The sequence below is a fragment of the Castor canadensis genome, unplaced genomic scaffold (genome assembly GCF_047511655.1).
Source record: "Castor canadensis unplaced genomic scaffold, mCasCan1.hap1v2 HAP1_SCAFFOLD_110, whole genome shotgun sequence".
In the NCBI taxonomy this organism is placed as follows: Eukaryota; Metazoa; Chordata; class Mammalia; order Rodentia; family Castoridae; genus Castor; species Castor canadensis.
This window is the reverse complement of record NW_027395340.1, coordinates 1-242,054: the sequence shown is the minus strand read 5'-3', so window position 1 is coordinate 242,054 and position 242,054 is coordinate 1. Positions and strand designations below refer to the sequence as shown.

The window sequence follows — 242,054 nt, the reverse complement described above, 5'->3', positions numbered from 1 at the left end:
TACACTGTCCTACATGCATACACAGTCACACACACACACACCATCATGTACACTGTCACACAACACACAGTGCACACCCACACTCTGCAACAGGCACGTGCAATCACAAATACACTTGCACAGAGCACACACTCACAGGCACACACTTGTCACGGGCAGGCAGGAACTGTGCGCAAACGTGCACACACCGTCACACGCACACACTGTCGTTCACACACTGTCACATGCACACAGCTACAGGCACACACTGTCACCCTGACTGCAGGAGGCGGCTCTTGCAGGACAGAATCCGCCATGGTGCAGACTCTGGGGCTGTGGGCAGCAGGTCCCCTCCCAGGCAGCCCTGGTGGCCTAGGGCAGGGCGGGCCCTGCGGCCATGGCCTCCTCCTCACTTACACAGGCCGGTGGAGGTCAGCCGGCCCAGGCCAGACAGGACCAGGAGGAGGGACAGCATGGTGTGGGCCCCGGTCTTGCCACTGAGACAGCCGTTGGGGTGCAACGGTGAAGGCGGCAGCTGTGGACCAAGCCGCGCGCTTCCCACGCTGTCAGCGTGTTTGCTGCTGAGGTTCCCCGGCAGAGCCAGCATTTCACCTTACATTATTCTAGGACAACGGACGGATTCCCTAAGTGAAGGAAAACAGAAAACAGTGGAAATTCAAACTACTCAATTGCCTATTTTTACCCTATGTACCACCAGTTTTCTCCTTTGACTCAGGTGAAAATGCACACACAAATAAAAATCAATTCTTTAAGAGAAAAGTTTGTTTTTTAGAAAATTAATGTCCAGATAAAAAGCTACATATAAACATGTAAGTGTGTTGATTTATCAAATATCAGAGAAACAAAATTTACAACTATGAAATGGCTAAAACAATTAAAATCTATTTATTCACTCTTGTATATTTTTGTTTCCTAGAAAAACCTTAGACTAATTGAAGAGGGAGACATAAATTTTTTCCCAGTCAACATAAACTTCACACGGGGAAAGTCAATACAATTAAGGTGGAGATAACTATTTCTTTACTTCATGATTTACCTATTTTCAATTTTGCACATTTATTTTGGTGACACAAAAGTGTGTCACCAAAATAAGTAATATAAATTTTAGCATCTTAACAATTTAAGGTCACATTTCAGTGAAATTAAGTACAGTCACATTGTTGTGCAGCCATCACCACCATCCATCTACACAGTTCTTCATTTTGAAAAATTAAAAGCCCATTAACTATAACTCTTTATGTCTGTCCCCAGCATTGTCGAGTCTATTTTCTTTTTATCTGAGTTTGACTACAATGAGTAACTCACATAAGTTGAATCATACAGTATTTATCTTTTTATGACTGGCTTATTTCACTTACCATCATATCCTCGAGTCTCATCTGTGCTGCAGAATATATCAGATTTCCCTTACTTTTTAAGGCTGAATAATATTCCATTATATGTTTTTCTGCATTTTTCTGATCATTCGTCCATCTTTGGGCACTTGAGTTCCTTCCACATTTTAGCTACTGTAAATACTGCTGCTCTTAACTTGGGTATATAAATATTTCTTCAAAACTCTGCTTTCAATTATTTTGACTATTTAACAAGTGATAATAGAAAAAAAGACTGATTAAAAAATGAGTAAAGGATTAGAGTAGGCATTCCTCCAAAGAAGACGTACATATGGCCAAAAAGAACAAGAAAAAGTGCTCACATCACTAATCACTAAGAAAATGCAAACCAAACTACAGAGAGCTAGTGCTTCACATCCAATAAGTGGGTACAGTGCATGCCTTTAATCCCAGTTCTCAGGAGACTGAAGTAGGAGGATCTCAAGTTGAACCTGTCCCAAAATAACAAAAACTACCCACCAATTAAAAAACCCCAGCACATGTCTCCCCAGAGATTATTAGTTGCAAAGAGAAAAATAGTAACTCTATTGTCATGAAACCAAATAAGTTGACCAGGTAATCAATAGTAACTTCACCCACTAACTATTTGAAAAGAAGAAAGAACTCAGAAGGCTGAGGCAGGAAGATTGTGAATTTGAGGCTGAATTGGGCTACATAGCAAGTTCCAGACCAGCTTGGGCTTCATACTGAGACCCTATCTCAAACAAAATCACAAAACAATGATGAAAGAGAAGGAAAAGGAGAGGAAGAAAAAGGAGGTGGATGAAGAGGGAGGGAAAGAAGAAGGAGGATGAAGAACCAGAAAGTACTGTGTTGGCTAGGATGTGCGGGGAAATGGAGCACTGTGTGTGCTGCCGATGGGAATGTAAAATGTTATGACTGCTAAGGAACATAGTATGGTGGTCCCCAAAATCCAAAAGTAGAATTGCCTGACTTCAAATACTTTAAATAGGGAATTCAACTGGGTCTGGGGTATCAAAATATATACGAGATACTATGCCTGTGTCCAAATAGATCAGACGCACGCAGGAAGGCAGCCATGTACAATTTATGTCATATCCAGAAATTATAAATTGATTGGAAGGACAATGTACAAATTTTTGTGGGAATACGTTAAGATAGTTTAGTTTTCTCTACACATATCAACAGTAATTACAGAATGGATGTCACATTTGGGATGTGAGTCATAGCTGGATGAGTAAGTGACTTCCTTTTAATTTAGTCTGTGCTATCAGTGATAAAAATTATACCATTCTAAAGAAGACATTTATATAGTAATATGCTGCTTCATAAAGGCTTGACCTTATAGAGTTCTATTCCCTTCCATTCTATTTTATATATATATAGTATATGCATATTTATATGTTTATATATATATATATATATTTATTTACATATATCCTGGTTAAATTCCTTTTCCCTTCTCTTTGGACCATGTGAAAGCCCTCGAATAGTGACTTCCAGAGGAAGAGACTTGTATGTGGAGAAGTAAATTGCATGTGTGATGTAGGTGGATGTTCCTTAGGTATGTTACAGGCTTACTTTAAACGATTTGACTAAGGCTCCAAAGTAACTGTAATTTAATGTTGGTAGTTTAGCAAATTATGCTGAATAGCTTTAATTGCATGATTAAAGTCATCATACTTAAATCTGGATATCAGCATTTAAGCAATTCTTGAAATGTATGAATGTTTATTAAATATACTAACTAAAAAGCAAAAAAAAAAACCAATAAAATAGACAGGAACAAAGGACCTGTAAGAAATGTCTGCATACTCTACACTACAGAATAGGAAGAAAATTCTAAGTAGTAAGGATATCTAAGATATACTTAGGTTGAAAAACAGTTTAACTGAATAATTTGACATGGAGATTGATGCAGTTCTTAAGATGACTATGCAGCTAGGCTGATGATATGGACACCAATTTTAGAACAAGGAGATTGGAACAGTGAATGGGAGGGAATAAGTACATCTAAAGATATATTAACTCTCAGCTGCTTCAGGTGCTTCCAAAAACAGCAGGTCTAGATAGTCAAAGGGTAGTAGGAAATAGGAATCCAGAACCCCAGAGTTTCAGTTGAAAATGCATATTCATGAACACATAAAAAAGGGATTTGCAGGAAAATGCAAATTAATAAGATTATCCAAAAGAACATGTGGAAAGAAAACAATTTCAAGTGTAATTGTGAGTAATACAGTTGACTTGGTGACTGAGAGGAGAAAGAATACAGAAAGAAAGGAAACTAACAAAGATTAAGATCATTAAGGAATTAAAAGACGGTAATATTTTGGTGATTAAAAATAAAATAGGGACTGGAGATGTGGCTTAGTGGTAGAGCACTTGCCTAACATGTACAGGCCCTCAGTTTTCTCCCCAATACCAAAAGGAAAGAAGAAAGAATAGAATTTCAGAGTGGCGATTGATCAGCAACTTCCTGTCTTCTCAGAGATCAAGTAGAATGAGAATGGAGAAAGTGATTATTGTATTATTTGTAATGAAATAAAGAATATCCGGATCAATTGCACTCTACAAGAAGCAGATGTTAAGGAAGAGTTACAGAGCCAAAGGTTTTTAAGGGACCAACACCTGTAACAGAAAGGAGGAAGCAGGATTGCATAAAGGGAGGCTAGGACCAGAATCAAAACCTTACAGAGATTCTGCCAACCCAGAAGGGCTGCTCCAGAGAAAGTGAGTTTCTAGAGCAAGGACAGGAAAACCCCAATGCTCATGAAAGAGAACTGAACAGTGTAGGCTGGTACCCTGTCTTGCTCAGTAATTAGGTGGATGCCCCCCTCAAAAAGGTCATGTAGTTTGTTCAAAAGCTGAGGCAGCCCCTAAAAGAGCTAAGAATTTAGTGTGGCTGTCATCTTCCACTCATCCACTTGGCAACAATCTATTTCTTGGAGGGAGATCTGGGGAGGGTGCATTTCTCAAAAGACCTTTGCTAGGTTTTTAAAGCCTGTCAGAAGAGTAGATAAAGTAGCCATCATCCAAATAATTAGGAGGAAAAGTGAGGTATACAACATAGATGGAAGAAGTAGCCAATATTTTTAGCAAGACTGATTTAGGAAAGAAGAAACCTTTAGCAAGAGAAAAGATAGAAAAGAATGAAGTATTAGAAAATCAAATACGAAATTATAAAGCAACTTAAGGCAAATGTGAGAGGAGACATTATTAAATTAATAATCTATTGCAGCTTTTAAAAACTAAAGAGGGAAGAAAATATTATGCCAGAAGATTTCATATATAGAAGATGATAAATAGTAGCAGTGCAAATGTTAATAGGTGTTACCTACTGTGAGCTACAGTACAAAGATAGTACCATTTTCCCAATTAAAATGAAAATTGATAGAGACAGGATGACTTTGTTATTTTTTACTTCTATTTTTCTCACTGTGCATACAGAGTCATAACAACAAGCTGCCTGAACAAATATTTAATTACTCAATTAATTAGCCACACAAACTGTGTTATATGCAAGGGGAAAACATAGTTTGAGATGAACAGTGAGAAAGTAGAGTATAAAATACATACTTGTGCCAATTCTCCAACAATGTTTAGTGAGTAGGAAGTGAAAGCATTGCTATGGACACAAGGGACATATAAGTAATTGAGGCAAGGGAGAAAAAGATGCCAATGTAAGGGCAGTTTGGAATTTATAGGAGTAAATGTGCATATTTCTCCCTGGTTCTTCACATGTCCTTGATAGCAAATGCAGAGAAAAATAGAATGTTGCTGAAGCAATGCTATGTGAAGTCAGAGTTATGGATGGTGGAACAGAATGCACCTGGACTTACATGGAGCTTCAGTTTTCTCCAAAATATGCAAATGGCGAAATTAAAAGTTTCTTGTCAAGAAATTATAAGCTATTATTCCACATCATAACTATAATGTCTCATTTAACTTAGAAAGAATCTTAGCTACCACATAGTTGAATCTACTAAGGTAGCTAGTGAAAGAATGTAGGCATCTTTTCTGAAATATAGAGACTGACGTATTCTGAAAAATATCCTAGGGTACAAAGTAAATTAAAATTCTTGATAATACTGTTACAAGTATAATCTCGAATGCATATACCAAAGAAAGTAAAAGAAATACTCAAGAGCAAAAAGTGAAGATGGATATAAACCTAAATTATAAATAAGCATTAAATTTTTAGATGACTTCAGAGACTCTGCCTATTATATTTTCTCATTTGGGTTATTAACATATAATTGGTATATTATATTTGAAAACATTTAAAATCTACAGATCTGTGAGTTTTCACATGTAGAGTCCTGAAACCACAATCAAAATAGTAAGTATATTTATCACCTCCAAAAGTTGTTTTCTCTTTTTTTTGGTGGCAGTAGGGCTTGAACTCAGGGCTTCATACCTGCTAAACAGGTGCTCCTACCACTTGAGCCACACTTCCAGCCCCCAAAGTTGTTTGCTTATGCACTTTTATAATCTATTCCTTGCACAGGGACTGCACCCCAAGGCAACCACTGACTGGTCTGCTTTCTGTGTATATAGATACATTAGAATTGTATGTGAAGTCAATCATACTGAATATATGATTTTTTACTTGGTTTCGTATAATAAAGTATTTTAAGATTCATCCATGTTGTATGTATTAATACTTCCTTCCTGCTTAGGGATAAGTAGTATTCCATTTTATGAATACATCATTTGTTTATCCATTCATGTGTTCATGGCAATTAGCATGTATGTCATTTTTATTATACACATAAAGTTACCATTAATTTTCACATACTATGTTTGTATGGCTAAATGTCATCTCTCTGCTGTAGGGAAAATATTGAAGAGTAGAAAGACTGAGTCAAAAAGTTAGTCACATGTTTTTAATTTATATGAAACTTCCAAATTGCTTTCCATAATGACTATACAGTTTATCTACTTTCCAGCAAATGATTCGCAGTTATTCTAAATACTTGGTATGGTTATTATTTTTTACTGAGGCAAAATGGGTTATAATGATATCTTGTTGTGGTTTAATTTTGCATTTACACAATGGTTAATGATCACTTTTTGGTGATCTATTTAACATCCATATATTTCCTTTAGTAATATCTGTTCAAATTGTTAATCAGTTTACTTGGGTTGTTTGTGTACAAATTTTTGATCTATAAAAAGGTTTTTTTGATAAGTTATTGACTAAATATAGAACTTAATTTTCTTAGTCTGTGGTTTGCCATTATGTTTAACATTGCTTTTTTTAATGCTGCTTAAGCAGAACTTCCATTTTAATAAGCCCAACTTACCAATTTTTCCTTAACACTTTGCATAATCCAAGTTCCCTAAGAGTTTGATGTGTTTCTTCTAGAAGTTTCATAGTATTTGCTCCAACATTTTTAATCTTGATTCACTTTGAGTCAATCTGTGCATATGATGTGAAGTGAGTAAAGAGTTTTTAGTCTGGTCTGTTTATTGCAAATGATTGATATCATGTGTGCTGCTCTACTTCTAGATCAAGAGATCTAGCTTTATACAAATGACACACTATGATGATTACTCTAAATTTATATTGTCTCGAACTTGGATATTTTAGGTTCTGCAATGCTGTTCCTTTTAAAAATCGATGCTTTTATCCCCGATACTTTGACTGTTTTGGTTCTTCCTTATGAGGTTATCTGAACTTAATTAATGTTCCTTGCCACATTGAACTGGCTGGTACCCCAGGACACTGTTAGATACAAATAGCAAGATCAAACATCATTGTCTTTTCCAAATTACAGGGTGAGAGGATGACAGACATTGTTTTCCCTATTGAGCAGAATAGAAGTATGTTTTCTATAGATGTAATTTATCAGATTAAGAACATCCTCCTCTATTCCTAGTGTGTGTATTTTATTCATAAGTGGACATTGACTTTTGTAAAATATTTCCTTTTGTCTCTTGAGCTGATTATATGTACTCTTGTTATGTGTTAAGATGATAAAATATATTGAGGGACTTCTAAAGTGGAGTTCACCTTCTGTTCCCTGGAAGTCATACTTGGTCATGACCTATATTCTTTTTATATATTATATTTGATTTATCAAAATTCAATTATATTTTTGGATTTTATCAGTATTCTGCTAATATTTTTCTGTGTTTATGAAGGATCTGGATATGTACATTGCTGTTCTTTTTGTTTCTTTGCCTGGCTTTCATATCAGGATAATGCTGGTCTTGCTCTATGAATGAAGTGCATCATTCCCCTCAAATACTTCACTGATTTGGTGTAGAATTCACATTATCTCTTCCCCTAGTGTACAGTGGAATTGAACAGTGATGTTATGTGAGCCTTAAAATTCTTGATGTCTTTTTATTTTCCCTATGCAAGTATTTAACAACAAATTAAATGCTTTAATACATATAAGGTCACTAAAATTATGTATTTCTTCTTGAGCAATGCTTGTGTCTTTCAGTAATGTCAATATAATGTAAATTAAAATGTTTATTGCAATAAATTTATTTATAATATTCACTCAGCATCATTTTATTATCCATGGACGTAGTAATGATGGATCCTCTCATTTCCAATACTGATGATTGGTGTCTATATATTTCCATTTATTTATTTCTTTGATTCCTTTTATCAGAGTTTTGATAAAATGTGAATAATCATCTCCTGCTGATCATATACATATTTTGGTTAGATTTAGACATTATTTGGAGGGGTGCTGATATAAATCATAATGTGCTTGTTATTATTGTTTTTAATCTTTAAATTTCTTTTGCTCTTCTAACTTTGGTTTGAATTCTCTCTTCTTTTCATTTTTCTCCTTTTTCCTTTGAGTAGAAACCTAGGTAATTGATTTTCAATTTCTTACATATAATGCTATGACTAATGACATAAACATGTCCTCAAGTGTCAATTCACAAAATTGGTTCACAGTTTAGTTTAATTTCTACCAAAGTTCTTATAGGAATTTTCACAGAACTTTATAACCTGATTATACATTTGTCAGAATTGATCAAGAATTACCAGAATACTATTAAAGGAGAACAAAGTAGGAGGAAATTTCCTGACAAATACCAAGATTTATTATAAATTTCTCATACATAAAAGGCATGATAATAATGCAGATTTAGCAATTCTATATTCTTTTTGTTTTGTTGACTTGTTCTGCTGATGGTTGAGAGTAGGATATCAAAATAGCTAAAGGTATTTGTGGCTTCTCTTATATGACTAACAACAGAAATTTAAAATACAGAAGCAGTAGTTTTAGGACTGAAAGGATTGTTAAATTCACTTGATTTGACTATTATAATCACTATGAAATAATCCTCTTAAAACATAAAATTAAGTGACATAAATCTCTAGCATTCTTTTGACTACTACTAGCATTGTATCATTATATCATTTTTATTTTTTTATATAAATTTTGAGGCCATGTTTTGCTCTTTTAACTATGGATATCTAATTGCTCCAGCACCTTTATTTAAGACCATCATTTACCCATTTGGTTGCTTTAAAAACAAGTTGGACCCATTTGAGTAGCTCTGCTTCTGGATTCTCCATTCTGTTAAATTGTTCTCATATTTACCCAATATCACACAGTCTTGATAACTATAGCTATAGACAAAAACTTACACTATGTAGAATAATTCCTAATTTTTGTCACTGTATAGATTGCTTTAGCTATTTTAGATTCTTTTCATTTATTTGTTGTTTTTTTTTTTTTTGAGATGGGGTAATCCAGGCTGGTCTTGAACTTGCTGTACTCCTGCCTCAGCTTCCCAAGTAACTGGTTTTATAGGCACATCCCACTGTACCCAGCTGAGTCCATTTTTTTCTGGGTTTTAGGGCTTGCTCAAACTAGCACTGAGCCACACCCAGATCCATTCATATATAAATTTTATAAGAAGCTTGCCAAATTCTCCAAGTCCCTTCCTATACTACAGATCACTTTGATAAGAATTGATGTTTACTATATTAGTACTCCAATTCATGAGTACAAGGACATTGTCAATTTATTTGGTCTTTCTTTTTTGAGGGGGCAGCAATGGGGTTTGAACTCAAGGCCTCATGCTTGCTAGGCAGGTGATTTTACCACTTGAGCCACTCTGCCAGCCCTGTTTTGTGATGGGTTTTTTCGAGATATGGCCTTGTGAACTATTTGCCTGGGGCTAGCTTTGAACCATGATTCTCATGATCTTTGCCTCCTGAGTAGCTGGGATTATAAGCATGAGCCACCCGCATCGCATCCGGCAGTACTATGGTATGAACTCAGGGCCTTGTGCTTGCTAAGAAAGTGCTCTACCACTTGATCCACTCCCTTACCCTTTCTTTGCTTTAGTTAATTTTCAGATAGGGTCCCATGTTTTTGTCTGGGCCACCCAGCCTCAGACATTGATACTCCTACTTACACCACCCACATAGCTAGGATGACAAACACAAACACTACAACTGTTTTGTTGATTGAGCTGGGGTCTTGCCAACTTTTTGCCTGACTGACCTCAAACTGTGATCCTTCTGATATTTGCCTCCCCAGTAGCTGGCATTATAGTTGTGAGCCACCACACATGGCCATTTATTTGATCTTCTACTTCTTTGATCACCATGTTGCAATTTCTTACATATGGATTCGGAAGAGTGCATTAATTTATTATAAATTATAAGTAATATTGAGTGTCTCATTTCTATTTTCACACATTTATTACTAGGAAATAGAAATTCAATTGATTTTTGTGTTGATCTTTTGTGCTACAACCTTGATGATTTCACTTACTAGTTCTGAGATTTTGTGAGGAAGAGATATGCTGGAAGGATGACATGAAGAGACACACAAACCCTGTCACCAGCAAAACAACCATAGTAGGTGAAATTTTTTTTAAGTCTGTAAATTATCCTTTGGGCTTTCAGAAAATGGAGAAATCCTGTAATCCTAGCTACTCAGAAGGCAGAGATCAGGAGGATCAGAGTTTGAAGCCAGCCCAGAGCAAAAGTTTGTAAGTTCCTATCTCAAAGAAAACAAATGACTCCAGGAAGCAGTAGGAAATACACTGGAACACATAGTAAAAGGAATGTCTCCCTAAATAGAACTCAAGCCTCAGCATCTAAGAGAAACAATGAACAAAAGGGACTGCATCAAACTAAAGAGCTTTTGCACAGCAAAAGAAACAGTCACCAGACTCAAGAGACAGCCCACAGAATGGAAGAAAATCTTTGCCAGTTACTTATTAAGGGACTAATATCCATAATTTATAGGCAGTGCAAAAAAACTTAACCCCCAAAGAACCAATATACCATTGAAGAAATGGGTGCACAAATTAAAAAGAGAATTCCCAAAGGAAGAGATATAAATGGCCAGTAAATACATGAAAAAGTGTTCAACTTCCCCGGTTATAAAAGAAATGCAAATCAAAACAACACTTAGATTTCATCTCACCCCAGTTAGAATGGCCATAATCAAGGGCAATAACAGCAGAGGAACCCTTATACACTGTTGGTGGGAATGCAAATTAGTACAGCCACTATGGAAAGCATTACAGAGATTCCTCAAAAAGCTTAAAGACAACCCTGTCATATGATCCAGTGATGCCACACCTGAGCATCTACCCAAAGGCACATAAGACAGATACAATAGAGACACCTTTACAATGATGTTCATCACAGCAGTATACCCCATAGCCAAGCTATAGAAACAACCCAGGTGCCCTACAATTGATGAAGGAATAGAGAAAATGTGGTTTATATATATATATATATATATATATATATATATATAATATATATATTATATATATATTATATATATATATATATATATATATATATATATATATATATATATATATATATATATATATATAATGAAGTATTACTCAGCCATATGGAATAATGACATGTGGTTTGGAGGTAAATGGATGCAATTGGAGAACATCATGTTAAGTGAAGTAAGCAGACTCAGAAAGACGAAGTTCACATGTTTTTTCTCATACATGGGAGATAGATCCAAAAGATAAACATACACACAAAAACAAGCATGACCATATATAAACTCAGATGTAGAACATGTTTGTAATAATGGAACTACTCTATGGAACTCAAGGAAAGAGGGAAAAGAAAAGAGAATGACAGAGCATCAGTAATATCATAAAACATAATATGTGAAGATAGAGGATATAAGGATGTGTATTGAAAGCTGTTGAAAATGGGGGGTGGGAGGTAAAAGGGTAAGGAGGAGTAATGGAAGGGGTTGAACAGACCAAAGTAAAGTACACCCACAGTAGGCATACATTGAGAAACTCCTTTGAACATCAACTTAAATATTAATAATGAAAAACAGAACTATAAAATAGGTACAGTGGGGGGGCACTAGTGTAAGGGGGGAGGGTGAATAAAGGAGATTAAGGTGAGGCTATATGGTTGATAGACTTCATATACCTGTATGAAACAGAACTAAGAAACCTCTTGCAATTGCTTTAGGTGGGGCAAGTAGGGGGTTGAGGGGGAGAGACGATGGGGGCAATGTAAATAATGTACAAGATAAGTCTCACCAGAATTGTCACTATGAATCCCCCTATGCATAGCAAATATATCATAATAAAAATTTATTTTGAAAAATGCTGGTGGAGTGAATCAAGCAGTAAGAGTCCTGCCTATCAAGCATTAGGCCCTGAGTTCAAACCCCAGTACTGCCAAAAATAAATAAATAAATAAGAAACTCTAGTTAGTCTCTGCAAGAGTCCGTGCATTTGAGTCATCATCTGTACACTCCCTCAGCTGAGATAGAAACTCTTGTTGTTAATGAGTGGAGTCCCAGCTCCTTTTTTGTGGCCTCAGTTTTTCTCTAAGAGGGATGGGCTCCCAGCATTTCTCTCCTTCCTTCCCCACCAGAGCTTGCTGAAGAACTCTATTCCAGACAAGAGAGACTGAGATCTATAAGGTTGCTTTTTCCATTTAGCCCCAACTCCAAGGAAACAAGCTGTACTCCAAATAGAAAGTGGACTTTAATTTCTCTCCTTCAAATTCATAGACAGAAGCCTTGCCCTGGGAGAGACAAACTGAGAACACCAGACTCTATATACCAGCCAAACAACTACTCCTAAAACAAGGTTTCACTTTGAAAGAAGTGAAAAATGGATCCATCACCCATGTCCCAAGCAATGTGGATATTTTGCACAGGGAGAGAAGCAGGCTAAAAGAATAGAGACCTCTTATTAGCTCTTATGTTTTCTCTTCAACAAAGTTGGAGAACATGAGGGCAGAACAGCTTCTGCTTGGAAGCAGGGGTGGAGGCAGGCAAATAATGTATATACGTGAAAGTAAATGTAAAAACAATGAAATAAAATTTTAAAAAAGAATAGGAACCTCAACAGTGATCATGAACTCAACTAATTTTATTTCTAAAAAAATTAACATGGTAAAATTTAAACCAAAGAATACTAACTGAAAACAATGGAATTTTGATGGTGAGCAATTAAGACTCAATAATTCATGGAGTGACAAGCTAGTAATTTAACAGGAAAACAGATGAAGCACAACAGGGTATTTAGTTTTTTAAAAAGGTTTATTGGAAGGATCCAAGGTGGCAACTAGAGTGCAGAAGCAAACAACATGACCTGCATAAATCAAAAATCTTGCTGAGACACTGGAGCCACACTTGGCAGAAAAAAAGCACCAAGAAGACCCAAAACTTCACACCCTGGACCCCCAGCCCATACAAATCTTCTCCAAGCCATGTTACACTGAGAAAACAGGAGGGCTCCCGTGCCACCAGACACTGGCTCCAAACCTGCTTAGGAGACATTCAGCAGACCAATAGGTGAGTACCAAGCATCATGTGGTATTTCCCCAGCCACCCTTGGAATAAACCAGCATAGCCCCTGGGCAGACTGACCCCTGCCCCCCACACACAAAAAAACTGAATAATAAACAAGGAACTGAAAAGGAACACACAGCAGAGAGGGTGGGTGCTTTAAGCACACCAGAGAAGGGGGGAAGAGCAGGGAGCTGATCTGTGCACAAACATTCAGTAACAAAGACTGTTAAGGCAGAAGGGTTGACAGTGGGTGGGTGATAAGAACTGCCTGAAATACGCCAGGTAGTGGTCCACAAAGCTAATCTCCTGAGCCAGTAAGTAACATCCAAAGTCAAACAATGCTGCAAAATTGTAAAGCAATCAGCAAACCATCATAACACACTGACAGCATGGGGCTGGCTGAAGGATCACTGACCTTCCCCAGAGAAAGGGGGCGAGGCAAAGAAACAAGCCCCCAATAAACCAACACAGTGAAAACCCAACTCCAAAGCAGGATGGCTAGTGGGCCACAGAGCTGATTTCCAGAACCCGAGGACAAGCCACACATTATTGAGGGAGGAGCTGACTAAGCAGCTGCTGCTGAAAGACAGGAAAAAAAAAAAAAACTGGTGAGACTTCCCAATGACCTGGTGAGACCAAGACAGAGCCTCTGCTTATATGCCAACACCAGGACTGGATGCTGAAGGAGTAACACCAGAACTACTAAGACTGAAATTCTGTTGTTCCTGATCCTGGAATTTTTTGTGTGTTTGTTTGTTTGTTTTGTTTCCTGTTTGATTGTTTGTGTGTGTATGTCCATCTCTCCCTGTTGATTTCTTTGGGGTTTTTTTCTTTGTTTTATTTTTTTTTTGTATTTACTAATTAATATTTAATACAAAAACAATGATATTCAAAGCTCAAAACAGCAAGTAGTGACCACAATTCCTTTTGACAGTACTAGGAGACTTGTTCTTTATATATTACTACAAAAATAGAACTTAAATTTTCCAACATGGTTAACCAAATTTCACCCAAGCTAACAGAGATTTACTAGGTTGTCAGACCTCTCCAAATGGTCATGTTTCAGGAGGGCATCACTATTTGAAATTCTATACTCATTCATTTGCTATTTCTTAACAAAAAAAACTTATGAAAAGCATGTAAACTGTACCCATATCTTTTGGACTACAATGGTTAAGTACAAAAAACAATTCATTTAATATCCTATGAATCATTAAAGTTATACATAAAAGCACCTAAAAAATTAAAAAAAAAAAAGATTCACAGTGCACTGCACCTTGGAACACACATGGTTGGAACATAAAAACATTTAAAAGTGAATTCTAAGACCTACCTCTCAAACACATAAAACAAAATGAAGACAACACAACTACTGTTCTCATATAGCTTCTTAAAAATGCAGCAATGGAAGTATATTATTGCATATCAGCATACTTCTTTATCATCAGATTTCCTCAAACCATGCTCGAGTATTTCAAAGGAGCAATCTAGTCCTGCAGTAAAGCATGGCTTCTCTCTCGATAACCTGAACACTGAGAGATGTTACACAACAGAAGTACACAAAACAGGTACATTCAAATTAAACATTTTCTGCATAGTTAAGTCACATCATACACACAAATTTTAACTCACCTTTCATGTTTTTAACCTCAACTTGTTGAATGCTAAAAGCCTCACATTATAATCACATCCCATCCACACCTTTGTTTTGTTCCACAGTGCATTAAATGAAGCAGCACAACAGCAATAACTGTTGTAATTAAAAAGATAATTTGTTTGTTCAAAATCTCAACTACAATAGAGGTCATACCTTCTTGTAACTAACCCTAATCTCTTTTGCTTAAGTAGTGAGAGCTGGAAAAATCTACCTCCATAGGCACCAGAAAGACTGACCAAAGTACTTGTTTAAAAAGAAAAAAATGAACAAACACACGCTAAAAATTAAATGGTTTCCAGATGACAGTGAGTGAAAATGATTCATCTGCCTGGCACAATAAGTTTTTACTCCCTTAACCATTTAAGAGAAATCTGGAATGCTGGGACCAACTATAAATATGGCTCAAGGAGACCTGAGCAAGCAGCTGTATTTCTGAAAAGAACAGTAAGGGCTTCCAAATGCAATCATATAATGCATCAAAAAGCAAAGATCACAGAAGGATTCACAAATCAGTCACATTAAAAAAAAAAAAAAGGATGCAGGATTCTGGATAACCTAATTCTAAACACCCAGCTGTAACTGTGGATTCTTCTGCTTAGCACCAAATGACACTTTCATTAATAAATAGAATTTCTCCTTTAAAATCAAGGTATTTAAAAGCTAAAGCAAAGCAGTAATACCAAGTAAATTCCTTACAATAGCTCTTTTTTTAAAAGTCCCATGGAGTTAAGTAGATCCCCTATTAAATAGGCTACCTATACAGAATAAAGATTTCTATAGTAACATTTATAAGCAGAGATATACTTTGTGGATTATCACTTGTTTAAAAAAAAAAAGACTTTGAAAATCCACATGACATAAGCAGATGTACACATATACTCAAACATTCCTCTATCCCCACCTCTAAGAAATAGCTTTTTTGTTTTGTTTTGTTTTATTATGCTTTGTTAGTTTTACTATTGTGAGTTAGATAATGCTAAATTACACATAGACCAGGGACAGAAATAGCATACATACACTAACCTAAAACCCAACACACCCACAAAACAAAATTAAACCAAGGGAAACAAAACAGATGCCTGAAACCACCAATAGCCTATCAAGAGCATAGCTACACAGTACCAAGTAGAGGGATGGGAAGACTGGAAACCATTCTCCCCACAAAAATAATTTCATACAAGATTCAGAGGGAATAGAAGAAAATGGTTACCCAGTTCCAGACTCTAAGAAAATAAAGATAAACTACACGAAGGAATCCAATGAAGCCCACAAGAACTCCCTGAAGGAACAAATCCTGTAGTAATCACTGAGAATTTCATGGAGATGTTACTAGACATGATCAACCAAAATGTATAAGAGGCACTCAAAAAATTCCAAAACACCAAAAATAAAGAATATGAGAAGGCATAGAAACAAATAAATGAACTCATAGGAGTCCTAAATAAACACCAAACTGAAACAGAGAACACTATAAATAGAGAGATAAGTGAATATAAGATGAAAATTGACAATATTAAAGAGGAAGTGACCTATGATATGGAAAACTTTAGAAAAAAAGAATGGAACAGAAATAGGAAACACAATAGAAGGCCACTCCAAACAGAAGACAGCATCTCTGAACTTCAAGATGAAATGGAAATTAAAGGAAAAACTGAAGAGCTATTGTCAAACAACTCAAGACCTGGAAAGGAATATGCAAGATCTCACCAACTCCATCAAAAGACCAAACCTGAGAATCATAGGCATTGAATAAGGAGAAGAGGTACAAGCAAAAGGAATTCATAATGCAGTCAACAAAATCATAACAGAAAATTTCCCAAATCTAGAGAAAGCTATGCCCATTCAGGTACAGGAAGCCTCCAAGACACCCAACAGACTTGACCAAAAAGAGCTACTCCATGACATATTATTCTTAAAACAACAAGCACAGAGAATAGAGAAAGAATATTGAAGGCTGTAAGAGAAAAAACAAGTAACATACAAAAGCAAACCCATCACAGCAGATTTCTCTTTTACAAAGTTAAAATCACAGCAGATTTCTCAACAGAAAGCTTAAAAGCAAGAGAAGCACGGAGTAAGGTGTTCTGGGCACTGGATAAAAATAACTTCAACTCTTGGATATTCTACTGAGCAAACTACAATTCAAAAGAGATGGAGGTGGAATTCCAAGTTAGTGGCTAGAGGGAGGAAGCAGAAAGCATGCCTCCTATAGTGAAATCTTGGAGAGATGCTGAAGACACACTTGCAGGCAAAACCACCCAGAAGAGGCAAAACTTTAACCCCTCCACACCTCCAGCCAGTACAGAGAATCTCCACTTCACGTTAAACAGAGAAAGCAGGAGAGCCCCTGGGCCGCCAGTTGCCTGTGGCCAGACAGCTTGGGAAGACATGGACAAGGTGAGCTAACTGGTACATGGTACTCCCACAGACAATCCTGGGCCAGAGCATCATAGCCCCCTGTACAGACTGACCTCCACCTGGGGAAAAAAGAGAAACTAAGTAATAAGAAATAAGAACAATAAATACACGTTGCAAAGAGGGTGGGGCACCCTGAGTGCCAAAGAGGGGGGAAGGGAATCCTTCCCAGAACTGTAAGTAAACAGCAGCCCATGGAACCTTCTCCAAAATAGATCATATCCTGGGGCACAAATCAGCCTCAGCAAATATAAGAAAACAAAAATTGTACTGTGCATACTATCTGATCAAAATGCAGTAAAATTAGAACTCAACAACAAAAGTAAAGATAAAAAACATGCAAACAGTTGGAAACTACATAACTCATTACTTAATGAACAATGGATCATCGATGAAATAAAATAAGAAATTAAAAAGCTCCTGGAAGTCAATGAAAATGAAAGCACAACCTACTGGAACCTATGGGACAGAGCAAAGGCAATCCTGAGAGGAAAGTTTATAGCCATGAGTGCATATATTAAAAAGAGTGAAAGATCCCAAATCAATGACCTAATGATACATCTCAAACTCTTAGAAAAACAAGAACAAGCAAATCCCAAAACAAACAGGAGAGAAATAATAAAAATAAAAGCTGAAATAATGAAATAGAAACCAAAAGAACCATACAAAGAACTAATGAAACAAAAACTCAGTTCTTTGAAAAAATAAAAAAGATTGACTCCTGGCAAACCTGACTAAAATGAGGAGAGAAAAAACCAAAATTAGTAGAATCAGGAATGCAAAAGGGGAAATAACAAACACCATGGAAGTCCAGGAAATCATCAGAGACCACTTCAAAAAACTATATTCAAATAAAATTGAAAATCTTAAAGAAATGGACAGATTTCTAGATCATCCAAAACTGAACCAAGAGGAAATTAATCACCTGAATAGATCTATAACACAAAATGATATTGAAGCAGCAATCAAGAGTCTCCTCAAAAAGAAAAGTACAGGACCTGATGGATTCTCTGCTGAATTCTATCAGACCTTTAAAGAACTGATACCAACCCTCCTTAAACTGTTCCATGAAATGGAAAGGAAAGGAAAACTGCCTAACACATTTTATGAAGCCAGTATTACACTTATCCCAAAACCAGGCAAAGACACCTCCAAAGAGGAGAACTATAGGCCAATCTCCTTAATGAACATTGATGCAAAAATCCTCAACAAAATAATGGCAAACCAAATTCAACAACACATCAAAAAGATTATTCACCACAACCAAATAGGCTTCATCCCAGGAATGCAGGGGTGGTTCAACATATGAAAATCAGTAAACATAATAAAGCACATTAACAAATACAAAGACAAAAACCACTTGATCATCTCAATAGATGCAGAAAAAACCTTTAATAAGATCCAACACCATTTCATAATAAAGGTTCTAAGAAAACTAGGAACAGAAGGAAAGTACCTCAACATTATAAAAGCTGTATATGACAAACCTACAGCCAGCATTATACTTAATGGTGAAAAACTGAAACCATTCCCTCTCAAATCAGGAACTAGACAAGGATGCCCACTTTCTCCACTCCTATTCAACATAGTACCGGCATTCCTACCCAGAGCAATTAGGCAAGAAGAAGGAATAAAAAGAATACAAATAGGTAAAGAAACTGTCAAAATACCCCTATTTGCAGATGACATGATCCTATACATTAAAGACCCAAAAAACTCTACTCAGAAGCTTCTAGACAACATCAATAGCTACAGCAAGGTAGGTGCATAGAAAATCAACATAGAAAAATCAATAGGATTTCCATACACTAATAATAAACAAACTCAAAAAGAATGTATGAAAACAATTCCATTTACAATAGCCTCAAAAAAAATCAAATACCTAGGTGTAAACCTAACAAAAGATGTGAAAGACCTCTACAAGGAAAACTATAAACTTCTGAAGAAAGAGACTGAGGAAGACTATAGAAAGTGGAGAGATCTCCCATGCTCATGGATTGGTAGAATCAACATAGTAAAAATGTCGATACTCCCAAAAGTAATCTACATGTTTAATGCAATTCCCATCAAAATCCCAATGACATTCATTAAAGAGATTGAAAAATCTACCACTAAGTTTATATGGAAACACAAGAGGCCACAAATAGCCAAGTCAATACTCAGTCAAAAGAACAATGCAGGAGGTATCACGATACTTGACTTCAAACTATATTGCAAAGCAATAACAATAAAAACAGCATAGTACTGGCACAATAACAGACATGAAGACCAGTGGAACAGAATAGAGGATCCAGATATGAAGCCACACAACTATAAGCAACTTATCTTTGACAAAGGAGCTAAAAATATACGATGGAGAAATAGCAGCCTCTTCAACAAAAACTGTTGGGAAAACTGGTTAGCAGTCTGCAAAAAACTGAAACTAGATCCATGTATATCACCCTATACCGATATTAACTCAAAATGGATCAAGGATCTTAATATCAGACCACAAACTCTAAAGTTGATCCAGGAAAGAGTAGGAAATACTCTGGAGTTAGTAGGGATAGGTAAGACCTTTCTCAACGAAACCCCAGCAGCACAGCAACTAAGAGATAGCACAGATAAATGGGACCTCATAAAACTAAAAAGCTTCTGTTCATCAAAAGAAATGGTCCCTAAACTGAAGAGAACACCCGCAGAGTGGGAGTAAATATTTGCCAGCTACACATCAGACAAAGGACTGAAAACCAGAATATACAGGGAACTCAAAAAACTAAATTCTCCCAAAACTAATGAACCAATAAAGAAATGGGCAAGTGAACTAAACAGAACTTTCTCAAAAGAAGAAATTCAAATGGCCAAAAAAAAACATGAAAAAATGCTCACCATCTCTAGCCATAAAGGAAATCCAAATCAAAACTACACTAAGATTCTCCCTCACCCCTGTTAGAATAGCCATCATTAGCAACACCACTAATAACAGGTGTTCAAGGATATGAGGAAAAAGGAACACTCTTACACTGCTGGTGGGAATGTAAACCAGTGCAACCACTTTGGAAAAAACTTGGAGGCTTCTTAAAAATGTAAACATAGATCTGCCATATGATCCAGCAATACCATTCTTGGGGATATACCCAAAGGAATGGGACACAGGTTACTCCAGAGACACTTGTACACCCATGTTTATTGCAGCTCTATTCACAATAGCCAAGTTGTGGAAACAGACAAGATGCCCCACTACTGATGAATGGATCAAGAAAATGTGGCATCTATACACAATGGAATTTTATGCAGCCATGAAGAAGAACGAAATACTATCATTCGCTGGTAAATGGATGGAATTGGAGAACATCATTCTGATTGAGGTTAGCCTGGCCCAAAAGACCAAAAATCATATGTTCTCCCTCATATGTGGACATTAGATCAAGGGCAAACACAACAAGGGGATTGGACTTTGAGCACATGATAAAAGCGAGAGCACACAAGGGAGGTGTGAGGATAGGTAAGACACCTAAAAAACTAGCTAGCATTTGTTGCCCTTAACGCAGAGAAACTAAAGCAGATACCTTAAAGCAACTGAGGCCAATAGGAAAAGGGGACCAGGAACTAGAGAAAAGGTTAGATCAAAAAGAATTAACCTACAAGGTAACACACACGCACAGGAAATTAATGTGAGTCAACTCCCTGTATAGCTATCCTTATCTCAACTAGCAAAACCCCTTGTTCCTTCCTATTATTGCTTATATCTCTCTTCAACAAAATTAGAGATAAGGGCAAAATAGTTTCTGCAGGGTATCGAGGAGGTGTGTGGGAGAGAGAGGGGGCGGAGAGGATGGTAAGATAGGGGGTGGGGCGGGGGGAGAAATAACCTAAGCATTGTATGCACATATGAATAATAAAATAATTTTAAAAATTTAAGAAATAAAAAAACAAAGTAGATGGAGCAATAAAACCCTTTCATAATAAGCTGAAAGTAAAACAATATATGATCACCAAGCCACCACTACAAAAGATTCTTCATGGAATTCACACAGAAAATGAAAGCAAACAAAACCATGAAAGGACAGGCAATACCAAACCACTGGAGATGAAAAGACAAGGAGTCAGAGTGTAACATTGATTTAGATGCACACAATCAAACTCTTAAACAACAAAAACTAAATGACAGGAATCACCACATATCTATCAATACTAACACTGAATGTTAACAGACTTAGTTCCCCCATCAAAATAGCCCAAACAATGTATGCACATATGAATAAAGGAATAAAAGGTTTATTTAGCTTACAGTTTTGCAGGGTGAAAGTCCAATATTAGCATCTATTCAAACTCCAGGGGTTCCTCATGGCAGATGCATTACTGGTGGTGGAAACACATGCATAAGAGGCCCAATTTGAGACTGGAAAACAGAGAGAATCAGGGCTGGGCTTAACCTTTTTATAACTCACTCTCATAGGTACTAACCAGGATTCTATGAAAACTACATTAATGCATTCTGAGGGTGACCTAACCACATTCCAGCAGGCCATACCTCTTGATGCCCCGGATCTTAGCAGAAAAGAAAGAGAAAATAGTAGAAAAAAGCATATTTAGGCAAATCATGTATCAACAATTCCAAATCTTGGGAGCAAGACACATAGATCAATGAAGCTTGAAGTTTCCCAGAAAGGTTCAAACCAAACAGATCCATAAAACAGCTTGTAGTCAACTTGAAAAAACTAAAAGACTCTTGAAAACAGCAGGAGAAAAGCAACATGTCATATGTAAAGGAAACTCAATGAACCCATCAGCAACATTCTCAAGAGAATTCTGACAAGCTAGAGACACATGGAATGATACATTGAAATTGCTGAAAGGAAAAAAAATTCCTACCAAACAAGAATATCTGACAGAGGGAGGTTCCAAGATGGTGACTAGAGGGAGGAAGCAGATAGCATGAGCTCCATAAAGTAAAAATCTTGCTGAGATTCTGGAGACATACCTGGCAGGAAAAACCATCAAGAAGAGGCAAAAATCCAACACCCCTGAACCCCCAGCCTGCACATTGCTTTCCCACACCACATCATATGGAGAAACAAGGAGGGCTCCTGTGCTGCCAGATGCCAGCTCCTAACCTGCTTGGGAGACACAGACCAACAGGTGAGCAAATAAGCGGCACATGGTACTCCTACAGCCACCCCTGGGATAAACCAGCATAGCCCCATGGACAGACTGACCTTCCTCCTCATGAAAAAAAAAACTGAATAATAAACAAAGAATTGAAAAAGACATGTAGCAAAGAGTGTGGGGCACCTTGAGCTCTGGAGAAGGAGGGACAGTCATCCACATGACCTGTAAATAAACAAGCATGGTGGAGGTGGGTTTGGCAGTGCCCCCCAGTGAGCTGTGGGAGAACTAGGCTTGCAAAAGTAGCTGATGTGCAGGACACTCCGCTGGAGAGTAGAAGAAGGGAAGTTCCCCACACAAATTCTTTTTTTTTTATCTTTTTTTATTTCTTTTTTTTTAATTTTATTATTCATATGTGCATACAAGGCTTGGGTCACTTCTCCCCCCTGCCCCCACCCCCTCCCTTACCACCCGCTCTGCTCCCTCCCTCTTCCCCCCACCCCCTCAATACCCAGCAGAAATTATTTTGTCCTTATTTCTAATTTTGTTGTAGAGAGAGTATAAGCAATAATAGGAAGGAACAAGGGTTTTTGCTGGTTGAGATAAGGATAGCTATACAGGGCATTGACTCACATTGATTTCCTGTGCATGGGTGTTACCTTCTAGGTTAATTCTTTTTGATCTAACCTTTTCTCTAGTTCCTGGTCCCCTTTTCCTATTGGCCTCAGTTGCTTTAAGGTATCTGCTTTAGTTTCTCTGCGTTAAGGGCAACAAATGCTAGCTAGTTTTTTAGGTGTCTTACCTATCCTCACCCCTCCCTTGTGTGCTCTCGCTTTTATCATGTGCTCAAATTCCAATCCCATTGTTGTGTTTGCCCTTGATCTAATGTCCACATATGAGGGAGAACATATGATTTTTGGTCTTTTGGGCCAGGCTAACCTCAATCAGAATGATGTTCTCCAATTCCATCCATTTACCAGTGAATGATAACATTTCGTTCTTCTTCATGGCTGCATAAAATTCCATTGCCCACACAAATTCTAAATAAGCAAGGACTGCAACTGCAGCAGGCTGGTAGGACTACACACTGGAGGAAAGGGGAGGGGCAGGTGCCCGAGAAAACCCTAAATAAACAAAGCCTGCTGGAGTAGGTGGGTATGATGGCTCCCCCCCAGTGAACTGCAATTAATAAAGCCTGCAGCAGCAGCCAGCTGGAGTAGGTGGCAGATTAGCCGCAGCCTGAAACAGAGTAGATATAGGTTCACAAAGCTGTCTCCAGACCCAACCACCTGACGAGACAACCACAGTGCTACTTTTTAAATACCAACACCAGGACTGGATGCTGAAGGAGCAATAGCAGAACTGCTAAGACTGAAACGGCATGGTTTGTGGACCTGAAATTTTTATTCTTTTATAGTTTTATATATCTTTTCTATTTTTTCTCAGATTATTTTTTTTCTTTTTATTATTATAATTTTTTTTATTTTCTCTTTTCTTGTTTGATGAGACATCAGAGCTACTACTCAAACACCAACACCAGGACTGGATACTGAAGGAGTAACACCAGAACTATTAACACTGGAACTTTATTGCATTTGAACCTGGAATTTTTTTCTTTTTTTTTCTTCTTTTTTATCTCTTTTCTCTTTTCTTTTTGTTCTGTCTCTCCAATGCTTGTTCAGTTCACTGTTAATTAGTACACTATCTCTCCATGTTTATTTCTTTGGCTATTTTTTTGTTGGTGGTGGTGGTGGTGTTTTCTTTTCCTTTTTTCTTTTCTTTCTTTGCTCTCTTTCTCCTCTTACCCTTCCATTCTAGATATTATTTTTACAATTACAAGCTAGATAATGCTAAATTACACACAGTACAGGGACAGTAGCAGCACCAAGTGGAATGATGTGAAGACAAAAAAGGATGGAAACCATTTCCCCCCCCCAATAATAAATTAGTACAGGAAACAGAGGGAAATGAAGAAATCAGATACCCAGATCCAGACTCCAAAAAAAATAAATAAAATAAACAAAGCCAAAGAACCCAACAAAGCCCACAAGAACAGTCTGACAGAAGAAATCCTGCAAGTAATCAATGAGAATTTTATAGAAACGATACTGGATATGGTCAACCAAAATGTATAGGAGACCCTCAAGAAATTCAAAGACAACAACAACAAAAAATATGAGAACACACAAAAACAAATAAAAGAACCCATAGAAGCACTGTATAAACACCAAAATAAAATAAAGAACACCATAAATAGAGAGATAAATAAACTCAGGATGAAAATTGACAATATTAAAGAGGAAGTGACTCATAATATGGAAAACCTCAGAAAAAGCAACACAAACAGAAAATGAAACAGAAATGCAAAACAATATGGAAGGCCACTCCAGAAGACTAGAACAAGCACAAGAAAGAACCTCAAAACTTGAATATGAAATGGTAATTAAAGGAAAAACTGAAGAACTACTAGTTAAACAACTCAAGACCTGTGAAAGGAATATGCAAGAATTCAAGAACTCCATCAAAAGACCAAACCTGAGAATCATGGGCATTGAAGAAGGAGAAGAGGTGCAAACAAAAGGAATTCGTAACATTCAACAAAATAATAACAGAAAACTTCCCAAATCTAGAGAAAACTATGCCCATTCGGGTACAGGAAGCCTCCAGGACAACAAACAGACTTGACCAAAATAGAACTAACCCATGACATATTATCATTAAAACAACAAGCACAGAGTAGAGCAAAAGAATACTGAAGGCTGTAAGAGAGAAAAAACAAATAACTTACAAAAGTAAACCATCAAAATCACAGCAGACTTCTCAATGGAAACATTAAAGGCAAAAAGAGCATGTGGTGAGGTCTTCAGGGCACTGAATGAAAATTACTTCAACCCTAGGATACTCTCCCCAGCAAAACTATCACTCAAAATAGATGGAGCAATAAAATTCTTCCATGATAAGCAGAAACTAAAACAATATATGACCACAAAACCACCACTACCCTTCAAGGGATCCTGCATACAGAAAGTGAAAGCCAACATAACCATGAGAGGGCAGGCAGTAGCAAACCACAGGAGAAGATAAGACAAGAAAGTAGAGATTAACATCAATTTAGCTACACATAATCAATTTAACAACTAAGACAACTAAATGACAGGAATCACCACATACCTATCAACTAACCCGCAAAGTTAACGGACTTAATTCCCCCATCAAAAAACACCAACTGGCAAACTGGATTGAGAAGAAAGAACCAACAATTTGTTTCTTACAGGAGACCCATCTCATTGATAGAAATAAGCATAGGCTTAGGGTGAAAGGCTGGAAGAAGATTTACCAAGCCAATGGTCCCAGAAAACAGGCAGGAGTACCAATACTTACCTTGGACAAAGTAGACTTCAAATCTACATTGATCAAACCTAGATAAAGAAAGACATTCCCTACTAATAAAAGGGGAAATACACCAAAAGGAAATAACAATTATCAACCTATATGCACCAAACATCAATGCACCCAATTTCATCAAACCTCCTCTGAAGGACATAAAAACATATATAAACTCCAACACACTGGTATTGGGAGACCTTAGTACCCCCCCATAACTGGTATATAGATCATCCAAACAAAAAATCAATAAAGAAATCCTACAACTAAATCACACCATAGATCAAATGGACCTAGTTGATGTCTACAGAATGTTTCATGCAACAACAGCACAATATACCTTCTTCTCAGCAGCCCATGGAACCTTCTCCAAAATTGATCATATCTTAGGACACAAAGTAAGCCTCAGCAAGTATAAGAAAATAGAAATAATCCCAGGCATTCTATCTGATCACAATGCATTAAAACTAGAACTCAACAACAGAAACAACAGTAGAAAACATGCAAACAATTGGAAGCTGAACAACAAATTGCTCAATGATCAATGGGTCATTGATGAAATAAAAGAGAAAATTAAAAGGTTACTGGAAGTTCATGAAAATGAAAACATGACCTACCAGACCTATGGGACATAGCAAAGGCAGTTCTGAGAGGAAAGATTATAGCCAGGAGTGCATATTTTAAAAGGTCAGAAAGATCTCAAATCAATGACCTAACGCTACATCTCAAACTCCTAGAAAAACAAGAACAAGCAAATCCCAAAACAAATAGAAGGAGAGAAATAATAAAAATAAGAACTGAAATCAATGAAATAGAAATTTAAAAAGCCATAAAAAGAATTAATGAAACAAAAACCTGGTTCTTTGAAAAAATAAACAAGATTGACAGACTCCTGGCAAACTTGACTAAAATGAGGAGAGAAAAAACCCAAACCAGTAAAATCAGGAATGCAAAAGGGGAAATAACAACAAACACCATGGAAATCCAGGAAATCATCAGAGACTACTTTGAGAACCTACGTTCTAATAAATTTGAAAATCTTGAAGAAATGGACAGATTTGTAGATATTTATGACCATCCAAAACTGAACCAATAGGACATTTTCACCTGAATAGATCAACAACACAAAATGAAATTGAAACAGCAATAAAGAGTCTCCCAAAAAAGAAAAGTCCAGGACATGATGGTTTCTCTGCTGAATTCTATCAGACCTTTAAAGAAGAACTAAAACGAACCCTCTTTAAACTGTTCCATGAAATAGAAAGGGAAGGAAAACTGCCTAACTCATTTTATGAAGCCAATATTACACTCATCCCAAAACCAGGCAAAGACACCTCCAAAAAGAAGAACTACAGGCCAATCTCCTTAATGAACATCAATGAGAAAATACTCAATAAAATAATGGCAAACTAAATTCAACATCACATAAAAAGATCTTACACCATGACCAAGTCAGCTTCATCCCAGGAATGCAGGGGTGGTTCAATTTACGCAAATCTACAAATATAATACAGCACATTAATAGAAGCAAAGACAAAAACCACTTGATCACATCAATAGATGCAGAAAAAGTCTTCAACGAGCTCCAATACCACTTCATGATAAAAGCTCTAAGAAAGCTAGGAATAGAAGAAATGTACCTCGATATTATAAAAGCTATTTATGACAAACCTACAGTCTACATTATACTTAATGGTGAAAAACTGAAACCATTCCCTCTAAAATCAAGAATGAGACAAGGATGCCCACTATCCCCACTCCTACTCAACATAATACTGGAATTCCTAGCCAGATCAATTAGGAAAGAAGAAGAAATAAAAGGAACAGAAATAGGTAAAGAAACTGCCAAAATATCCTTATTTGCAGACAACATGATACTATACCTTAAAGACCCAAAAAACTCTTCCCAAAAACTCCTAGACTCCATCAACAACTACAGCAAGGTGGCAGGATACAAAAATGAACTTACAAAAATCATTAGCTTGTCTGTACACTAATAATGAACAAACTGAGAAAGAGTATATGAAAACAATTCCATTTACAATAGCCTCAAAAAAATCAAATACCTTGGAGTAACCTTAACAAAGGATGTGAATGACCTCCACAAGGAAAACTATAAATCCCTGAAGAAAGAGATCAAGGAAGACTAAAGAAGGTGGAGAGATCTCCCATGCTCACAGATTAGAAAAATAAACATAGAAAAAATGGCTATACTACCAAAAGCAATCTACATGTTTAATGCAATTCCCATCAGAATCCCAATGACCTTCATCAAAGAGATCTACCCTAAATTTCATTTGGAAACACAAGAGACCACAAATAGCCAAGGCAATACTCAGCAAAAAGAACAATGCTAGACGTATCACAATACCTGACTTCAAACTATATTGCAAAGCAATAGCAATAAAAACAGCATGGTACTGGCACAAAAACAGAAATGAAGACCAGTGGAACAGAATAGAGGACCCGGATATGAACCCACAAAACTATACCCACTTATTTTTGACAAAAGTGCTAAAAATAAATGATGGAGGAAAGACCACCTCTTCAACAAAAGCTGTTAGGAAAACTGAATAGCAGTCTGTAAAAAACTGAAACTAGATCATGTTTATCACCCTGTATTCGTATTAACTCAAAATGGATCAAAAACCTTAATATCAGACCTCAAACTCTAAAGTTGGCACAGGAAAGAGCAGCAAATACTCCAGAAGTAATAGGTGTAGGCAAGGACTTCATCAATATAGGGCTAGCAGCACAGCAACTAAGAGAAAGGATGGACAAATGGGACTTCATAAAACTAAAAAGCTTCTGCTCAATAAAAAAAATGGTCTCTAAACTGAAGAGACCACCCATAGAGTGGAGAAAATATTTTCCAGCTACACATCAGACAAAGGACTGATACCAGAATGTACAGGGAACTCAAAAAACTAAACTCTCTCAAAATCAATGAACCAATAAAGAAATGGGCAAGTGAACCAAACAGAACTTTCTCAAAAGAAGAAATTCAAAAAGCCAAAAAACACATGAAAAAATGCTCACCATCTCTAGCCATAAAGGAAATCCAAATCAAAACTACACTAAGATTCTACCTCACCCCTGTTAGAATAACCATCATTAAAAACACCACTAATAACAGGTGTTGACAAGGATATGGGGAAAAAGGAACACTCTTACACTGCTGGTGGGAATGTAAACCAGTGCAACCACTTTGGAAAAAACTTGGAGGCTTCTTAAAAATGTAAACATAGATCTGCCATATGATCCAGCAATACCATTTTTGGGGATATACCCAAAGGAATGGGACACAGGTTACTCCAGAGACACTTGTACACCCATGTTTATTGCAGCACTATTCACAATAGTGAGGTTAGCCAGGCTCAGAAGACCAAAAATCGTATGTTCTCCCTCATATGCGGACATTAGATCAAGGGCAAACACAACAAGTGGATTGGACTATGAGCACATGATAAACGCGAGAGCACACAAGGGAGGGGTGAGGATAGGTAAGACACCTAAAAAACTAGCTAGCATTTGTTGCCCTTAATGCAGAGAAACTAAAGCAGATACCTTAAAGCAACTGAGGCCAATAGGAAAAGGGGACCAGGAACTAGAGAAAAGGTTAGATCAAAAAGAATTAACCTAGAAGGTAACACCCACGCACAGGAAATCAATGTGAGTCAATGCCCTGTATAGCTATCCTTATCTCAACCAGCAAAACCCCTTGTTCCTTCCTATTATTACTTATACTCTCTCTACAACAAAATTAGAGATAAGGGCAAAATAGTTTCTGCGGGGTATTGAGGGGGGGAGCGGGAGGGGGTGGAGTGGGTGGTAAGGGAGGGGGTGGGGGCAGGGGGGAGAAATGAACCAAGCCTTGTATGCACATATGAATAATAAAAGAAAAATGAAAAAAAAAAAAAGAATTTTAAATTTATTGTAGGGGCTGGAGCAACTAATTAGTAGCCCTTATTGTTTTTAGGAATAGGCAGAAGGCCTCATCATCCCTCAGGCTTGAGGGGATATTGTTTTGGGTGTGGAAACTGTGAGGGATTTTGAGTTTTATTTGAATAGGGAAGGCCGTCCTGGCTCACCCTACACTCATCTCATCAGTCCACACTGTGGAATCTCTTTGTTCCTGAAGGAGGGGGCAGCAGAGATAGCTGCCTGGGGGGGAGGAGAATTTGAGCTTTTAATTGAGATAGTAAATCCCGTCCCAGCAGGGACACTGGAGTTTCAAGTACCATGAGGAAACAGTGACAGAAGAGGAGGTCTCCCCAAGAGCAGGCCAGAGGCCAGGTAAACTAGCGCTCTAGGGGCTGGCCAGATTTGCCCCAAATGATAACTTTTGTCATTGGACCGGGGACCAGGAGAAAAAGGTAAAACAGAGAAACGGGTTCCACTGTCTAGGAGGAAAATGGCCTTTTGTTCTTCTGCCATTATGGCCCCTCAACATTGATGCCAAGAAGTAGAGTGTGGCCAGGAGGCTTGGACCCATCAATCCATAGGAGGAGGTACCTCGCCTTCCATCTGGTGACAGGGGCACTTAGACCTCCAGTGGTTACCCTTGCAGAGGGCAGGGTCCCAGTTGGGGGTGGGGCTGTCTCCCGGGCTGTCCCCCCTTAAGCATTCTCTACAGAAGTGCCCCTCCTGTCCACCACGGTATCAAGTTCAGGATTCAGGCCCCAGTTGGGTGGGACCCTCTCTGAGAGCAGCAATGAGGCCATGGTGTTTCTTATCTTTTTCTCTCCTGTTAGCAAGGTCCCAGACATACAGACATAGCCATAAATACAGACATGGCTAGCTGTGTTACTTGGTTCAATGACTTTTTCCCTTCAGCCACAGTCTGAGTTTTTTACGAATATCTGGGGCTGACTGTTAGAAATTTATCTTTGAGGAGAACCTCTCTCACCTGTGACTCTGAGTCCACCATGGTATGCTTTCTGATAGTGTCCTTAAGATGCTGTAGAAAGGTAAGAGTATTTTTTCTTTTTTCTTTTTTTTTTAAGTTGTTGCTGTAAAGTAAAGTTGTTATTTTACATTGACATCTGGCACTCTGGAGAGCAAGTCTCTGAACTGTTCTGGGCCTCAGTTTCCTCGCTTGAAGAATGAGGGATCTAGGTTAAGCTACATTTTTCTACTGAGATGGCTGAAGTGACATTAATGCCACTTATCTTCTTTACCATTTTTTATTTTTTTTAGTAATGCTGGGGAATTGAACCCAGGGCTTTGCACATGCTGGGCAGACATTCTCCCATTGAGCTACTTCCTCAGCCCCAAATATTATTATTATTATTTCTTACTTTGGCTGTACTGGGCTTGAACTCAGGACTTTCTGCTTGTAAAGCGGCACTCTACTGCTTGAGTCATATAATCATTTCCAACCTGAGTGGCCTGGGCCAGAACCCACTGCTTTTCTAATGAGATAAGAGTCTGGTATAGTAGAAGCATAATACCCTTTTTCATGTCAGTTGAAAGGTTTGGATCACAGAGATAAAGGCTTGAATGTATTTGTCTGGGCATCAGTACAGCTGTTTAGATGTTTTTAAATTTTCCTTAGATCTGATAACTGGAAGGGGACATACGATTTGCCCTCTTCCTACCATTGCTTGTTGGAGAGGGAAGCACTCATTAAGAGGTTCTGAGTATTGGGGTGGCTTAGAAGGTAGAAATTTGTATAGGGGACCTCAGTTTACTTTTTTACTTTTATAGAAAAGGTCTAATTGGAGTATGGTATTGTAATTTAAGGAACCCTGTGAAGGCCACTTCTCCTGGCCACCCAAGGCATACTGAGGCTGACCTCAGTACAAAGCTTCCAACATCTACCATCCAAAGACTGGAAGATGCAGGTCCCATCTAGAAAGAACAAAACGTTAGGATCCTGTCTTTTAGTTAACAGCAGCCGACCTCTTTGGCTTATTAGGCCAACCTTATTAGGCTACCTTTTTAACAAAGAAATCATTTGTAAAGTTAGAGAAGGGCATGCAGAGGGCATTTCAGGCCAATAACAGTGCCATATGGGACTAGTGTTAATATTTGGAGGGAAGAATTTATCCTGAGGCCAAAGGTATAGAAAATTCTAAATGAGAAATTTAGACAGTAATGTCTATTTAGTTATTTCTGGAACTATAACCTTGAGCTAACAATTGACTTACAAGGGTCTGATGCCCTGAGGTGTGAGGTGGAGCTAGGAGCAGGACTTGTGCAAGGCGCCACTCCCTTCGCACACACCTGGGACAAATGGCCCTGACTGCCTAGGCCTGATCCTGCAGTCTGTCGCCCCTCCCCCCTTCCTGCTAGGGGAAGTGGCGGCGGGCTGCAGCCATCACCACGTGTGGCTGGCAACCCAGGATGTACTGGGTCCTCTCTATGGATTTTCTTAGCTATGGCAGGCGTTTTTGCTGTGTCCAGGAGCTGGCATCCTGTGTACAGTTGCGCCTGTTTGCTTTCCCTCCTCCCTTTGTGGGGACAGAGTTAGAGTGTAAGCGTGGCAGCTGCAGGGTTTTGTAAGCACTTTTGAAAAGCAGCTGACTTAAAGTTACTTTAGACTGAGAGGTCTGGCAAACTAGTTGGAAAAACTTAAGTCATAAGGTACCATGCTACAGGTTTTTCATGGGAGGCAGGGTCCCAGTAAGCCCAAGGAGGGGAAGGCAAACAGAGACAAAGGACATGTGGTGAGACCATGGAGGAGGCAGAAAAGGTGTGCTGACATCTTCGGTGAGGGAGAGGAAGGCAGAGCCTGGAGGCATGACACATGCTTAAGGGATTAGCCATCACCTGTGCCTCCAGGTTGCTCCCATTGATTGGTACTGGCAGGCTTTCAGCAAAAACAAAACCTCCACTCTCTGGTCTGGGGAGCATAAGCTCTCCCAGAGCTGGAACCACCTTGAGGCCAGAATTGGCAAGGAGTGGCTTGATTAACTCCATGATGGGGAAAGTTTTTCAGGAAGATAGGAGGAGATAGGTATGGTAAGCAGTGCAAGAAGTCTGTTTACATGGGGAAGGAGGAGGTTTGGAGAGGAATTGGCTGATTTAGAAATTGGTTTACAGGCTGATAGAATCTGCACAGGGGAACAGAAAGTTCAGAGGGAGGGTTCGAGGTCAGAGAGCTGGATTTAGATGGAGGTATGAAAAGGCTTGGACATAATGGAATCTCTCCCCATTGTCCCGATTGCTCATGGTAGTTATATATCCCATAAAAGGTTGGGATCTAAAGACCCAAAAAGGGGCCAGTGACTTTGGCTGTCTAAAGGATAAGTGGGCCAGATTTGAGTGCAAAAGCAGATCAAATTTTTGGTTTTATATCTGGGGTCAAACCCAAGGTATCTAAATTATTGAGGAGGCATCTCAGTGGGGACCCAGATGGCAGAGAAGATGTAGAGGCACCCATTATGAGGGACCCGGTCCTGGAATGGGAGAGGAGGATACTATGTACTGTGGAGCATCCCCATGCAGCACAAATATCTGAGAAAATGCAAAGCACACGAGAATCAGTCGTCAGTGAGTTCAGGTGGTTTGCAGGCCGCCAATGGGCCGAGGGCTATGGGTCATCTGGGCCCAGGCTTTTTGACGAGGGGTCTCTGAGACCCATGACAAAATGGATCCAAGCCCGACAACTGAGGGAATCCCTCTGCCACTTGAGCCACCCAGAGATAGCCAAACAGGGGGAGTGTTTGAAAACCCTGGAGACACTGAAGGGAGAGACTGCAAAGGGAGCCCAAGAAGGGTATGTGGACTCACCAAAGAATGTCCCGTGTTGGATGCAAGCAGGGTGATCGGGAGGATGAGTCCTGGCCAGTCATGTCCTCAGGGTGGTCGTGAGATGAGTTGGAATGGGGGTTCCACCAAGATTAGTGGGGAGCCCCCATCTGAGTCATGGCACCAAAATGTTGGAAATGTAGGCTCCAAAAATGACCATGTGGAGAGGAGTCATCTGGCCAAGAGATTCTTTATTGCTGGGTGGGAGAGGGAGAGAGCCAAGAGAGAGAGAGAAGCAGGAAGGGCAGGGGCTTAAATACCCCTCAGTGAGACTCGGCATGATCTGATTGGTTAGGATCTTATGGTTCATGCTGATTGGAGGTTGGGGCAGAAGGAGGATTCAAGCTAGACTTGAGGCAGGACTGTGACTCTGGGAAAGGGAAGCTTAAGGGTGCAGTAAGAACTAAAACCTATTGGCGCCATTATTGCCAACACAGCAACCATCCAACTGGCAGAACTTTGAGAATGTTTAGGGGAGCTGGTTCCACTCTTTGGGCTCTTACTCTTAGTGGGGCTTGCACAGTCTGCTTTGCTCTCTGTTTGAGGGACATTAATGAGGTTAATGTCTTTCATTCTTCTTTTCTGGCTTCCAACTCTGCATTGTCTCTGTGTCTACATGCTTTCTTGGCTCTCATCCTTGCTCAGCACATGCTCACACTGGGGCCAACAGTTTGCAGCTGCCCATGTTCCTGATGCTTGCTCCAGATTCCTGCCATCCCTTCTCTGGTGCCCTCCTTCAGGTACCAGCTGAAAAGCTATGTGAAACCCAGGGGAGCTCACCTGTTACTCTGGGCAGCTCTTCTGTGTTTCACTCAGATGGCTGAATTCTATTTCCCTACTTTCCAGCCACTTTCTGGAATCTTTTGACTTACTACTTGGGTCTTTGTCATATACGTATGTTCAGACTGTGCCCACCAGATAGTTTTCTGAATCACTCTTGAGTTTGCAGTCATTTGAAAACTGCTCTACAGCCCTTCAAGTGATCCTTGCTGTGGTGTGCCTTTGCCATTTGGTCAGTATCCTTAGTTTCTTGTGGACTGAGCCACTTCTACATCTTTGCTGACTTCTGATGTTGAGGTCTCTGGGTATCTCACCTGGTGGGTGAGGTTGCCATGCATTGCATAGCAATAGGTTCCAGTGCGGCTCAGCCCAGATCAGTGATCAGTACCTTCCCGTTGCATCTCCTTTCCTGAAAGGCCCTGTTCTGACAAAGTGTGTATACTTGGGAGAGAAAGTTTTCCTTCTCAGAGGGTGGTGGGGGGCTCCATTTGGTGGTTTTTCTGACATTTCCAAGAGAATGGGTAGAAGGATAGGCTGGAATGAACTGATGAAACAGGGACTTTGTGAGTCCCCTCACACCATTCCTACATTTTTGAGACAAGAAAAGTGAGGCTCAGAAAAGGCCTTTCTCAGTGTCAGAGTTGCTGACAGGACTGGAAGTACAGCTCTGGCGCCTGAGCTTTTTTCATGGTGGGAGGGTACCTTGAAGGCGTCATGCAAACTGCCTGTCCTCAGGCTGGGTGACGTGGCAAAATGATTGTCTTTAGACTAGAATCAAGTTGCTAAATAAATTTCTATAAACTCAGATTTTGCCCTTTTCCTGAAGCCCTAATTTTGCTTGAGTTCTGTTTACCTATATCCCTCTTCTCCCACCCTCTCTCTCAACAATGGAGAACATTTGACTAGGCAGTGTAGTTTCCAGAACCTAGTCTTCTCCTTGTCCACTCCCCTTACCCAGGAGGTAGAACTATTATAGTGCCCTAATATTCCCAGGAACATTTTTATCACCTGGTGTACCATGCGCAGCTTGCCAATCTTGACATTTTAGAAGCAAATTAGCTTAAGTAATCTCCTAAAACATCCCTTTCCAAGGGACTTTTTCCCCATAGGAAACAGTATCTGTCATTTCCAAATGTGAGGAACAAAGAAAATAATTCCCCTACTAAGTAATACAAAGGGTTTTTTTCTTAAAGCCTTTGCAGGCCCTCTGTTTAAATAAAGCTCTTTTTTAACATAAAAATTCAATGAATACTCACCAGGATTTCATTGTTGTCAAATATTCAATTTAAATTCTCATCGTTATTTACATTCTCCATCCTAACAGCCATTATTACACAGAGTTTTTTTTTCTGCAGTGAACATTCATCCAACTGGGACTGGTGCTGTTAGGCAGTTCTTTTCTGTAGTATGCTGGGTTCCTAAGCCTGATCTGCGTTGTTCCCTTTGTGCTATCCAGCATCAAGTGGGTGGGTGTTCTCCACACCAGCAGCCGGCTGATTCCACCTCTCAGTGAGTCTGATGGGGATGGATCGATTGAGGGAGCACCAGCTCTGCGGGCTCTGTGCCCTAGGATATAAAGGGTTGCATTTCTCCGGCCATATTCTCAACTGCAGCTTCCCATGGGAGACCCAACTGCACTGCCTGCTCTGTTCTTCACATAGACACTTCTAGCATGCCTACACCTAGGCTAAGGAATGCTGTTTATTTCTTTCCCACAGGCTCTCTGGCATGTGCTGTTTCTGGTTCAGGGGCCAATGACTTTTTCAGAGTTCTCTGTTTGGGCTGCATACATGGAGGCAGGGGCTAATGGAATGATTCTTGTTAACAATTGATGACAGATACATATCTGTGTTTGTAATAACATCTAGCTGCACAAAACATTCTGTCAACATAGCTGGGACAAAGCCTTTCCTTCTGCTGTCCTTCAGCTACACATTCTTTGATCTTGGTTTCAATACTTTTTCTTTTCACTGTTAAAACTGTTTAACATACTTGGTTATAAAATTAAGTTACCTTTGACACTGTCAACTGAAACCAGGGACATTCCACAATTGTACATTCAGGAAATTAAATGGTAAGACTATATAATATTAGGTGAATGGAGCTGGCACTGGAGCATTACCCTGCTGCAGCTGAGGGCATGTATAAAATGCTGGGATCCCTGGATGCCTTGGGAGTTTATGACAGTGTAATATTCTGGGCACAGTCATTGTAAACATCATTCAACAGTACAGGTGGCATCAGTGTTTCCCCATGAGAGCTGGTCATTTTCATTCTTGTGGGTCACTTTAATTCACATTGCTGAATACTGAACTAATTTTAAAGCAGGAGGAACTACTTCATTACAGTGTGTGACAGTAAAAATGCAAAGTCATTTTCTTTAGTATTCTATTGACTTCAAATTTTATATAGTAACTGGGACCACTGACTTTCTTTCCTCTCCACCCCAGTTTCACCTACAAAAGTTGGGTCTGGAGAAAGGAAAGTAGCTTTATAAAAATACAATTTGCTGTCAGAACATGGCCGAAACTCCAGCCTTCTAATTTCTAATCCTTTCTTGTTACTGGACCTTGATGACCCTAATTCGTATGCAGAATTTCAAGTTGCATTCATGATCATTACTGTCAATGATTGATCGCTTTAGATCAGTGAACCAGTGAGACAGACTTCTTCAGTGCTGGCAATGAGATCCAGTGCCTGAAGTTGCTAAGGCAAGCACTCTTATGTGGGGCCATGCACACGCACACCTCCTTTGTTTCCACTATCTGTGGGACATCCACAGATGAGAGCCATCCTAGTGGAAGAGTGTTGTAGACTAAGAATCGCTGGCACAGAGGAGCAAACCAGAAGAGGTGGACCATCCTGGGAGGGAGAAATCAGTGAGCTATATCATCAAGACTAAAAGAGCTGGTGAAGCAAGCACAACTTCCATTTAGAAATGAGGCTCTAGGACTGTGAACAAAGAAGCAGGGTTCTGGGCAGAGCAGTGCTGTGCTGGAATCATGCTGAGGTCCAGGAAAGGAGACTATAACCAGACATTTGAATATCAGTCTAGATAGCTCAGGTACATATGGCATTCTAAGGCAGGAGTATATTCCCATACTTTGGTCACGGTCAACCCAGGCTTGGCTTGGTGTCCTTAGAAACTCAGCAGGACTAAGCAGAAGTAAGCAAACTCAAATCCCACAGGGATTCACTTGTCCACCCACTGTGATGAGGATCCTGGCTGCACACCAACCCCAAGCCTGTTTTTCTGTGGAGAATTCCTTGAATTATAAGGCAAATTTCTGACCAAAGACATGGAGAATGCTAATCTGGAACAAAGAAAATTAAGATGCTAAGGGCAGTCATATTTGGAAAACTGGGTCTTAGATCTTCATGTCCATTTGTGGTCAACCATCTTTCTGGAATAGGGGCTCATGTGTAGTAAGTTGATTTATGTAGTGGGCTAGGTTCAAACTCACCAAGTTTATGTCTTAGCAATATCTGCCTGACATTTATTACCACTCAAACAGACTGGTAGTCATAAATCCAGCTTCATTTTTACAGTTAAGTGACTCCTATCATGAGACAAAGGAACAAAGGGGAATAATCCACAGCTGTGCTATTCATCTTGCATCTTACCAAAGACCAAAAAAAAGTGCAAAATGAAAAGGTCATGCTGTAATAGACTCATATTTATATGCATGTATACTCCATACTATATGAAAACATGCTGCTTTACCTGTGTTAATACATTGAGGAGGCACACAACTTTGCTCTCTGTGCTATTCAGCAAAACCGATCAGAGCTCTCCTAACTAGCCTGAGCAGAGTCCCAGAGACTTGCTATCAGAATGACTGTCCTTCAGTCACATGAGAGTGTGATTCTGGCTCTAATTAAAAGGCCATGGCAGGCAGAGCTGTGGGCAGAGATGCCCGAGGCCTGCGGGGAGGAGCGGGAGCTGGCAGGGATGCCAGTGCCTATGCACTGGGGGGTGGGGATGCAGGCATCACACAGACAAAAGTGCCTTGGGGAATTCACAGTGACAGTGACTAGATCACTTTGGTTTCTGCTGTTCTGGGAAGCTATTCCCTGCAGGAGTTATTCTAGTGGCAACCCTCTCTATGTGACATTGAAAAATTATTAATTAGTTGGATTGTCAAGAAGAGGAAAGAAAAAATACACATAATTTGTTGAATCTTTACAACTCTGTTAGAAGAAACTCAGGCTGAGGGTGTAGTTCAGTGGTAGAGGGCTTGCCTAGTGTGCTCAAAGCCCTGTGTTTTAGTCACAGCCCCCCCCACACAAAAAAATCTCTTCCCCTCAGCCTGTAAGAACATCCATTCTATAAACTGCAATTCCAGCATTTGGGAAGCTGAGGCAGGAAGATTGTGAGTTCAAAGCCAGCCTGGGATACGTGGAGCGACCCTGTCTCAAAAGACCAAAATAAAAAATAAAGTAAAAAGTATATGAGCAGTACTTTAAACACTGAGTAACTGTAGCTATGAAAAATTGTATTACTATCCAAGATCAAAAAGCAAAGTGATGCCAGAATGATATTCTAAATCCAAGCTTTTCTAACTCTGTATTACTTCACTTTTGGTATACCCTTTGTTAGTAGCTTGTATTCAAAAGAGTAATTGCTAAGTTAATATATGCAGGTATGATTAAACATAACACATTCAACCCCTATATTATTTATTATAATTTCAATTTAGCAGAGTTTTCAAAAAAGAGAAATAAGTTTTGGCTTTTTCCCTTCCATGGGTTCTCAATGCTATTCTCAGAAGAACTTCAGATACACAACAAGATAATTTTAAAGAAAACATAAATGCATTCTCTTTAAATTCCAGCAACAAAGTTAGATGACATCAGATATTTCTTAAAAGTAAGAATTGTACTTTTTCTTGTAATTCCTCCACAGAGGAGAGATTCTAAAGTAACTAAGACAAGTGCTACATTGATAAGAACTAAGGCCACATTCACACAGAGAAAGGCTCACCACGGATGGGAGGTTTTTGAATCAGTGAGTGATGGGGAGGGCGGGAGGAAAAAAAAGTAATAAAACAAAAAAACTCTCAAGAAATTAGTTCATTTACATCTCAGTTCATTACACTATCAAAAGAACAAATGACTGAAGCAGGCCCCCAGGGAACAATGACTTCATTACTACAACCCCCATGCAGAGCTCTGAAAGGACACTTGGTCAACTTTCAGGACAATTAAACACTCTACACATGACAGACACAAGAGATGGTGCTTACATAAAGAGGCAAGAGTTGGACTTGTAACTGGCATTCACTTAAGTGGAAAAGAAAGGGATATAATGCAGAGGAAATCTTTAAAAAATGTATCTCATCAAGATAGACAGGATCCAAGATGGCAATTAGAGTGCAGAAGCAGACAGCGTGAGCTCCAGAAATAAAAAATCTTGCTGAGATGCTGGAGCCACACTTAGTGGAAATAAACCACCAAGAAGAATCAAAACTTCAACACCTGGAATGCCCAGCTGTACAAAGCTTCTCTGTGCCATGTTACACTAAGGAAACAGGAGGGCTCCTATGCTGCTAGATGCCTGCTCCAAACCTGCTTCGGAGATGCAGACCAACAGGTGAGCAAATAAGCATCATACAGTATTCCCACAGCCACTCCTGGGATAAACCAGCATAGCCCCATGGACAGACTGACCCCAGCCCCCCAAAAAAAACCCAACTGAATAATAAACAAGTAACTGAAAAGGAACATGCAGCAAAGGGGGTGGTGTGCTGTAAGCACACCAAAGAAGGGGGGAGGAGACCAAGGAGCTGATCTCTGCATGAACAAAGACTGGAAAGGCAGAAGGGCTGGCAGCAGGTGGGTAATAAGCCACTGCTTGAAATAGGGCAGATAGTGGTCCACAAAACTCATCTCCTGAGACAGTGAGAAACATCCAAAGTCAAATGATGTGGCAAAATTGAAAAGCAATAAGCAAACCATCATGACATGCTGACAGCAGGGAGCCAGCTGGCAGATCTCTGACCTAGCCCTGGAAAAGGGGGACAAGGCAAAGAAACAAGCCCCCAACAATCCACAACAGCAAAAACCCAGATCCAAAGCAGGATGGTTGGTGGGCCACACAGCTGATCTCCAGAACCTGAGGACAAGTCAAACCTCATTGAGGGAGGAGCTGACTAAGCAGCTGCCACTGAAAGACAGGAAAAAAAAAACTGGCAAGTCTCCCCAACCACCTGGTGAGACTAAGACAGAGCTTCTGCTTAAATACCAGTACCAGGACTGGATGCTGAAGGAGTAACACCAGAACTATTAAGACTGAAATTCTATTGTTCCTGAGCCTGGAATTTTTTTATGCGTTTGTTTGTTTGTTTTGTTCCCTTTTTGTACACCACCTCTTCCAGTTGATTTCTTTTTTTTTTCTTTCTTTCTTTTGTTAGTTTTACTATTGTGAGTTAGATAATACTAAATTACACACAGACCAGGGACAGAAACAGCATACCTAAAACCCAACACACTCACAAAACAAAATGAAACCAAGGGAAAGAAAGCAGGTACCTGAAACCTCCAGTAGCCTATCAAGAACATAGTTACACAGTACCAAGTAGAGCAATGGGAAGAAGAAAAAGGGATAGAAACCATTCTTTCCCCCCCAAAATAAATTCATACAGAACACAGAGGGAAATGAAGAAAATGGATAACCAGTTCCAGACTCCAACAAAACAGAGATAAACTATGCCAAGGAACCCAACAAAGCCCACAAGAAGACTCTGAAAGAAGAAATCATGCAAGTAATCGCTGAGAATTTTATGGAGATGTTACTAGACATGGTCACCAAAACATAGAAGAGGCACTCAAGAAATTCCAAGACAACAAAAATAAAGAATATGAGAAGACACAAAAATAATTGACCTCACAAGAGCCCTAAATAAATACCAAAGTGAAACAGAGAATACTGTAAATAGAGAAATGAATGAATTAAGGATGAAAATTGCCAATACTAAAGAGGAAGTAACCCATGTTATGGAAAACCTCAGAAAAAAGAATGAAACAGAAATACAAAACACAATGGAAGGCCACTCCAGCAGACTAGAACAAGCAGAAGACAGAATCTCAGAACTTGAAGATGAAATGGAAATTAAAGGAAAAACTGAAGAGCTATTAGTCAAATAATGCAAGAACTGTGAAAGGAATATCCAAGAACTCACTGACTCCATCAAAAGATCAAATTGAGAATCATGGGCATTGAAGAAGGAGAAGAGGTGCAAACAAAAGGGATTTGTAATATATTCCACAAAATAATAACAGAAAATTTCCCAAATTTAGAGAAAACTATGCCCATTCAGGTACAGAAAGCCTCCAGGACACCAAATAGACTTGACCAAAATAGAACTACCCCATGACATATTATCATTAAAACAACAAGCACAATAGAGAAAGAACAATAAAGGCTGTAAGAGAGAAAAAACAAATAACATACAAAGGTAAACCCATCAAGATCACAGCAGATTTCTCAACAAAAACCTTAAAATCAGGAAGGGCATGGAGTGAGGTATTCCATGTACTGAATGCAAATAACTTCAACCCTAGAATACTCTACCCAGCAAAACTATCATTCAAAATGGAGCAATAAAAGTCATCCATGATAAGCAGAAACTAAAACAATATATGACCACCAAGCCACCACTACAAAAGATTCTTCAAAGAATTCTGCACACAGAAAATGAAAGCAAAAAAAAAAAAAAACCATGAAAGGACAGGCAGTACCAAACCACAGGAGAATAAAAGACAAGAAAGTAGAGAGTAACACTGATTCAGTTGCACACAAACCCTTAAACAACAAAAACAACTAAATGACAGGAATCACCACATACCTATCAATGCTAAAACTGAATGTTAACAGATTTAACTCCCCCATCAAAAGACACCATTTGGCAAACTGGATTAAAAAGGAAGATCCAAAATCTGTTGTTTACAGGTGACCCATCTTATTGACAGAAACAAGCACTGGCTGAGGGTGAAAGGCTAGAAGATTTACCAAGCCAATAGCCTCTGAAAACAGGTAGGAGTAGCAATACTTATCTTTGACAAAGTAGACTTCGAACTTACATTGATCAAACAAGATAAAGAAGGACACTCCACACTAATAAAAGGGAAAATACACCAAAAGGAAATAATAATTTCCTATATGCACCCAATGTCAATGCACCCAATTTCACCAAACATACTCTGAAGGACTTAAAAGCACATATAGACTCCAACACAGTGGTAGTGGGAGACTTTAATATACCCCTATCACCAATACATAGGTCATCCAAACAAAAAATCAATAAAGAAATTCTAGAACTAAATCACACCATAGATCAAATGGACCTAGCTGATGTCTACAGAATATTTCATCCAACTTCTGCATAATATATCTTCTTCTCAGCAGCCCATGGAACCTTCTCCAAAATTGATCATATCTCAGGGCATAAAGCAAGACTCAACAAATATAAGAAAATAGAAATAATCCCCTGCATTCTATCTGATCACAATGTATTAAAACTAGAACTCAACAACAAAAACAGCAGTAAAAAACATGCAAACAACTAAACAACACATTGCTCAATGATCAATGGTTCATTGATGAAATAAAAGAGGAAATGAAAAGGTTCCAGGAAGTTAATGAAAATGAAAACACGACCTACTGGAACCTATGGGACACAGTAAAGGCAGTCCTAAAAGTAAAATTTATAGCCATTAGTGCATATATTAAAAGGACAGAAAGATCTCAAATCAATGACCTAATGGTACATCTCAAACTCCTAGAAAAACAAGAACAAGCAAATCCCAAAACAAGCAGAAGGAGAGAAATAATAAAAATAAGGGCCAAAATTAATGAAATATAGACCAACAAACAAACAAACAAACAAACAAACAAAATACAAAGAATCAATGAAACAAAACCTGGTTCTTTGAAAAAAAAATAAGAATGACAGACCCCTGGCAAAACTGACTAAAATGAGGAGAGAAATAACCCAAATCAGTAAAATCAGAAATACAAAAGGGGAGATAGCAACAAACATCATGGAAATCCAGGAAATCATCAGAGACTACATTGAGAACCTATATTCCAATAAATATGAAAATCTTGAAGAAATGGACAAATCTAGACACTTATGACGATCCAAAATTGAACCAAGAGGATATTAATCACCTGTATAGATCTATAACACAAAATGAAATTGAAGCAGCAATAAAGAGTGTCCCAAAAAAGAAAAGTCCAGGACTTGATGGATTCTCTGCTGAATTCTATCAGACCCTTAAAGAAGAACTAATACTAACCCTCTTTAAACTGTTTCATGAAATAGAAAAGGAAGGAATACTGCCTAACTCATTTTATGAAGCCAGTATTACACTCATCCTAAAACCAGACACAGACATCTCCAAAAAGGAGAATTATAGGCCAATCTCCTTAATGAACATCGATGTAAAAATCCTCAATAAAGTAATGGCAAACTGAATCCAACTACACATCAGAAAGAACATTCACCACGACCAAGTCAGCTTCCTCCCCAGGATGCAGGGAAATGCAACATACGCACATCTATAAATGTAACACAACACATTAACAGAAGCAAAGACAAAAACCACTTGATCATCTCAATAGATGCAGAAAAAGCCTTTGACAAGATCCAACACCACTTCATGATAAAAGCTCTAAGAAAGCCAGGAATAGAAGGAAAGTACCTCAACATTGTAAAGGTTATATATATGACAAACCTGTAGCCAACATCATACTTAATGGAGAAAAACTGAAACCATTTCCCCTAAAATCAACTATCCCCACTCCTATTCAACACAGTTCTGGAATTCCTAGCCAGAGCAATTAGTCAATAAGAAGAAATAAAAGGAATACAAAAGGTAAAGAAACTGTGAAAATACCCCTATTTGCAGATGACATGATCCTATACCTTAAAGACCCAAAAAACTCTACCCAAAAACTCCTAGACACCATAAACAGCCACAGCAAGATGGCAGGATACAAAATCAACTTACAAAAATCATTAGCTTTTCTATACACTAATAATGAACAAACTGAGAAAGAATATATGAAAACAATTCCATTTACAATAGCCTCAAAAAAAAATACCCAGGAGTAAACTTAACAAAGAATGTGAATGATGTCTACAAGAACTACAAGCCCCTGAAGAAAGAGATTGAGGAAGACTACAGAAAGTGGAGAGATCTCCCATGCTCATGGACTGGTAGAATCAACATAGTAAAATGTCTATACTCCCAAAAGCAATCTACATGTGTAATGCAATTCCCATCAAACACCAAATGACATTCATCACAGAGATTGAAAAATGTACCCTAAAGTTCATTTGGAAACACAAGAGACTGCAAATAGCCAAGGCAATACTCAGCAAAAATAACAATGCTGGAGGTATCACAATACCCAACTTCAAACTATATTACAAAGTAATAGCAATAAAAACAGCATGGTACTGGCACAAAAACAGACATGAAGACCAGTAGAACAGGATAGAGGACCTGGTAAGAATCTACACAGCTATGACCACCTTATTTTTGACAAAGGCACCAAAAACGTAACATGGAGAAAAGACAGCCTCTTCAATAAAGGTTGCTGGGAAAAGTGGTTATCTGTCTTCAAAAAACTGAAACTAGATCCATGTTTATCACTCTGTACTAGTATCAACTCAAAATGGATCAAGGACTTTAATATCAGACCTGAACCTCTGAAGTTACTACAGGAAGGAGAGGAAACACTCTGGAATTAATAGGTGTAGGCAAAGACTTCCTCAATAGAACCCCAGTAGTCCAGCAACTAAGAAAAAGGATGGACAATGGGACTTCATAAAATTAAAAAGCTTCTGCACAACAACAAAAATGGTCTCTAAACTGAAGAGACCATCCACAGAGTGGGAGAAAATATTTGCCAGCTATACATCAGACAAAGGACTGATAACCAGGAAACTTAAAAAACTAAACTCTCCCAAAATCAATGAACCAATAAAGAAATGGGCAACTGAACTAAACATAACTTTCTCAAAAGAAGAAATTCAAATGCAAAAAAAACACATGAAAAAATGTTCACCATCTCTAGCCATAAAGGAAATGCAAATGAAAACCTTACTAAGATTCCACCTTGCCTGTGGTTATAATAGCCATCATCAAAAACACCACCAACAACAAATGTTGGCAAGGATGTGGGGAAAAAGGAACCCTCATACATTGCTGGTGGGAATGCAAGCTAATGCAACCTCTCTGAAAAAAAATATGGAGGCTTCTTATGGAGGCTTCTTAAAAATCTAAACATAGATCTGCCATATGATCCAGCAATCCCACTCCTTGGGATATACCCAAAGGAATGCAACTCAGGTTACTCCAGAGGCACCTGCACACCCATGTTTATTGCAGCGCTATTCACAATAGCCAAGTTATGGAAACAGCCAAGATGCCCCACTACAGATGAATGGATTAAGAAAATGTGGTATTTATACACAATGGAGTTTTATTCAGCCATGAGGAAGAATGAAATCTTATTATTCTCAAGTAAATGGATGGAAGTGGAGAACATCATTCTGAGCGAGGTTGGCCAGGCTCAGAAGACCAAGAATCTATGTTCTCTCTCACATGACAACTTTAGATCTAGGGCAAACACAGGAATGTTGTTGGATTTGGGTCACATACTAAGCGGAGAGCACATACTGAAGGTATGGGGATATGTAGGAAACCCAAAACATGAAAGTGTTTGATGTCCCCACTGCAGAGAAGCTAATACAGAAACCTTAAAGTGACAGAGGTCAATATGGGAAGGTGATCAGGAACTAGAGAAAAGGTCAGGTAGAGATGAATCAATTTGGGTTGTAACACACTTGTGCATGGAAGCAATGCTGGGAATCTCTTGTATAGCTATCCTTATCTCAACTAGCAAAAATGCTATGTCTTTCTTATTATTGCTTATGTCTTCTCTTCAACAAAATTGGAGAAAAGGACAGGTTCTGCCTGGAAGCGAGGGGGCATGGGGGAAAGAGGTAGGGGGAGGGGTCAGGGGGAGAAATGACCCAAACAATGTATGCACATGTGAATAAATGAATTATACATATATATATGTCATCAAAAGCAGAAACTTCTTGGCTTTTAACCAATGTCTCCAAAACAGCATATATTCTGCATACACTGATTTTATTTTCCTATTACCAGTCACATTCTGAATAGCGGTATGCGCTAGTAAAACAAAAGAATGGTACAGAAAACAGCAAAACAACAAGACACAGTCATCTTCTGAAAATGTGATCCTTAATCAAAAGGAAAGCTTCACAGTGGAGCTAACAAATACTGAGAAGAATTCGTTCGCAAGACTGAGGAAAACTTAAATCACTTCTTGAAGCTCTTGAGCCAAGATGGATGCCTGGAGGACAGGAAGTACCTTTCTCCACAGGTTGTGCAGTCCCTACATTCTGGCAAGCTCAGTTCAGGTTAAGAATTGATGTAGATTGATTTCCTTCCACAGCAATCATCTTTTATTCTATTTTTCTCAAGCTCAGCCAAAACAATAATATTTTTGACAAAATAGGGAAACAGTCCTTGATTATATACAAATCGGATTAATAATTTCCTTGTAACTACTATCAGGGAAGCTAGAAATACTCACCTATCTTTAGCTTCTGGAAGATTTACAGCCACAGTAGTGGAATGGTGGGAGATGGGGTTGACCTAACATGGCAATTCTTTGAACTATCAGCAAAAAAATCATAACCACTAATGTTAACACAGCCTGCTAAACACCCTTTCCAGCACTGAAGACAATTTCAAGAAATATGAAAGCATGCATTGAAAAAATTGATCTCAAAGCAGAAACTGTGGTCACTGGCTTGGCAACCATAGGAAACCTTCTTCCATTGTTCATGACAGGTAGTCTAAAATTCAGACATTCAATTATTCAAAGAGGAACAATCCCAGCAGAAATTTTGTAGGGATTTTCAAACAAAAGTTGTGAAGATTCAATAAGGGTGTCTACTACTTTGTCTACTGTTTTCTTGAAGTAGAAAAGTAAGGTTGACCTATCAAATGTGCTACATTGTGTATTACCTCAACTCTGAAGTTGTGTTGTAAGGAGAAAGCGTGAGGGGAAATAAAATGGCAGAAATGTCCCCAGGAACAAATGGCAACCCTGGGGATGAAAAGGAACAAATGGCAGAAATAACCCTGGGGAGGTAAAGGAATGGGTGGCAGAAGTAACTTTGTTTTAGATAGAGGAGATAGGAAGGCATACTTAAAGTAAACATTTAGGGAAACTGAGAAACCAGCTTAGCACACAGGTGCTGAGGCACAGCAGTTTCTCTTCCTGGACAAGGAAAACAAGATAAAACATTCCTAAGGGCAGACATCTAAAGGGATGAGATATAGATGCCTAAAAGGAGAGTAACACAGCAAACTCTCCCAAGAAAAACAAAGAAAGGAGCCTCACCAGAATAATAAGCATAGTCATACAATGTACAAGACCAGTTTCTAGGACAAGATGGACTAAGGAGATCCTCTTGGAATGTCCAGCCTGATAAGGGTGGGGGGCAGCCAGATGGTTGGGGTCAGCAAGAAGTTAAACAGCTGCAGCTTCAAAAGTAGAGTGGGGAGGGGTGCCTAAAGTCAGCCCCTGTTTAATCTCATGAACTTCAGCCATCCTTTGGCTTAGCTCTTAAAGTCCTACCCATCGGGGTGCTTTGCTGTCCTTTCAATAAACTGTTCCTGCTTTACTCTTAACTCCTGGTCTGTGGCATACATTTGTTTTAACTCTTAACTACTTGCCCAGCATCTTCAATCATCAACTGTGCCAGGACACAAATTCAGGGAACAACAATCCAGTCTGGTTTCATACTTGGGGGCTTGTCCTGGATTTTTCAGTGAAAGGTAAGTTGCCCAGAATCAGGACTCTATCCTCTCAGGCACCTTTTGTTTACAGCCGTCCTGGGGCTTAGACAAAGGTCTCTATTAAATATCAAAAACTGGGCACCTGCCAGCCAGCTACATGTGAATAGCATGAGCTGCAGCTGAAAAAAACGCTGGGTGTGAGGCTTTACTGGACTGTGTCAGCTCACTCCCCCTGGCTATGGCAAGGGAATGTTGGCTTGACTCCACTCTGGTTTCCTGTCAGATCTGGCATACTACAGAGGAGATATGAGAATGGCAGATGGAAAAGGAAAGGTTCTCTTCAAGCAGAAAGGGTACTCTGGGTGGGGTGACTTCCCGGTGGGACCTGAAGACTGAGGGTGCATCTTCTTGGCCTGCCCTGAGGCCCCAAATGTGACTAAGTATTAGAACCCCTCAGGCTATTCTTGAGCCACACAGACAATCAGATATCTGCACTTTTTCCACAGTCCCATGGTCAAAGAGTGGGGGTCACCCCTTGCTTCCAGTGCTCCTGGTACTGCCTCTGGTGGGGTCAACTTGGGAAGCAGTGGTAGATAATAATCATTCATGTGTTTAGCCTGGGAACTCTCTCTCTCTCTCTCTCTACTCCCTCCCTCTAACTCCCTAGCTCTCTCATGTTGTCCCTATAGATCCCTCACTTCTTGATCCTCTGTTTACATGTCATTGCAAAGAGAGGGAGAAAGAAAAAAGGACTTCATAATTGGCAAAAGTTACCAGGTGCTTTTCTTAAATGTAGGGACTATAAGAAGTCCTCCCACAGGATGATGGGGTCTTATCTTGGGCCCCTCCATGTAGCTTGAAAATTAGTAGATTGAACCTATAGAAATGCTTATATTTCCCAGTGACACAAGCCCCCTGAGGAACCTCAAAAACTTCAGTTTCTGGGACATCTAACCCAAGGGGGGATCCCTGCCACCTGGGAGAGACCCCAGTTATTATGCATTTTCAATATTACCTCTTGGAGCATGGGGCTTGTTTATTGATCCTAGCAAGAATTTAAAAACCACCCATTTTCTATAGGTTAAATACCATACTCCAGAAGACAGAAATTTCTCCTTCACTTTTCAGACAGACACTGCTGTTTTAGGACCCTCAGGCACATGAGTAATAAACCCCCCAGGAACAAATTGGAGCAGGGTTTCTCTCCCTTCAAGTTTAAATTCCAGCCTTCTGGTTAGGAGGAAGGAGAAATCCTCAAGGCTTGGTGGAAAATGCAAAAGGACACAGTGACAGAGTGGGCACAGTACACCGCGCTGGGCAGAAGTGCGTTCCCCCTTTAGGCAAACGACATATACTCCAGAGATATAATGCTCCCAAGGAATGCATAGCCTGCACTGTTTACGGGTTTTATCTCAGGTACCAAAGTTTGGCCACCTCTCTACCCCGACAAGCTATGTACTCCCATCCCACAATATCCTGGGACTTATGTTACGTGCGCTCTTCAAGGAGAATTATTCCCCTATTTATGCTAGCCCTCCTGACTATCCTGGGACCACTGTTCAGTAGAATCTTGTTTGAACTAGAGTATCCCAGAATTAGAGAATGGCTCTGTGTACAGGTCATAAAATGAGCAAGTGAAGATTCTGTCAAGGCCACACTGTTAAGGCAGTCTCCAAACCTGACAGGACTGAGCTCATACCGTCCCCTGCCCATGGCCACCTCCTTCTGGGGGAGGATCAGTGTCGTGGGGTGCCTGGGAGTCTAGTCCTCCAGATGACCAATTCCCTTTTCCCTTTCTCCAGATGGGAGGGAGCCCAACAGTCCCAGTTTCTCACGGGATTCCCTTCCCCCCAACTTGCTTATTAAGGCATTGGAAGAATCTTGACTCTGAGAGCCTAAGGAAAAAGATTCTCATTGTCTACTGCATCCAGGCTTGGCCTAAATATCCTTTGGGAGACCAGGAGTGCTAGTCAGAAGGGGGAACATCCCACAACTGACTTATTCTGCAGGAAGAAGGAAAATACCTAAACTTTGTAAAAAATTTATGTACATGCAGTGTCTGAGCTACTTTGAGAAAACTTGAGGAAAAAATGGGAAAGAAGGATATGGCAGTTATAAGGTTAACAAAGATTTTTGAGTCTTGGCATATTATTCCTCCTGTATGTAATTTTTTTTCTTGCTTGTGCTAAAAGTTTTGCTGTTCAAGGTCATTTTAAAGTCTTGTTATCTTACCAGCCTTAGGTGAAATACAACATTCTGTAACATTAGTAAAATATCCATGCAACAAGTTTACCAAAAGCAGAGAATCTTATGGGATGAGAGTGCTCCCCAGCTGCTCTCCAGGAAATGGCCAGGATGACTGATAGACACTGTAACCTCTATTCCTACTGGACATAAGTCACCTACAGAGGCTGGTCCTAGCCAAGGGAGACCAAATAAATAACATTCATTTTGGGCCCTTCCCTTTCTTTCCCTCTCGGGCTCACAGCAGCTGTTTCTTCCTAAGCCATCTTTTATTTAACAGAGAATTTGGATTCTGTAACTTTAAGATGCAAGTTAACCAGGAGACTTAAAAAAAAAAAAAGGATATAGAAGCATATTTAGGAAGAAAGGTTAAAGGAAAGAGAATACTTTAGGATGAGAAAGGATTTTGTAAAAAAAAAAAAAAAAGCGGGGGGGTGTCCACAAGAAAAGATAAGGACAGCCTTCCCCTAAAATGCAGAGTAAGTCATCATGAAAGTACAGAGTAGGCTGTCATAAAAAGATGGAGCTTATAAAAGCTTATGTAAATGATTAGGTTGACTAAAATCTAAGAGTTACATTAAAGGTTTTGTAAGGTCAAAATTTAATGTACTGATGTTAAACTAAAACTTAATCCTCTAAGTTTTAGAGGATTAAGTTTTGTTTTTGAAAAAACAAAAACTTTTTCCAAGATAACTGTCAGGGATTTTTGGTGCTACAGGTTGATCCAAGAATTTACCAAGACAATCAAGTAGGAAAATAAAAGTTTATTTGAACCCAGAGAGGAAATAGGCCACTAAACACAGGGAATGCCACTGACTGATATGTGGGTTAGGACAAATTTACTTATGTAGAGCAAAGTAAAAATAAATCCAAAGTACACCCTCCAGATAGGATTAAAAAACTCAAAAGAGAAGTACTGCTCTGGAGGTCTTGAGACCTCAGATTTTTATTGGAGTCAACAGAGTAGAGGTAGGTAGTTCTAAAAAAACAAAAACAAAAAACCCACTGCACTATGCATCATCAACTCCTTCCACATGTCAGGTGGAGGAAATTCTTGGCCTGGGATGGTCAGGGGGATCCATTGGTTAGGTCAGCAGAACCCTGCTAGATGTCGTGAGCCATCTGTTAATGTCAGCCATCAGGTTTCCTAACTTCACACTTAGTTCTCATGAATATTTACTTGTGTTATCTGCTGATTTCTGTCAGGGTTTTGACTACTGAGATTACTGAGTACTGAGTCGTAACTAAATAAAAGTTTATTTAAGAGTAGGTTTATGTCAAGTCTTCTAGATGACCTCATAATTGTGGTTAAATAACTATTGTCTTACATGATCCTAATGTGGTTAGTACCCTATATGTGTCTCTGACTAGATTATTTGGGATCACTGACACTGCCTTCTAAACTGATGGAAGTCTAAGGTTTTACTCCAAGGGTAACAACAATATATATAACCTCTAGAGAGCTGTGATGCTGTTGCTGGCTCCTGTACATTAAATATATTTATGTTTCCTAAGTATATCAGGTCTTCTAAAGGAGAAAGTTTAGATAAACACTGTACCAAGCTGGTGTCCTTCAAATTAAAACTTAATGCTATCCTTTTGCAGCTTTTTATACATATGTTCCTAACTATAAAAACAACAACAAAAAACCTAATGGTGCTGATATAACACTGTCAATCATAATTATTCTGTAAATAATAAAAATACCTAGATGCTAAATTGTCCATCAGAATTTTTACCATGGCTATTTTAAGTTTTTGTCATTATAGTTCTGATCCTTCTAGAGCATTTACAATTAAGTACATAAAAAATGACTCTAACAAGTTATTCTCTGTCAACCAAGTTAGCTTTTTTAATATTTACTTTTGTTAGATTTTATTTTGTGTTGTAATTATCTAGAAGCCCACTATCTGAGAGTATCTCCTTCTAAGCCTTGAATTTGCTTGAATTTGGCCAAAAGGGTCCAGTTGGCACTGATTCCAACTTGACCTACTTATTGCTTCTCCCTTAATGTGGGACACATTCTCACAAGGAGGGACCAAAATGACCAATGGAAAAAATCTTCAGTGAAGACTGCTTAGAGACAAACAGTTTGGAGAAATGGGGAGAATGCTGTCAAAGTTCAAATGGAGTCACTCATGACAGATCTCTCAAAAAATAATCAAAGCCAAGAGAGTTAAAGAAGTAGTTCTTATGCATGTGTGGCTATCTGGCCTTAAAGCCCATCTAGACAGAAACTCACATTTTTGGCCACTTTACTTTAAAAGAGACAAAGTGATAATTTCTACTGGCTCCAGACATGTCCTATGGTAAAGATGGTGTTTTTTAGTTTTGGACTTAAACAATGGGTTTTTCTTGGACTCATGGACCCCTCATGTAGACTGTCATGAGACAAGCTGGTTGCCTACTGATAATATATTGTTGCCATAGTAATCCTACTCAATATTAAAAAAAACAATCCACAGGTTCAAATGTTTAAAAAATGTGGTATAGCCAACATCTCCTGCTGCACATATATTATCACCTCCAGACAGGTGGACACCCACACTAAGATGATGCTTCATAAGGTTAAATGGTTACAGAGAACAATCAATAAATGCACAAGCTGTTGGGCAAGTATGGGGAAAAATTAAATCCTGGCTACCATCTCCAACCTGGTTCCTCCCTCTACTCAGCCCCCTGGTTGTAATAACGATTGTACTAATGTTGGTTCATGCATTCACAATCTGCTTGTCAAGCTTGTTTCTTCAAGGTTGGAGACAATCAAGCTCCAGATGGTGATGGATGTGGAGCTACACATGCCAAAGGCCCTCTCCTGGTACCATGGACACTTTACAGACCCCCACCATCTAGGAGGAAGCCCTGACTGATGTCCAGGGACCCCCACAACGCCCCCTCTCAGCCTAAAGCAGTCAGACAGAGACAAATTCCCTTTTCCTGACAAAAGTCAGAGCTGCCTCTGGAGAGGTTAAAATGTAAGAGGACAAGTGTGAGGGGAAATAAAATGGCAGAAATGTCCCCAGGAACAAATGGCAACCCTGGGGATGAAAAGGAACAAATGGCAGAAATAACCCTGGGGAGGTAAAGGGATGGGTGGTAGAAGTAACTTTGTTTTAGATAGAGGAGATAGGAAGGCATACTTAAAAGCAAAACATTTAGGAAGACTGAGAAACCAGCTTAGCACACGGGTGCTGAGGCACAGTAGTTTCTCTTCCTGGACAAGGAAAACAAGATAAAACATTCCTAAGGGCAGACATCTATAGGGATGAGATATAGACCCTTAAAGGAGAATTACACAGCAAACTTTCCCAAGAAAAACAAAGAAAGGGGTCTCACCAGAATAATGAGTGTAGTCATACAATGTACACGACTGGTTTCAAGGACAAGATGGACTAAGGAGATCCTCTTGGAATGTCTGGCTTGATAAGGGTGGGGGGCAGCCAGATGGTTGGGGTCAGCAAGGTGTTAAATAGCTGCAGCTTCAAAAGTAGAGTGGGGAGGGGTGCCTAAAGTCAGCCCGTTTAATCTCATGAACTTCAGCCATCCTTTGGCTTAGTTCTTTTACTAAGTCCCACACATTGGGGTGCTTTGCTATCCTTTCAATAAATTGTTCTTGCTTTACTCTTAACTCCTGATCTGTGGTGTAAATTTGCTTTAACTCTTTAACTGCTTGTCTGGTGTCTTCAATCATTGACTGTGCCAGGACACAAACTTGGGGAACAATCCAGTCCGGTATCAGGGTCATCCTTACCCCTCACTGATCCCAGTAGCCATGAGGGAACTTGAGCCTGGACTTGAAACAATCCCACTTGACTAAGAAATCTGGTACATGACAGTAATTGAAGTGTTCTTCAGAAAAATGGCACCTGCTAGCCAGGTGCTGGTGGCTCATGCCTGTCTGTAATCCTAGCTACTCAGGAGACAGAGAATAAGAGGATCATGGTTAGAAGCCAGCCCTGGCAAGTTCATGAGACCCTGTCTTGAAAAAACCCTGCACAAAAAAGGGCTGGTAGAGTGGTCAAGGTGTAGTACCCAAGTTCAAACTGCTGTACTGCAAACAAAAAAAAAAAAAAAGAGGAAAGAAAGAAAAGAAAAAATGCACCTGCTAATGGTACTTGGAGGGGTGATGGAATTAAAATTAGATTTTGTTCCCCTTCATCATTTAATTTGAAGATTATAGAGGTAGTTTTTAAAGGTCAGATTGAATTATTAATTAAGAGATTTGAAATTAGCAAATAAAACCACTACTCATAACAGTGATTAAGGAATAACTAATCAGACAGAGGAAAATGGCAGCAAAGTAGAGCCAACAGTAAAATTATTTTTTAACTAGTTATCATAGAACCTCCAGGTGATGTTACAGAGAAACTAAGACATTAATTTTATTTTTCTTTCTTAAGCTATAACTTTAAACAATACTAAAATCAAAAATAAGTGTTTATCAGATTTCTAGGACACAGTCAAGGCAGAACTTCCGCCTCTCTTGCAGGTACTGAGACACACAGGGACTAGCTGTGACCTCCCTTTATCTTTTATTCCACACATGAGGGAAGTAAGGTAATGCTATCAAGGGTAAAATCTTTGGACCAATCGGTGTTTATATAAATTGCTGACAAGCTCTGGCCTTTTAACTTTTAAAATTACTTAGATGTTCTTTAAAGCCAATGTTTACTGCCCCCTTTGAGAACATAAAGATCTTTTTTTGTTTATAGGTGTTTTTTATTTCCTCAGGTACTATATTTGACAGTCTTGGGTTTGATGCCCTCAGTCTATGTTGGGACTCTCAGATTTCATATCATTTTCATGTAACAAATTTAATTATTTGTTTTTTAAGACAAAGCAATATGCAGACAGCTGATTTCACATATATAACTTCAGCTTGAAAACAAATTAAAGCAGCATTTACATAGATTTCTATATTTAAGCATTTGTTATTTATTAATTGACTAATCCACACGACAAGTCTGTGAGGTAGCTCAGCATGCCTTTAGTATGAACAGATTAGGAAAGAACAAGAAAACAAAACAAAGGGTTCCCACAACAAGCTGTCCATCAGAAGCCTCTTATGCTCACAAATAAGAAACGACCAATTTCTTTGACAAGTTATCAAATGAGCAATGGGATAGTTAGCTTGAATGAAAAGTAGAGAGCAGAGTTACTACCTGGCAATTTAGAAAGGTTATTTTCTTATTGAGATTCTAATATTCTGTGTTCACACTGACCTGTCAGAAATATCTCACTCTAAAGATTAGCTCTGAAAGAAATGTGATCCCTGCCTCCACACACACACACGGGGGCTCAAGTTTTCCTCAGGAGTATCAGTATTTTATATGTAGCTCATATTTTTTTGTCTTTTGTATGGTTGACCTAACAAATTCACTCGATAGAAAGGTGTGAAAAATCTTCCCTGTTATGTTTCTGTGTCATCTCAGAGGCAAGTGAGAAGCAAATTCCGTTGCTTTTTATAGTCCAGCGATAGCAGAGGACTCACTGTGGTCCTGGTATGTAGCAGACTGCTTTACAGCCATGTTTATGTTCAGTGGGCTGTGGAGACTGAATATAAGGGAAGCTCGTTAATTTGGGTTTCACTGCTATGGCAATTGCGGCCACTGGCACAGGTGCTAGCCTGCAGTGTATCCCTGCACTAACCAGAAAAGAACTTTTGGTAAAGCAGATTTGGATTGCATGACCAGGACTACAGGAGAAATTTACCTTTTTAAGAAGATAGGCTGGGACTGGGCCTGTAGCTCAATGTTACAATGCTTGCCTAACTTGTGCAAAGACCTGAGTTCTATCCCCAAGACTGACCAAAAAATAAAAAATAACAATAATGATGGTGACAGACCCTTTCAGCCACCTAACAAGTGTCCTTTTAAGTATAAATATTTTCACTCTAATATAAGGAGTCCATTAGGCTTGTGTGTTGTTAATTCTGAATCATTTTTCCCTTCATTGCAACAGAACTTCAAATGGATAGTACTTACTTCAAATACTCTGGAACATCAAAAGTATTTCAAGTATTGATAATTTGGATAATTTCTTTCTTCCAAATAGATAAGGTTCCCTTATATTCCCTTGAATTGACATTTTACAGAAAATCCTTTCACTTGAGTTCATATTTGCTAGAATCCATGTTCACTGGGCCATAGGACTGGGACACAGCCAGGTCTTCACGGGTCCCTTTCCTCGTCATCAGAATTTATAGGTCATTTGAAAACATTTACCTTACATCCTACTCCCCTTCACTCATATAAACTGAAAAGTGAGATAAGACTTAATTAAATACACACAGCCATACCAAAGCAAACAAAAACAGAATAATGACAAACAGCTAGCTTCCCAAGTAGAATGTTTCTATTTAAGAATTCCCAAAATATAAACAACATTTATGAGTCCTTCCTGCAGAAAGCTGAGTATGCCATCTCCATGGTGCACTGGAATCATAACTTGCCTTATCTGTATGGGCAAAAATAAAGAAACTTGAAAAAAATCAAACAAACTAAACTCTTGGCAGGGTATTCACTTTCACTTGGCAGGCTATCAAGGAGCCATGGTATGTGGCTGAGGAACTCTGAAATAATCTGATTATTATAGCTAGACGCTTATCTATAAAGGGTTTGGCATAGCTTCTTCGTAAAGCAAAAGAAATCTATGTTCCTAGACTTTTCTATATTAGGTTATTAAAAAAATAAAAACACAACACTTCAGGGCAAGTGTTCAGTCACTAAACACAAATAGAAACAAAGATTTTTAACTTGGACAATGCTTATTTTACAGCAGAATTGACAAATAAAGCTTTATTTAACACATTCAAGGGAAACCCTCACTGGAGGTTTGTAGCTCTGTTGTGTGCTTCTTTCCAAAACAACAAAAGAGATTCCTTCCCATCAAACCCTCCTTTGTTCCCACAGGGCGGCACATGGTGGTGTGGCTGCTTCTTGCCCCAGGTGCAGAAACTGGCAGCCCTGGCCCCTCCTGAGTGTGCCCTTCTCAAGGGAATGGTGCCGAATTCCACACATAGGAAAACAGGTACCTTAATAACAACACTGTGCAGTTCTGTGTCATTTCACTTATTGCTCACTGGGTTGTAACCACCTCAGCTCTCTGTGGAAAACAATGGATTTCCAGAAAATCCTGATAGCAGCAGATCAATCTTGATTCCAGCAGTCACAGGTTGTAAAGGGCAGCCCAGCCCAGTTCAGTTTAGTTGGTGCCCTGAGAACATCCAGGTCCCACCTGCAGCCAGCCTGCAAGACACGACTTCAGTCACCGTGTAGAAAATTAAGCCAAAGAAAGAACTTTATGATGGTACTCAGAGATGATCCCCATCAGAGAGTAACAGTTTTCCAGTCCATTGTTCTATACAGGGTGCTCTTTTCAAAGTTACCCATCTCAAATCTTGGCTCAGTGATAGGACTTCAATAAGAAACAGAAGAAAACAGGGGACCTCACTATCCCTAAGGTTACGACTTCTTCAGGATTTATTCAATTCTTTCCAAATTGTCAGTGACCCAAATTCAAGCCCATAATTCAGGCCAACTTCTTAAGACACATCTATTTCCACCTCATTCTGGGATTTTTAATTCTTTTGGATGCCTTTGGGAAAACAGCTTACCAAGGTTAACTGCTGTGAAGACGTTTTTGCCTAAGAGGATCATCATGCAAGCAAACTAATTCTTTCCCTAAGCTATGATGAGGCAGCTTGCGATGAGGACCTGGCTTAACCTTGAGACACTGTCCTTTGAATGATCAGAAGAAAAGGATGAGGATTCTTCCTTTCTATGTCCTCTCCGCTCTTGTGCGCTCCTCATTTAGCTGGCAAGTCTGGCTCTCGTGTTTGAAGGTGAAGGACTGGTATTTGTCCATCATGTATCTTCTGCTAATAGTGATTTGTTCTGGTTCTGTGCGTGTTGCACCAGTCATGTTCAACACGATGACAAAAGAATGTTTATTTCTGGACAGAGGTGACTTACATCGAAATCATCAAAGATTTCATAGAATAGTTAGACTCTGAGAAAATCTAGAATAAACCGGACATTAAAATTTTTCCACTCATTTAAATTTGAATAATATTTCAACTGTTGCTATAGATTACAATTTAGAACATATGCTAAGTATATTATCAGGAAAGAATTTTTAAAAATCCATCCAAATATCATAACTTACCACAAAATTAAAAAAAAACAGAAAAAGAAAGAAATCTCATTCACTTTCCAAAATCAAGATTAGTCACATGCTAATCTATGGATCCTCATAAGAAGTGTTCATTGTTTAAGAAAATATCCTCCTCTGGTGGTTGATAAGCAAGTCTTCACAGCAAAGAAATGCTGGCATCTTCTCTTAACTCTTGATTGATGTTTTCACTACTTATTCTTCAGGCTATAAGACAAAAAAGAAACACAGTCTCACCTTATTTCATAATTACATATACCAACAACTCCCCCATCTTTCTCCTTCCCTCCCCACCCCCACATCATTTCAACCATGGAATTTAAATAAAGCTGCATTTAATGATGTATCTTTTAGTTGCTAAATAACCTTAATCACAAAATGCCATCTCCATGTACATACAAGAGAATTTATACCTCTGCACTGTCAATCCAGATGCGAAGTCCATTTCAAATGCTTTTAAAATAAAAACAATAACTTTGTTTTTACTTATAGCACGCTGCATATACCCATCTTCAAGTTTCAGGTGCAACTACACACAGGACTCTCTTATTGGGAACAAAGAACAACACTGTAGTACTTGTATTTCAAATTAACAAAAGCTTCATTCAGAATTTTCTCTTTTCAGTAAAAGGGAAAAATGTTTCTGACTTTTTCCTCAAAAAGTATTGATCAAATTGATAACTCATTTATAAAGAATTCTTAGTTTTCTTTCCTTATGGCAAGCCTACTTTTTATTAAGAAATTCATGTTTATTTTATGTCATCATTTAATCTCCACAACTACCTTTAATGCATGTGCCATTTCCCCCAATTTTAAGGTGAGAACACTGAGATTCAAGTTAGCTGAGTTAATGTCACACATCATATAACCGTTAAGGGGTGGGACTAAACCCTGAAAAAATGAAAATTCAGAGGTGAGAGAGCTTGCAGAATTTGTGCAGTGGGCTTCTCTTATGTTATCCCTGGGCTCTGGCTGAAGAGAGGCTTAGCTTATTTTAGGGAAGAAGGGTGGCAAAAGTGCTAGAAGTTAGAATCCATTCATAGATTTTCCTGTCCCTTCTCACTAAGACCCAAATGTCTTAATGGCAAGCTGATGAATGAAAATTCAAAAGCTACAAAGGAAAACTATCACTCACTTAGAAGCACACAGCATATGCTGAAACCTCATTTTCCAAGAAGAGTGCTGTCACAGGATATTCTCGGGATCAGAGTAAGAATTTGAATGGTATGGGTAGAATACGAACTAAAAGAAAAACACTACATACATTTTTAAAAAATAGCTTTGAAATTTTGTCTTGGAATGACCCTGGTAACCACAGCCACTTTTAAATAGATTTTATAAAGAGAAAAATCCTGTTTTAAAAATCTCACATTCAGCTTCTGCTACTGTGTGGTCATGATCTAAGGAAATTCTTCAGTCATTGTCATCTTCATAAATTAATGTGACATAAAGGTTGGAAGTTCATACTGAACAAACAAGTATGATTCCATTTCTATAACATGCAAAGGCAAGCATTTTCAAATTAGAATGAGCTTGTAGCACAGCATCCCTGGGTAATTGTAAGGAGACCAAACATATCTACAGCTGAGCAGTCCTCAGTCATGATTATGTCATCAGAGGAAACTAGATGATGGGGGTGGAGGGGTTGGCTTTGTTTTAACTTACTGAAAGTGGTATATTAAGAACTTAATCCTATAATGAGAAAAATATCACTCACTTCCTTTTTATAGTCAGTATAATTATTCAGATCTTTTCTGAACACATAGAAGTAATGGCAAATTAAAATGTCTTTCAATTCCATATAGTTTTACAATTATTCACCTGTTACTGTTATCACTGCTGGAATGCCTCCTTCATATTTTAGTCAGCATCCCATTTGATACAAAAGAATGTGGGAAATTTTACTGCTATTAATAAATACATAGTCAACCAAACAAAGAAGAAAATTCTTTTTCATCTGAGAGATAAACTGCATAATTCATGTATTTTCAGAAATTTCTTTAAATAGAAAATTGAAGAAATGCATAGGGAAGAAGAATCTGTTACATTGTTTCTATTTGTAGGACAATTTTGGTTCTCAGAGTCTTAAATTTGATTCTAGTGGAAGAGACAATTGCAAATGCATCCTGCACATGCCAATCATACAGCTCACCTTATTTCATTCATATATATAACTATAAACACGATGACCACAATGGCCTCCATTTCATATTTGCTATCATTCTAAAAACACTGCAATTAGATATTAACAGAGATTTTTTTCCTTGGGATCTTGGAATGTAACAGAAAAAAAATATATATATATATGAGGGTGGGTACTGCACCTCCCAAAAAGAGAAGTTTCCATGTCTGGGAACTGTGGGGCTACAGCTAACTTCTGTGAACTACAGCCCCTATTGCAGCTCTGGCCATACAGGGGATGTGATGGCCTTTGGGACAAGCCAGATGAAACTCTCACAGGCAGGAACAGGAAGGTACATAGAGCTTCTGCTTGTTCCACTATTCCCCCCTTTGTGGCATTATGATCCAGAAAGATCCAGAGGAGAGGGGATGCTCCAATCTGGGTATTAGACAGAAATTTTAATGTAGATTGATAGGAACCTCTGAAAATAGCCCCAACTTTGCAAATGACCACAAAGGTATGCAATCCTCCTAAGATACTAAAGTGAGAGAGGGACACAGAAAGCATTTGAAGGAGTGTTTAGAAAAAAAATCTAGTGATTTATTTCTCCCACACTAAATTTAAGCTATTCAACAGGCCAGTTAAAAAACAAAACAGAGCATCCATGACCATTATAAAGCCAAGTTTCTGATAGCCAAATTAACAGAGACCCCAAAACCCATCATGGGCCACAGCTTTTATGAATGGATATGGACAGATTTTGTTAGACCAGAAGTCATTTTTCAGGCTTTCTCCAAAACCATGCCCTAGCCTGAAAAGTAAGTGACATCCAAGGACTCAATTTACTAAGAGAGTACAATGATAAACCCAGTTAAATTTGATTTCCAAAACTGAACAGAAATTTAGGGTTTCCCTAGTCTTTTCATTTTTCTTCCTCAGTTCATAACCAAATAATCACAGCTCTGTTGGCCTCCTATTTTACTCCTAAATATGCCATTTCTTCTGTGTCTCTTGACACATGTCCTAGTCCAGACCCTTGACATTGCTTTAGTCTTCTATCTTTTTGAGCAGCTCTGCTACTTCATCACCCTGGTGCTCCAGTGCTTTACTTCCAGAGAAAACAAAAAATGTTTCATGTAAAGGTTGCTGATGACATGATGGCTGCCTTCTTTTCCAGGGCCATCTTTTTGTCAGTGACCCCTTCAGGATTATCCTTAGCTCCATGACTCTGGAGAACTGCAGCCATGTTCTCATGTGTTGCTTCAGTTCGTACAGCTGTTCCTTTTGCCTGCAAACTTGCTCCAGCCCCTTACTTGCTCAACATGTCCCGCTCCTCAGTGGAAGTAATGCTTTTTCCAGATATCCTTTCCTGAATTTACCCATACAACAAAATGTATTTGGAATGTTTTCAGTAGCTGCTTGAAAATGGAAAACCCCAAGAAAATGTCCAAGCTATAAGAGGTGATCGATCAACTCCAGGCTTAAGACAGGGGGTCTGATGTGTTTTGTTTTTAAGGTGGGTGACTGTCCATTTGAGTCAAGGGGGTTGGAGAAGAAAGGGGAGAAATGAGAGAGAATGTGGGAAAGGGAGATAAGACAGCAAGAGAGTGCAGCTAGGGAGATAAGTGTTATACGTTCAAGGTCTCTAAAAGACACTCAAATCTTAAGTATAGTTGCCTAAACCAATAAATGCTTGTAAAGTGTTCATTTTTAGCAGAATCCTGTGTAGTCAGGTTGATACAAGGAATGGGGAAAAGCACTCAAATGTAAAGGGGACAAAGATGCAGAAAGAACACAGATGTTCAGAATTAAAGGTGTATGCAAGGCTTTTGATGGTAACAGGTAGTCCTAGGCCAATTTGAGGTGACCCAAGGTGGGACAGGTTTCAGTTGGTATCTCTGACATCTGCTAAGCACAAGATGAATTCATACAAATTCTTCCTGGGAAAACAAATCCAGTAAATATATAATCCCTGGGCTAAAAAAATAATTTAAGAAAATTCAGGTTAATTCAGAGAAAAGTCAGGTATTATGAACAGAAAATATGAATATTCAAAAGTATATGATATTTAAAATGAATGCGGCTCTGTTACTTCTTAATAACATAGACTAGAAAAATTGGCAAGAATGATTCATAATTAACTTACCAAAACACCTAAGAAAATAAGCCTCCTCTGCTTATGTAGAATTTATATTGTTTACATGCAAATGAGGGCTTATGATGTGCTTCACAATAGTTTATTCCCTTAAGAAGGCAAACATTCTCTTTATAATCTTGTTTACACTATTCATTTTCTTTGCAAAACATTTGTCATAAATTCTCACAATAATGAAATGGCAGAGGCAGAATGTGCCCTGAAAGCCACCTGAGGAGGCCCAACACCATCATTTTACAGGTAAAAAAGCCTGCAAGAGCTTTTAACATCCATACACACCCTCGTGGCCCTGAGTCCTTTGCCCTCGAATCCAGGCTCCCTTTCTGGGATGACTCCATGCCTGCTTCATTGGGTCTCTAGCCAAGCAAGCAAATGCAAATGGAACAAGAAGCCTGCAAAGTACCAGGCTTTGAGGCTTTATCAGGACCCAACAGTCTCTTAGATTGGGGCAAGAGTCCTGTACCCTTTGTCCATCCACCTACAGAGCAGGAATCCTGATTAATTCTTGCTTATTTCTAAGATTCAGCCACCACATCATCTCCTGCCACCTTCCTGACTTCTCTGACCCCGACCCCTTCTTCCTACTTGGGTGTCTGTCCTGAGTGCTTTCCTCTATTGCTTCAGAGACCATGTCTTGTTTCAGTCTTTTGTTTACTGTCTGTGCTCCACCAAAGAAGTCTGGGAACTATATTTCATATTTTCTCTGTTAAAAGACCTAGCACAGAAATGATATGTAACATTTCCTAAATAAACAGAAGGGCAACCAGAAAAGGAAATCAACTGCTATGTTGGGAAGAAGCTTAACTCTCAGATCCTCACATTTCTCATCCTTGTCCTATCTTAGGCAAGTCCATTCCTAGCCTGCATTTTCAGATAAGAAAAACAATTAAGTACCCAGAGCATCCTTATCTCTATTCCTATCCCTTTGACTATTCTTATATATGCAAGGACTTGTGATTAACAGTTACAAAACTTGATTTTAAGCCCACGTCAATTGTTAGGAGTAGATGTTCATGAACCACGTCATTAACTTTGTTTAGCCTTGCTTATCCATCTCTAAAACAAAGACATCAATAATATCTTCCTCATAGGAGTGTCATGAGAATAAAATAAGAAAATGTATTTGAATGTGCTCAAGAACCACTAAAAATGTAGAGATACAGCTAGGCCCGATGGCTCACGCCTGTAATCCTAGCTACTCAGGAGGCAGAGATCAGGAGGATCATGGTTCGAAGGCAGCCCAGGCAAGTAGTTCCCAGACCCTATCTCACCCTGTCTTGAAAAACCCTTCACAAAAATAGGGCTTTGGAGTGGCTCAAGGTGGAGGCCCTGAGTTCAAGCCCCAATACTGCAGAAAAAAAAAATGCAGAGACACTTGTGTCCTCATCCTCACTCTTGGTCACTTGAAAGAAAAATTTCTGATGGAGCTGTACAATGAAGAGTTTGTCTGGTCTTTATTCTAGGGTTTTGGGGTTTTTCTCCCTAACATTTGGAAATTCTTAAATGATAGAGGTATCATTGCTATTCATGGGGTACTCTGATAAGTTAATGCTAACAAAAAGGACATGGTGATCCCTAGATAGTTCTGGGATGAGTCTGGACACGCTGGAAAGATGAACCATGTGATTAGAGCATCGAAGACCATCCGTTAGGGAAAGGGACGGTCTGGAGATTGAGTTCAGTTGCACAGAGAATGATTCAATCAATCATTACTAATTAAGGAAGCCATGGTAAAAACTTTGGACACTAGAGTTCAGTTGAGCTTCCTGGCTAGTGAACACATCAATGTTCTAGAAGGGGAGTATGTACTGATTCCACAAGGACAAGGCACAGAAGCACCATGAATGGGATCCTCCCAGACCTTGTTCTCTAAACTTCCTCTACACTGGTTGTTCTGATTTGTACCCATTATAGTAAAACTGCAATCAAAAGTTTAGCTCTTTCCTGAATTCTGTGAGTCCTTCCAGTGAATTACTGAACTTGAAATAGTAGTGGATGTCCCCAAATTTGTAACTGGTCAGAAACACGTGGGCTGGGAATGCTCAGAGTTTATAGCGAATGTCCAAAGTAAGGGTGGTTTTCTTGAAGACTGTCTTTGTGAAAGCTACACTAACACTGAACAGTGTCAGAACCATGCTGTGTGATTGAAGTAGCAAACCTACCTAATTCTTTCTGTATACATAGCCCACTTCCATGTAGGACAAGCACTGAAAGCACATGGCAGAGGTACTTCAGTAGGTGTCAGAGTAAATTTTACCATCAAATGCCTGGCCTCAAATCCCACTTATGGCAATACAACTTCTGTCTCAGTGTCTTGGTCCATAAGATGAGTACGATATAATAATGTATAAACCTCACAGGGATGCTCTGAAGACTGAGTGAAATACTATGTATCTGTCACATATGGAATATCAAATCAATGTTGTCTCTTATGATCATTATTATCTTTATTGATCTTCTCAGTTTTATGAGCCTCAGTTTTATGCTAAGTCAAATACTGAGCCTTATATAACTGACAGACACAGGGACAGGGTCTTTAATCAGATATGCCTTTTAGAAACCAGTGGCCACTCTGGTTTTATCTTTTCCAGGATAGGTGATAGCTCATGGGAATCAATGGAATGTGGAATTCAATGGTAGGGTGGGAGAGGGTGATGAGTACACAATGTTATCCATGCAAAAATGGCTGTATGTTCTAGATTATTGTGGTACCCAGTAGCCACATGTGCTTATTTAAATACTAAGTAATTTAAACAAAATTTAAAATTAAATTCCTCACTTACACTAGTCACATTTCAAGTGTTAACAGATACATGTGGCTAGTGGTGCCAAATTACATTGAATACATACAGAATATTTCCATCACCACAGAATATCCTTGTGAACAGTGCTGGTCTAGAGTCATCAAAAGTATCCAAAATCCATTATGTTTTAAAATGTAAATCATATTTCCTTCTTTTTTAATTCTATAAGGCATGTAAAATCCATTAATTTTTTCTCTTATGCAGAAAATACAATAAAGAAACAATAGGTGATTTTTGTAGAGAAATGAGCTGCTATTATGTTCACATAGTCTCTTTCTTCCTCTCTTAAGCAATGTAGTGCTGTGAGCCTACGGAGTAAATGAAGATGTCAGAACTCAATATACTATCTTCCTCCCTTTCAACTCACATGCTAACCTCCTGTGCTGCACATCTTTGGACAACCTGGAGCCCAGCAATGCCAGTGGATCCCTGATATGTTCATGTCAGCAATGGTGGCCACGGAAAGCTGTTGCCCAAGGTGGTCCTCAGGTACAGTGGGTTGAAGGTATGAGGCAAAGTAGCAGAAGCCCAGGGCAGAGCCAGTAGATGTGTTTGATTAGAGTGGGTGGGGAGAAAGTGATAAAGACTGAAAAGAAGCACTGGGTGGGGGATATATATATATATATATCTATCAAGAGTGGGGGCAAGTCCTGACTACAGAGGCCAGACTGGGATGGAGAAGAGGTGGAAGAGATGTGGGAGTCTGCACCCACGTGTGGGCCCGAGGGGTCAAGATGAACTTTGCTGAGTTGCTGAGTTGGCCAGCTGGTGATAAAAGTAGTAGTAACAAGATAATACAGTTTTTATAGCACATTATTTGTCAATATTTATCATTAAGACCCCCAAATGCTATATGATACAATTAGTGAACTCAGAAAAAGTATGAAGGGGGAACCTATGGCTGCATTATGAGCATTATTTCTTCTCCGAGAGCCTTAGCCTTCTCATCTACTCAATGAATAAAAGGACTGACACATTTTCTAGGTTCTTTTTACCTCCAACATACTGAAATCCTATGATCTGCCCAAGGACATGACAGCAGAGATAGACTCAAACCTGTCTGTAATTTCATTCTAAGTTCAGCAGTTTTCTGTGAATTCCATCTAAATGATCACAAACTCCAAAATGACAAATCCACAGAGAGAATTCTACACCAACATTCTTTTCTTCCTTTTTTCCTTCTAGCTAAGTTTATGTGCTACCCAGCACTAAACACAAACGTAACCAACCTTCCAGCAGATATTCACGTCCACTACTGAAAAACTGTCGGCACATTTTGCAAAAAGAGCCAAGATATTCTATCTTATAAATGTGCTGATAGGCCAAAGGAGAGTCTAGGGAAACCAGCATGTGATCCTAGAGTGTCTCTTGGAGGCTGTGGTCTGGTGTGACATCCCTTAGAGCATCCAGATGTAGAATACCACAAAACAAAATATAAATTCAGAGGTCAGCAAGGTCTGTAGTATCTGTGGTAGGGCAAACTCAATGATGTGAAAATAACTAAGCAGCATGTAGGAATCGTCTTAATAAGGCTCCACTATGATCTCACATTCCAAAAGACTACATACTGTCAATAGTCCCAGGAGGACATCTATGATCCGGAGGGAGTACACAGCTCTAGAGTGCCACTTGATTCCCTCTAACTCCTGTAACAGATAGCAAATTACTTCAACTTTCTGACCCTCAGTTCCCTAATCTGTAAATTGAGGATAAGACATCTGTATAGGACATTTGTAGGGTATAAATGAGTTAATGAAAGCCCTCTGTAAATGGTAAAATTAGTGATAGGTAAAGCTATCCAGGTAAATCATTAGAATTATATTATTTTATATTATCATTGATTTTATCATTCCTTAAGTACTATTTTATACATTTTAATTAAGATAAGATTGTAGGAACAACACATTAGCCACTAAGACATTATCAATGATTTACTTACTTATAATGAATCTACATCACCATGGACTTCTGGGTATCTAAGCACTCAACTTTAATATACTTGAGCTATGAGAAACAAGATTTTCATCAGGCTGGGATGCTGGAAACTTTGGCAGCATTCAGAAACTGCAAGGGAAAATGAAGCCAATAGTGGAGAGGGAAGGGTAAGAAAGAGTAGGAAGATACCATGGGGGTGGGATTCATATATATGTAGGAGGGTTTTGAGTAAATATATTTTCTACCTCACAACTCTGCCCTGATGAACAACCAACACTGATGAACGTGGTGATCTAGGTGAAGAGATTATCAAGCACAGTGTGGAAGGTGTCATCTGACATTTTCATGCTGTTTATAGTAAGTGACAAGATTGCCATGGTGAAGGCAGAATTTTTTCTTTTATTATTCATATGTGCATACAAGGCTTGGGTCATTTCACCCCCTTGCCCCCACCCCCTCCCTTACCACCCACTCCGCCCCCTCCCTCCCCCTCACCCCCTCAATACCCAGCAGAAACTATTTTGCCCTTATTTCTAATTTTGTTGTAGAGAGAGTATAAGCAATAATAGGAAGGAACAAGGGGTTTTGCTGGTTGAGATAAGGATAGCTATACAGGGCATTGACTCACATTGATTTCCTGTGCGTGGGTGTTACCTTCTAGGTTAATTCTTTTTGATCTAACCTTTTCTCTAGTTCCTGGTCCCCTTTTCCTATTGGCCTCAGTTGCTTTTAAGGTATCTGCTTTAGTTTCTCTGAGTTAAGGGCAACAAATGCTAGCTAATTTTTTAGATGTCTTACCTATCCTATCCTCTTTGTTGTTAGTTGTACAGGGTTTCGAACTTACAAAAGCAGGTACTCTACTGCTTGATCCACAACTCCAGCATATTTTGTTCTGGTTTCTTTTGGAGACAGGGTCTCAGAACTATTTGCCTGGGCTGGCCTCAAACCATAATCCTTCTGATCTCAGCCTCCCAAGTAGCTAGTATTGCAGGTGTGAGTCACTGGTGCCTTGTAAACAAAAAGGAACCATGACTTGATAATTTTAAAGATTCTTAGTCTCTCCACACCTGCACACCCATGTTTATTGCGGCACTATTCACAATAGCCAAGTTATGGAAACAGCCAAGATGCCCCACCACTGATGAATGGATTAAGAAAATGTGGTATCTATACACAATGGAATTTTATGCAGCCATGAAGAAGAACGAAATGTTATCATTCGCTGGTAAATGGATGGAATTGGAGAACATCATTCTGAGTGAGGTTAGCCTGGCCCAAAAGACCAAAAATCGTATGTTCTCCCTCGTATGTGGACATTAGATCAAGGGCAAACACAACAATGGGATTGGACTATGAGCACATGATAAAAGCGAGAGCACACAAGGGAGGGGTCAGGATAGGTAAAACACCTAAAAAATTAGCTAGCATCTGTTGCCCTTAACTCAGAGAAACTAAAGCAGATACCTTAAAAGCAACTGAGGCCAATAGGAAAAGGGGACCAGGAACTAGAGAAAAGGTTAGATCAAAAAGAATTAACCTAGAAGGTAACACCCACGCACAGGAAATCAATGTGAGTCAACTCCCTGTATAACTATCCTTATCTCAACCAGCAAAAACCCTTGTTCCTTCCTATTATTGCTTATACTCTCTCTACAACAAAAGTAGAAATAAGGGAAAAATAGTATCTGCTGGGTATTGAGGGGGTGGGGGGGAGAGGGAGGGGGTGGAGTGGGTGGTAAGGGAGGGGGTGGGGGCAGGGGGGAGAAATGAACCAAGCCTTGTATGCACATATGAATAATAAAAGAAAATAAATAAATAAATAAATAAATGAATGAATAAATAAAATAAATTAGTGAAGCTAAAAAAAAAAAAAAGATTCTTAGCCTCTTCAGATAGTAAAAGATGCTAAGATTAAGAAATGGCTTTTATGCACAGTAAACTTTCTTTCTCCTCAAGTTTACTTTCCAGTTTCAGTTATTTGTAGTCAACCATGGTCTGAAAACACTAACTGGAAAATTTCAGAAATAATTCATAAGTTTTAATTGTGCACCATATTCTGAGAAGCACAATGAGATCTTGTGCTATCCTGGTCCATTCTGTCCAGGAAGAAAATCATCCCTTTATGTAGCATATCCATGCTATATATACCACTCTCACGCTAGTCATTTAGTAACTATCTTGGTTATTAGATCACCTGTCAACAGTACTGTAGTACTCGTATTCAAGCAACCCTTACACAGCCACCTGACACTATACCACAATGCTATGTCACTCATCACGCTTAGTCTCTTTGCACATGCATTATAACATGTCACATCACCACAAGAAGGGTGAGCACAGTATAAAAAAGATATTTTGAGAGAATATAGAATAAGGTATTCTGAGAAAACAAATTTGTATAACTTTTATACATTAGTATATTTTTATAATGGTTCTGTCTTACTATTAGCTGTTTTTATTAGTCTCTTACAGTGCTTACTTTATTTCATTAATTTTCTTTTGCAGTAATGGGACGTTTCAACTCAGAACCTTGTACTTGTTAGGCAGGTGTTCTACTACTTGAGCCACATCCCCAGCCTCCTACCTATAGTCTCCCATGTAGCTGGGATGGCAGGTGGATATACCATGTCTGGTTTATTTGTTGAGGTGCAGCTCTCACTAACTTTTTTTGCCCAAGCTAGCCTTGAACTACAATCTTCCTAATCTCTGCCTCCAGAGTAACTGAGATTACAGGTGTGTGTATCAGCAGACCCAAGCCTCTCTGCCTACTTTATAAATTAAACTTTACCATAGATAACCACGTGTAGGAAAAAACAGAATATATAATGTGTGATACTATCCACAGTTTCAGGCCTCCACTAGGTGTCTTGGAACTGATGACCATGCATCAGAAGGGACAACTGTACTGTCACAAGGGTAAGACTGAATAACCCTTGGTTAAGACTTCAAAAAGATCAAAAGATGAGAGCTGTTCTGTTCCCTAAATGGCCCTGTACAGAGATTAAGGATATGCCTTATAGGCTGTCTCCATGGAATAATGTCTAAGAAACATAAAGACATTGTCTCTCAGCTTTTTCACCAGGACCCAAAGGTACAGGACTTTTCTTGAAGAGATTTGTGCATGTGACATTTTTATAGATTGGTAAACACACAAATAAGATTCATAGAAATCCACAAGTACTTGAGAAATTGACACACAGAAACGCTGCCATTTTCTACTGAAAGAATTAGAGAGAGTATAAAATGAAGAAGCCAGTAGAACCCCAAATACCCACTAGCAGCAAGCAGGGAAGACAAATGACTTGAGTACAAACATACTCTAACATTTGTGAAAAAGGAAGGATAACTCAAGAGACAGTCAAGGACAGGCAGTTTCCAGAATGACTTCAAAAGTTCTTTGCATCCTGTAATCCATGTTGTGGTCTTATCCCCTCCCTGATTTTGGCTGAATCTGATGACTTGTTTTTAACACTTAGAATATTAGCATTATTGCTTCCAATATGAGGGGTTAAAGGACTGTGAGTTCCATGTGGTACATATACCCTTTCATACCCTCTGATTGTCATTTGTAGCTGTACATCATGAGCTTCCCATGAGTGCAAGAGAAGACAATGGCCAGCAGTTCACCAGGAACTCAGACCCCCATTCCAACAACCCACAGGAACCAAATCCTGTCCTCAACCACATGAGTAACATTGGAAACCAATTCATCTCTTCTTGAGCCTTAAGATGACAACAACCTTGGTTGAAGCTTAGGAGAAACTAAAGCCTACAGAATCAGTTAAGCCATACCTGGATTCTTGACTCAGAACTGTGAGATTTAATGTCACTAAGTTTGGGGGTAATTTGTTAAGCAACAGCAGATAACATGTAGTGGTCCAAGTTGAATAATAAACTCATGTGTTGAAGTCCTAACCCCCAATATGCCAGAATGTGATCTTATTTGGAGACAGAATTACTGGAGATATAATCAGTTAAGATGAACTCATACTAGAATAGCTGTGTGTATCAGCAGACCCAACACTCTACACCAGTGTTACTGGTGTCCTTACAAAAAGGAGAAACTTGGACACTGCTGTATGTACACAGGGAGAATGCCATATGAAGACTGGGGTTTTGCTGCCATGAGCCAAGGAACCACCAGAAGCTGGAAAGGAGCCTGGGACAGGTCCTTCCCAGCTCCCTTAGAAAGGCAAGGTCCTGCTGATATCTGAGGATGGTGGCTTTCTAGCCTCTAAACCTTGAGACAATGCATTTCTGTTATTAGTGGTGCATGATGAACCGTTGAGGTATTCCTGAAATAGGAGGCAAAGTATGCTGACAGAGTACTGATTAGATGAGGCAAAGCCAAGGAATGATTTGCCAGGCCCTCCAAGTCCTCTGAGACTGTGGCACCTCCTCAATAAAGGCAGAAAAATAGAAAAAAGAAAAAGAAAAGGCCCACATTTCTGTCCCTCTTCAAATTCTAGTTCTCCAGGCTGTTCCAATCACAGAACAATGTGATGATTCACCCAGCGGGCACCACCTTACACCATGACCTCCTCTACACACCTCACTGATGTAAGGGGGGTAGAGCAGCTGCAGGTAAACAAAGCAAAGCAAAAATCCAAAGCATAGGAAAAGAAAAGCCAATTCAAGTAAAATCCACAAGGATCTCACCACCAGCACAGATTTGTCCCTAGGGAGAAAAAAATGCAAGTGGAGGAAGAAAATTTGACTCCATCTTGTATACTTTGGGTGGCAGCACTGGTTGACCTATTTAAAGAAGCCACAAAGTGAGTCACTTTAATGAGAAAAAAAAATCCTCTTTGAGTGCACCTCTTACATAAATGTGGACTCCATGGAGAAGCACACCAGAGCTCAGCTCTGAATGTGATCGTGTGGGATTCTTGGCAATAAGATCCATCAATTCTCCAACTCTATAAGTATTCACTTTCAGTCAGTAGACAAAAGGAAATTGATTATGGAAAATTCAGAGGTGAAAAACAGACACTCTGATTAAAATTCATGCTGACTGCCCTCATCTGGTGCTGCCAGTCCTGGTGGGGAAGAAAATCCTTTTTTTGTTTACTTTGTTAATACTCAAGAAGAAAGACTGAAGAAATGAATTATTTTCCAGTGGTCCTCAGAGGAAAGCACCGATTCTTGCAACAGCATAATTATCTGCTTCTAGGAGATGACCTTTACTCCCTGACGACTGGGCCAGAAAGGGAAGAGAAAGGGCTCTTCAAACTCTATGTAAGCTGCAAACACCAGAAAGCTGTCTGCTCCTAACCAGTTGCTACAGAAATGTAGGTTACAGGCAGCATATGGAACTGCACTGAAATACAGCTCACACTGTACCTCACATCCTCTGAGAAGACTCACATGCCCCACCACTAGCAGTTAGTAGAGGGTAATGTTTAAAAGCATTTAATATACACACAACAAGCTAACAGGGAAAAATATGGAAATGTAATCATGATAAAGAGTGACATTTCTCAAGGTGCATCATTTGCAATATTTTGATTAACTCCCAATTCTGAATGGCAAAGCAGTTTATGTTAACAAACAGGACTCCAATTAGACATCTGCAAGTACCATCTAAATGGAACCCTTGGCTGGCTCCCGCACATCGCTAATTTTCCCCAGTCTGTGTGTGCAAGATCCAGGGTTGGAAAGGTTTGCATTGATCTTAGGAACCACAGGGGGCCAGCATACAACCCCTACTGCTTTCCGGTCACTGTAGTTTTTTCATTTCTTTGGCTTCTCCCACAAGTCTCTCACAGCCTGACTCCTTGACCTAAAATTTAGTGTAGAAGGTAGCAGATCCTTGCAAGGAAACCTCCTGCTGATCACATGAAAGCATTTAACTGGCTATTTGGACCTCAGGGCCAGGCAGATCTATATTGCCATTCACTCAACATGAAACTTGGGGAGACTGCATAAGCTTTTTCAGCCCCAAACTCTCATCAGTGATTGGCAATGTTATCTGCCCCTTTCACATATTTAGGCACTGTGGTAAAGTGCCAGGACACAGCAGGAAATCATAACAGCAAAAACCCTGTCTTCCAGTTTAGCATGGAGAGACTGGCAATGATTGGAAATAAGTACATTATACGATGTATCTGAAGGTGATAAGGACTGTGAAGAAAAATAAAGCAGGGCAGGGGATATGGAGGATGTAGGAACAGGAAATGCAATTTAAAATATTGTGGTGAGAGAAGGCCTTGAGGGGAGATGGCCACTTGACATGTGGTTGTCAGGAGGAGCACGCAGAAAAATCAGCACTTGCAAAGGCACTGAGGCAAGAGCTTGCTAAAGAGGTCTTCAAGAAGTGGCAAAGAGGTCAGTGTGGCTGGAGATGAAGGAAAGAGGGCAAGAAGCTATGGGGAGTACAGAGATATCTGGAGGAAGGACTGTTTAGGTGTGTGGTGGGCCTTGTCAGCCATGTTAAAAGTTTAGACCTCAATTCTGAAGAAGATGAAAAGCTATTAATTCCTTTAGAACCAAGCAGTGGCCCGATCATTGAGAAACTGGTGAATTAAGAAGAGGAGGAGGAGAAGGAGGAGGAATGGCACAAAGCACACAGTGCATCTCTTTACATAGATAAGGTAACTTACAACATGCTATTTTGAAATCCTCTTGACATTCCCCAGAGAATGATAATCTTTCTTTCTCCCAAGACTGTGTGATTTACACATAAAATTTTGATTGAAAAACTTTATATTGCCTGAATTAATATCAGGAAACCTTACAGAAATGAAGATTACAACCAAAGCCCTTTGCTTTCTGAGAGAATCTGACAATTTCTGTAACTGACTTCTGTATGGCTGGGTCAAGGACATTAGATATGCTTCATCACCCATCATCCGTGCAGAGATAAGGGTGCTCTCGACAGCTGTAGAGTTTACTCCGCATGTTTACAGTGTACAAGAAAGAATTCTCCCAAAAGACATAAAGAAAGTCAAAGACAGGGACTGAAAGGTACCTTGTCTATTTAGTGACAAACCTGTTTTGGAATCTCATGTTTATAGTCATTATATTAAAGTAGGATTGTTTTTCTTACTTCTGGATTCTGCTATGTGGACAAAGGTCCAAAGAGATGCAGAAGTACCAGAGAAGAAAGCTCACTCATTTCCTCCCCATAAGATTTGAGGTTGTTAGTCAATTCTGTTAAAATGACTCCAGAGGAAGACAGACTCACAATTCCCAAGTTTGCATCTCAAGTCTGAGCTGTTTCTTGAGTGTTATGTAAAACTAAAACTAAAATTTATTTCTTCCCAAACCTGTCTCTTCATACGATGCTTACCTTAAGAAATGGCTCCTGTCTAGTATTCAAACCAGAAATCTGGGAATCAAAGTCCTCCCATACCACTGGTGGCCACGTGTCATTTCTGCCCCAAACACCTTTCTGAGCTTCTGAATTTCTACTCTTAATGCTATCATTCAGAACGTATGCTATTCTAACTCCTCTTCCTGTTTCTTACGACATCTTCTAATCAATTCACTCATTGATTTGAAGGGAAACCCCTGATTCAATGTCTTCCCTTAGAACTCTTCAATTTCCCCTCAGTGCACACATTGCTTAGATTTGACTGAGATTTGGTTGGTAAACACCTCTCTGGTATTACTCCTCAATATTCCCCCTTCCTGCTATCTCATTGCCCCAACCAAAATGCACCTTATATTCCAGCCACTGTGAGCTTACAGCTTACCTACAATGCATCAAAGTGGGCTAAGCACAACCTGGAGTGCTGGCTAGCTGAGACTGTGCTGGCCCTGAGATTGTGCCACACAGACCTGCACCTCTGGGGAGCACAGTCGAAGAGTCCCAAATGCTGAGCTCTGACTGCTTCTCTTGGGCTGCTTCCAGACCATGACCAAGTGTGATGGAGATGTTAAGGCAGGCCTTTTCTTGGGAGACAGGAGTTCCTCTGAAGAGACTTTGGCTCCACTGTCCAACGGCCTTGCTTTCTAAGATTATACAGTCTTCTAGGATGGTTCCACTCAACCATCTGACCTCTCTTCTTCATTTAGCATTAGACTTGTGGTCTGAAAGCTCCCCCAGTTTCAATGGATTCTTCTGCATTTTCTTTTGCAGATTATTTCCCCTAATAAAATTATTGCATGTTTAGTCCTCTCCTGGAATCTGCTTCTTGGAGGACCCAGTCACAGACTAACACAATGACCTCATGTAAAAAGCTACAATTTTAATTGATACGTGGCTCCTCTGCAAGGTACCTTACGACCCCAAGGTACAACACATCATATACAACAATAGAATATTAAACCTAACTATGTAATAGTACTGTTGATATAAGAGATGTAAATTTTCACATCTTGACTGGAGCATGCATGAAATGCCATGTTTCCTGCTTATTGCATCTGTTCATATACAGTGATGGTCACTTATGCTGTAATTCTGTATCCGTACTACTAAGCACAGTGGTTGGTCCCCAGAACTGATAATAGTTCATCAGCAACTAGGAGAATATTTAGTACATAGTCAATACTCAATACATATATGTTAGAAGAGTGTATACTGAATGAATGAATGCTTTCTGACTGAATGAATACACAAATGCACAGTGTACACGTTTGAGAGCAGAGATAGAAATCGAAGCTGTATTAGAAACACAGGGAGAAAGAGAAAGTGTTTTCTTTACTTAAAAAGCTAGTAGAAAATCAATAAAATCTAACTGGCAAGGAAGAATTGGAAAAAGATACCAGGCTGGTCTACTGATATTTACATTAAAAGTATAATTATAAATCAAATAATTGCTGTTTTTTAATTTTGTTGTTTGACTTGTAGCAGTTACATGGTTATTAGTTTTTAAGCAGTAGAAAATGCATGGATGTTCAAGAAAGTTGGGGACTTACAGTGAGGAACATACAACTCTACGTCTAATGAGAGATCTGATTCTGCAGAAGTGACTCAAAGAGAACCATTGCACCCACTTTAAATGTCACTATAGTAAATCTATGTTGTCAAGAGCAAGGTACTTTTCACAGAATGAGGTAGACTGATAGCTTACTCTATACTAGTGCTTTATTTAGTAGATTCTACATTTTAAGAAATGTCATTTAAACCATGATATAGCTGCATTTGCAATTTCCCATTTTCAGAAAGAAAAACTATGGTATAATAAAGATTAAAAACTTGAATTCAAAATTCAGTATTTCTCTTTTCTAACTGTGTGACTCTGAACAATGGACATAACTTCCCAGAGCACTAATTTCCTACAGAAGGAGAGCAGTATTAAAACTTCTCATATAGTGTTTGTGAGGAATGAATGAGATCATAAATGTGTATGCCCTAAGAATAGCGTCTAACACACAATTGCTGCTCCATAAACACTGTCTGAATTGGCAGCGAGGGTGCAACGGCATCTAATGCGTTTTAAATGTCTGAGATGAACTGACAACTTGGAATTTCTCCAAAATTAAATCTACTTGGAGAGGTTTCTCATAATAACCCACTTACTATTGTGGAACCCAGTTGCTGTTTTGATAACATTCCCAGCTCCAGTTTTAAGAAAAACTCTTCTTTTGCAGGGTCTAAGAAATTCCCCCAATGTACTTCCTACTCCTTGGTCATCTCAACACAAATCAAGCTGCCGCCACCACTTTTCAGAGATTTTAATGCACCTGGGATGCAGTAAAAATAATACCCATGCAGGTGTAAAGCTGTGGTCTGAATGCTGAACTCCACATCTTTTCCAACATCCAACTATCTAAACCCTCAGGACCTCTCTCCCCTTTCTTACACTAAAACCCGTTTTCTGGAAAGTGTTTAAGGCATTTGCATTGAGACCTTTTGATAAATTTAAATAATATTTACTAAATTCCTACTTGTGCTAGGCATTGTATTAAGTCTTTTCAGAGATATATTTAAAAACAGACAATATTGAAACATGAATAAACATACAAACACTCTTTTGGGAGAACCTGAGCAAGTTGCTGAGTTGGCCCCATGGAAAGAAGATGAATTAACTGTGTCACCCACCAACACAGGCAACCACATGCTCTGCTGATATGCAAGGAAGCCCAGATGACTCCCCCAGACTTTGATTAGAGAGACGTGTACTGGCTTTAAAGACATGTCCTTGAATTCTTTCACACTCTTCCCTTCAAGAGGAAGAGCCTAATCAGCACCCACCCTCCCTTTACTGTGGCAGGACGTCATCTGCTTCTGACCAGTAGAAGAAAATAGAGATTTGGTCACAAGAGGAACTGTTAGCCTCTATGCAACTTCTCCTGGATTGCTCACTCTAGAAGAAACTGGCCACCATCCAAGGAGGAAAGAACCTGTGGAGAGGAATGAAGTCTCCTGATGACAGTCATGTGAATGAGCACTCTTAGATATGAATCCTTCAGGCCCAATCAAGTCTTCATTCACTGCAGTCCTGACATCATTCCTGATTCACAGAAACTGTAAGATAATAAATGTTTGTTTTAAGCTGCTTAATTTTGGAGTAATTCATTACAAAGCATTAGATAAATAATAAACTTCACTTTCTGATATTATAGAGTTTGTTACAAAGAAAAAGGTGGCATATTGTGTTTTAGGGTAGCTTCTGGTTCTTTGTTCTAAGAGCTTTGAGACCTAAAAATGCTAAAAAAATTTCAAAGCCATGGTTGACTGTGAAGGCTACAGATGGCTTTAAGGACCAAAATAATTGTACTGTGCATTCATATGGGATTCCATGACTGACATCATTTTATCCTTGTAGTAATTCCACTGGGGAATTTCTCTCTATTTCATAGATGATACTAAGTGAACTGCTTCAGTTTTCATAGATGGTGAGAAATATGGATGGCATGAGAATTCATGGCCTTTTGAATTTCAGTCTAACATAATTCTCTCTACATGAATCTTTTCCAAGGCCAGAGGCTGTTAACTAAAAGAGGAAAGGAAAGAAACACTAATTATTCATTTTGTGTCAAGAAGTACACTAGGTACTTCACAAACCTTTTAATTTAATCACCATATCCAATGATAGAGCTATCCTGTTAACATCAGTTTTCAGATGAGAACTCTTAAGGGTCAAAGAAAACAGTAAGAGCATTTCCAATGGCTACTTGTGCTACTTAAGGATACCAGCACTATAGATGACACATATATCCAAGTCACTGTGGTTTAATCTCAGTATTCTCTCCCTTTTCAGTTTTTGTAGTTATAACCTGAAGGTAGAATTATCCTTAAGTACTTTTGTCACTTAAAGGCTTTTATGATTGGGTAAAAGGCAAGGATAGAGCAGGTTTCAACTACAACTTCAATCCAAGCACCAACTTCAAGATTACTACCAACTTCTACTTCTATACTTTCATAATGACAAACACATCACTGTTCTTGAAAACAAAAAAATTAACTAAGCAAACCAATCTATGCTGAGAATAAGTCAATGGAAAAAAAAAGGAATTTCTGCCCTCACAGAGCTTATCTGAAAGAGTTAAACAATCATAAACATACTGAAATCAAGCAAAACTTTTGGGGAACTTAATTGTCTCATACCACTTCCTTACTTATTCTGGTTGGGTCATTAAAAGCAGGTACTGATCTTGTTTATCTGTCACCGACTACCTATCAAGTACTTCTTTCTTTTATTGGCATATATTTTATTGTACATTTGGAAAGGGGTCTCTAAGTACTTCTTTTCTTTTAAATTTTTTATTCATTTACTCACATGTGCATACATTCTTTGGGCCATTTCTCCCCCTGCCCCCTCACTTTACCCCTCATCCCCCCTCACTTCCAGGCAGAACCTGTTCTGCCCTTTCCTCCAATTTTGTGGAAGAGAAGACATAAGCAATAATAAGAAAGACATAGCATTTTTGCTAGTTGAGATAAGGATTGCTATACAAGAGATTCCCAGCATTGCTTCCATGCACAAGTGTGTTACAACCCAAATCGATTCATCTCTACCTGATCTTTTTTCTAGTTCCTGATCGCCTTCCCATATTGACCTCAGTCACTTTAAGGTTTCTGTATTAGCTTCTCTGCAGTGGGGACATCAAACACTTTTATATTTTGGGTTTCCTACATATCCCCATACCTCCAGTATGTGCTCTCCACTTAGCATGTGACCCAAATCCAACAACATTGCTGTATTTGCCCTAGATCTAAAGTCCACATACGAGAGAGAACATACGATTCTTGGTCTTCTGAGCCTGGCTAACCTCGCTCAGAATGATGTTCTCCAGTTCCATCCATTTACTTGAGAATAATAAGATTTCATTCTTCCTCATGGCTGAATAAAACTCCATTGTGTATAAATACCACATTTTCTTAATCCATTCATCTGTAGTGGGGTATCTTGGCTGTTTCCATAACTTGGCTATTGTGAATAGTGCTGCAATAAACATGGGTGTGCAGGTGCCTTTGGAGTAACCTGTGTTGCATTCCTTTGGGTTTATCTGGAGGAGTGGGATTGCTGGATCATATGGCAGATCTATGTTTAGATTTTTTAAGGAGCCTCCATATTTTTTTCCAGAGTGGTTGCACTAGATTGCATTCCCACCAGCAGTGTATGAGGTTTCCTTTTTCACCACATCCTTGCCAACATTTGTTGGTGGTGGTGTTTTTGATGATAGCTATTCTAACAGAGGTGAGGGTGGAATCTTAGTGTGGTTTTGATTTGCATTTCCTTTATGGCTAGAGATGGTAAGCATTCTTTCATGTGTTTTTTGGCCATTTGAATTTCTTCCTTTGAAAAAGTTCTGTTTAGTTCAGCTGACAAATCTTTATTGGTTCATTGATTTTGGGAGAATTTAGTTTTTTAAGTTCCCTGTATACTCTGGTTATCAGTCCTTTGTCTGATGTATAGCTGGCAAGTATTTTCTCCCACTCTGTGGATGGTCTCTTCCGTTTAGAGACCATTTCTTTGTTGTGCAGAAGCTTTTTAATTTTATGAAATCCCATTTGTCCATCCTTTTTCTTAGTTGCTGAGCTGCTGGGGTTGTATTGAGGAAGTCCTTGCCTATACCTATTACTTCCAGAGTATTCCCTGCTCTTTCCTGTACTAACTTCAGAGTTTTGGGTCTGATATTAAGGTCCTTGATCCATTTTCAGTTGATACTAGTACAGGGTGATAAACACGGATCTAGTTTCAGTTTTTTGCAGACAGATAACTATTTTCCCCAGCAACATTTGTTGAAGAGGCTGTCTTTTCCCCATTGTATATTTTTGGTGCCTTTATCAAAAATAGGGTGGGCATAGCTGTGTGGATTCGTATCTGGGTCCTCTATTCTGTTCCACTGGTCTTCGTATCTTTTTTTGTGCCAGTACCATGCTGTTTTTATTGCTATTGCTTTGTAATATAATTGAAGTTGGGTATTGTGATACCTCCAACATTGCCCTTTTTGCTGAGTGTTGCCTTGACTATTTGTGGTCTCTTGTGTTTCCAAATGAATTTTAGGGTATATTTTTCAATCTCTGTAATGAATGTCATTGGGATTTTCATGAGAATTGCATTAAACATGTAGATCTAAGTACTTCTTAATCACAATCTCAGATGTTCTCCACAGTCTTCAAGAGTGACAACAACAACAAAAATAGCAGGTAATACCCAATAAGAGCTTTCCTGGGGTAGCACTGTTCTCCAATTTATATTAACAATCTTATGTAATTCTCATCACCAAAGGAGTAGGTACTGATTTCCCTTCATTCTTTATGCATGAAGAAACTGACACTTTCCAATGCTGCACAATAAAGGGAAATAAAGGGAATTGTGGTGACAAGGAATAGTACAATATAAGGAACCTGTATTCTTCATTATAAGCTATGCTACCTCTTCAGTCATCACTCCTTCCTTCTTCACGGATAGGACAGAGCCTACGAAACACATATTCACCCAACCTCCTTCACCTCAGTAGGAAATACACCTTCGATCCCTTTCCTCCTCCTGTCTTAAAGCATGTGCTTGTCCTCCTGCTACCAGGAAGGCTATATCTCATTCTATTCACCCTGTAACATACTATAAGCTGTCTTCTCCCTGAATGCTCCACAAACTGCCTTGGCTAGGTCATAAACAGCCCCCTTACAGACTAGGCAGTGGTATTTGTACTTTAGCTTACCAGATTTCTCTTGTGCTTTTGACACTGTCTCCTTAAAAGTCTGTCCTGTATTCTGAGAAATCAGCCACATGACTCTCCCACCTCTATAAACACTCCTTTTTGATCTCCTTCACCTGACATTTGAAGTTTGCTGTTTTCTACGGAGTCATCCTTTTTTTTGGGGGGGGGTAGCAGTACTGGGGTTTGAATTCAGGGCCTCACACTTGTTAGGCAAGTATGCTACTGCTTGAGCCACTTCACCAGCCCTTAGGAAGTAATCCTTGCTTGCTCTCTTTTCACTCCATATCCTCATGATTCACCAGCATTCATGCTGGTTTTAACTACCACTACATGAGGATTCTCAAATTTATATTTCCCTCTTAATCAATTCCATGCCCCTCTGATGTGAATATATATATATATATACACACACACACACACACATTTTTATTGAAAAATATTTCTTAATGATCTATGGAATTTTCACACTTAACAGCAATAAGATTAAACTCACGACTTTCCTCTTTCAAACTAGGTTTTCCTCCTTTATTCAGGTGATACCATCACCTATACCATTCAGTACTCCTGTCTGAAGTCTGGCATTGTCTCATATGACTTGTGTTCATTTGTTCCTTTCTTCATCTCACAGTGCTGTTAATGTCTTAGATAACTCTTGCCTTCTTACTCCATCCAGTCTTACAACACCCCTTCCTGGTTCATAAGGGAGTCACTTCCTGCCTGTACTGCCTTCATAATTCCCTAATTATCATTTCTGTTTCTTGATTTTACCTTCTTAAAACTAACCTTCAGTATCCTGCACTGAGATGACTTCAATGTGATTCCATCCATGTAGAATAAGAACTTTTCTTTTTTAGATAATATTTAGTACTTCTAACTTCTTGCTAACAGTTTAGGTCTATTTCTTTACTGTCTGCATTCCAGGCTCTTTATTAATAATATTTTAAAGACTTGTAGTTTCCAAAAGGTGTCATTTCTAAGAATATAAACTAGACTTAACTAATGGTTCTGGACCAGCCTCAACTGCTTCAAACAAGGCTTCTCACATACCAGGCTGGCCATCCCTTTCATGTGTTCTCATAGCTCTCTCTGGACATGGCATTTCCCACCTTACATTAGCTTTACCTATCTCTGACTATCTCTAGTACTCGATTGTAGTACATGCCTTCTGTGTGCTGACCACTTCTAAGCCCTGGAGATACAGCAATGAATAAGACTCACAAACCCATGCACCGATGAAACTTTTGTTGTATTTCTAAAAGGAGAGATAGATCAATCAGATAGATAGATAGGTAGATAAATGATACACATAAGAAAGATACAGCATAGGGAGGGGATGTTTAGTATTAGATGGAAATGGAAAGTAGGATGATGTAACAGAATACTGAAGTGATATGTAAGTTGACATGAAGTTATGTTGGTTGACAAGAAGGAACTAGTTATGTGTTGATTGGGTGAAAGGCAAATTCAATTCTACATAACATAGGGAATACCAACTAAGGAAAAAAAACCTGACTGATTGAAAATCAGAAAGAAGATGTACCAGTATGCCTGGAACATAGTGAGTGTTAGGGAAAGGCAAATGTGCCTAGAACCAGTCAGGAAGCTACTGTGAAGAATCGGCAAAGATAGAGCCTGCAATGTTGGGGTGCTGGTCCTGGAAATGGAGAAGCAGGAGCAGATCCCAGATTTGGAGAATTACTCACAGAAGTCATTGGCAGGTAGTTGAAACCCAACAAAGGAACCAAGGTTAACTGCCACATTTTTGCTTTGAGCAACTGGATAAATGGCAGTGTTATTTAGAGAGATGGGGAGAATGAAGGAGCCAGAAGGTCATGGAAGGAAATGGAATATTCTCTTTTTAACCCTGCTAAATTTGAGATGCCTACTATTAAATATCTACATTGAGAGTCTGGACTTCAGGACACAGTTGGAGATATAGATTTGAAATCTCACATAGGTGTGTGCAAAGTGAACACACACACACACACACACACACACACACACACAAAGTTGGATTAGGTATCTTGCAAACAGTGTGTTAATAGAAAAGAATAGACAGATAACCCAGAATGGTTTCTATAGCCCCACTGTGAGCAAACTTTTGCAATAATCTTCCCAGACAGATACTGCAGAGGAGTTACTGAGGCTGGGCAAAACCTCTGTGTCAGTGGTTAGTTAGACCTTTTTGCTTTCTGACATCTGTCCCACACACCAAACTACCCCCTAGCTCATGCCAGTCTCAATGGACACCTTCCTGATGCTGCCCATATCTGTGTCTCCTAATCAGTTTCCAGCTCCACCTGTTCACAGTATGGCAAAGCTATTTTCTTTGGAATGATCTTCCATAATCCTGTCAAACTTTAAATATACATGTTGAAAGTAAAACAGACAATTTCACCAAAGAAAATTGAACATTTTATCATAACTGCTTATCCTGAACAATTTATATAAATAATACCACTTCCATTCATAGACAGTCCATTTTCTATGAAAACTCTGCAGCAATTCCCTATGCCACAGCCACAAGAGGAAGCATCTTTTTAATCATCAATGCTCCTTTTGAGAAAACAGATCATTGTATCTTTCCCTTCAAAGTAATCTCAGCATTCAGATAAAAGCAAGTATTCACCAGTGATGTTTTAATTCCTTAGTATCCTGGGTACAGGTCACTCTAGGTAGATAGATATTAATTATCTATACATGTGATGCTAGACGTTTCCATCAAAGGAATATGGTTCAGTTTAAAGATGAGTTGGTCTTTCATTTATATGTTTTTATATGTGCCTAAAGAAAAAGATTCAGAATGTCACTCATTAATAAAAATAAGTTCACATTCTGAGAAAACTGAAATTATCTTAAATGTTATTTGTTTATTTAGATGGGGGTTCACTGTGTTTATCAAGGCTGGCCCTAATCTCCTTGGCTCAAGTGATCCTCCTACCTCAGTCTTCTGAGTAGCTAGGATAATAGGAACGTGGTACAGTGTCCAGCCCTGTTTATTTTTTTTTAGAAGGGCATATAAATGCAATGTTTTGGCTTCCATTTAGCATTACCTCTTAGTGCCATTGTTATTTAGCACCACTGTTGGTGTACTGTGTGGTTTTGCAGCATACTCTTCTGGCTAGGCGGCATGACCTTTCTTAGAATTTCCTGTCCTGTATATTTCTGATTTTGTCTTTACTCTCAGGTCAGCACTTACAGCTTATGCACGAGCATAAGATTCTTTTGCAGACAACACTGCCCTGAGGTTGAAGGTGTGGAGAACTAAGGTAGAGTTCAGTTCACACTCAGAGATTGCTGCTCATAGGCTCTAGTCTGACCTTGCTCTTACCCCTTTCCACTTTATATTGTCTCTCAATAGCCTGTTCTCTGGACTTGATGCTACAGCATCAGATGCAAAGTCAATAAGCAGCCTTAGAGAGAACTCAAGAAGCTCACATAATTGCTTATGGTCAAATCATAAATCATCCCTGGTACAAATGAGGGAGAGAGAGAGAGAAACAGAGAGAGAGAGAGAGAGAGAGAGAGAGAGAGAGAGAGAGAGAGAGACTTACCTTACCTCCTGGTTTTGCTTCTCAGATTGGACCCAGCAGATACAATGCCCCTGTGCTGCTCTTTCCCTCTGCCCCTTTCTCTGCATTGGAGGAAACATCTACTCCCTAGCCTTTAGTTTTACCTATTAGAGGACTCCAGTGTCTCCATGTTAACTCCTGTTTTGTATCAGCATATCAGGTTTGTTTTCCAATTACTTGTAGGACATACCCACTTGAATAAAGCATTATAACTTCAAAGGCAGAATTTTCATTTATTTATTTTTTCTTTTATTATTCATATGTGCATACAAGGCTTGGGTCATTTCTCCCCCCTGCCCCCACCCCCTCCCTTACCACCCACTTCGCCCCCTCCCTCTCTCCCCACCCCCTCAATACCCTGCAGAAACTATTTTGCCCTTATTTCTAATTTTGTTGTAGAGAGAGTATTAGCAATAACAGGAAGGAACAAGGGTTTTTGCTGGTTGAGATAAGGATAGCTATACAGGGCATTGACTCACATTGATTTCCTGTGTGTGTGTGTTACCTTCTAGGTTAATTCTTTTTGATCTAATCTTTTCTCTAGTTCCTGTTCCCCTTTTCCTATTGGCCTCAGTTGCTTTTAAGGTATCTCAAAGGCAGAATTTTTAAAACCTAACTTACTGTTTAACTTATTAAAGTGTCACACAAGGGAAACACTGGTAAGGAGCTCTCTCTCTCTTCCCTCTCACCCAGTGGTTGTGATCAATGCAGCCTCAAACCATAAGCAAAACCCCTGGAAAATGAACAACCACTTCCTAATAGACAACCCATCTGGAATTTAAAAATCTTTCAACTTGACTCTTTCTGGCATTTATTACTCTGTTCTGCACCCTCTCTCTTCATCTTCCTTAATTTCTGAAATACTAATCCATCCTGTTCTCCTGCTTGTACAAGAGAAATATAAAATACATCATTAGGAGAAAAAGTGCTATTTTCTCTTTCTTTGTCACTGTGTATGTGTGTGGGGGGGCATATGGACAGTTGAACACAAGTGAACATACATATTTTTGCTATTTTTTCTCCACACACTCTCCTTGAATGATCTCATCCATTCCCACATCATGCATCTCAACTTCTGCTAGGATCTTATGACTCCCAAGTCTGTACCGCTGTCTCTCATCTGTTTTCTGAACTCCAAAACCATAAACCTAACAGCCCCCTCTCCACCCAAGACTAATTCATACTTGTTTCCCAGCCTGGGTTAATCACATCCCAGCATCTTTCTCTCATTTTCCACGTCTGTACTAATCTGTCCCTTATCTCAATTCCTTGATTCTTACATAAAAACCACTCTCATATTAGCATTTACATATCCTTTAGCTATTTTATCTGTTAATTTAGTCTCCTCAATTAAACTACAGACTTCTTGAAGGCAGGAATCACACTCTTAGCTGGTTCTACATTCTTACAACAGCTGACATGCAGACACAGATTAAATACATAGACTTGAACTGAATCATTCTCAACTAGTAGGTCTCTAGCAAAAGAGGAACGTGCCAGGAAATCACAACTACATCAGCTGTCTAAGTCCAAAGGTAATAGCAGCAGTTCATCTTCTTGGAGGAGTACTAGTAATAGAAACAATTTTAAAGTAAAAAATATATAAGAAAAAGAAATGCTCTAAATTAGACTTCAGAATTTGAATTAGAGCTGTCTTAGGAATATGATTTCTCATGCATGATTCTACATGACCTGATAGTGTATTTCTTTCCATCTTCCAAGTTTCTTTCTAGTCCAATGCATCTGAGGATAAAGAAGGACATGATTTATGAGACTACATTGGCTCTGTCCTTAAAAGCAGCTGGCCCTTGACTCTAAAAACTAGTCTACAAACTAGGAATAAGAGGAAGGCTGGGAAGAAGCAGAAGGTTGCATACCTGCTGTCTATCTACCTTTCTTGGACTAAAAATTATAATGAAACTACTTATTCCCTGTTTCTACTCCAAAAGAACCAAATGGGTGGGCCATAAGGTCAGTACAACTTCAGTAGTGGAAATTTCTCTATTGTAAACAGAAAGCTAGAGAAGCCTTAGAAAAACTATAACAGTAAAGGAGTCTAGAAATACGTTTGTGTAAAAGAGAATATTTAACCCATTTTGTATTTGTCACTTTTTTCTAAGTCTAGAATAGACTGCTATATCTTTAGGCTTGTCTGGTCCTGAACCCAAACAGGCTATCTCAGTCTCCTCTTTCTAGCTTCTCTAATCTACTCAATGACATCCTTTATATTTCTACTTCAGGCCCCACCCATCTATATTTTTGACAGACAGCATTCTAATATTTCCCATTTACACACTTCACTGTACAATTATCCCTAGGACTTCTATGGGAAAGTAGACAAAAGCACAAAAAAACTTGACTATTACTTAGCAGGTATGCACAAGGAAAAGGGCATCTCTTTGAAAGAAGAAAGCAATTTCCTGAAATTGCATCTTAAGGCAGGCTCATGTTACAACCTGTTACATCCTCTCACGGGAATGGAGAAATTACAATTAGCAGAGAACATTTTTGGATGGTATTCATTGACTTTAGTCACTTAAATTATCTGTTGGCCTCCACCCTAATTAAACAGTTGAGAAAAGAAAGACTATTAATTGTTGAACATCCATTGTGGGCACAGGATGAGATATTTTAATCAAAAGATCCAGGAATAATCCTGCTTTCCTTCTTCAAGGTTAAAAGAAAAACCACTCACAAAAACAGTACAAACTCTACTTTGGAACAATAAAGCAGCTCTTGTTAAGAAAATCTGACGTCCAGTCTTACTCTTTTATCTATACACTATCATTTGCTATCAGTTCCTTAAATGATACCAGAGAAAGTGTTATAAGCATGAAGGAAAAAAGAATAATTAAAGTGATTTTCAACAGAAGTTGGACAGGCAACTGTTTCTAATCATCATTCTTTGATCACAAATGTCATTTATTCTTAATGGAATCCTCATTTCTAGTTTCTTCCCTCAAGAGTGATGAAGCATTCTCTCAGGTGTTGTAAGATTTAAGTCCTCATGGATAAGTAATGAGAGATTTTCAAAAGAAGACTCAGAAAATATAAATTATGTGAAGAAAGTAACTTTCCTTGGATAAGGTCTTTGAAGTTAGAATTTCTATGACTGCCCATGAAACAAAACAGCAGTAGCTAACTTGGTGTCAACATCTTGTACATATCTAACATTCCTTCTCCATCATGAACCTGACTTTACCTTACTTTCTGACTCAGTTTCCAAGCTACTTTGAGCACAGAGAACTCCATCTAGAACCTATACTCCTGGGGATAACATGGTGTTTTGAATACAGTGCAATTCTACTTTGGCACTCTTCCCCAGACTGTCATCTCTGTGAAAAGCCACTAGCACATTCTTTCGCAATTTCAATGGACCCAAGAATTGGGGGATGTCTTTTTGGCATTATAAAGATTAGGCATTTAAATAACTGAATGAACACTTCAAGGACAAGAAATTCAACTTACTGATTTGTCATTTTCTACTAAGTAACTCAGCATATACTGGGTCACTCAGTAAATGTTTGCTAGTCTTTGACCCAATCAATGAATGTGTTCTGGTGTTCATTTGCTATGACATGCAATCTAACTGAAAATCTTCAACTAAATTTGCTATGAAAATATCCTGTTACACATGGTTGACTGATTAGTTATTTGCTTCTGAGTTAGGTTTGAAATCAAAGTTTCTTTTCAATGTGTACATATTATAAAAAACATTGATAAATCTTTTACTTGTGTTGGTATTTTCTTGAAATGCTGGTATAAGAGAGTGTGACCTCCTTCCTATCACCTTACAAGAGGGACAACTGATGGTGCTCATAACATTTCCAGTTGTAGTGACTTTCTCAAATTATATTTTGTTCTGATCTCTCTTATCCATGTGAAGCATATTTTTATTTTCTGAATTCTTACGTGATATGGGATAGCAAAATTATGACATCTGGTTACAAAACTAAGAAATAGAAACTTGTATGACTGCCTTCTAAACTTCCTGGTAGGAAGGCTCTTGAAAAATCTGAATCTCCTCCTACTCAGCTGCCATGAATAGGAATTATACTAACACCCAGCAAGACCCCCTACACAGAGATGTAAAGTGTCCATTCTGATATAGACACTCCAGGACAACTAGATTCTAACTTAGTGATCTATCTGCCCATGGAAATCTGAGCTTTTCAGTAATTTTATCTTATTTAGCACTGGAAAGATGTCAGAAAACTGTGTCTATTATTTGACTTTGCCCATTATCAAAGAAATAAAACCAGGGGCCTGTAACTCATCTATTTAAGGCATTTTAAAGATCTTTTTGTTAGAAGAGAAATAAGAAATAAGTTCAGTGGTGATGGTTTTAGAAATCAAAGAGTAAAGTGCACACGTTATCCGGTTGGGTGTCTTTAGGAGGAAGGGCACTTATATAAGGAAGAGAAAAGGCAGACACATCTCTAGAGAGAACAATAGCCCCAGAGGCTGTGAATAGAACTTTGAACTAATCATGTCCTAGGGCCTGAAATATCACCAACATTTCTGAAAGCTTACTTTATAGGTTTTGATATTTGACTACTCAGCATGAAATGGACTGAGAATTTTCTGTAAGTCTAAAAGCTATAGAAAAAACACACATTTCCTATTTGCTGCTAAGGACTATCGAGGGTGACAGATATGTAAGACTATGATGATGTTTATATGAATTTATACGCTGATCAAGGTGCAGATTGTAATTATACCAGCTTCGCTTAACACAATATGGAATGGACTAGGTGATATTAGTTCAAAGGAAAAAAAATTTTCAAAATGTTCAGCACTAAGCTATAACAAGTAATAGTAGTTAACATTTAAAAGAGATGTCTCCTTCATGCATAGAGATCTTTTTTTTGATAACCCCATTCCAATTTGAGAAAATACAGCATTTGTCAAATGCTACTGCTCAGTTAGGTTTAATCAGTTAATGTTAAGATTAGCCAGAGTCTCGTATGAGCAATACCATCAAAGTCCCAAGTAGAAAGATGATATATTTTTAATTGTAAAAATGTGAAAAAAAGGGCTTCAGAGAATCAGAATGGTAGAGAAACTCCACTTAAAGAGTCCCACAGATAACTGGGAGAATGATTTTAGAAAATTCACTGAGGAACATAGTTCAATAACTTTATTTATTTTCAAGATGTGTAATCCAAGGTCTCTGGAGAATAATGTGCTAATTGCATATGATTGGCAAATGAGACTGATAATCAAAGGGCAGAATTAGGTGGGAAGCCAAAAAAAGGAATCAGGGCACAGAGACTACATTGTGAAAGCATTAAGAAACGTCCTTTCTGATGGTGAAAGATGGAATATTAAAATTGAAACTATTGTAAAAAATAAGCACAAGGCTATAAGAAACTCAGAATGAGAGTATTGCCTCAGATCACTCTCTATGTCCCACTGTATGATTAAGATCAGTTGAGTTTCTACACCATGAGCATGCTGGAACTTGTATCCTTGGGATTGAAAGTAGAGTGAAAAAATATAAGAATGAAAAAAATCCTGGACAACCTCACAGTCTTAGAATAGAAGAAGTGTTGAGGGTTATTTCAACACACACCTACCTGTTCCTCAAGGCTCATTTCCAGTGTAAATTAGTCAACAGAGAACAATACAAAAAAAAAAAAAAAACCTTCATGGAAAGTACTGCTAAAGTAACGATTAGGTATTATTATTGTTGTTGCTTTGGTTCTTGAAACTCAATCTTCACCATAGTGAGTTTTGGTGTCTTAAAATCTGGCGTATTTCATGAAAATGGAAACTGAGTCTGAAGGAGGCATTTAGTTATGTTCAGTCACAGTTAGCAGACAGTCAGTCTCATTCCAAGGCAAATTAGTGCACACACTACACCATGATATTTTCTGAGAATCCCAACCACAATGCAATCACTCCCTCCTCTAAATTACAGCACTGTTGTGACTCTTCTGCTTATCATATATATTAACTTTATTTGGAATTGTTTGACTCCTTGTTGTACCCCTAGATTAGTATCTGTATTACCTTGTTTTACTCCAATACATCCTCAGTGCTCAGCAGATCTTGGTTATAGGACAGAATTGAATGGGGTGAAGTAATCATTCAAATCCCTATCCTGTCCATGCCATGAAAATGCCAGCCCAAATGGACCCATTCAGTCTTCTCCTTCACCCCAAAAAGAGGTGACAGAAACTTGCATTCAGCAACACAATGAAGGGCATGTTTCTATTACCATCTTCCTTCCTTACCCTCTTTCTCCAATGAAATCTGACTACCTAAACTGGTGTGCTTCACTTATTTAATTAAATTCCCTGACACTGGTGTTTCATGATACTTTTAAGAGATTAGATAATTGTTTGCCAAATTCAATATTCTATGAAGTTTTTGTAAAAGTCAATGACAACTCAAGATTGTCTAAAGGGGACATATTCTATATTTTTATTATTATTATTTTAATTGCACAAATTTATGGAGTACAGTGTGGTAATTTGATACATGTATATGGAGTATAATTGTCCAGTCAGGGTAGTTAACATTTCCGTCTTCTTTAATATTTTTTTTAAAATGTTGGTTAATATATAATAATTATACATATTTTGATGAGTATTTAGGGGTTGTGATAATTTACAAAAGATCCAGAATGCATGAAAATCCAGCAGCCTGGCAGTTCAGATGAGGATCCAGGGTCTCCTTAAGAGACTCTCCTTCTTACTTAACCTGTTGGCCTGAGAAACCATGCGTATTAACTCTGTTATTTGTAACATGGAATAAGGTTAAAATGAGCTCCTTTTTCTTCTTTCTCCTTAAACAACCCTCTTCGCCCTAAATCACAACCAACTGAAATCCCCCTTGTTTTGCATTCCAAGGTCAGGTTAAATAAGTCTGCAGGATGCCTTGCTACATCAAGGAACCAGCTGGCCCTAATTGGAGGACCGGTCAGCTTCTGGGCCACCCAGGGATAGAGAAATAAACACTGAAAAGACAAATTTTACAGTCAATCTACTGCTAGCTGAAAAATATTTTAAACTAAAGAAATGAAACCTTCAAGTCATAAAAATAAAGAATGTTGAACTGATAGGGACATTAACCATGTCATATTCCAGCCCCTGTTATTTCAAATGAGGATACTGATGCTCAATGAGGGGACATGCTTTGTTCAAAGACACACAGGGAAAGACCTGTAGCAACATGAAAGAATCTCAGCAAGATTATGTTGACCAAAAGAAGCCACATAGAAAAGAATACATAGCCATATTATTCCATTAAATTTTAAAACAGACAAAAGCTATGATGCTAGAAACTGGAAAATGTTTGGCTAAGGTAAGGATGAGATGTTAGCCAAAAAGGGGTCTTAGAGAACTTTTGGTGGTTATGAAAATGTTCTGTATCTTGAATGGGCAGGAGATTCCATTGTATATAGAAGTAGCTTAAACCTATCACATTGTAAAACTGAAATCTATGCATTTCATTATATTTAAGTTGTATCTCAATAGATTCATTTAAAAGTAACTACATTTTAAAGATTTTCACAAGGTGTGAGAGGCAGGCCTGACACTTGGACTCTGGTAATCTGCCCACCAGGCCAGCCCTGTTTGGCTCTACTACTTTCCTGGTTCTTTTCTTTTTGACACAAATGCAGTTCTCTGAATCAAGTCAGGTAATGGCCTTGTACCCTTGGTAACTGGTACAGGATAACTATATGAAGCAGCATCAAAAGGAACATGAAAGGTATTCAATGGGGTCCATGATTAAACATGAGACATTAAACTATTAGCTCAGAACGACTCTGAAGGCAGCTATGACTCATCCAAATTTCAAGCAAGAAAAATAATGATTACACGTCCCGAAAGAAGGAAGGGGGAGGAAATGACTGAGCTAAAGAATATTAGGTGTCATCGGTAACTCTAGAAGTAATATGAAAAAGTGCAAGTGTTCCACATTTACTTCTTTTCAGATCTGCAGAACGTCTAATCTAGGCATACGCTGTAATTATAATGTGTCCCTTGGTATGGCAAAAGCATGCATGTGAGACACGGGAAAGACAGAGCTGATAAAATTGCCTGTGCACTAGTGCTATATATAGATAGATATGCAGTTCTTTCTGCATCTCTGAAATCCCTTCTTTCTACAGGCTACTGTTGTTTCCATTAGAGAAGTAGTACTCTGTTTTATATGAGGCCATCCTCAAAAGAAGAAGGCTCTTGAGAACAGTGGACTTGCATGTTCTGTGTATTAAAGACAGAGCTGGGTAGAAATCAGTCTTTGATCTACAGGCCCTGCCACAGTCTAACCCTGCTGCTGGAGCGGGCACCTTATTTACACTGCCTCAGCTAGTCCTTGGCTAGAAAGACTACAGCACCCTCCAGAAGCCCATTTTCTGGAGAAGGGCTGGACAAGCAAAGAAGGAACCTTAAGTTCTAGGTTTTATTCTTTATTCTGAGCTTTTCCAAACAGCTCATATTTTAACTCTTTCGGAAAGAAAAGCTGTATTTTCAATACTTTATTAGGCCCTATTCATCTCTGAACTTTACTAATAGTAGATATATTTTTAAATTTTTTTCAGAAAAACTTTTTTCTAAAAAAAAAAAGAATATTTAAGTCACAAGCTCTTAGGTCACTGGAACCCTTGGTTAATGCCAGTGAACTACATGGAATGTTTCAAAAAGAATGCCTATATTGTAAGCCTTTGAAGAGTCCATGTGTGATTTGTTGTTTGTGTATGTCTCTTCAAGGAGAACCACTTCTTAGGCTGTTAACCTAATTTTACTTTTTTATTAAGAATTCTTTATGGTTGGCATATCTTACAAAAATGTTTTAGTTATTATTGTGCACCCTTCATAGAACTCACTGTTGTCCCGAATTCCAAAGTATTTAAACAAAATATATTCCAAGCCTGAAAATAAGCACCCCAGAAATAAATTAACAGGGAAACGAATAACATGAATCTTTTAGCAGGAGAATTCATACCAGTCAGAGAAAACTATAGAAAACACAATGGACATCACCATTTAAGGCTTCTTCTCAAGGGAAGAAGAAGATTTAGAAATTACTACTAATTTTGGTCAGCTCTGACTTATTCTTTTAGACACTTGTGTCTCATTTTCAACCAACTAAAGTATCAAAGTAAGTAATGACAACTTTTATATCCTTTACTTCTAGGTAATATAATGTCCTGAGGCTCGGCATGTTCCCTGAGCTCAAATTTAAGTACATTAAGGGAGAATTGTTCATTAGTCTATGGTATATACTCATGGCTTTTAAATTTCTTTTTAATCATTTGTACTAATTGACAGTCTAGAGCCCCTGGAAGCCCTGAAAAATCTAATGGACAATTGCTTTATATGTCAGCATGAGTATTCTAAACCTTTAATCTCATTAGATAGTTAATATTTTTCTTGTTATTTAACAATGGAGAGAAATTTGACTACCAATATGCTATTGATGACAGTTGCGAAAAAAAGAAAAAGCCTTTGCCTATGTTACTGATACTAGCAAAGAACAGTCTAAAAATACTAGTTTCACCAAGTAATATGATAATAGTAATAATAATGATGGGATCATAACCTGAATTCTGCTCTTGGCTCAGCCAACTAATTATTTTTAGGATCTCAGATAAGTCAGTAGTGATATAATTTCTTTGAGATTCAATTTTCTAACTTATAAAATGGATATGTGAACATCTGGTCAGCTACAGCTCTGCTCACATTTTACATATAATGCTCGTAAAACATTTTAGTTTGTCACTGTACTCCAGACACACAAGTTCCATTCAGCCATCAGTGGTGGCATAGTCACCATTGTGGTCACTGCTAGGACAAAGTGAGTGGAAGGTTACTTGTGACATAAGGCAAGTAAATTCCACATTGTGTTAGTTTCCTAAGACTGCCATTAAAAAGTATCATAAACTGTATGGCTTCAAACAATAAAAACATATTCTCTGATAAAGAGAACACATGCAGACTTCTGAAGGCCAGCTGTGTGAAATCAAGGTGTCAGCAGGCCATGCTTCCTCCAAAGACTCTGGGGTAGAACTCTTCCTGGATGTTTCCAGATCCTGGAAGCTTCTGGTGTCCATGGCTTGTGGAAACAAAGACTCAATATTTGCCTGCTTCTGCATGTGTAAATCTCCCTTTCCTTTCTCTTACAAAGACAGACTTTGGATGTAGTGCCTCTCCCACCCCTCTAATCCAGGATGAGTTCCTCTCTAGAGTTCTGTCATCTGCAAAGACCCTATTCACATTAAAAGTCACATTCTGAGGTTCTAGATAGATATGAATTTGGAGGAGACATTAATCAACTTACTAAACACACCAAGTGCCAGCTTTGACAACATTGTAAGTCTGTCTGGAAAGCTGTTCTGAGAAGAATTCTAAGGCTGAATTTGGGGTCAGTAGAGAGGAGCACCAGGAGCACATGCAAGGGCATGTAGTGTTAGTATACGTTTGTCATCATGTTGTCATCACTCATCATGTATCCAGGAAGGAACCAAGACCTAAGGACTCACTACCAGTGTCCAGGGTTACTGAGTGGCAAAGTTGTATAAGGAATAAAATTTCCTGATTCACAATTCAGTGTATTTACATTACATAACAACCTTTAATCATAGCAATACTTCTTTGTATATTCTTACTAAAAATAGAAATCTAAAATCTGGAAAATTATTGACATTTAAATACTGATGTTCATTGAACTGGCCAGGTAAGGATGGTTCAGTCTATTTGGCCGATTTTCATTTCCAGCTATGTAACTAGAATCAGTTTAGTACTCCAAAACAAAACATGGACATTATTAAACTTAAAGGAAGAATGTTTGAAATATTGGCAAACATTGAAGAGTTAGTATAGCTGATGTAGGTGTTTGATAATATCAAAAATTATACTTCAAGGAAGTGTTGCTATGGACAAGGAAGGATATTCCATACTTATAAGTAGTGATTTTAAAAGGGCCAATTCAGTAAGAATAAATACAAGACCTAAATTTGTAAGTATCTAATAATATGCCTTCAAAAATATAAGACAAAAAAGTGTACAAAATTAAAAGGGTAGATAAGCAAATCCATACTTACAGTTAGAGGTTTTTAACTACCTCTGTTTCTCACAGGCAGAATAAGAACACAATAAACAAGAAAAGACAAATAAGATTTGAACTAGATTAAGAAAGTTGACTTAATTATTACATAGGACAATTTACTCAATTACTACAAATAACACATTCTTTTCAAGTGGATATAAAATATTATCAAAATTAACCATGTGGCTGCTGCACAGAGGAAGTCTTCAAAATTTTACAGTCATTTAGAGTGTATTCTCTGACTGCACTGGAATTCAGATACAAATTAATCACTATATGTGTATGTGTGTATAGGAAAATCCTCAAATATTAGCTTTTAAGTAAAATATTTCTAAATAAGGAGTCACAGTAAAAATTATAAAATATCTAAATGAGTAATAATGAAAATACCAAATGTTAAAACAGCTGGAATACAAAATATAACTTGGGAGATTCAGCAAATGCAGTATTTTGAGGAACATTTAGAGTCGCAAATGCATGTATTAGAAAAAAAGAAATGCTGAAAAATTAATAATCTATGTTTTGATATTAAGAAGTGAAGAGGGAAACTGCAAATTAAACTCAAAGGGAGTAGAAAGAAGGAAATAATTTTTTAAGTGGCAGAAATAACTCTAGACCAAGAAAAAACCCCCAAATTTCATTTTTTAAAAAGACTAATGATTGGTAAACAAAACTAATCTAAAAAGAAAGAGAAATAAACAAGGATAAAAATATTTTACAGACATAAAAAATATATATTACATTTGCAGTACTCGTGAACTGTTTGCCTGGGCTGGCCTTAAACTGTGATCCTCCTGATTTCTACCTCCTGAGTAGCTAGGATTACAGGCATGAGCCACTGGTGCTTGCTACCCAAAGTATAAGTTTACAGAATCAGATGGCTCCACCCATGAATTCTTCTGAAAAGTGAAGCAATAATATTAGCCTAACAAACACACACAGGGATGAACTATAGAGAAAAAACCTTGCAACAGGTTTAGCAACACCAGCATAATTTTGGTACCCAAACTGACAAGGACATTAAAAGAAAGAGAAATTATAAAACAATCTGTCTTATAAACAAAGACACACAGACACACACACACACACACACACACACACACACACAGAGAAATCCTTAACAAACATTAGGAAGCTCATACCAGGAATACATAAAAAGATAATGCATCAAGACAAATGGGTTTTTAACCCAAAATTGGTTTGATATTTGAAAATTACTGAATATAATTCAATACATTGTAAAATAAGATACTGGAGGGAGCTTTTTCTTGCTCCTGTTGTTCTCCTGACCTAACTGGGATTAACTGGGGTGATGGGATATGCAGAAAGGACAAATAATAAACATCCATAAAGTTGGAGCCAGGAGTGCTGGGCGATTGGATGGAGATGCACAACAGCCTCATCCCTTCTTTTCTCTAATAACTCTTCTTTTACTTCTCTTTTCTCTATCTTTTCTTTAACGCCTTACTCCTTTACAATTCTTTAAAACCTTGCTTCTAAAGTCTTCTTTTCTATTTTTTAAAGTCTCTTTCCTTAGACTCACACTGTCCCATGTTTTCTTTAATCTCTTTTAAAGTCTTGGTCCTTAGACTTGCACCGTCCCATGTTCCCTTTAGCTTTTCTAAGCTAAGTTCTTGGTGCAGAAAGCTGCTCTGGTGGAGACACACAACAGCCAGCAACAGTGTCAGCGTCAGCCAATCAAAATCCCCCATCAAAAACCTGGTGTCCTCCTGCAGTGAGTCTTTTATATCCACTGGTAAACAAGGAGGTGGAGCAACAGTTCTCAGGGAGGGGCATGGCATTGTTACAAGAGAAACCTGCCTTCCTGCTTCTCTGAACCGAAACAACTTAGGAAAAGCAGCTGAGCTGCATTCTGCTTTGCTCTCTTCTGAGGCCGGGGCCATGCCAAAGTCAGCCTGCCAATTATTGGGCACAGCTGTGCTTATGTCAAATTCTCAGAGGCTTCTCATAATCCGCTCCCCACAAGAGACCATGTGAGCATGTATTGTAAAAGTATGCGATTACACTCAGCATCTATTCATAATAAGAACATTAGCGAGTTATGAACGAGCTGGGTGCTGGTGGCTCATGCCTATAACCTTAGCTTCTCCAGAGGCAGAGATAGAGAGGATCATGGTTTGAGGCCAGCCTGGACAAAAAGTTCATGAGACTTTTTGAAGTCTGAAGAGAAAGCAGAGAGTAAGTGGGACTGTTATGATTACTGCCTTCACAGTTCCCTCACTTCACTCTTCTGAGAACTTTGATGTTTTTTTAATTAGAAGTGAATAGAGTCTTGTTGATAGGAGAGAAAGCAGCACAGTACGTGTGCCCTTCTGGAGTCACGTGCATGTACTGAATTACTTTAGAGAAGGGGCACCTTCTTTTTCAAAATGCTTCATGAAACTCTCTAGTGGCACTTCTCTGTCCCAAGCCTGCAGTGCAAGTGGTGTGGAGTAAGCAGAGCAGAAGTCAGATCCTGCTGCACCTGCCATTTGCTGGCAGGGTAGTTGGTGTTGGGTAAGTCATATAAACCCTCTAGGCCTTAGTTTCTATTTATTTCAAGGTAGTTATGGGGATTAAATAAAATAATAAGCGTGAAAATACCTAGCATAGATTCCACACATGAAGTTTTATATGTACAGATGGAGAGAGAGATGTCTCTGAGAATCTGGAGACATTGTTTGCATCAGTTATTTACACAGCATATGCTACTTAAAGTCACTCTTGTCTATCTTTCACTATTTATTAAGAGCAATCAATACATGTTCCCAAAAGGTGACAATTTATTGTTGAAAGTATCTGTGAGTCAGTCTACTCATTGCACACATGTTAATTAGAATGTATGTAGTGCCTCCTATACTTTATTATTGGAGAGATGATGAGAACATTATTTGGGGGCAATGTCTAATAGTCAATACAAGTAATCAATACAAGTGCTCTAAGTTATTCCGTAACAATTCAGAAAATATTTTATTGTGTTTTTAAAGAAATATCTTGATAAAAGTCCTCTGGGTTGGCCCAGAGTAAGCAAACCATGGAACTGGCTTTGACTCATAAGACAGCACAATACAGAGAGTCAGATCCTAGTCCCATGTTCAAACTTCCTCACCTGAGCCACATCTTCTGTACCTCATGTCTTCCTAATTTCCTTGTCTGAAATGCTCCTTCTCATACCATTGCCTGGAAGATTATTGCTCATATTTTCAAATAACACATTCATTCTGTCAAAAATGATTATGAAGCTTCTAATCTGTCCCACAAGGTCTGCCAGGCACCAGGGACATAATATTGCATAAAGTCAGACCATGGCCTATTCCTCATGGGCTCTACCGCTGCACCCAGGCCCCACAGCAGCTGGCCTGAGTTGCTCACTCTCTGAGAACACACACTTAGTAAAAGGCCGCACACACAGTATCAGAGAACAATCTGCATGTTTATATGCTGCTACCCAAGCCTGAGAGGGGATCCATAAGATGAATGCTTAGATCTATTTATTTTTTCTTCTCTGAAGCACACCTTAGAGTCTGACAAATGGTGGGCATTCAGTAAACGCTTCCTGGATGAAATTATTCATTTTTCACAAGGCATTAATATGGTCATATTTGTTAAATGATTCTCTTTCTGGATTTCAGAGAAAACAATCACATCCTCAAAATCCCATCCTTTTGTTTGTTCTTATTTTATTAACAGCCCTAGCAGCTGCCTTAAAAAGGGTCATAATGCTGTTAGTGATTTTTAAAGGTATGCATAGTATAAATGTAAGTGAAATGATGCCTTGTCAGCCTGTTGCAGCTTAAAATTATGAGAATCTTTAGGGGGAAATTAGAATGAGCTTCCATTTAACTGTAAATAGCTATGTATATAAATGGCTTAATATACTAGGGGATCTGTTAAGTTTTTACAAATAATCAACAAAATTCACCCAGAAAGTGGTAGAAGATACTTATAGACCTGAGTTCACAACAACAAAGTTTGGCAATTCCTACAAATAGGGATAAAATTGTTTATTTTTAAACAGTATAGGCCTAAAATTTTCCTTCAATTATCTTTGAAAAAAATGAGAAAACCCCCATAATTCCCATTATTTATGCTAAAAGTGTTTCCAAAGAAGTCATTATTCAAGAAGTCTGGGAGGATTCTGTAGGTTTAAGCAGCATAAAATATCAAAGGAATGCAGGTAAAGAGATGTAATTTCCATCTGTTTATTTTGAGAGAAACATGTTAGCCATTAGTCATCTTTCCAAAAAAACAAATCCCAGGAAAGGACTGAAGAGTAAAAACATGGAAGTACCTACTTGGTCTGGTGTTTGGATCCTTTCAGATGGGCGTGATACTGTTCTATGGAGTTTAGGGACACACTGCAGATGGTACATCTGTAATTGCGCCTCAGACCTGTGGAGGATAGAGACTTCGTTAGTGCACCAGTGGCTCATCAGCCACCTGAATGAGTTCTAGAATATCCACAAGTTGAGTGACAGACATCTGAGAGGACTTCTTGTCCACCACATAAGCCACACTTTAAGGTCCTTTCTCTAGAGACCAGCCGGCAGGTCCCCCCCTCATCAGAAGTGGGAGTTAGAATTGTTAGAAGCAACATAGTCCATTTCTGCATGGCTGAAATTATGAGAATATACTTCTTTGTGTTGAAGCAAAATGTTTCTGGACATTTTATAAATCAAACAAAGAAGCACTCTACTTTCCTCTAAGGCACACAAAGTCAGTTGTCATCTCTACAATGAAATTTGAGACACTAAAGAAAAAGTGTCTTAATTCCTTTCTCATCTCCTATCTAATGGCAGAACTGAAGTACAACTTTAGACATCATTAGTTTAGGTTTTTCTTTCAGGACTGTCTTATAAAATATGAATACTTAGGAGAAGAATAATACACGAGTCTGTTTCCCATGACAACTTACTTTTCATCAGAAAGCTTTTAAGAGGTATCTATGTAGTCACCTGTTTATTCATTTAATACATTAATACAGTATCGATTTTGGGCTAAGCACCGAGAATTCCAAGATGAAAATGATTGGCTTTGCCTTCAATGATTTTAGTAAAATCTTCACTACCTTATAATACTGACCCACTCAGAGACAACCTCACAATACTAAGCAGCTTTAACCAAGAAACTTGTTACATGTGCCACAGCTCAGGGACCACAATGGATCACACTTCTTCTGCTAGCGTGTCCCTTCAGAGGAGAGAGGAAGTAAAGCTACTCCTGATCTGAAATGCTGGATTTGTATCCTGGAGCCATCATCCCTGGGAGTGTGATGTTGGGGAAGTCAAGTAACTTCTTCCCAGCCTCAGTTTCCTGTTCACAAGGTGAGGTAAACCCATCCACATCACAATGCTGTTGTAAGAACTAAGTTAATAAGGCACACTAAAATGCTTAGCAAGTGAGACTGACTGTTACTGGTTTTGTCAAAAAATTCTGATTTTACTATTATAAAAGCCAGAATGTTAAGCAGCTATAGCTTTTCTTTCTAATTAAAAAAATTAGAAAGTACTATGCATTAGCATAGTACTTGCTTTTCAAGAGGCAAAGTTATTCTCCATTTTCCTAAAAAGAAAGCACTGTGCTGTGGTTAGAAGAACTTTACAACTTGCTACCTGGGCCACTTGGTGCAACTTATTTGACTTCTGTTTCCTTGTAGTATTAGTGCAGACTAGCGTGGGGGTGTTCACTGAATGAGCTATGTCATGAGTGAGAGAAAAAGTGAGTAATATGTTAGCTACTATTATGATTTAGAAGAGATGTCAAAGTGGGCAGTGGAGGACAAGAATATCCTTGCCTTCTGCACCAAAAACATATTTCGGAAAAAAGACAGCATCTTTTACAAATGCTGCTAGGAAAACTGGATATCCACGTGTAGAAGACTGAAATTAGATCCATTTCTCACACTCAAAATATAAGACCAAATACTCTTGAGACCACTGTAGAAAACATAGGGAAACACTTCAAGACCTAGGCACAGGTAATGAATTCCTGCACAGGTCTCCAATTGCTCAGGAGATAAGAGTAAGAACTGATAAATGGGATTGTATAAAATTAAAAAGCTCCACAGCTAAAGAAAGAATCCATAAGAGTGAAGAGACAGCCTACACAGTCGGAGAAAATCTTTGTCAGATATTCATCTGATAAGGGATTAATATCTAGAATATATAAAGAACAAAAAATTCAGTAACAAAAAGCAAATAATCCAATTAATAAGTGGACAAATTAACTGAATACTTTTTAAAGAAAAAAGTGCAAATGGCCAAAACATACATTAAAAACATTCAAAATCCTCAGCTATTAGAGAAATGCAAATCAAAACTACATCTAGATTCCATGTTACCCTACTCAGATGGCTATCATCAAAAAACAAAACACAAATGCTGGTGAGGATATGGGCAAAAAGAACCCCATACACTGATGGTAGGACTGTAAAGAAGTTCAATCACTATGGAAATCATTATGGAGGTTCCTCAAAAAGTTAAAAATAAGGACTGTGTATAGTGGCTCATGCCTGTAATCCTAGCTTCTCAGGAGGCAGAGATGGGGGGATCATGGTTCTAAACCAGCCAGGGTGAAATGTTAGTGAGGCCCCGTTTCAACCAGGTGGAATACACCTATAATCCCACCTCCATGGGAGGTATAGGTAGGAGGATTGTGGGCCAAGGCTAGGCCAGCTGAGGCAAAAACACAAGACCCTATCTGAAAATAACTAACGCAAAAATGGGATGAGGGTGTGGTTCAAGTGGTAGAGTGTTTGCTTAACAAACACAGGTCCTGAGTTCAAACTCCAGTACCACAACCAAAAAGAAGTTAGAAATAGAACTTCCACGTGGTCCTGCCAGCTCTATCACTTCTGGGCATATACCCAAAAGAATTCAGCTTACTATAGCGATATCTGTTTATTGTATGTTGTAGCACTATTCACAACAGCCAAATTATGGAATCAGCCTTGGTGCCCATCAACAGACGAATAGTTAAAGAAATGTGATATTAAACTCAGTCATTAGAAGAATAAAATTATGTCTTTATGTCTGTCCATTTGGATGAGACTGGAGATAAGTGAAATAAGCCAGTCCCATAAAGGTAAGTATTGTATGTCTTCTCTTATTTGTGGAAGCTAGGGGAAATAAAAGAAAACAAGGGCATGAAAGTAAAAGGAAGACTACTGAGGAGATAGAAGAAGAGAGGAAAAGAGGGTGGCGGGGATGAACATGACCGAAGAACATTACATGCATGTATAGAAACATTACAATGAAACCCCTTTCTTTGCACAATTAATATTCCCTAATAAAAAGGGGAGAAAGTAAAAGGGGAAGAGAAGGGAAAAAAGAATAGTTACCTTCTGATGACATCAAATCCAATGAGCTCTGCTTACTGACACCCTGCACTGAGGTCCTGAGATACTGATAATAAGTGCACCTATATTACCAAAGTGACAGAAGAGAGTGCTAGGGAAGGACATGCAAGGGAAGTGGCCAAGAGCCAGAGTTCCAACTTGTACTGCCCACTCTCCTCCAGTCTACAGAAGAGACTAGAGAAGAGTTAGAGACTCTCTGAAGGGAAAGCCGTATTGTATGGAGAACTCCACCCCTTCTCCTCCATGAGAGCACAGAGCTTCTCCCTCCCTCACACCTAGGGAGAGGGACTTGATGGAATTACCCAGAGGGACTGAGGCACATCTTCTTGCACCTGAGAAGTAATATACTGGACTCTAACACCTGCTGCAAGATCCAAAGGGCTTGTCAACACCTCTCATGACAAGAGGTGGCAGTATAAGGCATGGACTGTGTTCTCGGAGCTTGTCAGAACTATGTTGCATAACAGTTTCCAAAGACTGTGTGTATACCATGCATGAGAAGAGCTGATGTGGTGATGTCTTTAGCTACTAGCCAAGAGAGCTGCCTAAAGTTGGGAGCAAAAATAACCTCTGCAGAAAGAAGGTGGAAGTATTCATTTCATTATCTTGGTGTTTAACGTGGCTCTCGACAACATATTTAGTTCAATATAAAGTAATTGTGAATCCTTGAAAAGCTGGAAGGCAGCCTATGAGAAGTCAAGTCCCTGTATGATCCTTGCCAGCCAGGCAGATTCTGTGCTAGCTTCATGTGGTATTGATCATGTGAGCTTTCATTCCCCCTGCCTTTCTCAGCTTTACCTTGCATCCCTCAGCCCTGAGGAACCAGAGGCAGTCTGCTGAGGAGGACAATCAAAAACTCTAGGCAGATCAAGAAAAACTTACCACATTCTCCTTCCCAGAGCAAGCAGGCAGCAGCCAAGAACTGAGTTGTTTAGAGGGGGATCACTAACTTTTATGGATTTTTTGGATATTTTAATAATATTGCTCTATCCTGGATATATTAAAGAAGGAAATGAAGATTATAAGGACTCTTTGACTACGTGACAGTGAAAATTCATGCCATGCTCTAATTTTATCCAAGGAGTAAGAAAGAGTGAACCCCACAGACAATTTGAGTGGTCAGTAGAGGACAAGAATAGTTATCTTCTGATGACATCACATCCAATGTGCCATGCTCACTGAATGTATAGTATCATCAGACCTGCTCTTAACATCTGTAATGGGAACAAGGATCAGGGCTTCCTGAAGAACACTCTATGGCCCAATGCACATTTCAGAGAAACCTATTTGAAATGTCCTGTGTGAGCTGGCTTGCTCAGTATAAGGATGAACTCATTTTTGTTTTTGTGTCAGTCACACAACTGAGAACTGACTTAAGTAATTATTTCCTTAAGAGTCAGTTTAAAGGTTCTCAGGACGCAGCTTAGTGGTAGAGCACGTGCAAGGTTCTGGGTTCAATCCTTGGCACCACTGCAAAAAAGTCTAATTGTGGAAGAAAAATGAAATGACCAGAGATCTTCTTCCAAAGTTATCTAAGGAAATCAAAACTTCCCAGGCATAGACTGTTAGTTCAGAGATGACACAGACAACTGCTGAGTCTCTGTTCACTTGAGCAATGGCTCCTCAGAGCAAGTGTGCATGCATGCATCCTCCAGTAAGCATGCTCACATGTAGACTCCCAGGGACAACTTGGGTAGATACTGGTTTTGCAAGCCTTGGATGGGGCCTGGAAATGTACAAAACTCCACCCCCACCTAAACTTACACTTTGAAAAGATGTTTCCCATAGACTTAAACTCCTTTGGAAAACTTGATTTTTTTCCACAAAAGGACTGGATCTTAAGAAAAAAAAAAAGCTATTCCATAAAGAACTGTACTTGCATTGCCCTTCCATTTCAAGGTATGTGTGATTCAGAAAGATTATTGTGCTACCCAAACCCAGAGGCTGTAAGTTATCACAACTAGCATGGAAGTTATCTGAATGCTTATCCAGAGCTGATCCATTCTGCTCTTTTATGCATAGAATCAAAATATGAAAACCAGCTTCAGGCATTACTCCTGCCAGAGCTCTCCATCAATCTTGTCATAATAAACGGTAACTACTATTTATATGAGTCCTCTTCAGACTACAGAGTAATCAAAGGTCTTCTCATAACAAATGCAGGTTCAGCTTGGTAATCCACATAAATATTTATGCTCAAAAATGGGCATTTTCAAGAACACCAAGAAATCTAAAAAATATTCTGATCTGTTGCTTTCCATAACAGTTCTCATGTTCTGCAGCCAAACAGAGGCGTGGGCAGGAACTATCTGGCACTTTATTAGGATGCAAACTACAGGGATCATAAACTGGAGAAGCAGTGCATATAAACAAGAACAAAGGCTGAGAAGGGGCGGAGGAAACCTCCCCCACACAAGACCCAGTGTCCTCGGTGGGGACTTAGGGCTTTATTAATACCCAGTTGAAATCCTAATTACTTTGGAATTATATGGCTCCTTTTCCCTTAGGGAACTAGAGAATCTTATTATTAAAACTAAAAATGTTAACTTCCTCATTCAATTCATTTAAAGCACAATATCATATTAAGAATATCCTAAAACCTTTGTAGGCCTGAAGGTCATTTCTACAGGATATATCAATATTGGTTAAAAATATAAACCTTGACTGCAAAGAGCCATCAGACCATCTAGTTGGAAAAAGGAAGTATGCATACAAGTACACCATGCAATATAGACCACAAAAATTTTGAGAGGATGAAGTGAGATATTATGGGAACAAGAGGAGGAGATTGTTTCTAACTCAGAAGATCTGGAAAAGTTTCTTGAAGAGGCATCACTTTTATATTTCTATTTCGTAGCACAGTGTTTATAAAACAGATGGTCTTGGAGAGTTTAGCAGAGTGTGACTACTCAATGTGTCTTTTCAAGCCTAGCAAAGCTAGATGTTCCTCTGGTTTCAATTGCAACCATTCTACATTAGAGAAGCTTCGTTGAGCCTGTATTATAAGTGCCAGGTATTTTGCTAAATACCAAGAATATAGGAGAAAATAAGACAGAGTACATTTTCTAAAGGAACAAGTCAGGGAGAAAGACAAGATACAAGTAAAGAAATAACACAATTAGAAGTTATGAAAGTGTTTCTCAGGAAGTAGAGGATAAGGAGAGAGAAAGTAAATGGGAAAAAGAGTGATTCTGTTTGGTCAACAAAGATCTTTGAAAAATGTAAATAAAGCCAATAGTAATGAGTCTGTGATGTGACAAACTGGATCAAGTTGTTTAGGGAAAGGGAACAGCAAGCATAGATAGACAGAAGTGGAAATGAGCTTGAACAATTCAAGGAATAAAAGTGAGTGAAAGAAAGAAAAATTTAAAAAAAACAATTAAACAAACAAAACAGCCTTGTCAAGCCAGAATTCTATATCAGCAAAAATACCACTCAAAATTGAAGACAAAGAATATTCTCAGTCAACAAACACTAACAGTATAGTATGCCAGCAAATCTGTACCACAGAAATGCTACATAAAGCTCTTCAGGTTGATGGGGGGGAAAAAAGCATTGTATGTAAACTTAGATTTACAGAAAAAAATCGTGAACATTGGAAAAGATTAACATGTGAATATCTAGCTTTTAGAGTTTCTCGTATAAATTACTTGAAGACTCCAAACAACTTAAAACAAAAATTGCACTACTGCATTATGCGTTATGGTGTTTACAACATGTACACATGTGAAATCTATGACAACAAGGCACAGGTGTGAGCTGGAGCACAGCAGTACTACTGGAAGATCATTGTGTTTTATAGCAAATGGTGCAGTGTTGAATCAGAATTGATAATGATAATTTTAGGAAAGAGACAATTCCATGTAATTCCTTAGAGCAACCATTAAGCAAATACCAAGATAAAAGGCATATACAGAGAATAGAATACAGAAGGAGGTAGGAAAGGAGAAATAGAAAACAAATGGAACAAATAGAAAATTAAAAAAATGAAAAGCTAAATTTAATCAGATTAATAGTTATTTTACATATATGGATTAATACTTACTTTACATAATGGATTAAACTCTCAAAATGCTGAAATTGTCAGACTAGATAAAAAGTAAGGCCCCAAAATATGATGATTTCAAAAGATGTACTTTGTGTACTTACAAGTTGAACATAAAGCACAATAAAAGATATATATAAAAGTTAAGAAAATACTTTTAAACAACCCATCAGCAAAGAAATAATCCAAAGGGAAATTAGAAAATATTTTGAACTGAATAAGGAAAATACTATATATGAAATGTTAAGGTTAGAGCAGTTTTTATAGAGAAATTTATGGTTTTACATTAGAAGCAAAGAAAGGCTTCAAATTGATGATTAAAGTTTTAGTATTGTGAAACTAGAATAAGACTAGAAAACTAAACCAAAATCAAATAGGAGGAAGGAAATAATAGGTAGAAATCAATACTGGGAAACAAACTACAGAAAAAATTAAAATTTATTTCTTAGACAATATTAATATAAATATTATCCGTTAGCAAGTGTAGCAAAGGTTTAAAAAACCACAAATAACCACAAGAGTGGATGTCAACACAGATTCTGTAAACATTTTAAAGAATAATGAAAAAATATTATGAACAATTTTATATTCAAATAAATCTCTCAGTGTTTATGGGCAAATATGTCTTTAAACATCCAACTGGCCAGAACTGGCACAGATGGAATAGAAAATCAGGATAGCTATTTATTAACTAAAGTGAATTTGTTGTCAGACTTTTCCATAAAGGAAGATCTAAATCCAGAGGTTAGCCCTGGAGAATTCTATCAAATCTTAAGGGTATACAAAACACTAATTTTATATATGCTTATAGAAAATTGAGGAAGAAAGTATCAATGGATACATAAAGAACATTTGACAAGTTTCAGCATCCATTCATGATCAAACTTCTTAGAAAACTAGAACTGTATTTGATAAAGAACATATTTGGAAATATTTGGAAATCTTACAGCTAATATTATAAAGAGGCTCCAATGATCATGAAAAAAAGGCAAGAATATCTTCCTTCCCTTCTCTTCCCTTCCCTTCCTAGCCAGAGAATGCCATTCTTACCATCTCTATTACACATTGCACTGGAGGTTCTAGTTTATGCAATAAGAAAAGAAAAGGAAACAAAAGACATGCAGATTGGAGATGGAAGTAAATTTATCTTTATTCATAGAAGATATTGTCATTTACACAGAAAGCCCTAAGGATTTCTAAATACTGAGTAACTACTAGAGAAAGTGAATTCAGTAAATCACCACATGGGAGGTCAACAGGAAAAAATCAATTGTATTCTTGAAAGAGCTGCAACCAATTGGAAAATGCAATTTTCTAATACCATTAAAATGGTACCAAGATTATTTAAAAATATTAGGAATAAATTAAACAAAATATATATAATTATGACTGAAAACTACAAACATCTTTGAAAGAAATTAGTAGGAAACTAAATAAGTAAGCCTGCTTTATTCATGAATTTAATTATACCAGTTTTGATTTCAAAAACTACAAAAGAAATCTCAAAAACAAAACTTTAAATTCCTGTACACACATTATGTAGTTCAGTTGATACAGAGAAGTTCTCAGTCAGCCCTACATTATCATTAGTTGTGCACAAACTGTCACATGATCTGCTGAGTATTTCCCTGCTCTTAATTTTGTGAAAATCTGCCTCTCAAATAGCTAATCGTGCCCAAGAACCAAGATAAAGTTATGTTAATTCTCCTAAGCCAAAAGGACACGTAATGTGCTTAATTTAAGTGGTAAGGTGAAAACCTGAGACCTGCTGAAAGGCAGCATGTCTTTAGTAGAAGTTGAGCCATCTTAGGAAAATGAATCAAACATCCACAGTATAATACTGAACATTCATCATGAACAGTCATGGTTTTTCCTCAACTGCAGTCTCCTTGGAACAACCCTCATGGACACAAGTCTAGTAGATACAGATATTTATACTCTATGCATGAATTGTGAAAGAGTCATTATTGGTAAGACTCTCCTATAGATTCATTGTTAATCTGTTAAAACCCCAACAGACTCTGTAAAAACAGACATGTAGTATATGTAGAAATCAAAAGATCTATAATGGCCAAAACAATTTTGAAAATGAAAAAAGTGTTAGACTCATACTTGAGGATTTGAAGGTTTACTGTACAGGGTAATGACTCATAACAGTGCTAAGTCAGCACAGATGGACAGAGTACTTCAGTGGAACAGGATACACTCCAGAATAATACCACACACTAAGGATCAGCAATCATCAACAAAGATGTCAGAGAAACTCAGAGGGGAGAGGAAAGCTGTTTCAACAATAGTTTGTCACCACAACAACTGGATAAATGTATGAAATAACAAAAAATTCCTATCAACCTCTAGCCCCAACACACATTAAAATTAAGGTTGTTTATACATCTAAGTGTAAAGGCTAAAATTATAAAGCTTCTAAGAAAATTTAAAAGAGTATGTTCATAAGTGTGGGATAAGCCTACATTTCCTAGGAAAGAAAATATATTAAACGTAGGAAAGGATAAATTGGATAAATTTATAAAAGATAATTTATAAAGGCTTCTGCTTATAAAAGACACAGTTAAGAAAACATAGAGGTTTATAATCCCAGCTACTCAAGAGAAGGAAGCAGGTGGATCATGAGTTCAAGGCCAGCCTGGGTAAAGTGAGCAAGATCCTGTTCCAAAATCAAAAGGGCTGAGAGACAGTGCAAGAGAGAGAGCACCTCACTTAGCTTGTGCTTAGTTCTAGATTCCATTCCCAGCACCTCAAAAAACAAACAAAAAGAATGAAAACAGAAAGGTAAATTACCACACAAAACATGTATCTAAAATGGATATTGTGTCCAGAAAACAGAATTAACTCCTAAAAATAAATAATTAAAAAAATCCAATTTTAAAGGGAAAAATACTTGATCAGATGTCATAAAGGAAGGTATGAAAATGATCACTAAGCCCATGGAAAAGTGCTCAACAGCATTTGTCACTGGGAAATGCAAATTAAATGAACAATTAAATGCTATCTCACACCCTCCACAAATGCTTACAATGCCAAATGTAAGTAACCATGTGAACAACTGAACTTTCACATATTCTTGGGGAGGCTGAAAAATGTGGCAACTACTTTTGAAAAACCATTTGATAGTTTCTTAAGAAGTTAAACGATACCCAACCTCATAGAAAGTCTATTAGACATTTGTTATAAGGAATAAAATCTTAAGTGTATATATATATATATATATATATATATATATATATATACACTTAATATATGTATTTACATATATATGTAAATACGTGCATACACATATGAAAAAACTTGCACAAGAATGTTTGTAGCAGCCCTATTCACAATTGCAAAATAATCCAAATATCCATCAACACAAATGGAATAACACCCGGAAAAATTTAAAGATGTACTGATCAACGCACCAATTTAAATAATTCTCAAACACATTACATATAGAGCTAGGCACTGGTGGCTCACACCTGTAATTCTAGCTACTTGTGAGGTTGAGATCAAGAAGACTGCACTTTGAGATGAGCCTAGGCAAAAAAGTTCACGAGATCCCATCTCAACCAATAGTTGGGCATGGTGGCATATACCTATCATCTTGGCTACAACAGGAAGCATAAAATAGGGGGATCATTGTTCAGGTTGGCCTGGACATAAAGTGAGACCCTATCTCCAAAATAACCACAACAAAGAGGGCTGGAGGTGAAGCTCAAGAAGTATAGTGGTTGCCTAGCAAATGCCTAGCCCTGGTTCAAACCCTAGCACCACGAAAGGAAAAAACAAAACATATAAAGAAGTCAAGACACACACACAAAAGCAAAACAAATACTGAATGACAGCAAAGCTCTTCTATGACAAGACACTTCAGAACAGTGCTGCCCTTTGGCAATGAGAATTGACAGGAAGCGAGTCAAAAGGAAATTTTTTTTAGTGAAAATGTTCTGTATTCTGACTTAGGCTGATAATTATAAGACATATTCATTTAGCAAAGCTCACTGTATTGTATCCCCTAGATCTGCACATTCCATGTTACTAAAAAAGAACAACATAAAATGGCTTGCAGTTTTACATAGAAACTTTAGCACACCAGAAGCTCTAATTTGTCATTTTTTTCTCATTTATTCCCTAAAAGTTCTATTGTTTTACATTACTAGAATGTAAACTTCACACTGATGCTGATTACCTCGCAACACTCAAAAAGAAATATTTAAATACATTCTGTACTATAATACTAAAGTTGGAACTGTTTTGAAGGATGATTCATAATACTAAAGTAAAAACAACAATGTGTTTGGTTACTGAATTATTTCTTTCTCCTCTGTTTCTTAAACATCTATTAATCAAAGCGTCTTGTATGTGGATTTGTTACCCTGCAGCAGAAAAAATGATAGCTAAATGTTACATTACACACGTCATACATAGCAATGTCTTGTGCCTTATCTTTTTACCCGCTCACTTGTTCTTTACAACATTCTAGAAGGAGACACTATCATTATTCCGATTTAACAGGTGAGGAAGCTGATGAGCAGAAACTTGCTGAAAATGAGAATTAACAGGAAATAGAGTTGGGGTTTGAACCCATGCACTCTGGTTCAGAGGAGTTCAAGTCTATGAAGACTGCCTCCTGTGACAAGGCAACTAGGAATAGAATTACCAAAGTATGAAAAGCTCTTTTGAGATCATCAGTCCAGTATTCTCACAGCCTCCCACTTGCTAAGTGAGATTCAAGACTGATTTGTCAAAACACAAATTCTACATCTTAACTCAGATGAAAGTTACTCAGTAAATCTAGATTGGAACCTAGAAATCCGTATTTTTTTAAAGTTGCAAGTGTTGGGGAAACCATTGGTTTAGCCCCAAATCCCATGGGGCTATATGAATTTGCTATGTCTTTGACAAGCAGAAGTTGATTTTTTAAGATCTGCTTTAATAACCACTGGCAGCATGGAATTCCTTGATTTGAATGCTCTTTCTTAAACACAAGTGAATTCCACCCACTGGCTTGGGTTCTGCTTTGTATAGGTCTCCCAGCACAAGTTTATTTCCATTTTGTCAAGTACATGAAATACCTGAAGAAAGTGACCATGTTTCCTAAGGCTTAGCTTGGCAGACCAGAAGTTCACCTGCACTTGAATAGTTCACGTTCCCTGCACTGTCTCCATCACTATCTTCTTCATAGCATTTCTTGTATGTTGATGACTTTTGAAAACTACACCCCTACTATGCCCTCAGCAATGTAGAGGACAGTCATAGTCCTGTGCCTATCAATACATTTGAAGCTGATACACTAGTCGATACTCACGTTAAATCTGTTTTGTTCAATTCTCCTATGTCTCTTCCACAAAAGTTTCTTCTAAGGCAGGTCTTCATTTCCTCTCCCTTTATACCTGACTACTTGGATGGTACTATTTGTCAATAAATTCTACCTATTCCTTTTGGGCTTGCACATAAAATCTAACTCCTGAGTCCATCATAACTGGGTGGTAGTGGCTGTTTAGGGTGACTTGAAAGAATTATGAGCCTCACCTCAGACCTTAGGGAAGATCTAGTTTCCATCATCTATTACTAAGTCTGCCCACCTAGCTCCGACATAACAACAAAAATTGCAGAAAAATCAAAGCAAGAAATGTATGTCACTAAATCAGAGTTATGAACATGTATGTGGTATTTAAAGCCATAGGGAAGGTAATTCATCTATAGAGATAGTGTAAATAAAAAGAAGAGGGTCAGGAGAGCAAAGGAGCAATTAGTGCTGCTTGGTATCACGTCATTGCTGATCTGTCGCTTCAACTTGATACATAGGACAACAGCCCTATGACATTTTCAACTCCTTCTGAATACTGGATGTCTACCATCAGTGTTGCTGCATCCTGGGCCAGATGTATGTGAAGGAATCTGATGCAGATGGCCACAAACCCTGCAGGTTGCCCGTGTCATGAGGCTAGAGGCACAAAGGCAGACAGTCTCCAGTTTGTCTGTTTGTCTGCAAGTGTTCCACTTTCCCCTCTAGGGTACGGCTTGTCCATTCTTCCTTCCTAACTGCTAGCCAACATGAGATGCAGAACAAACAGCCTTATATACACTGCTTCAGCAGTTCCCATAATTTTCTGACATCTAATGCTTATAATAAATTCCTTATTCTATAGTGAATATGGTATTTACTTGTAGGATCAAACTCTAACTGGAATAGAATTTGGAGTTTTGAGGAAGCTAAGAAAGAAAGATTTCCTAAAAGATTAGAGGGATGTTTTTAAAAATTATATTTAATTCTCAAAACCATCTTATGAGCATTATTAGCTCTCTTTACAGATGAGAAAACCAGGGTTCAAAGACACTAAAATCAGAGCTAGTAAGTGGAAAAAACAGATCTGCAACTACTTACTTCTGCTTTCAAAACTAGTGACCTTAATAAACAGGGCTCTTAAAAGAAAAATAAGAGGGAGGGAAGGGAAATAAAGGAACTTCAAAAAACCAAAAAACTTGTTTTTGAAGCTTGCCACGCTGATACTGCTTAGCAGCTGTGGTGGGTCCTTTCCCAAGAAGTAGTAGGACAACCAAGTCTTTCTTGAAAAGCTAAAGAAAAGGCTTCTTGAAAGTGAAAAGCAGACTGGAAACTGGCAGGGGTGGGGGGTAGGGGTTCTGGAGTCTTTCTGGTGTTCGTGCCAAGATTTTCTAGCTTTTTTGGTTTAGATTTGGTGCCAAACAGCTTGTCAGGAATTGATTGGAGGAAGACATAAAGGTGGTGTCTTCATGCACAGTCCTCTGAGAAGAAAACAGTTCAGCTCTTTCCTTTGTGGCACTTCCTCCTATTGCCATCTTTAGGGTGGCCCCAACAGTTAACCTTTAAGGCTACCCCTCAATGAAACCAGAGTTTTAGGCCCAAACTCCAGGGGTACTACATGTCAGGTCCAGCCACTTGTCCCAACACACAAAATTTTAAACAGACAAGTAACAGTGAAGGGCAGAGAAAGATTTATTATGGGGCTCATGTCCTCCACAGGAATAGGCAAAGTAAGTATATTTCAGGCTATCTTTTGGGTATAAATATGAGGGTATAACTATGAGCTTTAGGTTTAAATAGACAAAGAATTTGGACATGGGTGAAAGGTATGCATAATGATTAAGTAGTCCCAGTACAGGCATGGCCTGGTTGATCATTTTGAGAGGCGTTCTGGAGAAGTTATCATCACTTGAGGTGTGCAGTCTGGTCAGAATAAGCAAGTCATAGTTGTCTGGTGGGTGGTCTGTCCTGAGAAGGGTTTCCCATCCCTCCTTGTAAGCATGTCATTGAACAGTCCTGTACTTGGACTCCAAGGTGACTGCAAAGGGCATGGTTCAACAGCAAAAACATACAAAAATGGAGGGAGAGATGCCAAGCTTTCCTCCTGCCTTCAGTTAAATCATGAGTCCAAGTGAGGAGTCAGTACTTTTCAGCAAAAGCAATTTAGGTTATCTATTATAATTAGGATAACATGAGGATTGAGGATAATATCAGGAATGCTGGCAGATCCAATCTTAGGCTTTCATAGTGGAAATGACTCTTCCCTGTGGGTTTAAGCTAAGAAAACCTCACTAAGACTAGGGTTTGCCACAGCCCAAGTTAAAGAGCCTGTATTCCTCTATTACTCCATACTACAGTCCTTCTGAAGTATAAAATGCTTAAATGCTCAGCCTTCTGATTCAACCACTTCTTGCAGGCATAGTCTGCAGGGTACCAAACAGTCAATAAAAGAACACATTTTCTAAAACAATTCTTTCTCTATTTAAATAGTATATATTCAAAGCTTTGAAAACTGAACCAGGAAGCAAATGGATTTGCATCTTCAAAACTGTTTCCAAACAAACAAAACTTAAAGATAGGGAATAAATTCATTCTCAGTAATTAAAAGACAATTTTAGCCATGTTGGATGCCTGACCCAAGAAAGGGCTGGGAAAATGTAAACCTACTGTGAAAATTAGGAAGAGACAGAATAGTTTACCCTAAATATTTAAAGAGATACTACACTGGAAGAAGGTTTAGATGAATTCCATATGGCAAAAACTGATACTGGAGGAACTGAAGTGTTTCGTCTTTATTTTTGTCATCTGAATTGAATGTTAAAACAAACAGACCTACTCTGAAGCAATCAATTCATTTGAATTGTACTCAAGTGATTTTTAAGCATATATTAAATAATAACAAATATGGAAGATACCTTCTTCTTGGTCTGTATTTTGATGTGCTATAAGTGGAATTCATAGAACATGAATTGTGCTTCTTCCTTTGTGTCTCATGGAAGGGCCACAGATGAAAATACATAGATAACAAGTGATAACATGACAAGGCAGTTTTTATGTACAGTGTTTTAATAAAATATTATTTTCTCTAGGGCAAAAGTTTTGACTACAGAATACTCTATGCCTAAACTGGAGTGTACTCCTAACATAAAAATGTGGATTATCACAAGTTAAACAATGGGTTAAAGTTCAAATTGTTGCTTCTTACTGTTTGGGGTCAGGAGGAAGCAGAGAGGTATACAGGATAGAATGAATAAGAAAAGAGCATGACTCGTCTCTTCTCTTTCTGCTCTATCGTGCGGCTCTTCTAGGCCATCTCTTATCTCTTCCCAAGTGTTGGGGATTCTTGATTCCTGTGCTTTTCCTAAATAAACATTAACAGTAAAGATAGGTCCACAGCTATCAAAGAATTGTTATATTTACCCATTAGCTGCATCATCTGAGGACATGAGTGATTATAAACTCTGCTGTAGTCCTACTGCATCTTCACCAACCTTGGCTTTGCAGCTATACCTACTTCCTGTACAGTTCAAAGGCCCAGAGAAGGAACAGCAGCATGGGGGGTGGGGGTGGAAGTGTGTGTGTGATTCTAGCCCAAGGAGGACTTGAAATGTGAAGATCAAACAAGGCCTAAATGCCAATATCTCCTTTTATTCACTCTGGATGTAATAAGCCAGATTGTACCTGTGCTTTTTGCCTCCTTCCCTGTGTTACTGACGTGCAGGCTGGGCAGTGGCTATGCAGGTAAAATCACTGGTGTCCTTATAAGTCCTTGCTATTCCTTTTTCCCTGCTTGCAGATGTGTCTCTTACAGGCAGGTCTTTATCTAGCTTTCAGCAGCTAGCCCATCAGTTTGTGTTAACTCCTGGATGTATGCTGCTTCCCTGCAGAACTGGCCTTTTAAAAGGGCTATTTAAAAGATAAAACATTTTAAACACCAGAATAAAATTCCTTTAAAGGTAGAATTGTAAGCTTAGCCAGTTGGGTTGGAGAGAGCTTGGTGGAGACAGTGGCTCTCAATTCACCACAGTCATGTCTCCCCCTGGTCTGCTTTCCCTGGACTAATCTGACACTGACACCTGATAGCCCCACTGTTACTATTTTAAGTGACTTTTCTCTGGGGCACTTGACAGGAGACCTCCCAATTTTATATAGTTATTCCATATGACCTTACTTATTTATAGGAATACACCTGATCTCACTTATTTATAATGTAACAGAGAGCAGCAGAATTCACAGATTATATATGAGAGAAACATTGTATAATGTCTAGAAAATAACAATTAATTCCCAAATATGTTAGGGCCTATGAACAACAGAAAGACAAAGAAACCAAAGAATAAAATACCTATTGATAATTTTCAGAGGAAGAACTCCCTATTTTTCCCTTTTTCATGCTATACTTACTTTTTAACTCTTATGTGTTAATCTACAAAATGGAGATACAAATTGTACCTACCCAGAGAGTTCATAGGAGAGTTGAATGAGTTAATATAGGCAAAAATTTAGGAAGAAACAAACAGCTCAACAAATGTAAATGGCAATGGATCATTTTAATCATGATGCTCTTATAATTTGAACAAAATTGAAGACCTACGTCACGAGTGGGCCATTTCATAATAATTTAACATTCTAGAAAGAACACTCATTTTTTAGCATACCCAGGAGTATTCAAATTATTCTGGCAGGCTGCCTTCTCTACAGATGCTATTTATGCACATTTTTTTTGACCGGTCAAATGCTTCCTTATATACTAATCATCCTATATATTTGCTTGGCATGGAGTTGAATGGAAAATTATCCCTATTCTTCATTTAAAAATTTTTCTGAAAACATGGAAGATGTGATATTACATGATCTGCTTCTAAAAAAGTTATTGACACAGTGGATCTCAATATATTTTGCCTGCTTTGTTCTTAAATTGAGTGATTGAAGCTATTGAATAGGTAATTGGCTAAGTTCACAAATTAGATAAAAAGGAAAAAAAGCAGTGTGTACTGAAAGTAGTGTAATCGCATCTTCCTTATTCTTAAGGAATGGTCAGGGATCCATCTGAAGAGCTGCTTTTTCACTGTTGTTCTTCCCTTTCTCAACAGCCCCTGTAAACAATGCTGTTTGTTCTCTCCATCTTTATGAACACTGAGCAGGCAGTGAATGGTACTGGTAAGAGAGTAGCAATTCCTTTTCCACTGTTCAAACTGACGTTCTAATAGCCTTTGATATGCCTGAACAGGAATATATACGTATATACATATGTCTACACATACGTACTTACACATATATATGAGTAATTTGTAACCTCCATATCAATAATCAAAACCCTTTCGTGGTCATGGGCAAGCGTGAAAAGCAGCTCACATGCATATTTCAGCTGAGGTCAGCAAGCAAACTTGCCTCCTGGTTGCAGCCTTTACACCAAGACAAAAACACAGATAGTAGGGGCAGTGTAGTGCAGTACAAGAAATTTCAACTTTGGACGTTTGAATCTCAACTGTGGTATCTGTTCCTAAGGCAACCTGAGGCAAGTCATTTAAAGACTTCTGAATCTAGTGTTTTCTATTGTAGAATAAGAAAAACAGAAAGCACCAGGATGACATGTTTCAGTACTTAGCCAGATATGGGAATGGATGGTTGGGTGGAAGGACCCATTTCTCAGTATTGATCAATTTAGGTGAGAGGGGAGGTGACGTCATAAAAGATAACTACTGCAAATATGGAGAACTGATTTTACATAAGCACAGGGTGGGGCGGGCCAATACGATGTGAGGACTGGCAGGCACCTGGTGCCACAGGCTTTTGATCAGTGCGTGTGCCAGGAAGCCACTGGGCTGAAGTATTAACAAGATCACTGTTACTGCTGTGCTGGGAACTGTCTAAAGGGTGGGAGGACAGGAGCAGGAGCAGGAGCAGGAGGAGGAGCAGACGCAGAAGTAGGGAGATGGAAGGTCAATTGTGATAACTCAGATTGGGAATTATAGTGGCCTAAACTAAGATGATGGACCAAAAGTCCTATCCAAAAAAAGTCATACCAAAAATTAGGTTAGACCATTCCCTTGCCCAATCTAGTAAGAAAGGCAACAGAAATTAACTATGAAATGTCTGTGTCCATAAGCATGCTCCCAGAAGCTCTGTGTGCTGCAGGCCCATCTACAGAGGCTCCAGTTTTAGAGTCATCCTCCAGTCCTTCTATGACCTCACCTTGCTTGAGGGACAGTCTGCTCTGCATCTTCAAAATAAACCCAGAATCAATTCTTACATTTTGTAAACCTTACTTTTATTGTGGTAGAATACAGGACATAAAATTAACCATCTTATCCACTTTTAAGTGTTCAGTTTGGGTATCAAGCTCATTCATGTTGTACAAACATCACCACCACCCAGCCACAGAACATTTTCTGTCTTACAACGAGTCCCCATTTCCACCATCTCCCAGTGCCTGGACATTATCACTACACTTTCCACTTCTATGACCCTGACTACTCTACATCCTTCTATGAGTGGGATTACATAGTAGTGTGTGTGTTTCATTTGGCATTTCATCCTCAACATTCATCTATGTTGTTGCATGTGTCAGAATTGCTTTCCTGGGTGGGGGGAGTACTGGGGTTTGAACTCAGGACCATGTGCTTGCTAGGCAAGTGCTCTACCAATTGTGCATGTCCTCAGTCCTTTTGTTTAACATTTTGTTTTTGAGATAGAGTCTCACTAACTTTGCCAGCTAGGCTGTCCTGGAACTCATGATCTACGTGCCTACACTTCCTTAGTAGCTGGGATTATAGGTATGCACCACCATGCTAGGTTCTCTTCTTTTTATGGGTAAATAATCTTTGTGTGTATATACCACATATTACTTACCCATTCCTCCACTGATGGGTTGTTTCCACCTTTCAGATATTGTGAATAATGGTGTTACAAATATGAATGTACAAATATCTGTTTGTTAAGCTGCTTTCAGTTCTCTGAGGTATATATTCAGAAGTAGAGTTTGTGGATAAAGTATATCCAGAATCTGTTCTTTATATTTCCTGCTATTACTAGAAGTTTCAACCCCCATAATCTCATATTTGAACCTTTACCACTGGCCTGCACCCCAGTCTCCCTGTTTTTGTTTTTGTGCTCTTTTAATAATTCTCAGCACAGCAGTCAGAGTGATCTATTAATATTTCAGCCCAGTAGTTTCCTTTCTAAAAGCCAAAGTCATCAGAGTGGACTTTGAATGCCCATCCTGCCCGGGTGTCCCCTGAAGCTCTGTCTCACCTCCCTCTACACTCCACTCACATGCTCCAGCTGCAGGGCCTTGCACTTGCTGCTCCTCTGTCAGCTCATCTTTCAGATGTGTGTGTGGCTTGCCCTCAGCTCCTCAGTCTTACTTTAAATGCTACAGCAGTCCTCCCCATCACTTAGCTAAGCCACAAACCTCCTCAGCACCGCTCCCTTCTTGAACTTATTTTTCTCTGCAGCACTCAGCAGCATGTAACATTTTACATATTTTACTTTTCAATTTTTTTCTGAAATGATGTATTAAATTCTATAATTCAAAAAGGCAGGCATTTTTGTTTTTTGTTAACTCCAAAGTTATAGCTCCAAGTCCAGAAGAGTGCTTGACACTCAATAAATGTTTGCATGGATGTATGGAAAAACAAATGATATGAACAACCATTAAAAAGTAATTCAGAGGGCTGCAAAGTGGCTTAAGCTGTAAAGCACCTGCATAGGAAGCATGAAGCCCTGAGTTCAAACCCTAGTGCCACCAAAAGAGAAAGAAAAACGAATTCAGATAAGATGAATGCTGAAGAAATGCTTAATTTTTAGAGAAGTAGCTAAATGGATTTCTTTTGTTGATGTTATTACTTGAATGAGAAAATTCGTTGACCTATTTTTTGAATTTCATGTCAAATTAAAACCAAGGTATACCCAAGAAGGAGGTTCCTGGAGTAGCTATAATGCTTCTTTTTCCCTTCCATTCTAATTTGCCTTCTCACAATGAAGTACTTAAAAGGGGTGAAGAGTATGTGCATTTTTAAAACTTCATGAGTCTTATGATATTGGATTATAGTACAGTTTGGAAGAATGAACACATGCAATTCAATTTTTGCTTTCATGCCAGTATGTGAATGACACATTGATTTTGAAGGTGAAAGCAATGCATGGTGGGTACTTTTAAAGGACACAAATGAATTTATGTTAGAATTCCATGTGAACATGTATAGGAAAATAAATACAATATTAGTCCTACAATTCAGTGAGATAAAAATCCCAATAATTAGAAAGCGTTTACTTGATGTCCTAATCTATAGTTTCAAGGTATAATTATCACCAGGTGTTTAGCTTGTTACAGGGTTTTTTCAATCAGCCAACACAAGTGACTGATATTTTGTTAATAGTTGAAATTTGCTGGGGCATTGACCTAAAATAATAAGATAAGTAGACACAGTCAAATCTATCAGAAGTTTTAAATTTGAGATTTTTTGAACTTCTACAATGTCTGACATTGACTTTTATTCTAGAATATTTATAAGTGAAATCTTAAGGTCCTAGAATCTGTCACTGTAATTTTTCTTTTCTTCTCTTTTTCTTTCATTGCACTTTAATTATACAACACTCTGGTCTCCTGTAAGATTTGGTTATAAGACCCTGGAGAATAAGCAATGTCTGATTTGTTTATCTATTTCCAACATAGTGGCCTAACACCTAGTAGGTATTCAAGTTAGATCTATAATTAAGGTTAATTAGAAGGACTATAGTTGTCAAATACACAAAGGTACATATAAATGCACATATACACACAAACACATACCCATGCATGCATGCACACACACATATACACACACCTAGAACAACATGACATATACCTATATATACAGATATACACTGACTTTCGAGAAATTTAAGAAATAAATTTCCTAGGTAAAACTGAAAAACTTCACCAAAGAAGGATTTTCCTAGTATTTAAAGACTCTTTTCCGTAAAAAGAAGAGCTCTACTAAACTTCATTCAAAGTCAAATTAAAACTGTTCAGAAATATCGTATATTTACAGATAATTTTATCTATCAGATTGATAAATGGAAGAACAAAAGCAAGATGCAAGGAGGAAAAGCTAGGATTCTTCGCCTTTGGTAAAATTAGGGAATAGCTCATGTGATAGCATACTCTATTAGGGAAATGTCAGTTCCTTTGAATTGAGTGTGCAAAAGTCTGCCTAATTATGCCGCTTCTTTGCCAGGGTTGTGCCTAGAAGCAGTGAAAGGCTAGGTTGAAAATACCCAGAAGAGGATACTTGAGCATTAGCTACATGAGGAGAAAACGAAAATGGGGTAGGGAGAATCCCACCTTGTCCCTCAGCCCACCACGTCTTCAGTTCCCAACATCAGTCCTTTTTGCCTGAGGTTCCTCACAATGTAGTACCCAAATCATTCTCTTAATTCCTTGTACAAGGATTGTCTCCACTAATCATGCAGAGTGTGGAACTTCCCTTGGTCCTAGTCAAGCTACACTAGTCTAATTTCATTTTTTCTAAGTTTATACCTCCCCATATAAGGTAAAAGCTAACTCAAAGCAATGATAGCATCTTGAGACAATTTCTTTTGCCTCACTTCCATAAACTGGGTACCTTAATCTGAAGTTTCCCCAATATCCATCATCTCTCTTTGGACAAAAGTCAACAGATAAGAAAGGTAAAATTTCCTTTGCATTCATATATGCCATTATTCTGGCTTCCTTTCTGTCCTGAGCCATTCTAATATCTACCTGTAAGTTCTTACCAAAACAAATTGGACCAACTACTGTTTTCACACTACTATAGAAAATGTAGGAAGGATCCTGCCTGGGTGCCAGCCCACACAGTCTTCCTACACCTTCACAGGCAAGTCTAGCTGCCTTAACAACAGGTCTAGCCTTGCCTTTGGCAAGCTCTGGTGGCATGTTGATCTCAGACAGATAGCGGAAAAAGTTCTGAGAGTAAACCCCAGCACTGGGCAGTTAGTAATCCTTGTGAACCTCTGATCTGCAATAGTATCCAGGCTTTTTCTTTGTTTTATTTTATTTTTATTATTCATATGTGCATACAAGGCTTGGGTCATTTCTCCCCCCTGTCCCGACCCCCTCCCTTACCACCCACTCCGCTCCCTCCCTCTCCCTCCCCCTCAATACCCTGCAGAAACTATTTTGCCCTTCTTTCTAATTTTGTTGTAGAGAGAGTATAAGCAATAATAGGAAGGAGCAAGGGTTTTTGCTGGTTGAGATAAGGATAGCTATACAGGGCATTGACTCACATTGATTTCCTGTGCGTGGGTGTTACCTTCTAGGTTAATTCTTTTTGATCTAACCTTTTCTCTAGTTCCTGGTCCCCTTTTCCTATTGGCCTCAGTTGCTTTAAGGTATCTGCTTTAGTTTCTCTGCGTTAAGGGCAACAAATGCTAGCTAGTTTTTTAGGTGTCTTACCTATCCTCACACCTTCCTTGTGTGCTCTCGCTTTTATCATGTGCTCATAGTCCAATCCCCTTGTTGTGTTTGCCCTTGATCTAATGTCCACATATGAGGGAGAACATACGATTTTTGGTCTTTTGGGCCAGGCTAACCTCACTCAGAATGATGTTTTCCAATTCCATCCATTTACCAGCGAATGATAACATTTCGTTCTTCTTCATGGCTGCATAAAATTCCACTGTGTATAGATACCACATTTTCTTAATCCATTCGTCAGTGGTGGGGCATCTTGGCTGTTTCCATAACTTGGCTATTGTGAATAGTGCCGCAATAAACATGGGTGTGCAGGTGCCTGTGGAGTAACCTGCGTCACAGTCTTTTGGGTATATCCCCAAGAGTGGTATTGCTGGATCAAATGGTAGATCAATGTCTAGCTTTTTAAGTAGCCTCCAAATTTTTTTTCCAGTGTGGTTATACTAGTTTACATTCCCACCAACAGTGTAAGAGGGTTCCTTTTTCCCGCATCCCGCCAACACCTGTTGTTGGTGGTGTTGCTTATGATGGCTATTCTAACAGGGGTGAGGTGGAATCTTAGCGTGGTTTTAATTTGCATTTCCTTTATTGCTAGAGATGGTAAGCATTTTTTCATGTGTTTTCTGGCCATTTGAATTTCTTCTTTTGAGAAAGTTCTCTTTAGTACACATGCCCATTTCTTTACTGGTTCATTAGTTTTGGGAGAATTTAGTTTTTTAAGTTCCCTATATATTCTGGTTATCAGTCCTTTGTCTGATGTATAGCTGGCAAATATTTTCTCCCACTCTGTGGGTGTTCTCTTCAGTTTAGAGACCATTTCTTCTGATGAACAGAAGCTTTTTAGCTTTATGAGGTCCCATTTATCTATGCTTTCTCTTAGTTGCTGTGCTGCTGGGGTTTCATTGAGAAAGTTCTTACCTATACCTACTAACTCCAGAGTATTTCCTACTCTTTCCTGTATCAACTTAAGAGTTTGGGGTCTGATATTAAGATCCTTGATCCATTTTGAGTTAATCTTGGTATAGGGTGATAAACATGGATCTAGTTTTAGTTTTTTGCAGACTGCTAACCAGTTTTCCCAGCTATTTCTCCATTTTATATTTTTAGCTCCTTTGTCAAAGACAAGTTGGTTATAGTTGTGTGGCTTCATATCTGGGTCCTCTATTCTGTTCCACTGGTCTTCATGTCTGTTTTTGTGCCAGTACCATGCTGTTTTTATTGCTAGTGCTTTGTAATATAGTTTGAAGTCAGGTATTGTGATACCTCCTGCATTGTTCTTTTGACTGAGTATTGCCTTGGCTATTCGTGGCTTCCTATGTTTCCATATAAATTTCACAGTAGATTTTTCGATCTCTTTAATGAATGTCATGGGAATTTTGATGGGAATTGCATTAAACATGTAGATTACTTTAGGGAGTATCGACATTTTTACTATGTTGATTCTACCAATCCATGAGCATGGGAAATCTCGCCACTTTCTATCGTCTTCCTCAATCTCTTTCTTCAGAAGTGTATAGTTTTCCTTGTAGAGGTCTTTCACATCTTTTGTTAGGTTTACACCTAGGTATTTGATTTTTTTTGAGGCTATTGTAAATGGAATTGTTTTCATGTATTCTTTTTCAGTTTGCTCATTATTACTGTATAGAAATGCTAATGATTTTTCTATGTTGATTTTATATCCTGCTACCTTGCTATAGCTATTGATGATGTCTAGAAGCTTCTGAGTAGAGTTTTTTTGGGTCTTTAAGGTATAGGATCGTCTGCATATAGGGATATTTTGACAGTTTCTTTACCTATTTATATTGCTTTTATTCCTTTTTTTGCCTAATTGCTCTGGCTAGGAATTCCAGAACTATGTTGAATAGGAGTGGAGATAGTGGGCATCCTTGTCTGGTTCCTGATTTTAGAGGGAATGATTTCAATTTTTCTACATTAAGTATAATGATGGCTGTGGTTTGTCATATATAGCTTTTATAATGTTGAGGTACTTTCCTTCTATTCCTAGTTTTCTTAGAGCTTTTATCATGAAATGATGTTGGATCTTATCAAAGGCTTTTTCTGCATCTATTGAGATGATCAAGTGGTTTTTGTCTTTGCTTCTGTTAATGTGGTTTATTATGTTTATTGATTTTCATATGTTGAACCACCCCTGCATCCCTGGGATGAAGCCTACTTGGTCGTGGTGAATAATCTTTTTGATGTGCTGTTGAATTCGGTTTGCCATTATTTTGTTGAGGATTTTTGCGTCAATGTTCATTGAGGAGATTGGCCTATAATTCTCCTTTTTGGAGGTGTCTTTGCCTGGTTTTGGGATAAGTGTAATACTGGCTTCATAAAATGTGTTAGGCAGTTTTCCTTCCCTTTCTATTTCATGGAACAGTTTAAGCAGGGTTGGTATCAGTTCTTCTTTAAAGGTCTGATAGAATGCAGAAGAGAATCCATCAAGTACTGGACTTTTCTTTTTGGGGAGACTCTTGATTGCTGCTTCAATTTCATTTTGTGTTATAGATCTATTCAGGTGATTAATGTCCTCTTGGTTCAGTTTTGGATGATCATATGTATCTAGAAATCTGTTCAATTCTGTAAGATTTTCGAATTTATTTGAATATAGGTTCTCAAAGTAGTCTCTGATGATTTCCTGGACTTTCATGGTGTTTGTTGTTATCTCCCCTTTTGCATTCCTGATTCTACTAATTTGGGTTTTTTCTCTCCTCATTTTAGTCAGGTTTGCCAGGGGTCTATCGATCTTGTTTATTTTTTCAAAGAACCAACTTTTAGTTTCATTAATTCTTTGTATGGTTTTTTTGGTTTCTATTTCATTGATTTCAGCTCTTGTTTTTATTATTTCTCTCCTTTGATTTGTTTTGGGATTTGCTTGTTCTTGTCTTTCTAGGAGTTTGAGATGTATCATTAGGTCATTAATTTGGGATCTTTCAGTCTTTTTTTTTTTTCATTTTTCTTTTATTATTCATATGTGTATACAAGGCTTGGTTCATTTCTCCCCCCTGCCCCCACCTCCTCCCTTACCACCCACTCCGCCCCCTCCCTCTCCCCCCCCAATACCCAGCAGAAACTATTTTGCCCTTATTTCTAATTTTGTTGTAGAGAGAGTATAAGCAATAATAGGAAGGAACAAGGGGTTTTGCTGGTTGAGATAAGGATAGCTATACAGGGCATTGACTCACATTGATTTCCTGTGCGTGGGTGTTACCTTCTAGGTTAATTCTTTTTGATCTAACCTTTTCTCTAGTACCTGTTCCCCTTTTCCTATTGGCCTCAGTTGCTTTAAGGTATCTGCTTTAGTTTCTCTGCGTTAAGGGCAACAAATGCTAGCTAGTTTTTTAGGTGTCTTACCTATCCTCACACCTCCCTTGTGTGCTCATGCTTTTATCTCTGACAAAGTAGACTTCAAACCTACATTGATCAAACGAGATAAAGAAGGACATTCCATACTAATAAAAGGGGAAATAGACCAAAAGGAAATAATAATCATCAATCTGTATGCACCCAATGTCAACGCACCCAGTTTCATCAAACATACCCTGAAAGACCTAAAAGCATATATAAACGCCAACATAGTGGTTGTGGGAGACGTTAACACCCCATTATCATCAATAGATAGGTCATCCAAACAAAAACTCAATAAAGAAATCCAAGATCAAAAATATGCAATAGATCAAATGGACCTAGTAGATGTCTACAGAACATTTCATCCAACCTCTACACAATATACATTCTTCTCAGCAGCCCATGGAACCTTCTCCAAAATAGATCATATCCTAGGGCACAAAGCAAGCCTCAGCAAATATAAGAAAATAGAAATTATACCGTGCATACTATCTGATCACAATGCAGTAAAAGTAGAACTCAACAACAAAAGTAAAGACAAAAAACATGCAAACAGCTGGAAACTAAATAACTCATTGCTTAATGAAGAATAAATCATCGATGAAATAAAAGAGGAAATTAAAAAGTTCCTGGAAGTCAATGAAAATGAAAACACAACCTACCGGAACCTATGGGACACAGCTAAGGCAGTCTTGAGGGGAAAGTTTATAGCCATGAGTGCATATATTAAAAAGATTGAAAGATCCCAAATCAATGACCTACTGATACATCTCAAACTCCTAGAAAAACAAGAACAAGCAAATCCCAACACAAATACAAGGAGAGAAATAATAAAAATAAGAGCTGAAATCAACGAAATAGAAACCAAAAAAACCATACAAAGAATTAATGAAACAAAAAGTTGGTTCTTTGAAAAAATAAACAAGATCGATAGACCCCTGGCAAACCTGACTAAAATGAGGAGAGAAAAAACCCAAATTAGTAGAATCAGGAATGCAAAAGGGGAGATAACAACAAACACCATGAAAGTCCAGGAAATCATCAGAGACTACTTTGAGAACCTATATTCAAATAAATTCGAAAATCTTACAGAATTGGACAGATTTCTAGATACATATGATCATCCAAAACTGAACCAAGAGGACATTAATCACCTGAATAGACCTATAACACAAAATGAAATTGAAGCAGCAATCAAGAGTCTCCCCAAAAAGAAAAGTCCAGGACCTAATGGATTCTCTGCTGAATTCTACCAGAACTTTAAAGAAGAACTGATACCAACCCTCCTTAAACTGTTCCACGAAATAGAAAGGGAAGGAAAACTGCCTAACACATTTTATGAAGCCAGTATTACACTTATCCCAAAACCAGGCAAAGACACCTCCAAAAAGGAGAACTATAGGCCAATCTCCTCAATGAACATTGACGCAAAAATCCTCAACAAAATAATGGCAAACCGAATTCAGCAACACATCAAAAAGATTATTCACCATGACCAAGTAGGCTTCATCCCAGGGATGCAGGGGTGGTTCAACATACGAAAATCAATAAATGTAATAAACCACATTAACAGAAGCAAAGACAAAAACCACTTGATCATCTCAATAGATGCAGAAAAAGCCTTTGATAAGATCCAACATCATTTCATGATAAAAGCTCTAAGAAAACTAGGAATAGAAGGAAAGTTCCTCAACATTATAAAAGCTATATATGACAAACCTACAGCCAGCATTATACTTAACAGAGAAAAACTAAAACCATTCCCTCTAAAATCAGGAACCAGACAAGGATGCCCACTATCTCCACTCCTATTCAACATAGTTCTGGAATTCCTAGCCAGAGCAATTAGGCAAGAAGAAGGAATAAAAGCAATACAAATAGGTAAAGAAACTGTCAAAATATCCCTATTTGCAGACGACATGATCCTATACCTTAAAGACCCAAAAAACACTACTCAGAAGCTTCTAGACATCATCAATAGCTATAGCAAGGTAGCAGGATATAAAATCAACATAGAAAAATCATTAGCATTTCTATACACTAACAATGAGCAAACTGAAAAAGAATGTATGAAAACAATTCCATTTACAATAGCCTCAAAAAAAATCAAATACCTAGGTGTAAACCTAACAAAAGATGTGAAAGACCTCTACAAGGAAAACTATACACTTCTGAAGAAAGAGATTGAGGAAGACGATAGAAAGTGGAGCGATCTCCCATGCTCATGGATTGGTAGAATCAACATAGTAAAAATGTCTATACTCCCAAAAGTAATCTACATGTTTAATGCAATTCCCATCAAAATTCCCATGACATTCATTAAAGAGATCGAAAAATCTACTGTGAAATTTATATGGAAACACAAGAGGCCACGAATAGCCAAGGCAATACTCAGTCAAAAGAACAATGCAGGAGGTATCACAATACCTGACTTCAAACTATATTACAAAGCAATAACAATAAAAACAGCATGGTACTGGCACAAAAACAGACATAAGACCAGTGGAACAGAATAGAGGACCCAGATATGAAGCCACACAACTATAACCAACTTGTCTTTGACAAAGGAGCTAAAAATATATGATGGAGAAATAGCAGCCTCTTCAACAAAAACTGCTGGGAAAACTGGTTAGCAGTCTGCAAAAAACTGAAACTAGATCCATGTATATCACCCTATACCAAGATTAACTCAAAATGGATCAAGGATCTTAATATCAGACCCCAAACTCTTAAGTTGATACAGGAAAGAGTAGGAAATACTCTGGAATTAGTAGGTATAGGTAAGAACTTTCTCAATGAAACCCCAGCAGCACAGCAACTAAGAGAAAGCATAGATAAATGGGACCTCATAAAGCTATAAAGGTTCTGTTCATCAAAAGAAATGGTCTCTAAACTGAAGAGAACACCCACAGAGTGGGAGAAAATATTTGCCAGCTATACATCAGACAAAGGACTGAAAAGCAGAATATATAGGGAACTTAAAAAACTAAATTCTCCCAAAACTAATGAACCAATAAAAAATGGGCAAGTGAACTAAACAGAACTTTCTCAAAAGAAGAAATTCAAATGGCCAGAAAACACATGAAAAAATGCTCACCATCTCTAGCAATAAAGGAAATGCAAATTAAAACCACGCTAAGATTCCACCTCACCCCTGTTAGAATAGCCATCATCAGCAACACCACCAACAACAGGTGTTGGCGAGGATGTGGGGAAAAAGGACCCCTCTTACACTGTTGGTGGGAATGTAGACCAGTACAACCACTCTGGAAAAAAATTTGGAGGCTACTTAAAAAGCTAGACATCAGTCTACCATTTGAGCCAGCAATTCCACTCTTGGGGATATACCCAAAAGACTGTTACTTCAGAGGCACCTGCACACCCATGTTTATTGCGGCACTATTCACAATAGCCAAGTTATGGAAACAGCCAAGATGCCCCACCACTGATGAATGGATTAATAAAATGTGGTATCTATACACAATGGAATTTTATGCAGCCATGAAGAAGAACGAAATGTTATCATTTGCTGGTAAATGGATGGAATTGGAGAACATCATTCTGAGTGAGGTTAGCCTGGCCCAAAAGACCAAAAATCATATGTTCTCCCTCATATGTGGACATTAGATCAAGGGCCAACACAGCAAGGGGATTGGTTTTGAGCACGTGATAAAAGCCAGAGCACACAAGGGATGTGTGAGGATAGGTAAGACACCTAAAAAATAGCTAGCATTTGTTACCCTCAACGCAGAGAAACTAAAGCAGATACCTTAAAAGCAACTGAGGCCAATAGGAAAAGGGGAACAGGTACTAGAGAAAAGGTTAGATCAAAAAGAATTAACCTAGAAGGTAACACCCACGCACAGGAAATCAATGTGAGTTAATGCCCTGTATAGCTATCCTTATCTCAATCAGCAAAAACCCTCGTTCCTTCCTATTATTGCTTATACTCTCTCTACAACAAAATTAGAAATAAGGGCAAAATAGTTTCTGCTGGGTATTGAGGGGGGGGGAGAGGGAGGGGGTGGAGTGGGTGGTAAGGGAGGGGGTGGGGGCAGGGGGGAGAAATGAACCAAGCCTTGTATGCACATATGAATAATAAAAGAAAAAGGAAAAAAAAAAACAAAACAAAACCCACACCAAGGATACTATCAACCATTTTCTGAGAAATGTTTTAGCAGTCTTCCCAGTACTTCTCAAGGTACCTGTGGTAAAGGATCAGCTTTTTTCCCTTTTACTGACTTTTAATTTTCAATATTCTGCAGACCATACTTTTGCAAAAACCAATAAAAATTAAATTAGTAGGCAAATAAATAAAAGCAAAAGCATGTAAAACACCAAGTCCAAAGCTTTATTACCAGACTTAACAGACTTGAAATTACTCTATAAAACTGACAGTAAAATATTTCTAAATGCTTATTCTCAATTTCTAAATATATTTGTCTCTTTGCAGATGAGTGAAAATCAGTTCTCAAGCTAGCATCAGTCTGTGAGTTGACAATATGAGAAGCAATGTTTTAACTAACTGGACTTTCTTCTTGCTTCCAGTTCTCAAAACTATATTCCACCTGTCCACTGGAACATTCCACCCTTCACCTTGGGCTTTGCTGGGATGGACTAGCTGTTTGCTGGACATCATGCTGTATACTTACCTAAGACTAGCTCATCGTGGTCTCCCTTTTAGCAAGAATTTACTTCTAAAGTCCATAGTTGGCTAATATTGGTTAATCTGACCTTTTGATTTTTGAACTTGGCCAAGTCAAGTATGTAAGCATACCTCACTAAGACAAAATAGCAACATGGCATTTTTTTTTCTGTTTTCATCTTTATCTTCTTCTTACTCACCCTTACTTTCTTAATTCCTTGATGGATAACTGATTCAGGATCCTTTGGACTGACACTCCTTAAACTTGTAGCTTCAAAGTTTGTCTTCCTGCAAGTCTTACTTCCTAGCTCACTTCCTGTCAGTCACAACTGAATTCACAGAGTCCCAATTTGGTGAGGACAAAGGTCACAAACCTTTTGCATCAATGGGCACAGATGGATCCAGATCCAGGACTCAACCCCTTTACTCTATCCTTATGTAGTTAACCAGTTCTAAGGTAAGGAAGCATCTCTGATTTTATAGTTATTAGATTTATTAATGTGGTGCAATTCAAACAGATTCCAATTTGTGAATCTGATATAGTTTGTTAAGAATAAAAATAAGTAAAAGTATCTTCCAATAATGCCAATCTTTAAAAACAAAATTATAAGGAATCCACAATGATTTTTGAATGCAGAATTTGGAAAGCTTCCATTTTAAACAATAAATCCAGGAAACTGAGATATTATTCACAAAAGCACACATAAATAAATTTAAAGAATACTGTCAAAAAATTTTTATCTGCACAAAGAACATCTGAGTACACACTTATCCTTGATCTTAGATCAAGCTAGTAAACCTTGACTTAGTTAGACAAAGCAAAAATTAATTATATGAAGGAGATATGCAAGGTTGGCATTTCATCCTATGAGGGGATATCCAAAGATAATCACACAAAAATAGCCTAATCAAGTGGATGATCAACCAAATCATATATGCTTTTTTCATTGTGTCTGTCTAGGAAGCTGGATGGCCAGTTGACAAACTTTAAGGGAAGTGTCATTAGCTTCATTTGGATAAAAGCAGGAACAATTTTATTCATAAATGGCACGAAAATAATTTAATTCTGTCATTTCTGCTTGGGAAAAGTGCCTGGATTCCACACAGTTCTAAGAATTTTATGTTTTTGCATTTGGCATGTTTTTTTCCTTGGGACTGTAAGGAATCAAGAGATAGTGCTACATGCAATTTTGACTCTTTGAGCTTATCTTTGATTCAAATTTGCAGACTCGATGAACAGTAAAAAAGAGGGATAAAAGATGGACAATAGAAAAAGCAAGCAGTGCATGAAACTCAGGGTAGCCATAGTCTAAAATTTCTCCTATTCTTACACTAAAAACCAGAGTCATCCATTAGCATTTTTTGGGTTGCCTTAGCTCATGTTCACAATGCCTACCATCAAGATTTCTCTTCATCATTATATAACAAATATATAATTATCACTTTCAAAAAGACCTGGAGTGGAGTGGCATCTGTGTTTTCTTTGAGTTCTGAGAAGAGAGGTCTGAGCTTAATTGAAAAGTTCCTTTTGCAAATACAAAAGTTGTGGAAATTTTTGCTGCAGAGTCACTTGAAAGTAGTTTTAATGGACCATGTAATAGCTTATTTGACTGTACTCTTTTATTTTAGCATAAGAACATAAATATTCCATTCAAATGTTGAAAATCTATTCAAGGCAAAAATACAGACCCAGCATGCCAGCTACAGCATTATTTAGGTTGTGGTCCATTTAAACTACATAAGTGTGTCATCATTAATTGTGTCTGCCCGGAAATTTTACATATTATCTTCAAGACAGCTCTCATCTCTGAAATGCACATTTCAATTTATTGTCTGGTGCATGTAATCACATTTAAAAGAAAATTATTCTGTCTTACACAGTGTAGGATTTCTTTCCCAAGAAAACATTTGTATCATGTTCTTATTCTAAGCACTAGTAAGGGAGATCAGTAAAGATGCAAAGTAAAAGTTTCGAATGTTCAAATGGTTTCTCAAAGAGAGGTTAAAAATAAAATTTTACTATCATCTATTTTAGTTTTACAGACAAGCAGTTTAAGTGCAGCACTAAACTGGAAGAAGTAGGGTATGGAACTCTATATTCTAGAAAACCGATCTTTCAGCAAGAATTTTTATGAGTAGATCCCCATTGTCACAGCAGAAGGGCAGCAGTAGTCCAGCACAGACAAAGTGCATGGATTTTAGGATCAGACAAACCTGAGCTTCCAATACCAGCATGATAACTTACTGTCATGTGACACTGAAGCCCATTTTCCCTGCTTTGCAAGAACAAAGATAATACTATTTATTTCACAGGGTTATTGTGGAGAAATAAAGGAAGTGGCAGATGTAAAGCACCCAGCACAGTCCATGACACTCTAAATACTCATTGATACTCCCTTTCTCATGATTGAATACATACAAAATGACAGGATTAATGCTCTGGGGCCATATAATGGAACCAAGAGCCAATTAAGTGCCAACACAAATAATGGGCAGGAAATGCAAATGCTGTGTCAATGAAGTTATTAGTAACAACCAGAGAAATGTTCTAATCTATTTATTTGGCAACTCTAAGTTTTTTTATTGCTGTCCTCTTCCAATGTACACCAATATTCAAGTCTCGTAAGCTGCTATTCCTCAGGCTGCTATCTTGCCTTTCTTTTCTCTTGGCTCTTATCACTGGTCTTATGCACTTCTGGACTTGAGCCACAACTTTTGTGTTTATGATCTGAATTCCACACAGTCAGTCCTGGCTTCTTTCTAAACTCCAAACTGACATATCCAATAAGTAACTGACATCCTCACCTGAGTGGCTTCAAACTCAAGCATATCCAAAAGTGTCTTCACCACCTCATCCCACTCAATCCTTCCTATAAACATGTTACTGCTACTCAAATTCTAGTTAATGGTAATTTTACCTAGTTATTTTCTTCACCAGCCAATCTAAATGGGTAAAATAAGCTTTGTCTATTTTCTAAGACACCTATATTCATTCCTCAATTCAAATTTGGGTTTTTATTTCCTCCTACCTTCTTCCCACTCATATTTGCTCCCTGCTTTCTATCTACTTGTGTATCCAAGGCAAATCTTAGCCATCTTTCTGGATTCCTTCACTTGGCCAGTTTTCTGGACTCAATGCCACCACCAGGAGCCAATAAGACACTTGCCCTAAGAGTGCTAAGCCAGGTATGTGTACTGAATTTCTGGTTCCTTCACTTGTTTATGAACTTGAACAAAACACCAGACAGCAGAGTATGGAATCTGGTAACCCAACCAGTCTCCAAAGGGCCTGCATGACCCAACCTGGAAGGATGGGAGTGTTAGCTTCCCATAAGGCCAATTTTGCTCTAATAAGAATCACACATGCAATGTATCTAGATAAGAATTCCCTTTTATCTTCTCTCTTATGGGCTGCTTTAAGGCAAGCTTCCTTAGAACAGTCAGCCAGAAGTATTCCACATACTGTGTGGCAGCTGGGTCACCTTCTATGTCTTTCTGCAACTCATCACAAAACAGCAGCCAGCATGTGTCACTTTTCATTGTTTCACATTTTTCTTCAGTGTAGCCCCCCGCCCCCACCTCTCCTCACTGGTGCTGCCCCGCATTTGCACTTTGCAAACAAAAAATCAGCATTTTTCATCCTTGCCTCAAGTTCTGCTTTCTAGGGAATCCAGGAAGGAGTACACTTCTAAAAAGGAGTGGATACAACTCTAAATAGAAGCCTCTTTACAATAAGTAAGGACCCTTGCCTCATTCTCCTTTTTCTGGTACAAGCACTAAAAGGAAAAAGAAAAATAAATTATTTGTGTTTTAAAAGCTTACTGGAGAAAAGCCACAGTCATCTTATAAACTTTGGTTTTAGATTTTCTAGCGGCCAGAGTGAAAAAGGAAGCATAATAGACTCAAAAGTGAGTAATAATGAGAAGAAATCTTATCAAGGGGAAAAAAAATCAACTTTTACTAGACCTGAGATTTGGGCAGAACTGTTTTATTTTCTGTAGTGCTGGGGATTTGCCTCACACATGCTAGGCAAGAGCTCTATCACTGAGCTATTCTCCTGAGCTATACTCCAGTCCTAGCTTTGGAAATAATTTGTCATGGTAGTCTCTTTCCAAAGGTCTTAAAGTAACGTAAAGAATCACATACTTTACATTATACGTATTTTTTACAAAAAGTTTAAAAAACACACAAAGTGCTCCCCATTTGGCTTCTTCTTATTCTAGAATTTAGGGAAAGGCAGCAAGATGTTAGAGCAGAGACTATAAAACTTTGATGTATACATGCAGTTTCTTAGAAATACACATTCCAGGCCCCCTTTCAGACTCTGCATCAGTCTAGAGTCTGGGCATGTTTATTTTGAACAGGAAGAATCTATTGTACAGTTCAAACAATGTTATCCTGAAAACGGTTATAATTTTAGCAGCAGGTTCTAAAAGAACATTCTAAATGTTACATAAGCAAGCTGAATCATTACACAAATCAACACCATCCTTTGGATTTCAGGACTTATAAAATACATATAAAACTAAAATGAAGTGGAAAATTATGGATCAATTGAATATTCTTTCAGCAAATATCTATGAATACCCTCTATGGTTGCAATGCCCTCACTAAGTAAACAGCAATGTGTGGAATGTGGATATTTAAAACTGAAAGCAGGGTCCTTGCAAGGGAGCTTACAGTATAATTCAGAGGAAAAGCCACACAATAAGATTCTATCACAAAGGGCAAGAGGAGATCCTATCAATTGTGTACACAGATACAAACAGCTTACTAATTATGCACCTGCTGAGGGAGCCCAAGATCAGCCAAATGCTTTGCCTATTCTAAATAAAAGTTTTTTTTCTACACATAGCATTGTTGCAGGCAATTGGTGTGAAATTGGAAAGAAAATAATAAGGCATACAACACAGATCAGACCACTGGAATATTCTCTTAATTCTACCCCACTCTCCACCTTACAGGGGACAACTGAGACTGGCTGGATATCCAGAACTGAACTCACGATAGCTTTCTACATGTTATAGGCACTTGATTTCTGCCATTGGTGGGTATATATTATTAAGCCTAGCAAATATTAGGAACAGCACCATCTTAATATGACTTTTCAGATTCAATATTTAGAGATATTTGAAAATATGAGTCCAATTTAACAAAAGGAAAAATATTCTTTGTCCTGGGATGTGCGGGACAAACTGACAGAGGTGAATGCTCTCATCTATAATGGAGGAATCAACCTCCTATCTTTCCCCAGCCACTAGCATTTATCTTTTATGTCATAAATCTAAGAGACCAAACACTCAACAACAATTCCATCAGAGGGTCTCGTAAAAAAGGCAAGCATAAGTAATACTCCTTGAAAACAAATAAATTTCATAGTGTCTCCTGAAGTTCTAGATGTAAAAAATGGAACAAGGGTTTAAATATCTTTTAAGAGGATACAGTTTGTGTTGACAGAAACTCAAATACCAAGCCACAAATTCATTTTGTCTAATGAAGGTTGGAACTGTGTGGTCACATTTAATTGAGAATATTACACTTTTTTCTGCAGCTACAAAAAAGGAAACAAAATGATGACAGTGTTAGAGGTCAGATAGAAAGAAGAAGCCAGGGTCTGGCTTACACAGCTTCCTGACCCTTATGTTCCCACCTGGTACTGTAATGGTGTCATGGTTCAGGTTTCAACAGAAGTGACTAGTTCAAGAAACTGGATAGGCATGAACAAATAGCTAATAACTGGCTTGTTGTCTAGTAAGTTAATTCGATGCCTAAGGTTAAATCCTACTGGGGACTCTGGGAGTGAGGATAATGTGCATAGTATTATACAGGATCCCAGCAGGGAGGTGGGGGAGAGGGGTCTTAAACCAATTCCAGCAGTCATTGTGCAAGAATGCAGAGGGAAGGGGATAGGGTGATTCATTCTCTGAAGCTTTCCACCCTCCATAAGAACAACAAAAAAGAGCTCTAGTGACCACAGATAGCCCTCAGACAAAGGCTGGTAGTGACCATGTTAAGCCCAGTGGATGTACATTTAAGAGTTGTGGGTGGGAGGCATAGGTGAGGCACCAGTAGGGTCAGCCTCAAATGGGTTTGGCATTGTACATCCTTCAAACTTTGTAGTCTTTTTAGCTCTAGAATGTGCCATAGGGAAAAAAAATTAAAGAAAATGAAAGAGCACAACTTCTTCAGATTTCTTATGCATAGGTTGAGCATACTTGTCACCCTTAACACATATGATGTGCTGATGGTGAAACCTGGACTTGTCTTTAAGGCAAACATTTATGGGGACACTGCTGCATCTATGTAGACAACAAGAAAGGCCTTTGCACTGCATTGCTGGCAAGCAAAGCACCAACAGAAGCTAAGTAGCAGAAGGAAGAGGGAGACCTGAACAGGAACAAGGCCCAGTGTTCCATGAGGAGCTCTTGCCAGTCAATAACTTTATTCTACCCATTCGATTTTTTTTTTAGCATCAAACACCCCTTAACTCAGAAGTGCTGCTGTAGTCTGTACCTGAAATACCACCTCCCCTGAAAACGTCACATGTTACAGTCTTGATCTCCTGCTTGAAACTACTGTTACATGAGGGAGCTTAAAGAGGTGGAACCTACTGGGAGAGCTTTAGGCCATGGGGGTGTGCTCTTAAAAGACACACTGGGGAGAGATCCAGGATGGCAAAAGTAGTGTTACAGAAAGCAGAAAGCCTAATCTCTGTGACTCCAAAACATACCTGAGAAGTTGGAGCCACACCTGAGTAACTCTGACTGCCTCCGGCCAAAATAATAACTGCCATCACACTAGGTGCAGGAAAAATTCAAAGACTGACCCACAAATCAGCCTTTAAATGTACCTAACAGCTGCAACCCACCACACAGCCAGCAAGGCAGGACTGCCAATGCCACCATTGCCGCAGCTGCTGCCATTGGCTCCAAAGCTGCCTACGAGACATTCAACAGAACAAACAGGTGAGCGCCACGCATCACACAGAACTTCCTCAGACACCCCTAGGATAAACCAGCACAGCCCCTGGGCAGACTGATCCCTCTCTCAAAAAAAACTGAATTAACAAACAGCGAACTGTAATCTAGCACAACAGCAGAGGAGGAGGGAACACTGAAAATTCACCAGAGAAAGGGGAAGAGCAAGGAGCTAATTTCAGAGCAAACTATCAGTAAATAAACACTGGAAAGGCAGGAAGGTAGAGAGTGGGTGGGCAATAAGCCACTCCCTGAAGCAGGGCAGGTAGCAGATAACAGAGCTCATTACCTGAGCCAGTGAGCAACACCCAAAGCCAAACTGCCCAACAAAACTGAAAAACAAACAGCCAATGGTTATAACACACAGACAACAGAGGGGGTTGATGGAACACTGAACCTGCCCCAGAGAAAGGGGGCAGGGCAAAGAAATAAACCCCCCAGTGTGGAAATCTCAGTAAACAAGCACAGTGAAAAGCCACCTCCAAAGCAGGGCAACTAGTGGACTACAGAGATGATCTCCTGAACCTGAGGGCACCATTCAAACTTAAACTGCCCACATCACTGGGGGAGAAACAGACCAAACGGCTGCAGCTGAAGGGTAACACAGATATCATCTGAGGAAATAAATAGCTCTAACCGCCCTGCATGACCTGGCAAAGCGACCTCACCTCACAATTTCAATTTAACTGGTAGACAGAAGAACAAAACACTACTCACAAGCCAGTCACCTGGTGACCACCAAGGGGTCATCTATATAACATATAAACTACTGGTAAGGTATTAAACCTGTGAATTAGTTACTACTAAATTACATTGAGACAAGGCACCGAAATAGCACACAAACCTAGTTAAAAACCCAAGACAGTCAATGGAAAGAAAACAGGTGACAAAAACAACCAACTAGCATACCAAGAACATAGTTGCATGGTACCAAGTGGAGTGATGGGAAGAAGAAAAAGGGATGGAAAAACACTCACCCCCCCCAAAAAAAAATTTAATACAGGATTCAGAGGGAAATGAAGAAAATGGATACCCAGTTCCTGACTCCAACAAAAGAAAGATAAGTAACACCAAGAAATCCAGCAATGGCCAGAAAAACAAACTTGAAGAAGAAATCCTGCAAGTAATCACTGAGAAGTTCATGGAGATGATACTAGACATGGTTAACCGAATGTACAAGATGCACTCAAGAAATTTCAAGACACAAAAATAAAGAATACAAGAAGACACAAAAACAAATAAATGAACTCATAGGAGCCTTAAATAAACACCAAAGTGAAACAGAGAACACTATAAATAGATAAATGAATTAAAGATGAAAAAAGAAAATATTAAAGAGGAAATGACCCATAATATGGAAAACCTCAGAGAAAAGAATCAAACAGAAACACAAAACACAGTGGAAGGACACTCCAGCAGACTAAAAGAAGCAGAAGACAGAATCTCAGAACTCAAAGATAAAATAGAAATTAAAGGAAAAACTGAAGAACTGTTAGTCAAACAACTCAAGACCTGCAAAAGGAATATACAAGAACTCACTGACTCCATCAAAAGACCAAACCTGAGAATCATGGGCATTGAAGAAGGAGATGAGGTACAAGCAAAATTTTCCAAATCTAGAGAAAATTATGCCCATTCAGGTACAGGAAGCCTCCAGGACACCAAACAGACTTGACCAAAATAGAACTTCCCCATGACATATTATCATTAAAGCAACAAGCACAGAGAATAGATAAAGAGTATTGAAGGCTATAAGAGAGAAAAAACAATAACATACAATGGTAAACCCATAAAAATCACAGCAGATTTCTGAACAGAAACCTTAAAAGCAAGAAGGACATGGAGTGAGGTATTCCAGGCACTGAATGAAAATAACTTCAACCCTAGGATACTCTACCCAGCAAAACTATCATTCAAGATAGATGGAGCAATAAAAATCTTTCATGATAAGCAGAAACAAAAACAATATATGACCACCAAGCCACCACTACAAATGATTCTCCAAGGAATACTTCATATAGAAAATGAAAGCAAACAAAACCATGAAAGGGCAGGGAGTACCAAATCACAGGAGAAGAAAAGACAAGGAATCAGTAACATTGATTCAGATGCATACAATCAAACCCTTAAACAACAAAAACAGCTAAATGGCAGGTATCACCACATACCAATTAATATTAACATTGAAGGTCAACGGACTCAACTCCCGCATCAAAAGACACCGTTTGGCAAACTGGATTAAAAAGGAAGATCCAACAATCTGCTGTTTACAGGAGACCCCTCTCATTGACATAAACAAGCACTGGCTTAGGGTGAAAGGCTAGAAGAAGATTTACCAAGCCAATAGCTCCTGAAAATAGGCAGGAGTAGCAATACTATCTCAGACAAAGTAGACTTCAAATTTATATTGATCAAGTGAGATAAAGACAGACACTTCATAATAATAAAAGGGGGAATACACCAAAAGGAAATAACAATTATCAACCTATATGCACCCAATGTCAGTGTATCCAGTTTCATCAAACATATTTTAAAAGACTTAAAAGCACATATAGACTTCAATACAGTGGTTGTGGGAGACTTTAATAGCTCCTATCACTAATAGATAGGTCATCCAAACAAAAAATCAATAAAGAAATTCTAGAACTAAGTCATACCATATGTCAAATGGACCTAGCTGATGTCTACAGAATATTTCACCCAACAATTGCACAAATACATTCTTTTCAGCAGTCCGTGGAACTTTCTCCAAAATTCCCAATTCAATTTCTCCAAAATTGATTATATCTTAGGGCAGAAAGCAAGCCTCATCATATATAAGAAAATAGAAATAATCCCATGCATTCATTCTATCTGATCACAATGCATTAAAACTAGAATTCAACAACAAAAAAACAGCAGATAATACACAAACAATTGGAAGCTGAACAACACATTGCTCAATGATCAGTGGGTCATCGATGAAATAAAAGAGGAAATTAAAAGGTTCCTGGAAGTCAATGAAAATGAAAACAAGGCCTACGAGAACCTATGGGACACAGCAAAGGCAGCCCTAATAGGAAAGTTTATAGCCATGAGTGCATATATTAAAAGGACAGCAAGATCTCAAATAAATGACCTAAGGTTACATCTCAAACTTCTAGAAAAACAAGAATAAGCAAAACCCAAAACAAGCAGAAGGAGAGAAATAATAAAAATAAGGGCTGAAATTAATGAAATAGAAGACAAAAAAAAAAAAATACAAAGAATCAACAAAACAAAAAGCTGGTTCTTTAAAAAAATAAAGAATATTGACAGACCCCTGGCAAATCTGACTAAAACAAGGAAGGAAAAAACCCAGATCAGTAAAATCAGAAACAAAAAAGGGGAGAAAACAACAAACACCATGGAAATCCAGGGAATCATCAGAGATGACTTTGAGAACTTACATTCTAATAAATTTGAAAATCTTGGAGAAATGATCAAAATTCTAGATACTTATGATCATCCAAAGCTGAACCAAGTGGGTATTAACCACATAAATATTTCATTTCGAGTTATAGATGTACAGCTAGAAAATGTTTTCTAGCTGTACATCTATAACTCGAAATGAAATTGAAGCAGCAATAAAGAGTCTCCCAAAAAAGAAAAGTCCAGGACCCAATGGATTCACCACTGTATTCTATCAGACCTTTAAAGAAGAACTATTACCAACTCTCCTTAAATTTTTCCACAAAATAGAAAGGGAAGGAATACTGCCTAACTCATTCTTTGAAGCCAGTATTACACTCATCCTAAAACCAGACAAAGGCACCTCCCAAAAGGAGAACTATAGGCCAATCTCCTTAATGAACATAGATGAAAAATTCATCAATAAAATTATTGCAAATCGAATCCAACAACATATCAGAAAGATTATTTACCACAACCAAGTCAGCTTCATCCCAGGAAAGCAGGGGTGGTTCAACATATGCAAATATATAAATGTAATACAGCACATTAATAGAAACAAAGACAAAAACCACTTGATCATCTCAATAGATGCAGAAAAAACCTTTGATAAGATCAACACCACTTCATGATGAAAGCTCTAAGAAAACTAGGAATAGAAGGAATGTACCTCAACATTATAAAAGCTATATATGACAAACCTATAGCCAACATCATACTTAATGGAGAATAACTGAAAACATCTCCCTTAAAATCAGGAACAAGACAAGGGTGCCCACTATCCCTACTCCTATTCAACATAGTTCTGGAATTCCTAGCCAGAGCAATTAGTTAAGAAGAAGAAATAAAAGGAATACAAAAGGTAAAGAAACTGTCAAAATATCCCTATGTGCAGATGACATGATCCTATACCTTAAAGACCCAAAAAACTCTACCCAAAAACTCCTAGACACCATAAACAGCTTCGGCAATGTGGTAGGATACAAAATCAACTTACAAAAATCATTAGCTTTTCTATACACCAACAATGAACAAATTGAAAAAGAATATAGGAAAACAATTCCATTTACAATAGCCTCAAAAAAAATTAAATACCTATGGGTAACCTTAACAAAGGATGTGAATGACATCTACAAGGAGAACTACAAACCTCTGAAGAAAGAGACTGAGGAAGATTACAGAAGGTGAAACGATCTCCCATGCTCATGGATTGGTAGAATCAACATAGTAAAAATGGCTGTACTACCAAAAGCAATCTGTATGTTCAACACAATTCTCATCAAACTCCAAATGACATTCATCACAGAGATTTAAAAATCTACTCTAAAGTTCATTTGGAAACACAAGAGACTGCAAATAGCCAAGGCAATACTCAGCAAAAAAGAACAATGCTGGAGGTATCACAATACCCGACTTCAAACCACATTACAAAGCAACAGCAGTAAAATCAGCATGGTACTGGCACAAAAACAGACATGAAGACCAGTGGAACAGAATAGAGGACCCAGATATGAATCCACACAGCTATGCCCACCTTATCTTTGACAAAGGTGCCAAAAACATATGATGGAAAATAGACAGCCTCATCAACAAATGTTGCTGGGAAAAGTGGTTATCCATCTGCAGAAAACCTAAACTTGATCCATGTCTATCACCTCATACTAGTATCAACTCAGAATGGATCAAGGACCTTAATATCATACCCGAAACTCTGAAGTTAGTAAAGAAAAGAGCAGGGAATACTCTGGAAGCAATAGGTATAGACAAGGACTTCCTCAATAGAACCCAAGCATCCCAGCAACAAAGAAAAAGGATGGATAAATGGGACTACATGAAATTAAAAAGATTCTGCACAAGAAAAGAAATGGTTGCTAAACTGAAGAGACCACCCACAGAATGGGAGAAAATATTTTCTAGCTGTACATCAGACAAAGGATTGATAACCAGAATACACAGGGAGCTCAAGAAGCTAAACTCCCCAAAAATCAATGAACCAATAAAGAAATGGGCAACTGAACTAAACAGAACTTTTTCAAAGGAAGAAATTCAAATGGACAAAAAACCTATGGAAAAATGTTTACCATCTCTGGCCATAAAGGAAATGCAAATCAAAACCACACTAAGATTCCACCTCACCCGTTAGAACAGCTGTCATCAAAAACACCACCACCAACAAATGTTGGCAAGGATGTGGGGAAAAAGGAACCCTCATATACTGCTGGTAGGAATGTAAACTAGTACAACCACTTTGGAAAACAATATGGCGGCTTCTTAAAAAAACTAAACATATGACCCAAGCCTTGTATGCACGTATGAATAATAAAAGAAAAAAAAAAAACTAAACATAGATCTGCCATGTGATCCAGCAATCTCACTCCTAGGGATATACCCAAAGGAATGAGACTTGGCTTATTCCATAGGTACCTGCACACCCATGTTTATTGCAGCACAATTCACAATAGCTAAGTTATGGAAACAGCCAAGATGCCCCACTGCTGACTAATAGATTAAGAAAATGTAGTATTTATACACAATGGAATTTTACTCAGCCATGAGGAAGAATGAAACCTTATCACTCACAAGTAAATGGATGGAATTGGAGAACATCATCTTAAGTGAAGTTAGCCAGGCTCAGAAGGCCAAAAATTGTATGTTCTCCCTCATATGCGGACTTTACACGTAAAACAAATGCAGTCATGTTATTAGACATGGGTCACACACTAAGGGGAGAACACATACAGGAGGAATAGGGAAAGGTAGGAAACCAAAAACTTGAAAGTGTTTGATGTGCCTACTGTAGAGGAGCTAATATAGTAATCTTAAACTGACAGAGGTCACTATTGGAGGGTGACCAGGAAGTAGAGAAGGAAGAGGTCTGGTAGAGATGAACCAATTCGGGTTGTAATACACAAGTGCATAGAAGCAATGCTAGAAATCTCTGTGCACAGCTATCTTTATTTCAAACTAGCAAAAGCACTATGTCTTTCTTATTATTGCTTATGTCTTCTCTTCAACAAAATTGGAGAAGAGGTCAGAACAGGTTCTGCCTGGAAGTGAGGGAGGTTGGGGGAAGAGGGAGGTGGCCAGGGGCAGGGGAGAGAAATGGCCTAAATAATGCATGCACATATGAATAAATGAATACATAAATCCAAAAAAAGGACATATAAGAACTCTGGCTCTTCCTGAATTTTTTACTGGCCATTAATTGAATGGCTTTGTCCTGCCACATGTTCACACACTATAATGTATGCAGGCCCAAAATCAATGGATCCAAGTGACCATGGACTAAAACCTCCAAAATAAACCTTTCCTACTCATAAGTTGATTATATGAAGTATTTTGTTATAGTAATGAAAACACGGACCATGAAGGTAAAGAGGGAGTTTCTACGCTCTGCTGAGTAAAGAAGAGAGATCTGGGAAAAGAGGGAGAAGACATCTGTGTGTACCATGTCTACCACAAATAGCTGAAGTACATGCCTTTTAACTGTGGGTCAAAAATGTATTTTTCACATTTGAAGCACAGCCAATTACCATTGGCCTTCAAGTGGATCACTCAGGAGAATGCATGGTAGAAACATTCATCCCCATGGGGGGCACGGTGGGTCATTTCTGTGATCCCAGCACTTGGGAGTCTGAGGCAAAAAACACAAGCTGGAGACCAGCCTGGGCTACACAGCAAGACTGTCTTAAAAAGTCAAACTAAACAAGCAAGATAAAAACAACAAAAGAAACATTCAGCTCCATAAATAAATGGCCTTTAGCCAAACAAAATCCCAGCATTTGGAGCATTTGTCATGAATATGACTCTAGAGTTTTCTCACTAGTTGTCTAGAGTTTTGGAAGCTAGTGAGATAGGAAAGTGACTTGGCTTATTTAGAATTGCAATAAGCCAAGAATTACTATGGGTCATGAATAGTGATATTTCCAATAGTGATAGTTGCAATAGTTTTACCTCTGTTACTCTAGAAACTAGAGCATCATGACAGAGGCAAAGTATAAAGTGAATAATAAACATCTGGGCATTCGGAGCAATAAGAAAGTCAAATCTGGAGCAGAGGGTGATGTAGAAACATGTCAGGGACTCTCTCCTCCATCATTTCCCAGAGCATGGCAGGATGATACTTCAGGGCACAGGGAAGTCTATTTTGCTCAGAGCTAGAGACATGCTGCCTGATGACTTTCACTGCTATTCTTATGTAAAGAAACATTTCTGGATGTTAGGCACTGTGGTACAGGCCTGTAATCCTAGCACTATAGTGGAAGACTATAATCCTAGCACTTGGGAAACTGAGGCCAGAGGATCATGAGTTTGAGCCCACCTGGGTTCAAGACTAGCTGGATTTTACTACAAGACCTTGTCTAGAAAACAACAAAACAAAAAGGAACATTTTTGTAACTCAGTGTGTTAGTCAGTTTTCTGTCACTACAACAAACTACCTGAGATAATCAACTTAGAAAAACTATAGGTTTATTTTGGCTCATAATTTTGGAGATTCCAGTCCATGATCAGGTGGCCTCATTCTCTGATGTTGTAATGAGGCAGTACATCATGGGCAGGAGCATGTGGCAGAGCAAAACTGCTCACCTGCAGCCACGAAAGAAAAGAGAAAGAGGAAAGGTAAAGGGTCCCAAAATCCCACTCAAAGGCATACCCCCAAAGACTTAAAGACTTTCCAAAAGGCCCCATCTTAAAGCCCCACTATCTCCTGACAGCACTACCCTGATGACAAAGCCTTTAGTATGGCCCTTTGAGGGACACTTAGTATCCAAACTACAACACTCAGGACATTTCCTCTAAGTCATAGTAATAACATTTAATACCAAATCAAGGACTTTGATCAAAGGACAAACAGACCAGTTTCAGATTTTGAGAAGCACTCAATGTTAAATCTGTTGTGAATTGTTAGAACACAAATTTTCCATCAAATATCCTTCACCCCACCTCTTACTTTATAGATTTTAGCTTCTTGGTCTGACCACCTGGTTTCCTAACATTTCAACAACAGTCATCCCAAAACACATGGTCCTGGTAGGTTATAATTCAGAAATTATGTACCTAATACAATCTGTCTATGAATTGGCATGAAAATGCTGAGGAAGGTCTGTTTTTGTTTTAGTGGTATTCTCAGGCAAGCATTTCTGTTGCTTGAACTCCTAGTAAGCCTGCACTGCATAGTTACTTTTTAGCAGAGTAATTGATTACATATCCCCTATTGTGCATCCACCTCCAGTGCATTTCATACCACTTGGAAGTATACTAGTAAAGTCTTGACAAAATTATTTATATTCTAATGTTAGCAATGTTCTTCTGTCCTGAAAAACTGAGACTTGAGGTGTTTTATTAAAGAAATGATATCTACCATTTCTGGTCACTATCCTTGTAGCCTAAAAAGATTGGGTGATGTACTGCAAAGGACTATGTGCTGGGTGGGAGGCTGGGCACTGTTCCTGGAGACTCAGACCTACTGGGCAACCTTGGGAATGTAAAGTGCCAGGCAGAGACTGTGTACATGAGACAGGCAAGCAAACACCATACCACCTGTCTAGGAAAACTCACCATGTGGGGAGATGAGAAAATGTTGAAATACTTAGGTGAGGCCAGAACTTGGTTCACTAAAGGATTGTTACAGGCATACAAGACTGAAGACAGTCTCAAATCAGCACTGAAATGCAGAGGAAAATGACTGGAAGCAGGATATAATTCCACTAGCTGGGCTTCAAAGTGAATCCAAAATTATGAGGTATGAGAAGCTAAGATTCTTCACAGATTCAGAAGTTCACAAGTTGGAGCAGATAATATGGAAAGGTGAAAGCAGAGAAAAGTAGAGATGTGGTACCAAGCAGGGCTGGTAATTTAATGCACCATAGAGTGAAAGGACTAAGCAACAACACTGCTGTGATTTGACAGCACTGACTCACTGGATCCTGCCCTGAGCATATTCAGTACATAGTAAGTAGAAATTGTGAGGCCTTGGAGGCCCCAGTCACTGGGAAATAGAATGGGGAATCAAGGAAATACTGTACTTTCGTCTTTGGGTTTTCCATAATGAATAACTTGAACCAGGTCTCTAAAAGTTACTCAAGGTCTAAGATTTAATTATTCTAATGATTCTTTGACACCATCTAGGAATTTCTCAAGGCAGCTTAAATCATATTTTGAAACAGCTTATTCAAGACTTTCCTTTTTCAGTCATGTTAGAGCTAACAGCAGTTACAGGGTAAGAGAGCTATAAATATTGAATCTGTCACTTGGTTTTAGTAAAAATAGAAATTACTACCATTTACCAGAAGAACAGTTATGATAAATTTAATAGTAATACTTCTAATTGTTTAACAGGCTTAAATTGTACATCAGCAATTAATGAAAACACAACAGAAAAGTCAAGGGTAGTTGTAACTGACAAATAATTTGATTAATTTTTTTCATCAGTCAGTTACTCTGGCTTAGAATTTAAACATATGAAACATAAAAATAGGTGTTCTAGACATTCAGGGTGAAAAATAGTGAAGGACTTAATATGTGTGTGATTCATGATTGAAGGACACTGGGAAGGACCTTTCCTCAAATACTCGTCTTCTCTGAGTAAACTCTTTTCTTCCAAGGCAGAAATTTTATATTTCCAAGAACCCGACATAGGTGATCAGAGTTATAGAGAACAAAGGACACTGGGTCAAGAATCAATTCTGCCTTAAACAGTGCCACAAATTCCTTCTTTTTTCTGGGCTTTGTGCCTCACTTGCTAAAGGAAGATTAAAGACCAGCTTAAATGTTATGATTCTAAGATAATGTGTAGTATCAACACTTCCTCTGACAAACTTCCTTTGTATTTCAGATTCTGTGATAAGGACTGGGACACATCCAAGATCTGAGAGAGAAAAGAACCAACTTCTTACCTCATCAACCAAGAAGCAAAAGAAAGGGCAAGGAGAGGGCCACGATCCCAAAATTCCTTTGAAGGGCATGCCCTCAGTGACCTAAAGACTCTTAATCATTATTACCCTTCAATAATGCTGCCCAGGAGACCATGACTTTAACAGATGGATCTTTGGGGGAGCATTTAACACCCAAACTATGGTAGGAGGCTTCTGTCTAACTGGAGTACTATCAAGAACACTTTTGACCAATGAGTAGTCTGAAGACTGGAAATTGGGCAGCAACAGATGCTCTGAAGACAGAGGAAAGGTCACTTGACATAGCAGATGAAGCCAGCAGAGTTCAGTATGGGCCTCCACGTGTCATGGCAGACACTAGAGCAATGTGACATAGTGAGCAGGCTTAGGAGCTTATTCTAGGCAAATACAAAAATACAGCAAGCATATTTTTTAAATCTGCAAAAACAGACTTATAACATTTCTTTGCAACTTTGGTGGGAGGATTAAAGTGGGAAAATGCATTTGAAAATACTAGCAAATGACTAATCTAACTATGATAAATACATTCATTTTTTGCTAATGTTCAAATTATGCAAAAGAAAAGCCAAGAAGATGAACTTGGCAATTTTACTTCAGGTTGGCCCTGTTCAGCCTTCCTGGAAGAATGGTGATTTGTAACCTGAATGTCCCCAGACCTGCTGTTCCTTGGATGGCTGGGGATTATCAGGGATACAATGGACAGCATATAACATGCCAGTAACAACCACAAAAAAAGAGCTTTGTTGGTTTCTGTAACCTATCACAGATGAGACACAAAGAATCATCCTAAAAACACATTCTGCCAAGTCACATAGGCCCTAAGATGAAATAATGACTGATCTGTCCTCCATTCAAATAACAAAGTCTTCATCTGCCCCAGTTAAGCAACCATAGTAATGAGCTGTCTTATTCTAGTAGGAGACACTTTTCTCTGTTGGTGGTCCTTTGCCTCTTGCTTCCTATAAGTACTTAAAGTTTATTAGAAGTAGAAAAACGGACCAGGAAATCATTGGTTTTATTTGAGAAATGTTAAGGCTGAAATATTTAGTAGACACTAAGTGCAGAGGTAGAAGATTCAGGTGATACATCGGTATAGAATTTAGGGAAGAAGTCTGAGCCGGGTGAATGAACCTGCCAGTAATCAGCCTAAAAACAATGTTTCAAGCCATGGGACTATGGAAGAGCATCAAGGGGGAATCTATAAGTGGAATAGGGCTGATGACTGATGATAAAGTTGTGGGGCACTTCAATATCTAGAATGAAGCGTGGAAAAAGAAGCCTGCCAAAGAGGCTTAAAAGGTGAGGATTAGTGAAGAAGAAAACCAGGTTAAATGTAGAATCTCAGAAACCAGCTGGAAATAAACATGAGTTGTATAAGTTGAGCAAGGTGAAGCTACTTTCTAGAAAGAACATTAGAAGAGATTTTAGACCTCATCTTCAAATAAGGAAATGAAAATATATATATTTATGTTGTTCATCTGTGTCTAGGAGGACCAAGAGTAAATGAGGCTGCTAACTGGTCCTAGACCTGCCCCCATTTTTCTATCCCAACTTATCTCACCTGCCCCACCCTGCCTCATTCCACCTATCACCATGTAATAAACATACAGGATGTCTGGGGTCCTGGCAAAGTTGGTTGTTGAAGCATCTATTTGCAACTTACTTTTATACCAAGCACATTGTTCAGTAGGACAGATCAGATATTTATCTGCTGATGTGAAGTCAGGCCTCTACGATGAAAGGAAAGTGCCAATCTTCAGAGTTAAGAGAGCAAAATGGAAGATTGCAAATGTGAGATGTCCAGTGGATAGGCAACAATTAGGATTCAACTGGGAGATGAAAGAAAGCACAGGGATGATGTGGTGTTGGATGGAGAGAGCTCTCTGCACAGGAAAAGCCACAATTACTGAGCTTGGAATTTGGGCACAAGGAGGATAGAATGAGGAGCTGGGGATTATGTGATGAGCTGAATGTCCTAACAGTAGAACCTGTGATAATCCTACTATAAATTATTTGCTCCTTCTCTATTCCTCCTAAACAATTTTGTGTATAAAATTGTTTCCCAGCTTCTACCTTTGCATCTCTTCCTTCACTATGCTGTGCCTGGTCTACCAGATATTCAACAAATGATTATTGTACCGATCAATATTCAGACAACTAATGGGTCTGGATTTCTGAAATTTGGTTTGTCCTTAAAAATTTGAGATTTGAATTCAGCTTAAGAATATTACTGTGGAATATTCTATTAGAAAGGTTGAGAATTTGAAGGGCATTAAGCACACTTAGGATATATCATTAAATTACATAACAAGAACACTTTAGAACAAGATATGCAGCCTAGTCAGGCATCAGAATCTAATAAGCAAAAGACATGCAATTACACGAATGAGTGTACATGTGTGTGTGTGTTCATATACATACATAGAGAGAATATTCATTGTTTTACTGTCTTCATTGATCAGGAAAACATATAGAATTTCTAAATTAATATTTAATAACATTTATTATGACATAATTCAACTTACTTGAATTATAATATTTTTATAACAACTCATTCTGTGAGAATTAAATACTTTCTAGATGATTTTTCATACTTGAATTATTTCCACTTGCTTACTGAGATTTATGAGAAGTCTTTTTTTCTTATATGGCAATAAGCACTCTCTGTGTTAAACAAACAGAACATTAATAAGGCTTTGTAATTTACATGCCCTATTTCTTATAGAACTCTCTGAGAGTAAGTAGCTAAGTCCATAGAAGTAGTGGCAGGAGCCTGGAGGATCAACTGCTGGAAGGTCTGACTACTGTCTTTAGAGTAGGAGGGGATACCACCTGCTGAGAGAATATGTTGGGTTAGGAAGGACTTCAAACAAGCTTTGAATTGTCTTTCATAGGGAATGGGGAAAATATTATACAGGGATGAACATAGTTAAGAGCTAAAGAAGAATTTTGCTAATTTATCATAGTCCAAAATTTAGGTGATTTTCTGATCATAGGAACAGCCACAAGACCACTGCACTGACTGCATGGCTCCAGGATAGTCTGAGAGGGTATATTCAGGAATGCAAGACACCTATGGTACCAACACAAGAGGTACTGAAAACAGAGGGTCATAATGAGTCAAAGCTAAATAAAACATCAATGAAGACAAAAAAAGGCTAGTAAGACCAAAGGTCATTAATACAGAATAGTATTTAGAAGACTTTCTATGCACTAAGCATTGTAATAAGCAGTTCATATACATTATTTCATTTATGTTTAGGAAGTATATACAATGTTTATGTCTATTCTAGGTTCAGAGAGGTTACATAAATTATCTGTGTTCAAACTGCTGATAAATAAATGGTAAGCATAGGAGGTGTCAGTCCCCTCACCATTGTAATACAAAACCACATGGATGACAATTTTGGATTTATGAAACAATTTTAAGTATAAAAGCTGTGATTTAGGTATACAATTTTGGATAGAAAGGAGAAATTGTTGGGGTGGATGACAAGAAGTTCCAACAGTTGGTAGCTCCATGTTAAAGAACCTCAAAGGAACATAATAACCAAGTTGGAGCAGAGAGGTGAAAATTGTGAAATGGCATAAATGAAGTATCATCTCTCTGGGTACTCTGAAGCTACAGAAAAAGGCCGCAGAAAAAAGGCCAGCATAAATTGGTACTATACAAATTACTTCCACTTACAATCTAAATATGTTGACATATACCATATGACCACATGAGGGAAATAAAGCATGTATTTCTATGCAGGATCATGTATAGATATATTGTAATGTGTACTTTCCTGGTCTTTCATTTCAATCTTAGTCCCCTCTACCTCCCCTCAAAAACTCATTTTCAATTCCTACTCAATAAGCTGTTACTCCACATGCAAAGCTTCCCTATTACCTACACTGACTCCTCCACTTGGAATGTCCAACCCTCAAATGTATTCCAATTCTTTTTTGTTTGGATCCAATTCCAGTTTATACATGAAGTTTTTCTTCCTTCTTCAAATGGAAGAATATGCTACCTGTTACAGAGTCCACAACACCTCACTTGTACTTCAAACACCTATCCTACCTTTCATAGGCATGTCCATGATTAGAAAACAGCATCTCACATTCACTAAGAACATCCTCCCCACCAAAGTAAGAAGTGATGACTTTAAGTAGATTAGTCTCTCTAAATGTCATACATATCTTGTGTGTAATATACTACTATCAGTTCTACTTCACAGATGAGGAAACTGAGTTCAGAGGCTAAATTACTTGCTAAGATTATACAACCAAATAGTGGGGGGCCCAGTATAAGCACTGTGATTCCTACTATTTATCTTATATTCAATAATTGTAGTATATTTATACTACATTTTCAGATTTACATTCTGTCAATCCTGTGTACATTCTAAAGAGTAAGTACAGGTTAAGATCTGAGTCCAATTTTCCTTGAGTGCCCATGACAGTGTTTTGCCCATAGCAGGTTGAGCAAATATACTCAATTAAGGGATTAATTAATCATGATTAAAACATTCAATAAGGGAAAGCTTTGATACTGAACATATAAATACCTGTGGGAAAGGGTAAATTATCAGAAGATAATAAGCAATAAGGAATAATCCGCAGTCATAAAGAGGAAGGAAAACAGGATACAGTTACATGTGTGTCATGTACACACTGAAGAGACCTGAGCCAATTCACGATGACATGGGCTCCCTAACCCCGAGATTGCTAATGCAATGGTGTGTAGATGTATTTGTGTAGTGTTCACAAAGTCAGTTTCTTGTCCTTAAGAGTTCATTTTCTCTTATATGATTTCCTTAATACATTACCAGTACAGAGCTGATAATTCGTATATATCATTTTTTTCTAAAAGAAATGTTAAAACAAGTAGTTTTAGTAGTTTTCATTAGTACTTAGTTTGTGTTAAGTCAAATCCTTTCATTTTTGAGGTAAGAGTTTGTAACCAGGACAGGTGATAGAACTGATAGCCTGATAGCCTGATAGCAAAGGACAGTGATAAAATATATGATTTTAAGTAACATTTTTAAAAAGATGCCTTGTATATATGTGTATGTGCAGACATTTACATGTGTACACATGCAGATTAAAAGCACGCATGGCACATGGTCACTATACTTGGGCCTTTGTACTTTCATCTTAAAACTGTATGCCACAGATATTATAAAACAGTACCAAACAATAGAAATATGATGTGATCCACATGTATAATTTTATATTTCCTAGAATCCACAATAAAAAAGAGGGGCAAAGCAGATGAAATTAATGCTGGAACATATTTTATTTCATCTGATATATCCAAAATATGATCATTCAACATGTAATCAATATAAAATATAAATGATAATGCCCATTATTTTATTCACACTAAATGTTGCAAATTTGATAAATATTTTACACTTGCAGCTCCTCTTTGCTTGGACTAGCCACCACATTCCAAATGCTCAACTGCTGCCTGTGACTAGTGGCTATCACGCTAACTAGTGCCATTAGGGAATGCTAAAATTGGAAATGCTCATAGGAATTTATCTACTTTGATGCCATTATTTTACATATTAGACAGTAAGGCTCAGAAAGGTTGAATAACTTATTTAACTCTTCTCATTTCTAATACAAAATATTTGAAGTTCCATTTTCTGGCTATTCGCTTATTGTTCCATGTTTGAATGACATATGCTAGATATGAGACATAAGATAAAAGGGACAAGATGGAGTAAAACTCAAATCACAGTCTTTTAGAATTTCTGACATAGAAGAAACATTTCCCAAATGAGGAAACTGAGAAGGAGTGGAATTAAATACTGAGAGGTTTCATGCTCTAAACTATAGGATGATAATAAGGGTCTGGTTAGGGAGTGACCCCTTAGAAGGCTCCCAAAGCCAGAACTAAATTTGCATCCTTCCCTTGAGATTCCTCCAACATGGAATACTCAAACTAAAGTGCAATACGAGTCAATTGTCTGGCAGACTTTTTATGTCTGTGAACAAGCATTAAGTTATTCCTTTACCTGGAACTAGATTTCTGCTCAAACCAGTTCTTCCCAATTAAGCAACCATAGGGAATAATTTCTATGATTCTATTCACAGGCTGGTCTAGTGGTTGAACAAATGAGGTTGAGAATTCTTGGGGAAGACTATTGGCCCTGGATGCCTGTAATACAAGCCTTACACAGCTCTTTTTAGATGCAAGAATTTCCTCAGAAATCCAGATCACGCACATAGAACCTTGTCAAGACTGAAAGGTAAGGAAAAGTTTATAAAAAGAAAAACCATCTTAAAATAATTTCATAGAATTTTTGAAAGCCTGCTCATTACCAATCGATAATGTACAAACAGTATTATAATGAAATAAGAAAAAAGAGTATAATACATCAATTACAGTGAGTTAAAATGTGGCTCCCAAAAGATAAGTCCAATCAGAACCTCAGAATGTGGCCTTAGATGTAAATATAGTTTTTGCAGATATGATTAAATAGAGATCTGAAGGTAAGAACATCTTGGATTAGGATGGGTCCTGAATCCAATGATGAATGTCCTTGTAAGAAACAGAAAAGAAGAAAACAGGCAAGGAGACAGAGGCCACATGATAAGGTGTGACTGGAGCTACACAGTTACAAGCCAAAGAACACAGTGGGACACCAGAAGCTGGAAGAAGCAAGGAAGGATTCCTTCCCTAGCACCCAGAGAGGAAGAATGGCTGCCAACACCTTGATTTCCAATGTCTGGCCCTCCAAATGGTAAGAGAATGAATTTCTATTGTTAAGCCACCCAGTTTGTAGTAGCTTGCACGGGGAAACAACTCCAGTTACATACAATAGATACCCTGCCTGTGACAGAGTAGCTTTTGTCAGTTAAACATGCTGTGTAAACACAGAGGATATGATGTAAGGAAAATAAATATTCAAACACTGGGACACTGGGAAGAGTGAGAGGAAGATGGAACCAGGGACCAGAAGTGAGTAAGCAAGGATGACACTTAGGGTAGCCACCCCTTATCAACTCAAGAGTGCAGCAACAACAAAGTAACATGAGGCATCTCATGAGCAAGCTAAAAAGAAGTCACTCACTTCCCTGATAGTATACAGAGATCCAGGCTGGGTGTGGTGGCTCACATCTGTAATCCCAGCTACTCAGGAAGGAGAGACAGGAAGGATCATGCTTTGAAGCCATCCTGAGCAAGAAGTTAGCAAGACTCCATGTTAACAAATAAGTGAGGTATGGTGGTAGTTCCAGCTGTAGGGAGGCTTAGGAAGAAGAACTGCAGTCTCAAGCCAAACTAAGCAAAAGTAAGACCCTATCTAAAATATAAAATAAAGGCAAAAGATCCTGGAGGTGTGGCGCACGTGGTAGAGCACCTTAGGCAAGTGCAATATCTGAGCTCACAGCCTGTACTGCCAAGAGGCGGGGTACAGAGAGAGAGAGAGAGGAACCAGAAGTATTTGAGTCTGACTGGGAGCTTCTCAAAGGGGAGCCTGTGTGAGGGAGGGATGATTCTATAGGATAGCTCACCCAGGCAGGGATAAATGGTTGTCACAGTCTCTCCAGGTGTCTACAACATCTACAGGAGTATAGTCCGTGGAAGTTAGCAGCACCACAAGGTTGTTCGGAAGGCAGCTGGACCGTAAGTTACTCCAACTATCACTGCAAATGCCAGGAAATAGCAACCAAGTGGCTAAGTGACACCACCTCAGAAATCCACACTGATAAAGGTCACTGAGTACAAATTCCTCTCCTTGAGCATGAGGTTACATAAGCCATGACTGTCTATGTACCTGATATTTCCTGAAGAGGTGGTTGGAAGGTAAAGAAATTGATATGCAAAAAGGGCAAAAACCTTATCTTAAAACATACACATCTGTGGGCATGGGCAAAAGCAGAGCTGTGAGCAAGTATCCTATAGATGGAGCATTATTTAAAGAGATTATTTAAATATCAGATATAACTAAACTTTAAATGAAGTTAATTTCCTTTTGACCCACCAGCAGTTAGAGGCTCATGAAAAAGACCCTATAGGTTTAGAAATACAAAGGAGCTTAATTCTTCTATGCATATAAGCACAGTGCAAATGAATGTGTAGCTTTTATTACTCCAGGTTTGCTCTCTTAAAATAGCAAAAGAGAAATATTTTCTATTTGCTCTCACCTCTAAGAAATAATTTTTCACAGCTAAGAAACACTCCTTATAGCACCAATCCTAAACAAAGATTGTTTCTACATCCTTAATTTCACTTAGAAATTTAAAAGTCAGTCCAGGCAATAATGCCATGCACCACACAGCCATTCTGCATGTATAAAGTGCCTCTTAATAGAGGCTCCACAAGTTGTAATTCTCCAAATAAGGAAAAGGGCAGGGAATGTGTTCAATTTGTGGGTAAAGGTTTCCTTTCTTAAGGAATCATTTGGCACGGTGACCTTAAGGCCAATTTCCTTCCTTGACTTCATAATATTTCTGATCACTTCCCTAAAAGCAACTCAATCACCTTACAATTCTCTCATGTGTAAAAGCTTGCAGGGAATGGAGCCATCTTTATGGTTAGAGCAAAGATATGCATGCATGACTTACCTTGCAGACTCAGTAAGTCCATTCACCATGGCCCTCAGCACCTTACACATCCTTTGCAGGATGTTCATTTGTATGTATTTGTACTAGCTTTGTGATGATATTCTATGAGTTTAGTCTTAATCTTTATTCTATCTCCCCATTTGATGGTGGGGATCTTCTCTAAGGAAATTCCCTAGAGCCCATGATTAAACTGCCCAGCTATGAACACAGATAACTAAATTTCAAAACACATGATCAACAACTGATAGTGTTCCCAGGTTTTCTCTCCCAAACCTATATTAAAGCATTTCCATCTGGAATATTCCTGTGTGGCTCACTGAACTAAGGGACCAACAAATAAGAGTTGGATTGGGGAGTGATTTTCAACAATCTTGGTCATTACTTCCACTAAGAACCTGAACACAAGTGGTGAAGATGACTAAGGAAAATTTGGCCACTGCTTCCTTCTAGCTCACCCCCTACCACACTTCCTTTCCCTTAACATCCTCCACTGCTTTCTTAAGAGTACCCTGTATGCTCTGTCACTTCTTTCTTTTTAACAGATATCCTGGTGCCAATGTATGTGCATGCCTACACACAAGCACTTTAGCTCCACACCTAGGCACACTTACATTCCAAGATACTCCATCTTCTGACCTAAGCAACCAACACTCCCATTCCCTCATCATAAGGCAGACTAAATATTTAAAATAATTCCCACTGAGAAAGTTGGTTATGATATTCCAGACAGAGCACTTGACTTAAATTTGGAAGTCCTAGGTTTGAACCCTTGCTCTATCATTTACTGTTTCTGTGGCTTGCAAAAACACTGCATCTTCAATGACTGATCTTTAACTTTGGTGGCAAGGTCATGTAAAGGTTCCAAAGAACTTACCATTGGGAGTGAATGACGAATAGATATGGGCTCTGTGGATGTATTCTGAAAGGCAGTATTTTAAAAGGAAAGCTTTCTAAGTCAGAAAAACTATAATGTAAATTATTCAAAGTTGTAGAGGAGGACATTTTGAATTCTTGAACATTTTGGAGGATCCCATCACCACCTACTGCAAAAAGGATCAGAGGCTCTGGCCTATCTCTAAAGGTCCCAGACATCTGAGTAAGCTGTGTTGTACAGACTGTGAGAAAGTCCAATCACAAAAGTTGAAAGATTTTCCAAAACAACCTGCAATGACTCAATGTGATCCTTGATACTTAGTTACTTTGTAATACGAGGGACACGAGAAAAATTCTTAGTGAAAATTTGAGAGCTTGAGAACACACACACACACACACACACACACACACACACACACACTCTTTGCATGTCTTTTCTTCTTGAGAACCAGGCCTGAGTTCACAGAACTGGCTGCAACTGAAGAACAGACTCCATTAAGCAACAAGGGTTGAGGTATGGTTCGTAAAAGCTTTCAGTTCAGGAAAAAAGAGCATCTCTGACATGAAGCCAAACAGTTGCCTTAAGGCCTGCACATACCCATCATTTTTTAAGCCTGCACTTAATTTATTCTGACAAATGCAAGCAATTTACCTTATAATTTTTTTGTATGTGTGTTCAGAAGTCAGCTTTAAATGCCTTCACATTTCTTCAGCTGCTTCTATTATTATTTCAAGAAAATATATAACAACTTAGAAAAGAAGGATAATTTTCTATACTCACTCAAGCTTCAGAGGCGATAAGGAGGAAAAAACCAACAGGGGGACAATATTGACTGACATGCCTACAGCAGCTCTTATTAAATACTACCGCTTTGAGCACCAATGGAAAGCACCAACAATGGACCAAGCAGGGAAGAGTTTGTGTCTGAGACAACTGAGTAAGTCTAATGGGAATATCAGAGGACTCTTTTATGAGGAATTGGAGAACTAAGATAAGCTTTTTTTGTTGTTGTTGGTACTCAGGACTTCATGCTTCCTGGGCAACATTCTACTGCTTGAGCCATACCTCCAGCCCATTTTGCTTTGGTTATTCTGGAGATAGGGTCTTTCTTTATGCCCCAGCAGGTCTGGACCATTGTTTTCCAATTTATGCATCCTGATAAAATGATAGGCATGCTTAACCACACCCAGCTATTAGTTGAGATAGGGTCTTGTGAAGTTTTGTGAAAGCTGGCCTGGAACCTCCCAATCTCAGTCTCCCAAGTAGATGGGATTAAGGGCATGAGTCACTGGTACCCAGCCCCTCAGTTCAATTTTAATTTCACTAAATCTGTAAGACACAATTGCCAAGTTTTTAAATTAAAACTTTTCATCTTTTTAACAAACACATCTTTTCAAAGGGAGTACCTTTTTCTGACCTGACAGTTTCCTAACCCAGAACCTGGTATTCTTAAAAAGGAATTGCTTCTTTAGCTGAGACTTACATGTGTAATTCTTGAAAAAAAAATCACCTTCAAAAGCTTCCAAGAGGAACAGACCTTGAGTCTTAAATATTTTTAAAAATGAAATAGTTTTAAGAAAACCCTCTGCAATTCCCATGTGAGTATACAGAACACCCCAAATGTCTTCTCTATCATGAAATTACATTTCTCAGCCAAATTGCAAATGTTGGAGAAGGGGTTGGAGGGACTGCTACAATAATATGACTGAAACAAAATAACACCAAATTATTTTCAGATTATTCTCAAAATGGAAGCAATTTTGGAGACAATAAAAGTCAACAGTTATCATGGGAATTGCTGAGCATCAAACCAGAATTAATGATGGTAAGGCAGACTCAGAGGCTGACATTTCCAGTAAATGGATGATTTTCTTCCTCTCTCCCGCCCTCTCTCCTTTCTTTTTTTTTTTTTTTTTTTTGGTCCAGGTTGGCCTTGAACTCTCTATGTAACACAGGCTGGGCCTCAAACTTGTGATCCTTCTGCCTCAATCTCTAGAGGACTGGATTACAGACATGTACCACCATGCTCAGCAAGATAGATGATTTCTAAAGTCAAGTTCCTGAATCAACTAAGGACTGGACAGAGTGACTTAGAGCAAGCAAGGAGGGAACACATAATTCCTTAAGCTTCTGAGCTCACCTCATCTCATCTCCCCCCAAAGCAGAGAGATGAGTGTGATCCAATCAAAGAATCATTAAAACTCAATTTTAGAAATCTAAATCCCTCCAATGTCATGATAAAATAATTAACTCATACTCACTGATCAACTTTTCCCCATCAAAGGGTACAAAGCTACAGTTAGATAGGAGTAATAAGTTCAGCCTGATGTGGTGGTACATGCCTATAATCCTAGCTACTTGGAAAATGGAGGGAGGAGAATCATAGTCTGAGGCTGGTCTGGGCAAAAGCATGAGACCCCAGCTGAAAAACAAAACTAAAGCTAAAAAAAAAAAAAAAGGGAGGTGTGTGACTGGGAACATGTCTCAAGTGGTAAAGCATTGCCTAGTGAGAGGTCCTGAGTTCAAACCCCATACAGCCACAAAAAAGTTCAGGTATGCTATTGCACAGTAAGGTGCCTACGATAACAATCATATATTATATATTTCAAGTAGAAAGGATTTTAATTATTTTCTCCATAAAGAAATAATAAATGTTTGGGGATGTAGATATGCTTAACTTGATTTAAACATCACACAATGTGTACATAAATGAAAACATCATATGGTACCCATTAATATGTGTAATTTTATGTTTTATGTATCAGTTAAAACATATTCAATTTAAATTATAAAAATCAATAAAGTGCTAAAAACAAGAATGCTAATTATGATTAGGTAGGTCATCTGCTGCAATGGACATTAGAGAAGAAAAATCGCCACTGAGGCGATTCAGGCCAGGACGATGACCTGGACAAATGACTGTTTAAGAATGCCTAGTGTTGTGGTTTGGATACGAATTGTCTCCCAAAGTGAAGGTTAGTCCTCAATGCAACAATGTTCAAGGACAGAGCTCTGAGAGGTGACTGGACCCTAAGGGCACTCACTTCATCCATGGATCAATCCTTTCATGAATGCACAGCTAATGGGTTATTAAAAAGCTGCACCTAGCTGAAGGGAGCAGATTACTGAGGGTGTGTCCTTGAAGGGTATGTTTTCTTCCTTCCTCTGGCTCTCTTCCCTGCACCATGAGGTAAGCAGTTTCCTTTTGCCATGATGTTTCTGCCTTGCCACAGCCTAAAAGCAATGGAGTCAGCCAACCATGGAACCATGAGCCAAAATAAATCTTTCCTTCTTTCTTTAAGTTGATTTCTCTTAGGTATTTTGTCACAGTGATGCAAACCTGACTGACAAACTTGGTAAAAGCACTTTTGTGACTTTTGGGTATAAGGATCCTTTCTGAACTTGCCATGATACTGTGTTCCAAGTTCTAAGAAGCCAGTGAATGACTTGGCTTAATTCACTGTTTTTGTTTTGTTCTTTGGTTACAAAGAACAAAAAGTATGGTAGGGCCCTGGAACCAGGAAGACAAGTAATGTAGAGAGACTCTGAGGGAAAAAAAGAACCAAGTCCAAGCATTGCAGTCCTACTTTATACACTTCTCAATGGTGTACCTGTTAGGCTGTACCTGCATGGTGAAGCCGCTGAACAAGCTGCAAAGCTTTGGAGAAAACAGAGTACACTTGAAGAGCTCAGCAGTATCCACTGCTCTATCCACTGTCACACATGAATGAGGTAGTATTTGAGAAAAATGAAAAAGGAAAATGAATAAAATGCACCAAAAATCAAGTGCAACAGGGAAGGCTTTTATGAGTCCAGTTCATTGCATAGCCGTGATCAGTCTCATACATAATTGTTAAGTCATTCTCTCATAATGGAATAATTACTCTTAATCACAGCAACCTTGCTGAATTTTCATAGCATTCTACGCTGGCAGATTGCATGGCATTCTCAGGTCTGTGGCTAGGTGCCTGGCACTCGTGTTTATTAAGCTAAGCAGAGTTTGGAAATAGTAGGGATTTATACCACAGACAGAAGCAGGGAAAACACTGGATGCCTGCTCTTTAGAGGGAAATCCTGCATTTAGCTTTGCTTTTTAAAAATCTTTATTTCTTGGTCATTGCTACTCTGTACATCTTTTGATCTAGTTGTGAAAACTGCCGATATAAAAGTTGTACTCCATAAAAGTGTCCCATGGGATTTTGGGATATGGTTTCTGAGACAGTAGGCCCCAGCCGAGGCTGATGTACCCTGGCAGGCTCTAAGCTTCTAAGCCTCCAAGGGATCCAGCTTGGCAGCTACACTTGAGCTTCAAAATTACTACCATTCTTGGCCATGGGGATTTCCTAACAACTCTCCATAAAGGTGGAACCAAAAGACAAAAATCCCATTTTTTTTTCATCAAGTCAGCCAAGGTAAAGTTGGATTTTTCCCAAATGACTTTTATCCCCCCACAGAAAATAATAGGACAGGAGAGAAAATGAGTGAGAGTCAGCAAGAACACACACCCACACACCCAGATGAAGTTACAGAGAACCTGTATCTGAGTTTCTGCCTCTCTGGTTCTACCCCTCGTAACTTTGAGCATGTTGCAAGCTTAACAAAGTAGTCATTTTGTAAATGACTACTTTACACATACAGTAAAGACCTATATATTCTATTATCCATTATTATACAATAGAGAGACCCAAGAGAGAACACAAAGTGAAAAGATGGTTTTAAAGAAGGAAAAAAATTAAGCAAACACAAATAGCTCCCTTGCTCTGTTTCCCCCTCTTTCTCTTACACCCATCTTAACATTGGTCCTCTTCACAGAGGATGTGGAGGTAGGAGGGTGATTAAACTTCCAAACACATGCATATATTTAGGGACATTTGCAAAGACATGTTTATGAAGTGCTCCAATAGTGACTCCACCTTGATTGCACATCATTACGCTACAAGTTGCCTCTCTTTGGTTCTTATCAAAAATACAGAAAAATCAGTGCTGCTAATGAGTAACTAACAAAAAGAATTATTTTGATATCTAGGTCTGATTGGCCATCTAATTTCCTAGGTGTATTGGAAATTTGATTTGATAGTTCTGAGAAGTTCTTGTGTGTTGGGGGTGCTTTCTGATACTTCAGTAGCAACACACCAAGTAGAATCTCGCAACATGCTTGAGGATCCATAGACTTAAAAACTCAAACTTTTTTATTTTTATTTTATTTAAATAAAATACTGGGGTATTTTTATACCCGAATACTTTATACTCAGTACTTTGAACTCAGGGCCTCACAGATGCTTTCCCACTTGAGGCATGCCCCAAGTCCTTTTTGCTTTGGTTACTTTTGAGATAGGGTCTCACCCTTCTGCCCAGGGCCAGCCTCAGACCCTGATTCTTCTACCTCTACCTTCCACATAGCTGGGATGACAATCTTGTCATCCCAGGGAGATGAAGGTATCCCTAACTTTTTGCCTGGGCTGTCCTCAAACCAAACCACTATCTTCCCCATCTGCCTCTGAGTAGCTGGGATACAGACATGAGCTACCATGCTGAGCCAAACTTTTTAAATACTTAAATAATGACTAATGTTAGCTCAATCACAACGGCAATTACTGTATATATATATACATCAAATATTCCTCACATTTCTAGAGATCTGTGTCAAAGTAATAGCTAAAATTATCTGAGGAAAGAAGTGTAGTAAAGGTTAGTAAGGGACAAAAATAGCATGAAAAATCTTTTAAAGTAAAAGATGGCTGAGGCTTTGATGTTATGATAGAAAAGTATTCAGTCAAAAATGAGGAAAAACTCCTTCCATTTACTTTGGAGTTTCTTTTTCTTTCTTACTGTTGTATATTTATTGAACAAAGGGGTTTCATCATGGCAGTTCTACATTTACATCATGCACTTAGATCAAACTTACCTCCCGTATTACTCTTATCTCCCCGACCTCTTTTTTAAACAAAAATGGCACTGCAGGGGTGTGAACTCAGGGCCTGTACTTGCTAGGGAGGCACTCCTCCAGCCTCCAGTCATTGACAGTTTTTAGAAATTTCATTAGTCCATGTTCACATATGCATATAAAGTACTTAAGTAATAGTCATCCCCCGCCTTCACCCCCCCCCTTTTACACTTCCCTCTCCCACTGTCCCAACCTCAAACAGTCCCCCTTCACTATTCAAGCCACTCGCTTTTCAAGGTCTAGATTCCACATAGGAGAGAGAACGTGCATATTTGTCACTCTTGGTTTGGCCGACTTCATTTTCATGATGATTCTCAGTTCTGTTCATTTTCCTGCAAATAATTTCATTCTTCTTTACAGCTGAATAATACTCCACTGCGTATTTATATATAAAATTTTCCTCATCTACTCATCAGCTTAAGGACACCTAGGTTGATTCCATAATTTGGCTTTGATAAATACTGCTGCTATAAACATGAGTGGGCAGGTATCTGTACTATATGCTGACTTGCATTCCTTCACATACATGCCCAGTAGTGTTGAAGGATGATCATATAGCAGTTCTATTTTGAGTTTTTTGAGGAACCTCCATATTGATTTTCATAGTAGCTGCACTAATTTACATTCCTACACCTCACCAACAATTGCTGTTGTTACATTAATTTCATTGGGCAACTTTTCAAATCTCATTAGAAGAACAGAAATGGTACAAAAGCTTAAACTTTTACATTCTTAATTTCTCAATAACTTGGGCATAAATATATTGTTAAAAAATTTTAATGACTTACTTTTTAAATTTTAAGTCACTTTATTGTGGTATGCCCAACATACAAAAAGCTGTGAAATGTTTAATATATACGACTTGCTAAGATTGGAGAAACGCATACACTCATAGAACTATCACCATAATCTATGCTGTAAACCAATCCATCTACCTTCAAAAGTCTCCCCTGTCCTCTTTAGTGATTAGTATTATTCTGATTGTGATAAGAAGATGTAACACAAAACCTGTGTTCTTAGCAAATGTTTAAGCATACAATGCATTACTACTGACTACAGACACTATGCTCCAGAGTCAATTTCTAGGACTTATTCGTCAAATGATATAAAGCTTCTGTAATTCTTTTTATTAAATTACCTTACAGATTTTGGGATCCTGGACAGCCAAGTTAACATTATAAAAGTAAACTTATTTTTTCCTTTTATGATATAATCTATTTGATTGAAATTTAAACTATTAAAGATATTTTAAGTCTAAAGAAGTCAGGAGGACATTAAGGTTGTAAAATTAAGCAAATAAAAATACAGGAAGTTTAATTAAATTTGAATTCTGTATAAATAAAAATTATTTTTAGTATAAGTATGTCCCAAATATGGCATACTTATTAATTACTCCTGCTAAAATGATAGGGTACAGAGATAACCTATTTATTATGCAAGAATGTTTGGAAGCCATATTGATAAGAGATCTCTAAAATATACAAAGAGCTCAAAAACTCAATAGAGAGAAAGCAAAAACTCCAATTAAAATTGGCAAAGAACCTGAATGGTCAGTTCAAAAATGATAAACATCCGTAATCATTAGGAAAATGCAAATTAAAACTACAATGGGATACAATCTCACATCTGTGAGAATGCGATTTATCCAAATGAATATTGACTAGAATGGAGAGAAAAGAGAACCCTTGTGCATTGTTGGTGGGAATGTAAATTAGTAAAGTCATTATTGAAAACATGTGAAGGTTCTTCAAAAAAATCAAAAATTGTAAGGTGCCGGTGGCTCATGCCTGTAATCCTAGCTACTTAGGAGGCAGAAATCAGGAAGATCACAGTTCAAAGTCAGCCCCAGGCAAACAGCTCATGAGACCTTATCTTGAAAAAAACCCATCACACAAAAGCACTGGTAAAGTGGCTCAAGGTGTATGTCCTGAGTTCAAACCCTAGTACTGCAAAAAAAAACTGAATTACCATATGATCCAACAAACAATCCTACTTCTATGTATTTACCCCAAATATTTATAAAAGAGATGTCTGCACCCCATGTACGCTGTAGCATTATTCCTAACTGGCAAGGTTGGGAAAAGCCCAAATGTTCTCTCAACAGATGAATGGGTTAAAAAAAAAAAGTAGCAAATACATGCAGTGGAATACTACTTGGCCTTGAAAAGAACGAAATTCTGTTACTTGCAACAACATGGATGAAACTGGAGAACATTACACTGAGTGAGATAAGCTGGACACAGATAGATACTTGACTCAATTATTCCACATTGAATTAATAAATAATAACATCACATTGTACCCCCAAATTTACACCTTATAAGGTATCAATTTGCAACAAAAACAAAAATTTTAAAAATAAATAAAACTATCAAGTGGGCTGGAGGTGTAGCTCAAGCAATAGAGTGCCTGCCTAGCAATAGTGAAGCTGTAAGTTCAAACTCCAGTCCCACCAAAAAAAAAAAAAAAAAAAAAAAACTATCAAGAAAAAGATTAATAGATTTATTATATAAAAGTTTAAAATATTTACATTAAAAGCTAATATATACAAGTCAAATGACCACTGTAATAAAAAAGAAAACAAATTAACTAGAAAAAACTAAATATTTAGTCATTATAATGCAAGGGAATATCACAGCATCACAAACATATAGACAACATGGCCTCCTTGGGGACCAGAGGAGCCAAATACTTCAGTGTGCAGTATACCCCTAATCCAGGTCTCTACAGTTTTAGTGACCCATGGTCAATGGAGGCCCAAAACATTTATTTATTTATTTACTTATTTATTGAGCATCCCATTTATCTCCTTCACTAAAGAACAAAAGTGATATTGGCAATTCAGATACTCCAAAGAGATACCGTAAAGTGCTTCTTTTATCTAAAGTGGTGAAAGTTATAAACTCAATTAGGAAGGAAAAGAAATCACATGCTGAGGTTGCTAAGAGCTACAGTACGTAATCTTCTATCAATAAAATTGTGAAGGAAAAGGAAATTTTATGCTGACTTTGCTGTTTTACTTCAAACTATAAAATTACTGCTGCAGGGTACGTCGTTAGGTGATTAGTTAGGATGAATAAAGCATTACATTTGTGTGCATACATATATAGAAACATAGTACATGGACAGAACATAGATAGTTATATCCATGGTCTCAAGCATCCACTGGGGTCCTGAAACACAGAGCCCCTTGGATAAGAGGGGTCTATTGTATTCAGCTGTCCTCATTTCTTCACTTAGCCAAATAGTCATCCCTTTAAGAAAACATACACAGTTAACTTGATTTAGTAACATGGTAAAAGATTTTCTTTCCAAATCTGATACGCAAGAAAACTATCTGCTGGAGGAGGTTATTAATATTCTCTCCATTTCCCTATCCAAGGAAGATCTGAGCTAAAATGAGAGGATTGGAGGGAATGTCTGTAATATGCTATCAGATCTAGAGGAGGAACATTGCTGTGCATATGTTTAGAAAGACGAGATCATTTTCATTCTAAAAGCTCTGGAAACGTCACATAAAACCATTATTTCATGAGAGCAAAATGACTGTCTCATTTTCCCAAGAAATGACATTTTAAAAACACTGAAGTGTTCTGAATAAAAAGGGGCATAAAGAAGCCGTGTCAAATCTATCTACTATTCTTGTGTTAGAATCTTTATCTTCAGTGTGGAAATGTAAAAGTTTTGAATTTTTTGGCAATGCCTTTGAGGTCATGCCCTATTTGAGTGACAAGGTGGAGGTGTAACTTCTAGGCAGCTTTAGAATCCTGTCCATTGCTCCTTGGCTGGTTTCCCAGTCTGCTTCACCAGTACATGCCCAAGCACTCTACCAGTTGTACTCTACCTTCTACTTTCATTTTGGAAATGAAGAACAAAGGAGGCCAAGAAATTACTGCCTTATGAATAGCAGCTGATGGGTTTCATTAACTGTTCACATCTTTCTCTCATGGAGGAAAGGTCTTACAGACTGAAGCCTGCTCTGCCTATAAAAATTAGTACATTTCATGCCTGATGAGCCACATTTTTTTAGAAATATGTCAGTGACTACTATATTCTAAGGCTGGCCTGATGGAGTCACTTATTGATTCACTAAACAGGTACATCCTTAGTACACAGCAAGTTAGCAAGTGTCAAATGATGTGTTCAGTGTTACGAATGCAGTGATGTCACAAATGTAGGAGGCCAATGCAACTACACAGCTCTCAGTACAATGGGAAAAGACATGTGGAAAGGTGACTGTAGACCACTGTAATGAATATTGCAACAGGAAACCACAGCATAAGACTCTGTGGGAGACACAGGAACAGAGCCTAGCTGGAAAGACTTCTGGAGAAAGTTTCCAAGAAAGAAGACACTCATCTAGGGAGAGATCTAAAAATTGAGTAGAATTCTACCCAGTGAAGGGTGTGTATAACAAAGGAGGAATAAAGGTAGTGTTACAGGAATAAAACTATGTAAAGGCTCCTAAGAACTACAATGTTTCAGTGTAAACCAAAGTAAAGAGTTTTTAGAGGTAAAGATGGAGAGGAAAGTAGGAACCAGATTCCAAAAATCTTTCCAACAATATTAAGTTTAAACTTTCTCCTGAAGGCTAGCTTGCACTTATGAAGGTTTTTTAACAAGGGTAATGGCCTAATGAGATTTATATCCTACAAAAATCTCTCCAGTTGCTAAGTGAGAATTAGATTAAAGAGGGAGATCACTTAAGAGGCCCTTATGTATAAAAATGATAAAGGCATGGATTGAATTTGAGAAAAAAAGAAAAAGCCTTGAAGGGGAAGAATTTGACTAGATTAAAAAAAAAAGGGGGGAGAAAATCACTCAAAGTAAGCAAGAAACTAGTGCCCAAATCTTGGTTTCTAAAATCATTCTCCAGGAAGAAAAAGAACTGGGATTCCTTCCAGAAATAGCTGACTCTAGGACTTAAGTTGAAAATTTACAAGGTAAGTCTTAAGTATTATACTGTGCCAGAAAATAAGGATGTGTAAACCAGAAACAAAACCAAAAACCACTTTACATACATGCACACACACACAAAATGGTGGAGGTATATTAAATGGACATAGGAGTCAACTAAAAGAGTTCCTAGTAGCAAAAATTGAATGACATTAGTATAAAATGGAGGCACTGTTTGGAGGGGGGAAACTAGGAGGAGGAGAAAGGCTGGGAGAAGAAAGGATGAAGGAGAGGATAAAGGTGGGGGGTGAATATGATAGAAGTATTTCATAAAATAATAAGACCCATAAAATAGAATAATGAAGACCATTAAAAGGGGGGATGGGAAGTAACAGTAGAGAGAATGAATTTAATTGGGGTATACTGCGTGCATGTGTGAGAACATCATGATGAAAGAATAACTTTATATAGAATGCATAATATATAGAATAATTTATATAAAGTTCCCAGTAGCAAAACTAAAGGGAAATTGAAGCAACAAAATAGAAGGAATAGAATGAGATTATAATCCAAAGTATAAAATAAATATATCTATGAGTGCATACTATTCTAAATAAATGACTGAATAAATAAATGTGAAGAACAGACAAATCTCCCATGCAGAAGAATTACAAATAACTTATATAGATGCTCCACCTTTGAGGAGATGGATGATAACTCCCCACTCCTTAAGTGTGCACAGCACACCAAAACTTCCCTCTAAAGAGTACAGGATGACAAAGATTTATCAAGATGATCATGAGGCAGGCAATCAAGTTTAACATCAATAATGACAGGTCATACTGATAGTATATGCACTTGATATAGTGTGATGAGAATCAGTTTATCTCTGCGGTTTTCCTCTGAAAAACCTATAACCACCATATAATCAATTGGAAAACATCAGACAAATCCCAATTGAGGCAAAAGAAAGAACACTGAGATGAATGAAAAAACAACATATCAAAATGTATGGCATGCAGCAAAAGCAGCACTTAGAAAAAATTTATAGCTATAAACAAAAACATTAAAATACATAGAAGTCTCAAACCAATAACCTAACCTTTCACTTAAGCAACTAGAAAAAGAAGAACAAAACCAATCCCAAGAAAGTAGAAAGAAGGAAATAGTAAACATTAGAATGGAAATAGAGCATAAAAAACAATGAAGAAAATCAAGGAATCCAAAAATTGATTCTTTGAAAATAACAAAATTGATAACCCTTGATTATACTAAAAGAAAGATAACATACAAATGGATAAAATCATGAATAAAAGAGAAGGGTATAGTGATCTTAAAGAAATACAAAGAATTATAGGTAAACACTGTGGAAAGGTACATGCCAACAAATAAGCCAATCCAGTTAAGAACAGATAAAGTCATAGAGAGAAAAATCTACTAAAACTGATTCAAGAAAGAAAAAAATAGAATATGTGTGTAGACTTACAATAAGTAAAGACACTGAATAAGTAATTTTTAAAAAGTTTCAGCAAACGAAATGTCCAAGACCAGATAGTTTCATTGATGAATTTTACTATTCTAAGAATGAATACCAATCTTTCACAAACTCTTCCTAAAAATAAGAGGAGGCACTTCCTAGCTCAGTCTATGACAACAAGTTATTGAACAGTCAAAGATGGTCCCTAGCATGTTGGCCCTGGGTTGTGTCCTTCATAGCTGGTTGAAACCCATTAGGTCAAAGCCTAACACAAATACACTGAAATTTTTATAAATTCAATTGTTTTAATAGGACCCAAGTAACCATATTTTTTCCCAGATGGAACATCTTTTCTTTGAATACCCTGTAGAACTACACCCAGCATTTCTGCTAGCCATAGATAAAAATAAATCCAGTAGCTATGAAAAACCCAAAGTCACTGTTGCCTCACCCAGCTTTCTGACCCAGACTCCCTGCTACAACTGAGTGACACTCAAGCCTTCACTGACCCTCAGGAGAACCCTTGGCCTCCTTCTCTTGAGGGTAGTGGTCTCACATCACAGCTTCTGGATAGTCTCATGCTATGAAGGATCTCCCTCATACACAGCCTACCAGAGTATCACCTAAGCAAAGCTCACAGGTATGACTGACACCAGTGCTTATACCTTTTCTTTAATCAGCTCTAAATTTCTCAAACTCACTATAGACCTGTATACCCTGATACTGAAACAAGACAAAGTCATGACAAGGAAACTATATGCCAAAATCCCTTATAAAAACAGATGTAAAATTACTAGCAAGCCAAATCCAGAAATATAAAAAGGATTATATGCTATTGTTATCGGCCATTGATGTTCTCAGAAGATCTTAATCCATGTGTCCCAAATGGAACACGTGGATGGGGTAAGGTAGGATAGCTTTATTGAGGGAAGGGGAATCACCCACTATGCTGAGTGAGGGAAGGGAAGAAGCAGGGCTGGGGGTATCTTAGTAGGTCATTTTTATACCACCTTGAATTTGGAGGTGGGGAGACATTACATCATCACCTGTCTCCTCCCACCTATGGGCTAGAGGGAAGAGCCCTTGAGCCAACAGGGGGACACTATGACTAACTAGAAATAACAGAAAGAAAGCAAGGTTGGTTCACCATATGAAAATCAATTCATATAATTCACTGTATAAATAACAAAAATCCAATGATTATCTCAATAAATGAAGAAAAGGTATTTGAAAAATCCCCAAACCCTTTCAAGCTAAGAACACCCAATGAACTAAAAATAGAGAGAAATTCCTAGAACTGGTACTGAATATCTATTAAAAACAAACAACAACAACAAAAAAAACCCATAGCTAACATCATACTAATGGTGTACACCTAAGAAATTTCTCCCTAAGGTCAGGAACGAAACAAGTATGTCTACTCGTGCTACTTTGACTGAACATTATTCTGCAGGTTCTGGCTGAGGTCATTAGGAAAGAAAATTAATAAAAAGCATTCATATTGGGAAACTCTCTATTTGCAGATAACATAATATATAGAAAAATTCTAGGAAATACAGTCACATACACACACTTTTTATAGCTAACAAATGTGTTCAGCAAATTTTCAAGATATGATTCATATAAAACCAATTATATGTCTGTACAATTATAATAAATAATTTAAAAGTTAAGAAATTAATTTCATGTGAAATTATATCAAAATATAGTAGGAATAAGTTTAACAAAATAAGCACACTAAAACCTTTAACATACTACTGAAAGAAATTTTTTAAAACTGAAATGAAGAGAAGAGGCAAAATGGCAGAGGAGTAGAAGCTTTCTCCATCAGGCTCTGTGAATTAAAGTTTTATTGGGTCTGGAGACCTAAGGCAGATGAGTGAGTAGCCAATCCCCCCCATGGAGAGCACTGCATTCCTGCATCCTGAGGAGTTATAAACCTACATTCCTGCATCCTGAGAGGGAGGTGTTAATCTGCATTTCTGCACCCTGAAGAGAAGATACAGGGGCTCATAGAGCTGATGAGCAAAATGCTCTCAAGATTGTTCCCCTCCCTCAAAAAGGGACAAACACACCAGTTCACCTAAGAAAGCCCACGAATCCATGGCCAGTGAAAAGAACCCACCCAACCCAGAGTTAAAATGTCCATAAAAGCCCTAGCCTTCACCTGAGCAGCGAGCTACCGGTTTCCGGGCTCTGCTGCACTGCTCTAGCTGTAGCCTTTCTTCTCTCTAATAAATCCTACTTCATATACTGGCTTTGGCTCATCAATCAGCTTCCTTACAAGCCAGTTCTCTGACCTGTAAAGGCAAGGACCGTCAACACTGGCCCACAACACCTCAAACTTGCACATAACTGTCTGGATACCAAAGAAAAACTACATATAGCAGTGACAAAATGAGGAAAAACACACAAGAGTACAGAATATCTGAAAAATACAGTGAATCAAAAAGATGACAGAGTTAATTAAAAAACAGTTTATGGCTATAGCCTCAGCTCCCCTGGAGGGAGGAGAAGCTGAAGCTTCTACCTCAAGCAGGCAGCTGCCACAACAGACTGGCAAATCTAACTGTGGGTCAGTAACTTCATCACCCACAGACCCTTAAGCACAGTGCAGGGATATCACAGGACAGTCATTTCCCCTGTGCAGTAGTACCCATACCTCAGAGAACTGTGGCAAGGTACCATATTTGGAGAGGGCCTCCTGATGGAGTCTGAGGTATGCAGGGGATCTTGAAAACAAGGAGCCATCATTGCTCAGGTATCCTGAGACACCCGGCCACAGAGAGGCTTTGACTTGCAGCAAACTGAGAAGTTAAAGGGGGCTAGGACAGGAAATTGGCAATCCCACTAAACTGCCTATGGAAAGTTTCCAAAACAAAGCACTCAGCCTTTGCTAGCAGAAATCTCAGATACCTGAGTCCCTTGCAGGCAAGCAAGCTTGGACTGAGCAATTCAGGGGATTTGAAAAATCAGAGCCCAGATTGTTCTAGGACTCCTAGCCACAGTGTCCATTTGGGAATCTGCCACTAGAGAAAAATTTACTGAGGGAAATCTGCCAGGAAATCAGCAAAAATGCCCAGAGGTTGGTGGCCCTGCCCAATCCTGTCACAGAAGTTCCACTGAATAATGTCAATTTGAAAAACAAAACTCCCAGCCCCCACTGACTGAGAATTCAAGTTAGAGAAGCTGTCTGCAAACAACAACAAGCAGAGAGCTTTGAAACTGATCAACTCTGGGGATTTAAAATGTTGCAGCTTGGAGAACTCCAGGTCTTGGAACCACAGTGTCTGAGTGCAAGACTGTCACCACAGGCAGACAGAGAAAGAGTGAGGTTTTGACTAAGTCAATCTGAAAAGCAGCAGAAGGACCAGAAGGCCCAGAAGTCCATGGCCCTACCCTTTCAAGCTACCAGCTATCTACTCACAGAACAAGTGACCTTACCTGCTCTCTGCATTTCAATAGGAAGTCTTGCCACTCCTCACCCCCCACTCCCATCTACAGAGGATGTTCTATAAATGGAGGGCAAAATTCTTTAAGAGAAATGGCCTGGAGAGCAGCAACCACACAGTCCCAGCTACTCTCCCCCAGGCCTGTGACACAACCAAAGCTAAAGGTGCAACTCCTCCCTCCTGAAGCTGTCCCTATAAAACCAGGACAAAAAGAACTTGAACAAATGTACTTCTCTCCAACAAGAAATATGAGTTTTTTGTTTATTTGGTTGTTTTGTTGTTGTTGGTTTTATTTGGTAGATCTTTTGTTTGGCTTTGTTTTCCTTTGTTTGTTTCCCTTCATCCAATTTGTTCTCATTTGACTGCTTCCTTTTTCTTTCTTCTTTTATTTGTCTTTTATACTTTTTTCTAACTTGGCTTCTAATTTTTTTTTTTTACCTTTTTTAAATCCCCAAACCGTTCTCTATTTCCCTGTTATAAATATATAGAGCTCTCCATATTATTACCTCCTATACTTACCTCCCCTTCTTTCCACCATTCTATTCCCCTCTCTTCTCATGCCCAACTCCCTTAACACTCAATTTCCCATATAACTTTCAACCAATGTTAAGCTCCCAGAGCATTTCCCTAGAAACCAAAATTTTGCTCCCATACAACCTTACTAGGGACACAGAGAAGGGTTCCAATTATTCCTTACTCATTTAAGTACTTGATTTATTTCTGAATTGTTAACCTCGTTACCGCAGTAAATTCTCCATTCACCCAAGGAGGTAAAAGGAAACACTTAAGATAATGTACACACAGATACAAATATGGTTTATATATATGGAGAGAGAGAGAGAGAACAGGAGGGAAAACATGACTGTATTAGTGGGCCTGCTGGAGGAGACTCTAGGGAAGTGGGAGAGGGAAAGAGAATATTAGAGTGAAAAACATTGAAACACTGCATCTGCGTATGAAGATAATTTAACACAATGCAGTGTAAGCTGTTGAATAATGGGGAACAGGATGGTAGAGAAAGAGGAAGAAGTAGGGGGTTTATCTGATTAAAGCACAACATATAGATGTCTAAAATACCAAGGCAGAACTCCCTCAAACTATCAATACACACACACACAAAAGGACAAGAAGGTAAAACAGATCCTTTCTGGGGGTAGGTATCAGTGGGAGGGGGAGAGGGTGAATATTATGGATGTATTTTGTAATTATGTATGAAAATAGAACAATGAAACCTGTTGAAATTGTTATAAGAAGCTGGGGAGGGAGCATGAGAGAGAATAATAGTGGGGGGTGAATATAATTAAGATATATTATAAGCATAAATTTCACAATGTATCCCCTGGTACAACTATTATATGCTAATAAAAATCTAAGTAAATGAATGTCATCTTGATTTATTGATTGGAAGACTTGATATTGCTAAAGTAGAAATATTCTCCAAATTGCCTTTTTGTTTTGTATTGTTTTTGGAGAAAGTGACATGGCGATGCTAAAATTTACATGGAAATAAAAGAGATCCAGAATTGCCTAAGTGATATTGAAAAGTAGAATGAAGTTAAAAGACTGGCACTTTCTGAACTCAAAACTTACCACAATGCTACAGTAATCAAGACTATGTGGGCTTGGCACGAAGGCAGATAAACAGACCACTGGACTAGAACTGATAGCCTAGAAATAATTCCACACATCCATGGTGAATTGGTTTTCAGCAGGATGCCAAGAAAATTCAGTAAGGAAATAGTCTCCAACAAATGGTAATGGTACAGCGGGACAACTACATGCACAAGATTGAAATTAGGCTCCTTCCTCAAATCATATTCACTTGTTTTTGAATTAGTGAATTCAAAATCAATCAAATGCATCAATATAAGATCTAAAAGTATAAAGCTCCCAGAATAAATTCTGGTACAAATGCTTCCTTAGATGTGACACCAAAAATGCAAAACAACAAAAGAAAAAAAGAAAAAAATAGAACTTAAAATTAAAAATCTTGTATTTCAAAGAACTGAGGTATTAAGAAAGTGAAAAGATAACACACAAAATAGAGAAAACTGCAAATCATGTATCTGATAAGGGTCTAGTATCCAAGTTACATAAAGGCTAACAATATAAAAGACAACCAAATTTAAAACTAGTCAAAAGGATTTGAAGAGGTATTTTCCAAGAAGATATGCAAATGTTGAACAAACACATGAAAAGATATTTAGCGTCATTAGCTATCAGAAAAAAAATCAAGTCAAAACCATAGCATGATACCGCTTAAACCAGAAGAGACTTAAAACCAACTAGAATAGACAGTAAGTGTTGGAGGTGTATGTAAGAAACTGGACACTCATACATTGCTGGGGGAACATAAACTGGTACAACCACTTCTGAACACAGTTCTACAGTCCCTTTACAAGCTGAACACAGAGCTAACATATGACCCAGCGTTCTATTAGTAGGCATAACCCAAGAGAAAAAAATGATGATGGATAGCCACACAAAAATGTTTACACAATGTTCAAAAACGGTATTATTAGTAATAAATTTTGGCAACACCCCAAATGCCCATCAATTAATGAATAAACAAAAATTATATCCATACAATGGAATATTATTTAATAATAAAAATATTCATACCACAATGCCACAATATGTATGGAACTTAAATGTATCACTGCTAAGTAAAAGAGCTGACATAAGGCACACATAGTATAGTTTCATTTATATGAAATGTCCAGAATGAAAACAAATTCTTAGAGAAAGAATGTAGACAAAAAAATTGCAAATCACATATCTAATAAGAGTCTTATGGTTGCCAAGGGCTGTGGTAAGGGAAGAAAGGAAATAACTGCTAATGATATAGAGGATTGGGGTGATAAAACATTCCAAAACTGATGTGTTCATGGTTGCACAACACTGGGCAACCACCGAATTATACACTTTAAAAAGGTGAATTTTATGGTGTGTGAATTTTATCTCAAATTTTAAAAAATTAGCATAAGAATGATTCATAAATTTTAAAGAAATTAAGAAAAAAGAAACATGTCATGTGAATACACATATTTATCATTCCTGGTGATTTTCATTCCTTCTTGAGGTTTTAATTTTCCATCTGGTATTTCTGGATAGCCTGAAGAACTTCCTTTAGCAGTTATTGTAGCACAAATCTGTTGGCTGCAAATTCTTTAGTTTTTCTTCATTTGAAAATATCTTTATTGCATCTTTACTCATGAATATTTTCTCTGGTTAACTTTTTTTTCTTTCAGTACTTTCAAGATTTTCACTCACTTCTGGATTATTTTATCTTAATGAGAAATTGGCTACAATTCATATTGTTGTTGCCCTCTATAAAATGTGTCATCTTTCTCTGGCTGCTTTCAAGATTTGCTGTCTTTGGTCTTCAGTGGTTTGACTATATTGTACATCATGATTCTAGGCATGGTTATTTTTTATACTTATCCTACTTAGTGTTCATAAGCTTCTCAGACATGTAAATTTACTTTTTACATATGATTTAGTAATAAAATCATATTTTTATATTGTCCCATACACTACTATGACTTATTTATTTTCTCTTTTTGAGATAGGATCTTGCTACGTAGTCAAGGCTGGTCTGAAATTCATAGTCCTCCTGCCTCAGCCTATCACGTGCTGAGATATTTTAATTTTTAAACATGTTTTTTCTATATGTTCTTGATATTAGGCAACCTCTATTAATCTAACTTTCAAAATCTACTTCATTTTTATAAATTCTTCTGTTGATTTTTAAAAATTTTTCAATATTTTATTTTTCAGATCTAAAATTTCCATTTGACTTTTTTTTGTTTTACTACTGACTCTGTGTGTGTGTGTGTGTATGTGTGTGTTGCTAGGAATTGAACTCAGGGTCTCATACAAGCTGGGAAGTGTTCTACCACTCAGCAACACCCCTAACTCCTCTGATTAATTTTCTATTTCCTAATTTATGAATGTATTTTCCTTTATATCCTTGAGCATAATTACATAACTACTTTCCTAGATCATCTCAGTATTATTTTCCATTCATTACTTTTCTCTTCAGTATGGATCATATTTTCTTATTTTTTCATATGCATATTAATTTAGAATTACATCTGGACATTATGAATGACACATTGTGTAAACTCTAGATTATGCTATATTCTCCAAGAGTGTTCATTTTTAAAGCAAGCAGTGAATTTATCTGTACTTAAACTCTCAATTCTGTCTCTCCCATGGTATGTGAGTGAGGGCTGGAAGAGGCAGCAGATGACAGTTTTGCACAGAACATTTGGCCTTTGCTGGCCTGTTTGGAGTTGGCCTTGTGAGTGGTTATGTTATTTAGATGTCAGGAAGAATATATACAGAAAATCTGAGACTTCTCCTCTGAATCTTGAATTTATCACCTCTTGAATTTTCCCTTCACTTTTCCACTGCTATGGATACCCCCAGAACTCTCTGCTCTGGCTCTTCCTCTTGGTTTTTTACCTGAGTTTCAGTAAGCCTGCTTATTGCTAATTCAGGTCAACCCTGAGGAAAAAAGCCATAAAAACTGGGGAGCACTCAATATTGTTTTACAAGTGTTTGCATCCTTTATTTCTTCTTTTGATTACTCTACCTGCAAGTAAATGATTTTTGTATTTTATCCAAAGTGTACAGATACTATCAGTCGTAGTAGATAGGAATCATTCTACCATTGGTAGAAATGGATCCCCGTGATTGGGTTGCAACAATAGTGAACTCCATTCACCTGGTGGCCACAGTTGGAGAAAATGAGTAACAATTAGGAACACGTATGATCTTTAATCATGGTGGGTACATGTGTACATGCATCTATGTTATAGAGGCCAATGGCCACTGACCACCATGAAGAACTTTCATATTTAAGGTTTCAAGATAAGAAGCTTGGTGTATGCTTAAAACTGAGGGAGGGTTATGGAACAGAAAAGAGATGAAAACAGTGTGCATTGACCCTTTTGGGATTGAGGGTAAATTTCAGCTATGAGGGGAATAAGTTGGTATCCCTCCAGAGTTCCTTGTGTATTGGTTTGTTTATGACTAAGTTGAGATATAGCTTAACCAAACATAAGCCAAATAATAATAAAAAGCTTTTTGGTGTGATTACATACCTGTCTTGATTCTTTATATTGCCCCTGGACTGTAGAAGTCTGTGAGTGGTCAAAAACAATAGAGAAAGGACAAAAATAAAACTCATTCTTATGGGCCCAAGGTAGGGCCAATTAATTAAAACTAGGTTTGGAAAATCTAAATCTTATTCTGAAAGGACAATTACCTATAACCCAAGTACAGAAACTCACAATAAATTAATGCTCTGTGGCTCAGAATGATCTGTCTGGAAAAGAATACTAGAAGGTGACTTTGGATCAACTATTCCTACACCATAATTTTATATAAAGGAAATTGAGGCCCAGAGAGGTGAAAGGTCTCATCAAGATCTCACAGCTACTTAGTAACAGAGACAGGAGAAAACCTATGGTTTATGACTCTGTGTCCAGTACATGGAACCTTACTGATTCACTAGGACTTTATGAAACCATCCCTCAAGGGTTTATGCTAAGAGACAGATGCCTTTATTTCACATATAACTGCAAAAGAAATCAAGACTCTTATTTACAAAACAGTGATGCTTGATAACTCATTTCAACTCATGTAATAGTTTGCCAGCTGGTATCTGTAAAAAGCTAAGCTACCATTTCACTGGTCAGTTAACTATTTCAGTAAATGTATCATTATTTGTCATAATTTATAAAAATAGAATTAAATTCAAGTCATTGCAAATTTTGTTTCATTCATGTCTAAGAACCCATTTAGAAAATGTAAGCATCATACTCACCTTCCAAATATAAGATCTGTTTTGGTAAATAACATTTCTATTGGCAGCACACCCTAGCCTCCTCATTTCTAGAGAAATATTCAGTTATATTGCTGTGTATTTTTCAGTTAAAGTGGATTTTCCAGGATTTTAGGAGAAACTTTCCTACTTCTTACAATAAAGACACACAAATCATTTGGGGACTTAGAGGCATCCTTTACGTAATGCTAAAATGCTTGCACTGTCTGCTACACTTAGTTTACTGAAGCCAAGGTTCATGCCTGGTTCATTACTGCACCCCTAGCATTGAGCATGATGTCCACAACCTAATACTCACTTAGTAAGTGTTTGTTGAATACCAGTGGACATCATTCTTACATTATAATAAAGCACCTAAGGGATTAAATTTCTCCCTTTTTCTGCCAACTTTTTTGGTCCTGGTCATAAAACCACACATAGGTTCCGGATGGAATTTATGAAGATGCCTGCTGCTTCCTCTCTTACGTCTATCTCAACTATAAAATCACCATTTTATGAGATGACAATTCTAGTAGCAGAAGTATAAAATGATGTACACTTTTGTTGCTCCTTTCTTCTCTATATCTCTATGTCTTAACAAAAACAACACTTGCCAGAGATCTTCAGGTAAAAAGCATTTCACAATATTTAATTTGTCATAGAAACCACACTGTGTGGACTTGTTGAAGAGAAGAGTAATGTCTTCTTTATATACCAGGACAATGTCATCTTTATATTCCAGGGTTTATTGCAGTGTGTAATTATACAGGTAAGTGTTACTTAAATATTAGTCAAAGCAATCAACCATATCAACAGGTATGGTCTACTGTGAGTAAATCTAACATTTTTTTTATACTTTAAGTCTCACTTCACAATCAACATTATAGAATCCCATCTACCAAAGAAAATTAGGTCCATCTGTAGCAGCTACAACAAAAAAGGTACTTAAGATTACTTTTTTTTCATAAAGTTATAATTTTAGAAACAAATAAAATAGTTTCCCCTTTGTTAAAAGATAGATTTCTCCTGATTTTGCATCTTTCCACAAGCATATCTTATTTTGTCAAATGGATGGATGCCACTAGCAGAGCCCATGGATTCTTAAGAGCTAGCATAATGGTCACATCTTCCTAGAGCCTTAGGAAAATACTGTGCTGAGCACCTGCAAAATACTATCCTAGTTCTTGAACTTGGAGTCCTGTAGTCAGCATCAATGGAAAGCCTTTGAGCACTGAGGAAGAAAATAGATTGTGTAGAGTTTCATCTGACATTGTGGCCAAAATTGGCAACTAAAGAACAGTGAAGTGACTTGGGCATGGGTGGATGTGTTTTGTTGTTGCTTTTGCCCTTTTCTTGATAAGCATCTTAACAATAGACAACAGTGGTTCACTATATCAAATTTAAGCTGTTTCCAATGTAGTAGCCACCTCTGAAGTTAGAAATTCAAGTAGGTTTCTAATTCTCTATTTAATGAGTTTACACCCAACATGTACATGGTGGCAGCCATGCAAAAAAAATTATTCTATTTTGAAACCCAAGCTCATCTTTTTTGGAACCTAGTCAGTGATGATAAAGAGTTAACCAAGCTTTTTGAGACAGTGTTCCATTTATTAGCATCATTAATAAAAATAATAGGCAAAAACTTGTCCCCGCTGAAGAAAGAATTGCCCTACAGGATGTAAACAGACTACTGTGGATGTTCATCAAGTAGATTTCTTGTTGGATTTGAGATTGAGCAGAAATCTGTTATTACTCATATTTCTCATTAGATTTATATTTTTCCTATTAGTGTTCCCAAGGCCTTGCCAAGGTGTCTTTGAGAATTCTAATCTCTGGCTCATTTTCATTTAGCTAAGGGGGAGTGCATGCTGAGATGTGCACAGAGCAATATATCTTTCCTCCTCCCCTGCTCCACCTGAGTCCCCTTCAGGCCTTCACCAGGTTTATGCATCAACTTAATCTGAGTTCCTGGCCTTCAGAATCTCCCCACTCTGATCCACTGCATACACTACCACCAGGCAATCGTCTTAAAGCATAGAGAGACAAGTCTTCTCCCTACTCAAAAATGCTGTCGGTGGCTATCAGATAATGTTCAGCTTTGCCTGACATGCAAGGCTATTTATCCTTTGGTTCTAATCTGTCATTCCAGCCTTATCACACCTACACACCCAACTGAGGCTCTCACCTGCCTTGATTTCTAATGATGGTCACATGCTCCCCATCCCTCTATCCCTTTAGTCATGCAGAACTCTTCTCTTAAGCAACCTTGTCATCAACTTCCACATGTCTTGATGGTAACTCCAAGTTGGATGTAAGTTTTTCACTCTGCTCAATTCCAAATCATTGTGGTTAGAAGACATTTTTTTAATATTTTTTTGTTATATTTATTTCATTAAAGTATAATGTTTTCCTCCTTCCCTTTAAATCCTTTTAGATTAGAAGACAGGTCACAGACAATTCAATATTCCCTTATAATTTTAAGCACAGAGCCTTTCATAAAACAAGAACTTAGTAATTTTAATGAATGAATGTATAAATGAATAAAAATGGTCTCTCCTGTATCACACTATTTGCCTACCTCATTCCCACCCCAAGAATATGACAGAAACAGGAGCCATTTAAGCAATTTAATTATCTAACCTAAAATGTGGGCTCTGAAGATCAGAGTGAGTCTACATGCAACAGCTGAGGTGTCAAAACACATTAAAAATAATAATGCAAAAATAACCAGGTGTAATCTAAGCTGAATATTTTCTTCTGGCACCTCTTCCCCTAGCATTCAATTTAGAATTATGTTCTATAATTATCATATCTGTTTAAGGGTCCTATTTTCTGCCGATTCTTAACTAGATAAAATACATATAGCTTTCAGAGATTGAAAATATTGGTATAAGTAAGGAACTAATGCTTTATTGTAATTGATTAAATGTAATAAAAGTACACTTTCATTGACACAGTAATTTTTTGTCAAGAATTTGACACTAGGAAATGTTTAATCATCCATTTGAGAGCCATAATTCTGACTGTGCCATAGGAATTGGGGCTTTCAGCTAGGGAGCAGGAAGAAGACCAATCATGTGGGACTTATATCAAAAATATCAATATATCACTTTAGACACTCTAGATGATACAAAGAAGGGGAAGATATGGACTATGCTCTTAAGAAACTTTAAGGAACCTGCCCAACTGGATTAAATGAAGAAGGACTGATAGGACCAAATGCCCAGCACGGGAATCTAAGCTTTACAGGACTCTGAAAGCACCTCATGATGTGGAAGGTGCAGGTTAAGAGTAAATCATGGGGCTAATAAGGACATGGCTCAGTGGTAGAGTGCATGTGCAAGACCCCTGGTTCTAAAGTAATTTATAGACCAACCTGTTTACCAAGTCCTGCTGGATTTTCATCTGTGTTAGTCAGCTTTCTATGAATGGAATAAGTATCTGAGATAATCAACCTACAAGGAGGAAAGGTTTATTGTGACTCACAGTTTTGGAAGTTTCAGACCATGGGACCAAGTGACCCTACTGTTTAGGGTCAGTGGTGGCACATTATGGTGGGAACATGTGGTAGAGAAAAGCCATTTACCTCATGGCTGGGAAGCAAAAGAAAGAGGAGGAGGGAGAGAACCAAGATCTCTTTTAAGGGTATGTCCCAATGACCTGGAAACTTCCTGCTAGGCTTCACTTCTTAAAAGATCCCACCACCTTGCAATAGTGTCAAGCTCGGGATAAGGCTTCAACACATAGGCTTTGAGGGGGTCATTCCAGATCCAAATTATACCAACATCCAAGCTTTTTCTCATTTTGTTCTTTTTATTGATATCCCCACTGCTACTGCTTCATTTAGTTCCAGTGAGAAATTCTAATTAAACTAAAAGTCTTCCAACTAATCTCCTTGCCCTCCATCTACCTCCCTACCTCAGTCTCCCATTGCTGTCTTATAGACGCTCTTTTCAAAAACAGAAATATCAATATGTGATTTTCATATAAGTATTCAACTCCCACTGTAATTTGAATCCTTCTTTCTCCAGTTTCTTCATTTGTTTGCAAACACAGCTGTAAGTCCAGCCATTACAAGGGCTCCTGATAGGGCTATGCTGTCCCTTGCTCCTATGCCTCTGCATAGTCTCATCCCTTCACTCAGCTGCCTGAAATGAAATGAGTATCTTCAAGCTATCCTTCCAAGCCTGTCTTATACCTTTGAATTTCAAAGCCTAGAAATTCCACTTCTGCATCCCCCCTGCCAACTTCACATATCCATTCCTTAGTAGTCTGGCTCTTATACTCATCTAATCAGATAAGACTTTTTAACCAGTGGCCAGATTCTCCTGTTCTGAAATGAAAACTTGAATGAGATACTGATCAGGGTCATTTTCTCCATGACTATACTGACCCTTTTTACCATCAATTCTGCTCTACAGAAGCTGGCATTATGTTTCTCAACATATTTTCCTCCTCAGCTCAATGACGGTCAGGGAATTCCTATTTTACCCACTTGCTGATGGCCAACACCATAGGAACCCTAAGTCTACTGTTTTCAGGCTCCAATACCAAAGGAATTCCAGGTCTTTTTTTTAGCCCTGCCAACCAGGAACCTCTTGCAAAAAATGTTTGCTACTGTGTAAATCTGCTAATGGCTTGGCAAAGTGGCCTTGAACAAAGGAAGCAGATAAAGGTTGGATTTACAGAATGACAGGAGCCCAACACACTGTTGGACAGAAGACCAGGTGGCTAACAACAGAAATGAACCAATCCCTTAGGTATAGACAATGTGGAACATTAACATTCAAAATGACTTGTAAATACCAATGTACCCTTGGAAGGAAACAAACTTTTTACAATGACCTTAAAATGTGACCTCATCTCTCCTCAACCTCACTTTTTATCCCTTTCATTAACTTTAGGTACTCTGTCTGCCATTAGTCCTCCAACATGCTTAGTTCTTCCTGTGCACAGGCTCCTATAAACTAGCTGTCCCTCTACTTGGAGTAAGCAGGCCCTTCATATCCAGATCCTTTCCTATCCTTCAGGTTGCAGTTCCAAATCTCAGCATTTCTGAAAAGCTGTCACTAACTTTCCTATTTAAAGAAACTTATCTCCCATCTCATTATTCATCCTATCACTCTATGTCTTTCTTAAAACAGGATAAAAATGTTTATATCCTGCCATTTTCTCAAAATAGGAACCCTTTTATTCTGGTCCACTGTAGCATATTTAGCACTTTTGTGCCAGGCACATATAAGTTCAGTAAATATTATGGGATAGATAAGAAAATGAATGAGTGAATGAATGAATAGGTCACATGAAACAAAAAGCAACATATAATAAGCTTCTGTTTCTGAAAACTTGACCCCAAGTCCCTTGATTATAACATCTGCTACTATAAAATCACATGGAGATAAGTAGCTCAAAATCAAGTTGTTGACTCCAATTAACATGATCCTCAAAGTATCAGACTCCCTCAAGCAGACTGAGGTAGCCAGGTACAAAGAGAATATAGAAACCTTCAGATGGGAAATACGCCCTGTCTCTACCAACTCCATCTCTAATATCTATCAGACCATGACCAAGTCTTGAGCAAAGGGATCAGAGAAATTGGGGGTATTTTCTACTTGCTTGGTTCTTCTGAGAATGGACATAATATTTACTGTTAGATTTTAGTTAAAAATAAAAGAAACTCTTGATCCAATGTATTTATTGCATATATTGATGCCACTTGGGTGAAACAACTTTAACTGTAATATCTGCAAGTGTGTAAGAACATAGTATTTGCCACACAGTTCAGCTGCTCACCTGCATTCTGATTGTTTTTAAAGATTCCCACATTCTCTGATACTCTTCTTTTTTCAAAAGGTGGATTTTAGTTACTCACGCTCCACCCCTTGAATATGGCTGGACTTTATGAATCAGTTCCATAAGACGCTCTGGATAGGAAACATAAGATGCTTTGTGTGGGAAACCATCTGCCATAGAATAAGCACATTCAAACCCCAGAAGAGGCTCAAGATGAGAACAGAGGCTTCCAACCTAAAAGAAAGGCATGCCAGTAAGTCTCCTTTTCTTTCTTCATTTACTCAGCATTTAAATTCACATCCACTCTCTCCTTAGTGTATAATTATACAAGTTTTGACAAAGGTATATTCTTGACCACCATGATAAAGGTACAATTTCCATTACCCCCAAACTCACTTTTGCTGCTGCATTGTAGTCATCTCCTTTCCCCATCCCAAAGCCTGGCAACCACTAACCAGTTATCCAGAACAGAAAGAGCCACCTTTACAAATAGATCCTTCAGCCCAATCAAAGCTTATGATGACAGCAGCCCTGACCACATTTCTGCTGCAGTTTTATGAGAAACCTTAAGCCAAAACCACCCAGCCAAGCCACCCCAAATTCTTCCATGGAAACCAGGATAGTAAATGTACATTACATCTGTCTTAAGCCAGTAAGTTTTGAGGTAATGGTTTCTCTGGTTGACCTTGAAAAGTGTTTACGTTTTTACCCAGAATGTCTTCCCTTCATTAGTCTTGCAGCAGGTCCACTGTCCAAGTGCCTGTGCACAAGTAACTTGGTTACTGAAGGCAGAGGAGCATCATGGTATTGATATGACTAAGCTGTCCACCATCTGGGATGTGGGCAAAGGCCAAGCCAAGATCAAGTAGAACAAAATTAAGTGAAACCAACTCACTATCTCACAGCAGAAGTAATTCAAAAAGTAACAATCTCCCCCATGTTCTGCTTATTTTGAAGTAAATATGCTCCTTCTGACCCACATACTATTTTTATTATTTGAAATCCTAGATAAGCTGCATATTTCCCCTTGAAATGAATCCCCATTCCTGCTAATGCAGGCAATAGCTGTATTACAGAGGGAGCTATAAACTCTAGTGGCCTCGCCAGGGGAATGTTTGCTCTTCCACAGAACTTTGCTCACAAACCCAGGCCCCCATGAAGAGTAAAAATGATTTTTGTTATGAATTTCAATATTTACTCTAGTTCTCATGAAGTCCATATGAAAACTCTTTTAATAAAGGTATGTAATGCACTTTGCAAGTAATCCAGTTCTAGAAAGCTGAGTCAACCATGTTCATTCTGTACTTATGTTCCAAGCAAGTTTTAAAAATGTGTTTATATTTGAGTTCCCTCAAACTTGACAAATTCTAAATAAAAGAGTGAATTATTCAGAGTTCTAGTTGCTCAATGATGAGTCACTGTGGACTGATGCACCTGTGATCAGGAGGCATGAGCCTAGTCATAACTCAGAAAATCCTGGGGGACTGGGGTATAACTCAACGATATTTAACATGCTTTCTAGCACTATTCATCATATGATTCACTATTAACTTTACAAATGAGTTCTTTTGCTGTGTCTTCAGATGAGAATTATAACAGAAGACTCATTTCCCCTAAAACAATGGAAACAACTGCATTTTCCATTTTAAAGTTTTTAAAAGAATAAATTGTAAAGATCTATAAAATGAATATTCTATCAGTAACTAGGCATATTTTCATTCTTACACTGCCTCTATTTATTAATAAGAAAGTGCTTTCTCTCTGTGTTTTATGCTGGCAAGATAAAAAAGAAAAAACTCTAAAATACTTTCTGACCATTGAATTTTATAATTCCATGAGTCAATATTTCTCTTTGTTTTCTACATTAGACTACATATTCAGGAAGAGAAGACAGTTTTTTCTTAATGAATTAAAATTTAGAAATAGAGGTAGATATTATTTGTTTTCTGGAACAAATAACACTAAAGGCAAGTCAATTCCAGCTTATTCGTATTAGTAACTGCTGGAATATTGAGAAACACTGGAACATGGCTTCCTCCAATAAAAGAGCCAGAGAAAAACAACGTACAGCTGGCTGCCCAGCCCCAATGACCTTCCCGATAATGTCCAGCACCTTTCCACCACAGGATGCTTAAAAACCTCAGCCTGTAAGAGAGGCGTGCCCGTGTCCCTGTCAGAGTGTCACTCTGATGGCTGAGGGTCCCTCTCAGGTCTCCTCTCCCTAATAAAGACCTGCTGCTTGTAGAGGTCGCAGATTCTTTCTTGGTCTCCCTCTTTCTTGCTTCTTCATTTTCTTTTCAGTAACTGTTTAGGCCAATCTCACTTATAATTCTTTGTTAATATACAAGAATAATTTCCTTTTACAACTTGATCTGACACTTTGGGCAAAAAAGGAGAAGAAATTGAGAATTGGAGTTTCCAGTTTTTTGAAAACCAAAAAACTGCAGAATGTGCAAATTACTTGTATTATTCAATTACATACAAATAGGTAGAAAGTTGGGTGTAAGTATAGGAATCAAGGTCAATGTACAAAAACAAATGACATTTTCTATATATCAGCAACAAATAATAAATACAAAAATTCAAAACAGAGTAAAATTTATAATGAATTAAACAAAATAAAATTCTTGGGGATGAGTTTAACAAATGATGTGTCATGCATACACTGAAACATACAATGTTCCTAATAGTACTTAAAGAATCATAAATACATAGAAACAGCATATCCATGTATTGGAGGACTCATTATTTTGAGGATTTCAAATTCATCCCAAATTGATACATAGCTTGAATTCAACACTATTCAACATTCCTGTTTTCTATGCAGAGACTGACAAACTGACTCTAAAATGTATATAGAAATGCAAAGGATTTAGAACAGCTGAACAATCTTTAGTGAGACAAACACATTTGGAAAACTTGTACTATCTAATTTCAAGATTTCTGTGATACTATAAAAGTAGACCATGAAATCCATGGAATAGAATAAATTGTCCAGAAATAAACTTGTATACAATTAATAGGTTTTTGATAAAAATAATTCAAGGCATTGAAAAATTATTGAATTTTGAATTGAATTATTATTGAATAATTATTGAATTATTGAAAAATAATTCAAGTTTTCTGTAACAACTGTGTAAATATATAAAGACAAAATGAATATCAACCCTCTACCTCACATCATACACAAAATTAATTTGAGAAACATCATAATACTAGGCATAACAGCTAAAATTATGAAAACTGCAGAAGAAAACATTCAAGAGTAGACAAAGATTCTTTTTATATGGGACACAAAAAAGTAATGATTATAAAATAAAGAAGCAAAAATTATAGTTATAATTTCAAGATATCTGCTTACCAAAAGACTTATTTGAGAAAATGAATGTCTCTAATTATGAATATTCTCATATTCACAGTGCATTTATCTGACAAAGAACATGTGTCCATAATACATGAGAAGTTTCTACCTACTATTCATTAATACAAAGACAGTCAATTTAAAAAAATTTAAAAAACAGACAAGCTATTCAGACACACATTTCACAAATGAAGATATAGAAATGACTAGTATATAAAAGTGTTTAACATCTTTAGTCAACAATGAAATGAAATAAAAGTCATAATGAAATATGTTTCTGCACCAACTAAAATGGCTAAAATTGAAAAGATTGCTAAAATCAAATGTTGGTAAGGATACAGAATTCTTTTATGCATATGTTGTTTCTGGGAATGCAAAATTATTCAGGTACTTTGGATCCTGGGAGTTCCTTACATAGTTAAGAATATATATAGCTCAGGAGCCAACAATTCTACTTCTAGATATTTATCAGGAGAAATGAAACATATGCTGACAAAAATGAAAATAAAAGACTTGAACAAAAATGTTCATGGAAGTTGTATTCAAATAGAATCTAAATAATCTAAAAGTCCTCAAGACGAGAATGAATAGGAAAAAATGTTAGATTTCTGCTAGTAGAATGCTACTCAGTAACAATACTTTGCTTTATATATTATACATGGATAAATTTCAAAAACAACATGCTATGTAAATGAAGCCAGAATCATAAAAATGCATTCCTTATAATTCCATTAATGTGAAATTTTAGAATGAAACTAACTGTTGGTTCAAAAAATTGGAGAAATGGTCTTCTGGATCAAAAGATTGGGATTGACTGAGAAAAGCCACATGGAAATTTTCCCATGATAAAAAGTTACATATTTTAATAGGGATGTGAGTTATACTAGTATTTGCATTATCAAAACTCACCAAAGTACAACACTTAATATCTGTGCACTTTTTTATGTGTAAAATATACACCATTTTTTAAAATTAGAAGAAAAGAATCAAATAATTTCTTGTAAAAATTATTCAATCTGGATTCTTTGAGAAATAAAAGTGATTGCTATATTAGGTTGTGGGGAGTGGATTATGAGAAGCCTATGAGAACTTGACATAAGCATAGCTGTGTCAAATAATCTGTAAATTGAGTTGGCAAGGGCCAAGCTGCAGAAGGGAGTGAGCACAGCTATGCCCAATGATCTGCAGGCTGGGATGGGCACAGCCCCCAGCCACAGAAGGGGGCGAGGGCAAAATGCAGCACAGGTGTTTTTCCTAAGAGTTTATGTGCAGAGAGTAGTTGATTGAAGGTTCCTCCTGTTTCCGATAACTATGTCATGTCCCCCAAGAACTGCTGCTGTACTTCCTGGTTTGCCAATGTATATAATAAACTCACTGGAAGTGGTGGAGGCTGTCATGTGTCTCCATCAGAGTGCCCAGCCCACCTGATCCCAACTTTCTGCATGTTTGTTTTCTCTTTTATCCTTTCCTAATCTCTAGTCACTCCCAGTTAGGTTTGTAGGATGAGCTCACATAGGCTGAGAGATTAGGTAAGATTTAAGTGATTTAGGGCCTTCTTTGTTTCTTCGTTCATCGACTGAGCAACTACTATGTGTCCATCATTATTCTAGATGTTTGAACACTCACATCAATAAGAAAAACAGACATATATGCCTGCTTTCAAGTTGCTAGCAATCTATAGGAAGAGTAGAGAGAAAGAAAGGAAATGAGGAAAACAGTAACAAGTAAGAGATGTAGTTTTAAAAATATGAAGCAAACCATGAAAAGGAGAGAGAAAAGCTCTCACCTCCTGTGACTCTGCCATACCATTCTCCATCTGCTTGGTACCATTTTTTTTAAAACATTATGGTTATGCCTGTATTTACTGATTACCATTTTTTGCCCTTATTAATTGGGTGATCATGCTTTAGAATCATTCCAGAAATAAATGTGTACACATGTATATGTCTTGTAATGTGCCAAGTTACTATGGTTGCTTTACTCCTCAAGCATCTACAATATTTAATACTTAAATGTATATTAAGATCACCTGGGTGGGTGAAAAGATTGGATTCATGGACAATGAGTTCAATGCTAATTACATTCCATGTGCTACTGAGTCAAAGTCACATTGAGTTCTCAAGTCAAAGAGCAGCCTTTTTGTCTTCTGTATAAAAGACAAGCTGCTCAAATGTTACAGAATTCAGACACACAAGTCATTAAGATGTGGCTGTACATAAAAGATGCAGTATGGATAATTCAAAGCAGACAAGAAGAATGTGCTCTAGGAATAATTCTTCTTCAGTCATTATATCTGGCACAAAACATAAATAAAGCCCCATTTTTCTCCTCCAGTGCCCTGCCATAAAGGAGTCATGGAGCCAACTTGTCATCTGCCAGTAACAGCAGAATTGCACAGCAGCCTTCAACTATGAAGAGACTCCAGTTTTTTAACAAGACATAGACTGAGAACATAAGAAGCTCCGTAGCAAAATGTAATAGTACCACCAATGAATCATTATCTTCTACAAGGAAATTTTCTGACATACTGAAATATTAAGTCCCATGTTATTTTTCTATAATTAGAAAACATGCACAAAAATTAAACATTTTTAATATTTGCTCCTGTTTTAATCACAAATGTTGAAAAAAAACAGTCTCTAATCAAGTTTAATAGGTACATTCACAGATAACTAGTCTTAAATCTACATGAATAGAGGATTGTTTCATGATACTGTATTTATTAACTGTCCACAGCTCCTTGGACACATACATACATGATCCTGCTCACTTGGAATGCCTCCTCACCAGCTAACACATCACCCACAATTCTAGGTACAAGTCAGGTTCTTTTCATTGGTAAAATCTTTCACAATCAACACAGTCAGAGGCAATCTGTCTCTCCCCTTAGCTCACTCAGCATGATCCTTCATTCCGCTTAGTTAAGGATCATACTAGGTCATTTCCTATATAGTTATCCCTCTTAGAGGTCCATAGCCAGATTAGGGTATGCAGAACCCAGTTTAAATCCAGGTTGCATTCTCAAAATTGATTTGTAAATTTTGCCATTTATACTTTATACTGACTAATTCCCCCATGGCCAGCCCACAAAAGCACATTAAGTAGTCTGAGTGCCAAATCTAAGGTATGGGATCAACAGCACCTTTTGGCAGAATTATTTTTCTGAAAAAATACATTCTAAAATATAGTATTCAGTTCTGTTCTGCTTCTACACAGCCAATATCAAGCTGGTCAGAAATGCACAGGTGTTCAAAATGCTTAAGTGATCACTGAGATGATTTCAGCATCATAATTGGTTGTGACTCCATAAGGCATCACAGGACTGAGTGACTCTACAGTTTCCAAGTCTCTGCTCAGCAGTTTCAGTGATGCCTCACATGAACTTTAAATGATGAATGGATTCCAGCAGTCCAAAAAGATCTGTCAGAAGTGACAGAAGTGACTACATTGTGCCACACAGACATCACTGCTTTGTTTTGGCTGAATTCATGAAGCCACAAAAGTTTAAAATAAGACAACTCTATTAAGCATTTTAGCATATTCTTACTGTTCATCTATAAAAGCACTCAGTAGAGATGGTGTTATGGATAAAGCAGAAGGAAAAGAATCTGGTTCATAGATTGGTGTCTTTGATCTGAAGCACAGCCAATAAAATATGGAAATAAACACTGAACAAAAGAGATGGCAAGGGATTCCAAGATGGCGGCTAGAGGGAGGAAGCAGAAAGCGAGCCTCCTATACTGAAATCTTGGAGAGATGCTGGAGACACACTTTGCAGGCATAATCACTGAGAAGAGGCATAACTTTGACCCCTCCACACCTCCAGCCAGCACAGAGAATCTCCACTTCACGTTAAATGGAGAAACCAGGAGGGCTCCTGGACCGCCAGTCGCCCGCGCCCAGACGGCTTGGGAAGACGCGGACCAGGTGAGCTTCATGGTACTGCAGTACTCCCACAGACAAGCCTGGGCCAGAGCAGCATAGTCCCCTGGACAGACTGACCTCCACCCAGGGAAAAAAGAGAAACTGAGTAATGAGCAATAAGAACAAATAAGACACACGGGAAAGAGGGTGGGGCGCACTGAGCGCCGAAGATTGGGGGAAGGGAATCCTTCCTGGGACTGTAAATAAACAAGCCCGGCGAGCCGGAGAGGCTCTGGAGGAAGCGGGAGCAGGGTGTGCGCCCAGCAACCAGGAGCGGGAGAGCTTGTGAGAGTGGCGGAGGGAGGAAAACTCCACAGGAGAGGAGGGAAGACCCACCTCCCACATGAACTGTAAATAAACACGCAGGCCTGACAACTCAGGTGCAGTGTCACCTTTCCCAGTGCTTGGAAAGGGGAAAGCCTGTAGCAGAGGCTCCCGCACAGGAGAACTCTGAACAAACAAAGCCTGTGGGGCCAGGTGAGTGCTAGGCTCACACCAGAGATCTGCATAACACCGCCAGCAACAGCAGGCTGACAGCAGCAGGCAGGCAAGCCACAGCTGCAGATACCATTCACAGAACTGTCTCCAGACTCTTTTTTTTTCTTTTTCTCCCTGCCTTTGATGAGAGAACAACCGAATTACACCTGCAAGCGGAAAAACTTACTGAAACTGTATTGCATTTGAACTTGGGACATTAGGTGGGTTTTTTTTTTTAATTTTGGTGTGTGTGTGTGTGTGTGTGTGTGTGTGTAGTTTTGTTCTACTTTATGTGTCCCCTTTGATGAGACAACTACAGAACATCTGAGGCACCATCTCCAGGACTGGAGACTGAGACGGACACCCAAATTATTAAGACTGAAACTTCATTGCATTTGAACTTGGAGGGTTTTTGGTTTTTTGGTATTTTTTTAAAATTTTCTATTTTCCATTTTATTTTAATTCATTTTTATATATAGATATTTCTTTCATTTATTTTTTATTTTTATTCTTATCTTTTTTTTTTTAGTTTTGATTTTCAATCCTCTCTCTGTCTCTCTAATGTCTGTTCAGCTTACTGTCAATTACTACACTAACACTCCCTGTTTATACCTTTGATACTTTCTTCTCTGAAACCTTGTTCTACTTTCTTCCTCACGTCTGTGTATTTGTTTTCCCCTTTTCTTGAACTTCTTGCTTTCCATCTCAGCTCACCCTTCCATTCTAAATATTACCATTGTTATTATTACAAGCTAGAAAATACTAAACTGCACACAGTACAGGGACAGTAACAACACCAAAGACAATGATGGGAAGACAGAAAAAACAGGGAAACCAGTTTCCCCACAGCAAAAAATTAGTACAGGAACCAGAGGGGAATGAAGAACACAGAAACTCAGATCCAGACTCCTACAAAATGAAGATAAACTATGCCAAAGGACCCAATGAAGCCCACAAGAATAATTTAAAAGAAGACATACTACAGGGACTCAATGAGAATTTTATAGAGATGATACTGGATAGGGTCAACCAAAATGTACAGGAGATACTCAAGAAATTCCAAGACAACAAAAATAGAGAATTTGAAAAAGCAAAAGAAGAAATAAAGGAAACCATAGAAGCACTGTATAAACACCAAAGTGAAAGAGAGAACATGATGAATAAACAGATAAATGAACTCAGGACAAAAATAGACAACATTAAAGAGGAAACCACCCAAGATATGGAAAACCTCAGAAAAAAGAACGAAATAGAACTGCAAAACACAACAGAAGGGCAATCCAGCAGAATAGAACAAACAGAAGACAGAATCTCACAACTTGAAGATGAAATGGTAATTAAAGGAAAAACCAAAGAACTATTAATTAAACAACTCAAGACCTGTGAAAAGAAAATGCAAGAACTCACTGACTCCATCAAAAGACCAAACTTCAGAATCATGGGCATCGAAGAAGGAGAAGAGGTGTAAGCAAAGGGAATGCATAATCTATTCAACAAAATAATAACAGAAAATTTCCCAAATCTAGAGAAAGATATTCCCATACAAATGCAAGAGGCCTCCAGGACACCAAACAGACCAGATCAAAATAGAACTACCCCATGACATATCATCATTAAAACAACAAGCTCAGAAACTAAGGACAGAATAATGAAGGCTGTAAGAGAGAAAAAACAAGTAATATACAAAGGTAAACCCATCAAAATCACAGCAGACTTCTCAAAAGAAACATTAAAAGCAAGAAGAATGTGGGGTGAGATCTTCCTGGCACTGAATGAAAATAACTTCAACCCCAGAATACTCTACCCAGCAAAACTATCATTCAAAAAGATGGAGCAATAAAAGTCTTCCATGATAAGCAGAAACTAAAACAATATGTGACCACAAAGCCACCACTACAAAAGATTCTTCAAGGGATTCTGCACGCAGAAAGTGAGACCCAACTTAACCATGAAAAGACAGGCAGCACCAAACCACAGGAAAAGAAAAAGCAAACAGTAGAGAGTAACCTGAAGGTAGGTACAAACAATCAAACCTTCAAACAACTAAGACAACTAAACGACAAAAATCACCACATACCTATTTGTACTAATGCTTAATGTTAACAGACTTAATTCACCCATCAAAAGGCACTGCTTGATGAAATGGATTAAAAAGGAAGATCCAACAATTTGTTGCTTACAGGAGAACCATCTCACCGTCAGAAATAAGCATAGGCTAAGGATGAAAGGCTGGAAGAAGATTTACCAAGCCAATAGCCCCCCAAAACAGGCAGAGGTAGCAATACTTATCTCTGACAAAGTAGACTTGAAACCTACATTGATCAAACAAGATAAAGAAGGACATTCCATACTAATAAAAGGGGAATAGACCAAAGGAAATAACAATCATCAACCTGTATGCACCCAGTGTCAACGCTCCCAATTTCATCAAACATACCCTGAAAGACCTAAAAGCATATATAAACGCAAACACAGTGGATGTGGGAGACTTTAACACCCCATTATCATCAATAAATAGGTCATCCAAACAAAAAATCAATAAAGAAATCCAAGATCTAAAATATGCAATAGACCAAATGAACCTAGTTGATGTCTACAGAACATTTCATCCGACCTCTACACAATATACATTCTTCTCAGCAGCCCATGGAACCTTCTCCAAAATAGATCATATCCTAGGGCACAAAGTAAGTCTCAGCAAATATAAGAAAATAGAAATTATACCGTGCATACTATCTGATCACAATGCAGTAAAAGTAGAACTCAACAACAAGAGTAAAGACAAAAAATATGCAAACAGCTGGAAAGTAAATAACTCATTACTTAATGAAGAATGGATCATCGATGAAATACAAGAGGAAATTAAAAAGTTCTTGGAAGTCAATGAAAATGAAAACACAACCAACCGGAACCTATGGGACACAGCTAAGGCAGTCTTGAGAGGAAAGTTTATAGCCATGAGTGCATATATTAAAAAGACTGAAAGATCCCAAATCAATGACCTAATGATACATCTCAAACTCCTAGAAAAACAAGAACAAGCAAATCCCAAAACAAATAGAAGGAGAGAAATAATAAAAATAAGAGCTGAAATCAACGAAATAGAAACCGAAAAAACCATACAAAGAATTAATGAAATAAAAAGTTGGCTCTTTGAAAAAATAAACAAAATCGATAGACCCCTGGCAAACCTGACTAAAATGAGGAGAGAAAAAAACTCAAATTAGTAGAATCAGGAATGCAAAAGGGGAGATAACAACAAACACCATGGAAGTCCAGGAAATCATCAGAGACTACTTTGAGAACCTATATTCAAATAAATTTGAAAATTTTAAAGAAATGGACAGATTTCTAGATATATATCATCATCCAAAACTGAACCAAGAGGAAATTAATCACCTGAATAGACCTATAACACAAAATGAAATTGAAGCAGCAAACAAGAGTCTCCCCAAAAAGAAAAGTCCAGGACCTGATGGACTCTCTGCTGAATTCTATCAGACCTTTAAAGAAGAACTGATACCAACCCTCCTTAAACTGTTCCATGAAATAGAAAGGGAAGGAAAACTACCCAATACATTTTATGAAGCCAGTATTACACTTATCCCAAAACCAGGCAAAGATACCTCCAAAAAGGAGAACTATAGGCCAATCTCCTTAATGAACTTTGATGCAAAAATCCTCAACAAAATAATGGCAAACTGAATTCAGCAACACATCAAAAAGATTATTCACCATGACCAAGTAGGCTTCATCCCAGGGACGCAGGGGTAGTTCAACATATGAAAATCAATAAATATAATAAACCAAATTAACAGAAGCAAAGACAAAAACCACTTGATCATCTCAATAGATGCAGAAAAAGCCTTTGATAAGATCCAACATCATTTCATGATAAAAGCTCTAAGAAAACTAGGAATAGAAGGAAAGTTCCTCAACATTATAAAAGCTATATATGACAAACCTACAGCCAGCATTATACTTAATGGAGAAAAACTGAAACCATTCCCTCTAAAATCAGGAACGAGACAAGGATGCCCACTATCTCCACTCCTATTCAACATAGTACTGGAATTCCTAGCCAGAGCAATTAGGCAAGAAGAAGGAATAAAAGGAATACAAATAGGTAAAGAAACTGTCAAAATATCCCTATTTGCAGACAACATGTCCCTATACCTTAAAGACCCAAAAAACACTACTCAGAAGCTTCTAGACATCATCAATAGCTATAGCAAGGTAGCAGGATATAAAATCAACATAGAAAAATCATTAGCATTTCTATACACTAACAATGAGCAAACTGAAAACGAATGTATGAAAACAATTCCATTTGCAATAGCCTCAAAAAAAATCAAATACCTAGGTATAAACCTAACAAAAGTTGTGAAAGACCTCTACAAGGAAAACTATACACTTCTGAAGAAAGAGATTGAGGAAGACTATAGAAAGTGGAGAGATCTCCCATGCACATGGATTGGTAGAATTAACATAGTAAAAATGTCGATACTCCCCAAAGTAATCTACATGTTTAATGCAATTACCATCAAAATTCCAATGACATTCATTAAAGAGATTGAAAAATCTACTGTTAAATTTATGTGGAAACACAAGAGGCCACGAATAGCCAAGGCAATACTCAGTTTAAAGAACAATGCAGGAGGTATCACAATACCTGACTTCAAACTATATTACAAAGCAATAACAATAAAAGAAGCATGGTACTGGCACAAAATCAGATATGAAGACCAGTGGAACAGAATAGAGGACCCAGATATGAAGCCACACAACTATAACCAACTTGTCTTTGACAAAGGATAACAAAAACTGCTGGGAAAACTGGTTAACAGTCCGCAAAAAACTGAAACTAGATCCATGTATATCACCCTATACCAACATTAACTCAAAATGGATCAAGGATCTTAATATCAGACCACAAACTCTAAAGTTGATACAGGAAAGTGTAGGAAATACTCTGGAGTTAGTAGGTATAGGTAAGAACTTTCTCAACGAAATCCCAGCAGCACAGCAACTAAGAGATAGCATAGATAAATGGGACTTCATAAAACTAAAAAGGTTCTGTTCATCAAAAGAAATGGTCTCTAAACTGAAGAGAACACCCACAGAGTGGGAGAAAATATTTGCCAACTATACATCGAACAAAGGACTGATAACCAGAATATATAGGGAACTTAAAAAACTAAATTCTCCCAAAACTAATGAACCAATAAGGAAATGGGCAAGTGAACTAAACAGAACTTTCTCAAAAGAAGAAATTCAAATGGCCAAAAAACACATGAAAAAATGCTCACCATCTCTAGCAATAAAGGATATGCAAATTAAAACCACGCTAAGATTCCACCTCACCCCTATTAGAATAGCCATCATCAGCAACTCCACCAACAACAGGTGTTGGCGAGGATGCAGGAAAAAGGAACTCTCTTACACTGTTGGTGAGAATGTAAACTAGTACAACCACTCTGGAAAAAAATTTGGAGGCTACTTAAAAAGCTAGACATTGATCTACCATTTGATCCAGCAATTCCACTCTTGGGGATATACCCAAAAGACTGTGACACAGGTTACTCCAGAGGCACCTGCACACCCATGTTTATTGCGGCACTATTCACAATAGCCAAGTTATGGAAACAGCCAAGATGCCCCACCACTGATGAATGGATTAAGAAAATGTGGTATCTATACACAATGGAATTTTATGCAGCCATGAAGAAGAACGAAATGTTATCATTCGCTGGTAAATGGATGGAATTGGAGAACATCATTCTGAGTGAGGTTAGCCTGGCCCAAAAGACCAAAAATCGTATGTTCTCCCTCATATGTGGACATTAGATCAAGGGCAAACACAACAAGGGGATTGGACTTTGAGCACATGATAAAAGCGAGAGCTCACAAGGGAGGTGTGAGGATAGGTAAAGACACCTAAAAAACTAGCTAGCATTTGTTGCCCTTAACGCAGAGAAACTAAAGCAGATACCTTAAAAGCAACTGAGGTCAATAGGAAAAGGGGACCAGGAACTAGAGAAAAGGTGAGATCAAAAAGAATTAACCTAGAAGGTAACACACACGCACAGGAAATTAATGTGAGTCAACTCACTGTATAGCTATCCTTATCTCAACCAGCAAAAACCCTTGTTCCTTCCTATTATTGCTTATACTCTCTCTACAACAAAATTAGAAATAAGGGCAAAATAGTTTCTGCTGGGTATTGAGGGGGTTGGGAGGAGGGGGCGGAGTGGGTGGTAAGGAAGTGGGTGGGGGCAGAGGGGAGAAATGACCCAAGCCTTGTATGCACATATGAATAATAAAAGAAAAAAAAAGGAAAAAAAAAAGAGATGGCAAAAATCAGGCTAACACGAGCAGGCTGCTCATTTTCCTTTCTTTCCATTCCTTTTGGCTAAACCATTTCCTTAGTAATCAAAGCACAATAACTAAGCTATGGAAACAGCCAAGAAGCCCCACTACTGACAAATGGATTAAGAAAATGTGGTATCTATATACTTTGGAATTTTACTCATCCACAAAGAATGAAATGTCATTTGCAGGTAAATGAATAGAACTGGAGCACATCATCTTAAATGAAGTTAGCCAGGTTCAGAAGGCCAAAGGCCTATGAAAACTAAGTCACATAAAGGGAGGTCACATGTAAGAGAGGGAGAGTAAAAGAAGGTGAATATGGATGATGTACTTTCTATACAAGAATGAATATAGAATTTTTAAACCTGTTGAAATCACCATAAGAAGGGAACTAAGGTAGAAGGGAGAAAAATAGAGATGAGCTAATTCAGGATATATATATACACACACATACATATATACATATACATATACAGACATATATGTATATATATGGAAAGTCACAAGGAAACTCCATGTGTAGCTATCTTAAACAAACAAAAAATGGCATTTTTTTAAAACAAAATCAGAGAACAGGAGGGCAGCACAGGTCCTGCCTGGGAGTAGAAGGGGTGAGATGTGGGGAAAGGGTGTAGGAGAGTGAATATGATGCAAATACTGTGTCCTCATGCATGTAATTGGAAAAATCAGACCTGCTGAAACTTCTAGGAATATGGGGTAGGGAGCTAAAGGAGAATGATGGAGGGGGTGAACTCAAGTATAATATATTTGATATATTCTGAGAACTTTTGTAAATGCCACAATGTACTCCCAGCACAATAATAAAAATATTAAAATCCCACTTTGTAAAAACTTAATCCTTTCTCAGAAAATCCAGCTCTCTGGCAACAGTTAGTTTTTCTTACCTCTCAGTTCCCCCATATCCAGGGTAGTCCCAAGTTGTTCGAGCAAAGCAACTCTTGCTGCATTCTTTTTGTGTTTCTTGCCATCATAATGTTGCTGGGCCATCAGAGGATTATTAAACCAGGCTGCGCAGAGTCCACAGTATCTGTCTGAGTCTCTTCTTTGATAGGGAGATGCAACCACAGGAGCAGTGTCTACCCGGGAGGGCTTCAGTGAGCTCAGGGGTGTTGCTGTGAAAGGAAACAAGCAGAGAATCACAGATTATATGAATCCATTTCTGAGCACAATTGCCCTCAGTACCTGAAGAGTGAAGAGTTTCATGTTCATGCTAGAGTTCAAAAATCCAAAAGTTTATAGAAGCAGGAGAATTATTTCTATCAAACTCCATTTTGAATTGGGACACAAATGAATCTCTATAATGTGCTGAGATCAGAGTTTACAAACTTTTTAGAGTTTACATATTTTTACGCCAAAATGTGATAGCTCAAGAGACTATCTCTTAGTGGAAAATTAAGGAGGTAAAAAAAAAAACCCTGAAGATAAAGGAGATCACTCTTTTATCTTCATTCAGTGAAAATGAAGCCAAACTGAAAGCAAACATTGAATAATCATGACTTGAAATGACTTAATGAATGACTAGGACATGTGTGAACCATTTTGGGTGAACCATTTCCTTAGTAATCAAAGCACAATAGCTAAGTTATGGAAATAGCCAAGTCCACTACCAATGAATGTATGAAAATACATACTTGCCATATTTCCATTTAGGAAATAACCAAAACATAAAGGATTTTCCTAACTGATAGAAATAGATCTTTCAGTAACATGTCCATACTAAGGAAATCATACTACTTTTGTCAGTTACTTCTGTTTATTGGAACAGGTTATTTTCAACCTATACCTGCTAAAACTGATGCTGAAAGTACATTTTCCCCCAAAAAAGACCAAAAGAAAAGCATACGGAGCAGATATTGCTTATCTAAACAGAAAAGTCATCTATCACTATTTTGAGATTGCACTCCCATCTATTTAATGTGAAATAAAATGTGAACTTTCAGTTATTTCTAGTCTAGAAAAGAAGAATTTGACTTGAATGAGTTTACTAATGGAAAATAAAATAACTTTTGTATGCATTGCAACATACAAATTGCTTCTACCCTTACAACGACTATGCCTAGATTATTGTCTTATTTCTCACATGATTGACTTCAGTGACTTGCTAATGGTCAGAAAACTAGCTCTAATAAATGCAAGAATCAAAACCACATACTTCATTTCCAGGCCAATGTTAGTTCCAACAGCCCAAGGACTCTTTTGAACTTAATAAGCAAAGAGATTTTCCTCCTAGACCTATCATCTTTGTATTTTATACAGGATTTCATTTAATCTTAGAAAAATATTCTGATCCAAATATACACAATATACACAAGATGCTGCAATTTAGCAGTATCTTCTGTGTACTCCTACTCTCCATGATGGGACATAGAGTTGGCAAAACCTGAAAATTAGGGTCACTGTTCCCAGGAAAAGCAGAGATCTGGAACATCAATGATAAGTTAAGAACCAATTAACTCACTCCCGAAACTTCCAGGTATCTTTTATATGGACTCTTAATTTTTGGATTAAATGACTAACATGAACATACATATTTGCCAAATGATACTGTAATTCAAGCAGTGCCTGTATCATGACAATTTTTCAAGGAATCTTATTCCCTTCTATTCAGAGATTTCATCAGATCAGGAAATCTCAGCAAGCTTCAGTTAAGGCTAATGCTATTATATCTATAGGGACTCAGATAAACAATGTCTATTAAAAGCCCTATTGCTAGGTATGGTCATCTCTAGTTATAGAGAAGTAAAACTCAAATGTGTGCTAAACATTCCAGAAGTCATCTAGTACCATTCTTCTACAACTCAGAAATCCCAGTGAAAGTTACAAATATGCAGTTGACCTGTATGTGAAACAATCTTTATACATTTTTTCTCAAGAAAATTAAGTCTTGCTTCCAAAGTTTCTTGCATCCTTAACAATTTCTGAGGATATATAGCCACCTATTGTTTTTGATGGTAATGGAAAACAGATCATGTTTTTCCAACCTGAATGAAGGTTGACTTTTGAAGCATAATTTATTTTTCTCTAAAATGGACCCTAAAAATCATTTCAGTCATTTTTAGTTGATATTTGATATACCATATCCTTGTATGAATGATGAACAAGAAAGTATTCATTCAAAAGATAATCTTATTTGCATACAGGAAAGTAGTTTGATGCTGTGTTTGTATTGAGGTTTCTACTGCTGAATAATTCTACTGTCTTAGAATGTAAAGCCTGAAAATTTCTTATTTCTTGTTTCATATTCCAACTGTCTTCCCCAATCTCAACCCAGTTTATATTCCCTAATGTTTATAAAAGCAAACCAAGCCCACAGCAGAGAAATAGCCTTGAATCAAAATCAGAAATCTAAGTTGAGCTGGGCTTCCCCATTCCTGGGCTGTGCAATCTTCAACTAATACCTAATGTCTCTAGTTTCCACAAGATTAAAATTCAGGATCATCATCACTTTTGAAGCTAGTATTCTTTGCAGCCATAGGTTTATAAGGTAGAGATGGAACAGATTGTAGATGCGCTCTCCCTTTTATAGCTTTGACTCAATGCCAAATATGGAAATTATATGGGAGGAGGGCAGTTTCCAAATTTTAATGATAAAATTCGTGTATATACATGGACCATAGCACTCATAAAGTTTGGCAAAAGTATATTATCCTAATCAAATAAACATAAAGTAGGGTGAAGGTTACCTTTTTTTGTTTAAAAGCATCCTTCCAATAAAACAATTTAGTTGATATGTAATTTTTATTTTAATTTTGTACTTTATTCATTCTAATTTCAAGAAAATGCTTAATTAAATATTGGCTTCACTTATCCTTTGTAAAATTTAAAAATCAGAAGAGTTAATTTTAAAAAAACAATGGTTTTTAACACTAACTCAACTTTAAATATTTCTTTGTTTAGGTTGCATCTCCAACCAACGATATCAGAGTATCTTGGGGCTGAGAACCAAGCCCCAGGATGTTCTCAAAACCTCCCGCATCCTCATCCCACACCCTGATTCATATTCCCAGCACCCAGTCAGTGCTAAGGACCATGGATCTCAATATTGCCAGATTTTCTTTGAAAATTACTGTAAAATAAAATACTCTGAGATCTCCACATGAAAGACAGTCTCATATTACAGCCAATAGCAGCAGAGAGCGTTTTCTGTAAGCACTAGAAAGAATGTCACATCTTTAGGAGACAGAAAGAACAATTACTCATTTCTATTTAAACTCCAATTTTTCCATGTTACTAAAATATAGCTCTCCAAAATAGTAGCTAATATTATAGATTAATATGTAAAGTTAAATAGTAACTCTGATTCATTTGTCTATAAAAAACTCAAATACACACTGAGCTGTCACACCTACCTACCTTAGGTAGAGAGCATTACCAGCACAGCCTGGGCACAATACCACCACGCTTCTCAGAGCTACACACCTGTCCTGTAAGATGCTCTTCAACCCATCTGCTGGTAAGACCCTGACAACTTGAGAAAGAACTCATTCTCCCTCCTCTGAACTTACAGAGTGTCTACTAAGTGCATACTTCATCTGACGCTTCTCAAACATAAACACTTTGTGATCTTAGTTGTGTGAACATGTGTAGTCTGTGTGAGGAAAAGCTTAGAAGCATCTAGGCTTCTATAGAGACTTTTGCAGTTGCTGGCATCTCTTGGACATACTCATAATCCCTTATTGTAATTCAAAGAAATTTAAAACCTCTGAAACTCAAGTTCTTCATGATTCATTTGTAACCAAAACCTGACTGGAACCAATTATCATCTTCAGCTATACCATTTAGCACAAATACACATACATAGACCAACAGAATTATTAATGACTTTGATCATTGGATGCCGCCCCAGATCCAAGTAAACATACTATATGGTATATGTACCATAGTACATATCCAAAATCCTAAAATTTTTAATTTTCAAAACATTTTCACCCAAATGTTTAAAACAAAAGATCATATGATCTATGTATATATAGATGAAAATGTTATAATGAAGCCAATTACTTTATAAAATTAATCTATGCTAATTAGCCAGGCGTGGCAGCTCACACCTGTAGTCCTAACTATTCAAAGAGCATCACAGTTTGAAGTCAACCCAGGAGAAGAAAAGTTAGTGAGATTCCATCTCAACCAATAAAAGCTGGGCATGGTGGTGCTCACCTGTCATCCCAGCTCTGTGGGAAGTGTAAATAAGAGGATCATGGTACAGATCAGCCTGAGAATAAACATGAGACCTAATTCACAAAGTAACTAAACCAAAAAGGGCTTGGGCATGGCTCAGTGGGACTCTGCCACTTGCACCTGCCTATTAGGCACAAGGCCCTGAATTCAAACACCAGTAAGGCAAAAAAAAAAAAATACTAATTAACAAAAGACATGGAAATAAAGATCCTGGGGTCTATAGTCAATCCAGAGCAACTAAGATAGACTCAAGTTGCTCTAAGGCTTGAGATAGTTGAAACAAATCTGGCTTCAAAACTTGACTTCTAAGAATCACGTGATCTTGCAATAAATTCCAATATCCTTTTTCATGCCTTGCACAAAGTTTGTCAGGGAACAGATTCTCACCAACTACTTGTACACTGATGTATAAGATGTCTTGAATAATAGCCTAAAATTATATATATCTGCATTCTATGTTTGTTTTTCCTGACAAAATAAACATGAATAACTTAAGGACAAAAAATTTTCCAGAGCATTCTCTATGTATGGATACAAGAACACTGCCTTGCTCTTCAATGTCACATTGTCTGCAACCAGATTCTCCATGAGTGGTAGCAGGCACATAGTATATATTTCATGCCTTTCACTTAATAAATGAATAAAATAATGCTCAGCACATAATAAGTGAGTGAAATAAGACAGTAACAAAGGTTTTATTTTTCTCAGTTTTGTCATGAGAGATGAAGAAGCCTGGTGATGTACTAATCAATCCAAATATAAACAAATAAGGGACAAGATGTTGGTGAGGAGAAAGCTAAATTGTAAAAGGGTAATGTGCCAAAGTAAAAATATATACCCCAGTATCCCTCCTTTTGAATTCAATAAGACATTATTCTCTCAAATTTCAGGACTTGCCTGTTTTCAGATATTATAAATTCTGCTCACCCTTCTGAAAACATCATTTACAAACAGAAAGTCATTTAATTGGATCTGTTTATCCTGGCATCTAAGACCCTCACTTTGACTTCTAGTATGGTACCAACCATCACAGATTGCCCAACACTGAGAGCTCCCAGGATACAGAGCTTCCAGTATAGGAAATAGAAAAATGTCCTGGGCAAACTGAAATGAAGTGATCACTCAGCTTCTGGGAACAGACCTTGACTTAGCCCTAATTGGGAAAGTAGGAATTTGGGAAAAGGCTGGCAATGATTGTTCAGGAGACTAGAGCAGGTTTTCAATCAAGCAGACAGAATCCACCACTAGATCTTAATGCTCTATTCATCAGATCACCAAGAGGGTGTCTTTAGCTGAAGAGGGTAGCAAATGGAATTCTTACCTATCTGTCTTCCCTCCATAGCCACAGGGTGCTCTGTAATCACACACTGACAACACCACATTCTATCTATCTATCTCAACATGCTTCTCTCTATATATCTGCCAGCTCTCTCACCAGTCTTAATTTCTCTTTCAATCTTCCTTTATCTTTCTCTCTCAGTCTCTCTTCTTTCCTCTTTCCCTGCATTTGCCCCCACCCATCTCCCTCATTCTCATTCCTTCTCTCTCACTCACTCTTTATTTTCTCCCTGTCTCCCTTTCTCCTTCTTTTCCTCCCTCACTTTTTAGGCCACTCTTACAAGGGATTGGAAGCTCTTAACATGGAGAAATAGAGCCAGGAACCTAATCTACAGTGTGTAGTTTTCTCACCTGAGGCATTCTTACCCACAATCCAAATTCTTTCCAGTTGTGTGCTATTATGCCATTTACTCTTCTATGTCTGTTCCATGTATTTTGTTATTTTAATTGCCTCAAAATCCTGCTTGACCTGTGGGGCAGCTGGAAGCTCATGGGATGAATTATTTAGCACAAGGGCCCTGATTAATAAGCAGGAGAGAAAATGGCAAAAACCAGATTTTCTAAAGCTAACACCATATTTCATGTCAACTAGTTTCCAATGATGCCTAGGAAGCAATAGGCCAAATAACCAAACAGGTAACTGTAGCATCAAAACACTTCTCCTTGGCTTCAACATCTGTTCTCAGTGGGGTTATTTGGAAATGCTCAATTTTTTTTCTAAAATGCTGATTTCCAGTCCCTATGATGTCCCTACTTGTTTTCTCTTTTTTCTTATCTTAAATCAAATTAACAACAGTAGTAATTCTCAGTGCCCGGCTGAGGAGGCAGTTGTTTGTCAACTTGCACCTGTAGCCCAGTTGCTGAATGGTCTAGCCTCTTCTGCAGGTAAATGCTTCAATTTGATGCCAGTGTGCAGTCAGGTCTCAGGCTCAGATTCCATTTGCATCTGACAGATAGAGACTAGCACCTAAAGTGTGCACAGTAGACACTCACTATACAAGGGATGAATAAATTAAAGTACCAGAAACTTTTAGTTCACATCAATTTAGTAAGTTTTATGTTTTATGTCTTATGATAACTAATTTTTAAATCTTCAATACTTTTAATAAATGTATCCTACAGGGTTCAAAAATACAAACATATTTTAGAAAAATATTTAGTGACCTGGGGAAGTGTTTGGGATAGAATATAAACTAAAAGATGTGGTTTATGTGTAAGGCATAAACCAAATAACTTATTAAATTATGTGTGTACACACACACATACATGCACACATAAAACTACATATAAAGACTAGAAAGTTACAAATCAAAACCTTAGTAATGGTTATTTCTGTTGTGCATAATGATTTTTTAATATTTATGAATATATTGTCCTTGATGCAAAAGCAAAGTCTTTTTAATTGATGATTTATATACAGGCCACATTTCATGCTAACTTGCTTTAGTTCAATGCCTGGGAAACTCAACTTAGGGGGACTTGAAGTGCCACAGCTATGTCTTAAATTAAATCTCAGATTTTATTTTCAGTGATTTAGTTATTAATTTACTGTTGATTTTCCAGGAAATGGGATACAAGAAAGCTGGCTCAGCTGGAATAAAATGTTAAATTACCAGTATCCACTATTTCTCCAAAAGATCCAGAAAAAAGTAGTTTCCCCTTATTTTTGCAGATCCAAAAATGGCAATAATTATTTAGATAAAATTAAGTATCTCTCTTCTCATATGGTAGGTGTGGAAGTAAATTCAGCTATACATGGTCCTGAGATAGAAAAATCCACATGCTGTTTCTTTTAAACCATAAAAGAAATTAGGGAGCACTATAGTATATCCAGTGTTTCAAACTATGTGCCTTTTTGCGTTTTCTGAGCATAAACAAAGATGAGGATGACTTAACAGAACCATCACTTCAATTGTGTCTATGTTCTTAATACAATCAGCCGATTAGTGCCCCCTCACCCACCCCACGTTCATATATCATCAGTCTTCATTAAGATAGGATTCACAGATCATTGATTTTCATTAATATAGAATAATTCCCTCTAGTTGCAGTCACCGATTTGGCTCTAAATGTCTTAAGTATGCCTGTTTTCTGCAGAACCTAATCTTTGACAATAAGCCATTACATAGAACTTTAGAGGGGATAAAGGGCCTTTTATTATTTTCTCATGTTATCTCACAAAAGAATCCAAAAGCTGTGAGATTCTGCATTATTCCATGCATTGAAAGTAGGAGGCTAAAATGAAAGTTCCACAAGGGTAAGGATTTCTATCTGTTTTGTCCACTAATCTGGCCTGGCACAGAATATGTTTTAAATAAACTCTTATTGAATGAGGAAAACAGCTTAGTCTTCTTAAAGTAATTTATGTAAGGAAAGGAATTATGGCTTTAGGACCTTCTGCAGGCTTGAAGTACTGACTAATATTGAAATCAGTGATCAAATCCTTTCTGTCTATCCAAATTGCTCTTAGGAGCTGCTGTTTCTCTCTGGATATAATGCATCTCTGTCTTCAAACACTGTTCAGGTAAGGTGCTCAACTCCCTCTGAGTTCAGTGGCCAAATTTTTAGTTACAGCCATAGTTCCCAAACTCTGGGCAGAAGTAGCCTGGGATAATGCAATTAACTCATAATGAATCCATAATAGATTTTAAAATTCTGAAGATACCAATGTCTGGACACCACAGCAGTCACAGGCTGAAGGTAGTTCACAGTTTCAAATTAGATGCTACATTCCTTACAATTATTTTATGTTCCTATGAAACTGGATTTTTGGATGCTACTTCCAGTCTATTCAACAAATCAATGAGGAGATGGCAATGTCCAACTGACTCCAAGTTTTGAGAAGTTATACAGTGCTCAATGCGCAATGACCTTCTTTAGTCACAGTGGCTATTTTAATATGAAAGAAAAATATTAAGTTTTCTCTCAACTGATATGTATTGCGTTTTCAGATGTCTACTAAGATAGTAGGATATACTTATGTCTAGGTTGTTTGGACCTACCTAATTAATAAACTTAACTTTTAAGTATTTCTTTTTATGTAAGGACAGAGTGAACAAATATGGAAACACTAGACTACAGCAAAATTTCAGAGACACTATCACCCTTCTACAGCTGTGCCCCCTTATCTGTGGGGGATGTGTTCAAAGATCCCTAGTGATATCTTAAACTTCAGATAGTACTGGCCCTATACACATACACTATGCTTTGTTGTTGTTGTTGTTTTATTCACTCTTACCATAGATTTTAGCAACCTGAGCATATAATTTTTTTAAACTTAATTAAAAACTTTTATTTGTTTATTTAAAGTAAGTACTTTATGGCTCTTCTTAACCTAGCCCAATTGCCACCTTTACTACTCTTGCATTTAGGCCATCCATTAAGTAAAATAAGGGCTAATGGAACATAAGCACTATGATGCTACAGCAGCCCATCTGATAACTGTGACAGTTACTGAGTAAGTTAGACGGGTATCATATTGATACACTGAACCGAGGGATGATTTATTTCCTAAGAGGGACAGTAATACATTTCATCACCTACTCAGAATTATGCACAATTTAAAACTTATGAATTGTTTAATTTTGGAATTTTTCATTTAATATTGTTAGATCACATTGACAATAGGTAAGCTTTTAAAAAGTGAAATTATACATGCAGGGGCTACTATATATAATTTGCCTCTATGGCTTGGGCAAGAGTCAACAACCTGTTGATTCAGATCAGAAATGCTGATAGCCTTTCCTCCTAACTTTACAGCCTACATTTAACATAGGCAAGAGGTAGCATCTCAGATGAACAGGGTTAGGTTTCCTCTCAAAAATACTCATATGTCAGGTGGGCACTTGGTCCCCAGCTGCTGGTGCCATTTGGGAGGTTCTATAAACTGTAGGTGGAATCTAGCAGAAGGAAACTGATCATTGGGGGTGAGTACTTGAGGACATTTTCTTCTTGGCCCCTTTCTGTCCCTCTCTCTGTTTCTTGTCCACCATGAGGTAAAGAAATTCTCTACTCCTTGCTCCACTGCCATGATGTTCTGCCCAAGCACATGGGGCCAAGCAACCATGGAACTCTGAAACTGTAAGCCAAAATAAATCTTGACTCCTTAAGTTGTTTCTGTTGGGTACATAGTCATAGTGACACAAAAGTAACTAATATAACCCTCAGCACATGCTACCAGAAAGTGCCATCCTTCTATTTCTGAATCACAGATACTATGGTTAAGGGCAGCAGGAGGACTGACAAGCTGATACCCTGCACTGACACCAGCTTTGTTTCTTCTAATCCATATCCTGTGCTCAGGAATGGGAAATGATTTACTTATCTGACAACATCAGCTATTCAACTAGAGAGCCAGCTTCCTGGATCATTTCTTATATCCTATGAATATTTATGGAGGACGGAAAGATGAAAAAAGTGATCAGTGACAGAAGTACAACAGAGATAAAGTACAGGGAAGTTTGGAGAAAGAAGCAGAAAGAGGGCAACCTTTCTTCTTGGGCTGAAAGGAAGTTAAAGCTCTGGAATTCCATGAGGGAAGTTAGTGTTGGCATTGCTTTCTGAGCAGAACTTGTGTATCTACACCTGCTCTTCTCCACTCTCACAAACATCCATTCTCCAGTAGATATTTCCTGGGTTTTCTCTTTAACCCCAGTATTGAGTTCCCTAAAAGTAACATGGGCTTCAATAATGTGTATCTTACAAGTTATGAAAACTGGCTCTATTTTGTGTTTATAACTACAAATATTAGCCATTGTATATTTTGCAGTTAATCTAAAGATAAAGTACTTTGTCTTAACTGCTATTTGGATATTGATAAAATTCAAGGTTTGAATTTATTTTGAGCAACTCTAGAAAACCCTGAGGTCACATTGTGAGACATACCAGATGTTTTGCTCCACAGTCAGGTCTTTCCCAACACTTTTGTCAAGAAAATCCACAGTACTAAATGCTAAAACAAGAATTTCCTAATCCTTATGAATTTGAAGCCTGGAGTCTTACACCACTGAATCTCAAACTAAGCAATAAGGCTGGTGAGCAGAGGATGACTGAATAAATAAGGAGATGGTTTGGGGCTAGATAAGACTGCAGATAAATGTTGGGAAATCATTAGGTTTGTTCAGTCCCTGGGGGTAAAAAAGCCTACGCAGGCTCTTAATTATTCAGGTGCACCACTGATAGTCATTAATTTTAACTATGGATTGGCCACAAATCACACACTTTATTATTAGATGCAGATACAGCCAAAATGAGTGCATGAGAGAGAATATGAGTGATTTTTTGAAGAATTTTTACAAGTGTGCCACTGACAGCCAGCAAAAGCGTAGCTGCTTAAAATCTGTTATCCCAAGTGTGTTCCCCCAACCCAAATGTCAACATCCTCTGCCAGTTTATTGAGGATGATAATCTCAGGTTCTACCCCAACCATTGGATGATTAAATGCACTTTACAAGGAGCCAGGTGACTCATATGCAAATTAAATTTGAAAAGTTTTAGATTAGGACTCAGTGGTTCCCAATCTTGGCTGAAAGTAAGAATCACTTGGGGGAAATTTTAAACACTAATGGGCTCCAGTCTCAAAATAATTAACTCAGAATTTCTTGAAGTAGTGCCAAGCAATGGTAAGTTTTAAAACGTTGCTGGTGCTTCTTGTATGCAGCTAGGCTGGGAACCATAACACTGGAGGGACAGCATCTAGCATGGACTTAATTTTACCTCCACTTCACCAAGCATCTGTGTTGTGATGTTTCATTCATTCAACTATATATTCTGTGATGTAGCTCGGTGGTACAGCACTCGCATAGCATGCACGAGGCCCTGGGTTCGATCCCAGTACCAAGAAAGAAAAGGAAAAAAAAAACACTATATATTCCGGCTCTATGCTTTGAATAACGCATACAGTACTACCCAACCTTCCCTCATGGAGCTTCAACTCTGATGTGAACATATTTTAATCTAATTTTATCAAACTGTTTTATCAAGATGAATGAATTCTATAGATGTCTATTGGTTTTCTTTAAAAAATCATGAAGCTAACAGATACGAGAAAACAACATGAGTTTTAAAAATAAAATCAAACTGGATTCAAATCTAGGTAAAGTTACTGTATATGAGAATGTTTCCTAAAGTAAGTTGGGGTCAGTGTTCAACTTCATACCCTGTTGTGAGGATTACGTGTCTTGATAAAATTGAGTGTACAAGCATACTGGCCACAGAGAAAAGACCAGAACCCAGATATCCTAACTCTCCCTATGTTCTTATTTCAGTCCTGCACTACCATCCTTCCTGAAAGAGGCTGAGCCAACAAAGGTCAGAATTGCAGTAAGGAGAAGGGCAGGGAGTACATTTGGTGAGTCAAAAAAGCTCAAGCAGTGAAGAGTCTCTTTGGCTGCTCATAACCTTGTTGTCACAACAGAAATCCAAGACTCTTTCAAAGTTGTACAGGATGTCCTCTAGAATAACAGGAAGTATATATAAAAGCCAGAGATGACTTAAGGAGGAAAGGTATATGAGCAAAGTTTAAAGGATCTAGACTTACTTAGCCAGAAGAAGAAAAGATGAATTACAAGTGAGATACACAGATGTCAGAATTTGGCCTGATGGCTAGTCATTTTCCAAAGCTGCTAAGGGGAACCAGAGTAAGCATGGAATAGGAGGCCTTTAGAAGAGAAGTGGCTTAATGCCTCTGATGTCAAGGCATGCAAACTGCCCACAAGATGGGAACTGAGGGATTTGTAGACTCCAGGTCATTAATACCCAGTGGAAGAGGGGGAAGGGCATTTAAACCATGCCAGACAATGGGACTTAGAATGAAATGGAATATTACTGGAAATGGATAATATGGTAACTCAAGATTCTGTCAATTTCTAGATAAAATTCAGTCTATATTGTAGTCTCTGGAAGTATAAACATTTTTTTAAAAAGCAAAATTCTTTAAAATTGACACTTCTATCTCAGTGAAAAATGTCAGAATTTTGATAAGAATTATATTAAATGTATAGATTTCTTTCTGCAGTATAGTCATTTTCATAATATTGATTCTGCCAATCCATGAGTATGGGCTTTTCTTTCATCTTCTGATGTCTTTGTTGATTTCTTTCTTTAGTGATGCAGTTTTCATTGTGTAGGCTGGTCACCTTCGTTAAATTGATTCCTATGTATTTCAGTTCTTTTGAAGCTATTGTGAATAGTATTGCTTTCCCAATGCCTTTTTCAGACTGTTCATTGTTTGTATATAGAAATGCCATAGGTTTTTGTGTATTGATTTAGTATCCTGATACTTTGCTGAAAGTGTTTATGAGATTTAATAGTTTTTTGGTTGAGTTTTCTAGGGTCTTTCAGATATAGGATATCATTTGCAAATAGGGACAATTTGAATTCTTCCTTCCCTATTTGAATCCCTTTTATTTCTTTCTCCTGTCTTATTGCTCTGGATAGGAATTCCAGCATTATGTTGAGTAAGAGTGGGAAGAGTGGACACCCTCCCTCACTCCTGATTTTAGAAGAAATAGTTTCACTTTTTCCCCATTTGGTATGATGTTGGCTATAGGTTTGTCATACATAGCTTTTATAATGTCGAGGAATGTACCTTCTATTCCTAGTTTCTTCAAAGCTTTTATCATACAAGGATGTTGCATTTTGTCGAAGGCATCTGTTGATATGATGATGTGGCTTTTTTGTCCTTGATTCTGCTTACGTGTTGTATTGTGTTTACTGATTTGTGAATGTTGTACCATTCTGCATCCCTGGAATGAAATTTACTTGTAATCATGGTGTCTGACCTTTTTAATGTGTTGTTGGATTCTGTCAGCAAGTATTTTATTGAGGATTTTCAAATTTATGTTCTCAGGTCTATAACTTTCTTTTTTTAATGTGTCTTTACCTGGTTTTGATATTAGGGTAATACTGGCTTTGTAGAATGTATTTGGTAGTATTCCTTCCTTTTGTACTTTATGGAATAATTTGAGGAACAAATTAGTTCTTCTTTAAAGATCTGGCAGAATTCAGCAGTGAATTCATCAGGACCTGGGCTTTTCTTTATTGGGAGATTCTTTATAACTGCCTCAATCTTATTATAGATCTGTTGGTTTTTAATGTCCTCTTGGTTCAATTTTGGCAAGTTAAATGTGTCAAAAATTTATCTATTTCTTCTTCATTTCCCAGTTTTCAGAAGTAAAGGTTTTTAAAGTATTCCCATATGACCATCTGAATTTTATTGGTGTCTACTATAATCCCTTTTTCATCTCTGATTTTATTAATTTCCATCTTCTCCTTTATTCTTTTAATTAATTTGGCTAGAGGCTTGTCAATCTTTTTTATTTTTTCAAAGAATCAACTTTGTTTCATTGATTCATTGTATCTTTTTTGGTTTCCAAGTCATTGATTTCTGCCTTGATTTCTATAATTACTTTTTGGGTTGGCTTGTACCTGTTGTCCTAAGAGTCTGAGATGTCTTATCAGACTACTTATCTGAGATATCAAATAACCAAAGTAATCCTAAGCCAAAAGAGCAAAACTTGAGTATCACAAAACCTGATTTCAAACTACACTTCAGAGCCACCATAATAAAAACCCCATGGTACGAACACAAAAACAGACATGAGGATCAATGGAATAGAAGACCCTGGCACAAACCCATGCAACTACTATCTGTTTTTTGACAAAGGTGCCCAAAATATGCCTTGGAGAAAAGATAGCCTCTTGAACAAATAGTGCTGGGAAAACTGGATTTCCATCTTCAGAAAACTAAAACTAGATCCTGGTCTCTCACTGTGTACAAGTATCAATTCAAAGCAGATTAAAGATCTTAATGTAAGATCTGAAACAGTGAAATTAATCCAGTAAAAAATAGGGAACACAATGGACCACACAGGCATAGGTAATAACTATGAATAGAACTCCAATAGCTCAGCAATTAAGGGAAAGTGTTGACAAATGAGACTGCATGAAACTAAAAAGTTTCTGTACAACAAAGCAAACAGTCCCCAGACTGAAGAGACAGCCTACAGAATGGGAGAAATCTTTGTCAGTTATACATCTGACATGGGCTTAATAACCAAAATACACAGGGAACTCAAAAAACTAACCTCACAAAGAATCGACAACTCACTGAATCAGTGGGCAAATAAACTGAACAGACAATTATCAAAAGTAGTACAAATGGCCAATAAACATATGAAGAAATGCTCAACATCTTTGACCATAAAGGAAATGCAAATCAAAACTACATTGAAATTCCACCTCACCCAAGTCAAGTGGCTATCATCAATAACACAAGTAATAACAAATGCTGGTGAGGATGTGGGGAATAAGGCACTCAACTACACTGTTGGTGGGAATGTAAATTCGCACAACTGCTATGGAAAGCAATATGGAGGTCCCTCAAAAAACTAAAAATAGAACTACCATATGATGCAGTGATACCACTCCTAAGTATGTATCTGCAGGAATGTGCTCCAGGATATGATAGAGCAACTTCCACACCTATGTTTATTACAGTACTATTTATAACAGTAAAGTTTCAGAAATAGTTCAGATGCTCCACAACTGATAAACAGATTAAGGAAATATGGTATATATACACACTGGAGTTTTATTCAGCTATAAAGAAGAATGAAATTACGTTGTTTGCAGGTAAATGGATGGCAATAGAGAACTTCATGTTAAATAAAATAAATCAGGCACAAAAAGTTAAAGGTCACATGTTTTCCCTCATATTTTGGAGTGCATTCCTTCAGATATAAGCTAGACCTATATGTTAAATTTATAAAGACACATATATGATCTATCTATCTGGATATATATATATATATATATATATAGAGAGAGAGAGAGAGAGAGAGAGAGAGAGAGAGAGAGTTAAGAGAGTATTAGTATTGGTGAGAGTCTGGGGAGACTACAGGAAGTGGGAGAGGAAAAAAAAGTTAGAGAATGAAAAAATATTGGAACAACCCATCTATATATGAATTTAATGCAACTGTAAGTTGTTGAATATTAGAGGAGCATGGTGATAGAGAATGAGTAAGTAACGGGGAGGGGGTCATGGGGTTAATTTGATTAAAGCATGATATAGACCTGAAGTACCAAGGCAAAATCACCTTGGACTACCAATATACAATTTAAAAAACTGAAGGGCAGGAAAGAAAAAAAATCTCTTCTAGGGGTGGATAGCACTGGGAGGGGAGTGGGCACAGGAAAGGGAGAATAAGGGTGAATATGGTGGATGTATTTTGTATCCATATATGAAATAGAAGAATGAAACTGTTGAAATTGTTCTAAGAAGCAGGGAAGAGGAGAAGGAGAATGATGGAGGGGTAAATCTAACTAAGCTATATTGTAAATATATATGTAAATATACAACTATTAAATGCTAATAAAATTTTTAAAAATAAAAATAATAATTATTGAATATTAAACATTGGGATTTATCAAATGTATGAATATCTTTTCTTTGGATTTGACTAAAAAATAACCACTGCTTTGTGTTAATTAAGAAGAATGGAGTACACTGTTCCTCCATATGCAAAAGTCAGCTCTTGCCTCCTCCACCCATTAGAAGTCTTGATATATTAGATTTGCAAACTCAAAATGAAAAGTCCAGGCATTCTGATTTCATCTGCTCTATTAACTGAAAAACAAATGAAGACATTAATGATTAGCAGTTTGTACTAATCAAGACAATAATTACAGCGAGTGAGAACTGATGATTAGGCCTTCTGCCCCAGTCCCCTGCTTCTCAGTTAAGTGATCTCAACAGGTTGCAATCAAGCCTCAATCACTCCTTCAGGTGCCTGAAGTTTCCCTGCTTCCAATGACCTCCCTTATCTTTTCAAGTGTTGAAGACTCTGCTCAGCTCACAATTTCCAGATGCTCTCTGGAGTCAGTCATACCCCACCAACAGTAAAAATTACTGTCTCCAAAAGGGATTGCAAAGGCTTAGTTGGGTCCACTTAATCTCTCATTTGTAATTCACAGTATTCCAAAAAATACCCTTAAAACCTTAGGTAAATTTACAGTTAAAGCTATAAATTCCTTTGTGCTCAACAGATAACTGAAAATCACAAGAAATCCTACACCAGAGAAGAAAATTTTGAAGGCAGACATTAAGGTAAAAAGAACAAGAAATTTCATCTTTCTCTTTTCCTAAGTAAACTTGTTAGATATCTGACACAAAATAATTTATATACCAGTAATCTACCAAAAAATTGTCTTTTTTTATAGATCCACTTCATAAAAATGAAAGGTGGTTTACACTGCATTCTGATATGATGCTAAGCCTACAGATTGAGTCTGTAGGAGAAAGTGCATTGACACTGGGTTGTCTAAGAAGCATAGGTATCTGAGTGTCAAAGAGGGGTATGCTTGATGTCAGGAAAGTAATTAGCATTTTAGACTAGGAAAAAACAAGGTTGCAAATATGGGAAAGAGATCTGGGCAGCTTAAAACCACTGCCAAGGTGCTGGGACCTCCCCAGGAATGTCCATAATGCCACTTCCATGCCAGAGCTTGGGACAGAGGGGAGGACACCTGCAAGGACCTTATCAATCTGCATAGAAAGACAGGTGAGTTAGACCCACTTCTGAGGAAGCCCCAAGGTTTGACCATCAGCCTATGGAGGCCCATACATAACAGTATCTCAGGGATTGTAAAGTAGGCAGAACCCAAGATGGAGAGAGACCTTCTCGGATACCTACACACCCCTAAAGAAAGCCCTAAAGAGGGAGAAGGAACCTCCCTGAGTGACTGGGGCTGGCCTTCTCACCACCCTTCATTGCCAAAGGATAGAGGTAAGTTAAGTCAACTTTTTAAACACAAAGAAAAACTCTACTTATTGTACTTAATTACACAGTGATTTCTACCTGTTGCATCTGATTATGAAACCAAACTTAATGTAAAACAAGAATTGTGAGGATGGTGATTAAAATATATAGATATTTTGAAAGATGAGAATATAATTTGAGGCACCTGCTACGAGTTATTTCAGGTATAATGCATACTTTCTGAGTCTCTTCTCAATTCCATAGATTAAACACTTTTAGGGTTCTTAATTGCTGATTTAAGAGATGTTGCCAGAAAATCTTTCTGTTGAAGTTTCTTCTAAAATGGTAATACTTTCTGTATATGCTTCCTAAGTCTTAACTGTGTTTCCTGTTAACAGTTTCATAGTAAACACAAGAAACTGATTATTTTATTGTTCTATTAAGATTCCTTCAGAAAAATGTGGTGATCAAACACTTCCTGGAATATAATCACATCATAAAAATCTGCTGAAATCCTAGTACTACTCTTTGATCACCCAGAAGAGAAAAGTGAGTTTATGCTATTTACAAGGAATATGCCCAATGTGAATATTGCCTAGGCAATAGCCTCACTGTTAAAATTCTTAATTCCACCCATCACCTATCTCTTCTTTCACTAATCATTACATAGAAAACAAGAAGAAGCAGTCTTGATTAATCATTGTTCCAAGCCCCCTATGGCCCAGGGTACAAAGTCATGGCCAAAGAATTCAGCGCTCCTGATTCCCACAGCCAATTCATTTCTGCACTGTTCACTGGAGAGCAGTAGCTCCATGGAATGATCAATATGGTTTCTCATGTCAAATAACACCATGAAAAGATCACTGCAAGTGAAAAGAGTGGCTTTGCCATTAACCACCTGCATCACCTGGCCAGGTGACTTCATCTCCCTGATCATCAGCAACTGTAAAGGGAAAATGAGATGCTCTATAATTCTACAAATCTATTTCTTGTATTTTCTTTTTTTATTATTCATATGTGCATATAATGCTTGGGTCATTTCTCCCCCCTGCCCCCACCCTCTCCCTTACCACCCACTCCACCCTCTCCCTCTCCCCCCACCCCCTTGATACCCGGCAGAAACTATTTTGCCCTTATCTCTAATTTTGTTGAAGTGAGAGTATAAGCAACAATAGGAAGGAACAAAGGTTTTTTCTAGTTGAGATAAGGATAGCTATACAGGGAGTTGACTCACATTAATTTCCTATGTGTGTGTGTTACCTTCTAGGTTAATTCTTTTTGATCTAACCTTTTCTCTAGTTCCTAGTCCCCTTCTCCTATTGGCCTCAGTTGCTTTTAAGGTATCTGCTTTAGTTTTTCCTGTGCTGAGGGCAACAAATGCTATCTAATTTTTTAGGTGTCTTACCTATCCTCACACCTCCCTTGTGAGCTCTCGCTTTTATCATGTGCTCAAAGTCCAATCCCCTTGTTGTGTTTGCCCTTGATCTAATGTCCACATATGAGGGAGAACATATGATTTTTGGTCTTTTGGGCCAGGCTAACCTCACTCAGAATGATGTTCTCCAATTCCATCCATTTACCAGCGAATGATAACATTTCGTTCTTCTTCATGGCTGCATAAAATTCCATTGTGTATAGATACCACATTTTCTTGATCCATTCGTCAGTAGTGGGGCATCTTGGCTGTTTCCATAACTTGGCTATTGTGAATAGTGCTGCAATAAACATGGGTGTGCAGTTGCCTCTGGAGTAACCCGTGTCACAGTCTTTTGGGTATATCCCCAAGAGTGGTATTGCTGGATCAAATGATAGATCATCTTTAGCTTTTTAAGGAGCCTCCAAATTTTTTCCCACCAACAGTGTAAGAGGGTTCCTTTTTCCCCCACATCCTAACAGGGGTGAGGTGGAATCTAAGGGTGGTTTTAATTTCCATTTCCTTTATTGCTAGAGTTGGTGAGCATTTTTCATGTGTTTTGTGGCCATTTGAATTTCTTCTTTTGAGAAAGTTCTGTTTAGTTCACTTGCCCATTTCCTTATTGGTTCATTAGTTTTGGGAGAATTTAGTTTTTTAAGTTCCCTATATATTCTGGTTATCAGTCCTTTGATGTGTAGCTGGCAAATGTTTTCTCCCACTCTGTGGGTGTTCTATTCAGTTTAGAGACCATTTCTTTTGTTGAGCAGAAGCTTTTTAGTTTTATGAAGTCCCATTTATCTATGCTATCTCTTAGTTGCTGTGCTGCTGGGATTTCGTTGAGAAAGTTCTTACCTATACCTACTAACTCCAGAGTATTTCCTACTCTTTCCTGTATCAACTTTAGAGTATGAGGTCTGATATTAAGATCCTTGATCCATTTTGAGTTAATCTTGGTATAGGGTGATACACATGGATCTAGTTTCAGTTTTTTGCAGACTGCTAACCAGTTTTCCCAGCAGTTTATGTTGAAGAGGCAGCTTTTTATCCATCGTTTATTTTTTAGCTCCTTTGTCAAAGACAAGTTGGTTATAGTTGTGTGGCTTCATATCTGGGTTCTCTATTCTGTTCCACTGGTCTTCATGTCTGATTTTGTGCCAGTACCATGCTGTTTTTATTGTTATTGCTTTGTAATATAGTTTGAAGTCAGGTATCGTGATACCTCCAGCATTGTTCTTTTGACTGAGAATTGCCTTGGCTATTCATGGCCTCTTGTGTTTCCAGAAGAAATCTCCACAGGAAAGAATTCTGAACCTTATTATACTGAACAAGGTGATCCACATGGACTGAAATAACCTATTTAAAACAGAGAAACTGTTACATACCCCATGTCCTTGGCATTTTACTAGTGAGTCGCATTCTGATTTATTTTTGAAGGTGGACACAAATTTGCATTGCCCTCCAAGACAAGCCTAAAAAACATGGAAAGGTAATAATGTTTATTTTATTTAATTTATTTATTTATTATCTTTTAAAAGTAAAAATGCCAAAACAATCACCGATAACAAAACCTTTAAACACAAAGAGTCGAGGAATCCTATTGGTCATGAAGATTACATGCAGGGTGACATACACACCAGATCAACCTATATTCATAACAAGGGTCATGACAGAGTCATTCTTCCGTGCAAGAACTGCGTTACTCACAGATCCCAGGAGGCAATGCTACGTACTAGGATCCTGTCATGTTTACATTTTCTCCAACTTAAGTGGCATTGCTTCTTATCTTTCAGATTAGCAATGTAACCTGGAGCAAGTTACGGAATCTTTCTACACATCAGTGCAGTCATCTTTGAATTCAGTTAGTCATACTTCACTGGGCTGTTTTTAGGGGAAAAATAAGCCAGGGAAAATAAGGCCCATGCTTCTGATGCAATTTCCTTTCATAAACAGGTCAGCCTGTAGTTGACTCTTCTGTAATGGACAGGAAAGGATGAAAAGTGTTTAGTCCTGGTCAATGGTTAGGAGAATGTTTTGCCTATAAGCTAACACATGGGGCCCTCTTTGGACAATAGTGTTTCAGAAGCAGTAACATCATTATTTGAAAACAAGGAAATCCCTAGTGTCCCAAAAATGCACTTCCTTAAAGAAACACCTACAGTATATGAAGCTGTTTCTCCAATATATAAAGATAGGTAAAAGTGTTAATTTTAACCATTCACTATTATTTATTTTTATTAGTATATATTAACTATATAAAACAAGGAGTTTATTACAATATTTCCATCTATGCATGCAATGTAATGTAAACCATTTCACCCCTTTATTACTCTTTCTTCTCCCTCCCCCCAGTAAGTCTTAAAAGTAACAAATATAAAGAAACTTTCTAATGCAACCAATATTAAACAAAGTTGCTTCTTTTTGCTGAAATAATGCCTATCTCCATATTATTCACTTTGTACATGACTTTGTGTATTTAGAATTTTTATTATAATTAAAAGTGACATACACATTATTTTTTCATGTTGATGAGTAGGAAAAAAATGTCTATCTCATTTCTATGTAATCTTTCTATCGACATTTGTATAGATACAGATATAGACATGTAGGAAATTTGCTTTTTAGGAAGCACCCACATAATATGAAGGTGAGATAAGGAAATTTCTACTTTCCCAACTCGCTGAAGTCAATGAGTATACAATAGGGACATTGCTTGGGGATGGGGACAAGCAGGAAAAGGAGAGAGTGAAGGGGGGTGAATATAATAGAAGTATTTCATACACATATATGACAATAGAATCGTGAAATCCATTAAACTGCTTTCAAAAGGGGTGAGGGGAGATAAGAAACAATCATAGAGAGGAGAATTTGATCAAAGTAAGTGAAGTGCATGCATGTATGGAAAATCACAACGAATATATTACAATTAGCATATGCTAATTACAGTTTTTATAATTAATAATATGTTAATAAAAAAGAGCAAGTGTAGAATAACATGAGAATAAAGTGAATCTTTAGGAATCTTTTAAACAGTCACAGAATTCAAATTGAAATTGACAGGCTTGACATAAATAAAAGCACCCTTTTCCTAAGGATGGTGGTGAGTAAGAATTTTATTTTATTTTTCTTTATTGTCCTGGGTGGAGGTACACTGTGGCATTTACAAAAGTTCTTGCAATGTAAAAAAAAGAGGCAATTTGAAGAAGGATTTAGGAACTTTCCAGGATTCTGAAATAAATAAAATGGAAGGCCATTGGTGGATAAAATGAATTAAGTAAGTGACCAAGAGAAATTCAGTGGCACCAGAAGAGCCCAGTTGGCCAGGCAAATGATGCTCTAGGAGATTGGCAGCTCAGAGTCACAGGAAGAAGAGGTGAAAGGGCAGGAATGGAAGGATGGCTTCATGTGGCATTGTCATGTGAGGTCTGTCCACAGAGCCACAGAAGTAGTTACCTCTCAACATCCCCTACCCATCATTCCCTTCCTTTCAATTGCAGGACACAGTCAACATAACACTTCTATCCCAAGCAAGAAAAGTGTAGAAAGGTATTTGCTCCTGAAACAACTGAATTAATGGCGAATGTGAATTCATGCTTTTAGAATGGTCTGCCCTCTGGAAATGAGCATTACTCAATTAAACTGCTGATTCATGGCTTACAAGCCAGCTTCTAAAATGACATTTGACAAAACCCACTCACACAGAGGAAGCCCTCAAGTTGTCTTTAAAATGGTTTGGCAGTAAAAATGTATATAAGCCCAAAGCTTCTACTACACCTACCAGAAAACTCAAATCATATTTAAAAGGAATCAGAGATCATTGAATACAATGAGTATTAACTAAAATTACAAACTGGAAGAACCTTTCAAAAGTGAGGTATTAATCATCCCGCTTCCACTTTCTTTTCATTCTTTCTTCTTCCTGATTCCCTCCCTTCCTTCCCTCCCTACTTTCTTCCTTCCTTTCTTCTTCCTCTCTTCAGCTCTCTCCTTCCCTGCCCTGCCTTTCTTTTTCTTTCTTGCTTATTTTTCCTAACTTCTTTTGCTTTGTTCCCTTAGCCATGGGTAACACTGGCCAGTCGCCTTTCAAATGCATGGCTGAATTCTCCTATGGGACATTGGCTGAATCCCCATGTTGTGTGGGATGGTAGAAACTTAGTTAAATAACATGACAACCTTTTGTGACATGTAAATCATACTTTTAAGACTTTTTCTGTACTTAAATTTCCAGAAATTTTATTATGCTGAAACTGCTATGAATTTCAATGGGTTCTTCCAGTACAGAGTTCATTCAGCTTCTTCAATTGGTAAGTTTATTCCCTAATTTGCAGTTTTTCCAGTTGTTATTTCATCAAATCCTTTTTCATCTTTAATGACGTCTTTAATGACAATGTTACATGCCTTTCTAAGTCAGTATTCATTTTTTCCATTATTTTCTATTATTCATATTTGTTACTTTTTTATTGTTTTGTCTTCAGACTCACTGATTCTTTCCCTATCCCTTCCACTCTGATCCTGAGCCCATCAAGTTACAAACTTGTTAGTGTATTTATTCAGTTCTGAGTTTTCCAGTTGGCTCTTCTTTATACTTTCTATTTCTTTGCTGAAATTTGAGTTGCTTCACTGATTTCAAGCATGCAGCTGCTCACTGAAACACATTAACAATGACTGCTTCACATTCTCTGAAGGAGAATTCTTACATGTATGTCATCTCAGTGTTGGTATTTGTTGATTCCTTTTCTCGTCCAATTTGAAATTCTTTTCTGTTTTGTGTATGAGGGGTGACTTTTGCCTGAAACCTGGACACCTTGGGCATTATTTTATGAGGCACTGAATATTGCTAAATTTTCTGTTTTGGCAGTCCTCCTTTGTTAAAAACTGTCAAGAAGAAAAGAGACACTGCATCATTTTTGCCAAGTATGGTTGGAACTACAGTTCCATTAACACCAGGGGTGGGAGTGGGCTCCAAATTGCTCCTAGGGTAAGAGGAAACAAACTTTCCACTGGGGGTCTGCTCCTTGCTCTCTGGCAGGGTTGAAGGCCCCTGTCACTTTTATTTTCCTGTCTAATTTGGATAAAGTAAAGGAGACAGGACTTTCTTAAGCATGTCTTTGCCACTTGGCCTCTCTGTCACCTGGTTTAGGATATATGATGCGGAAAAAAAGAAAACTCACTATTATATTGTTCGTTGGGTTCTGAGGTCCCTAGCTGGCCTGTCTTTGTCTCTCCACCCTTTATGATTTTATATTGCATTAATCAGTTCTCAGTTATTGTAGCAAATAACCCGATAATCATTTCATGAAGAGAAAAGGTATATTTTGGTTCACAATTTCAGTTTTCAGTCCATGTTTTATTGGTCATGCTAGGAAGCACATGGGAGAGCAAAGCTACTTACTTCATGGCCAAAAAAAGAAGAAGAGAAAGAGACCAGGGTCTCTTCCCAAAATTCCCTTCTAGGGCAAACCTCCATTGACCTAAAGCTGCCCAATAGGTCCCACCTTCTAAAGGTTAGACCACCCCCTAGTAGCACCATGGGCTGGGGATCAAGCTTTCGACACATAGGCCTTTGGGGCATGTGTCCAGCTCCATATTACAGCATTCCAGCCCTGACTCCAAAAAGCATGTTCACATCAAATTGAGAATGCATTTGGTCCCTTCATCAGAGTCCCAAAGTCCTAACTGGGTGAGTATTAGTTAAAAGTTCAAGTCTAAAGTCTCTTTCGAAGCAGTGCATGGTGGTGTATGCTATAATCCCAGCAGATGGAAGCCTGGCGCAGGGGGATTTCAAGTTTGAGGCCAGCCTGAGCTTGAATACAAAGCAAGACCCTGTCTTTTTTTTTTTAAGCCACAATGTCTCCTCTGAGGTGCAAGAAAAATTCATCTGTGAGTCCTTGTAAAAATCAGGAAGAAAATGATGTAATACCAAGATACAAGAGTACAGAGCAAACATTAATATTCCCAAAGGGGGAAAAAGAAAACAGGAAAGAGTCACCAGACCATCCTTCAGGGCACACTGAGGCAGATGTGGCCCCACAAAGACTTGGGTATCCCCATGTCTGGCTTTGCTGACTTCAGCTCATCTGGCCGTTCTCTCCTGCACAGTTTTGCACACTGCCTGAAGCCTCCCTTGACAGGAATTCCACATACCTGGCATCGCTAACTTTCTGGAGTTTCCACTGAATTTTTAGTTTTACTCTTAAAATCCTGACATCACCTTGTCAGGGGCTGCTTGTAGGAAATGGAATCACCCACACACTGGCCTCCTGGGGTTTCCTTTAAGGTCTTGGTAGAAACCTTCATAACCCCATATATAACCCCAGCCAATAATACTGATGCCAATGCTTGGATGTTGTGCTGCCTTGATATTTCCTCTGCCAGACAAACTAGCCCATCAGCTTTATTATCCAACCCCACAGAGTTTCAGAAAATGGGCAAAATTGCTAAAATTCTTTGTCACAGTGTAACAAGGATGGCCTGTAGTCCAATTTCCTATAGAATCCTCATTTCCATCTAAAACCTCATCAGGATAGTCTTACTATCTACGTTTCTATCACCAGTCTAGTCTTCTAGGCACTTAACAGTTTCTCTACCTGTCACTGCAGACTTTAAAAAACTGCCCCATCAACAAATTTCAAAGACTTTTCCACGTTATCAGGTAGAGTCACAGTGGTTGACTCCACTCTCATAGCAACGGTTTTTTTTTGTTGTTGTTTTAGTGGTACTTGGGTTTGAACCTAGGGCCTTGTGCTTGCTAGGCAGGCTCTCTACCTCATGAGCTATTCCACCATCTCTTTGTGCTTTAGTTATTTATACAGAAGGGTCTCATGTTTATACCCAAGCCAGGCTGGATCAAATCCTCTCATTTACACCTCTTGGATAGTTGAGATGCCAGGTGTACATCATCAGACCTGATTTGTGGTTGAGATAGGGATCTTGCTAACTTTTTTTTTTTTTTTTTGCTCAGCCTGGCCTGGAACCGCTATCTTCTCAAACTCTGCCTTTTGAGTAACTAGATTATAGCCACTGTGCCCAGTTTTGAGTGTATAATACACTTCACCTAACTTTTCTTTAAGTATCTTTATTAAAACATTTGATCTGAAATTCCTCTGAAATATTTTCTATTTTAGTCTATAGATTATTTTATCTACCCTTATACCAATGCTGCATTTTCTTAATTATCTTGATTTTGTAATAGAACTTGACGTTTGAATGAATTTCCAGCTTCCATTTTCTTTATTGAAATTGGTTAATTCTTCATTGGTTAATTTGTATTTTTAGTCATTTGCATTTAACAAGGTGTCTCTTATATATGCAAATACAAACATTTGCACACAAATCTACCACGTATAATATCAAGGAAAAATTGTACTTACTTGATTTGGACCACAAATAGTACCATCATGTACATAGGTATTGTCTTGTCTATCATTCTTTCTTAAATGTGCAGACACACACACATGGCCTCCAAGATAAGTATACTGGATATCATATACTGTCTGTGGTATGATTTCTGATTTTGTCCAGTGACAAACTATCTTTCCACAAAGTATAAACCTGGCAATGTAAGGAAGGAAAAAGTTATCTGCTTGTCACTTAAGTGTACCATATATTAGGTTAATAACAATTCAAAGTATAAGAATAATTCAAAGTGTCACTCTGATCAATACACCACCTTGTGAAGCCAAACAGCCATGCTACCTATAAATACTACGTTCATCTCTTGTTTTTATTTACATGAATCTTTGCAATAAACACACAGAACAAACACAACAAAATGTAGAATTTTCTAAATACATACTGAAAATTACAATTTCCATGACAGTTTCCAAATTTGTCACCTTGAATATTCACTTCTTGTGCACACAAATAATTAGAGCCCTTAGCATCTGAAAAAATCAAAAATGAAAAGAAGTTCCATTACCCATACTACCAAAAAATCATTTAAAACTTTTAAAAGTGTGGGAAGTCAATAGAGACCTGCAGAACACAGCAATGCCCAGTCAGTGTTATGTACTATAAACTTTTTGTGCCATCTATTGTCAACATGAGGAAAAACAACTAAAAACTACTCAAAGTACAAAAATTTGTACCATACTAACAGAAACTATTGAGAAACCAGTTATCTGTTCTCTTAAATAAAATCCTGATTGGCTACCCTATCTATTAATAACCCAAATTTGACTAATATCCTATTCTTTTTGTCCATTTTTCCATTTGAAATAGATAAAACTTGCTTAGTTGGTAATCTTATTTACAAATGTAGATTAAAACAGCATTTTTGTATAGCTATAAAATAGATTATTGACTTTAAAATAATTGCAGCTTAAAATAAACCCCAGAAAAAAAAAGATACAACCAGTACATTTTCCAAATAAGTCTGCACACTGTCTATCCGGGTCTCGGCAAATTCCATTTAGACAAAAGGCACTCCTATTATTGCATGGTTCTAAATTAGCAGACTGCACATCAGGTACACAAAACTCTGATGTTCCATTGCAAAATTCTGGAAAATCACACATATCTTTACTTTTTCTACATAGCATTCCTCTTTCATTGATCTGTGAGACAAAGAACAACAAACATACATATTTGTCAAGGTCAGTCAGGTTTTCATTTACTATCAAGGACTGATACATTGAACAGCATAGGACCTCTTTACTCTTTTGAAATATTATACAGTATGGACTGAAAATGTAAGAGAATGCCATGACCTATCTATACCACAAATGGAGAAAGCTTTTGTGACAATTATCACCAAAAAAGCAAGGATATCACAGAGATACCTAGGATAAAATCCTTGAAGCTGCATATTCATCTTTTACTTAAATTTATTTAAACAAATCTCGGGGATGGACCAAATCAGGGTACAATGTATAAAGATAGATAGATGATAGATAGATGGATAGATAGATAGATGATATAGCTATAAAAATGGAAAAGTGAAACCCTCTGTATAACTATCATACACTAATAAAAACATTAAAAAAAAGATCCACAAACTTCCTTACCTAAAAATATTTAAATATTTATTTTTCTATGCTTGACCATTGATCAGAATACAACAGAACAATTGGTATAATGTGGTATCGACTCTTTTTTAAATTATCTAAGTACTGCTTAGAAGCATGTTCATCATGAATAGGAGTAGAAAATCAGCTGTCTTTCATATATTTGCCCATGGAGCTATGTCTAAGTTGAAATTTTATGGCAAAAACAATTGGATACAATCTCCACATTTTACACACACTTTGGTAGAAGCTCACCTATTTGAAAGAAGATGAAAAAAATAGAAAACCTTTTACACCTATGGCAAATAAAGGTGAGAACAGAGTATAAGACAGTGGAAGGCTTTGAATGACAGCATAAGTCAAATTCTACATCATAATGCACAATAAAATTAATGTGGACTGATATATTTAGTGTAGACCCTTCCAAATGACTTGTAATGTGAATTTTCATTCTACCAAATGTGGCATTTGCGTCCATCTTTAAAAAGGAACCTACTAAGAAGAGTAGTTAACTACTATTTAAAGATGTAGGCAGACAGCAATGAGCTGTTCAGAAAAGCCTTAGTACCCAATCTCCCTGCTTTGTAGAGAAAGACAAGCATTCTGGCAGAGGGAAAAGCAACAAGGCTTATTGCTGAGAACTACAAACTCTAGCCCAGCTTCTACATTCATGCACCTTGAAACAAATAGATATTGGCTTTAATCATTAGTTGACAGAACAGAAAAGAACAACTTGCCAGAGCCACACTTTGGAGTTCAATACACTGCCTATTACTGAATCTACTACATTGATTCCTTTTCTGCCATTTTCAAAATGAGAGCTCTTATTATTCTTCGCTTGTCAGAATATTTCAGTCTGCTGTGTGTGGGTATGGTTGTTTTTTTTAAGCTACTTGATCATGAACAGTCAGGCACAACCAAGAGAAACTCATAGCTCTCAAACAATACAGAACTGGTATTGTAAGAATGAATTGAGTGGATCTTCAGTAGAGACTGAAACCACTCAGTGAAAAACAGATCCCAGAAGAAGCTTGAAAGGTACTTGAAAGGACATCCTCTGAATGGAAAATCACTTGTGTATGAATTGAGTTTCTGTTGTTCGCCATCAGAAGTTACTACTTAATGTGAAACAAATGACATGATATAATAATAGAAAATATCCTTAGGCTGAAGGTGTGGCTCAGCAACAGAGCACCTACCTAGCATGTGCAAGGCCCTGGGTTTGATTTCCAGCACAAAATTTTTAAAAATCCTTAATGTCTGCACTTTGTGGAATAGCATAATTCCTCTACAAAGATGCTATAAGGAATACTTAAGGACAAAAAAGAAATATTCATGCACAATTAAGAACTAGACTAAAAAAAGCCCTTCAAAGAGAATATGAATTAAAATATTTGAAAAATGTGTTCAAAAGAAGTTACAAAAGGAGTGCATAAGAACACAAAAAATCACGAACTGGAAATAATATAGTTTGCTAAAGCCTTACCTCACAAGTTTTTGCATTACAGCATGGTCCAGTGCCACACTCTGCCTTTCCAATCAGAGTACAAGCTGTAGGGTTGCAGCATTTTTTATAAACACATTTCTAAAGGCAAATACAATCAAGTGAGGCATAGGATTTTTATGACTTTATTTATTTTCAAAATATCATATGCTACGTAATAAGTTTTGGCTAGTCTACAAAAAGCTTCTATATAATAGTCACGTACTCAGTCAACAATAGACCCCATGTAAAATGTGGTCTCATAAAACTGTGATGGAGCTAAAAAAAAAACAAAAACTCCTATTGCCTCATTACTTGTAGCCATCATAATTTCATCTTGTAATGTGTGCTCATGTAATCAGACCACTTGCCTTTCATCTACCTAGAGTTGAAGCAGCGCTGGAAGCTGAGCAGATGTTGGCACTTTCCAGCCTCCAGAACTATGAAAAACATAAATCTCTCTACAAATTACCCAATCTCATATACTAAGTTATAACAACAGAAAATAGAGGCATACTCATTGTAATACTGGAAGTCAGAAGTTTATAAAAACAGGTAGCTATGTGTTATCATGAAGAAATTTAAGAAATCAAGGGATATTCCTTCAATTCCCAGCACCACTAAAAAAGGATACCAATTGAGTTCCTCTCTGCATCAACATTTTACAGCTTTCAGTCTTGGCTCCACATCTCTCAAGTCAAGAGAGCCTGTACCTGTACACTCACTGGAGACCTCAAATTAAAACTAACCAGAGAGGTTTCTTTTCAGAAGCAGCAAGCATCCTACTGTTCCCAAGATCACAGATTAAGACTTCTATTTTCTATCACCATGAAACCTTTCTCCCTTGTTATCTGTTCCCTACTTTCTTTCTTTTTAATTCCATTATTTTATAAGACAAAATAATGCGGTAAGTAAGATTCTACAATTGACAGTCCCCACTGGGATCATAACTGAATGATGGCTATCTCATGTTAAATCTAAGTCTTTATATAATCTTAGAGAATTTCTGGTTTACCTTATAACATATTTCACTGATATCCCAAGTCCATCATCTAGTACTTTCTATAGGGTTAGGCTTTTAGATTCATGTATTCAGATTACTTGTTTAAATTTGGAATTACTTTTTTGCAAAACTGGGGCTTGAACTCGGGGCCTTGCACTTGCTAGGCAAGCACTCCACAGCATGAGGCATACCTCCAGCCCTGACTTGCTTACATTTGACAATCTCACCTGTATTGAGAGTTTTATAGTCCAATTAGGACAGAAATTCAATAAGAAAAACAAAAGAAAGATAATTCAACAGTTTTCAGATAGATTTATAACTCTAATCCTTATTTTCAGCAGTCTCTGGCCATGCAACGTTTCTTAGGCCAACATTACCAGTGTTTACCCATTGGTGACCCAAACATGCAAAGCTCCTCCACAAGGAATGATCTATGGTATCCCTCTAGGATCTAGTTTTATCTGTTGGAGGATTTAATGATTAAAATGTCTTAATAAGTAGAAAATAAGAAGCCAGTGTGGATTAGGGGTTGTACAAGTAACACTATCACTCTATAATCAGTTAAAAATGAACAATGGTCAAGACTATGGAATACAGAGGAATTTGCCAGTGAATTTGTGTCTCTAGAAACGATCCTCCTTTTGTAGAATACTCCTTACACAGCCTGGCATAAATGTCAATGAGTTTGTCATTAGAGATTTGAACTGAGAGATTTGAGCTGATTCTATTGCAAAATCTATAGTTTCACTGTAGAGTTCTTTAATTTCTGTGGCTAACAGTGTTTTAGATAGTCTGATTGCATTGGACTATCCATCAGCTGAACCAGAAGGAGTATGTGTGATAGTTAACACCTTCTGCTTCACTTAGGAAAATACATCTGGAACGGTAGAAGCTTATTTACAGGAAACCCACAGAAAAGACACTTGGTCAGAACAATGCATTTGATTTTGATAGGGTCAAGATATTATCAGCAATAAGGCAATGAAAACATTAGCCCCAGAAGTTTATGTTATACATATATGTCTCTATGTGTATATATATATACATACACACATATATTTTTTGGCAGTACTAGGGTTTGGACTCAGGGACTCAGGCACTCTACCACTTGACCCACTCCTCCACTCCTATGCTATATTTTAAATGCTAATGAAGTCTATAATAAAATTACAACAAAAGTGTTAAACAAAACAGTTTTGATTTTATTTATGTCTCAAATGGAAGAAAGGAAGAAAAATAAGGAATAGTTCAGCTGTGCATGCATCATTGTTGGGTCATGTGTATTATCACGGATGACAATGGACATGCTATGAATAATCCAGTTCATTAAAATAATGAAGTTTCCATGGATGCAGTGACTGAAATTAGAAGATGAGGACATCAATGAAAACATTTATATCTTAGTAAACCAATGCAGTCACTTTGGAGGAATTTGGAAGTGATAATTACATTAGATTATGAATACTACTGGTGTTCTTAGTACAAAATATTGCTATTAATGGCTGTACAATGAAACACTATATGTTAGAGCCAAACTATATAGGTAAAACCACTGTATTTTATCCGTATAGTATGATTTTGCCCACAATTTAAGCTCTTTGAAAGCTCCAAATTCAGGATAAATCAGTTATTCCATGCCTCATCTCTCTCTCTCTCTCTCTCTCTCTCTCTCTCTCTCTCTCTCTCTCTCTCCCTCTCTCCCTCATGTGTGTGTGTGTGTGTGTGTGTGTGTGTGTTTGTGTAGACAGGGTCTTGCCATGGAGCCCAGTCTGGCCAGAAACTCTGGGATTATGGGTGTGTACCACCACACTGACACTCTGTCTTAGATATTTAACAAAATGGTGCAGTATCTTTAAAAATGATGCCCTCCCATTTTCTATCAAATCTATACATACAAGACTACATGCTAAACACAAAAAATCAGTCTTTGGATAAGCTATGAAGGTTTATCACTAACCTCTGGTGGGCCACAATCACAGTCTTCTCCACTTTCCAAAATTCCATTACCACAAGTCGCTTGCTTTGGTTGGAGAATCACTTCTGAAACTTTTTGGTTCTGAAGACATTCAAATTCAGGCTGTGAAACCATCTGCTTAAATCCATCCATGCTGCAACTGCTAAAAGTCTTTATACCATGGGATTGTCTAAAATTAAATTATATTCCTCAGATAAATGAAACAAAGGCATTATCAAAATAACACTTTTCAAAAAAGTGCTGTGACTTCTGGATTGCTTCACTTAAAGAAGAGTCAAGAAGAAAAGAAGATTTTCCTTTGCTTTTACACAGTTATTAAACAAAAGCAAAAAGTTCGTTTTATAGTAATTTGTTATAATAGACATGTAGAAAGTAGAGCACATGATACTCCACTCAACAGTGCATGGCGTCTTGTGAGCTCTATTTGAGAATATCCTATTACTGTGAGCATAATCATTATGCTAAGAAGCTCAGATGATCATTAAGAAATGGAATATGCTAAGAAACAAGTAAAAACTTTAAGGAACTAAAGGTAATTGTGTCATTGAGAAAAGAAATCGTTTTCTGGTTTGGGGTAACAAAAGTAATCAAATACAATTATTTCCATAGTGAGGAGTAGAAAACATACAAGCCCTTCATTCCTTCTATTGTTTCATTGTTAGTAACTTTTTTGTGTTTTATATTTCTATACTTTTTCTAGATGGCAGGGGGAGGGGTTAACTTTATATCACTCCTATGCTCAAGTGATATTCCTGCCTCTTAAAAGACTACAGGTTCACGTCACTAAGCATAGCAACTGTATTTCTATACACTTATGTATACTGTTTAGTTTTTGTTTAATTTTCTATAACAGTCTTAAAATTTGCATAATGGTGAAAATGTAGCCCCAAAACAAATTTTGCTTCCTAGAGTCCTGTGAATCTTAATGAGTCTACATTCTTTACCAAGCAGTTCTTATGTAGAAATGAATTCTATGTAACCACACCAGACCTTTAAAAATCAGGAAAGAATGATATATCTGTACTATTTAATCCTCAGAATCCATTCAAATGTGCACAAACACTAGAACATTACCATTGTCTGGCAACAGTCTCCTTAGAGTTGCCTATGTTTTGTTAAGCTTTCATGACCATGAAAAGTTTTATAATCACAAGTCAATTATTTTGTACAAAGTCCCTCAATTTAGGTCTAAGACATCTGTCATTAGTGATTACCCGTGGGTGAGGCAGCTCGCCAACACTGCCACAGGAGTATTTTCTGTTTATTTCATTGCAACCTAAAAAGTGGCACACAATTTCAATTTCTTATATTACTGCTAGAAATCACTTCGATAAGTTGGTTTTATTACTGATAAAATTACATTGACCAGAGTAATCTCCATTGTTCCATTATTTATTTTATTTTATTATTAATTCATTTTTTTCCTTATGAGTTTGTAAATGTTTGGAGAGAAGTACTTTGGTTTTCATATAAATATCCTATTCCTAATTACAACTTTTAATGATATTACTATGTATTTTCCCTCTTATAATTTACATTCATTTTATAGGACACTTTTTACCATTATTTGCATAAATGGACTAATTGTGTTTTCTTACATTTATTATAAAATTCCACCCCTCACTTCTCCATACATTAAAGTGCTTTCCTGTATTTCCTGTGCTTCCCCTGACTCATGATTCTTTGTCTTCAATGTATTTCACTTTGTTTTCCCTGTGCTTAAAACATTCTTTCTTGTAGTCCCAACCATTTCTATTCTCTTCTTTTGTTGTTACCAACCCCCACAACAATGCCAAATCTTCTCACACCTGGTTTTGTTGAGCTTTCAAGCTTCTTGTTATTTGAGTATCATTGTATCTTCTCACTATGAAAAGGGCATCAACAATTCCAACAAGACTCCAATAAACCCCAGAACATCCTCTTCAACATCGACTTCCTCTCCATGCACTAACTTTGAAATACATATATATGAAGTACATTTTCTGTAACATCCTAAACTCATTTTCTTTAATATGCCTTAAATAAGTACATATATATTTATTAATAATATCCTTACTCAATTCATGTTGTGAGACATTATACATCAAGGAATGTTACAAATATTTCCCAAGAGTAGATATAAGTTTGATTTAAAAAAATAAAAACCTTACATTGCCTCTGGATTCATTATGCATGAACTTCCTGGACAGTAACAGTTGTAGATATCATCATATGTTAATCCAAGATTAATTCCAAGCAGCTGTGCTATAACAACTGAAAATGCCTCTAAAGTTATAGCCTTTGGGTGCTAAATAGATAAAAAGAACAAAATTATTGCCTGGGTTATTTCTTTACCCAGTTGATCTTGTCAAGCTTTTTTTGGCAATACCAATTTTGACTTCAAAAATAGTTTATTCAATTTTTTTTCTAAGAGCAAAATAGTATATAGTATTTTGCCAATAGCATTTCTACAAATCCCCAGTAACTAATGCACTTTTACTCCCTATAGTTTTTCTGCTGCTGTACATCATATGCATATGTATACATAGTGCATACTTAGCACTATCTATTTAAGATTTCGCTATGTCTTTTTGTAATTTAATGGTTCATTTTCCTAAATTCCTGGATGATATTCCATTGTGTGGTTGTACTCAAATTTATTTATCCATTCACTTAGTAAATGACATTTTGATTATATGTCATCTGTGACAATTATGAATAAAGTTGCTATGAACATTCGTGTGCATGTTTTTGTGTACATATTTCTTGCTTTCAATTTAAGTAAATACCAAGAAGGATAATTGCTGAATCTCATGCTAAGTCCAACATACTGGACTCCAAAGTGGTAAGCTACTTTCTTACCTTGTTCCTGATCTTAGCCATACAGCATTATTGCCTCATCACAAGTATGATGTTAGCTGTTGGCCTTTGGTAAGTGCTCTTTTTCAGGGTGAAAGTTCCCTTACATTCTCATTTGCTGAGAGTGCTTATAAGTAGTCCTGTATTTGGTCAAATGGTTTTCTATGTCTACTGACAGGATCTTATGATTTTTTTTCTTTAGCCAATAAAATGATGAATTACATTAATTGCTTTTTGAGTGATGTGTCAGAAACATATATCTGGTTCATAAATATTAACAAATTTATAAATATTAATAAAGAGATAGAAATTAAAATGAAATTGGGCACCCTCTCCTAGAACCACTCCCAGCTCTGGGAACTCTATTCTTTGCCATTTTTCTATTTCAATAAACTCTCCTGCTTTATTCACCCTTGTTTAAAAGAAATTAAAATGAAATGAACAGAGATTCTGGAGCTAAAAATTATGATAAATGAACTGAAAGATTTAGTAGAGGAGTTCAAAAACACATTTGGTCAATGTAAGATCCAGTGAACTTGAAGACATGGTATTTGAAATCATCATGTCAAAGATAAAAATGTAAACAACATTGAAATAAATGAAGAGAACATATGGTTATATGAGTCAGTATCAAGGAGATAAATGTATGCATAATGGAAGTCCCAGAAAGAGGAGAGACAGAAGATGCATAACCCATGTTTGAGGAAAAAATGGACAAATGTTCATAATGGTGATGTACAAATTCATATTTTCTGGTGCTAGGGTTTGAGCTCAGGGCCTCATGCTTACTAGGCAGGTGCTACTTTAGCCACTTTGCCAATCCTTTTTTGCATTGGGTATTTTTGCGATAGGGTCTTCCTTTTGGCCCTTTCTAGCCTCAAATCATGATCCTCCTTATCTCTGTCTCTTGAGTAGTCAGGCTCACAGGCCTGAACTATTTACTGGTGCCAAGCTACAAATTCATTTTTAATTATTGTATAGAGGGATCCAAGATGGTAACTAGGGTACAAAGCAGAAAGCCTAAGCTCCGTGATTCCAGAAACCTCCTTGAGACATCGGAGCTGCAGTTGGATAATTCTGATTGCTTCTAGCCAAAATAATAACCACCATCACATTAGGTGCAGAAAAAAATTCAAAGACTGACCCTTAAATCAGCCTTTAATTGTACCTGACAGCTGCAACCTGTGGCACAGCCAACAAGGTGGGTCTTTCCCAGGGAACATCCCCCCACCTCCAAGGCATTTCACTCTCTCTTTTTTTCTTTCCTTCTCTTCTCCTTCTTTCATCAAGCAGAAGACAGAGCATCAATCAGAATCAAACTCTGAGACATCCTGAACCCCTAGTCCATGGAAAGCCTCCACACACCATGCTGCACTGAAAAAATTTGGCACCATTTCTCCCAACTGCCACTGCCAGCTCCAAACCCTCTTTTGTGTGAGTTGGCAGAAAGAACAGCTGAGCATCATGCAACACATGTGACTCCTGTACCCATCCCCTGGGAACATAAACCAGCGCAGCCCCTGGGCAGACTGATCTCCCCACAACAAAACTGAAAAACAAACAGTGAACTGTAATCTAACACCAACAGTGGAGGTGTGGGTGAAATGCTGTATTTGCCATGCAGAACAGAGGCAGGGCAAGGTGCTAAACTCTCAGCACCAAACTCTCAGTGAACAAATGCAGAAAAGGCCACAAAGGCTGAGAGCAGACACAGGGTGACAAACGACCTCCCAAAGCAGGGCAGGTAGTGGATCCCAGAGCTGATCTCCTGGGCCACAGGGGCAGCATTCAAAACCAAACTGCCCCACCTTGCTGTGGGAGGAGCTGACCAAACAAAGCTGCAGCAGAAGGATAACACAACTGCTGGCTGGTGAAAACAACAGCTCTGATCACCCTGCATGATCTGGCAAACCTACCTCATCTCACAATTTCAATTAAACTGGTAGACAGAAGAACAAAACACTACTCACAAGCCAATCACCTGGTGAGACCACATCAGAGCTTCTGCTTATATGCCAATACCAGGACTGGATGCCAGAGGAGTAACTTCAGAACTTAAACTAAGACTGAAATTCTACTGTTCTGGAACCTAGTGGTTTTATTGTTATTTTTTTAATTATTGTTTTTTTTTAATTTTATTTGTATTTCTATTTTCTTTTTTTCTTTCTGTATTATTAACTTCACCATCACTATCTTCTCATCCCTATTCTTACCTCCTTTACTCTCCCTCTTTCTCCTGTGCTGTAATCCATTGTTCTCACTCCCAACTACTCTTTTTGCCCTTCTTATTCACTCTCTTCCCATCTTTATCTTCCTCTCCAATCCTCCCCCAACCTGTCACCACATTAACCCTCCTTCCTACACACTCACCATCTGTTGAATAGTCTACTGTACCAACTTTACACAATCCCAACCCCCTACAATCCCAACCCCCTGCAATCCCTGACATAAGCAACCTACAACAACAGAAATACACCTAAACACACACAACAGCCACAAAACCCAGCAGCCCCTGCACTGCTTCCCCCACTCACCCACCCCACTTCCCACCTCCCCCTTTAATGCCACCTTCACCAATTTCCAGAATTTGTATATCTAGCTTAACAAGAATTACTCCCCTGCTAAATCCCAATGTTTATAAATAATATCACCAAAAGGTGTTCTATATAATATATAAACAACTAGTCTGGCATTGAATCTGTGAATTTGTTATTGCTAAACTACACCTCCAGACCAGGGACAGAAATAACATACCAACCTAGCTAACAACTAAGACTGTCACAACACAAAAATTAAATCAAGGGAAACAGAACAGTCAATTAAGACCACCAACTAGCCTATCAAGAACATAGTTGCATAGCACAAAGTGGAGAGATGGGAAGAAGAAGGGATGGAAACCACTCTCCTCAAAAAAAAAATTCAATAGAGGATTCAGTGGGAAATGAAGAAAATGGACACCCAGTTCCTGACCTCCAAAAAAACAATGATAAATGTCATTAAGGAGCCCAGCAAGGCCCACAAAAACACCCTCAAAGAAGAAATCTTGCAAGAAATTACTAAGAAATTCATGGGGAAGATACTAGACATAGTTAAGCAAAGTGTACAAGATGCAATCAAGAAATTTCAAAACACCAAAAATAAAGAACATGAGAAGCAAAGAAACAAATAAATGAACTCAGAGATGACTTAAACAAACACCAAAGTGAAACAAAAGACACTATAAAAAAGAGATAAATGAATTAAAGATGAAAAAATATAAAAGAGGAGTTGACCAAAAATATGAATGACCTCAGAAAAAAGAATCAAACAGAAACAAAAAACACACTGGAAGGCCACTCCAGCAGACTAGAATAAATGGAAGACAGAATCTCAGAACTCAAAGATAAAACAGAAATTAAAGAAAAAACAGAAGAACTCTTAGTCAAACACTTCAGGAGCTGTGAAAGGTATATGCAACAACTCAGCAACTCCATCAAAAAACCAAACCTGAGAATCATGGGCATTGAAAAAGAAGAAGAGGGTCAAGCAAAAGGGATCCATAATATATTCAATAAAATAATAACAAAATTTCCTGAATCTAGAGAAAGTTATGACCTTTCAGGTACAGGAAGCCTCCAGGACACCAAACAGACTTGACCAAAATAGAACATCCTTATGGCATATTCTCACTAAAACAAGCAGCACAGAAAATAGAAAAAAAATATTAAAGGCTGTAAGAGAGAAAAAAACAAATAACATATAAAGGTAAACCCATCAAAATCACAGCAGATTTCTTAATGGAAACCTTAAAAGCAAGAAGAGCATGGACTGAGTTATTTCAGGCACTGAATGAAAATAATTTCAGCCTTAGGATACACTACCCAACAAAACTATCATTCAAAGTAGATGGAGCAATAAAAATCTTCCACAATAAACAGAACCTAAAACAATATATGACCACCAACCCACTACTACAGAAGATTCTACAAGAAATTCTACACACAAAAGATGAAAGCAAACAAAACCACAGGAGAAGAAAAGACAAGGAATCAAAGAGCAGCACTGATTAGGTTGCACATAATCAAATCCTCAAACAACAAAAATGACTAAATGGCAGGAATCACCACATACCTATCAATATTAACTCTGAATGTCAATGGACTCAACTCCCCCATCAAAAGACACCATTTGGCAAACTGGAAAAAAAGGAGGATCCAACAATCTGTTGTTTACAAGAGACCCATCTCACTGACAGAAACAAACACTGGCTTAGGGTTAAAGGATGGAAGAAGATTTACCAAGGCAAGACCCTGATAACAGGCAGGAGCAGCAATAATTATATCAGACAAAGTAGATTTCAAACTTACATTGATCAAACAAAATAAAGAAGGATACTTCAAACTAATAAAAGGGGAAATACATCAAAAAGAAATAACAATTATGACCCAATGTCAGTGCACCCAATTTTATCAAACATACTCTAAAGGACTTAAAAGCACATATAGACTCCAACACAGTGGTAGTGGGAGACTTTAATACCCTTCTATTACCAATAGATAGGTATACAAACAAAAAATCAATAACAAAGTTCTAAAACTACATCACACCATAGATCAAATGGACCTAGCTGATGTCTATACAGTATTTCATCCAACTTATGCACAATATAGATTCTTCTCAGCAGTCCATGGAACTTTCTCCAAATTGATCATATCTTAGGGCACAAAGCAAGCCTCAGCACATATATGAAAATAGAACTAATCCCTTGCATTGTATCCAATCACAAGGATTAAAACTAGAACTCAGCAACAAAAGCAACAGCAGAAAATACACAAACAATTGGAAGCTGAACAACACATTGCTTAATGATCAATTGGGTCATTGATGAAATAAAAGAGGAAATTAAAAGGTTCCTGGAGGTTAATGAAAATGAAAACACCACCTACCAGAACATTTGGGTCACAGCAAAGGCAGTCCTAAGAGGAAAATTTATAGCCATGAGTGCATATATCAAAAAAATGGAAAATTCTCACATAAATGACCAATGCTACATCTAAACTACTAGAAAAATAAGAACAAGCTAAATCCAAAACAAGTAGAAAGAGAGAGATAATAAAAATAAGGGCCAAAGTTAATGAAATAGAGACAAAAAAAAACATACAAAGAGTCAATGAAACAAAAAGCTGGTTCTTTGAAAAATTAAACAAATGTGACTGAATGAGGAGAGCAAAGACACAAATTAGTAAAATCAGAAACAAAAAAGGGGAGATAAAGACAAACACCAAGGAAATCCAGGGAATCATCAGTGACTACTTTGAGAAACTATATTCTAATAAATGAGAAAATCTTAAAGAAATGGACAAATTTCTACATACTTATGACCAAACAAAATTGAACCAAGAAGATATTAACCACCTAAACAGATCTATAACACATAATGAAATTGAAGCAGAAATAAAGAGCCTCCCAATGTGATCAAAGTCCAAAAAAGAAAAGTCCAGGATCTGCTGGATTCTCTGCTGAATTCTACCAAACTTTTAGAAAAGAACTAATACCAACTCTCCTTAAACTTTTCCATGAAATAGAAAGGGAAGGAACACTGCCTAACTCATTCTATGAAGCCAGTATTACACTCATCTCAAAACCTGACAAAGACACATCCAAAAAAAAAAAGCTATAGGCCAATCTCCTTAATGAACACTGATACAAAAAAATCCTCATTAAAACAATGGCAAACCAAATCCAACATCATATCAGAAAGATAATTCACCATGACTAAGTCGGCTTTATCCCAGTAATGCAGGGGTGGTTCAACATATGCAAAACTATAAATATAATACAGCACATTAATAGAAGCAAAGACAAAAAACACTTGATCATCTCAATAGATGCAGAAAAAGCATTTGATACAATTAAACACCACTTCATGGCAAAAAGCTTTAAGAAACCTAGGAATAAAAGGAATGTACATCAATATTATAAAGGCTATATATGACAAACCTATAACCAACATCATACCTAAGGGGAAAAACTGAAACCATTTCCCCTGAAGTCAGGAATGAAACAAGATCTCCACTCTCCCCACTCTTATTCAACATAGTCCTGGAATTCCTAGCCAGAGCAATAAGGCAAGAAGAAGAAATAAAAGGAATACAAATAGGTAAGAAACTGTCAAAATATCCCTACTTACAGATGACATGATCCTATACCTCAAAGACCAAAAACCTCCATCCAAAAACTCCTAGACACTGTAAATAGCTTCAGCAATGTGGCAGGATACAAAATCAACTTACAAAAATCAGTAGCCTTTTTATACACCAGCAATGAACAAATTGAAAAAGAATATAGGAAAACAATTCCATCTATTGTAGCCTCAAAAAACAAACACTTAGGAATAAACTTAACAAAGGATGTAAATGAACTCTACAAGAAGTA

The 242,054-nt window shown here is 37.8% G+C and overlaps 1 long non-coding RNA gene across 1 annotated transcript; it reads right to left on the bottom strand.

Moving 5' to 3' along the window:
* Nucleotides 1-51,045: 51,045 nt before the first annotated feature.
* On the bottom strand, nucleotides 51,046-200,761 carry LOC141420306 (uncharacterized). The gene is made up of 3 exons (XR_012444924.1): nucleotides 200,535-200,761; nucleotides 100,502-100,598; nucleotides 51,046-58,706 (listed from the first exon to the last, which is right to left on the bottom strand). It is a non-coding gene; the product is annotated as an uncharacterized lncRNA (long non-coding RNA).
* Between the last annotated feature and the right edge of the window lie 41,293 nt (nucleotides 200,762-242,054).